The sequence below is a fragment of the Bos taurus genome, chromosome 1 (genome assembly GCF_002263795.3).
Source record: "Bos taurus isolate L1 Dominette 01449 registration number 42190680 breed Hereford chromosome 1, ARS-UCD2.0, whole genome shotgun sequence".
Classification (NCBI taxonomy): Eukaryota; Metazoa; Chordata; class Mammalia; order Artiodactyla; family Bovidae; genus Bos; species Bos taurus.
The window spans coordinates 64,015,192-64,246,203 of record NC_037328.1 but is presented as its reverse complement, the minus strand read 5'-3'; the positions used below and the strand labels follow the sequence as shown (position 1 = coordinate 64,246,203).

The following is a 231,012-nucleotide window of genomic DNA, read 5'->3' as shown; positions in this document are numbered from 1 at the left end:
AATGTCTATTTGTCCTTTACATTCTGTAACATCTTGAAAACGTCTTATTCTCCGCAGCCAAAAAACTGAAAGCCAAAAGGAAACATTTTTTCACCCAAAGATTTACAGTCAGTGGCACAACCCGGGCTAGCAGTTCTTTCCACGGCCTCAAACTGCTTTTTTTTTTTTTTTTTTACTAAATAGCATAGATTTGAGCACCTGAATGTCTACAGTACTGTTAGACGTCAAATGATTGCAAATAGTATATAGCACATGTCTCTTTGTAATAGCAATTTATAACAGTCGGGGTGACTCAGGGGGAAAAAAAAAACGGAGGACAACATTATGCTGTAAAATGTAGGCATATATGGTGATATACAGTTGCAAGTATGTATCTATTTTATAAAATGTGCATGGTGACACCTAGGCTCTGTGGAAATACAAGATGAGATTTGTGCCCTGAAGGAATTTAGATCTAGTAGAGAGAAATATATTCTTCCCGGGAGCTTATTTACAATTTAAGGCAATAACTAGATGCTACTGGTTTCAGTGGAGGGAAAGATCAATATGGAAATCTGGAGAAAGAGGCAGGAAGGGTGTATTGTATTCCAAGCTGAAGAAAAGGAGATGTTGCAGTTCATGAATATTGTGCTAGAGATGCTGAAAGAGGGGAACCCATAATTTGCAGGTGGGAATAGAACCTGGGTTGATGGTAATGAAGCATTTAGGATGTATGCTGAGGAATGGTGGAAGATAAAATAATGTTGATTAGTTAGGAATGGCTATGTAACTCATTTTGGGTGAGTGGGGAAGAGAAGGAAATGAATCCTTAATACTGTATCTTACAAGCCTTTAGGACTCCAAATGAAAACAAGTGTTCCTTTTTCTTCCAGGAAGGTGAGCAATACTTCAAAGTGAATAATTAATCAAAAGCCCACCAAGCAAGGTACTACATAGATGACTTCCCTTCAAAGTTAGTTTAAAATAAATATAGTGGAAAACAAACATCCTTCCCTTCAAAGTTAGTTTAAAATGAATATCAGATCAGATCGGATCAGATCGGTGGCTCAGTCGTGTCTGACTCTTTGCGATACCAGGAATCGCAGCACACCAGGCCTCCCTGTCCAACACCAGCTCCCGGAGTTCACTCAGACTCAAGTCCATCGAGTCAGTGATGCCATCCAGCCATCTCATCCTCTGTCGTCCCGTTCTCCTCCTGCCCCCAATCCCTCCCAGCATCAGAGTCTTTTCCAATGAGTCAACTCTTCGCATGAGGCGGCCAAAGTACTGGAGTCACAGCTTTAGCATCATTCCTTCCAAAGAAATCCCAGGGCTGATCACCTTCAGAATAGACTGGCTGGATCTCCTTGCAGTCCAAGGGACTGTCAAGAGTCTTCTCCAACACCACAGTTCAAAAGCATCAATTCTTCAGTGCTCAGCCTTCTTCACAGTCCAACTCTCACATCCATACATGACCACAGGAAAAACCATAGCCTTGACTAGATGGACCTTTGTTGGCAAAGTAATGTCTCTGCTTTTGAATATGCTATCTAGGTTGGTCATAACTTTTCTTCCAAGGAGTAAGCGTCTTTTAATTTCATGGCTGCACTCACCATCTCCAGTGATTTTGGAGCCCAGAAAAATAAAGTCTGACACTGTTTCCACTGTTTCCCCATCTATTTCCCATGAAGTGATGGGACCGGATGCCATGATCTTCATTGTCTGAATGTTGAGCTTTAAGCCAACTTTTTCACTCTCCACTTTCACTTTCTTCAAGAGGCTTTTGAGTTCCTCTTCCCTTTCTGCCATAAGGGTGGTGTCATCTGCATATCTGAGGTTATTGATATTTCTCCCGGCAATCTTGATTCCAGCTTGTGTTTCTTCCAGTCCAGCGTTTCTCATGATGTACTCTGCATATAAGTTAAATAAACAGGGTGACAATATACAGCCTTGATGTACTCCTTTTCCTATTTGGAACCAGTCTGTTGTTCCATGTCCAGTTCTAACTGTTGCTTCCTGACCTACATACAGGTTTCTCAAGAGGCAGGTCAGGTGGTCTGGTATTCCCATCTCTTTCAGAATTTCCCACAGTTTATTGTGTTCCACACAGTCAAAGACTTTGGCATAGTCAATAAAGCAGAAAGAGATGTTTTACTGGAACTCTCTTGCTTTTTCCATGATCCAGCGGATGTTGGCAATTTGATCTCTGGTTTCTCTGCCTTTTCTAAAACCAGCTTGAACATCAGGAAGTTCACGGTTCACATATTGCTGAAGCCTGGCTTGGAGAATTTTGAGCATGACTTTACTAGCGTGTGAGATGAGTGCAATTGTGTGGTAGTCTGAGCATTCTTTGACATTCCCTTTCTTTGGGATTGGAATGAAAACTGACCTTCTCCAGTCCTGTGGCCACTGCTGAGTTTTCCAAATTTGCTGGCATATTGAGTGCAGCACTTTCACAGCATCATCTTTCAGGATTTGGAATAGCTCAACTGGAATTCCATCACCTCCACTAGCTTTGTTCATAGTTATGCTTTCTAAGGCCCACTTGACTTCACATTCCAGGATGTCTGGCTCTAGGTCAGTGATCATACCATTGTGTGATCATATTCATAAAATGAATATAGTGGAGAACAATTATAGAAACTCTAATAAAATAGCTTGCTGCTGCTGCTGCTAAGTCACTTCAGTCGTGTCCGACTCTGTGTGACCCCATAGATGGCAGCCACCAGGCTCCCCCGTCCCTGGGATTCTCCAGGCAAGAACACTGGAGTGGGTTGCCATTTCCTTCTCCAAAGCAGGAAAGTGAAAAGTGAAAGTGAAGTCGATCAGTCGTGTCCGACTCTTCGCGAGTCCCAATCACTTCATGCTATAAGGTCTTTGAAATGAAAATAAATCATATTTTCTGCACCTTTATAATGTTTATATTTGAAGTGAGAGATCGAGAGGTAAGTGAGCCCTCTACACAGGAGGAATAAGGTACACATGAATTTAAATATTACTTGTTTCATTTACTTAAGTGGTAAGATTTTATTTCCAGTGGTTGCTACATGAGTGAATGAGTGCTAGAATTCTCCTGGGAATTAAGAAAACCACAGACTTCTAGGCCTTTGCCATGGTCACTAATTTAAAATGCAAACACTATAGTTTACTAAAAGACCCTCCATGTTCAAGCTTATTGTGTCTTCAAAGTCATTTCATGCTCACCATAATCTGGCTATACAGTTTTACACTGAATTTTTCACACATACCAAGTTCTAACCCAACTTAGAATCTCTGCCTAAGTTTTGTTTTCCATCTGGATTGTTTTTCTCTCTCATCCTGGCATCTCTGGTTCCTTCCCAACATTCAAGTTTCTGCTGAAAGGGCATTCCTTCAGACAGATTCCTCTCAAAACAGCACCCTAATTTTCTACCTTACCCCCTTATTTGTCTAGTTCATAATACTTAAAAACAGTATTTAATTGATATTAAGTAACTGTGTCTCTAAGAATATAAGCTTCAGGAGGGCAGTTACATATCTTATTCAGAAGCACAGTGCTTGGAACATAGTAGGCACTAAATAAATAATTGCTGAATGAAAGATGAACACTGGTGAGCCGATGGAAAAGCGGCAAAGAATTTCAGAGTACCAAGCAGTAGTTGATACTGAAAAGAAATGTATCATAAGCCTACAGGTGAATACAATGGAAATATGTAATCATCTATATTGCATGAAAGAAAGCTCTGTAGCACACAAGGACAGTAGGAATACTTGGGAATATTACTAACTCTAATGGTTCCGATATTGTTCATTCTGGCTGTAAACTCTGGGTCTGTCACTTACTAGCTGGATAATATTAGCTAGGTTTCAACAAGTTATTTTTCCTACCTTCAGTTTTCTCTGTAAAAAACAGGAATACTATAAAAACATTGAGATTTAAATCAAATATGTAAAGCTATTAGTCTAGTGTCTGGCACCAAACAAAAAAAACCTCTCAGTAAAGGTTAACTAATCATATGCTGGATAAGGTTTTCTCTTAAGATGCTTAAAATCTGCAAAGTGAGAGATCTCATGCCAAGTGTTCCGTTGATACTCTTCCTCTTCTGCTAACACCAAAATATAGACAGTTTCTGAATTCACTACTGATGTTGCCCTCTTTTTTACCTTTCTGTCGAACACTTCCTTTACTAGTAATAGGAACTTATTCTCCCACAAACTCCCTATTCATCCTTGCAGTCTTGTCTTTTAAACCCCAAGTTCTCTGTGAAGATTTTCTTGGGACTGACACCACCACCATTGCACAGAACTTATTACCCTGTCTTGCCTGTTATCTCTGGACCTTGGACATACTTTTTATGTTACATTTATTGTAATAAATTGTAATTTTCCTGGTGTCTTGTCTCTTCCACTAGACTATGAGCCCTTTTTGGTATTCACTTTTGTAACTTCAGCATCCATTTAGTACTTTTCTCAACATACAAGAAGCTCACGACTGGCTGCTGAAGCACAACTGCGTCCTGATCGCCTTCGCTTAGCAGTGACTTTAAATGACGTCTCCTATAACCTCAGATATGCAGATGACACCACCCTTATGGCAGAAAGGGAAGAGGAACTCAAAAGCCTCTTGAAGAAAGTGAAAGTGGAGAGTGAAAAAGTTGGCTTAAAGCTCAACATTCAGAAAACAAAGATCATGGCATCCGGTCCCATCACTTCATGGGACATAGATGGGGAAACAGTGGAAACAGTGTCAGACTTTATTTTTCTGGGCTCCAAAATCACTGGAGATGGTGAGTGCAGCCATGAAATTAAAAGACGCTTACTCCTTGGAAGAAAAGTTATGACCAACCTAGATAGCATATTCAAAAGCAGAGACATTACTTTGCCAACAAAGGTCCATCTAGTCAAGGCTATTGTTTTTCCTGTGGTCATGTATGGATGTGAGAGTTGGACTGTGAAGAAGGCTGAGCACTGAAGAATTGATGCTTTTGAACTGTGGTGTTGGAGAAGACTCTTGACAGTCCCTTGGACTGCAAGGAGATCCAGCCAGTCTATTCTGAAGGTGATCAGCCCTGGGATTTCTTTGGAAGGAATGATGCTAAAGCTGTGACTCCAGTACTTTGGCCGCCTCATGCGAAGAGTTGACTCATTGGAAAAGACTCTGATGCTGGGAGGGATTGGGCGCAGGAGGAGAAGGGGACGACAGAGGATGAGATGGCTGGATGGCATCACTGACTCGATGGACGTGAGTCTGAGTGAACTCTGGGAGTTGGTGTTGGACAGGGAGGCCTGGCGTGCTGCGATTCATGGGGTCGCAAAGAGTCGGACACGACTGAGCGACAGAACTGAACTGAACCTTCCCCATCTGTAAAAAGGGAATTGATAATTTGAACACGGTTGTTACTAGGAGTCCATGAGATAACAGGAAGGACCCTAGCATGCTGTCCGCATATCGTCGGGGCTTGGTGACTTAGGATAAGGGAGGAAATACTGTGCTGAGTGCTGGGTGGGGAAGAAGAGATCGCGAGACCCATGAAGAAGGCGAGTTCCACTGCGCAGGTGCACGCAAAAGTGGTCAGGGTGCTCACTCCCCGGGCTCCTGTGTAGTTCCGGGGGCCTGTTTGCCGTTCCTGGGGCGGCCGGCCGTCGCCGAGCTGACGTCATCGGCGTGCGCTGCCACGTCTGCTCAGCTCCGCGGTAATGGAGGCTGAGGATGAGTGCTGACGGGGCTGGCCTCTGCTTGTAGCTTTGGCTCTGGCTCTGACTCTGGTACTGACTCAGGGTCTGGGTCTGGCAGCCCGAAGCCGGGACACCTTTTCTCGACTCTCCGGGAGGGGACAACCCACAGACAAGCAACTGGTTTGCAGCGCCTCAACGTGGGCAGGGAGTTCTGTTGCTTGGGGTCTAGCTGGAAAACCGCCGCCTCCTCCCAGGGATCCCGCCCCGCTGGCCTGGCCTCCTCCATGCGTGAGTATATCCGAGCTGCCGCGCTGTCCGATTGTCCCGGGCCTGCTTCGGCCCTCCAGGTTGCGCGGCGGGGACCGCTTTGTCGTCCCCTCATAGAGGCCAGTCTGTTGAAGTTTGTGTTCTCTCGCTGCCCACCTTCCACCACCCCATCCCCTCGCCTTCTTCTGTCCCAATTTTTTGCTCTACACTTTTCTTTTCCTTTGCTCGTCAATTGAGCAAGGACCAGCTGCCCTTACATCCAGTGGTTTGAATGCTTTGTCTCACTTGACGTTTGTTAGTCTGCAGCCGAGAGCTGTTAGGAATAGGGAACAGAATATCTGCTGTAACGTTTTGAAAACCAGGGTTTTTCCATGGTGTCATTCTTCAGTTTTTAAGTTGTATTGTTCAGGAAGCAGATTTCTTGGTATTCATATTGACAGAACCATAATTTTTCCATAGATTAATGAAGGCACAGTTTCTTTTTATTGAGGGTCTTTATGTATTACTTTTAATCCTGCAGTTTCAGTAATTTCTAAACGATTTTACATCAGTTTTTCTGGAGTGGTCATCCCCTTGATCTCTTTACAGTATTTTCACTCTAACATATGGAGATAGCACTTGAACAGGTTTACTTTTAAAGAGTTAAAGGACCTTCTGATGTACTTTAACCCATCTTTGTCAGTTCTGACAACTGCCTCTGTAGGACAAGGAGTGCTTTTTTGTGTGATGAGGAAACAGACTCAGAGGTTAAATGCCTCAGAGTCAGATAACAAATGATAGAGCTGATCTCAGAATCTAGATCCCCTGATAACAAAACCTAACATTTTGGACAGTGCTGATTCTCTTGTATTTCAAGGGGCTTACTGTCTGTATTGAAACTGTATATATTCAGTGTTTCTTGTAAACTGATGGTAAAATCTTTCATGTAGAAGAAGTCTACTGATGAAAGACACAAATGTGACTTCCCTAATGCTGAACAAAGCTTAGGACTTAGGCTTCTGACCCACTGTAGTCTTGAGTAGTCCTTTCATTAGAATGAAGTCAGCGATAGACATTGGGAGCATTCTTTTACAAGGTCTGCTTACTCAGTTTTTCTGGTTGTTTTGTTACATTGCTACTTTAAAGATAGCAAACTGATATTTAAATGTCTCTTTTTGTTCAGCGTTGAAACAGGCTGACAACCATTAACCTGGGTTGCAACTATAGGTGGCACTGGAAGCAGACTGGTTCCCGGACATGCCCGGTGGAAGGAGGGGCCCTAGTCGGCAGCAGCTAAGCCGTTCAGCTTTACCTTCTTTACAGACTTTGGTTGGAGGGGGCTGTGGCAATGGAACAGGCCTGAGGAACAGGTAAAGAAGAAATAAGACAATTTGTAATATTCTATGATTAGTAAGGCTGATACAGAAGTCATCATACTATTCAGATATTTGCTTATCAGGATTATTTTTTAACACTGAAGTAGAAACCCTGACCCTAAAAACTGGAAGCTGAGTATTTCAGAATACTTTGGAGGTAGAAAGTTGTGATGCCCACAAAATAAAAAAAGGCTGATTCATACTTACGGCCAATAATCCAAATTCTAGTTGTCACCTTTTATTTAGCTATTAAAAGAAGGTAGAAGTGAATTACAGTTCAAGATGAACGTGATGGTTTACTTTCTAGGGTTCTTTTTCAAGAAGGGCAAATTAAAGCTATTGGTTAACATGAGATTCTAAAATTGTCATATCCCATCAGGGGTCTTAAAAATTACTTTGTTCAAAAAGTTGAATAAACTTATCAGCTCTAGCCTAAACATTTTAAGATTTGTGTTATATTGCATGAGAATAAAGAATTTGATTTTCTTAATGGAAATTTATCTCTGTTCCTAATTTTCAAAAATTAGAATGAATTATTTTTTAAATTATCCTGAATAATTTATCAGGAGGTTTGATCATGTCGCAGTAGAAAGAGATGGTTTTTACTAGATTGTTTGGTCAAGATAATTTTTTTTTTTTCCTATTTCCTATCTGAATAGTGTTTTCTCTGGCCTGGATTCTAATGTTCACAGCTAGCAGTTGGTACTACTCTTGTCTTTTTAGGCTCTCCTGATGTTATTTGTTTACCTCTTTCTTTCTGACCTTCCACCCCAAGCTCTACTCAGTCTTCAGAGTCAGTTCTGATCTTGTCATTTCAGTGGGGCTCTCCCTGAAGTTCCAGTTTGAAGGGATTTTTCCAGTCTCTGATTCTCATTAATTTTCAATCCAAATTTTGTATCTACATATGTAGACAGAGTACTTGTAATTTATTCTAGAGTAATACTTTTACTCTCCTGTTCTTGTGGATTTCCTCATTTTAAAAATGATAATACTTTCTGTTTCATAAATACTTTCTGCTTGGAAATAAATGAAGTAGTAAATTGCAGTAACTTTTAAAAACTTTACTCTGAATTTTCCAAAATTTCTACAAATAACACATTTTTTAAATGAAGAAAAATTTAAAAATGAGGATATGTGAAAATGCTCTTAAGGAAAGGTGCTCTCAACATAGAGGTTGAGATGAAGCATGTTTCCTATTTGAAGTTCATGGCTTAATTTTACTAATATATACTGACTACTTATTTAGTGATTCAGTGCTTTCAAATTGCCATAGAAAATTATAGCTGTGCCTATCTTGGCTTTCAAGGTTTTTGTTATGATTGCCTTGATTCTCATTTAACATATATTTCTTTAGCAATTAATTGGAATGGTGGGGAGAAGGACTTATTTTTCAACAGATTAGAATAAAGTGAAAAATAACAATTGCTCAGGGTTTGAAGTCACTGAAACTGTTACTGAGGGATTATGTTGTGACATTTTTACCTAAAGGGGTTATTTTGGAAGAAGACAGTTCTGTGTTTCTTTTTCTTTTTTCCCCGTGATTTTATGTATTTATTATTTTTAATTGAAGGATAGTTGCTTTATAGAATTTTGTTGTTTTCTGCCAAATATCAACATAAATCAGCCATAGGTATACATGTGTCCCCTCTCTTTTGAACCTCTCTCCCACTCCCTCCCTGTCCCACCCCTCTAGGTTGATACAGAGCCCCTGTTTGAGTTCCCTGAGTCACAAAGCAAATTCCCATTGGCTATCTGTTTTACAGATGGTAATGTAAGTTTCCATGTTACTCTCCCGTACATCTTACCCTCTCCTTCCTCCCTCTTGCTCCCCATGTCCATAAGTCTGTTCTCTGTTTCTCATTGCTGCCCTGCAAATAAATTCATTGGTACTATCTTTCTAAATTCCATATAAATGCATTTATATATCATATTTATCTTTCTCTTTCTGATTTAGTGTGTTTGTTTCTCGATGCGAAAGCAGCAGCCTGGAATAGGTTGTTTTATAAGACATGGGGAAAGGGTATAAAAAGTGTGGCTAAAACCAGTGTTAAATTGCCTAGAATATAGTTTTAGGAGGTGTGTTTCTAAAGAAAAGCAATGTCCACATGTGGAGAACTCATTTCTGGAGTGTCTGTATTGAGGAGAGAAATAAGTAATTGCTTGAGTTTTGGATGATGTATGTGATTCTGCAAAACAGAGATCAGCTGAAAAGAAAACATTTGCCTCGGTTAGATGTTTGTGACTTGTTTGGTGAAATTAAACTTGAGAATGTCAAAGAGCTAGTATGGGGACACAATCAAAATTGGAATCCATCCTGTCCTGCTTTCCACCTGTGGGGAGCAGGAATTTGTTCTTGGGACTATGTGCTAGATGATTGCCTTCTAAAGAAGGAGAATATACTGTGAACGCGAGTTTTCTAGAGAGCTTTTAGTTGAGGGAGAGTCTTACTTGAGAAGGACTAAGAGTGGTTTTGTTTTGTTCTTGCATACTTAGTTAATATCACCTGAGCATGTTCAAATGGTCACTGCTTTCTCTGTCCCTTTTAGTTCTTTTTTATTCCTTTAAATTTTTCTTGACTTATCCATTTTCTTACCTAAAATCTGCTGCTTGCTAGCTCCATAAAGGCTAGTCTTAGGTCTGCTGTGTTAACTCTTTCCTGCGTACAAGGACAAAACAGAGTTCAGCATAATTCATATTATTTGCACAGACAGTTTAGGGACAGTAAGCCACTCTTATTATTTAGAGAAACTTTTGTGTCAGTGGAGGAAACTGTTTACCAGTCAAGTTCCCAGATGCCAGCCTCGTAGCCAGTCCTTTCTACAAATTGTTACGCTGAACATCTGCTTTCCTCTCGAGTCTGGAATTTTCATAGTGCTAGCTAAAGAGTGTTTATGAGGTGAGGCTGGCCTTTCAGTAAAAACGCTGCTTGCTTAGTAGTGAACCTCCCTGGTAGAGGGACTTTACACATGTTGTCATACTAGTTGCTAAACTAATTAAGGGCATTCTGTAGGACTCCATTGAGAAACCCTTGTAAGTTTGCACCTGGTTTCCTCAAGACTTTGCTTGTTACCTTTTCCATCTGCTGGTTTTGATTTGTATCCTTCTGCTGTTACAAATTGTAGCTGTGAACACAACTACATGCCCCTTCCTCTGAGTCCTCCTAGCAGATCATCAGCGTAGGCATGATTGTTGGGACTGCAGCCCTGTTTCAAAGAGAATATTCAGTGTTAGCATTGAGAAAATTTTTTTAAAGAGAATCTTTTCCAACCCTTGTATTATAGATGAAGAGAATGAGGCTTAGGGATGTCAAGTTATTGTCTCAAAAACCACAAATGGGGGACTTCCCTAGTGGTCCAGTGGTTAAAAATCTGCCTTCCAAAGCAGAGGACATGGGTTCGATCCCTGGTCAGGGAACTGAGATCCCATGTACCCCAGGGCAACTAAGCACGCACACTTCAACAAAGACCCAGCATAGCCAAAAACAAACAAACAAAAACAACAAAAAACCCACAACTGGTTAAGGGGAAATCTGGGACTGGAACTCTCCCACATTGTATCTCAAACCTTTGTGTCACTTTGCTTTTCTTGAATCTATTTTATATTCTTTCAGAGGAACAATGCTTTTAACTTTTCTTAAGTGATTTCTCTCTAAAGTTTCTCAAATTTTTCTGTAATTAATTTTCTGAGATGTATTAACTAAGTGTTTATTTTAGCTCTTTTTTGTTTGTTTTTGGTTTTAAAATGCTTTGATCATATATCCCCTCAAATTTTCAATGTATGAAAATACTTTCCTCTTTCCCTCTGATGTTCTGGATCACTTTATTTGATGTTTGTCTTTCTGTCTCTTGGCTTGAAGTATAATAGCCAAGGTTGTATAGGATATCACAAATACAGATCTTTAAGAAAAAGTTTTTTTAACTGACAAAGCAAAAGACTTTATTGGGAAGGGGCACCCAGGTGGAGAGCAGCAACGTAAGGAAAGCCTGGAGAACTGCTCTGCCACGTGGCTTGCAGTCTCAGGTGTTACGGGTAATAGGGTTAGCTTTCCAAGTTGTCTCCGGCCAGTCACCTTGCTTTGCCCATATTTGGTCTGACTCAGGGTACTTCCTGGTGGCACACTCCATCTTTCAGCCAAGATGGATTCTAGCATGAAGGTTTCTGGGAGGTTAGAGAACATATTATGGGCTGGCATCTCCTTCCTCCTTTCGGCCCTTCCCAAATTCTTCCAGTTGGTTTTCAGCAGCAGCATCATTTTCCTTATTGAGATTTCCTGTTATGAGACAACTCATGCAAGCAGTTATTATTATGCCAAGGTGGGTGGTTTTGGTCAATGGTTCCCTAACATCTTGATTTCTGATTACAAGTGGCTTACTGCCCAGCAGGGGAGAGAATATGTCAGTGTTAAATGATAAATGTGATAAGGGAACTGGGGACCAAATTTTAATGGGCATTCAGACGAGTGGCACTTCTCCAAATAGAGGGGAGAAGGATTGAGTGAATCCTTTTTTTAAAAAAATTCTATTGGAGAGTAGTTGATTTACAACGTTGTGTTAATTTCTGCTATACAGCAAAGTGAATCAGTTATATATACACATATATCCACTCCATAACCATATAGATCGTTATAGAGTATTGAGTAGAGTTTCCAATGGTGTACAGTTGGTCCTTATTAGTTATTTCTTTTATAAATAGTAGTGTGTATATGTCAATCCTAATTTCCCAGTTCATCCCTCCCCTCCACTTCCCCCTGATAACCATAAGTTTGTTTTCTACATCTGTGGTTTTATTTCTCTTTTGTAAATAAGTTCATTTATAGCTTTTTTAAGATTTCACATATAAGCTCTCTGTCATACAATACTTGTCTTTCTCTGTCTGACTTAATGACTATGATGATCTCTGGGTCTGTTCATGTTGTTGCAAATAGCATTATTTCATTTTCTGTTTTTGTGGCTGAGGAATATCCCATGGTATTTATGTACTACATCTTCTTTATCCATTCCTCTGTCGATGGGCATTTAATTGCTTCCATGTCTTGGCTGTTGTAAATGGTGCTGCACTGAACAGTGGGATGCTTGTGTCTTTTTGGATTATGGTTTTCTCTGGATGTATGTCCTGGAGTGGGATTGCTGGATCATATGGTAGTTTCACACATATAGATCTTTTGTGCTTTGTTTTGAATATTTTTCTTGAAGCCCAGAGTGTTAATAACTTTGTTAATGGCAGAAGCACATTAGTCTGCTTTATTTAGGAAAATTCTATGAAAACCATTTTAACTTTTAAATCATAACAAATAGTTTAGCATATACTTTTGACTGAAGAGGAATAGGAAATTTTATTTGTTCTAGAGAATATTTAGCTTGTTCTAGAGTAGAGACTCCTCAGAATTTTTTTCCCATATTTTGTGATTAAATGGAGTGAGGCAATAGAATGGTTGTTGGCATTATTTCTTTCCATTCAAGTCCACCAACTTGAACAACTCCAGAGAGAATCTTTCATGTCCTGTTCTTTATGTGTAACACTTCCTGGAGTTGCGTAGTGCTGTGGCCCAGCTCCCAGAACAGATCAGAGGGCACTGGTGTATTAATGATTAATTTATGATTGAGCAGATGAAGTTTTGAGACCTACTGGTAGATCACAACCCAGTCCTTGGTAAGCTTGCTCTATTGCAATGTACTCTGAGATTGAGGGGAAGAAACTTAAAAAATTTTTCCAACCCTCACCCATCCCTGTTCTTCCCTTCTAGATCACTTCCCTTCTAGTTTCTGCCATGGTATTCTTAACTATTCAGAATGGTTCAGAATGAGCAGAGTTTATATTCCCATGAGTCACTTTAAGTGCTGTCAGTGTCACATACTAATGCTAGAATTCTATATTTGGAAATTTTAGAGTAGAATGGTAACAATAATTATTCCCTCTTGAGAATCTTCTTTGGAAATAGCCAAATGAAGCCTCTTTTCCTTGTTCTATTAACATCATAGAACCTTAGATCTCTTACTGTTCACAGGCATACAAATAATGGGAAATTTTATTCTTTAGCCTTATCTTATCATTTTAGATAGTCCAGCTAGTTGTGACCTATAAGAGAGCGTAAAAGAATAAGATAGGAATTAAAATTTCTACATTTTAATCTGTGTTTTGAGAGAGCTCCCTCTTTTTCATGACTGTATTGGTTTACTGTCTTCTCAACCTAAAGGTATATAATTACAGTGAACTAGGAGAAGTACTGTCTCTGTCCTTAAGATTATGATGATAGACAAAAAGATGTATACAAAAAGCTACACAACAGTATGAAAAAATTATGTAACAATTTTTGAAAATTGAACAATTGAAAAGTGCAATAAAGGCATTGTTTAGGTGTAATAGTGGCATGGAGGAGAGATGAATTGATTTTGATAGAGTCAGAGTAATCTTTTAGAGGTTTTGTTTGATTATTTAAAAAGTCTCCAATTTTCTCTAAAAATGTATATGTGAAGGGTTAAGGAAGGTGGTTTTAGAGGACATTGCTGGTAAAAGGAATATTGTGTACAAAGCATACATATATATATATATATTCACAGATAGCAAATAGCATGGGTAGTGTTTAGGGTGCATGTGGAGGAGTGATAAGAGATGAAACTAGTTTGTTAAGCAGAGAGCCTTATAGGAATAAACATTTTTGGGTGTTATGCTACCAGCAGTAGAGAGCATTGAAGAGTTTTAGGCAAGAGAGTATACTATCAGAATTTCACTTTAGAAAGATGTTTAAAGGCAGGTTGGAGGATTTGGTGAAAATAGACTTGAATTTAGAGGGATTACGACAGTTCAGTTCAGTTCAGTCCAGTCGTGTCCGACTCTTTGCGACCCCATGAATCACAGCACGCCAGGCCTCCCTGTCCATCACCAGCTCCCGGAGTTCACTCAGACTCAGCGTCCATCGAGTCAGTGATGCCATCCAGCCATCTCATCCTCTGTCGTCCCCTTCTCCTCCTGCCCCCAATCCCTCCCAGCATCCGAGTCTTTTCCAATGAGTCAACTCTTCACATGAGGTGGCCAGAGTACCGGAGTTTCAGCTTTAGCATCATTCCTTCCAAAGAAATCCCAGGGCTGATCTCCTTCAGAATGGACTGGTTGGATCTCCTTGCAGTCCAAGGGACTGTCAAGAGTCTTCTCCAACACCACAGTTCAAAAGCATCAATTCTTCGGCGCTCAGCTTTCTTCACAGTCCAACTCTCACATCCATACATGACCACTGGAAAAACCATAGCCTTGACTAGACGGACCTTTGTTGGCAAAATAATGTCTCTGCTTTTGAATATGCTATCTAGGTTGGTCATAACTTTCCTCCCAAGGAGTAAGCGTCTTTTAATTTCATGGCTGCAGTCACCATCTCCAGTGATTTTGGAACCCCCCCCCCCAAAAAAAAATAAATAAAGTCTGACACTCTTTCCACTGTTTCCCCATCCATTTCCTTTGAAGTGATGGGACCAGATGCCGTTACTACAGTAGTTCAGGTGAAAAATGGCAACTCCTTGAACTAAGGCTATGGGTTTAGAGAGGAGAGTGCAATTTGGAAAAAGATTTATGAAGTGGAGTATATATGATTTAGAGAGTGATTTAGAGAAGAAGATTCCTAATATGACTCCCAGGTTTCTGGTTTGGGCAGCTAACTGCGTGGGCCATAGACTATGATCAGGACTTTAGGAAGAGAAACACAGAGATGTCCAGTAGACAGCTTGATGATGTGGATCTAAAATGCAGCAGTGAGCTTTATGGAGAGAAATTTTCGTTTTCAGCATGTAGGAGATAGTGGAAGCCATGACCACGTATTACATGACTGAGAGAGTGTTGTAGAGGGAAAAGAGAAGAGCGAAAGGTCCCAGAGTAGAGTCTTGAGGAAGACCAACAGTTAAAAGTACAGGTGACTAAGGAAGCAGGACTCCTTTGTGCTCTTTGACACTGAAAGGTATCACCATTTGATTTAACTATAGTTTTCTCTTCTCAGGAATGGTAGTGCTATTGGCCTTCCGGTCCCACCTATCACAGCCTTAATCACCCCAGGTCCTGTTCGTCATTGCCAAATTCCTGATTTGCCTGTGGATGGAAGCCTGCTCTTTGAATTTCTCTTTTTCATCTACTTGCTGGTTGCTCTGTTCATTCAGTACATCAACATCTATAAAACAGTGTGGTGGTATCCATATAATCATCCTGCCTCTTGTACTTCATTGGTAAGTCTTAGTAGGCCTCTAAGTTCTTCATGTTACTTAGCCAAGAAACTAGTTGGAAAACTTTCATGTAGAAATTATTTTTCTTGGAATAAAATGTTTTTATATTAAAATGCAGATTACTTTCAGAACGTAATATCATAAAATTGTTAAATATCTGGCTTTGGTCCATAACCAGAGATAGGAAAAAAATATAAAGAAAATGTGGAAAACATTTAAGTAATTTATTATAACAGTATCACAGAAAGGTTTTGATGTTTAGCTTTCTCTACATCTAAAGTGGATGTGATCTGTCCCTGATTAGCAGAAAGAGAAAAGAACATGGGGAAACATAAAGGAGAGTGTTTTCATTTAGACCAGGTTCATATCATTTTGACATGTATCTGCTCCTAACTGTAAGAGAAGCTGTACAATATAGCCCCTTAGCTGAGTTCATCATTAACCATGGATGAAATTGGGTTCCGTTATAAAAGTAAACTAGAGGCAAGAACTAGCTATCTCTGCTGAAGTACATCAAAATATATTGTAGGTTTCTACTGCTCTCTTTCCAGTTTTTAGGAACACTGTGGTAATATTCCAGTTCAGGGTAGTCAGGTGACCTGGTAAGTAAGTGGTTGGCAATGGAAGATTTGGATGGATTATAGAGATGTGCTCTAGGAGAAAGACTATTGTCCTGGTAGCTTATATTGTCTGAGACTTCTAAATGATTAGAAAATCTCCCTGGTCTGGTGAACATAGGAAATGTGGACCAAAATATTCAAGACTATATGAGAAGGGAATAAACAATTTTATTTTAAATATTTGTATCACTTGGTTGCTCCTAAAATTAACCGTTAAGAATTTTCTTTCCATATTGATCATCTCTCGGCTTAATACCAGGTGAAGAAAAGTTTAGTTTCTTTATTTTAAGAATTATAATGATTTAGTGTCAAATAATTGCTTTTTTAAAAATAGGGTTTTGTTTTCTACCTGGATTATGAGTTTATTGAGTATAGGAACCCTACTTCATTCATCCTTCTTTGGCCATGGTGTTACAGAATGAGAAGGTTGGATTAGATGATCTTAAGGCTTCTTCCACTATGTAGTTCTATAATCTAAATACCTGTATTGTAACAGTGACATTGGCAGATACTTATTAATATATTTACTATGCTATTTTCATAGTTTATTATTATTATTATATAGTGTATTATTATCTCATTTATTCCTTCTAAAAACAAGTAGGTATTATTCTATGATTCCCATTTTATAAGTGAGAAATATGAGACCTAGAGATTATGAAACTGGCTTAAAATCACATGTGATCAAGTGAATACTCAAATCCAGACCTATCTGCTATGCTCTACTCCCTGTATTTATTCTTAATTTACTCCATGAGTACCGTTGGTTAGTTCATTATACTGTTTCCACTTTGACATCCTATGGAAACTTGTCGCTTACTGAATTTTCAGGTTAATCACAGAACTCTTCCCCGTCAACTTCTGACAACTTCCCAGTCAATTTCTGACAAGAGTTCTTGTAAAAGTCCGTTACAAATGTTGCCTTGAAATGAAGGGAGCCAGTGCTCCTGTTATAATTGGGAAGCTGCTGACTCTAGAATTATGCTTACTTTGCTGTGACTCATACCACCAAAAGTGGGTGCCTTTTACCCTGCCCCTCTCCCCACTTCACTCAGTTTATGTGGTGCCTTGTGGCTGGCAGATATTAAATCTAGTAAGTTCAGTTACAAGAAAGTTTGGGCATGTAGTTTTTAGCTTTCCAGTCTCTACAGTAGAGGAAGGGACACTTAAAGGAGAGTGTCATGTGAGCTGGCTAACTTATCTGTCACATATGATCCTTGATCACACAAAGCTTAAAATTTAACTGTGGAACTATAAGTAGCATATGTAGAATAGCAAATAAGAGTTAGCTCATGAATCTGGGGCCTGCATCAGTGAACTGTTAAAGATGAATGGGCTGCCAGAGATCTGATTCCTTGACTGGGACGCTCACCATGGGATTTACATTTCAGCTAGTGATTTGTCTCTTTTAAGCTTTCTTCCATTAGGCATGCCTGACTCAGACGCTTGTCAGATTTACATGTTAGGTTTTCCTTTTTCCTTTTCAAGATCTTAGTAATTATCAGAAAGAAAATGTGGGCACCTGAATATGTAAAATATCATTCTAACTATCAAACAATTATATGAGTTAGTCTTAACCCTAAGAAAAATACAAGCTAGTAGTAATATAGGAAATTATTCAGAATATTCAGGAATGGAGTGCTCTGATTAATCAAATATTCTGGTTTATAAAGGTTAACCAAACGTAAATTACTATTTTTCAATGATTTAGAATATAAATGTGTTTAACAATGAAATACCTTAGGCACTTAAATTTTTTTTATATAAAAAATGTCTTAGATGGACTGGTGATACATATAAATAAGACCCCCAGACATTAGCTAGGGGATGTAGTGAATTTTCTTGCATTATTTTAAAGAAATAGGGTAAGCATGGAGGAGTCTCAAGGGGGAATAAATAATTGTTAGGATGTAAACACTTTCCTGGTGACTCAGACAGTAAAGCGTCTGCCTACAATGCGGGAGACCTGGGTTCTATCCCTGGGTCGGGAAGATCTTCTGGAAAAGGAAATGGCAATCCACTCCAGTACTCTTGCCTGGAAAATCCCATGGATGGAGAAGCCTGGTAGGCTACAGTCCATGGGGTCGCAAAGAATTAGACACGACTGAGCGACTTCACTTTTTTTCTTTCTAAACGCTTAGAGAAAAGGAAATAGTCTGAGAAGCAGTAAGCCATTCATTCTCTTGGTATTCTGACTGCTTTACCTTTAAAATGTATCCCAGATCTGGCAACTCCCAATTGCTGCTGACCCTGTTTGAGTGATCATGTTTTCTCACCTGAATTTAAAGCAATAGCTTCTTTACTGATCTTTCCCCAATACAATATATTTTCCACACAGCAATCAGCATGAGAATGTAAAAATACAAATAGAATCATGGCACCTTTTGCCTAAAACACTCCTATAACTACCCCTTAGGGGAAAAAAAGTAAACTCAGTCTTTATTGCTCATTACCTCATTTGAGCCTTCTTGCTGATTTTGAGACATACCAGGCATATATTTTCCTGCCTTAGAGCTATGTGATTACTTTTTCTTGGCTGGAGTGCTCAGCACCTGATCTTCTCTTGGCTGGTGCGTTTTTGTCATTCAGCTGTCAGCCTAAATGCCGCCTTCAGCCAAATGCTGCCTTCTTAGAGATAACCTTCCTAATCACCAGTTTAAATTGGTTCTACACTTCCCTTCCTAGTCATTACTGTTTTTTTTCTTACCAGCAGCATAATTGTTTGAAATGCTTTTGCTTGTTAGCTTGTTTATTGTTATTGCCTTTCCCTCTTAAGCAAACTGGGTGCCCAGCTCATATTTATTGAATGAGTTGAGAAATTCTGGAAGGAGAACTGTAGAAACTTAGAGACCTTTTGATCATCAAAATTAAAATATATCCTATTTTTTTTTGCCACTAATGACTTTTTATTTTATTATTACAGTTAAATATACAGACTTAGAACTAGAAGGAGCCATACATAGCATCTAGGTAATGCTGTCATTTTACAGGAAGAAGAGATCAACATAAGACATGTTTCAGAATCAAGTTAAGGGAAAAGACTGAATGTGTTGATGTATCAGTGAGTTAGGGAGTTTAGGTTAATAGATGCCCAGTTAGATTAATTTAAGTTTTCTTAAAGAGAGACCAACCACAGTAGCTCTTAGAGACTGGAAATTTAAATTTGACACTCATTATAAGTATGGCATTTTAGATAAATTATTCTTGTCATAATTCTGCAGGTTGGTACTTATTAACCCAAAACTGCAGTCTTTTCCTTTTAATACAGTAAACTTTCAAGAACAGAGAAGATTACATTCCAGATAGTTTAAAATAGTGTTTTAAAAATTAAAGCAACTTGTCATGAAAGAAGGAGAAGGTAGGTAGTCTCTTTAAAGTCTCCCCAATTCCTGTGGTCTGTAAATGTCAGGTGACATAAGAAGACCTTTCGAGGGGCGAGCTTCTTCATGTGGTAGTTACAACTGGATATCCATATTTCTTTCTGATGTAGTTATTTGTTTCTCTTACAGAATTTTCATCTCATTGATTACCACCTGGCAGCATTCATCACAGTGATGCTTGCAAGGAGGCTTGTATGGGCTCTCATCTCAGAGGTAACAGCTCATTCATTGTATTCTATCACTTGTAGCTAGAGCTAGTCACTAGGATGTGTTCAGGTTGAAAATGTGAAGTGTCAAAGTATAATTTAAATGCTGTTATAAATAATTTCTTTACTCTCACATGAACTGTGCCAGTTTTTTTAAAAAGGTTTTCTCATAATATATTCAAAGTTCAAGTGTGATATACTAATTCAGCTGTTAGAAATTCTATTTGTCCAGTAGGAGCTTAATTCTAGCTTCTGAGTCCTTCAGTATAATCTTTCTAATTTTGATAGTTATGGTAAAAATAGGATGGATTTTAGGTAACTGTTACTAGGGAAAGCTGCATCTAAAACAGTGATTCAAGTAACATTCACTTGGAATTATTTATATACTATTTGTGGAGTTGCTAGCAAGAGACATTTGAGTTTATTAAAACTTAGAATTTTTAAAAGACAGCATCCACATTTGCATAGGACTAATCCTGAAGATTAGAACCTAATTAATTAAAAAGACCATGTTAACATTAATATGATCTTTTTATGAAATGGCCATTGTTAAAATAATTTTTTTATACTTGTAAACCCCAGTGAAGAAGATAAATGTGTATTTTAAAATTTATCTTGTGCCCTGTGCTGCTGCTGCTAAGTCACTTCAGTCGTGTCCGACTCTGTGCAGCCCACCAGGCTCCCCTGTCCCTGGGATTCTCCAGGCAAGAACACTGGAGTGGGTTGCCATTTTGTGCCCTATAAATGAATACAAAAACAAAAAATGTTAACTTAGCTAAAATGGCTAATAATTTGTTTTTAGCTGTGAAATTTTGAATAAATCATTGCTATAATCACAGCTAACTTAGGGTCAACTCTTTTCTTCTAAAACATACATGGGAAGTCTGTGTCTGCAGGCTCTGATTTTCAGGACCTTTATTTCTGTGAGCACAGAATAATTGCAGATAATTAAGTCATAATCTGAAAGCTATTTGAAGTTAACTTTAAAATATTGATAGTAAGAGTGCAGGTTTTTCATGGTGGGAAAGGCTATCTATGATTTTTTAATCCCAAGGTCTTTATTTAGGTCATGAAATTAGGTTTTTGCTTTTGGATATTTGAGAAAGTCTCTTCTTTCTTTAGAGAAACTCAGTGGGATTTTATGTTTACATCTGTTAAAAGAGGCAAGGATTGATTTTGTTTCATCTTTTTTGGTTACTTAGAAATGGTGCTTGTGTATGTCAGATTAGTATGTAAACCCTTCTAGTTAGTGTGTAAGCCCTTCATAAATAGAGATTTCTTCTTTGGAGCTACAAGGGCTATACCTTGAAAAACTCTATTGTTTCTTTTACTTAAGAATAGTTTTAACAGCTTTTGCACAACTTCAGAGAGTTTACTGTTGTTTAGTCACTAAGTAGTGTCCAGCTGTTTGTGACCTCATGGATTGCAGCACTCCAGGCTTCCCTGCCCTTCACTATCCCCTGGAGCTTGCTCAAACATGTATCCATTGTGTCGGTCATGCCACCCAACCGTCTCGTCCTCCGTTGCCCCGTCTCCTCTTGCCCTCAGTCTTTCCTGGCATCAGAGTCTTTTTCATTGAGGAGGCTCTTTGCATAAGTTGGCCATAGTATTGGAGGTTTACTTTCTGCATCAGTCCTTCCAATGAATATTTAGGGTTGATTTCCTTTAGGATTGACTGGTTTGTTCTCCTTCCAGTCCATGGGACTCTCAAGAGTCTTCTCCAGGAGCACAGTTCGAAAGCATCAATTCTTTGGCGCTCAGCCTTTTTTATGGTCCAGCTCTCACATCCATGCATTGACCACTGGAAAAACCATAGCTTTGACTATGTGGACCTTTATTAGCAAAGTGATATCTCTGCTTTTTAATACACTATCTAGATTGGTCATAGCTTTCCTTCCAAGGAAAAAAAATTTCATGGGTGAAGTCACCTTCTGCAGTGATTTTGGAGCCCCCCAAAATTAAATCTGTCAGTGCTTCCTCTTTTTCCCCATCTATTTGCCCTGAAGTAATGGGACCAGATGCCAAGATCTTGGTTTTTTGAATGTTGAGTTTTAAGCCAGCCTCTTCACTCTCCTCTTTCACCCTCATCAGGAGGTTCTTTAGTTCCTCTTCACTTTCCGCCATTAGAGTGGTATTATTTGCATATCTGAGGTTGTTGGTCTTCCTCCCGTCAATCTTGATTCCAGCTTGTGCTTCATCTAGCCCAGAATTTTGTATGATGTACTCTGCATAGAAGTTAAATAAGCAAGGTGGCAATATACAGCCTTGACAAGCTCCTTTCTCAGTTTTGAACCAGTCTGTTGTTCCATGTCTGGTTCTAATTGTTGCTTCTTGACCTGCATGCAGGTTTCTCAGGAGACAGGTAAGATGGTCTGGTATTTCCACCTCTAAAGAATTTTCCACAGTTTGTTATGATCCACACGGTTAAAGTCTTCAGAGTAATTGATGAAGCACAAGTAGATGTTTTTCTGGAATTCACTTGCTTTTTCTATGATCCAGTGGATGTTGGCAATTTGATCTCTGGTTCCTCTGCCTTTTCTAAAACCAGCTTGTATATCTGGAAGTTCTCAGTTCATGTACTGTTGAAGCCTAGCTTGAAGGATTTTGAGCATTACCTTGCTAGCATGTGAAACTAACACAATTGTACAGTACTTTGAACATTCTTTGGCATTGCACTTCTTTGAGATTGGAATAAAAACTGACCTTTTCTATTCCTGTGGCCACTGCTAAGTTTTCCAAATATGTTGACATATTGAGTGCAGCACTTTATCAGCATAATCTTTTAGGATTTGAAATCACTCCACTGGAATTCCATCACCTCCACTAGCTTTGTGGTTAAGAGCTTGGACTCTGGAATATGGCAGAAATTATAAATACATTCAGGTTCTGCTGCTGTGGTGACACTAGGCAGAAACAGCCTTTTTGTTGTTGTTAACTAACCCTAAACATTCAAGAGTGGAGGCACTGAAGTAATTCCAGTTGCTTAAATGCCTTCTCTTATCTTTGACACATGAGGTACACTGGCATGAAGTATGTATCGGGAATAATATGCAACTATTTGCCATGCTATTACTGAGAACACGTTGAGCCTACTTCACAGTTTTGAGGCTCAGGCAGTAGTATTAATTAACTGCTTTTATGCTTTTATAAGTAACTACACAAACAGCATATATTGTGTGTATATTATTTATGCTGTGTATTGATAGCATGTTGGGTGAACTAAGAAATGCATACATAGGAGGTACCTGGAAAACTCCTCCTTTTCCATGTGCTATTGACTCCAGACAATTGTTTTTCTGAGTTCTGACATTGCTGTTCCAGAGCTTATAAGAATCTGTCATTTTCCCCTGCATTTCACTCATTCCCTCCTTCCTGGTTTAGTTTGTAAGAAAATGACATTGCAGAGCCTCATGTTTAGACAACTATGGTTTCTTACTATATTTAATCAGTTTTAAAGATTCAAGATTAAAGAAGAGTATTTGAACAGCTGTGATGTGAAGATCTAGAAGTAAGGACCATGCGTTATTTTCATGTTTGCTAAAGTAAAAAAAAAACCATCAAACCTTCTATTTATATAGGGATTTGTCAAAGAAGATCTCATTACTTTTTGAAGTTTCCATAATTTACTAAACATAAATTCAGCAAGCATATTGGGGGGAAGATTCAAAGAAAAATAGAAACACTGTTGCTGCTGTTGAGGCTATCGTCTAGTCTGGAGTCAAACTAGTGGCTCACTATTTTTATGTATATAAAAATCACTTGGTGGGTTGTTAAAATACAGGTTCCTTAACTTGTGAGTTTGTTCCCTATACCTGATGATGAAAGCAAGTAGGAATTTGCATGTACAGTGAGCAGCCCCAGTGATTCTGATGAGTGTGGTTAATGGAACATACTTTGAGAAGCCCCAATGTAAATAAATTAGACAATTTCATAAGAAATTGTGTGGAGGTCTGTGTGAGGCACCATGGGAATGTAAGGAGGAAACAGCTAACTGCCTGGAGTGATCTGAACCTTCAAGAAAGAGGAAAATAAAGCGAGATGGGCAGTTTTTCTCCTTTCCTTCCTTCACCGCCCCCCCCCCCCAAGTTTATCTTCCTCTAAATTTACTAAGTCCTTACTGGAGTCACATTGCTTTTGAGTAAGGTCATTTATAAACTTTTATTTTTGGCGCTTCCAAACTTACAGGCCACTAAGGCGGGTGCATCATCAATGATTCACTACATGGTTCTGATATCAGCCCGCTTGGTGCTACTTACTTTGTGTGGATGGGTACTTTGTTGGACCCTCGTCAATCTCTTCCGAAGCCATTCAGTCCTCAATCTCCTTTTCCTTGGCTACCCGTGAGTACTCCAGTTTTACTATTTTATTAGTAAGTCTTAAGAAATTATTGGGTCATGCCAGATGATGGTATAAAAGGGAGGGAAATGAAATTCTTCAATGCAAATCTGAAGTTTAGGCAATTGGAAAAAAATCAGTGGGTAGGGTGACCGAATAATTTATTTTCTAAACTGGAATAGAGTTAGGGCAATGGATAAAAACTAAGGTTGTTCCTGAGCAGTACCAATGGAGAACATTTTCATTAGCTTTATTTGCCATATAAAATTCATATACAGTAAAATTCACAAATCTTGTGTACATTTGCTGAGTTTTGATAAATGCATATACATGTGTAAATCAAAACCTCATCCCAGTATGGAATGTCACTATTACTCCAGAGATTCCTTCATGTCCCTTTCCAGTCAAACCCCACCCTTTGCATCCCAGAGCCAACCACTGTTTTGATTATTTTTCCCCCACCAGAGATTAGGTTGCCAGTTCTAGAATATCATATAAATGGAATTGTACAATATGTACACTTTCAAGCCATCTTTGACTCAGCATGTTGTTTTTGAGATTTGTCTATGGTTACATATTATAAATAATAGTTCATTGCATGAATATACCACAGTTTATTTTCCTCTTGTTTGACATCAGGGTTGTTTCTAGTTTTTGACTACTCTTAAAAAAAAAAACAAACTATTATACACATTCTTATACAAGTCTTTTTTTGTAAAGCTACCTTTACATTCTCTTGGGAGAATTATATGTAGGAGTGGCATTGCTAGGCCACAAGGTAGGAGTATGTTTAGTTTAATTAGAGTCTATCAGACTTTTTCTCAAAGAAGTGGTATCATTTTATCCTTTCACCAATACTGTAAGAGTCTGACAGCTACACAGTTTTGTCAGCATTTGATGTTTTCCATTTGAAAAATTTTAGCCATTCTGATGGTTGAATTGTGTTTTATTGTAGATATTACCTTATTAAACTAAATATCTTGCATAGTTTTTTAATTTGTATACATTTGGCTAAAACCACCTTCATTAGATGTAACAGATAGCTATCATTTATTCAGCTCTTATTATGTGTTAAATGTTGGGCTAGGTGGTGCTTATAAACATCATCTCATGAAATCATTACAATCACCCAGGAAGTAGTATAAAATCTGCTGTAACAGATCCAACATACTGGAGGCTTTAAAAGTTAGAAATTTATTCCTCTCTCCTGTACAGTGTGTATTTAAGTTATGTTGGATAGTTGTAGTAGCTCCATGGTGTCAGGACTCAAGCTTCTGTTATCTTTTTGCTCCACTTTCCCTAGTAGAATACATTGTAAGGGAGTCTGGAAAACTGAATCTTCAGCAGGGGAGCTGTATCTCAACTAAAATTTCTGTTGCTGTGGAAGAACAGAACAGTAGCTATTGGCAGACAATTAGCAATTTTTGACATAGGTAAAGACAGATTAAGCAGTTGAAAAATTTTCCTATGGTTAGACAATTAATGAGAAAGACCCAGGTCTTTTTGATTCCAGAGCCATTGTCTTAACCATTACTCTAAATTCAGTAGTCCTCAAAATGTGGCTCCCAGAACAAGAGCATCACTACCTCCTAGAAATTTGTTAGAAATTCTTGGAATCAACCCCAGACTGAAACAGAAACTCTAGAAAGTATGGCCCAGCGATTTGTGTTTTAACACAAGTCCTCCAGATGATTCTGATGCTAGCTCAAATTTGAGAATCATTGCTTTACACCATTTAGGATGCTATAGCATAAGCATGAATTTATATGTCGTGACTGTATAAAATAAAGACATACTCAGAGACTGTGCAGCCAAGTCTGACTTTGTGGCAAGAAGAGTCTTTCTATTGGTTGTACTCTGTAAGGTTCTAATTATAATACTTAAACAATTATTTAAAGGACTCATCAACTTGGTTCATACAGAATGATTTTTCTTGTTATAAACTTCATTTTTCATGATTCAGATTCCTTATAAGGTGCATATTTTACATCAATTGTTTCTGTATTTCTAGATTAACATTTCACCTGTTTTGAGTTGAAAACAAATTATTTAGTTATTCTGTTTACTAGCAATATCTGATTGAATCATTTATTTATTTATTTATTTATTTTTAATTTTTTTTTCCTAACTACAATTTTATTTTATTTTTAAACTTTACAAAATTGTATTAGTTTTGCCAAATATCAAAATGAATCCGCCACAGGTATACATGTGTTCCCCATCCTGAACCCTCCTCCCTCCTCCCTCCCCATACCATCCCTCTGGGTCGTCCCAGTGTAGAAGATTAACCATATCTAACTTGAAAGGCTAATATATGGATATATCAAGGAATATTTTGGCTAGACTGAAGAGGATTACCATCATCAGAATGACTAGCAAACCTTTTCATTTCTTTTAAGATATGTAAAGAAGCTTATTTTTGGAGGCTGTCCATACCCTTGTAAAACAATGAAATAAGCATGTAATTCAAACAAAGTTTATGTCTAAATATATGTACTAACCCTCTTTAAAATTCTTTAATGAATCATTTTTGTACTTTACAAAACTCTCCATGCTCTAAGCCTTTGATGCTACCCTGTATCAGTTATCTGTTGACATATGATGCGGTAACAAACATCCGCAGAGCTGTGGTAGCATACATACACTCTGTGTATTTATTGTGCATATGTTGGGATCAGCTGGAAGTTAAGAGGCTCTCCCAATCTTATCTTAGCTGGGTTCAGTCACATGTTTGAGACTGATGGCTGTCTGTTTAGCTGTCTGTTTAGGCATCTAGGACAAGTAAGCTCTGTTCCATGAGTCTCATGCTCTGGCAACCGTCTCTGGACACGGTCACATGAAACTGGCAGAGTGGCAAAAGAACAAGCCTGAATGTACAAGCCCATTTAAAGCTTCTCATCCTAGCGTGTCTGCTAACATGCCATTGGCCAGAACAGATCACACTGTTGAGCCCAGCATGGAGATTAGGCAGGGTCTCCTTCTATGCGAAGGAGGGCTGTGCAGTTATGCGACAGTGGGTGAAACTACTGGGAAGGGTAAAGAAACGGGGCCATCATGGCAATCTACTCCACACCTCAGCTCTCACCCCACTCCTGCATGTGCGGTTTCAGCAGTATTGAACTTGCAGCCTTCTCTAGCTTTCGCAATTTTGCACATGTGAGTTTTGCCTGATACTTTTGCATTTACTCACCTCCCTTTCTGCTACTCCAGGGCACATTCACTTTGGATCCCAGAGCTGCTGCTCACCATCCTCTTAATTAGTAATAAAGTCATCCTTTCTCCCTCTATAGGGAACTATGAACAAGTGACATTTGTTAATTTTTTTAAAATAAAATTCATAAAGTGTCTTTTTATTCTCTATTTTTAATATCTAAATTTATATCAGTGAAATGACCACTTTATTTATAATACAGACCTAGGTTATAACGTGGAAGTTTCTTAAGACTTAGGGAAGTGTTTAAAATGTTTTTAAGGAACCAAAGTTTGAAGTAACTTTAAGAAGTTACGAAAAGTCTCACAAATTTTTGGTCCTCTAGCCAAGTAATTTTACCTGTAAGAATTTATCTATTGTACTTCTGAATTGTTTGTATTAATCTTATCAGGTATTTATTTAGTGCTTACTATGTTTCAGCCTCTATTATAGGTATCAAGGATATATATAGCAGTGAACTAATAAACAGACTAAAATATCTGGTTCCTGGAGCTTTTTACATTGTAGTAAGGGGAGGTTAGACCAGTGGAAAAAAAACCCTAAATAAAAAACCTAATAAACATGTAAAATACATGATCTTACCAGTTCAGTGGAGAAAAATAACAAGGGGAGCTAGGGTGGTGATATGGGTGATGTTGTGGGGAGGCAGGGGAGCCCCACCACTAAGAAGAGAAAACAGGAAGTAAAAGGCAACCCTTCAAGAAATACCAGATGTACACAAAGATGTGTGTGGGAAATTATTTACTCCATTGGTAATTATGATAGTGGAAAATAACAAATAGTATGTTTCTAACAAGAGAGAAATAGGTAAAGGATGGTATAGTTATATGAGGATACTGTAGTACCTTTTAGAATTGTTAACAAAAACATTTAATGACATGAGAAAATACTCAGTGTATACAAGCTACATAATCACACAGCCAAAGTTAAAACAGTAGTATACAAAACAGTTTATACTGTGTGAAGCTAAACATAGAAAAAATATAAAGCCTATGCACCCAATTGTAAAAATTATAAAAAGGATGATTTCTAGGTAATTGTCATGATTTTTTTTGTAGTTTCTTATCGTACAGAATATATATTGCCTTTGTGGGAAGAAATTAAAGAGCTTCCCAGATAATGAATTTGCCATCAGCCAAGTCCCCATTATATTAGGTTCATTCTGAAGAATCATGACTATTTTACTAACATAGTTATGAGGTCTGATATTAGGTGGCATCTGTGGTCTCATTTTCATACTCCTGTTTTTCTACAGGTTTGGTGTTTATGTTCCTCTCTGCTGTTTCCACCAAGATAGTAGAGCTCATCTCCTCCTCACAGACTTTCCCTATGCCGTTCAGCACCAGGCAGTAGAGGAAAGTGCCTCAACTGTGGGTGGCTTGGCGAGATCCAAGGACTTCCTCTCCTTATTGCTGGAGTCTCTAAAAGAACAGTTTAATAATGCCACGCCCATCCCCACCCACAGCTGCCCACTGTCTCCTGACCTCATTCGCAATGAAGTGGAATGTCTGAAAGCAGATTTCAACCACAGGATCAAGGAAGTTCTCTTCAACTCTCTCTTCAGTGCCTACTATGTTGCGTTTCTTCCCCTGTGTTTTGTGAAGGTAAGAGGTTACGTGCTTTCCCGCGCTTCCTGGATTTGTGTGTGGATGACATAAACTGGGTATTATTTAATCCCCCTTTTCTCTGTCTCCCCTTCGGCAGCCTGGATGGTGGAGTTCGGCTGCATCTGGAGTGCACCAATACCTGGTTGGTGGATAGATGTTTCCCTATCTGTGATGCACCCGTGGTGGTCCCCTCTTGTTTTCTTTCTTTCTTTTTTTTTAGATTTCCCCCACCCCCAGTTTCTGGAGAGAATAAACTTGTACTTAGAATCAGTATATGGTAGTGTAAGAGGACTGAAGTTTCAGTAAAATACAGCCTACCATGGTTGATCTTAACATGGTCATCAGGAGTTTCCTTGAATTTAATCTAACCTTTATTTAAACTTTATTTTGGTAGAAGAGAAAAATGGTCTGGATGTCACTTGGGCCCAGAATCTTTTGGGTCATTTTAGTGCCCTTCCTTCACCCATTGAGCAGCACATCTGCAGCTGGAGTGGTCATTCACAGAGAGCATTCACTTCTAGACAGAAAGAACTTAAAGTATCATTGCCTCTCCCTCCCAACCCTAACTCATGCAACCAGAAAGTCAGGCTGCAGGATTTTGGAGGACTCTGCTCTTGAACTTTCTGCACGGACAGCAGGACAGCAAATGCATGTGTGACTCAGAGTGGCATTATCTGCGGGGCATATATACACGCATCCATCCCTGCCTTCTTGCTCGCCAGCACATGGATCATTTCTCTCTCTTCTAATCTCTTCCAGAGTACCCAGTACTATGACATGCGCTGGTCATGTGAGCACCTCATTATGGTGTGGATCAATGCTTTTGTCATGCTCACCACACAGCTGCTGCCATCCAAGTACTGTGATTTGCTGCATAAATCAGCTGCTCACCTGGGCAAGTGGCAGAAGCTTGAACATGGCTCCTACAGCAATGCTCCACAGCACATGTAAGTAGGTTAGAGGATAAAACCATTTAACACCTTTTTACATGCTGCTGACCATGTTTATTTGCTTTGTATGTCATTCTTGTTCTTGGCTTTGAACATTTAATTTTTAGTTTTTGCCCACATGGGTGCTTGTCATCACTCTAAACTGAAAGCAGGGAACATTAACTCATTTCCACCACCATCCCCAGTCCCTCCTCAAATGCCTTCTACCTTTCAACTGCCCAGTCACTCTAGAGTGTGTAATTTGTTTCCCAAACTATCACCTTGGAGTTTTCTTTCAGTCCTAACCATTTGCCCAAATTCAGAGACTCATGATATATTTTTAATTTTCTTTAGAAGACTGTGAGATTCATCTTCTTGTTTTCATTGCCACAGCTAAATAGCTGCTAGCTAATTGTCTTAGGCAGCTGGACTTTGCTTCTCTCGTCTTTTCTCTCTAATAAATGTAAATTTGCTCTAGTAATTTTCCTAGACAGCATTTTTATTTTTTGTTTACTTATTTTTGTTTTTTTGTTTCTTTGTTTTGTTGTTGTATTAGCCTGCATCTTCGTGCACTTCTTTTCCTAAACTAATGAATGTTGCTCTGCTTTTCCTATATTCAAATGAAAACTGTCCCTGATTGAGTTCTTTCTGAGTATTCCTTTCATTGTGTCCCCCTGTCAGTCATTTCTCTGCATGGTCCCTATGGTCCAAAGTGACTGACTTTAGAATCCTTTTTGTCTTGCTTCTGAGACCTTCATCATGCCTTTCTCTCAGACCTGGACCATCTTCATCTTGCTCCCTTTTATAATTTGAACATTTCACAAATTTCATCACCTAGAAATTCTTTCCTAATTAAATTAGGAAATTAAAGGTGTCCTAATTAAAGGTGACATTCCCTTCCCCTCTTCCCCTCAGAGTGCTCCCTTCAATTATTTGCCTTGATGTCTGATACAGATTAGCACAGGCCTTCAAGCCCAGGAACTGAAAGAGATTGGGCCAGGCTGAAAAGAAACCTGACTGTGGGCAAAGGACAGATTTCAATAAAAATTGAAAATCCAATGCACAGTGCTAGTACTGTACATCTTCAGGCTCCTGATGGCACATGGCCATGAGGTGTGTCTTCACTTTAATGCTGGTAAGTGTGAGCAAGGCTGATGGAACATTTTCTGAACTGGGAAAGCTTCAGGGTGCTAGACGTTTTTTTTTCTTTAACATATTTAAAATGCTGTCCCAGTTCTTACCCTAGGAAACTAACCTTTCCAAAATCAGGAAGAGATGAATTAACTTAGATTTTTTTTAAAAAAAGTTTAACCTGAAGATCCCCCATCCCCACCCAAACTCCATTATGTTGGTGCTGGAAAGAGTGAAGCTTCTTGCATAACTTCTTTTTCCTAGAGAACCTCTATAAAAATAAACCAGGAAAGCAGTAAAAAGAAAAGTCTGTGTGTTGGTACCTTGTGTGTCTCTGTATTCTTCTGTACAGCTTCTCACAGTATGAAGCACTTGAAATGTGTGATAAATGAATAGATTTTCTGTAGCTTGTGGGATGTAATTCTGCAGTAAATGTCACGCTAGTTCGATAATGTGTTAATTTCTCCACTCATCTTGTTACCATCCACTTTCCTCTTCTTGTTTGTTCCCTCTAGCATTTCCACCGGTGGACTCTGCTCACTTGGGATTGAGGTGACAGTCCACCTGCTTATACTCGATTTTCTGGCTCACAGATGCCTTACTTACACATTTGTTTCTGCTTGTTCTCCTAAGCCTCTTAAGTCCTTTGACACTGAGTTAACTTTGTAGTTAACTTTTCTCTCTAAATATAGCAATGAAGTTATAATAAATCCTTTCTAACTCCTTCCAGTCTGACCATGGAATCACTGTCTTTTCAGAATTCAGGCAGATGAAGACTTGAATACTTAATCTTTTCCATAGAAATATAGCTGGTTTTGCCAGACACTATCTTATCTGTAATTGCCAATATGCTAACATTGCATTTCTTTCTCCCTTAGTTGGTCAGAAAATACAATATGGCCTCAAGGGGTGTTGGTGCGACACAGCAGATGCTTATATAGAGCCGTGGGGCCTTACAACGTGGCGGTGCCTTCAGATGTATCCCATGCCCGCTTTTATGCAAGTACCGCTTATTTCTTTTCAGACATAAGCTTAGGAGTGTTAGGAGGCCACTCTGTGTGTAAATATCTAGCACAGAGTATAGCACATACTAGGACATTAATACAGGGTAATTATTTTACTACTGTAATGGCCTCTGTCCTTTGGGAATACTTCTGAAAGGCAGATTGAAGGTGAAATGCCAGTATCTCAACTTTAATAGTTTGACTGGTTTCTCTAGTTACAATGGAATTTGTTGAGTCTAGTATTACTTGAAAGAAGTACACAATTATTTAAGACTTCCATTTTCATCTTACAGTCTTTAATTTTGTAATAGTTTGGTTTAGCAGTATCGCTATTATATCTGTGTGTCATTATGCAGTATCTAATATAGTAATAATATGATTTTAGTTTTTGGTTTTTCTCATGTATATCATCTCCTTAAAATACTTAGCCTTCCCCTTTGAAACACAGGCAGATGGCATGATCTGTGGTCTTTTACCTTTTTTCGAATTAAAAGGAAAAAAGGCTTAAAAGTTTGAAAGGAAAAAAGCAATAGATACCTACTAAAGCCAGTTTCTGTCCCATTTGATTTATGTCTTGGGTTATGTTCTGTTTGATCTTTCAGTTTTCCAGAAATTCTGGCTCTAGGAGGGAGAAATATTTACTTATTAAAGAAAGACAAACTGATTAATGGGAATGGGGAATAGAAGGTACATGCAGGAAACTGTTTTCAGTAAAAATGCCCAAAGTGCAGTGCATTGCCTTTGAATGGAGATCATATTCTGAAAAAGAATTGGGAGATTTTATTCATTCATTCATTCATTTGATACTTGAATCCCTTTCTCCCTCCCATCCCTCCCTTCATCCCTCCCAGTTCCTCCCAGTACTTGGACGTTCTGGTTCTGCGAGTGTTCACTACTAAGGACTTTTTCATTAAAAACTGAAAACTTGCATCAGGGCAGGCTGCTTATAAATAGGGGTGGGTGGGCCGAGGTGGAAGGCCTTTGAATGAGGGAACTATGACAATCTCTTTGACTCCTGTGGGATTGCCTTAAGATGGAGGAGTGGACTTAGGTTATAACTGCACAAACATCTGGTTTCTACACAGAATATTTCATTCAGCCAGCTGAATTCCACAGGCTGTTAATGGCATCTGTTGGCCATTATGGTCCCCTGGAAGCCGACAGTAACCAGATGGTTTATTAAAATTTCCTGCTTGAAAAATAAGTATTTTCCTTGCTAGTGTTGGACAGCTGAAGAATCAGGTGGAAACCATAGAAGAAAGATTAAGGAACTTATTACTGATTTTGTGTGACCAAACACGTAAATCAGTGCTTCTCAGAGTGGTGGTTGGGTCCCTTAGAGTCAGATCTCTGAAGAATCCTAGGAATTTGCATCATTTACATATTTGGAAATGATTCTTAAGGCACACTGAAGTTTAGAATGGACCTGCTACCTGTAACTGTGGCTCTCCTCACATTTTTACTCTTTCAGTTTATAGCCTACCTACACATTTAATTATATTTGGTATAATTGCCACAGAATCTGAAATTGCCTGATTTTTTTTTTAGAATGTTAATTCTGAGCCAGTATTATACATGGTATTACTGGAGATCATGTAATAAAATCCAGGGTAAGCATGTTCTTTCTCCTGCAGAAGAATCCCGAGAACCCAGTTAAACCTTTCAGAGCTTTATTCTCAGATTTGAGCCCTGAGGTCTAACTTATTCTTTTAGATCTGATACACTACCATTAGCACAGTTTGCAGTCTGTGACCACTGTCTTCTATTCATAATACATTTTTATTAGTCAACTAGGATTCAGCCTCTTAAGAGTGATGAACTTGGAGCTCTGTGTTTAGCCAGTCTCTTAATTCTAACTAATCTTTCCTTCCTTCTTCAATGTTCTGTCTTTGTATACCCTACTTCTCAATATCCAGAAAAACTGGGCAAAACAAAACAGCTTGGTGGGTAACAGTTTAAGAAATTAAGAAATTACTGTATTGATATTTCAACTTGTATTACCACCCCTCCCTCCAGACTTGTTTAGTTTAGGTGTTTATATCTTAGATCAGCCCACAAACCAACGATTTTTACATTTTTAAGCAGTTACATTTTAAGTGGTTATCTCAAGTAAAATATTTGAGATAAGATATAATCTAGGAAAAACTTTTTTTTTTTTTGAGGAAGATTTCTTTTGGATAAATCCCTTTCTGTTTCTCAGGGGTATTGAAATAAAATGTATTTCATTACTCCTTGAGCAAAAAAGAATGGGTTTGGATCTCTGCCTGATTGACATTCAATAAGCAGATCTACTTATTAGTGTACATAGGAGCCTATAACTGTAAAATGATTTTAGAAAAAAATGTGAGAATAACTGCCATCTTTTCTATGAAATAACATTTTGCTTTTTAACTTCCTTACAGTTCCTGTTTCATCGTCCATTAAGGCTGTTAAATCTGCTTATCCTTATTGAGGGCAGTGTTGTCTTCTACCAGCTCTATTCCTTGCTGCGGTCAGAGAAGTGGAACCACACACTTTCCATGGCTCTCATCCTCTTCTGCAACTACTATGTTTTATTTAAGCTCCTCCGGGACAGAATAGTATTAGGCAGGGCATACTCCTATCCGCTCAACAGTTACGAACTCAAGGCAAACTAAGCTGCCTCTCAACAATGAGGGAGAACTCAGATAAAAATATTTTCATACGTTCTATTTTTTTCTTGCGATTTTTATAAATATTTAAGATATTTTATATTTTGTATACTATTATGTTTTGAAAGGTGGGAAGGGCAAGGGATATTAAATGTATCCATAAACAAGGTGATGTGATCTTTCATGTGTTAGTATATTTGACTAATATACAGAGGAGAGGTGTGCCTCTCTAGTAAAGAGATTGGTTTGTTTGTATGGCCCTGGAATAACTCATTCATTTCTGAACACATCTCATATATCACTTGACATGGTACCTTTTGTGTGTCTGCTTTCCTCCCAGTCCTCCTCATCTTTTGTCTTTGGTTGGCCTTATTGTTACAGAGAGATCAGTGGAGTTGCCTGACAGTACTCATTATCTTTTGTTTTGTTTTTTGACTGGCAGATAGTATTGGAGTGCATGGGGCAAGAGTGGGTTTAAGTCCTATTGGGGTTCTCTTTGTTGCCTACTGGGAAGAAGCATTTCTGAGGTAGGAAATCTGCATTCTGTCTGCTCTATGACATTTAAATATACTTTTGTGAAAGCTCTTATCCTAAAACAGGATATTAGCTCATTTTCCCTGTTCTTCCACTTCTTTTGCTTGAAAAGATTTTCCTTTTCTTGTTAGCTGTTTTGAAATAATACTTTTAAGGACAGGATAGAGTGCCCAAACTTATGAAGAAGTTGGGTGTGATCAGTGGGAGAAGTTGAGCACAGATCCCCTGGCCTGGGGTCTGGCAGGTTGAAGACACCCAAGTAACTGGAGGAATGGATGCAGTCTAGCAGCAACCCCCCTACCATGGCCTATTTGGAGTTATGAGTAGAAGGGAAATATGAGAAGTTACCTCTTTCTCCTCGAATAGTTTGATCTGTGTGTGTTCTTAATTTCATACTCCAGAACCTTTATGTCTGTATTAACCCCTTTCAGTCCATTTTCTTGAAAGGGGCTATACTCAGTCAGTTGATGTCACTAGTCAACTAAATTTCTGAGCCTTGTCTTGAGAACCTGAAATACATTTTCACGTGTTTTCTATGTTCATTTTGACCTTTTTACACTGTGAAGCTTTTGGTGAAACACAATATGGCTTATGAAGTAAAAACAAACAAATATTCATATAATTCCTAATACTGGCCCTGAAAACAGTTCCCAACAGATTTCACCAAAGACAGCTGAAACACATATGGCTTATGAAGTAAAAACAAACAAATAATCATATAATTCCTATACTGGCTCTGAAAGAGTTCCCAACAGGTTTCAGCAAAGACAGCACTGTGAGGAATAGGTGTGTATATAAGCTACCCTAAGTGACTGCTGTGTGTGACCATTGTTTCCGTAAGTTTTGATGGATATACTTTTTTTTTTTAAGTTACGTTATTTGGAATTCGTTCTGAGTGTATTCAGTCATTCAACAAATATGTGTTGACCACCAGGCACTATTTTAGGCACTGGGGATATAGTAGCGAATAAGAAAAGTAAAGGCCCTACCTCATAGAGCTTACAGTATGCAGAATGGGAGGTGCGAAATATGCTGTAAATAAACATATATAATGTCTCTTGCTAGTAGTGATAAATGTGGTAAAGAGAAGTCAGAATAAGGAAATAGTGCTAGGAGTGGCACCAGTGGAAGGTATCCTCAAGGAGACAATCCCTCAGGTAGGAGCAATTTTGTGTGCTATGTGCTAAGTTGCTTCAGTCGTGTCCAACTCTTTGTGACCCCATGGACTGTAGCCCACCAGACGACTCTGTCCATGGGATTCTCCAGGCAAGAATACTGGGGTGAGTTGCCATGCTGTCCTCCAGGGGATCTTCCCGACCCAGGGGTTGAACCAACGTCTCTTAAGTCTCCTGCATTGGCAAGTGGATTGTTTACCACTAGTGCCACCTGGGAAGCCCGACAATATTGGTGCACTGGAAAAATAGCAACCAGTGTGTGGGTTGGTTTTTGTAAAGTGGTTCAGCCTACATATGGTGGTTCTTGGAGTTGGGGAAGGTGGCAAAGCTGCCATTTCAGTGTACTTTCCTTAGACTCTTAATGATATGCTTCTTTTTTTAATTTTTAAAATTTTATTATTTTATTTCTGGCCACACTGCACAACATGTGGGCTCTTAATTCCCAACCAGGGATTGAACTCATGCCCCCTGCATTGGAAGATGGAGTCTTAACTGCTGGACCACTGGGGGAGTCCCAAGATATGCTTCTTTTGACTAACATTTTGATGAGATTACTTGACAGCTAAGAGTAAAATGGGTTGCCGAGGCACAAAGATGTTTCATCACAATGACCCCAAATTGGTTCTATCACTGTAAAGTAGCCCAGGTAACTGGTTAGAGATTAATAGGCTGGTCTTGAAAGCTGACAGGATTCCTCCTTCCGGTTTGACTTGTCTTGGCCATGTTCTAAAGAAGTAGCACAGAAGGACCAGATGCCAGCCTGGCCAAACAAATGAGCAAATAAATAAATTTTGACTAACGGAATTGCACGTTACCCCCCTTGTTCCAGATACAACAGCATCAGAGATAAAACCGTTCAGTTTTGTCTACCTATTTTGGCTGACATTTGTAGGTGTCACAGTCAGGTAGAGGAGAGAATTACTAGTTACTTGTGTATCCTGTTTTTAGGGATCATGTGAAAGGACACCATCTTTATTTAGTGATGGTGGAGATGCATGCCCATTAAATAGCTTTTTAAAAATTGTTAAATATTGGGAAATGGTGTGTGAAAAAAAATGGTATAGGTCAGTTAGGTGAACTTGGGATACTGCAAAAGGGAAGATGCTTGACCAGTTGTCTGGATGGCTTAAGGTGAGTAAATGTGTCTGAGTTAAGGAGGGTAACATGCATTAGCATGATGGAAACTCCTCAGTATGTTTATTGTGATTCCATGTTTCCTAAGCTGCTTTCCCTTCCCTCCCTATCAATTACCTCTACACAATCCCTCTCATTTCTATTTATTGAGCAATTACTGTGTGCTAAATGCTGCTGAGTACCAGAGATACTGATGTTCAGAGTGCATTAACTAGAAGGCAGAGAAGTCAGTCAATTATAACACAAAAGTGTTTAGTCAAGGAAGTACATGCAAGAGAGTGCAGAAGTGATCAACTTTGCTGGGGAACTAGTGTCGGGATGCTACACTGCATCAGTCACGTGATGCCTTTTGAAGGCGCTCTAGTTTACTACAGAGATGGAGGGAGGGCTCATGCAATGTGAACAGTATATACAAAAACTCAGATTTTAAGGAAGAGTTCAGTAATGCTAAAGAGCTAGGCAAGGAATAGATTGCAGAGGAACTTGAATTCCACATTAAGTGGTTCAGATTTTTATTATCTTGTAGGTCACAGATTGTCAAAGGAGTAATTCTTCGGCTGCATCAGATCTACTAAGGATCTTGAGGGTGAATCCCAGTAATAAACACTTTTCACAAGCACTTATGATAATTCTTAAGTGGACAGAAGGACATCTAATGAGAGATTTTAAGCTGAGGACTTAGGATGACCCAAAGAGTTCTCAGGTCAAGGGTTCTGGAAGTGTAATTTCTGGACCAGCAGCATAAGGATCACCTACCTGGGAACTTGTTAGAAATGGAAATTATCAAGCCCTACCCCTGAACTGAGTCCGAAACTCTGGATGAATACAACAGTCTGTTTGAACACACCCTCCAGGGGATTTTGATGAGAACCACTGTCTTAGATAACTTTGGCAGCTGTACACAGGCTAGGCTTGGAGAATGGGGGGATGTGAGACTTAAAGCAGGGAGATCAGTTAGCCAACCGTTTTGAAAGTCCATGTAAGAGAAGACAGGAAAAGTGAGGGTGAGGTGTCACCACTACTGGGTGATAGAAAAAGCTATGGACATGAATAATGAGGGAAAGTATGTGGACTGAAAAGAGGATGGAATTCTGATGAATAACAACATTCAAGGGAGGAGGAAGCTTTCAAGTGAATCAAAGGGAATGGAAGTCCAAGAGAGATGAATCAAGAGGTTCCAGAGTCATGATTACAGTATCGAATATGAGGTAAGGCAAGACTTGACTTGGCTTTAGTGTGATACCGCTGGTAGCTTTAGCAGGAGAAATTTAATGGAGCATGAAGGTGGAGTGCTTCCTCTGAGAAGCTTAGGTACACACAGGAATAAAGAGACAAGCATTCTGTGAGGTGGAGGAAACATAAGCATAAACAGGAAAGTCACTCAGTCATGTCTGACTCTGTGACCCTACTATAGGGTCCATGGAATTCTCCAGGCCAGAATACCAGAGTGGGTAGCCTTTCCCTTCTCCAGGGGATCTTCCCAACCCAGGGATCGAACCCAGGTCTCCCACATTGTGGGCAGATTCTTTATCAGCTGAGCCACAAGGGAAGCCCAAGAATACTGGAGTGGGTGGCCTATCCTTTCTCCAGTGGATCTTCCCAACCCAGGAATCGAACCGGGGTCTCCTGCATTGCAGGTGGATTCTTTTTACCAACTGAGCTATCAGGGAAGTCTGTATAAACTTGTGAAGTAAGAAGCCATTAGGTTTTGAAAGGAGTGGTCCATCTGGAATACCGTGTGAGTTTTGAGAATGAGGCCACTGCTGAGGTGATAAACCATAAATTTACAATGGCTTTCATCATGGTTTTATGATTTTCTCTAGTCGAACTCTATTAAATAGACACAGTAAAAGAGTAGAGAAGTTGGGTGGTAAGAGTCCTGCCTCTGGTTTGGAGGTTTGCCATGCAGGCATAGCTGAAGGATGAGTGGCCAAGTAAGTTATGAGAATAACAGATGATGTAATGATGTACTTGGGGTCTGGAAAGGCGAAGGATGAAGTCTGGTGGGGGTAATGGCCATCCGATAGAGGAAGGCTGGGGCAGACATCTGTGATCTTGAGCAAGTAGAAGAAATGAAGCAAAGACAGAAGTTCTGAGAAAGGAATATGGGGGTTTAAGATCACAGACTTCTGTGTTATGAAACAGCCTGATGTGTAACTGTGGAAGCAACAGTTGAGGCAAAAGCTGTAAGCAGTTGTGGCAAATTTTCCTCAGGAACATTGAAGTCATCCAGGATGATGATGGGACATGAGGTAGAAAGGAAATGGAGCCTGGTACCAAAGACTGGAAATCTGGGACATGGATTATATCAGGGCCACAAAGAATGGAAAAATTAAAATAGCTGGATGCCATAAATTCTAGTAGTGAGACTTTTGTATGAGATGGGAAGAAATGGTGCAGAAGCAGGAGTGGGAAACTGGATAAATTTTCTGGGCTTTTCCTAGTCTGTATAATGTGGGAGAAATGGGCAGAGAAAGAATTGTCCTCAGGTGAATGTCAAGGTTTTATTGAAGTCGAAGAAGTGGAGGCAACATTCAGTGAAGAGACTGCAAGGAGGGGGGGACCCTGAGGAACTGGAGGAAAGATCAGGAGTGAGGGGAACTGTTGTTGCCAGACTGGAAATGGGGAAGGGTGGTGGGCTCGCTCAGGAGGGAAACAAAGGAATGTGGGGATCTGGGAGTGCATAAGAAAAAAAGGCATTTTTAACAGTAATGAAGGAAGAGGAGCAGGCCTGACTGGTATAAAGTTCTAAATAGGATATTCCCAAAATGCTTGAATTTTAATCCTCTTGGTAACTACTTTTCACTGCAAATATCACCAAGTTGGGAGCCTAGGCAGTATCATATTTTTTAAGGCCTGACATTTAAACTCATTGAGTGCCTTTCCCCCACTCCCTGCAACCCCCTTCTGAGGTAATATATGCCAGGACAGCAAACTTTTGTTTTTTTTCCTTCAGAGCACCATTAACAAAAATCACTGAAACAAACAGTCCTCCCTAACTCAAGCAATAGAAAAACTTGAATGTGAGTTCACGTTTCTGTAGGTAGATCCACATAACTCCTTAAACGGTGGAGTTCTGAGAATAACTTTTTTTTCTTCTCATTTTTCATTATAACATCCATTGATTTATACCGGGTATCTTGGGTGACATGTATGACTGCAACAGTAAGAGAGTGAAGTTGTAAATATTTGACAATTATTAAAATGCAAGATAACAAAAGCAAGAAAATTTTACTGAAGCAAATCAGGATTTTTGCCTTGAGGAGACCAAACCTTGAAGTAATAAAAAAATCAAACAAAACAAACTAGAACAATGAGCCAGAAGGCATATAATCCACTTTTCCTATTATTGATGTAGATGACCCATGTCTTCTAGTTCATAGTGCCATCATGAGCATTATATATCATTTATTAGAGTACACTTTAAAGCATAACAATCTTTTAATTACACTTAAATGTCTCTATGGATAGGTTTAATATTTATGCTTCTTTAATCAATAGAAAAACATTTTGATTATATCTTTGGAAACATTTATCAAGCTCAACAAACAGCTGAAATCGTGTGGCTTTCCGATAGACTCCTTTGAGAAAGTGCTTTACCTTACAGAATTATAAGCCAGGAAGTACTATGGCATTAAATTAATGCAAAGCATTGTGATTCATCCAGTAAAACACAGGACTCTGTATTTCATGGGCTTCTTATATTTAACCACACCCTCCATCCTCCTAGAAGTGATCCCTGTATTGCTCATAAACCTAGTGCTCCTAGATTTCCTGTGTGTCAGTCGAATCAGTGGTGGCCCCAAGTTTACACCATCTGGACTGACCCTGATCTTAAGCCATCACGCTTCCACCATCTCCCATTTCTCTCCATGCTTGGAAAGGTACTCACTCCCTCTCTACCTTTATTAGGAAGGTGTTGACAAAGGAGGACACAGTCTTTGTCATTCCACATTTTGAACTCATCTTCCTGCTGGAGACATCTAAGATCACACTCCTGGCAACACTTAACCCCAAGATTCACATTGTCATCAGATAGGACATGTTAGAACATGACTCTAATCAGTCCCTGGGGGGAAATGGACCTTCCCTGAACCTCTCCCATTACAACCCCAGACAAATGAATCCTGTTTCCCAACAGCTTTTCAGGCAGAACAGGCCTGTGTAGACAAATGACTGCTCCACCCAACTTGAGGCAAATGTTATTACCATGTGTTAAACATTAGACATGAAAGTAACAATATATCTTGGACCTATGACTTCATCACCAACAGGAGTTAACCCATTTTGTGATGAATGGAAGTGGAGTATGGAACCCTGATGTTACCTGGTTCATTTGCAAAGATCCAAGAGGATTTCACAGCCAAACTAATTCAGTTCAGTTCAGTCGCTCAGTCGTGTCCGACAGTTAAGACCATGCAAAACCTCAGGTTTATTCTTAGTCACCACTCTAATTGTGTCAATTGATCAAAGCAAAATTCTCAAAACCTGAATGTCTTCCTAGTACCTTCTGGATTTGTAATTGTGTTTAATTTGATTAAAGTCAGTGGGTAACTTGCACACTATCAGCAATCATATTAGAAGATGCTAAGTTGCTACTTGTTTCCCCCTTGTGCTTTCATTTGGTAACTTAACGGGTCTAAATCTTGCTACTAGTTGCTTATAGGCCATTTCATTTGCTACCATCCTTCTCCCCCTTTTCATTAGATTCTTCAAGAATTCCAGAGTTCTTAAGTGCCCAAATATTACTAAGATCTTGCCAAATATTGTCTGTTGATGATGTTTACATTTTTAATCTCCCCAGAATACAGAATTTTGCCTTGGCCAATATTTTGAATTTTAAGGCTTAGATTAGGCTAACAGTGTCTTAATGGGGTTTTGGGTCAGGCCTCTTCATATTCCATTTGAAGCAGAGAGTAAAAGCCACATTCCTTCTACCTGGTACATTTTGGCAAAAAAGTGGGGGGAAAAGGTTGGCTTGCAAGGGCCATTTTGCCAAAATATAGGTTATCATCCTTTTAAGCAGCCATTAACACTGAAAGAAACATTAGAATATGCATGTTTTTCACTTTAAATTCAAGTTTTAAATCAGCCACCCCCATGTTGAGGCCCAATAGTTGAATTTGAGCTACCCCCATATTGAGGACCAACAGCCCTTTGAGAATCTGTTTCTGTAGCCCTATCTAGGGCAGCGTGTAGATCCTCCTATAAACAGCAGCACCTCTTCTCTTGCTTCCCCTGGATAGAAGCAGGCAGTCTAATTTCCATCCAGCCATTCTCAGAGGGGTTCATTTTTCAGTCCCAAGTGGATATCCAAATAGGTAATCTCAGATTTGGGGGGAACAATTTCAAGCATATGAATGTAATGAGTTTTCCCTGTAATGCAATGGAATGTCATCAGTGCCAGGCTTTCCCCAGGAAGCTTATGAAGATGGAGAGGTCCACACTTTAGCAGCAGGACATTGACCAAGAAGGTGAGTCAGCTTCCAAGGCCTTCTGGATTGATTGGGCAGGAAAGCTCAGAGTAGGGAATATCTTCAGTTGTTATTTCATGATGACATCCACACATAAAACCCCTGAAGATGCTACAAATAAAAGATGTCAGAATCTAAGAAACATGGCAGTCATTTAATAAATCTACATGGGTGCCTCAAGTTGAACTCACTTGTTAATGGCGACTTCTCAGTCTATCCCCAGATTAAAATATATCCTCTAAGTGTTACAAACAAAAAATTTAAAATCATCATAAACTAGTTACTCGGCTCAGAGTTCTGATGGTGAAGAAAAGTGCAGTTCCCTCCTTCTCTCACCTGCTAACTGGAACATGATCTTTATCAAAACGTAGATACCACAGTGTACTGAGGTTGACATAACGCCTACGGGCCACATTTGATAAGGCAGAAATGTCCTTTTCAAATATGAATGTGGCCCTTCTCATCTGACACCACTATACTCCCTCACCTTGCTTGCCTAGGGGGAAAATACTATGCTTGAAGGACTTTTCTTATGGGTTTACATCTCACTGGCTGTTGGTCTGATATTTTACTCACCCAATGAGAATGCAAAACACACAGGCCAAAGGCCTATTAACTGTTCCCCTTGCTCACTCAGGGTCCTCTGAGAGCAGAGCGCATGGGCTGGCCTGCCAGTTATCTCTGCCATAGATACTGACTTAAAAGGCATAGGACAAGGCTTCAAAACTCAGTAAGGCTTATCAGAAAGAAGAGAAAGAGCAACACGTAACTGTTGCAGGACATCAGCTTCCAATTTCTCACTAGAGGAGGTAACTTCAGTTCAGCTCCTAAGCCAGCCCAGTACCAGCCTCAGTTGTGAGGTCAGCCCAGAGGTACTGCTAGCTCTTAAGAGAAATATGTGCAGTGACTGAGCTTCTGGACAGAGTTCAGCCAGCCTTGAACCTGAGAAGAGGTGCACAGGGCTAAAAATAGGTCCTATACTTCCTTTGTTTTTCAAACAAGATAGTTGTCCTCGAAGGTCTGAAAGTGTTGATACCTTGATGGGTTTTGCCTTGAGCAGGGCTCCTGTGAAGACGCCCTTTTTGGAAAAAGCACCAAAAATCTGTCAGCAGGTTATGTTAATCATCCTTTCTCTTTACAGTTGCAAAGAACCACTTGACGTTCTAAATAACGAAAATAAGATCAGATTGGTTTATTGCTTCTGCTTGCGTACACACAGAAGAAGAGCAAGTCTGAGCACCTGGGGTGGGTGGTGGGTGAGGAGGACTATGGAAAGGGGAGGAGTGCCTCAAAGCTGCTGTTCAGCAACGGAGGGACAATGAGGAAGGAAGGCATCAAGAAGCGCAGCTCTGATCAAGCGGGAATGATGGCCGCCCTGCATGGGTCCTTCTCTCTCCTCCTAGGATTCCCCCCTTATCTTCTCCTATACTCAGATCCCAGCTGAGGAAAGAAAGTGAAGCTGAGCTAGAGGTGTTTTTTTTACAAATGTCCCACTGATTTAAGCACTGCACGTTTAGAGTGTAGTTCTGCCTATGTGTGAGGCTTTTCTCTATGATGGCATCCTGTTCATGAACTCAGACACTGGAAGGAGAGCAGATCACTTCACTATCACACCTAAATGAAGATTCAGCACATTTCACTGAGGTAGCCCTCAGCTCAGCTCCCATCCTCCCCAACTACTGAACTCATAAATCAGAGGCAGGACAGTGGAGTCCCAAATTAATAAAAGCCAGAGCCAGAAAGTCTTCTTGAATTGCACCAGTCTCAGAGTCTGCTCTGGAGAATACATTCTGATTTTCTATGCTGGTGTATGGAGCCATCTGGGACAGGTCTGCAGGGATTCAGGGAAAGCATGGGTAAATTCACCCACTTGGATATCGAAGTGTATGTTAGTTTGTATTTCCAAACCTGCTTCTACTCTGGATAGTACACTTTTACAAAGCTTATCAGAAAACTGGTCTAAAAGAACACATGCTTTAAAGAGCATTAAAAAGCATGAAGTAAATAGGAGGCCTTTAAACCTCAATAGCAACATTTGTCAACATAGGCAAAGGGTTTCTCTTTCAAAAGATATTCTCACATCCACCTCTTAACAGCACTAGATAATGGCAACGGGGGAGTGATGCAACGGTTTAAGCCCCACATATCACTGGAGGCCAGCATTTCATCCTTTTCCCTTACCTGAACTTTCCCTGCCTGCTCAAGTAGGCTTATTTAAATGTCATCTCCTGTCCTTCCCCTGACCTCTCTTCTGGCAAATGGCCTAATTAATAAATGGTCAAAAGGCTAAAGAAAGAGAAGAAGAGGCCAAAATAAGCCCAAACTTGGATAACCTCTGCCTGGAATATAGGCAAGGAGCCTTTGTAATAACTTCCAGATGAATCATGACATTTTCTCAGGTACCAGCAGGCGAACTGATGTCATTCTATTTGCCTTCCACTTCTTCCATCCAGAATCACTGATCTCCGCTGGGGCTGGTAAAAACAGCTTGTTGAGGTCTCTAGTCTCTGGCCATTCTTAGGGATGGTCATTTTATTCCTAAGTGTAACCCCTTCTGGTGTGACCCATGTGTTTTCTGCCAACTCCCCACAAAGCAGGCCAGGGGAAATTGTCTGGGTGGGACTTCTGATAGGGGACAGCAGGACCTTGGAATCTGTCCCTGTAGATGAGGGGGGTGGGTGGTCCATAATGGGGAAAGGAGGACTGAATAAGATTAGGCTCTGAGGTCTTCCTGGTCTAGACCTATGGAAAGGCTTAGAACCCCCTGATGAGCGCTCTATTTTTGAAGAAAGAAGGTTGTCCCCAGATGGCTCTGTCTCTGATGTGCGCTTTCTACATTGTACTACTGCATCCTGAGTGGTCAGCAGGTTGGCCAAACCTGGTTCTGGAGGAAGGGTGGGTCCCTCACACACGTGAGATGCAGTGGTATCCACTGGCAAGGATTCAATGGCTCCTGTATCTTGCTTTGGCTTTTCTTCCCTTGGGCTTTCCAAGGAGGAGAGAGAATCATCTTTGGTAAGTTTCTGAGAGGTCCCACCAGTGGAGCCAGCTTCCTCTTGGTTCCTCTCCAGGGGCTGAGCCCCACTCTCCTCTGAGCTCTGAGAGGGCAGGGGCTGTGGGATCTGAGTGTACTGAATCTTGGGTGGGATGACTGGGACTGCCCTGGCCTGGCACATTTTAACCATGAAAGAGGTTCTCACAGCTGACACACTCACAGGAGCTGAGTTACGGCGGCCCGTCAGGGCATGGGCAACCATGTCCAGGTCCTGAGAGTCCTGGGAGTAAACCCTCCAGGGGTCTACTTTACCATGAGATGAGGTCAGCCATGTGACCTTTGGGTCTCCTGGCTCAGAGAGGTGCACTTCAGGTGACCCAAATGAGGCTGCATTCTCAAACCGGAAGAGGTCAATGATGGGAATGGTGGAGTCCAAGTTGAGAGACGAAGGCCTGTTTTTCCCCTTCGGGGCCCCACCCTCACTACTCTTGCGCTGGAACTTAGGGGGATGCTCTCCAGGTGAGGTGTGGTCCTGCACACCAGGTGAGTTCTCCTTGCTGCTGTCTGGCTCAGGATCACCACCAGGCTCAACCCGAGGGTTGTGTGGCCCCACGTGTGGTCCCAGTTCCTTTCCTTCTGCTAGACCGACAGGGCTGGATTCTGCTGATGCGGGCTGTGAACCACCTGGTGCCTTCTGCTTAGGAGGAACCTCTGTCCTTTTCAGGCCAGAGAGCTCTTGAAAGGACCTCTTGGCTTTCTCATCCCATCCAGTAATCTCACTCCTGGGTGCCAAGGGCTGCAGGGGGTTGGAATTCCTTTCTGCTTCAAGATCAGCACAGCTGCTGGAGGAGGAACCCTTGAGAGTCCACTGGCTCTTAACCATGGTTTTGCCATCTAGAGAATGGCTCTGGCGAAGGCTGGGCCTGTGAGAAAGCCTCTTTTCTAGTCGGTGGCCCTGGGGGCCCTGCATCTGGGTCTCTTGTACATCTTTAAGGGTGGGTGAGTGCAGGGGACTTGTCACCCACTGGGGCTCCTCCCAGGGCTCCACCATCTCCAGGCCATGCTGGGCAATGTCTGTCACAGTGTCGTCGTCATCACAGTCTGAGGGTTCCTGTACTGAGTGGGCTACGTCCTCCTCTCCTTGTGGGGAAATCTCGGCCTCCCTGGTTGGGCTAGGAAAACTAGAGCCTTTGCTCTCAGGAGCAGGATTCTTTGAATTTTGCTTTTCACTTTCTTCTGAAGAGGCCTTGTCTCCCTGACAAAGGCTAGGGATCTCAGGGCTGCCTTTGGACTTCATTTGGTCTGCATATGGATTGGTTCTCAAATTCCCAGATGAGTCTTCTCTCTCAGGGCCACTCTTCAATAGTTGGACTCGAGGTTCCTCCTCTAAAGGTGTTGGAGGGGGAGCAGCAGGTGGGAGCAGAGGAGACAGATTCCCTGGGGCTCCCACTTCCATCCTTGTTTGTGGAGAAGACTTCTCCAATGGAACTATTTCCAGAGGAGTCAGGCTGGCAGGGTCTGGGCGCTGGCCCTTTTCGGGGTCTGGCTCAGATCTAGGGAGGATGCCGGCTGTCTCCAGCTTTTCTCTATTGGCTGCTGTGGAAGTGCCCAGTGTGCTCTGATTGGTTGGATTCTTAGTCCACTCCTCCAGAGGGGCGGAGACTGGAGCTGGGGTGGAGCTCCCAGGGGGCTCCGGGGAAGCAAAAGGCCCTGGACTAGATTCAAGAATAGGCTGAGTTGGGCTGATCTTTAGAGCAGGTGGTGCCAAGGAGGAGAGTTCCTCCTCAGATTCAATAATTTTCAGCTCCTGTTGAATCTCAGACCAGATCAGGGCGTTGACCAGATCATCTTCATCCTGAAAAACATCAAGAAACTGATTACTTTCGAACCAAAGACACTGGGCACAGTTTCCCAGGGAGAGAAGGGTCTGCACTACCAGCTGCACTACCCCAGCACACAAAGGATAGGGCACTAATGGTGACTGAAGATGTTTATTAATGCTCACGGTGTACCACAACACACATTAAACGTGTTTTCTCACTTGTCCCAAGAACCCTAAAAGATAAATGCTACTGTAATTACTCCCATTTTGGAGATGAGGCAACCTATGTTCAAACAAATTAAACATTTTTCCAAAGTCACAGAGCAGCAGATCAGGATTGAAATCTAGGTTAGTCTACACCTGAACATAAGCACTTAACCCCTGTTCATTGTTGCCTTATAAAACCAACCCAATCCCTGATCTCATATAACTTCAGATTGATCCAATGGCTCATAAAAATGAGGTTCTCCCAGTGGAATGAAATGTTAACTCCTGCCCTGACACCTGCTTTCCAAATAAATACAGCTATCCCTTCTTACTAATGAAATACATATTTCACAATGAAAAAAGATATGATACATATTAAAAGAAAAAAGAATGAAAAATAGCAAAATGGGACTTCCCTGATAGTACAGTGGTTAAGAATCCACCTGCCAATGCAGGGGACATGGGTTCAGTTCCTGGTATGGGAAGACTCCACATGCCATGGGCAACTTACACCTGTGTGCCACAGCTACTGAGCCCAAGTGCTGCAACTACCAAGGCCCCTAAGCCTAGAGCCTGTGCGCCACAAAAAGATGCCACCACAGTGAGAAGCTATAGTGAAGAGTAGCCCCCACTCACAACGATTAGGGAAAGCCCAGGTGCCGCAACAAAAAATAAATAATAATAAAATAGTTGTTCTTTTTTAAACTATAAAATTCTGAGCAAATCAGAAGAGTTTCCATTGCCCTTAGGTTAAGCTCCAAATCCCTTCCAAGCAACCCTGCATGACGTGACCCACGCTTTGCTCTGAGCCTCACTTTCTCTAGTCCATGTTCCCATTCTCCAGCCTTGTTCTTGTTCCTTGAATGTTCTGTACTCTTTCCCATTTCAGATTCATGGCACATCTTACTCTTTCTGCCTGGGAGTCTCTCCCTCCCTATTCTGCTCCCTACCCCTTTCTCCTAGCTTAAGTTCTGAATAGAAATATCTATTTTTCAGAGATGCCTTCTCTGACCCCCATGAACCCCCTCCTCCCTCTGACTAGGTTGAGCCCTCCTATGACATGCTCCCACAGAAACCATACTTCCATAGCATCCTAGAAAAGACTTGGTTTGTGATCTTTCTATCTATTAAGCTGTCATCTCCAAGAAGACAGAGATGGTGATCATCTTGTACACTGTAGTGATCCCAGTGCTCAGCAGTGTGTCTCACACAATATAGGTATTTAATACATGTTTTTAAATGAATGAATGAATTGCTGCTTTTACTTGTTCTCATGAATCCAGCCTGGTTCTCCTACCATAAACTTCATCTGCTTCTCAAAGCAATGCAATTCATACTTTATCCCTCCCAGAGTTCAATCCCCAAAATAATGTTTGCATCTTTCTCTTTCTATAAATACAAACATACTTTACAGGAACCCTTAATCAGCCCTCTGGAGGCCACTGTGGTGGCCCTGCACTGCCCTAACTTTAGCCCATAAGCCTTTTATACCTGTCCCAGAGACCAAGTTCCTGAAAGCTACTTAAAAGGCAAAGTCCTTTTCTCCTCTGGCATACTCCTCCAAGTCACACTCAGGTCACCAGAGGTATTTCCCAAATCCAAGACTCCTCTCTCGGTGTCCCTAGAAAACCTCCTCAAACTTCAGCTTAAGCAATGATATCCCTTCCCCCAGAACCTTGGAAAATCCCACCTCTGAAAGGTGGGAAAGGTTCAGTATGCTCTGGCATCATGTTTAAAGTTCTCCAGAGCCATAGGAGGAAGGAATAGATCCTGAAAATCTTACAGAAGATTTTCACAAACAAGCACAGATAACGTCTACCCAGAATGTCTGGAAGAAGAGAGCTGGCCCCCATGAGTGGTCATCATGTTTGGGCCCAGGACATGACAAGCAGGTTTTGTCCTGCTTTCTGGATTGAATGTCATCACATTCCCAGCAAATTACTGATTTATGGTTACTTCAGGTCAGAAATATTTAGAGCTGAGTTTGTCCTAGGGAACTTGAGCTGAATGGTTACTTATTATCACCACAGGACCCCTGAAAAGTTCACTGCAGAAAAAAAAAATCCCAGACCTGATTAGAATGCTGTGCCCTAAAGTCTCTTTGGCATAAACTGGTTCTTCAAACAAGTAAACAAACAGCAACAAAAAACTTTAAACTGTACCAAGAGCCCTTGAAAAATGAAGACCCTACTGACTGGACCAGGCAGTGAGTCTACCTTACCATCTCATGGAGAAACACTGCTTCAGCTCTGGCCCCGGGGTTCTCCTGCAGAGCGCTGGCCGCCACCTGGCTGGTCTCTCCACTCTCCTCCACCACCTTCTCTTCATCCAGCTTCTTCTCTAATTCACTTGAATGCTGAGAACCCAGGGGGCTTTCTGAGGTTTTCTTCTCCTCCACTTGGGTGCCTGGCTCCAGGGGAAGGCCTTTGCTGCATTCCAGTGTTCTCACCGTGTCTGGTCCTGGCTTGGTATTCTCGAGAGCTGCCTTCTTAGGTACAGATGCTGCAATGAGGATAAGAGTTATCAGCTGAAGGAGACTCCATGTCAAGAGGGGCCATTCCCAGCACAGTCATAGTCCTGGACTAGCTCTGCTTCACAAGGATGGAGGGGATTCTCCCAGCTCACTACTCCCTCACATTCTTTACCCTTTCCTCCTATCAATGATCTGTCCTCAGATCCCAGAGTCTCAGAATGCTGGAAGTGGGAGGGACCTCGAAGATCATCTGGTCCAGTTGTTTTCAACTGGGAACCATTGAGTCCTCCCCTCTCCAGGGGACATTTGGCAATGTCTGGAGACACTGCTGGTTGTTGCAACCAGGTGGGGGAAGTGGCTACTGATATCTAGTGGGCAGAAGCCAGGAACACTTCTAAATATCCTACAAAGCATAAGACAAACCCCCACAGTTACCCAGTCCAAAATGTCAGTAGTGTTGAGGTTGAGAAACCTGGTACTAATCCAGTCTTTTGCTTGCTGTCTAAGGTCACAGAAATCTGTTATCTACACCAAGCTACAAAGATGTATTATGATTATGACTGCAGCTTCCTATGTGACTCTTCTCAGGGACTACCTGCACATTCACTTGGATATATATTTACATCTAAAGTGATTCAACTCTGATCTTAAACAGCAGACAGAGAGAGTAGAGGCAGCAAATCTCATGTTTGGCGCCTAATGCCTTTCATGAAGAAGGTCCTATTTCACCATATAAGGCTGTTTCCACAGTGTAGGATAAAGTCTCCATACCTTGCACAGTGCTGGTTATATAGAAGATCCTCAGTGACATTATTTACATTGGAATTAAAGAAGCCTGAGTTCAAATGTTAGTTTCTCAGTGAATCTTGTAATCTTGGGACATGGCATAATACTATATAATAACATATTACAGGGCTGTTGTAAAGATAAAGAAGATTAGGGAGACAAAGCGCCTACTATAGAGTCTGACATAGAGTACAAGCTCAGGAAAGTTTATTGATTAAGAACAAATTCTTTTCATTGCCACTAGTTATGCTGGTGACTTAACTCAAGGCTTCTGACCACATGATGGCCTTGAAGCTCAGTCAGACCCAGTAACAGCATCCTGAGGTCGGAACGAATAACACTTCAGACCTGACAACAGTGCTGTTTTCTCCTGCCCATCACTTGGCAGGCTTGTTTTTTGAAATTTAATTTAGTTTTTGAATATGTAAAACAACTACAAAGTTGAAAAGTTAAAATTATATGAAACAATGACCTCAGAAAAGTTTAGCTTTCATCCCTGTGTTGCTTCCAGTCTGTTCCACACCCTCACTGTCTCCTATGGAGAACCATTTTTATTAGTTTCTGGTTTATTCTGCCATAGTTCATTTCTGCATGGATAAGCAGATACTTGTACCATCTATTTTTCATTCCCCACCTTTATTACACAAATGTGTAATATGATCTATATTACACATGTGATCTATACTGTTCTTGCTTTGCGTTTTTTTACTTAAGAACCTATCTTGAAGTCTATGCCATGTTAGTATGTAACGAAATTGACTGTTCTTTAGGATGTGGGCTTGCCTTGTGGCTCAGCTAGTAAAGAATCTGCCGGCAATGCAGGAGACCTGGGTTCGATCCCTGGGTTGGGAAGATCCCCTGGAGAAGTAAAAGACTACCCATTCCAGTATTCAGGCTTAGAGAATTCAACAGACTGTACAGTCCACGGGGTCGCGAAGAGATGGGCATGACTGAGCAACTTTCATTTTCATTTTCTTTAGGATGTGGCTGAGTTTGAGTTCCCCTCAAAATAGAGCCTTAGTCAAGGGCCTGGCAGCAGGCAGCTTATTTGAAAGGTGGTCCCTGGAAACAGGAGTGAGGAGGTGAGATGGAGGAAATGTCAATAAAGTGGTTACCACAACCAGAGCAACCAGAATGCAGTCCTCGGTGACCCTCTGAAGAGCCATGAGGAAATGTGCCCCAGAGTTATTCCACCAAGGGTGGGCAGGAGGCTCATTAGCCCACTGACTCCCATCGCCTACTGGTTGACAGCTGCCTTAGTTAAACTCCACACTTCTGGGCTTTCCTGAGCAAGGGCTGGGTAAGAGTCTCCCTTCAGAAAAAGCCCTGAGGCAGAAAACCAGAAACACAAGGCAGACACTTGAGACAGAATTGTGCAAAGAAACTATCCCTCGCGGATGCATAAGAGCCTGAGGAAGTGGTGCAGGGCTCACAAGGCTATGAATCCCATGGAATTCAACTATGGGAATGCATCCTAGTTATTCAATCCATCTCCTAAAGATGACGTTTGAGTTGTGTCCCGTCTTTTGCTATTATAAATAATGCCATGGTATGCATACACATTTTGTGCTTGTGCAGCTACTTATTTAGGACAAATTTTTGGAAGTGAAACTTCTGGGTAAAAGGGTAATGCATCAGTGATTTAAAAAAAAAATGTTTTCTTCCCCTTCTACTAAGATCTCTTAGTTGGATGTTGGCCACTGTCTCTTTTTGCAAAGCTCGGGATCTTCCATTTGTTGACCGTAGACTCTTAAAGCGAGGAGTGGAAGAAAGGCCTGCATTACATGTGAGCTTGTTCAGATCACTCTCTGTCCTGCTCAAAGCCCTCCTCACTCTGGCCCGGCCACATGTCCACTCTCCTCCCACTCCCTGGGGTAGACAGTGAGCAGACCCAGTACCCCTGACCGGCCTTATACTTCCCTGCTCTGGTCCTTCCTGAGACTCAAACCTTCCCCATTTCAAGATAGTAACCTAATAACATATCTTATGGAGCCTCCCCAGATTGCACTCTCCCTCTCCACTTCCTACAGCATTCACTGTTATTACCTGTGTGTGGCTAAGCCATTGGGTTACCATTTTCTTTCCACTCGTATGTGATGCCCATCCCTGGCTTAAGCTTCTCAGCACAGAGGCAGTACCTATGTCAAGAAACTATCGTGTAAGGGACTAGCAGTCCAGTACTTGCTGTGGCTGGATACTTGTAAGCTGTAAAGGAGTCTCTGTAGCTCAAAAGAGGAGGAAGGGCATTGTCAGATTGCCACATGGGATGCTTTATATATGAAGTGGGTGACCATGGAGATAGAGACTTCTAATGTCCCCTAGTATCCTTTCTCTTCCTAATTTTGAAATAGAACCATCTCAGCCACTCAAGTTTAGCTAGGTACCTGATGATCCAGTCAGCCACGCTTCTCAGCCTCCCTTGAAGGTCAGCATGGCCATGAGAGTTTTGGTAGATGGGATGGAAGTAGAAGTTTGGCCAAAAGTAGAAGAATGGGTTTGAGCAGAGTGACTAAAACTTTGAATTGGGTTACCTGGAAAATTGTCTTAATTCTTTTTCTTTTAACTATTGCTATTGCACAGAAGAAATAAAAAATAATGTATTAAGGAACGTGGAGTTCTTCATTTGGAATAATTATGAAGGTAATTAGAACCGATGTTAACCTAACCCCACCAGAGACAAAGGTAAGCCCCCACCTGCCCCGCAATGTTCCTGAAACTTTTGGCATCTCCCTCTGGCCACTGGTCCTAGAGTCACATGGCTGCCTCCTATGAAGTCCCTCATTCTGCCCTGGCTGTCACTAGTCACAGTCAGGGAAGCAGGCTGGCACCTCCATCAGTGTCTTTCCAAGACCAATTTGATACAGACTGGGTATTCTGATTTAGAGAGATGGAAGGAGAGAGGGTAAAAAAGATAACAGATTGTCTGCCAAAGACCTCTTGGGTCCTGGGGACCCTCTCTTTTAAGAAGGACAACCAGTCACATAAAAGCCTTTAGAAACACTTTTTTCCTCAAAGGTTTCACTTCCTCTTCTAGCCCTCACCCTGTTTCACCCCACACCAGCCCATACAGCATTCTCCAGACAGGGTGTCACTTAACACCTCTGAGTTTTTACCCCTCTTGTGCCCCATCCTGAAGGGAAGGGGGAGGAGAATGTTTACTGAGCGTCCTCTGAGGGCCACACTCTAAGCAGGCATTTCATGAACAATCTCCCGTGCAGAACTCATCCCAGCCCTTGAGACAGGAGCCATCTCTGCTCTGCAGAAGAGAAACAGGCTCAGAGATACCAACCAGCTCTCATGCTGCCCCAAAGTGGTGAAGCTCAAATCTGGACCCTTCCAGCTGGAGTCCAAAATCTATACACTTCTCATAATGGTCCAGTGCCTCTCGGCGCAGAACACCCTTTTCCATATCTTCTGCATTAAAAAGTCCTACACGTTAATAAAGGCCCAAATGTCACCACTTCTGAGAAGGACTCCTGGAATCCTCCTGAGAGGACTGCTCCATGCTATTGATCTCTTTTCTGAACCCCTCTTTCATAACATTTTGGGAACTTATGTGCTCCTTCATTCAAAAAGCCCAATGGAGCATAGATCCAGACAAAACTACAATCAAAAAAGATACATGCACCCCTACATTCATAGCAGCACTGTTCATAATAGCCAAGATGTGGAAAAACCTAAATGCCCATAAACAGATGAATGGATAAAGGAGATGTGATACATATGTACAATGGAATACTACTCAGCCACAAAAAGAATGAAATAATGCCATTTGCAGCAACACAGATGCAACTAGAGATTATCATCCTAAGTGAAGTAAGTCAGAAAGAGAGACAAACACCATCTGATATCACTTGTACGTGGATATTACTTGAATATGGAATCTAAAATATGACACAAATGGGAACTTCCCTGGCAGTCCAGTGGTTAATACTTCACCTTGCATGGTAGGGGGTGTGGGTTCAATCCCTGGTTGGGGAACTAAGATCCCACATGCCTTGTGGCCAAAAAAACAAAACGTAAAACAGAAACAATATTGTGACAATTCAATAAAGACTTTAAAAATGGTCCAGGTCAAAAAAAAACCTTTAAAATATGACACAAATGAGCCTGTCTGCAAAACAGAAACAGACTCGTGGGCAGAGAGAACAGACTTGTGCCTGCCAAGTGGGAGGGCTTTCGGGAGGATGCGGTTAGCAGATGTAAACTGTTACATATGGAATGGACAAACAACAAGGTCCCACTGTGTAGCACAGATAACTATATTCAACATCCTATGACAAACTTTAATGGGAAAGAATATTAAAAATGTATTTGTATGTATAACTGAATCACTTTGCTGTACAGCAAAAATTAACACAACACTATAAATCAACTATACTTCAATGTAAAAAATAAATTCTCAAAAAAGAAAAAAAAAAAAAAAGCCCAAGGAGGGTGTTAGGCTACTTCTACCAGTTCACCCTGTGCTGCAGGAGGGCTCAGGGCTTCAGCTTCCCTTCCTAGCCTGTGAGCTTGCTGGGGGAAGGGATTGCATTTTAAGAATCTTTGTAACCCTACAGCCCATAGCAAACATGAGAGGGAGCATGGCAGAATGCTTGGATTTTCTAAAAGTCTGGATTAAAATCCTGACTTTTATATGCCCTTGCTAGGAGCCCTCAGGCAAGTTAACAAATTCCTCTCTTAGCAAACAGGGATACTAGACTATATAATAACCTCAAGGAGTTGTTGTGAGGAGAAATGAGATAACTCATGTAGAACCCTTAGGACAGTGCCTGACATCATGATAAGTAATCAGAAAAAGTTGCTGCTGCTAATTGAGATAGAAATATTCTTAAACCACAATGTGAATCTGTTGGTTTGTCTCTCAGTCATCCTTTCCTCTGAGGTTCTCACTATTTCCCTTTTGTGTTGCTCACAGTTGGTTGTTGGTTCTCACCCCAGAGAGGGCCCAGAGACTCAAGCTTGGCCAATCTTAGAATCCTATTTGTCCAGCCACAGTGATTGGCCCAAGGCTGGGCATGTGACCCAAGCAGACCCAATCAGAGTCCTCGCTGTGTTTGATACAAGGAAACTGAGAGGTAGATGCTCCTTCTCATTGCTCAGGCTGCTAGCCATGTTCCCGGCAGACGTGAGGTAGAAATTTGGGATGGGTGGATGGAGAGACTGTGTCTGGAAGAGCTGAATCCCCAATTCCAGCTCTGCATTCCATTCCGTGAGTTTCCCTCCCCTTCCTTCTCACTATATGAATGAATAAAATAATAACAAGTAACATTTACACAGTACTTGCTATGTACTAGACCCTGTTCTGAAAGCTTTACATGGATTAACTAATACTCACAATTTAATATTCCCATTTTACAGATCAAGAAGCTGAGGCATGGAGTGGTTATGTAAACTTGTTGAAGACTGCACAGCAAAATGGCTGAGCCTGGACTTGTAACCAGGCAGGCTGGCTCCAGAGCCCATGGTCCTAACCACTTCTCTACATTGTCTTGCAACAAGACAATGTTTAAGTTTGGTTTTTCCTCTCTTGCAATGGAAAGAGACCCTCTCCTCCTCTTTTACCTGTAGAAGTCTCAGCACTCAGTGGCTTCTCCTCTTCGGGCCAATCTCCACTGTCTGAGCCCTGGAAAGAAAACTCTTCCAGGCTGGAAAGAGACTGTAGCTCCTTTGGGGGGGTTCGGCATGGGGTGCTGTTGGTGCTGATGACAGCTGATACACGGAGTGGCACAGATACGGCAAAGGGCTTGGAAATGTTCAGGGCCTTGCGCTGGTGACGGGGAGAAGGCTCCATTTGGAAGAGGCTGCTGGTAAAGACAGATCTGCTGGGGCTGTCGTTTGAGGTGTAGAACATGCCCAGCATCTTCGGGGCTGTTTGCTCGCTCTCAGGATCTTCAATGGGTCGGAACACCTTCAGCTGCTCAGGCGGGCCCCGGGCCTGAGCCCCTTGCGGCTGGCTTCGGTCTCCGCCCACATCAAAGCCGCCTTCCGCCCCTGCCGGCATCCCCTCCTGGCCCCATTCGCCCTCCTGCTTGCTGAGGTCACAGGAGCTGCCAGTGCTAGTCGAGTGCATTTTCGCTGCTGGGATGAAAAATCCACCAGTGGTGACGGTTCGATTGAAATTTCCTTTGGTTTCTTTCCCTGGTGAAAAAGCAAACAAACCTGGTCAGCAGTCTGAGTACAGGCCTCACTGCAGAGACTTCCAGGAAGGGCCAGCACACAATACTTGAATGAATACTGGCAATACTGGAAAGGCACAGCATGCTAATAAGGGTATGTTGTTGTTTAGTCACTCAGTCGTGTCCGACTCTTTAGTGACCCATGGACTGTAGCCCACCAGGCTCCTCTGTCAAAGGGATTTCCCAGGCGAGAATACTGCAGTGGGTTGCCATTTCCTTCCGCTGGGGATCTTCCTGACCCAGAGATGGAAGTTGTGTCTCCTGCATTGGCAGGTAGATTCTTTACCACTGAGCCAGCAGGGAAGCTCATCAATAAGGGTATAGCTATCCTAATAAAGACAGGTACCTAACATTTGGTTGACAAGAGGAAACATGTGCACAGAATTTTCTTATGATATCTTGATAGAACCTTCTGCTGTGTCACATGTATCATAGTCAAACCTATGGTTTTTCCAGAGGTCACATATGGATGTAAGAGTTGGACCATAAAGAAGACTGAAAGTTGAAGAATAGATGCTTTTGAATTGTGTGCTGGAGAAGACTCTCTTAAGAGTCCCTTGGACTGCAAGGAGACCAAACCAGTCAATTCTAAAGGAAATCAACCCTGAATATTCACCAGAAGGACTGATGCTGAAGCTGAAGCTCCAATACTTTGGCCACCTGATGTGAAGAGTCGACTCACTGGAAAAGGACCCTGATGCTAGGAAAAGTGGAGGGCAGGAGGAGAAGGGGACGACAGAGGATGAGAGAGTTGGAGGGCATCACCGACTCAATGGACATGAATTTGAGCAAACTCTGGGACAGGGAAGGATAGTGAAAGACAGGGAAGCCTGGCATGCTGCAGTCCATGGGGTCAAAAAGAGTCTGACATGACTGAGCAACTGAACAACAACACATGTATCTGAGTTAAACTTTGCAGGTAGAGCAGTTTCCAAAAGAAAGATACTGCTGAAATGGCTAAATGGAACAGTCATCCACCAAGCATTAAATGTAGATCATGAAAAAATAAAAAGATGATGGGAGATGACAAAATGGTGTTTGCTCAAAATGAAGGTGAAGACAAAAAGGCCAAAATAACAGAGTCTTGTTTCATTTTAAAACTTTAAAACTTATTAAGTTTTCTCTGGCAGATGGACCCAGACAGGGGTTAGATTTCCCAGCAAGGAAAGAGATGCCGTCCTCAGCTAGACCTTTCCGCCTTTTCCCAGGCTTCTTCCTGCTGATTCAGAGGCTCAGAAACTAGAAATGTAAATTAACTAAATGTTAGAAAGCACAGCTGCGAGGAGTGAGCTCCTGACTAACTTAGAAGTGAAGGCAAAGAAAAGTCTGTATGGGAAATAACGAAGCTGAGGGGACAGCAACCGAATTGCCAGGGATCTGGAAAAGAATTCTCACAAAGTGCTACATCTTAGATAACATTGGATTTAAAATTCTTAAAAACACTCTGTAGGAGAAGTGTAATTATCTCCCTGAACACATGAAGAAACCAGACTTGAGAGGTTAGATAACCTCCCCAATGCCCACGGAAGTGGTGACCTAGCTTTTGAAATATTAAATTCTGCAAAACTGGGCAAGAACTGCCCCCAAGAGGTTTCAGAATCAAGCAAAGTGATGAATATAAAGGTGTGAAAATGCTAAAAGGATCGTGTCCGCTTAAAAAGACCTCACTGAATATTTTACAAGTTTAGAATTATTTTTTTCAAAGTCGTTTCTAAAGATTTTCTGTTTTGTTTCAGGCTGCCTCATTTATCAAAGAGCAAAATATCTTGTATTATTTTGGACTGGAAAGTTACGGTTTAAGTATGGGGGAGTTTAAACAGCCTGCTGCTAGGGAAGCCCTGGGTCTTTCAAGTTGTAGCAATGCTTGCTAACTACAAAAATCCTTGTTAGCTTGTTAGTTAACAAAAACAGAAGTGAGGGCGACAGCGTGTCAGTCTCTTAAGGCTGAAGCTGTAAGAACCAACGTGGTGAGGTGCTGCTTTGGTGATGGGTGTCGGCTGGCATGCAGCTGTGTGGGCATCTACTCCAATAAGCGAGGACCAGCTGTGTGCCAGGCTGGTGCCGTCGGTGTTTATTAATGAATAAAGGAATGAATCTCCCAACTCAAAATCCTGAATTGACAAACACAATGAAGCCAATGCCTATGGAAACACCTAAATTCAAAACTCTTCTTTATGCCCCAAGAGGGAGCCACTTCTGCCTTAGTTTTCAGGTGTTGATCTATTATCTGCTTCAGGATGGAATGTAAAGAGGCTGTTGTCTCCAGCTACGGTTGGAGGAAGGCTGGAGAAACAGGCCTCTGGGAGAAGGGGCTATGTGGGCGTCTGAAGTTCAGGGTCATGGAGGAGTCTGGGCCTGGGGGATTGCGTGTGAGCAAGACTGGAGATGAGCAGCTTCTGGGGTTGCTGAAGCAAGTCCTGTGTGGGGGCGCCACTCTTCCAGCCGTGATTCCCAGTTCCCAACCCAGCTGGGAGAGCTTACCTTCCACAGGCACTGAGCACAGTGAGTCCATGCTTTTAGCTGGTCGGATGGTAGCCTTTTCCACTAAAGACAAAAGAAAGAACATCCGTGATGAATGCACTTCCGGAGGAAGTGTTTAGAACAATAGGTCAGACTGTAAGTACAACAGAGAAATCTCTTTCCTTTGAAAAACAGTCTCCATGCCACCTTAGATGTTCTCACTTTCTTTAGGGAACTGACCTTATAAAAATAGGGCAATTATAGATCAAAGGTTTATTAACATTTTACAGAGAAAGGTAGATTACAATTTTGTCACAAAGCTCTGATGAGCCAATGAGTATGAAGGTGGCTCAGTTGTGTCCGGCTCTTTGCAACCCCATGGACTGTAGCCTACCAGGCTCCTCTGTCCGTGGGATTCTCCAGGCAAGAATACTGGAGTGGGTTGCCATTTCCTTCTCCAGGAGATCTTCCCAACCCAGGGATCAAACATGGGTCTCCCGCGTTGCAGGCAGACGCTTTACCATCTAAGCCACCAGGGAAGCTGAGCCAATGAGGAGTCCTGAACCCAATTTTACTTTACAAAAAAGATTCAAAGATTCATCCATAGGGTAGAACCCATGGGGCTCCAGGTAACGCCTCCTAGGTGACGGGCCAGGCAGCAGGATTCTTGACTGTAGCTACACTGCTCAACAACCAGAAATTTAGTGCAACAGGTGAGAGGGCCCAGGGAACTTTCCCCCTGTCTCTCAGGAGTCACCTTTTCCCCGTGGGTCACCCTTCTCCCACAAGCAGCTCTGCTTCTTGAGGTCCACAGTCTGGTTGCTCCCCTAAAGCTCTCACCCACCAACCTCACCCTGGAGCAGATCCCAACCAAACAGACCTTTTTTGAGCACCTGCTATGTGCCTGAAGGACTCTGCACCTTTGAAAGCCACTTAAGCAGGTTTTCAGGAGAGTGTGAAAACTTATTAGTCCATGTATAGGCATAAGCATTTTCACAAAATCATCTCTTTTCAGGAAGCCAAACTGGCTGGAAGGTAGTTCCTTCCAGGTCAAACTTGCTAGGATGGGAGAGAGGGCAATTTAGAAGCTGGCCAGGGCTTCTAAAGTAACTCTTTAGAAGCAGCTTTAAGATAACTCTGGATCCAGAAAGATCTGACTTTGAATCCCAATTCTCCCACTGTTGGGCTCAGATAAGCAGCTTACCTTTTTGAACTTTCATTTTTTTGGCATGAAAACGAAGAAAAGTAGAGCTGTTATGAGGATGAAATGAGTAATGCATATAAAGTAGGTTGTATTAATCTAGAATCAAGTAAATGCTGAAGAAGTCATTATTGTTTATTGTTGTTGTTGCTGATGTTATTCAAGATAAACCAGGGCTCAGCAACAAGGGAGAACCCAGGAGATGGTTCTAAAAGAAGCACTCAGAGTTGCCCTAGCCCGAGTTGGGTCCTAACTCACACTTGTTTAATCCCTCTTTCAAAGCTCCTTTTTTCCTTCTTGATCCACATCCTGCTTCTTTTAAGAGGCTCTGAATTAACCCCTTAGCCTCCCAGGCTCGGAGCTTCTCTGCCTGGGGCCCACTGGGCTCTGGAAGGACTTAGCAGTGGTGATGCCAAGACTGCCTTCCACCTCCTTCCTTTCAGAAGTAAGCAGAATTCTCATCCTTGGAAGATCGACTATTTCCACAAATTTACAAAATGACTTCTAAAACTGCTGGCCATTGGGACTTCCCTAGTGGTCCAGTGGTTAAGGATCCACCATCAAATGTAGGAGACATGGGTTTGATCCCTGGTGGGGGAACTAAGATCCATATGCTGTGGGGCAATGAAGCCTGCTTGCTGCAACAAAAAGCCTGTATGCCACAACAACCAAGACTCGACGCAGCCAAATAAATAAATATTTAGAAACAAACAAATAAAAAATCTTGCCTGGCCAGCCTCCTTTCATTCATGTATTCATTTTTTCTTTTGGCTACACTATACAGTTTGCATGGTAGCTTCTCTGGCAGCTCAGCTGGTAAAGAATCTGCCTGCAACGTGGGAGACCTGGGTTCGATCCCTGGGTTGGCAAGATCCCCTGGAGGAGGAAATGGCAACCCACTCCAGTATTCTTGCCTGGAGAATCCCCATGGACAGAGAAGCCTGGCGGGCTATAGTCCATGGGGTCTCAAAGAGTCAGACACAACTGAGTGACTAAGCACAAGCACATATGCAGCTTGCGGGGTCTCGGTTCCCTGACCAGGGACTGAACCCCAGCCATGGCAGTGAAAGTGCCGAATCCTAACCATGAGACCACCAGGAGATCTCCAATCATGCATTCGGAGACAAAACTTTGCCTGGTGACTGTGAGTGTCAGAGAGGACGGACAACAGTTCTGGCTGCAGGGCCATCAGTGTTCACCTTTCCTGTGGGACCCTCTGTCTGACAATGAAGCTCCTTGTGGCCCTGATGGACACAGAAGGGAACAGTCTCCAACAATTCCCTGGCTCCTTGTCTGGACAGTGACTAAGCACTCAGGGTTCTGTGGTCTATGACTATACAGTTGTCCTCAGGATTTGCAGGGGATTGGTTCCAGGACCCCCACAGATACCATAATCCACTGGATGCTCAAGATCCTTATATAAATGGTGATACCATAATCCACTGGATGCTCAAGATCCTTATATAAATGGTGAACTACAATCAGCCTTGTCTACCCTTACATCCCACATATGCATATATGAAGGCCTAACTGTAGATATTTATTTATTCATTCAAAGACCTGAATCCCCCTGGGCTTTTAGGAAAGGGCTTTGTTTGTTTGTTTTGTTTTATTTACTTATTTCTTTTTGGCTGAACTAGGTCTTCATTGCAGTGTGCAGGCTTCTCATTGCATGGCTTCTCTTGTTGAAGAGAACAGGCTCTAAGCACATGGGCTTAGTTACTCTGCAGCAAGTGGAATCTTCCCAAACCAGGAATTGAATCCACGCCCCTTTCATTGGCAGGTGGATTCTTAACCACTGGACCACCAGGAAAGTCTAGCTAACTGTATTTAGATTATTTTTTTTTCTGCCTGGGACCTTGGCCTCATGGAAATGCACTCACCCGTTTTCTTTGGGTCCTTGAGTTCCCTCTCTTAGATTATCTCTGTGGCTTTATTTCCCTGCTCAAAGATTCCCTAGAATCTTCCTGTTTGATAATACATTGACACAAATTCCAGTACACATGTGTCTGGGAGACTTCAGAGTTTATGCATCTCCATTCAGTCAGTACCCAAGTTTTTCTTACCCTTTCAGTCAGCTCAGTTCAGTTGCTCAGTTGTGTCCAACTCATTGTGACCCCAAGGACTACACCATGCAAGGCCTCCTTGTCCATCACCAACCCCCAGAGCTTGCTTAAACTCATGTCCATCTAGTTGGTGATGCCATCCAACCATCTCATCCTCTGTCTTCCCCTTCTCCTCCTGCCTTCAATCTTTCCCAGCATCAGGGTTTTTTCCAGTGAGTCAGTTCTTCACATTAAGTGGCCAAAGTATTGGAGTTTCAGCTTTAGCATCAGTCGTTCCAGTGAATATTCAGGACTGATTTCCTTTAGGATGGACTAGTTGGATCTCCTTGCACTCCAAGGGACTCTCAAAGAGTTGTCTCTAACACTACAGTTCAAAAGCATCATTTCTTCAGCGCTCAACTTTCTTTATGGTCCAGCTCTCACATCCATACATAACTACTGGAAAACCCATAGCATTGACTAGACAGGTCTTTGCTGGAAAAGTAATGTCTCTACTTTTTAATATGCTGTCTAGGTTGGTCATAGCTTTTCTTCCAAGGAGCAAGTGTCTTTTAATTTCATGGCTGCAGTCACCATCTGCAGTGATTTTGGAGCCCAAGAAAATAAAATCTGTTACTGTTTCCATTGTTTCCCCATCTATTTGCCATGAAGTGATGGGACCAGATGCCATGATCTACGTTTTTTGAATGTTGAGTTTTAAGCCAGCTTTTTCTCTCTCCTCTTTCACTTTCATCAAGAGGCTCTCTAGTTCCTCTTCAGTTTCTGCCATAGGGTGGTGTCATCTGGGTATCAGCTTATTGGTATTGCTCCTGGCAATCTTGATTTCAGCTTGTGCTTCATTCAGCCCAGCATTTCGTATTATATATACTCTGCATATAAGTTAAATAAGCAGGGTCACAATATACAGCCTTGACATACTCCTTTCCCAATTTGGAACCAGTCTGTTGTTCCATGTCCAGTCCTAACTGTTGCTTCTTGACCTGCATACAGATTTCTCAGGAGGCAGGTCAGGTGGTCTGGTATTCCCATCTCTTTAAGAATTTTCCACAGTTTATTATGATCCACATAGTCAAAGGCTTTGGTGTAATCAATAAAGCAGAGGTAGATGGAACTGTCTTGTTTCTCCTATGATCCAAAGCATGTGGGCAGTTTGGTCTCTTGTTCCTCTGCCTTTTCTAAATCCAGCTTGTACATCTGGAAGTTCATCGTTCACATACTGTTGAAGCCTGGCTTGGAGAAATTTAAGTATTACTTTGCTAGTGTGAGATGAGTGAAATTGTGTGGTAGTTTGAACATTCTTTGACATTGCCCTTCTTTGGGATTGGAATGAAAACTGACCTTTTACAGTCCTGTGGCCACTGCTGAGTTGTCCAAATTTGCTGGCATGTAGAGTGCAGCACTTTCACAGCATCATCTTTTAGGATTTGAAATGGCTCAATTGGAATTCCATCACCTCCACTAGCTTTGTTCATAGTGATGCTTCCTAAGGCCCACTTGACTTCACATTCCAGGATGTCTGGCTCTAGGTGAGTGACCACACCATCGTGGTTATTTGGGTCATGACAATCTTTTTGTATAGTTCTGTGTAGTCTTGCCACCTCTTCTTAATATCTTCTACTTCTGTTAGATCCATACCATTTCTGTCCTTTATTGTGCCCATTTTTGCATGAAATTTCCCTTGGTATCTCTAATTTTCTTGAAGAGATCACTAGTCTTTCCCATTCTATTGTTTTCCTCTATTTCTTTGCATTGATCACTGAGGAAGGCTTTCTTATCTCTCCATGCTATTCTTTGGAACTCTGCATTCAGATGAATGTATCTTTCCTTTTCTCATTTGCCTTTAGCTTCTCTTCCTTTCTCAGCTATTTGTAAGGCCTCCTCTGACAACCATTTTGCCTTTCTTTTCCTTGGGGATGGTCTTGATCCCTGCCTCCTGTATCATGTCAGGAACATCTGTCCATAATTCTTCAGGCACTCTATCAGATCTTATCCCTTGAATCTATTTGTCACTTCCACTGTATAAACGTAAGGGATTTGCTGTATGTAGGTCATACCTGAATGGTGTAGTGGTTTTCCCTACTTTCTTCAATTTAGGTCTGAATTTTACAGTAAGGAGTTCATGATCTGAGCCACAATCGGCTCCTGGTCTTTTCACTAACTGTATAGAGCTTCTCCATCTTTGGGTGCAAAGAATATATATAATCAATCTGATTTTGGTATCGAAAATCTGGTGATGTCCATGTGTAGAGTTTTCTCTTGTGTTGTTGGAAGAGGGTGTTTGCTATGACCAGTGCGTTCTCTTGGTAAAACTCTGTTAGCCTTTTCCCTGCTTCATTTTGTACTCCAAGGCCAAAGTTGCCTGTTACTCCAGGTATCTCTTGACTTCCAACTTTTCCATTCCAGTCCCCTCTGATGAAAAGAACATCTTTTTTAGGTGTTAGTTCTAGAAGGTCTTGTAGGTCTTCATAGAACTGTTCAACTTCAGCTTCTTCAGCAGTACTGGTTGGGGCATAGAGACTGTGATATTGAATGGTTTGCCTTGGAAACAAACAGAGATCATCCTGTCGTTTTTTGAGATTGCATCCAAGTACTGCATTTCAGACTCTTTTGTTGACTATGAGGGCTACTCCATTTCTTCTAAGGGATTCTTGCCCACAGTAGTAGATGTAATGATAATCTGAATTAAATTCACCCATTCCAGTCCATTTTTGTTCACTCTTGCCATCTCCTGTTTGACCACTTCTAATTTACCTTGATTCATGGACCTAACATTCCAGGTTCCTATGCAATATTGCTCTTTAGTATCTCCTATTTCTGTTCCATTTTCTAAACATGGTTAAACATCCCTTCACCTGCACCCCCTCCCCACAAAAAACTCCAGTACTATAAACATGGTGAATCAACTTTTAAAATGTTCTTAATTATGAAACTTAAAAAAAAGAGATTTAAAAATTATTTAAATATGTTAATTCACTGATTTCCTTTTTTCACAAGTATATTTCAACAAATAATGAGGCTACTACAGGGTTATGACCACCCCCTATTCTCCCCCACGCAGTCTTTAATTTCTAGGGTTTCAACAACACTCTTCTGGTGAAACATGGCCACTCAGACAATAGTCAAGGTCACAGAGAGCTATTTATATTGATATTGATGGTTCTTTAATTTCACCTCTGCACCTCATCAAAAGCCAGCCAGTTTGATGAACTATTTCTGACTAGCTTGTTCATGAGATAGCAGTGGTTTTCAACTGTGGGTGCATATCAGAATCTCCTGGGGAGCTTTTAAAAAGTTACCAATACTCTGACTTTATCACAGTCCTCCTGATGCAGAGCTGCTGTGGGTGTGAACCACATCCTGTGGGTGATTCTGAGGTGCAGCTGAGCTGAGGAGCCGGCCAGGGACATCCTGTAAATTCTATGAATTTACCACTGTTTGATCCAGCACCTGGAGCTTCTTCCTTTCGAAAACCACACGGGGGTGGAAATCTTCCTAAGTCACGATCAAAGCAAATCATTTATTCTATTTTTATTCAACTGTTTTGTTCTTTTAACTTTTTGGTACTTGGTGAACCTCTTACATTGTGGCACTAATTCTGTAACTGAAGTTCTCTCTGATGTGCTTCAGCAAATCTATTATTAGATCAGGAATTTCTTGCCAGGTACACCGCTTAAATTCTCCTTTGAGAATCCTAACTTCTGACTTGTATCTGGCCTCCCATACCTACGGCGACCTGTCCTCTTCACCTGACCATCTTGCCATTTTGTGAAATACATTTTCCCCCATATAATGGATATTACAGATGGCTACCCAGAATCCATTTCCCTTCTCCTTCTCACAGAGCCCTGTCCAGCTTGGGGGTACCTCATTCCTCACCCAATGGGTGTAATGCCATTCCTCATGCCAGTGATTGGTTCAGGAGTCCAGTCCTAAGCTGGTCAGCACAGAGCACTCCTGGCCATAACGATCAACCCATGTGACTAATGAAGGCTACTATTGTGGGGTGGGAGGTGGGGAGGGCGACAGACACTTAATGCGGAGGTTCTGGGAAAGAAGGGTCCCTGTACCAAGAAGCAAGCTACCAGAAATGATGTTCTTTCTCCTTCTGGTCATAATGATAGTCAAAGGTAAAACCTAGAACTATGAATACTATACCCACTTTGTTGCTACAAAGGGAGCCAGTCTGAGGATAAAGCTGACCCTCAGAGGAGGGCATAGCTGAGGAAAACATGGAGAAATGGAAACACAGCCATTGGACTAAATCGTCCCTGAAGCTTTCCCTACATCTGGGTGGTCCCAATAAGTTACCTCCTTGCAGAAGCCAAGAGAGTTGGATTTGCTCTTACTTGAGCTGAAACCAAGCTTCCCAGGTGGTGCAGTGGTAAAGAATCTACCTGCTAATGCAGGAGACACAGATGTGGGTTCAATCTCTGGTTCGGGAAGACCCCTTGAAGTAGGAAATGACAATTTGCTCCAGTATTCTTGCATGGAAAATTCCATGGACAGAGGAGCCTGGCGGGCTACAGTCCATGGGGTCCACGGAGTCGGACACAACTGAGCATGCACACACAGCCTAAACCACTGAACCCACTGTACCTGGTGAAATCCCTCATTACTCCAGTAGGACAATGTGATGACTTCTAACATCTGTGCTTTATGATCCTTGGCACACAATTATAACCAGTGTTGAGGAAGCTTCTTAAAGATATTCTCTAAATTTCCTCTACAGATATTAGTTTTTTCCCCAAAAATCTTTATTGTTAAGAATTTCAAACATTCAGAACTGTTGAAGACGTCTAAACCTACCATCTAGGTTCACATTTTGCCATATGTTTGTTTCATCTATTTCTAATCTATTTATCTACCTACATACTTATATTTTACAGAATCATTTGAAAGTGAGTTTGAATATTTTGACACTTCATCTTTAAATACTTAACTTTAGCATAAGAGTCGGACACGACTGAGCAACTTCACTTTGACTTTTTCATTTTCATGCATTGGAGAAGGAAATGGCAACCCACTCCAGTGTTCTTGCCTAGAGAATCCCAGGGATGGGGGAGCCTGGTGGGCTGCTGTCTATGAGGTCGCACAGGGTCGGACACGACTGAAGCGACTTAGCAGCAGCAGCAGCAGCAGCAGCATGTCTCATAAGCACCAGCAAACTATGAAAATTTACTGTTTTTAATTTCATCTAAAATCTAGCCTATTTGTCCTCAAAATTATCTTTTGTAGCCCTTAAACAAATTTTTTTTTAAATTTATTTTTGCTGCACTGTGTCTTTATTGCTGCATGTGGATTTTCTCTAGTTTTGGCGAGCAGGGGCCACTCTTCATCGTGGTGTGGAGGTCTCTCACTATGGTGGCTTCCCTGGATGCCGAGCACGTGCTCCAGAGTGTGGGCTTCAGTAGTCGTGGCACACAGGCTTAGTTGCTCTGCAGCACGTGGGATATTCCTGGACCAGGGATCGAACTCATGTTCCCTGCATTGGCAGGTGGATCTTAACCACTGGACAACCCGGGAAGCCCTGTAGTATTTTTTATTTTTTCACACTAAGATTCAATCAAGGTTTGCTCATTGCATTTGTAAGTTTACCTTTTACTACTTGTTTTCATAACTATTGCTCTCATTTTTAAAAAATCATGCTTTCAGTCTATAACACTAAATGCCACTGTGGCAAATTCTTTGGCCTTCCCTTTCTGAAACAATATTCAGCTTGATTGATTATATTCCCCATTTTATAGTGGTTCCCTTGGTTCCCCCCTGCATCAGTTCTACTTACTACTCAGATATAATTTTCACAGGGCAGCATCCTTATTTGAATGTCAGATCTTCCTTACAGTAAAGTTCATTAATAAATGTAGAAAGAATGATGAAAATGGAAAATTACCATATGGTAAATACCATAGTTATAACTGTTATAGGCAAGAACCACTGATAGATATTAAAATTCATGGATGAAAGTATGATAAGGAAAAGGATATTTGCATGGTCTGAAAGTATCTCCCACAAGACACTTATTAATTGCAAAGGAAAAAAATAGTAAGTTCACAGGAACAAACCTTGTAGACAGCACTTTAACCGAGTGATCAAAGTTGACATCACCAACAATAAAACACTGACCTCATGGGCCCTCTGATATGACGCACTGTGACAGGCACAGCATTTGTAACCTCAATCTAACCATGAGAAAACATCAGACAATCCCAAACTGAGGTATATTCTACAAAATAAATGGCCAAAACTCTTCCAAAGTGTCAAAGTCAGAAAGATGGAGGAGCTGCCTAGGTTGGAAGATTTAGGAAGCATGACATTTAAATGCAGTGTGGGTTCCTGGACTAGATTCTGGCCCCGTGGGGCCTGGACATTAGTAGGACAAAGGGCCCAATACAAATAACATCTGTAAATTATTTAATAGTATTACATAGATATTAACATTATGGTTTTGATCATTGTATTACAGTTATTTAATACATTAGCTTTTGGGGAAGCTGCATGAAGGGTATATAGATTCTCTGTGTACTATTTTTGAAAAATTTTTGTAAATCCAAAATTATTTAAAAAAGAAACACTGGACTTCCAAGGTGGTGAGTGGTTGGGAACCCACCTGTCAAGGCAGGGGACACGGGTTCCATCCATGCTCTGGGAAGACCCCACACACCTCAAAAGCAATGAGGCCCATGCACCGCAACTACTGAGCTTATGCTCTAAGCCCACGTGCCATGACTACTGAAGCCCTCACACCTAGAGCGAGAGCTCTGCAACAAGAGCAGCCACTGCGATGAAAGGCCAGTGCACCGCAACGAAGAGCAGCACCTGCCCACTGCAATAGAGAAAAGCCCGGGTAAACAAGACCCAGTGCAGCCAAAAATAAATAAATAAACTTAGTAAGAAACAAAAAAGGCTCTTCAGTTAATTTATAAGTTTCTCTTCTAGGATTAGTGAGCTTGACCTAATCAAACCAAAGACTTAAGAAATAGAACTAAAAATATATATTTATATCTCTCTTATGAACATAACCATTGTTGATTCTTACCTGAGAGCCTCTGTCCTCTCACAAATACACTCCCGTTTCTACTCAGCTTTGATTTGGAGTCTGATCCAGAACGTCCCAGGTTAAATATTGATTTCCACTTCTTGGATTTACTGGAGAGCTTTCTTCTAAAAGAGCCAAGCCACAGCGGGTAAGTTGGGTAACTAGCCATTTCAATGGGACTCTGAACTATAGAAGGAATATCCCAAACATGTTCTTAGTTATGAATGATTCTGACATGGCAAGAAATTCTTTTAAAAAATCCAAGCTGAGCCTGACTCTCACCCTGTCCAAGGATGCCCTTGATGACCAAGCCAGGTTTTCATGAGTCAGAGTGAAGGATCACATTTTTCAGAGGTGCTATTAAAAGCAGGAAAGTGAAACTGGCTTAATCATGTTTGACTCTTTGTGACCCCATGGACTGTAGCCCACCAGGCTCCTCAGGCCATGGAATTTTCCAGGCCAGAATACTGGAGTGGGTTGCCATTTCCTCCTTCAGGGGATCTTCCTGACCCAAGGACTGAACCCAGGCCTCCCACACTGAAGGCAGATTCTTTACCATTTGAGCCACGAGGGAAGCCCATTAAAAGCAGGGGTTGGCAGCAAACAGAGGCAGGGGTTGGTGCGAGACTCAGAGGTCACAAGCAACCACAGTTCTGGGAATTCTGGTAGAAATTCTGATGAACACTTTTCTCCTGGGTTTTCAAAGACATCTATTTCTTACGGGAGTAAACACTAAAGACCAGAGACCTCAGTCCTTTTTTGCTCCCTGCACTGCAGCCACACTTCTGGGACATACACAGATGAGGAGAAGGCTAGGGAAGACTTCAGTGGGCTGGACAGGGGGTGGATGAGAGAGCAATTTAGAAGACAGCCTGGCCCCGGAGAGCTGCAGACTGCTGGGTGTGGTCAGTGGCCACGGCAGAGAAACGCAGAGGGTGGCCAGTGTCTCTGGCTTTGTCTCTTATTTCCCTGATGAAGCAGGGATAGTTGAGTGCTAGACTGAAAACGAAGAAAGTAGGGAAAACCACTACACCATTCAGGTATGACCTAAAGCAAATCCCTTACGATTATACAGCAGAAGTGAGAAATAGATTCAAGGGATAAGATATGATAGACGGAGTGCCTGAAGAATTACGGACGGAGGTTCGTGACATTGTTCAGGAGGCAGGGAGCAAGACCACCCCCAATAAAAAGAACTGCAAAAAGGCAGAATGGTTGTGTGAGGAGGCCTTACAAATAGCAGTGAAAAGAAGAGAAGCAAAAGGCAAAGGAGAAAAGGAAAGATATGCCCATTTGAATGCAGAGTTCCAAAGAATAGCATGGAGAGATAAGAAAGCCTTCCTCAGTGATCAATGCAAAGAAACAGAGGAAAACAATAGAATGGGAAAGACTAGCAATTTCTTCAAGAAAATTTGAGATACCAAGGGAACATTTCATGCAAAGATGGGCACAATAAAGGACAGAAATGGTATGGACCTAACAGAAGCAGAAGATATTAAGAAGAGGTGGCAAGACTACACAGAAGAACTATACAAAAAAGATCTTCATAACCCAGATAATCACAACGGTGTGAGGCTTCACCTAGAGCCAGACATCCTGGAATGTGAAGTCACATGGGCCTTAGGAAGCATCACTACAAACAAAGCTAGTGGAGGTGATGGAATTCCAGTTGAGCTATTTCAAATGCTAAAAATGATGTTGTGAAAGTGCTACACTCAATATGCCAACAAATATGGAAAACACAGCAGAGGCCACAGGACTGGAAGAGGTCAGTTTTCATTCTAATCCCAAAGAAAGGCAATACCAAAGAATCTTCAAACTACCACACAATTGCACTCATCTCACACACTAGCAAAGTAATACTTAAAATTCTCCAAGCCAGGCTTCAGCAATACATGAACTGTGAACTTCCGGATGTTCAAGCTGGATTTAGAAAATGCAGAGGAACCAGAGATCAAATTATCATCATCTGTTGGATCATCGAAAACGCAAAAGAGTTCCAGAAAAACATCTGCTGCTGCTTTATTGACTATGCCAAAGCCTTTGACTGTGTGGATCGCAACAAACTGAAAAATTCTTCAAGAGATGGGAATAACAGACCACCTGACCTGCCTCCTGAGAAATCTGTATGCAGGTCAGGAGCAAGTTAGAACTGGATATGGGACAACAGACTGGTTCCAAATAGGAAAAGGAGTATGTCAAGGCTGTATATTGTCACCCTGCTTATTTAACTTCTATGCAGAGTACATCATGAGAAACACTGGGCTGGATGAAGCACAATATGAAATCAAGATTGCTGGGAGAAATATCAATAACCTCAGATATGCAGATGACACCACCCTTATGGAAGAAAGCAAAGAACTAAAGAGCCTTTAGATGAAAGTGAAAGAGGAGAGTGAAAAAGTTGGCTTAAAACCCAGCTTTCAGAAAACTAAGATCTTGGGATCTGGCCCCATCACTTCATGGCAAATAGATGGGGAAACAGTGGAAACAGTGGCTGACTTTATTTTTCTGGGTTCCAAAATCACTGCAGATGGTGACTGCAGCCATGAAATTAAAAGACGCTTACACCTTGGAAGGAAAGTTATGACCAACCTAGATAGCATATTAAAAAGCAGAAACATTACTTTGTCAACAAAGGTCTGTCTAGTCAAATCTATGGTTTTTCCAGTAGTCATGCATGGATGTGAGAGTTGGACTATAAAGAAAGCTGAGCGCCAAAGAATTGATGCTTTTGAACTGTGGTGTTGGAGAAGACTCTTGAGAGTCCCTTGGACAGCAAGGAGATCCAACCAGTCCATCCTAATGGAAATCAGTCCTGAATATTCATTGGAAGGACTGATGCTGAAGCTGAAACTCCAATACTTTGGCCACCTGATGTGAAGAGCTGACTCATTTGAAAAGACCCTGATGCTGGGAAAGATGCTGGGAGAGAAGGGGACGATAGAGGATGAGATGGTTGGATGGCATCACCAACTTAATGGACATGAGTTTGAGTAAGCTTCAGGAGTTAGTGATGGACAGGGAGGCCTGGCGTGCTGCAGTCCACGGGGTCACAAAGAGTCAGACACGACTGAGCGCCTGAACTGAACTGAACTGAACTCAGACGGGGCCCAGAGGACCTGCTGCCACCAGAGGTCACCACAGAGGCCTTGCCAGGCTCTGGCTGGCCTAGCCATTATATTTCAAAAAGTTCTGGGATGAAACCCTGGCACGTGTGGGCTCCACAGAGGACGTCTTCTCCACAGGGTTCTCAAAGAACACATGCTTCTACCATCAGCGATAGACCTGCAGTGCTTCGTGGTTTCTGTCGGATCTAGCCTAATGTCGTCAAGCACTTGGCCTTGAGCCTATACCTTGAGGCATGGTGCACCCCAGGTGTGGCTGACAGCACAGGGAAGGTATACTTGATTGTCCTTCAGAGCTATCCTTCTTCCTGATCCCTGGATGAAAGTGTCATCCTCCAGGGATTTGGGGGGAGGGGCAGTGCCAGGAAATGGAGCGTTTCCTGCCAGGTGAGATCCAGTCACCCTTCCCAGGCACCCAGCGCACTCTCCCTCCCCAGAGGGAAACAGCCGTGCCATCATGTGGAGGACACTGACGAGAGGTCTGAGGGTTCTACTTTTACACCTCCTTTCACTGACTAAACAGCAAGGATGATACTCTTCAACGAAAAGATTGCCTTCCGGCTCCTCCACTTACTGTCTGCCTAGAATTTAGGACTCTTGCTTCCATAACCGAGGAATGTGTGGAGACCAGGGTTACAACAGAAGAAATGAAAAGGAGAGTGAGGAAAGACGTGAGTGAAAATGGTGTTTGTTTTGTTCTTGCAGGGAAGGGAAGGCTCTGACAGGTAAGAGAGGAGGAACAGAAGCCAGGATGCATGTCCTCAAGCGCCGTGTCCTCAAGAGTTTTCAGCCCAGAGTGGTGCTTTGTCAACTTGTCCTCCGTCCATCGCCACGCCTTTTATAATGTGCCGTGAAGGTGCAGGGTGGAGGAGGCAGCAAATTTTTCTGTTTAGCAACTTTCCTTTTGAAAACATCAAGGCTATTTTGTCTAAGCTAGGAAATAAGGGATTTTAGTTATGATTCTTGACACCTATGAGCCCTATCCCCACCATAGTACTAGGGATCTCTGGTGGGAGATCAAGGTCTCAAAGACTTTGGGGCAGTGAGGGAATGCACATTGGTGGATGTCGTGGCATCAGCTCCCATCTCTTCTGGAAGGCCGCCTTACCCCCCAAACCAGATCACAACCCCAGCCCATGCTGCCATTATAGCCCTGAGACTCTAACCACTTCCTCCTCTGTCCCCTGCCACCCAAACATCTCCCAGAATTTGAAAGAAGGCCACTTACTTGTTGTCTGGTAACTCAAGGACAGTGTGGAAGAGGGTGCCCATGGGAGGGACAATCTCGGGCAGGCTATTCTCTCTTCTTTCCTTCCTGGCAGGATGATTAGTAGCCAGGCTCCGGGCCTGAGCTTCCTCCAGACTCACCAACTTCATGGGCAGGGAGAGGGCGGGCAGAGTCAGGCTCTTCATGATAGGCCGGTTTTCTGTAAAGAGAAGAGAAGAGTTCATAGACCTCCTGGGAGTGGATCTGTTCACCAGTTCCAGCCAGATGCCTGCAGCCACAGCTCCTCCATTCCTGACCTCCTGGCAGGGGCTTCTCTTGGGCATAGTGGGGTCTGTGGCAAAGACTACATATAGGAATGTGATAGCAATCCTGGCCAGCCCAGCCAGAGGGCACACAGAGGCTTCAGAAGGTAACCTGCATTCCTGTACTTTTCAGAGACAGACCATTCATTCACGCAACAACATATTGAGCACTTCATGTGTGCCAGAGTAACAGCTAAGGGTATTTGCCCCTGGGTACTGCCTAGTCCTTCGGTCAGGTGAGAATGTGTGTTCAGCCACAGAGGAGGTCTCACTCAGCTAGGGTGGGGATGAGATTACCCCTTCTCTTGGCAACCCACTCCAGTACTCTTGCCTAGAAAATCCCATGGACAGAGGAGCCTGGTAGGCTGCAGTCCATGGGGTCTTGAAGAATCGGACACGACTGAACGACTTCACTTTCACTTATCACTTTCATGCATTGGAGAAGGGAATGGCAACCCACTCCAGTGTTCTTGCCTGGAGAATCACAGGGACGGCAGAGCCTGGTAGGCTGCCGTCTATGGGGTTGAAGAGAGTTGGACACAACTGAAGTGACTTAGCAGCAGCTGCAGCTGGAAAACATGGCCTCTAAGGCAATTTAAGGTTGGAGGTCCATACAGTCAAAGCTATGGGTTTTTCCAGTAGTCATATACAGATATGAGAGCTGGATCATAAATAAGGCTGAGGGCTGAAGAATGCTTTTGAACTGTGGTGCTAGAGAAGGCTCTTGAGAGTCCCTTGGACTGCAAGGAGATCAAACCAGCCAATCCTAAAGGAAATCAGCCCTGAATATTCATTGGAAGGACTGATGCTGAAGCTAAAGCTCCAATACTCTGGCCACCTGATGTGAAGAGCCGACTCATTGGAAAAGACCCTGATGCTGGGAAAGAGTGAGGGCAGGAAGAGAAGCGGGCAGCAGAGGGTGAGACAGTTAAATAAATAGTATCGCTGACTCAATAGACATGAATATAAGCAAACTCTAGGAGATGCTGAAGGATAGGGCAGCCTGCCATGCAGTCCATGGGGTCACAAAGAGTTTGCTACAAATGACTTAGTGACTGAACAACGACAACAAATGACTTATTCCATTTTGTGTAAACGTTCAGTATGGTACCAAAGTCAATAAGAATTCAGAACATTTAAGTGGAATGCACTGAATAATATGTATTAGAGGCAGTCAAGAGTTAAAGGCTCAGAGGAAACTAAATTTCAATATGTGGGACAAAAGCTGATTAAGGCAATGGTCATAAAAAAGACAGGCATTTCCAGGGTGGAATTAGGAACACCCTTAACACTAACAGTCATGGGTGGAATTTGCTGTCAAGAAGAACATTTCCCAAAGTCATAATTCTCTACAATGGTTTATTTATTTGTTTTCCTTTTTTTTTTTTTTTTTTTTCCCTCCCAGAGGCATCACTGGGTAAGGAAAAAGCACAGGCTGGAAAATTTAGGTTCCATGTTCAGTCCTACCAGTTGCTAAGCTTTTCTGGTTCTCCGGTTCTTCATGTATAAAATAAGGTTGATAACTTTAGGATGGTTGTTGTGATAAGGCAATGAGATGATATGTGTGGAGGGCCCACCATAGTTCCTGGCATACAGTAAGTCCCCAGTGAATTACTGGTTGATTCAAAAGGATGAATGAATGAAAGCATACTATTTCCATTCCCAGGTGGTGCTAGTGGTAAAGAACCCACTGGAGACATAAGAGTTGTGGGTTCAATCCCTGGATTGGGAAGATCCCCTGGAGAAGGCAATGGCAGCCCATTCCAGTATTCTCGCCTGAAGGATCCCATAGACAGAGAAGCCTGGCAAACTACAGTCCATGGGGTCGCAAACAGTCAGACAAGACTGAAGAAACTTAGCACAAAATGCAAGGTAAAATAAAGATATAAAAAACGTCAGCCATTCCTAGGTATATAGTCAAGACAATTAAAAACACACGTTCACACAGAAACTTGTACATGACTGTTCACAGCAGCATCGTAATAACCAAAAAGCAGAAACAACCCAAATGTCCATCAACTGATAAGTGGATACATAAAATATGGTATATCCATACAATGGAATATCATTCAGCTATTAAAAAAATGAAATGCTGATCTATGAGAACATGTGCTAAGTGAAAGAAGTAGGTCATTAAAAGCCATGTATTGTATGATCCCCCTTATATGAAATGTGCAAAAGAAGCAAAATCCATAGAAACAGGAAGCAGATGACTGGTTGCCAGACTCTGGTGGGAAGGGAGGACAAAATGTGGAGTGACTATTTTACTGGGTATGGGGTTTCTTTCTGGAGTGATGAAAACATCCTGGAATTAGACAGTGGTGATGGTTGAACAATCCTGTGAATACACTAAAAACCACTGAAATGCACACTATAAAATGATTAAAGCGGTGAATTTTATGGTATGTGAATTTTAAAAGAAAGATCATAAACCACATAGAGGACAGGATGGGGGTAAGAATTATTATACCAGGAATCAAAATTTGATATTAATTGCAATTGATTACTTTGATGGTTATAATTGATTTTCCCAAGCTTATTAGCCAAACTAGAAAAGAATGCTTTGATCAGCTCATACAAATATTTTGAAGATATAGTTCTAACACACACTGGTTCTTGAGGTATGGACCCTGGCCAGTAGCAGCAGCATCACCTGGAAACTTGTTAGAAATACAGATTTTCAGCAGCACTCCAGACAAGCTGAATCAGAAATTCTGGGTATGAGGTCCAGTAAACTGTGTTTCAACAAGCCTTCCCAGTCATGTGATGTATGCTAATGCTGGAAATTGTACCCTCACACAAATGGTAGTTATCAGGTTTACTGATCAGCTGGATTTTTTATTTTTACAAATTAGGCTCATATGAGTTCGAGCAGCATAAACCAATACCAATGCATTCCTGGGGTTCATTATGTTATCATGAGGACTGGAACATCATGAATTGCATCTCATTACATCCAACCTGGAACAGCTAACTGTTTCTCACATATAGTGGGTTTCAATGCTAGCTAATCTCTACATACATGCACCCACAAACACACACCCACTGCAGTATGCCCACTGTCCAGGGCAGGGCAGAACAAAGCAAGTGCTCAAGAAATGCTTGCAAGAAAGACAAATCCTATATGATACCACTTACACGTGGAATCTAAAAAATAGTACAAATGACGTTATTTATAAAACAGAAACAGACTCATAGAGATAGAAAACAAACTTATGGTTACCTAAGGGGAAGTGGAGCAGGGATAAACCGGGAATATGGTATTACACAGATACACACTACCATATGTAAAATAGACAATAAGGATTCAGGGTGTAGCACAGAGAACTACATTCAATATCTTATAATAAACTATAATGGGAAAGAACCAAAAAAAGAATACAGGTGTGTGTAATGTGTAAATGGAACAAACACAATATTGTAAGTCAATTATATTTCAATTTAAAAAAGAAATGCTTGCAAAGAGAAGGCGTTATGAATATAAATACAAGCATGAACAGGATGCTTCTTAACTCACTCACTTAAGCCTTCTGCAATATCATACTGGAAGTAAAAATAAAAGCTAATAGTTGGGGGGATATTGCCAGTGCCTCTAGATAACAACTGGAAGAGTTTAAGAACTCACTAAAAATAACAGAACAGTATTCAAAGTCACCACACCATGTTCACGGGATAGGCCATGTATGCAACTGATCAGAAACATACTAGAGCCACATCTGCACACACCACACCTTTGCCGCATAGCCACACATGTACATACACATGATCCTCAGACACTGACACACAGTGTTGTCAGCCGACACACATAGCTGACACTGAGAGCTAGATCCCAGCCCACTCGAACTTGTTCTCGGATCCCGTGCCTCGGGCAAAGAAGAAGTGGATGCCAGGAGGAGTCATTACCATCATTCTCCAGTGACCCGGGGGTACCGTTGTTAAAGATTTGATCCACATGATTCAGTATGAATTCAATCACCACCTGCTGGACCCGGACTGCGAGGAAGGCTGCATCTCCATTGCAACCAGTGGCTTCAATTTCTTTAGATCTGAACCGCAGAAGAAACACATTCAGTGAATGAGTCTGCCCTACCTACTGAAGCATAAGTGGGGAGCCAGTGGGCCTTTTGCACAGGCCCTAATTTCTAAATGTATACAGCTTGTTAATTTGTATTAATATAACTATTTAAGATCAATTGAAGAGACGCTTCAAAGGTTGTGAAGCCCAACACACTGGACAAATTGGAAACAGTCACCAGGCACTATAAACTGCAAAGCTATAAACACTGTATTACTCAATATATAGGAATTGATTTTGTTTTTTTCATAGGATCTCCTTCAAGCTCCAAAGAATTGTTCTAAGGGCAGGTCATCATTTACAAAGTCATGTGAAGCAGCTAATTCAGGTTCTAGCTAGCTAGGACCCCACCAAAACCAACAAAAGCCAAGGAACCCCAAAGACCCAGAAAGACCTTTCCAGGAAATTATAACATACAGGTCTATCACACTGGCCACATCATGGCTGTAGCCAGAATATACTTCTGGGTTCCAGAGTTTCCAAGGTTAGCAGGCAAGGGCTGTTAAAATCACCTTTAATTCCCCTGTGTGACAAATAACCACTTAGCCAAAGGTTTGTCTAGCAGAGGGGCTCAGTTTTGAAGAATCCAGGTTTCGTGTGAATCGGGGGCTGCTTGGAGCCCACTGGGGCAGTGAGGTGAGGGGAGATGGTCACCTGAGGAGGTTGGGTGCCCACACCAGGGCCAGGTTCCTGGCATGCATGTTGGTCTTGCTGCTGAAGGATGCGATGTGGGCCAGGTGTCGAATCAGGTATTCCAAGGTCCTGTAACAGTTCATTGAAAAAAAAAAAAAAAGTAGGAAACTTCAAAGTCTGTGTGAAACCTGATATCTGGAGATAATTTCTAAGGTTGAGTTAAGAGATTCTAAATACGTCTATTTCATGAATTTTAGAAGGCTATCAGGAAGATATCAAGATAGATGGAAGTAATTTTCTTGGCCCTAGGAGCACTGGCCATGGGTGGGGAGGAGACACTCTCGACAGAAGTCAGCTGAGGATGCTAGTGCAGTCAGAGATGGATCCCGGGACTCACAGTGCTCGGAGCCTGTGCCTCCTGTCACCGAGGGCAGCATGGCCTCCACACAGTCTTGAAACTGGCCCTCATCTCGGCTTTTATTGTAATTCTTTCAGCTATGGGCACCCTTGTACTGGTTAAGGAACTCATTTGGTGGATGAATAACATCTGTTATTGCTGGGATGTTCTTATACCACATCAAAATCTGCCCTCTTATAAAGACCTGGCTAGGTTTAAGAACCACTGGGATTCCCTGGTGGCTCGGATGGTAAAGAATCTGCCTATGATGCTGGGAGACTGGAGTTTGATCCCTGAATAGGGAAGATCCCCTGGAGAAGAGAAAGACAATCCACTCTAGTATTCTCGTCTGGAGAATTCCATGGACAGAGGAGCCTGGTGGGCTATAGTCCATAGGGTCACAAAGAGTCGAACATGACTGAGTGACTTTCATAGGGACAGGTGGCACAGTTAGGGACTAGACTGTGAGAAGGAGAGACGTTGAAATGATGAAGGGCTAGTATTGATAAGCATACAGAGACATCAGTCAGCCAAATGCTTAAGAGTGATAGTCAAACCCTGTTTAGAAACCATCTTGGTTTCCACTGATTTGGTTAAGCTATGAACCTGGCTAAGAATCTAGATCTCTGTGAGACTGGCCTGTGCAATCAGAAATGATTCTTATGGGACTCTGAGGTGTACTGTGAAAGTAATTTAGACATGGGCTGTCCCTTCCTGCCAGGGTCTCTGGTCAGGCACCAACTCGCTCTGATACAACTGACCTGTTCGCCTACCTCAACCTACCCCAGAAAGCCACTGTCCACTGAATTTGTCCCCTTTTATGATGCCAGCCTGCATCTGTGGTATTAACATCACATTGAGAGACTGTGAATTTCTTTTACCAAGAATTCTTACCTATAATGGGATGGAGGGAGCTCCTGGATAACATTTTGGATTCGGGCCAGTTGGCCTTCTTCGGGGCAATGAGACACCGCCTCCTGCGGACAAGAAATGAAACAATCTGGTGAGTGCTCAAGAAGAGGACACCCCCCTGGATCTGTGGGGTTTATTTAGGCTTCTGGTACTCCAGCCTCCCAACCACGCCTAGAGATCATCCTTCCAGGAGGCACACTTTTCTAGAAAAAACAAACCACTAAAATCTCCAAGAGTTCATGATGGAAAGTGTCTAACAACGTGGGCACTGGGAGAGAGAAACAGGGACAGAGACCGAGAGAGGTGGAGATGACAGGGTGGCTGCCTGTTTATTCAGCCAGCTGTCTTTTTGGGTGCAAACAGCCACTTCCATCTAGCCTGAGACTTTCCTGTGGCCAGGCAGCCTGTCGTTGATTCCAGGAAGTGGGGACCACGTGAAGACGTGCCTTCTCAGCAGGATAAGAGCTTTGTCCCTGAGACCCGGTGGCCTTGTCCGGACTTGCTCTCTGGTTGTTTCCTGTGTGGGTATGTGGTTCCCAGCTCAGCCCAGGCCCTCAAGAGAGGCAAGGGCTGCAGTACATGCAGTGTGATTCCAGGCCTGCCTGGGGCTCCTGCACAACACAGGTGTCCCCGACAGATTCCCCTATACCCCGTCCTGTGAATCTGTCCTGCCTGTGCTCAGGCTCAAGGGCCCCTCCCAGTGGCTGAGTACTCAAGACTGCCCGCATGGGAGCGGTACCTGAGTTCAAGGTCAGTAGTCACATCTTTTTTTTTTTTTTCACTACATTATAGTTTACTACACTAAAAATGCACAAATCTTCTGCTACAGCTTCCCAAGTCCTTTCATATGCATAATAACCGTGTAACCCCACTCAGATCGAGACACTTTAAAAGGGCTCAACTATTGGCTCCATTTTCCTAAGTGGGACATCATACCAGAGTTTTGGCCACCAACTTGTTTTTGTTTGACTTTTTTATTTAACTGAAGTAAAGCATTCACAAAAGCTAACCATTTTCAAAGGCAATAAAAAAAATCAATATGTGGGGAAACTCTACTTCATTTCCTACTCAGAAGTGGGGAGAAACTCGGGGCTCAGAGGGTCACAGTTGTCTCAGTCTTCTGCTGGGTTTGCAAGCCTCAAAACGGAGCTGGCATAAATATGATTTCTGTCGCAATTCTTGCTTTTTGAGATGTGCAGATGTAGAGGGTGAGGACCAGAATGGAGCCTGGAGAAAGCACCTGATACCTCTGCCCTCTTCCTGGGCTCTGTCATTTAGGAAACAGATTTGTGGGGGAGATCCTGATTCTCAAGACAGGGAGAATCTCATAAAGCGAGTGAAGGGAGACAGCCTCAAAGGAGGGGTGAAGGAATGAGGCGTGGACCCTCCTGTGTTCTATCCTGTGAAGGGCGGGGCGGAGGAGGGGCGGGGGGCCTCTCTTCCTCTCTTGGCAAAGAGAGGACGAGCTTTGCAAAGCTTTACACCCACCCCCTTCCCAAGCGCCTACCCCACCCCCACTTTCTATAAGTGTGTCTTAGGAAGAAAGGTGTAGGTCAATTTAACAGCGTTCATGGAAAGTTCCTTTAATATTTTAGGAAGCTGTTAGTCACCTCTGTTCCGAGAGACTGGGCGGGCTCACCCCTGCTGCCTGCAGGTCCCATATGGGATCATTTTATTATTCACAGCCTCTCCCCTTTGCACCCCAACCCTATTTGGAAGCTCTCTAGATCTATCTTCATTGTTCTCCCAGAGGGTCTGCTCCCTGCAAAGCTATTTTTCCATCTCTTTGTGTTCCCACATTAGGACAGCAGAGTCCATCACTGGGGAATTGAAACTTTGCCCATCCCAATCTTTTGCCTAAAAGAGAAGTTCACTCAACATTACCCAAGACAATCTTGCTGACGGTTAAACTTTAAAAAATCCAGGTTGAATCTGTGAACATTTGTTCTCTTCCAGTCAGTGTCAAGAAGACCAGCTTCCTGAACTCTGAGGACTCGGGCACGGGCTGGTCTCCCATCCCCTCTGGCCAGGCCCAGGCTCTGGTTTCCTCTGCTTACCTGAACAGCTCCTTAGCCCCTGCGCGCGGGCAGCCCTATCCCCAGGATGGATGAGCAACCGGGTCTGTCCCTTCTAACTGCACCCCAGCTGCAACTCAGTTTTTACCTTTTATTTTGTATTATTTAAAAATTATTATAAAGCCACTTTTGTTATTTTTAATTATTTTAAGTGATTAGGTTAAAAAGTTATTCATGCACAAGATTTTAAAAATGCAAAGGGTTTAAAGGAATACACAGAAGAAAGTGTCTTCCTTCCAACATTGGACCCTCAGTCTCCAGAGACAACCACTGTTATCTTCCAGACAGTTGTTATACCTTCCTGTCTTTGTCACACCTGTGGCAGCAGGCACCTGGCCCATCTTCAAATTCCTCGTCTCCCATCATTTCCTCCTTGCTTGCTCCCTATGGGCCGTGCTGGCCTCCATATATTCCCTTGTCCTTCTCGAAAAGGGCCTTGGCACCTGCTATTTCTTCTCAGCACCCTCTTCTACCAGATACTTGCATAATTTGTTCCCTTGCTTCATCTTTGTCTCTGTTCAAATATCACCTCACAGGAGAGCTTTGATTATCAGTCCCCAGAATTCTCTGACTTGTGCACACGTGCGTGCTCAGTTGCTCAGTCGTCTCTGAGTCTTTGTGACCCCATGGACTGCAGCCCACCAGGTTCCTCTCTCCTTGGAAATTTCCCAGGCAAGAATACTGGGGGGAATTACCATTTCCTAACTCAGGAATCTGAGGATCTTCCTAACTCAGGGATCAAATCCGTGTCTCTTGCGTCTCCTTCATTGGCAGGTGGATTCTTTACTACTAAGCTACCAGGGAAGCCCTCTCTGACCTGTGTCCTGCATTAACTGTCTTCATAGTGCTTATCAACAGTTCTCACTATCGAGTTATGCGTTAGATTTATTCGTCCTCTATCTCTTTAATTAAAATGTAAGTTTCATGAGAACCTTGTGGCTCAGCTGGTAAAGAATCCATCCACAATACGGAAGACCTGGGTTTTATCCCTGAGTTGGGAAGATCTCCTGGAGAAGGGAAAAGCTATCCACACCAGTATTCTGACCTGGAGAATTCCATGGACTTCCATGGGGTGGCAAAGAGTAGGACACGACTGAGCGACTTTCACTTTTCATGAGAACAAGGATTTTATCTGACTTGCTTACCAAGCACCTGGAACTGTGCCTGCCTAGTATAGACAGCAGGTGCTCAAGAGATGTTAGTTGCATTAAGTGAGTAAGTGAATGAATCTGTATTTTGCTTTGCATTTAAAAATGCCAACCCTGTGTACGAGACAGCAAAAGAGACACTGATGTATGGAACAGTCTTATGGACTCTGTGGGAGAGGGAGAGGGTGGGAAGATTTGGGAGAATGGCATTGAAACATGTAAAATATCATGTATGAAACGAGATGCCAGTCCAGGTTCAATGCACGATACTGGATGCTTGGGGCTAGTGCACTGGGACAACCCAGAGGGATGGTATGGGGAGGGAGGAGGGAGGAGGGTTCAGGATGGGGAGCACATGTATACCTGTGATGGATTCATTTTGATATTTGGCAAAACTAATACAATTATGTAAAGTTTAAAAATAAAATAAAATTTAAAAAAAATCAACAGTGTAAGATGACACACAAACACAAAATTCTTAATTGTAATGAATTAAGGGGAGATTAGGGAGAAGGAAACTCTCAAAAAAAAAAGACTCCAGGGAATGATTTTTAAAAATTGATAAACATTGCCCAGGCTCGTAAGTCCAGCATTGTGGGAGCCCAGTAGAACTTATTTAGAGGAGGCTTTTACTTACTCTTCTCACTTTACCCCCTTTCTGCCTTTGACTCTTAAGTGAATAGCGTCTCTGATAAAACGTCTTTGAAAAGTCAGCTTCCTTCTATTTGGATTAGGGGATTGCTTAAGCAAGATCTGAAGGTCTGATTGCTCTTATAAAGCCTTTTAACCAATTCTGTTTTCAGTTTCCCCTGATAACCATTATCTTCAATTCCTGAACTTTTCTAGTGTTTTGTGATACAAATTGGCATTTTTTTCTTGGCCTCCCCTTCTGTAGATGCTCAGCAAAGTGGAGCAAGTTGGAACTCAAGCCTCCTCTTATCATCCTTCTTCCATCTTCCAACATTTTGTTGATCTCTTCTTTGCTATTATCTCTTCAGTTTTCTTTTCTTATGTATTTATCCTTTTTAAAAAGTTATTTTTTTATGTCATCCTAGTGGCTTTTGAGATCCACTATGTTTATCATAAGTTATACAACTTTTTTTTTTTCAGTGAAACGAAAAGAAAATATAATTTAATTATGTTTTATATTGTTAGGGCATTTGTTGGAAATTACCACACACAAATCATTTTAATTTTACCCAATTGTATTTGCTGTATAATAAAAATTCCATTTCATATAACACTCATTCTGCCTTATATCTTTCCTAGGGGGTGTGTTTCTTTTAGGTCAAAGCTGGGAATGTTGGGGAAAGTCATTTAAGAACTTAAACCTTGTTGGGCTGCACCCTACAGGCCTGCAATTCTTGTAGTTGCCCAGCCGTAAGACCAAATAAAGCACCCAGAGATTAAAAAAAAAAAAAAAAAATGCCAGAAAGCCCCACTTTGGGCCACACTTCCAGGGCAATACCATCCGAGGACCAAACCTCCTCCATGGGGAGCATCAGCTTTACTGAGACAACTCCCCTCACCTTTCAGCTCCTGGAGAGGTGACTGATCAGCCTGGTTTGCCTGAGACTGCGGAGGAGTGTCCTGGAACTCGGGACTTTTCTGAGTTAAAAGTGGGCGAGTCCCTGGCAAACCAGGACAATTGGCTGCTGCCGCGTTGGCAGACATCTTGAGCTCACAGCCAGGCAGCCTCCCCCTGATGCCACACACCAGTGGTCCACTCTCATCGACACTTCAGATGACGTGTGTGGGCCAACCAACCCGCCAGCCAATGTTTACTGGTCAAGAGTCAGCATTCTCCAGTAGCTGGAGAGCAGGGAAAGGAAACACAAAAATCAGTAAAATAAATATGCTTTCTGTCCTTAGGAGGCTTACAGTTTAATGAGGGAGACGGATACGCAAAGATGTTATTTCAATTCAAAATGTAATGCCTCTTTAAACTGCCTTCTCTAAAAATCCTAAATCAGCAAGCAACTTTTCTCTGTCTTGGGTTTAGTTATTTTAGTTGAATCAATCTGATCCAAATTGATTTTTTTCCTAAAATGAACTTTTTTCTGATAAAAATAAAATGTAGTAGGTTTAACGGTTGCTTCCAAAGATATCAGGTCCTAATCTCAAGAACCTGTAAATGTTACCTTATTTGGAAAAAGAGTCTTTGCAGGTGTGATTAAAGCTTTTGAAATAAGGAGAGTCTCGTGGATTATCCAATATGTATGTGTGCATTCAGTTGTGTCCGACTCTTTGTGACCCCGTGAGCTGCAGAGCCCACCAGGCTCCTCTGTCCACTGCCTTCTCCAGGCAAGAATACAGGAGTGGGTTGCCATTTCCTTCTCCAGAGGATCTTCCTGACCCAGGGATCAAACTCTCATCTCTTGGGCCTCTGGCAGTGGCAGGCAGATTCTTTACCACTAGCGCCACCTGGTGGGCCCTTAAAAGAGGGAGGCAGAAGGAGATAAGACAGACTGGAGAAGGCAGAGTGATCATGGAGGCAGAGATGTGGCCACAAGCCAAGGCATGCCAGCAGCCACCAGAAGCTGGAGGAGGCAAGAAACAGGTTTCCCCCTAGAGTCTCTGTAATGATCCATGGCCCTGCTGACACCTTGATATCAGCCCAGTGAAACTGATTTCAGATTTCTGGACTCTGGAACTGTGCGAGAATAACTTTCTATTGTTTAAGCCACCAAGCTTGTGGTAATTTGTTACTGCAGCCACATAAAACTAATACATGTACTTAAAGGAAATAAAAATCATGTGCCATCTCACCACCCAGACATAGCTACTGTTAACCTACTTACAGTGAACTCTAAAAGAAGCAATCTGCCCGGGGCTTCCCAGCACCAAAGATGAACACTGCCATCATCTCCTATTTATTGTATATACTGCTTTTTTCCATTTAACTTTGTATTGTGGTCAGCAAATAGTCTTCAGAAATATGACTTTTCATGGCTACACAGGATTTAAAACAATAGATTTATTATCATTTATTTAACCCTTCCCTTATTGTTGGACATGTAGATACTCCCTAATTTTGTTACTGTTACTAAGGCAGTGAAATATTTGTAAATCAATTTATTCATGTGCACATCTGATTATTATCTTAGAATGGAGTCTGGGAATAGAATTACCGTATTAAAAAAATATGAGCATTTTAGGACTCTTGATAGTAATTTCAAATGACTTGCTGGATGTCTAGCCAATTTACACTTGCAACAGGAAACTATGACAGAGCCAGTGTCACCACAGGCTTGGCAACATGAAATACTAACATTAAAAACATTTTTTTAAAACGAAAATACATTTTTTTCTAATATATTTATACTTTTAAAATAACTATGTTTCTTTACAAATTGCCTGTTGAAGTTCTTTGCTCATTTGTTTAGCAGGGTGTTGTGTGTTTTTTCTTCTTTATTGATATGTAGGAGTTTTATTGGAGAAGGCAATGGCACCCACTCCAGTACTCTTGCCTGGAAAATCCCATGGATGGAGGAGCCTGGTAGGCTGCAGTCCATGGGGTCTCTAAGAGTCGGACACGACTGAGCGACTTCACGTTCTCTTTTCACTTTCCTGCATTGGAGAAGGAAATGGCAACCCACTCCAGTGTTCTTGCCTGGAGAATCCCAGGGACGGTGGAGCCTGGTGGGCTGCTATCTATGGGGTCGCACAGAGTCGGACATGACTGAAGCGACTTAGCGGCAGCAGGAGTTTTATATAATTAAAAAATATTCATCTCCTGTCATCTTTATTATAAATATTTTCCATAGTTGGTCATTCACCTTTTAATTTTGTTAATGTACTTTTAATGTAGAAAAATCTAATATTTATGTAGTTTAGTTTGTTAAATTTGTCTTTGGTGACTTTTTTCCTTTGCTTTTGTTCTTAGAAAATCCTTCACCTGAAATCTGTTAAATGGTAAGAATGTAACAACTTGACTTCTCCCCTCTCCCATCACTTAGCCAATTTTCCTAACATTGTTTATTGAATTGTTCCTTCATTAGTTTGGGATGTTTTCTGTATTTCATATTAAGTTATTTAATACCTGAGCCTATTGAAGAGCTGTTAAACCTATTTTAAAAACAGTGTGGCTGGTCTGAGACAGAATGTTAAGTCTTTACTTCCATTTACTATCTGTACAAACCCAGGCAAGAGTCACTTGAGCCTCAATTTACTCATCTGTTCAGTTCAGTCACTCAGTCGTGTCCAACTCTTTGCGACCCCATGAATCGCAGCACGCCAGGCCTCCCTGTCCATCACCAACTCCCAGAGTTCACTGAGACTCACGTCCATCAAGTCAGTGATGCCATCCAGCCATCTCATCCTCTGTCGTCCCCTTCTCCTCCTGCCCCCAATCCCTCCCAGCATCAGGGTCTTTTCCCATGAGTCAACTCTTCGCATCAGGTGGCCAAAGTACTGGAGTTTCAGCTTTAGCATCATTCCTTCCAAAGAAATCCCAGGGCTGATCTCCTTCAGAATGGACTGGTTGGATCTCCTTGCAGTCCAAGGGACTCTCAGGAGTCTTCTCCAACACCACAGTTCAAAAGTAAGTAAGAGATAGTAAAACCTATTTCACAGAGTTATTTTGAGGATTGAACGAAATAATATTTGTAATAAGCTTATCACATAGTAAGCACTAAGTAGCAGAAATCATCATCATTAATTCATTAATATTTTTCTAATTCTATTATATTCCACTGAAATGTTATTCCACTTCATCTGTGCAAGTAAGTTTAAATAAATCATTGTAAGAATGTATGACAATGTAATAGGGCTGTTCCCATGTCCCCAGAAAAGGTTTGCTTATATTTTCATAATTCATCACTGTGATTTAGAGAAATCACTCAACTATAAATTCAGTGATAGTCACGAGATCCTACCTATGTACAGCTCACCTGTCACAACAAAACATCTTTTATTTCTTAGTGTCCTTAAACTATGTTTAAATACAATGTTAAGTTCTCTTGAGATTTGATGGCAAGTGGACAGTAACATTGCTTTGATATTTTCCGTTGCCGTGGAAGACAGAATGATTAGCAGTGTCGGGGAACAGAAGCAGGGAGAGATAAACATGGATTTCATTTTGACCCTATAAACAAGATCTAAGAAGAAAGCTGTATTTCTGAAATTTCTAGACAAGAATTCCTATCTATCTCTAATTATCATAGAATTAAATTTAATTAAAATAAGTTGGACTCATTCAGCTATTTAACATGTGACGATGTCGTCTTATTTAAGGATGAAACTAGTATACTGTACTAAGATTAAGAAAGTCTTATGCACAAACTAAAATAACAATAAGATACATTTTTGGTTGATTGAGATTGGCAAACAATTTAGTAAATTAAAAATACTCAGTGTTGGCAAGGCTGCAGGAAAAAGAACATTCTTGTGTCTCTGCAGAACTTGGCAATATGTGACAAAATTTTAAATAAGATCCTTTTACTTAGTAAATCCACTCCTGTGATTTTTTTCCATAAGGATATAAACAGAAAAAAGTATAAGGATTATGTACAAAAATGTTTACTATAATGTTGCTTTTAAAAGTAAAGTGTTAAGAAACAAAATGTCTAAATATCCATCAGTAGGAATCTGGTTTAAGAAATCACTGTGTATATGAGAGAATACCCTGTAAAAATAGTGTCTCTCTCTATTTTTTACCATGAAAGGATGGTCAAATTGTTGAATTAGCACTGTTCCGTAACATCAGAATGTATTGAATAGTACTGAGGAACAAAAGTAGGGAGAGAGAAAGGGAGATACAGAGAGAGAGAGACAGACAGACAGACAGACAGATCTGTAAGGGTATCTTCTGAAATGTGAATAGCACTCATTAACTCCTATATAATTTCAAATTAAAGAATATTTATATATCCAAAATAGGTTTATTACAAGAGACATAAGAAAGAATCTTTCCCATTAGAGCCTTGGTCTGGTCCTTACCGATAATTACAAGTCTTCCATAAACTTAATTTCAAACATCCCCTCTGACCACCCTACTTCAACAGTTTACTGATTTCACTGGGATGAATGATCCATTATTTTTTCATTGTTGCCCGCCTTAGGCCCTCCTTTCTCTTCTTATCCAGACAAAATTCTATGGTCAATTATTTTAATCACTCACTTGCACACACTCTGATCTCCCTCCCCTTCTTTTTCTAGCTGAGCCTCAACCTTGGTTAAACCCAACTCTTCACCTACTCAGCACCTCTCCTACCCCCATCACAGCCAAATGTTCAAGCCCTATTTTTAAGGTTGACACTACAGACATGCTCTAAGCATTTATTCTCCTTTTCCTGTGGGGGTGGGATTTGGTGATGCTGCAACTGCTAGGTAGGCGTTCTGCTCTTGCCCATTCGTCCTCCACCACCCAACTCACTAGCCCAATCTACACTCCCTCTTAGCTGCTTTTTCCAGAATCTTCTCTCTCCTCAGCTTTCCGACTTCTCTCTTGATTTCTGTTTATTCTCTCTCCCCTCTCTACCCACCCACTTCTTTATACAACTCCCAACAGAAACACAGAAGGAACAGCCTGAAATGAATTAATCATGGAGGTAGCATCTGAAGTCTCAGGTTCCTATTCTGTTTGGGGATAGAGTGTGACTTTGGGTCAGTCACTTCATTCTCTGCTTCTTTGTTTCCTTCCTATCTATGGACGCACATTTGGTTACATAAATATGGAGATGGTTTAAGCTAGCTCATGCAAGCAAACAAACATTCTGAAAATTTAAGATAGGAAAGATATAGCAAACAGTCCCACCACCCTGCTTTCCTCACAATACCATCCTAATTCCATCACCAAGATAATGGCAACCAGCTGGTAAGTATTATTATTGTAATTTTAGTGCTGAAACTTTCTTTGGCCCATCCATGCATCCCACCCAGTAACCATAATGGAAATCCAAACACTTACCGTGAATTTCTCATAGAGCTCATAAGTCAGGAGGGGGTTGGGCAGCTCCCGAAAGTAGAGCTTGCAGAGGGAGCCCACACAGTGGATGTCCTGGAGGTACACTTCCCTTGTCAGATCTGGACATTGATCTGAGCCAAACTCCTGCCTGAAACAACACAGACAGAGACATAACAATCCCAGGAACATGTGTTCCATGTCAGCAGCTACTTGGGCTGCTTAGAGGGTAAAAAGACCCTAAACTGCTGATCTGACCATATTTTTGACCTTGATTCAAAAAGACCTTCTATTCCAGGCCCAAGAAAACTACAAAACATTTCCACTTCAGGTCTGGGTCTTCCCTGCAGAAGCTGCTGTAATGAGAAAGACATAATCCCATTTACAAATGGATTTCTCATGGCATTATGTCTGTAGTTTCAACCGTGAACAGTGAAGAAATATGAAAACAATTTTCCAAAAACCCTGTTGAGATTTAAGTTTTTCCAAAATATTGTTCTAAATGAACTTCTCTCTCTTGGAGGAGAAACCAAACCCAGGGTGAGTCAGATTGTTATCATTCATGTCCACATATTCATGTCAGCCAACTGTTTTATCTGGAGACTCAAACTCAAGGTCTGAGAACTTCAATCAACTCTCTCTTTGATACTGAATGGAAACTTCTAGGCTGCCTGACAGTGACTCCCACAGGGCAAATAAGCTTATAAATAATCTTCTTAAACACTCTATAGTGGGGTGTTTGAGAACATCATCAGATTCCAGGCCTCATTTCTAACTGAAAAAACATTTCTGAGCATGATTAATGAATATACTGCCTCAAATGGTATATATTTGCAAGTTAAAATTTATTTAAAAGATGATAAATCTGAGCATTAATACAGAAGAGAAGTTAGGTTTTTGAGAGTATTCATTTAGTCGGACAAGAAGTGACAACGGCAACTGGACTCTCAAAACCAGCATCTGGAAACAGCTTGCTGCCCCTTCTCCTGTGGTTCTGCCCCTTTAACAAAGAGAAGGGAAATCCCTGATGCTGTCAGAACCTGAAAGGGACTGAGTGAGACCTTGAAAAGAAAACCATGCAGTGGCCTCGTAAATTCACAGGCATGTGTTTTTTTTACAAGGGCAGAACACAAACAACTTAGAGCTTATTCATCTAGTTAGCCAAAAATTTCCCTTGTCAAGGCTAAGGTCAGTCCTTAAGTGAAAAAGAATTGGCCATTGTCCAAGTGTCCTTCCACAATACCACCTACTGTGCGGTATGTTTCAGAGCTGAGAGTAGACCAATGCTTGCTGTTGAAACTCTGAAAAATATCACATGAGTAAACTAGTGAACTGATGTAAGCACACAGATCTGTTCAAATCTATGGCTGCAAAAAACCAGTTATTTTTAAAATAGTTATCACTTCTCCGGGAGTAAAAAGGATGTTTTATTCCTGTGGTATAGTTTTATGACAATTGAGATTTGAGGAGGAGGGGCAAAAAACTGAATAGGAGGAGGAAGATAAAAATCAATTACCTGCACAATGTAAAATTTACATATTAATCTTGTAACAATGTTTTATTTTAAAAGTCTACATTTGCAACTAAAGAATATGTAATAAATATGTTAAAATGTATTCTTTTGTATTAAAGAACAATATTTAAAATACATAAACCTATTATTTTAGTCCTAGTACACTATATATTATATATAAAGTACATATTCTCTCTATATATACCTATGTGTGTGTGCTAAGTTGCTTCAGTCGTGTCCAGCTCTTTGTGATGCTGGACTGTAGCCACCAGGCTCCTCTGTCCATAGGCTTCTCCAGGCAAGAATACTGGAGTGGGTTGCCATGCCCTCCTCCAGGGGATCTTCCAGATTCAGGGATCCAAGCCACATCTTTTATGTCTCCTGCACTGGCAGGCAAGTTCTTTACCATTAGTGCCTATATTGTATATAATGTATATATTCTATATATACATTACATATACTACTTTTATTTTACAGCTATAATATCAATACATATTTGAAGATTACAGTCCTTTTAATTAAAAAAATTCTGGGATACATTATAGAATTGTTTAGGATAAATCCATAGAATTGGAAATTGTTCCCCTATCAGTAATTTCAGAAATACAGGCATCAATTACAGAAATGCACAATCATGCAGACATCTGATTTTTTGACCAGATGAAACTATCAAATGTTGAGTGTGTGTCAACAGAAAAACTCACATTGACCTTTAAGTTCTGAATATCATGTAATGGGGATCTGAGCTTTGGATAGGCAAGTGAGTAATAATAAATCATTTTTCCCCAGCTTGTAATTTAAATCATTTGAGTTCAGCTGAATCCACCTAAAAAGAATAAATCTGGTGCAATAGGAACAGATTAAAAGCCCTCAGGAGTTTCTGTTGGAAGGAATTACATCAGATTGGAGTTTCCTGATTAGATTAAGAACAGTTAGGCATCTGAAAACATTAGCACTTGATCTTGTGCCCTGACATCCTTCCCTCAATCCCTTCAGTCTTTAATACTCCCAACGCCTGCAGATAGACGTATGGACAGAAGAAGGATCATGGGAGAGTTCTTTGGGGGCGATTCTTGGGCTTACCTTAGCCGTTGTATGTTTGAGGTGACTCCTGAAAGCCGATAAATTCCATCCACAATTCCGTGAGTCTCTATAAATTCTGCACAGCTCTTCAATACATATGGAACTATGCAAAGGAAAAGAAAAAAGCATTAGGTTTAAGTCTGACTGTCTTTGAGAGATAGGCTTTTAAAAATCCAGGTAACTTTAAAGAGAAGTATGGAACGCATATGAGTTACAAGTGGAAACAATTACGTTTAAATGGGAGATGATGTTCTTTGGTATTTAAAAAAAAAAATCATAGGGTTTTGTTAAAGTTGGAAAATGCGTGTGTTTTAAGAGTTAGGTCTTAAAGAATTTGAAAAATATGCAAACACTTGGATTTTTGAAACCAGCAGTGACCTTGGAAATCCCACAACTCAGTCTCCTCATTTCACTGATTCTCCCAGTGTGGTCTCCTGACCAACAGCACCAGGCTCTCCTCGGAACTTGTTGGGAGTGCAGATTCCCAGGCCCCACTCCAGACCCACTGAACGGGAAATTCTGGAGGTGGTGCTCAGCAATCTGTGTTTTAAAAAGCCTTCCAGGTGACCCCTGTGATAAAATTAGAGAACTCTTGCCTATTCTACACATGAGGAAGCCAAGGGGCAGGTAAATTTATTTACCTCACTTAAGAGTACTTGTTGCTTGCAAAATGTAATTAATATATGGAAAGATGCTTATGATGCACCTGTCTACCTATGATGTGGATAGGTAAAAGAAAAACAAGGCACAAAATCAAATCTATGTTGTGAATTCAGCTATGTTTAGAAAACTGCAAAGGGAAAAAAGACTGTTAGAAGGTGATTTAACAGTTAAAGTGGTTTTTTTTTTAAAGGTGAGAACCACCCCCTACTTCACCACCACCAAATGGGTCAAAGAGTCATTGATTGAATGGACCTCATAAAAGGGACCGACATGGCCTCTTGAATTCCTGCCACTCCATAAGTCCAGTGTCTGGTAGAAGGGTCTGGCTGTGCTCTTCTCTCCTCGGGGCTGGACCTGACCAGCCCGGCCAGCTCAGTGACCCAGAATGGAAGCCACAGGCCCTCTGAATGGCATGGAGAGACTGGCAAGTCACTTGCCACTTTGTCCTTAGGCAGACCCACCTGAGGTCCCTCTGTGAGCGTGCTGTGGATGGGATGGAACTACCAAAGCCTCAGGTGCTGAAGTCTTCCGGCATAGAGGTAGGATGGAAACTCCATTACTGCACTGTGCTCACTCCCCCAAAACATACACAACCCATTAATATCTTCAGTTCAGTTCAGTTAATATCTTAGATTAGCCTAATACCAATCTATCAGTGTTTAATGCACTTGATCACACCTGCACACAATTCCAAGCTGTACTAGACCTTTACATGAGTAGATACTAGGCATTCAGACTCAACATTCTTCCTGGATTCTCTAGTACAATACTTTCCACACAACTCCCCCACCATTTCAACTACTAATCATTTTAGGTGCTAAGTAAAACTCATCGTACTTACCATATCCCACCCACCTTTCAAAGACCATGTATCTCCAGAGCCTTTCCCCTCCAGGACACACCCATGTTTTGTCCCTGTCATTCATGACCAACTTACCCCAGGTAGAAAGAGGGCAGGGAGTGAACTTGTGGTTGGAACTATTGAGGCCAGAGACCACAGAGGTGGAACTACTCCCTATGAATGAATACAGGGTGGGAGTGGGGTGTGGTACATGAGGGGCTGTGAGTGTTCACAGGGGTCCAGAGTCCCTGCCTGGCTTCAAGCAGAAGAGCTTTACTTTCATATATCTTATGAAAAAGGTTCTCGATGAAATTTTTGTCTCCTAACCTTGTGCCTCGAAATATATTTTATAAATAAATAAGTAAATGGCAAACAGTTCCAATGCTTAAAAAATTTGTCTTGTTTAAAAACAGATCCTTATTGTGCACAACAGGTTGACTCTTTCTCCACCACACCAAGCTGTTGTTCTGTAGCCTGCCACGGGTAGTCATGATGGAGAGTCCACGTTTGGACTCCAAAGTGCCTCTTGAAACCTTGGGCAAAATATGCAGTAACTCTGTTTCTTAATTTCCACATCTGTAAAATGAGGATAACAGTGATATTAACCTCATAGCTAGGACTGAAATAATTGTTAACACTTAGCACAGACCCTGGAATATAGTATGCATTCTACAATGACAGTTGTTTCTGTGTGAAGCTTCTGTATGATGTAAGCTTATCATTTGTGAGATGCAGTCTTGGTGAAAACTGTGCTACCTCCCATCTGGTAGGCAGTGGGGCAGAGCTGACCAGCTGCTTACAAGTTCACATTCACCTCCACTATGCGGAATGGGTTTTGCATCCCTCTATGGTTCTGTGTTTCTATTTGAAGTGATTTTGCTCACCTGACGCCACTTTTCTATGCACTGAGGTGTATCTTCATAAAACAAAGGCAGCGGATCCCAACAGGGTACAGATTTTGTTAGATTTCTGAACTATGCATGCCCTTGATGTGTTTCTCAGTGTGTGTTGGTACCAAGGAATGTGGCTGTTGCAGGTCACAGGTGGACTTTAGCGCTTGGGGACAATCCCAAGGAGGACTCAAAGACGAAAGCCTCAGCCTCGAAGGGCCTTTACAAAGAACACTCCACAGAAGGGCAGTGCAGGGTCACAAGTCTGTCTTATCCCCTTCTCAAAGAGCCACCTCCCAGCACCAGGGCACTCCGCCGCAGCCCCTCAGGCTCTGTTTGTTTTCAAGGTGAGGAAAACACATTCCCGGATGGAGCCTCTGCCATAAATTTACTCTGGCTTCAATACAAAGGCCCTAGAACCTCTCGTCCACAGCTCTGTTTAAACAGGAGGCAATTTTAAAACAATCCAAGGGAAAAGGCCATGGTCCCAGTCCCTGAGGAGTGCTGGCCTTCCTGGATTCTCGTCTCGGGTCAAGTTGGAAGATGCAGGAATTCTCCGTCACTCACACTGAATGGGAAAGGAGCCACTTGATCTCTGTGACCATCCAGCTCTAGAGCCAGAGCAGAGCACTTCTCAGACTGTGGTCCCGAAGAGGGCCAGCAACGGTAGCTGCCTCACAAGTGCCTCAACACTGAAGCTGAAGACTCACTGTCTAGACCAGTGATCCTCATACTTTAACATGGATACAACCCCCTGGGATCTTGTGAACATGCAGATTCCAACAGGAGGGTGGGAGTCAAGAATCTGCGTTTCTGACAAATTCCCAGGTGATTCAGATACAGCCAATCTGTAGCCCATGCTCAGGGTAGCAATGTTCTAACTGACGGGTGGTATTTCAGAGGCTTACTAAGAGTTTATTCTCAAAGTTTCAGAATTCTTTAGCCTATTGTTCCTGGGGTCCAATAAAATTGGGGACAACCTAGGATTCTGGACAGGATAAAAGCTTGAAACAAAATAGCTGAGTAGTTAGAGATGGAAAGAAAGTGTCCATTGTCTATTTAGGTTGCCATTGGAGGTTGCAGTCACAGAGCTAGTTCTGTGGGATTTACCATGGACCCAAAGAACTTCAAGTCCCCTCCTACAGAGGGGCACACAGTTGCTGATTATGATATAATGCTGTAACTTCTTTGAATTGTTGCACTGATGGTTCTCTAAGTCCTTTTCTTGTTTTGTTTTTTCTGGATCAGCGATCTTAAACGTTAAATTTTAATTTGAGTACAAAATAAATCTTGAGGTGGTTTTCTATGATGGAAAAGAGCACTTTGATTTACACTTTACAGTTTACAAATGTTTGAAAGTCCTTTGTTTCATTCGATCCAACTTGGTACAACTAAAAGACATTGTATACTTGTAAATAAATGTGGGGGTAGTCTCCTCAATTCTGAACCTCTTCAAGGGTTTAGGGAAGAAAAGGCCAGCAGTCAAATCATTTCTTTGAATCCCCGCTAGAGGTAACGTCTGCTAAGCTACCCTAGCTCCCTGCATGGCCAGGATCTAACCAGATCTGGCGATGGAGAGTGGAAAAAGCACAGTTTTATTTGGTCAGTTATGTGGTCTTGGCAACCACATTCTTTTACAGTGCAAACTTCATTTGTGTGTCAGAGAAACATGGCATTCCCCGCTCCCCATTCTGGATTTTTGTTCAGGTCTTGGGCTGCTCAGATTTCATTTCCTCTCTGGGTGCTGCATCCCTAATCTTCAAGGTAAAGTCTAGTGGTGCAAACATTCAATGGACTGCTACTCAACAATAACTAAGAATGATATAGCATATGGGTGACAGAAGCCATATGATTCCATCCACACAGAACCGGAGAAAATGCAAACCAATTTATAGTGGGAGAAAGCAGGAAGAGGCAGGACTGCAGAGGGGCTGAGAACACTTGGGGCATGATGGATACATTCATCATCTTGATTGAAGTAATAGAAAAGACCAAGGATCACTGGTGGATAAAGAACTGATACTTGCAAAGGGAAAGGCAAAGAGAGACAAGTGGCTGAACAGGGAAAAAAGCTCTGAGACTCTTCTGCTGGGCACAGGGGAGGAAGGGAGGGAGGGCTTCAAGTAGTTCTCCTGTGCTGTGAATGAGCCCGCTCTACGAGGGCAGTTTTTCAAGAGATGAAATAAAGATTTAAATCCCTTGGAGAAGGAAATGGCAACCCACTCCAGTACTCTTGCCTGGAAAATCCCATGGACGGAGGAGCCTGGTAGACTACAGTCCATGGGGTCGCAAAGAGTTGGACACGACTGAGCTGCTTCACTTTCTTTCACTTTCTGTTATTCTTGGGAGTTAGCAGAGAACTTCCTAGCTTTCCATCCCCCAGGAATCCAAGAGCTGTCAGAGCGGCTCCCGTGCTTCTCCCGCTGCCAGTTCCCACTCTGTATTGCTGCTCCCTCCTTCCTCAGGCCCAGGACTCCAACTCCGGTGCTTTCCTCAGCTTCTGTGGGTCTTGGCTTGGCTAAGAGGTCTCTGTCCTTCTACAATTCTCCTTCTTTGATTGCCTCCCCCCGCCCTTTAGTTCTTATTCCTTCTCTCTGTTTTAACTTCTTTCTACTCCCTTCCTCCTGGCCTAATGTAGAATTACAGAGTTTGTGGTGTTTATTTTTTAAAGTATAATGTTTTCTGTTTTTTTACAAAAGCAAATTAACTGCTTTCTAATTTTCCAAGGGGAAAAAAAGTTTAAGTATGCCCTGTCTTCCTTGGAGTAGTTTCTTCTTTTGTTCTTTTAACCTTAAAATTGAGATACAAATCAAATGTCATAAAGTTCACCCTTTTCAAGCACACAATTAAGTGGTTTTCAGTATATTGACAGAGTTAAGCAATCATCACATTTCAGAACATTTTCATTACTCCAATTCCAGAACATTTCTCTACATACAAGGTTATTCATTGCAGCGATATTTGTAATAGCATGAGATACTCCATCAATAGGAAGCTATTTATATAAATTATAGAATAGCCGTATAATGGAATACTATATAGTCATCAAAAGAATGAGAAACCTTCATGTACTGATATACATGAAGCATTCTCCAAGATAAATTGTTAAGCAAAAAGAATGAGGTACAGATCAGTGTAGTAGTATGCTAACATTTGTTTTTTAAAAAGAGAGAATAAAAGAATAGCTATAAAATCCTTTGTACATGCATTAAATATCTATGGAAGGACACATAAAAAAGTGATAACTTTAGTTGCCTGCAGGAAAATGAACTGGGAAGCTGGAGTCAGGGCTATGAGTAAGAAGGAGACTCTTCATTATATACTTTTTATACTTTTGAATTTTGAACTATAAGAATATATTACCTTTCCCCAATTTTTTTCATAAAAACCCAATTCAACAAATACTTCCTGCAAATCTGTTCTCACCCAGCAGGTGCTCAGTGTTGCCTGAAACTATGTCATCTCCAGCTCTAGGGACAGTGAAGATGGCATTGTCTTATTCACCTAAAATAGACTTGAAAACACAAGCACTTAAAATGTTTTGCCAAACAAGGGATTGGTCATTACTGTCCAGATAAGTTTTCAGTGCCCCATTGATATCTGGGTCCTTCAAAGAAGAAAACACTTTTTATGTATCATGAAATAATAGTACTGCATAAGGTGCTGTTTTTCTCTTTTAGTAGCCTTCTCCATAATCATAGCCAATCCACAAAACAAGTAAAATTCTTGATTTTGAAAATGTGAAATATGATTCTCAGAGAGGTTATGTAAGTTGCCCTGCATCACACAGCTAGTAGATGCCAAGTACACCTATCTGATTCAAACCCTCCTTGTCAGGAAGACAGGTTCCATGAGTTAGTGGCCAGGTATAGAGGCACCATTTAACCATTTAAGGAGAACTGTTTGATTCCTTGCTCTTGACTACCAAAATGTCTGAAATTCTACCATTGCAGTCCCTACCTTATGGTGGTGATGGCTTTAGGTCAATTGTATTTGACAAGGAAGCCAAGAAGACTCAATGGAGAAAAGACAGTCTGGGAAAATTGGCACTGGGAAAATTGGATACTCACATGTAGAAAATCAAACTAGACCTGTATCTTATACCACTCACAAACATTAACTTAAAATGGACTAAAGACATGAAACCATGGAACTCCTAGAAGAAGACATTGGAAAAAAGCTCCTTGACATGGGCCTTGGCAATGACATTTTTGGCTATAACATCTAAAGCACAAGCAACAAAATAAAAGATAAACGGGCAGGACTACATCAAATTAAAAAGGCTCTGCACGACAAAGGAAACAACCAACAGAGTGAAAAGACAACCTATGGAATGGGAAAAGATATTTTGTAAACCATGTATCTGGTAAGAGGTTAATATCCAAAACATAAAAAGAACTCAAACAACTCAATAGTAAAAAACTGAATAATACAGTCAAAAAACGGGAGAAAGATCTGGATGGACACTTTTCCAAAGAAAATATACAAAAGGCCAACAGATACATGAAAAATGCTCAACATCACTAGCCATTAGAAAAATGCTAATTAAAACCATAATGAGATATCACCTCATGTTAGAATGACCATAATCAAAAAGATAAGAGATAGATGCTGACAAGGATGTGGAGAAAAGGGAATGCTTGTGCACTGTTACTGAGATTATAACCTGCTATAGCCACTATGAAAAACAGTATGGATCTTCAGAAAATTAAAAATATTAACAAAATTGCCATATGATCTAGTAATTACACTAATGGAAATATATCCAAAGGAAACAAAAACACTAACTTGAAAAGATACCTGCACCACTCAGTTCACAGTAGCATTATTAACAATAGTCAAGACATGGAAACAACATGCGTCTCTCAAGATGATCCGATAAATAAGCTGTGGCACACATACATAACAGAATAATATTCAGCCATAAAAACAAGGAAATTATGCCATCTGTGACAACATGGATGAACCTTGAGGGCATGATGCTAAGTGAAACAAGTCAGACAGAGAAAGACCAATACTGTACGATCTCACTTATATGTGGATTCTAAGGAAAAAAAAGAAACTCATAGAAAAAGAGATCAGATTTGTGGCTATCAGAGGCAGGGATGGGGGAGGTGGAGGGAAGGAACTGGAGAAAGGTGGTCAAAAGGTACAAATTTCCAATCACAAGATACATAAGTACTAGAGTTATAGTGGACAGTATGAAGATTATAGTTAACATTGCTATACAGCATATATGAAAATTAAGAGAGTAAATCCTAAGTGTTCTCATCATAAGGAAAAATTTTTTTCTTTTCTTTCTCTTTATATCTATACAAGATGATGAGTGATAACTAAACTTACCGTGGTAATCACTTGTCAACATATGTAAGTCAAACCATTATGCTGTACACCTTAAACTTAAATACAGTGGAGTATGTCAATTACTGGCTTCCCAGATGGCTTATTGGTAAAGAATCGACCTGCTAATGTAGGATACGCGGGTTCGATCCCTGGTTTGGAAAGATCCCCTGGAGGAGGAAATGGCAACCTGCTCCAGTATTCTTGCCTGGAAAATTCCATGGACAGAGGAGCCTGGCAGGCTACAGTCCATGAGGTTGCAGAGAGTCGGACACGACTAAGCACAGTTACACACGTATCAATTATATCTCAATAAAACCTGGGGAAAATAATAAAAAATGAAAAAGATACACAAATATAAAGAGCAAAGAGTGACTGTACTGTCCCTTTTACACAACATGCCTCAGTATCTTAAACAGTGAAAGAGACACACACTGAAAAGTTAATAGCATGTTTTTACTTTTCTATAGTCTTTATTTTGCTTTTCTGAATTTTCTATAGTGAGGATGAGGTACAAATAATTTTTTTAAAGAATAGGTTTTTAAAAAAAATAAGTTTCAGTAAAGAAGCCAAAGAGCTTTCTAAAGTTAGTGAGGCAATTTCTCTATGTTTGTTGAAGTCCTTCCCAATGACCCTGGGAGGGAATTACTCCTGGTTAAATAGAAGTATTTACCTATGCTGCTGGCCTGGTGTGGCCGAGGACTAACTGCACCACGGCCAGGGGAGGCTGCTGACGTCAGACTGCATCAGGGAGGCCCCTCCTCTCCTCCCCTCCAGGCTCTCAGCTCCCAAGTCAAGACGGTTCTTTCCCACAGAAGCATCCAGGTCCTCCCTCTGGCCCACACCCTCACTCATCCCACCGAGCCCTCTGGTCTCTACTGTCGATATGCCCAGTGCTCCCAGCGACAGTGATTCTCCTTCCATCAAAAGCACATGTACTGAGAGTCTATCCTGCCTAAGGGACAAAAAGGTGATAAGATCTTTGCTCACGAGAAAGCAAGAAGTGAAGAGACAATTCCTGTGCACCTACTATGTGCGGACCCCTGGGCTCACCACTTTGATGCATTATTTACACTCAGTGCAATCCTCCCAACCACTTTCTGAGGAAGGTATGTCCTTGTTTTATATTAATAAACAAGGAAACTGAAGTTCAGAGGCGTTAAGCAACTCAGCCAGTAGGAAAAGACCAAGCAAAATATCTTAAGTGCCCTTGAGAGGCACAAAAATGTGACAGCATTTCTTCTAAAAGGTTACACAAAGATGGGGGAAGTCAGGCAGGGTTTCTAGGTGTTGATCAAGAACAGGAAATTGTGTGCATTACAGAGAGCTGACAGTAGCAGAGGAACTTCGTTAGAGAGGACTGAGGCAGGATCTCACCCCGGCGCCTCACGATGCTGTGAGATCACTGGATAAAGAAGGACCTACAAGGCTATGCAATAAGAACTCTGACATTGGTTCCCAGAGGGTGATTTGAGATGCTGTGATGTGATTAGATACAATGTGATGCAATATATACTGCGATATACGCAGAAAACGTAGGTAAGCTGCCAGCATAAAATAAGCACTTTGTAAACATTACCCACTTTCTGATGGGAGCTAGGGCAGAGAATGGTATAAACACGGTAGGAAAATAAGAAATAATGTGGTGAATTCCAGGAATGCTGACTACACCTGTCCAGTGGAGGGGAAGGTAAATTCAGGTAAATAGGGGAAGTTTTGACAGCTAAGGAAGACTATGTTCTGTCTTGAGCTCCACTGCCAGACACACCTTTCTAAAACACTATGATAAAGCCTCCCTACTCTGAAACCATCACTGGCTCCCCACTACCTATAGAATAATGTCCAATCTAGACAGTTGCCTACTCAGAGGTAACCCTGGAATTCTTCCCTTCAAGGGAACAGACTGTTGAGAAAGTTGGGTCAGGGAGCAGGTAATATGAAGGGAGAGTGAAAGTCGCTCAGTCGTGTCTGACTCTTCACAACCCCATGGACTATACAGTCCATGGAATTCTCCAGGCCAGAATACTGGAATGGGTAGCCTTTCCCTTCTCCGGGGGATCTTCCCAACCCAGGTATTGAACCACTGGGGTCTCCCGCATTGGAGGTGGATTCTTTACCAGCTGAACTACCAGGAAAGTCCTATGAAGGGAAGGACTTGCCAAAAACATATCACTCCAACAAGAGAAAATAAGGTGTCCCTTTTGGGTCAGTGTGGAGGACCTCTTACATTTTGCATAAGATGAAAGGGGAGGTGAGACGGCCTACTCTTTTCTGGTTGCTTCTGAAAATTCCTTTAAGAAAGGTCAGTGCTTTTGTGACTCAAAGATAAAAGGCTGGTTGAGGGCAGCCAAGCACCTGGGGCAACACACCATCAGTTAATGAGCAACTGGAAACAGCCTACCAGGGCCTGTCACAGTGGCCTCTGGGGTGTGTTTTGGTTTCGGCGAGGGGAGGGTTGTGACCATGAGGAAGGGTGGAGCTGACTAGAGAACCTGGGTGAGGTGTGATGAGACCACATGGAGAACAAACCTGGAGGAGCCCCACACGGTCTCGGGCTTGGAGCGGGCCCTGCCTGCCTTGTACATAGGAACTGTGCAAGGAATGTCCCTTTGCTGGGAATGTCCCTCTTGTCCCTTGCTGAACATGGGGGTTGCTAGGCTTTGCATAATTTATGAAGACTTTTTTTTGGCTCATCTTTCCTACTGTCTGACTTTGCTCTCAGGGGAGTGTGGAGCAGACATCGCTCACTCCATAAGGCTGCTCACGGATGCCAGAAAGTTCTTCTGGGCATGCCCCAGCACACTCCAAGGCCCAGCTGGGAGCATCAATTCCCTATTATTGCCAACGAATCACTGAACTCATCAGTTTAACTGCATCCAGACCACAGTCAGCTTGGCTCACCCAATCAAGATTTTATTTCCTGGACTAAAGCAGACCCTCTCTTTCTTCCCACCTGCTCCTTGAGATGCCACAGATGGAGGCTCTTTCACAGTGATGGATAAAGAGGATGGCCATGTCTGCCTACAGAGAGTCCCAGGAGGGGGAAGGATGGAGCTGAGTCGGTTAATGAGACAGAAATACGGAAAACAGACCAGCTTCTTGAACTGCATGCTCACTTATACCAGTCATCTTAAGAATGAGGACAATGTAAGCTTTCTTTCTCATCTGAGTTTCTCTAGGCCATCTTATTTTTTTTTTTTCTGCATGCCTTAGTAGGTGATCACGGGATGCACTAACCAAATGCTCTGTGGGGACTCATGCTTAACAGTCAGTTCATTTAATTCTCACAACTCTGAGATGTAGACATTGCTATTCCTTTCATACAGATAGAAAACTAAGGTTTGTTGTGGTTGGATGGCTTGCCCAAGGTCAAACTGTTAGTGGCAAAGCTGGGGTGCAATTATGAGTCTGTCTGGATTCCAAGTTCATGAACTTTCCAGTACGTTGCATAAGCCTAACCTCTACACCAGGGAAACCCAGGCACAGACCAGGCATGAGGAAGAACAGAAAGCTGCAGAAAATTGAGGTGATTGGGTTTTCCCTGGTGGCTCAGACAGTAAAGAATCACCCTGCAATGCCGGAGACCCGGGTTCGATCCTGGGGTTGAAAAGATCCCCTGGTGAAGGAAGAGGCTACCCACTCCAGTATTCTTGCCTGGAGAATTCCACAGACAGAGGAGTCTGGCATAAAGTCCACGGAGTCGCAGAGTCAGACACGACTGAGCGACGAACATTTTCGCTTTCATGTCCGAAAGCAACTTGATGAGAAAGAAGGACTTATGACAAGGAATTAAGAAACCTGGGTTCTAGTCCTGACCTCCAGGTACTAGATTTCAGACCTTTGAGGAGAGTATCCACTATGTCCCCTTTGAGCTACCCCCAGGTGACTCACAGGTACTAGGTGCTAAGTACATATCAGTTAAAACAACATGACCAGTTGTACATACTCGAGCAAAAATATAGCTACTCCCAGCCTCGGGCTTTCATCTGCACAGGCTCAAGTTCTGGATCTAGATTGCTAATGGTCCTTCCAGGTCTAATATCCTGTGACCTGTGAACTTCCTGGATGAAGCTGGGGACAAGCTGGACTGGAAATTAAGAAGCTAGATTTGACCTCTACCTTCGATATTCAGGTCCTCACCCTACTGGTTCTGGTTTATGTCTAGGACTGCTAGAGTAAAACACGCGAGTTCTTGTTAGTTTTGTTTTTGTTTCTTTTTGTATTGTTCATTGACTCCCCAACTTGCCCCATCCATAAGAATAGAAAATTGTATTAACTAAACTTCAATCTCAGCAGGTTTACATGTATCTCTTTGCTTTGGCTGGATTCCTATTAACCCCAGTGCTATTTTGATTATTATGGAGCCTGGAATGGTCCAGGGACTTGGTTTTAAATGGTGCTGAGTTCATTTGAAGGTCCCCCTCGGCTGACGGGACCATGGCCTGAAAGCAAGAAATATCTTCTCTTGCTTGTTGTACCTTCTGGGTCTCCTGGGAGCCTCAGCTTCCTGATGGCTTCCAGATCTCTGGCACCATGGGTTCTTTTCATTTCTAGGTTTTCCTAAAATCGTCTTTGCTAATGAAAAATGGGGAGCATTTAGAAAAAACAACTTCATCGCTGGCCCGCTGTGTCTAAGGGAAGAACAGCCAGGTAGCCCTTATCAGCTTCTCCAGGCACACCCTCTCCTAGCATCCTTTCATTTCCTGTCCAGTATTCCCGAGCCACAGGCAGCCATTGTTTCCAGAACCGCTCTGCTTGGAAGCCCTGGTACCCCGGCCTCCCAGAGCTTCCTGTTGTTACAAGGCCTCTCCTTCCTGCTGAAAACAACAGCATTTGCCTGCCTATGTAACCCTTCTGGGGCAACTCATTTCTACCACGAGAAGAAGGCTGTGGTAGGTTTGTTTTGTGCTTGCCAATACTGGGTGCTCATTAAACTTATTTAGCTTCCCCCACCCCGCCCTTATTATACAAGGGCTACAAGCAGAAAAGAAATTAAATACAGATGAGCAAAAGAAAAGTCACTAAATCTCATGCTTTGCTATTGGCACTTGAGACCTCTTTGGTGTTCATGGTTTAAGACTATGCATCTACATACACAGAGTTTACCCTGGACCCAGGGCCACCCATTCCAAAAGGCTGAAACAGAGGCAGGGAGGTCTGCCTAGAAACCAGCCTCTCGGAGGTTCTCATACATTTGTTTGCAAAAGAGGCTCTAAGGAGCTTAAGGAAAGTGCAGATTCCCAGAGATGCCCCTGCAAAATCTCAGCACTATTCCTGGAGAAACTCTAAAAGAGATCCTCTTAAAAACTCCGCTAAAAAATATGGCAGGAAGGCTTCCCTGGTGATCCAGTGGCTAAGACTCTGCACTCCCCAGTACTGGGGGCCCAGGTTTGATCCTTGTTCAGGGAACTAGATGCCACATGCTGCTACTAAGATCCAGTGCAGCCAAATAAATAAATAAAATTTTAAAAATATGGCAGGAGCTCATGCAGCAACTGAACATAAAGGTTGGGGAGGTGTCAGAGCAGTGACATTGTTGGGACTTTAAGGGCTAGAAGTGAAAGAAAGAAAATGAAGGTTGTTCAGTTGCGTCTGAATCTTTTCAACCCCATGGACTTGTAGCCCTTCAGTTCCTCTGTCCATGGAATTCTGTAGGCAAGAATACTGGAGTGGGTTGCTATTCCCTTCTCCAAGGGATCCTCCCCACCTGGGGGTCGAACCTGGGTCTCCCAGATTGCAGGCAGATTCTTTACCATCTAAGCCACCAGGGAAGCCCTTAAGGGCTAGGAGACTCCCCAATCCATCACCCTGTAGGCTGCCACGATGAACTTTCAAAGACACAGATCTGATTGTGCTTGTCCCTAGGGAAGACCAAGAACCACAGTGGGGACATGCTCGGTTCTTTGTGATCTTTTCCTCTGCGCTAACCTCTCTAGTCACAGCACACTCCTGGTCGGTCCTGAAGTCCATCCCTCATGTGCCCTCTCCTTCTTCTGACTGAGATACACCCCTCAGCCAGATGCTTCATGGTTCTTCAGATTACTTCTCTAGAGCCTTTCCCGTAACCTCAGAGAATAAATCACCAAAAAACAGGACACAATGCTCTGCTGTATTGTCTAGAACTCTAGGCACCATTTTATGAGGCAAATGAAGATCGTCTAATTTCTTTGAGCTTCTGTGTTTTGGCCTTGGGAAGCATAGTTGAGGGATATGATGTAGAGCATTTTGGAGACTAGCATCCCTCCCTTCCCCACTTTTCTCTCTGAATCTCTGACATATCACAACAAAAAGATATGCTCTCCAGAGACTGCACCTTTATCTTTGCAGGGAGAGCATTATTCTTTACACAAAATCAGGCAAAATTAACAGCAATCTGCAGTTTGTTAAAAGGTCAAGGGAAGATGATATCCAAGGTTTTATCCTGGTTTTGCAGCTCATGAATTACTTAGTATTCTCTGAGTGCCTCCTACACAGAACCAGCTTCATGCAGAGGCCAGACACTATAATTCTCCGAACCTGATCACTCCTTTCCTTACTCACCACTCGTAGACCCTCTCTCTCGGCTCTGTCTTTAGAAGTGATCCTCACCAGATATGTTTAAGGCTAAGGCTCAATGATAAAGATGGCATAAAAGATTATTGTCAAAGTTCTGGGCACCTTCTTAGAGGAGGAGGCAGTCAGAAATAATACTTAAAGAACGTAGGCAATTAGTAAAGAAAATACTAATTTACCATGCAGACCTATTTCTAGAGTTAGAGAAGCTGGAAATCAAATACTTCTCTATGCTTTAAATTTCTAACTTTTGTTCTCTTCACTTTTTCCTTAGCAGCTCCCAAACTGGAATTTTCTGGGATTTCTCCGACAATCCAGTGATTAAGACTCAGTGCTTGTACTGCAGGAAGCACGGGTTCGATCTGATCCCTGGTTAAGGAAATATGATCCTGCATGCCTCATGGCAAGGCCAAAAAAAAAAAAAAAGGAATTTTATGCTGCTTTCTTTTTGCTATAGAAAATGTCAGCAGTCAGATCTGATCCAAGGGTAGCCCAAGGATGACAACTTTTAAATGGTAAGGCTCAGATTCTGGACCATTTCCTTGGGTGCACAGAAGGGCTCAGGGAAGCCCCGGGGGTTCTCTGGCAGAGAGCAACAGCTTGTGCTGGAAGTAACAGCCTAAAGAGGCTCCAAATGGAGACTGAGTCTCTGCCCAAGCTTGCACACAAGGAGGCCACTGTAAAGCTTCCACGAAAAGAAGAATGACAAGAAACTGGTTTTGTGAAAGATCTGTTAATCAACTATGCTCCAATACTAAAAAAAAAAAAAGATCTGTCAGTATCAATCATAATGAGGAGAACCTAGAAGCAGAGAAATCTTCAGGGAGAGAGTCCAGGCACAGGGTAACTCAACTCCAGATCACCTCCTGTGGTAAGCCATCCCTGATCTCCAAAAGGAGTGAGTGGTCTTAGAGCAACCTGTGCAAAAGTCATACTTGACTGAGTGGGTTTTGTTTTGGTGTTTTTTAAACATCTTTTTTTTTTCTATTCCATAAACTCTATAAGAAGCTATGCCTATTTTGCTCAACTTGTAATGCCCATGATCTTGGCACACAGTCTAGTCCTCAAGCAGCACGTGGAACAAGGCAAAGCTCACACATGGATGGATGATGAAAAGAAAGCCTTGGCCAGGTACATGAACGTCATGTGGACCTTACGTAGGACATGAGAAGATGGCACTGTCTGAGCAAGGACCAGATTAGATGCAGAGTACAGATTTGTCTTCAGGGCTCTTTTCCTTCCCAACTCCATATTTATTTTCTCCTTCACAACTGCCCCATCCTTATGTGCAAGTATCTGCTCCATACCTCATTCCTGTTTTCCATGCTTGGTCAACCAGAATCTTTAGAATTTTGGAATGTCAGAATTGGAAGGGACCTTAAGATCACGTGCTTGATTCAGTGTCAGGAAACTGAGGCTCCAGGTATTTGGAGACTTACCCAAGGTCACTTAGCTGGACAGCGGTAAAGCCCTAGCATTAGAGGGAGACTGAGAAAAGGGTATCGGAGTATTGAAAAGTGATTAGGACTTCCTTTCTTTCCGATTTGGTAGATTAGAGTTTAAATGCCTGGTAGGCCTCTCTCTGGCCCAGACTGACTAACATTTTGGTGTCAGAAGTAATTTAGGATATTTAAGTTGAGGCACACCCTTAGCAGTCAAATCAAATTAAGTATGTTTATCAGATCTTCACGTGTAAAACCCTGTGCCAGATTCTGTGGATTCAAAGAAGTATCCTGTACTTATAAGATCCTGTCCCTGACCTCAGCTTACAGTCTAGTTAGTCCAATTACATGTGGTTAAATTGTGGGTAGAACAAAAAAGTCAGGAAGAGCCCTTTCTTGTTCATACTACAGCTGTCAGGCAGGAGTCAGCTGGGTTTAATATCTTTCTGCAGAGAGAGGAAAGGGAGTCAGCTGCCAGAGGCTGACTCTTCCTTCTATAAATTTGCTTTCTCTGCTTAAAAAGTGACTAGCTAATCCTGAGCAAGGAGGAGGGGTTTGCTTATTGTTTTAAAGATTCCACAATTCCTGTTTAAAGAGGGTGTGGACTTGCAATGGCTTAAATCCCCTGAAGACAGAGAGACAGAATAGCAAGCAGCCTTTGAGGGTGCTCTCAGAGCAGAGTGGCAGGAGAGGCCAGGGGACACAAAGGAAAGCAGGCCTGAGCCGGTAGAGATGGGGGACCTGCCAGGAGGATCAGCTCTGTACGGAGGATGGAGCAGTTCTGGTGCCCCAGGACCCAGCGGAGGGTAGCTGACTGCCCAGACGCAGGCCATGTGACTGACTCTCCATCCAGGGGATCTGAGAGGGATTGAGGGGGCAGGCAGGAAGCAGGTGCCTGGGTGTCCACACAAAGGAGGTGGGTGAGAGCCGATGGACCCTTCACGACTCAGTCTTGAGTGCAGACTTCACGACATATGTCCCGCTATCTTGGTTTGGGGCCACTTGCTTAGCTCACCCAGTGGTCCTCTCTTGCTTACCGTCTCTCAAGCATCTGAGCAGAGAGGCACAACAGGGAAGAGAAGAAGCTCCCTGCTTTGGAGAAGGAAATGGCAACCCGCGCCAGTATTCTTGCCTGGAGAATCCCATGGACAAAGGAGACTGGCGGGCTACAGTCCATGGAGTCGCAAAGAGTTGGACCCGACTGACAACTATCACACTCTCAGTGGTCCTCTCTCATTTACCTTCTCTCAAACATCTGGGAAGAGACACATCAGGGAAGAGAAAAAGGTCCCTGCCTTAGTTGTCTACATTGTTCAAGCTGTGCTCATGTCCCATCCCCTTCGCAGACTCATCTGTCCATCGAGTTTGGATGTCCATCGGGTATGTTTTGGCACCCACTCTGCACTTTGGGGGCTGCACACTAGTTGCCAAGGATGCCATGGAAACAACAGGCCCCCTCTTCAGGGAGCTTAGAGTCTATGCTGCTGCAGCTTAGTCACTTCAGTTGTACCTGACTCTGTGTGACCCCGTGGACTGTAGCCTGCCAGGCTCCTCTGTTCATGGGATTCTCCAGGCAAGAATACTGGAGTGGGTTGCCATGCCCTCGTCCAGGGGATCTTCCCAACCCAGGGATGGAACCTAGTTCTCCTGCATTGCAGGTGGATTCTTAACCAGGGAAGCCCTTAGAGTCTATGGAGTGGGGAGGGCAGTTCATCTAAATGAATCTCCTCCTGTACTATGCCTGCTTAAGAGCACAGTGTCTGGAGGTTTTAGGCCTGGATTCAAATCCTCCCACTGACACTTCTGGCCAGTGAGATGGGCATGTCTCCTGGAGACGGATGCCATAATCCAAGTGTGACTGCTGGCTTCCAGGTTCTGCCTGCCTTTCTGTGTAATTACCGACAGTAATTCCTTTCACTTTAAAATGTTTCCCAATTTGGGTCAAGAACTATATGGTTAGTTCAGTTTCCTGAACTATATGGAAGGTTCCTTATTGGTAAACTGGAGTTAATAATGAAGCCTATCTCATAGAGTGGGATTTAAATACACTTATCTGAAAAGCATTTGCAACAGTATCTCAATAAACTTCCAGTACATATTAATAATTGCCACTGTTATTCGCCTTTGTTATTTGCATAGTGACTATCGTGCCATCGGACTTGGTCCTTCCTCCACCATGAGTGGATCCTTACATCCAGGGCTGTTTTACTCCTCTCTGGATCCCTAGCACCCAACACAGTGGTGATTCTGACTCTACGTCTGTCCAAAGGCTCACAGGCTTTAGCCACACCAGGGTGCACTTGGAAAACAGCTGATTGGTGACCTGCCCCAAAATGTTGCTTCCTACTTTGCATAAGACTGAATCACGGGAGAATATTAGAAGGATATTCTTCTAATTCCCTTTCTGAGTAGGGTTGCTGGAAAAAATACAGAGCACCATTTAACTTTGAATTTCAGATAAGCAACGAATAATTTTTAGTGTAAATATGTTCCCAATAATGCATGGAACATACATGAAAACATGATTTGTAATTCACCTGAAACTCAAATTCAGTTGAGTGTCTTATTTTTTTTTTTAATTTGCTAATCATGGTGACCTTATGTCTGAGTCCATCTCCTCCTGTTTGCTGTCCCTTCCCCTCCAACAGTGTTCTCGTTAAGCCTCATACTCACAAAGTCACATCCATAAATCTTCCCTGACTCCTACTGACCAACCTGCAGAGTACATCATGAGAAATGCTGGGCTGGAAGAAGCAGAAGCTGGAATCAAGACTGCCAGGAGAAATATCAGTAACCTCAGATACGCAGATGACACCACCCTTACAGCAGAAAGTGAAGAAGAACTAAAGAGCCTCTTGATGAAAGTGAAAGAGAATGAAAAAGTTGGCTTAAAACTCAAATTCAGAAAACTAAGATCATGGCATCTGGTCCCATCACTTTATGACAAATAGATGGGGAAACAGTGGAAACAGTGACAGACTTTATTTTTGGGGGCTCCCAAATCACTGCAGATGGTGACTGCAGCCATAAAATTAAAAGACACTTGCTCCTTGGAAGAAAAGCTATGACCAACCTAGACAGCACATTAAAAAGCATAGACGTCACTTTGCCGACAAAGGTCCATCTAGTCAAGGCTATGGTTCTTCCAGTAGTCATGTACGGATGTGAGAGTTGGACTATAAAGAAAGCTGAACGCAGAAGAACGATGCTTTTGAACTGTTGTGTTGGAGAAGACTCTTGAGAGTCCCTTGGACTGCAAGGAGATCCAACCAGTCCATCCTAAAGGAAATCAGTCCTGAATATTCTTTGGAAGGACTGATGCTGAAGCTGAAACTCCAATACTTTGGCCACTTGATGCAAAGAACTGACTCATTGGAAAAGACCCTGATGCTGGCAAAGACTGAAGGCAGGAGAAGAAGGGGACAACAGAGGATGAGATGCTTGGATGGCATCACCAACTCAATGGACATGAGTTTGAGTAAACTCCCAGAGTTGGTAATGGACAGGGAGGCCTGGTGTGCTGCAGTCCATGGGGTCACAAAGAGTCGGACACGATTGAGTGACTGAACTGAACAGAACTGAGGCCTATCCATGGGACACCTCTCACAATTTAGCTCCCTCCAACAAGAAGAGGAACTGAGAAAGGGGAGGGGATATGTCAGGGGGCCAGAATCCTCGTTGGGTCAGAGGCATCTGAATGTCCAGCAGTGCTGGTGGGCTTCCCTCCCTGTAGAGATAAGGTGAGCTATTTCCCCACCTTGTCTCTGGGGGAAAAAGGAAAGAGAACAAGGATGAAGCCAGTCCTGACATCCTGATCAGGGTTTCTATTCCCAAAGGTTTCTTTGCTTCAAAGCCTGCCTCTGCATGTTCCCACCTCCTGGTGGCCCTTCCCTTGGCTACCAAGTATATTTTTGATTGTATGAGTATGTGGATGGGTAAGAATATTTTTGAGCACTCTTTTAGAAAAGGAAGGAGCAAGATACCAGGGTATCCTCTGACTTTAGGGAGTGTAAATTTTGGGAGTGCCACCTACTTTTTTCTTAGAACATTTACTGTGTGCCAGGTACTGGGCTAAGTATCTGTTATGTATTACTTCATCCAATCAATACAAGCCTGCAAGGCAAGTTTAACTATCCTCATTTTACAGTGAGAAATGAGGATCTGAGAGAAGTTTACTGCCTTGCTGAACATCTTTTGGTTAGCAAGTGGTAGAACTGGTACTGAAGCTGAATCTCTCTGACTCTGAATCCCCCTCGTAATTAGCTTCCCACTTTGCTCTTTTTTCAGAATATACCTTGGCACCTACTAGGTACTCAATTTCTATTTCCTGAACAAAGGCTTGATTGAATGTGTAAATGAATGTATCAAGAGCCAAGGAGACATACTTCTGTAAACTTCACCAGGCAATGATCATCAAAAGAATGATTTGCCATGATGTGTCTATAGATTTTTGATTTTAAAAATTCATCAAAGTATAATTCGTGATCAAATATTTCATGGCTATTAATTTCATTACAATATTTGCCCTACTTGTTTTTAAATGAAAATGTTTTGGTGATAGGTCCTGAGTCCCACAGACCTTGATGCTCCTAGTTATAGTCTGCATTTATTACAGTGTTTTGGGGAAACATCCCTGTGTAATTCAGGAGTCAGCTGGCTTTTTGAGGAATCATCCTTGTGGGATTCTCAAATCATAGCCTCTGGCTGGTCACTGCCTTTTTAAGAACTTTACTGAAACATGCTCTGACCTTCAATTTTATGTAAACCAGCAGTAACCAACTCTCTGCATAACTCTGAGTATTCTACTGAGAAATTTATTTTTCTTTTGATCTGGATGTACATTTGGTATTAATTTTTTTCTTGGTGTGTTTCCATTTACACATGAATGACCTCAGTCTGTTTCTAGCAGAGCACTGCTACAGCTGGATGAAGATGCAGAGCTTATTGAACAGAAACAAATCCTTGAAGCTGCTGGCCTAGGATAGAGCTGTTTTCTCAAAGCACATGCAGTCACAGCACACACTCTGTTACACGCAAATACACATACACTCTCTGAATCACAGGACATCAGACTGTGAAACACAGATGGACTTGACTTTGAGGAATGTGACAATGAATATTAACAAAGTAAAACAGTGATCATCTTAAGAAAAAAGTGGTGGGGACTAGGTTGGGTACAAGCTGTGATATGCAGTCTGATATGGTTTAGAGCAACATTTTGGGAGAGTCCAAAGCTTCCAAGTCTTGTGTCGGAAAGTGAGAGGACAGCTGGGAGACTCTTGAGAGGTGGCAGGAATGTCTTGGGCATGGATTTCTGGTTCTTACATAACATCAACGATGGGCTTTTCAATCCAGATATGGGTTTGGACAAGCATTAGCTTACTTAAGAGAAGAGCTAGGCAGAATAATAAATATGGGATTGTCTCATATTCTTGGCCACATGGTCAACAGCAATCAACTGCTCCAGAAAGAGTCACTTACATTTCTCCTGGAGGCTGCAGCCTTGACCAGTGTGTGAAAATGATACCCACATTCACACTGTGAGACTGAGGCTAGATACCTCATGTCTGTGGATTTTGATCTGATCCTCACAACACCCTCATATCATCATTCTCATTTCCTGAGGAGGAAACTGAGTTTCAAAAAAAGAGGTCCCTTGTCACATCATGCAGTCGGTAAGCGGCCCAGACTCCATTCACCTCACCAAGCTGCTACTATTTCGATGGCTAATGCGATCAAATGGTGCTGATCTGAGCTACTCCTGTATCTAACTAGTCACTAAGTTCTACTGGAAGTATAGACTGAATTTGGAAGAGCTGGATCTGGAGACCTTTGTGGAGTTCCAAATTTGGGGATACAACTAGAGCACCGAATTTACATGATAAAATGAGAAGAGAACAAGTCGCCTTAAGGGATGGCCACTGGGATGAACTATGCTCTTCTGCTGGCTAAATTACTAATTTCTGCACATCAGACCCTCAGTGTCTGCCATAAACGTGTGGCTCAGCAAAATTAGAAGTGACTACACGACAAGTATCTCATTGTAGTTTTTAAGCTGCATTTCCCAAATGGCTAATGTTGGTAAATACTTTTCATGTATTTATCCATCTGTACATCCTCTTCAATGAAATGTCTGCTCATATCTTTGGTCTATTTTCTAATTGGATTGTTCTAGGTTTTCTTTTTTTTATTGCCAAGTTTTGAGAATTCTTTATATATTCTATATACGAGTCCTTAGTCAGATATGTTTGGGAATATCTTTTCCCCTTCCATAGCTTGTCTCTTATCTGTTAACCAGAATCTTTTGCAAAGCAAAAGTTTAGAAACTTTTTTTTTTTTGGCCATGTGGCACACAGTATGTGAGATCAGAGATCCCCAACCAGAGAGAGAACCTGTGCCCCCTGCAATGGCAGCACAGAGTCTTAACCAATGGGCTGGCTGCCAGTGAAGTTCAAAAGTTTTTAATTTTTTTTCTTTTATGGATCATGCTTTTGGTGTAAAGTCTAGGAATTCTTTACCTAGTCCCAGATCTCAAAGATTTTAATTGATTTTCTAAAAGTTTTATAGTTTTGCATTTTACATGTAAGTTCATGATCCATTCTGAGTTAATTTTTATTTTTTTGCCCCTCAGCACAGCATGTGGGACCTTAGCTCTGCAACCAGTGACTGAACCTAGGCCCCCTGCATTAGAAGTGCAGAGTCTTAACCACTGGACACCAGGGAAGTCCTGATTTTGAGTTAACTTTTGTGTAAGGTTTAGGTAGAGGTTTATTTTTCAAACTCTGAATATCCAATTGCTCCAGTACTATTTTTTTTGAAAAGGTTATCCCTCCTCCACTGTATTGCCTTTGTATCTTTGTCAAAAACAAGTTGGGTGCACTCATGTGGGGCTATTACTGGGTCTCTATTCTGTTCCATTGGTCTGTGTGTCTGTCCCTTTGTCAGTACCACACTCTCTTTCTCCTGTAGCTATGTACTAGGCCTTAATATTGGGTAGAGTGATTCTTCCCATTTTCTTCTTATTTTTCTCAAGATTGCTCTATTTTAAGACCTGTGTCTTTCCATATATGCTTTAGAATAAGCGTGTCTTTGTCTACCAAAACACCTTGCTGGGATTTTGATAGAAATTGCATTAAACATATAGGTCAATTTAGGGGGAAACTGACATCATTTCCTGTGGTGAGGCTGTAAGAACCTTTTTGTTTTTTGTTTCCTTCTCTGTTCCTATAACTGCCACCCACAGGAGAAGGTCATTAGTTCATGTCTGAATTATTTGACTAACCTTGTAACTTGCCTTTGGATTGTGCTCCTCTGTTCTCCCCCATTCATCCTGCACATTGCTGCTGAAATGCTGGACCTCGAACCCTCCTCCACAAAGTTCTTGTCTGGGAGTCTCAAATGGCTCTCTACTCAAGTTTACCCTCTCTGCAGACTCCTGAAACTTCCACTTCTCATTCATTCTTGATATATCCAGTAACTCATGACTCTGGACTTTTCCCTATTCCTAGAACTTAGTCAGGAACTCCTTCCACGTTGCCAAGCTAATCTGTTTCCATTTGCTTCTACCAAGTCAAGCTCACTCCATGCAAGAAACATTCCCTAAATAACTCAGTCACCTTGCACATGCTCATATACAGTGGCACACCAGCATATCCGACATCCAGAGCAGGCCCTTTTTAATACCATCTTCCTTTATATAATGGAATTACTTTCATTGATAAACATATAATAGTAATACAGTAATAACTGTTATTTTCGTTATTTGTTCTTTAATTTTACATCAACTTAGCTGCAAAGGAGAACAGAATTCTATTTTAAAAATATTCATGTTCAGTAAACTATTTCATGTATGAACTACAATTTGCACTTTTGAAACAAAAATATTATACCTTGCCATATATTTTGTTTAATATAAATATTAAACAAAAATATACTCTACTTCACTATTTTAAATTTTGACCACAAGTATAAACCTTAAGTGCTCATATAATGAATTAAGTTTGGTTTCCCCGTATTTGTAATCACTGTGCTGTTGTTGTTTATGTGACATCTGCTGTTTAAATGCAGGGATGTGTAAAAGCACTGGGGCTGAAGACATAGACTGCACCTGAAACAAGCTCAAACTATTCAAACCAATATAAACTGTTAAAATGAGCACCTGTAGTTGAATCCTCCTGTGTTAGGGATGGCTGTAAAAGTTAGTGGTCTCCAAGTCAACGTCCATGTAGAATACAATATTTATTAAAGGGTAAGTATTAAAAATGTACTAACATACTAAATATGCTTGCAAATGTTATTATTAAAACTCACGGTCCCTCAAAACGTTAAACATAGAATCACAGCATGATTCGGCAATTCCACGCCAAGATATATACCCGAGAAATAAAGACGTACATCTGCTCAAAACCTCATACATGAATAAATAAATGGTGGCATGTCCATACAAAGGAATATTACATGACAATAAAAAGGAAGGAAGTACTAACACATGCTACAACTGAGTAGTCCCTGAAAACAGCCCGTTAAAACTGAAAGAAAACTTTATATAGTTAAATGAGTTTCCCATACATTTTTTGTTCAGAAATCAGTGTTTTTAAACTCAACCCCAGGATTCAGATTTGCTGTGCAGTTGATCAGCACAGAGCACCCTATACTGATGAACAGTCCATAAACGTCTGCTGCTCTTTCCAAACTCCAAAACAGTACGAGTCCCCTGTTCCTACGGCTTTGGAGACACTGATCCCATGATTATCCCACTCTCGACACCAGCCATGGCCCAGTGCCCCTGGTCCTCTGAGTCTGGATCCCCGTGGCAGCATGGCTACCACATATGGCCCCTCTCTTGACTGTGCCCCAAGTCTGTGGGAGCCTGTGTGTTCTCCCCCTCCACATTCTTCTCCTCTGGTATTCCTCATCCCCCTACTCACAGTGCCACCAGCTCCAGCTCAGGACAACACATTTCCCCAGAGGTTCCCAGACCTACCCGCTACTCCACCAGCTCAAAAGAGATTTTGTCTCCACTTTGAGGGTCAGGGTTAGCTAGCGTTTTTGGAATCCTGACTTGCCTCCTGTCAACGTCATGAATGGTGGTTGGTTCTTACAGTGCTATACGTGCTATTTTTAAAGGACTTTCATGTACACTGCCTCCTGTAATTCTTGCACTTTTTAGGAGCTACACATTTTTCTAGCTCCTAGAACACTTTCTAGACATTTTCTCAATGTTGGTGATAAAACTGAGGTTCAGAGAGGTTAACTAACTTATCCCAAATCACACAACCACGAAGTGAAGGAGCTATGATAGAAACCTATGGTTTCTGCTTCCTCTTCCAATTCAGTATTATACAGAGGAGTAAACCACAATGAAATTATAAGTCTGCATAACTTTTGTTGATTGGTCTTGGAGCCTAACCACCATTATAGACCTTTTTTTTATCCTCTCTCATGGGAAAATGCATTTCAAATTCCAAGCATTCAAAGTACAAGTGTTCCTCTAGAGCATAAGTCATTTTTAATTTGAGGGCTGACTATCGTCTCTCCAACGAAGTTTCATTTTTATTGATTCCATTATTACACTAGTCAGGACCCAAATGGAAGATTCAAAACAAAGACTCTGGAGTCAGGCTTGGGCCTGCCACTTATGAGATGTCACCTCAAACAAATTATTTAACTTTTTGAGCTTCAGTTTCCTCCTCTGCAGGGCAGGTTAACATTACACACATAGGATTATCAGGAGAATTAATGAATAGGCAGGCAAGTAAAGTGCCTAGTTCAATGTTTGGCACTGAGTCCATCTGCAATAAATGTGTAATATTGTTTTAAGCGTGGAGTCAGGCTCACTACAACCCAGAATATATCCCCATTGGCCAGGAGGGGCCCTTGTTTATCCTGCTGTGCAGGCGGAATTAGCAAAGATGCCTCCTTTCACTCTTAAGATGCCCCAAAATGGATGATAAATTATATGGTCACCTTACCTGCAAATGGCTGGCTCGTGGGGCCCAGGAACGGTGACTTCACAGGATCATACAACCCCAAGGCCAGAGCTCCATAATTATACGAAAGTTGGGCCTCTGTCAGGAGCATCTCACCAGGGAGCTGAGAGCTACTGTTTGGATGTTTCCAGAAGCAAAGTTGAGGCTCTGAAGCCAGGAAGAGAGCTCACAGGGATTAGGGAGCCCAGCCAAAAGAACCGACAGTCACGCAAATGTCTGGTCAGCCAGGAGTCCTGCCAAGGAGCCAGGCCACAAGGGCAGGGTGGGGGCTGGAGATGAGGCCAAGTCGGCAAGCCAAACAGGAGGTGAGGGTGAGCCAGGAGACAAAGTGTCAGAGATATCAGTACGGGAGGTCAGCAAGGTGCCAGAAGAGCAATGGGTCTCACTGTGCATGGAGGGGGTACCTGGGCATTAGGCCCCTGTGGTATCTGGCTCCATCCTTCCTCATCTTTAAAGGAGCTGAGGCATTGTCTAGGGCACATCCGGGTTGTACCCTCCATGACATCACATATGTGTCAGGGTTGATCAGTGATTCTGAGACTGCCGGAGGTAACAAAGACTAAACAAAATGTTGGGGGACTTCCCTGCTGGTCCAGTGACTAAGACTCTCCTCTCCCAATTCAAGGGCCCGAGTTTGATCCCTGGTCAGGGACCTAGATCCCACATGCTGCAACTAAAAATTCTCATGCTACAACTAAAAAGATCCGATGTGCTGCAACAAAGACTTGGCACTGCCAAATAAATAAATACATACTAAAAAATAAAAAAACAAACATAATGTAAGCTGCGCCATTTAAATCTCCCAAGGCAACGTTTCCTCCATCTGCTCATGTCAATTTGCCACATTCAATAAACAGAATTGGCAGCATATTTTAATTTTACCTGAGTACTACTCACAAAGTACTGACTTCTCATGAAGTAGCTATCTTGTAAATAAGGAGTCGTGATTAAAACCCCTACTAATCAAGAGGCAAGCTTGATTAGAGAGAGGAATAACAGGGTGGGAGTCAGAATCTGCTTCTATCCTGGTTCTGCCTCTTTGTGACATTCATTTTATTTTTTTCTTTTGAACATTTTGTTTTGTATTGGGGTATAAGGAAAGTTATGACCAACCTAGATAGCATATTAAAAAGCAGAGGCATTACTTTGCCAACAAAGGTCCATCTAGTCAAGGCTATGGTTTTTCCAGTGGTCATGTATGGATGTGAGAGTTGGCCTGTGAAGAAAGCTGAGCACCAAAGAATTGATGCTTTGGAACTGTGGTGTTGGAGAAGACTCTTGAGAGTCCCTTGGACTGCGAGGAGATCCAACCAGTCCATCCTGAAGGAGATCAGCCCTGGGTGTTCACTGGAATAACTGATGCTGAAGCTGAAGCTCCAATACTTTGGCCACCTCATGTGAAGAGTTGACTCACTGGAAAAGATTCTGATGCTGGGAGGGATTGGGGGCAGGAGGAGAAGGGGACGACAGAGGATGACATGGCTGGATGGCATCACCAACTCGATGGACATGAGTTTGGGTAAACTCTGGGAGTTGGTGATGGACAGGGAGGCCTGGCGTGCTGCGACTCACAGGGTCGCAAAGAGCCGGACATGACTGAGTGACTGAACTAACTAACTAACTAACTAATAGCTGAGTAGGGTTTCTCAGGTGGTGCTAGTGGTAAACAACCTGCCTGCCAGTGCAGGTGATGTAAAAGACTCGGGTTTGATTCCCGGGTCGGGAAGATTCCCTGGAGGAGGGCATGACGACCCACCCCAGTATTCTTGCCTGGAGAATCCCATGGACAGAGGGGCCTGGTGGGCTATAGTCCATGAGGTCACAAAGAGTTGGACAAAACTGAAGCAACTCAGCACACATGCATAGCCAATTAACAATACTGTGATAGTTTCAGGTGAACACACCAAAGGGTCTCTGTGACATTGATTCTTGAGATGAGTCATTTCATCTTCCTGGGCTCATTTCCCCCAATTGTCAACAAAGAAATAATTGTTGTGAAGGTAAACAGAGAGTCCTGCAATGGGAGACCTGGGTTCAACCCCTGGGTTGGCAAGATCCCTGGAAGAGGAAATGGCAACCCACTCCAGTATTCTTGCCTGGAGAATCCCCATGGACAGAGGAGGCTGATGGGCTACAGTCCATGAGGTTGCAAAGAGTCAGACACGACTGAGTGACTAAGCACATGGGTAGTCAAGCACTACAAAGACTGTGGAGTGCTATACAAATACAAGTTAGAAAGATGATCATGTGGCAATTTTTTTTTCTAAAGTAGACGTTCATGATTTGTATTTAAGAAAGAAGCTCAGAAACATAACACCAAATTTAAATAATATAGCTGAAAGTGAAACTGTTCGTCGCTCAGTCTTGCCCGACTCTTCGTGACCCCATGGACTGTAGCCTTCTAGGCCCCTATGTCTGTGGAATTCTCCAGGCAAGAATACTGGAGTGGGTTGCCATTCCCTTCTTCAGGGGAACTTCCCAACCCAGGGATCAAACCTGGGTCTCCTGCATTGCAGGCAGGTTCCTTACTGTCTGGGCTACTATGGAAGTCCCAAATAACAGGTGAGGGCATCCCTGGGTGGGCTCAAACCACCAACCTTTCTGTTAACAGCCAAATTCGCTAACTGATTGCATCACAGACTCTCTTACCGAGCACAAGGTCATAATGAACAGGTTCTGTTATATTAGAATCAGGACAATTTCAAACACCAAAGAAATGCCTCTTGAATAAGTTACTGGGAGTCGCTAACCACACCTACCTTTGGAAACAGAAAATATAATATCGTTCCCCAAAGTTGGGGTAGATACAGGATAACAGGCCCATACTAGAATATTAATACTAATGGAATTTCAGAGTCTAGTTTTGAAGAAGGATGATCTTTCCCTTCCAACAAACACACTTGGTTTGAACCAGAATGCTGAGTTGATCTGTTCTGGCCCAATATGTCAACAGATGGAACAAGCAGCACCTTTGATCAAAGCACCATAGTGTTACAGAAAACGTGTGGGCCCTGGAATCCGATGAGCCCGGGCTCCTTTCCAAGCTGGCCCTGACTGCTTCTCTATGACTTAGGCAAGTTATTCAGCCTCACTGAGTCTCGGTGCTCTCACCTGGAAAATGGAAGTGGTGGTAGCCACCTAATCTAGTTGCTGTGAGACCTGAACTAAGTAACATCTACCACAATTCAAGTACAGTGCCTAGCACAGGGAAACGGGGCGGGGGTGGGGCGGCGGGAGAGATGGGGGAACTCATTGTCACTGTGAAAACACTCTGACCTCTGCCTTGTACTACCAGGAAGTCCGGGACCAGGACCACGGCAATTGTCTGCTACTAGTTAATGTGAGTGAGTTGTGAGATAAGGCTGCCAAAAAAGCTAACCCACCCCAGGCCTTGCAAATGGAAACATAGGGTCTGGAACATGTGTGTGTGTATGTGTGTGTGTTGTGTGTGTGTGCGTGTGCGTGTGTATGGGGAGCAGGGAGAAGGGGAGAGAGAGACCCATGTATTCTGCTTCAGTTAGACCACATCCCACATCTGGAGCTCCAGGCGTAGCTTACAAATGCCCTTCTTAAAATACAGGGCATCCAGAGGAAGGTGACAAGGAGTCCAGCGGGTGTGAACACTGCCTCATTTGGAGAGTGGTTGGAGAGTTGGAGGGTTAAACCCAGAAAAGACAAGTCTTAAGACAAAGTGAGAACTGTTTCCAACTAGGTAAAGGGTTTCCTGCAGAAGTAGGTGAAGACATATTCCCGGTGAATCTGAAGAGCAAATCAGGACCCAGAGGTAGAAATGACAGACGCACTGTGTGGCTCAAACGCAGGAGTGACTCCCGATCACCAGGAGCTCTTTACCCAGGGAAATATCACCTCACCAACACTAGGATCCAGGACTTCTGCCCTGGGCATGGGGGTGATCAACTGCCCTTTGAGGGCCCGTCTGAGTCAACTGGCCCTTAACAGAGTCCTGGATCTTATAATCCTGTTATATGGCACCCCACTCCAGTATTCTTGCCTGGAAAATCCCATGAACGGAGGAGCCTGGTAGGCTACAGTCCATGGGGTGGCTAAGAGTCAGACACGACTGAGCAACTTCACTTTCACTTTTCACTTTCATGCATTGGAGAAGGGAATGGCAACCCATGTGTTGAACACTCCAGTGTTCTTGCCTGGAAAATCTCAGGGACGGGGGAGCCTGGTGGGCTGCCATCTATGGGGTCGCACAGAGTCGGACACGACTGAAGTGACTTAGCATAGCATAATTTTTTTTGGTCTTATGAAATCATATTTTATAAATCTTGAATTTTTAAAAATGGTTAATTAAGGTGGTTATGCCTGAAGACATGTTAAAAGTCAGAGGAAATACTGAATATGTTGAGCTGTTTTCATTATCAGACTCAGAACACTTTTGATGATTTCCATTCCAGTCTGGAATTAGAGAATAAATATTTCCTGAAGTTTCCAGACACCATATACATACCTCTCCTGACTCCTCCTTCCCATTCAAAAATCCATCCTGGAGTCAGAGACCTGTTTGTTTGTTTTTTTTGTTTTTGTTTTTTTTATTGGGGCCGCACTCCGAGAAGTGTGATCTTAGTTCCCAACCAGGGATCAAACCCACGCCCCCTGCAGTGGAAGCACAGTCTTAACCACTAGACCTCCAAGTCAGAGTCTTATTTATTACTGCTTCATCTGAAAGTTAAATTATTTTTAAATTTAAAATCTAAAAATAGTGTATATCACTATCCTTACGCCATTTTAGTTTTAGTCTTCTTTCTCCGATTGTTCTACAGTTCAGAACATATTTGTACAGAACACTATACACCCACACATAGAAGGAAACTGATTAACGGGCCAATTCTGACCCTCTTTTCTCCCCCCAAATACAACAATTTTTATTTTTATTTTTTTTACAACAATTTTTAAATCTCAAGCATGGACTGCTATACAAGTTCAATTCAGTGCTCACACAATGTTCAGCTATTCAGCATGGGACCCTGGGGCTAAAGGCAATCTGGGAACCCTGAGTTTCTAGCCAAGCACCCCTTGAACTCATTTGAGCTGGGGCAGACCATCAGAAGCGGACATTTGAAACATGTCAGCAGTTTCAGAGGAGCACCCAATGACATTTTAATCTGAAAAATTATAAACAACCCCACTCCCACCACCAGCCCAGCCACCTCCCAAGGAATGTGCAACGTGGCGGATCTGAAGGAGCCATTGATAAGCCGAGCAGCTTTAAAGTGCCCTGGTGAGGCGCAAGTTTGACAGCAGAGATTATTTCTGATGCTTTCAAAGGCGCACACTTTATAAACGTATTGTGCATACACGGCACAGATCTGTTTCTATGCATGGTATATATACACGATTGCTGTTTAAAAGCATTTCAAAGCTCATTTAGCAATGGCTTCTCCTAAGTGCTGTGGGGTGAAAGATGAAGAGATAGAGAAGGCCAGGACTCTCCCCAAAGTATTATACTACAGATGCCCTATCTGCCAGCAACTTCCACACCATCTCCATCTTCCTCATTTGACAGATGAGGAAACTGGGATTCCAAGAGAGGAGGTGTTAAGGTTGTCAGAAAGTTAAGGCTAGGCCCAGGTTTTCTGATTCTAAGACTAGAGTTTACTATGTGATGATGGAAAGAAAATATCCATACTGTAAACCACAAGGCAATGCTAAAAACAGGCAAAGCCACTGGGGGCCAGGAGCCCTGGTTTTCATCCCAGGAGGCACACCCTGCCCCATTTTTTGGCTGCTGCAATACAGACCACAGGGTTCTCACCCAGATCACAGGAACAGTCATGCTGCTGGCATGCAATGCAGGGTCGTTCCTATGAAGCCAGTGAGCTGAGCTGCTGGCATCACCCTGCCTGCAGAGTAGAATGAGCCCTACATCGCTCAACCTCTGGGGCAGCCCCGGGTTCTCTATGATTGCTGTTTCCATCCACTCAGGATATGAAGAGGCAAATGGGAAAAGACACAAACCCCATCCCCTACATTTTGCCAGTATGTAGTCTTGCCTTTCAGCTTGGTTTACTCCTTTCCTGAAGGCTCGGCCCAGAGTACTAAACAGAGAGGTTATTAGCTCAGTTCAAACATCAGTCAGTTGAGTGGAAACACCCAGCAAACCACTTGGATTTATGAAGCAACTGGCAGAGTCACTGATGACAGTGGAAAAGCCATTGGCCTTAGACACAGCCTCACTCTCTTCTCCACTGTGACTCCCTCGGTGTCTATGTTTGTTTATGCAGATGGGGTCTTCATGTACTGGCTTCTGGGCCCCAGCAAGGACCCACACAATGAAGCTTGGGGACACTGTGGACACGGCACAGTCCCAGAACAGTCTGTCCTTTCACTGGCCGCGGTGGAATGAGCACAGCTCTGTGAGCGGGCATGCAGGGCATCCTCTGACTGCTAGCCAAGCCGGGCTTCCAAGTTCCCCACTGTAACCTTGGATACGGCAGGGTGGGGGTGGCAAGGCACTGTGAAGGGCCTTTGTTTGTCACTGGAGGCTCCTCAGAAGGCGGGTATGGATGGCTGGGTTCTAGGCCTGCCAAAGAAGGAGGGAAAAGAATGGGAAAGAGGAGACAGAACTGCTGCAGGCCGATGAAAAAAGGACCCCGGTGGGGATAGATCCACTGCATGAAGCTCTCCGTGTCTCCAGCTCCCCCTTAACACCTTTTGATTCCGCTTAGCTGCTCCCACACACACAGGCTGCGAGGACTTTACACAGGAGGACCAGGAGGAGCCTGTGGTGTTTGCTCAGCACATGCACACAGTTCTGCCCTGTGGTGGCATCTCAGGCAACCCTGGGGTTCTCAACACAGGCTCCAGTGGCTCCAGACTAAGCAGCAGAGAATGGTGAACTTGGTGACCATCTGCCATCATGATTTTAAAAGACACTGAAGTGGCAGAGATCCTGAAGTCTTGAGCTCAGGGTAACTTTCAGGGACTCTGCACCCTGGGCCCATATTCTCAGACAAACTTCCTTGTCATAGGGTTTTTAGGTGCCTTCTAAGGTGCTGAGGTGTGTGGTGATCATGTCATGACATCCCATCATGGGTGATTAAGTTGTCCAACAGAAATTTCTTGGAATAATGATGATCATTATTTTTCTAGGAGCTATCATTTCAAGCATCTATATATGCCAGACATCTACATATATGATTTTATTTCCTCTCCCCAACCATCCTGAAAAGTGGGTATTATAATCCTCTTTAATAAATGAGAACATGAGAACACAGAGGTTCAGAGGTTAAGCCTGCACAACTAGGAAGGGGCAATGGTAGCTTGTCTGTCTGATCTCAAAGCTTGTATCTTTATGATAATAAACACAGATGAGAAAGTAATGAGCAAATGCCACATTCAATTTTAAAACATCTTATACATTGTCTAGAGGCTTCCCTGGTGACTCAGTTGGTAAAGAATCTGCCTGCAATACAGGAGACTGCCCACAGTGCAGGAGATCCAGGTTCAATCCCTGGTTCTGGAAGATCCCTTGAAAGAAGAAATGGCAACCCACTCCAGTATTTTTGCCTGGGCAATCCCATGGACACTGGATCCTGGTGGCCTAGAGTCCATGGGGTTGCAAAGAGTTGGACACGACTTAGCAACTAAACCACTATGCATTGTCTATTGCCATATAATATGTATTCAATTTAGAGTATCACTTTTTCATTTCCAAGGGCACAACTCATTTCCCTGCTGCTTATACCAGCCAGGGAACACAAGATGTCCAAAGTGTGATGTGGACACTGAAATCTCTCCGGCAGCACTGCTAGAAGCATAGTGTCTAGAAAGAGGGAAAACACCACTCCAGGCTCCTCAGCTGACACCTGGCACATCAAGTCTCTTTTGGGGCAACACAGTTTAAGTGGGGCACAGGGAAACTGGGCCAGGTTCAAGAAAATCTACCTTGAAGGACCCAAAATAATGTCCTGTGCAGAAAAACAGGATCTGAGCTCTGTTGGCTTGGGAAAGAGTTGGAGTTTCTGGCAACATGTAGGAGTTGGGGTGGTGGGGAGGAGAAGCGACAGAGTAGAGATTGTCAAACTTTGCAATGCTGTGCAGAAGAAGTCAGTTCTCCAGTGCGATGCTAACAGGCAGTCAGTTCTTTATGCTTGTAAAACTAGTGTGAGGATGTTGCCGACTGCTCGACAGAAGGCAGGGTTTCCAATCTGCAGCACTGTTCACAGACAGACGCGTCTGCTTTGTGAGGAAATAAGTTTACCACTACTGGAGCAAACAAGCATCCATGACCTTCATAGTAACTTATTCAGTCACTCAGTCGTGTCTGACTCTTTGCAACACATGGACTGTAATCTACCAGGCTCCTCTGTCCGTGGAATTTTCCAGGCAAGATTACTAGAGTGGATTTAAAGTTACTTTGTACCCCTAAGTCCCACAATTAATTCATAAATATCCTCTCAGATCTTATATTTATTCCTCCTAATATTTCATTGCATTTAATCTGTTATATTTGGTAGACTCTACTTGAATTAATTGTATTTTTAAATACTTTGACATGAAATTAATAATTGATGGTTTTATAAAAAATCTTTAAAGAAATTTTGCCCCCAGATACTTGACCTTTTTTAATCAGCCAAACATTTAATCCTACATTCATAATCCAGGGCATCTGAAACAGATCTCTTGTCCACCAGGGAGTGTAATTTATCTATATGAGCTCATTATTCCATATTTTCCTACCTAGTGACCATCATTTCAAATACCATCATCATTTCCCCTTCTAAAAAGGAACAGCAGCAAGATAGACTCTTTTGGCATTTTCTGCCCTTGAATGTTGAACTTACTATTTTGGCAACAGCATTGTATACATATTCACTTCAGTTCATTCATTCATTCAATAAACATTTCTGGAGTGTCTAATATTGTTCCATGCCCTGATGAGACAACAATGAATAACACAGATGAAATTCTGTTACTGTGGAGCTGCCTTTTAATGGAGGAAACAGACACTAGGCAAGATAAAAAAGTAAATATGTACATGATAAACAAAATATATCTTACATGGTTCTCTTTAGATGTACTAAGTGAAGGTGAGAGTTGCTCAGTCGTGCCCAACTCTTTGCGACCCCATGGACTATACAGTCCATGGAATTCTCCAGGCCAGAATACTGGAGTGGGTAGCCTTTCTCTTCTCCAGGGGATCTTACCAACCCAGGGATCGAACCCAGGTATCCCACATTGCAGGTGGATTCTTTATAGGCTAAAGAAAAGAATAAAGCAGGAAGAGGTGTGTGGGTTGTTGTTGTTTAGCCGCTAAGTTGCACCGGACTCTTTTGTGACCCACCAGGCTCTTCTGTCCATGGGATCTTCCAGACAAAAATACTGGAGTAAGTCGCCATTTCCTTCTCCAGGGGATCTTCCCAACCCAGGGATTGAACCCACATCTCCTGGTTGGCAGGCAGATTCTTGACCACTGAGCCACCTGGGAAGCCTAAAGTGTGTGGGAGAGGTGAGTAAAGGAGGATATTTCAGTTTAAATAAATGGCCAAGTCCCTTTACATATTATTTAAACAGTGGGAGCCCCACTAAGGAAGGTGACAGTTGAGTTTAAAGTCTCAAAGGAAGTGAGTGAGTGTGCAGGGTAAGTATTATCAGAAGAACATTTCAGGCAGAGGGAATTGCATGCAGAGATGAAAACCCTCAGTCATGCTCCGGACACTTGCTGAGGGCTTAGCATCAAGTGAGACAAAAAGAAGTACAAAAAGAAGTACAATACAGGGCTCTGCACAAGGAGGCTGAAGAGGAAAGAACACATCTGCACCTGAAACAATAAGCAGTCAACTGCCAAGGCTAAACTGCAAGTATCTGAAAAACTTCCCTTTAGTTACACTGGACCAGCCATTGTCCCCCAAAGTACTCTCACATGCCTCCACCTGCAGGCCTCTGATGGTCCACCACCCAGGTCACGTGCTCTTCCCAGCCCAGCCTGAACTCATCCTCCTCCAAGGAGCTCTTCCGGGCCATTGGACTGTCCGACTCTTAAACAATAGCAGGCCTCACCCTCCACCTAACTGAATCGGAACTCCCAGCTTCACAAGACCCACAGGTGATTCCTGCACACACTGAAGTCTGATGAACTCTCGGCCACTCATCTTCAAATGTGGCTGCACCCTGTAAAACCCTGAGGAACTTTAAAAAAATACCAATGCCTGCTTCCACCTTCAGAGATGCTGATTTATAGTCAGCACGGGGTGAGAGTAGGCCTTTGAGAATTTTTTAAACTTCCCAGGTTTGATGCTAATATGCAGCTAAGTTTGAGAATTACTGGTAGCTCTTCTCTCATTTCCCTCAACGTCCTCTCCCCACTGTTTTTCCCTGGCTGTCGAACAGCATGCCACCAGTCTTGAGGTGGATTCTTAGGCATGTGGCACCAGAAGTGGCTTCCCCTCTACTCGTTATCCCCTGGCTCAAGTGCCCTGTACTCACCTCCCTCCTGGAGAACTGCACAGAGTGAGGAAGACAGCTGAAGGAGGCAGGAGGGCAGTGGGAGGGGAAACGGAGCAGACTCCCCACCCAGCAATGTGGCCTTGGGCAAGCCACTTAAATTCCTTCTCTGTATAGTGTGAGCAACAATACTCTCCAGTCTGCCTCCTGGAGTCACAGGATCTTGGGGAATGTCAACAGAGGTCATGTGTTAAAGTGTTTTTAAAATCGGAGGGTACTGATATGCCTGAATGACCATCAAAGAATTGATGCCTTTGAACTATGGTGCTGGAGAAGACCTGAGAGTCCCTCGGCCTGCAAGGAGATCAAACCAGTCAATCCTAAAGGAAATCAATCTGAATATTCATTGGAAGAACTGATGCTGAAGCTGAAACTCCAATACTCAGCCACCTGATGCAAAGAGCTGCCTTATTAGAAAAGACCTTGATGCTGAGAAAGATTGAAGGCAGGAGGAGAAGGGGACAACAGAAAACGAGACAGTTGGATGGCATCACTGACTCAATGGACATGAGTTTGAGCAGGCTCTGGGAGATGGTGCAGAGAAGGCAATGGCAACCCACTCCGGTACTCTTGCCTGGGAAATCCCATGGACGGAGCAGCCTGGTAGGCTATAGTCCATGAGGTCGCGAAGAGTCGGACACCACTGAGCGACTTCACTTTTATGCACTGGAGAAGGAAATGGCAACCCACTCCAGTATTCTTGCCTGGAGAATCTCAGGGACGGAGAAACCTGGTGGGCTGCCATCTATGGGGTTGCAGAGTCGGACACGACTGACACGACTCAGCAGCAGCAGCAGCTGGGAGATGGTGAAGGAAGGACAGGGAGGCCTGGCATGCTGCAGTCCATGGGGTCACAAAGAATGTGACACGACTGAGCAACTGAACAATGTGCCTGAGAACTGGTGGGACATCCTGGCGAGGAGTCTTAGGATGTTCATTTCCAACTTAAAAAATCTGCCTTTCCCCTACTTCCCAAATCTAAGCAAATAATTTTAAGCAAAGTTTGATCTTTAACACACCAAAGGAATGGGTATGACCATGCAGTGTCTGTACTGACATGTCTAAGTGCCATTCAACAGATCTCAATAGACCTCACTGCGCCATCGGTGACCAGAAGGCAGTCATTTTGTGGCTTGAGGATATTTTAATTGTCACCAAACACCCTGTCAGTGTTCGATAAATATTAACCAATGAGGCCCAATTTAAGATTGTAAGACATAAGATCACAATATGCTTCTACTGAAGACTATTACTTATTGCTTACCCACATGCTCTATTTTCACCTTTTAAGGAAAAGCATAGCATCTTCATTAGTCCTTCTGCTAATGTGTAAACTGAAAGACCAAAAGACCCTGGCACATTCGAAATAAGTTCTCTGTTTTACTGAAAGGAGTGGTCCACCGAAAGTCAGGTTAATTGCCAAATACCAGAAGTTAAGAACAGATACAACTGTAGTGCCTTTAACCAGACCAAGCGCTAGCTGTGGAGAGAGTCCAGAAAGGCCTCTTTGCCCAAAGAGATTTTCCTCACATCCCTCCTTAGAAATTCTTTGAGGACTTCCCTAGTGGCGCAGTGGATAAGAATGTGCCTGCCAATGCCAGGGACACGAGTTCTACCCCTGGTCTGGGAAGATTCCACATGCTGAGTAACAACTGAGCCCGCACCGCAACTACTGAAGCCTGCATACTCCAGGGCCTGCGAGCCACAAGTAATGGGCTCCTGTGCCGCAGCTCTGGAAGGCCACTGGCCCTAGAGCCAGCAAGCTGCAACTGCTGAAGCCCACGCTTCGAGAGCCTGTGCTCCATAACAAGAGAGGCCACCACAGTGAGAAGCCTGTGTGCTGCAAGGGGGAGAAGGCCCTGCCCGCGGCAACTAGAGAAAGCCCACATGCAGCAACGAAGACCCAACACAACCAAAAACAAAGAAGTGTGTACACGTCAAAAAAAAAAAGAGAGAAAGAAATTCTTTGAGGTTCTCATTCTGGCAGTTTCCTTGAATACATACAAATGCCCATGGGAGGGGCAATAAGAAGGTCCCAACATCTTGGTGTGAACCAGATGTTGAACAGAACAACGGTGCCCAATTTCTGGTTTTCACAAATCAATTTTAAATTATTTCAGAGAATTCACATAGGTTCACTGATTCTGTATTTTTTTAAGAGAAGACATCAACTAAAAAAATAATAAAACATTATTATTCCATAGTAGAATGGACAGTTCAAAGTAAATAAAGTTTTAAAGAACATAATTTCAGAATAAAGGACTGTTCTCAAGAAAGGCCAGTTGAAGTCTTAAAACTGTGATGATACCACAGATAAATATGTTACATAGTCCATACTTTTCCTAGGGCTCTGCCTGTGTGCTAGGAGGATTTGAAGTCCAATCCCAAATAAAGGCAATGCCAAAGAATGCTCAAACTACTGCACAATTGCACTCATCTCACACGCTAGTAAAGTAATGCTCAAAATTCTCCAAGCCAGGCTTCAGCAATATGTGAACCGTGAACTTCCTGATGTTCAAGCTGGTTTTAGAAAAGACAGAGGAACCAGAGATCAAATTGCCGCTGGATCATGGAAAAAGCAAGAGTTCCAGAAAAGCATCTATTTCTGCTTTATTGACTATGCCAAAGCCTTTGACTGTGTGGATCACAATAAACTGTGGAAAGTTCTGAAAGAGATGGGAATACCAGACCACCTGATCTGCCTCTTGAGAAATTTGTATGCAGGTCAGGAAGCAACAGTTAGAACTGGACATGGAACAACAGACTGGTTCCAAATAGGAAAAGGAGTATGTCAAGGCTGTATATTGTCACCCTGTTTATTTAACTTATATGCAGAGTACATCATGAGAAACGCTGGACTGGAAGAAACACAAGCTGGAATCAAGATTGCCGGGAGAAATATCAATAACCTCAGATATGCAGATGACACCACCCTTATGGCACAAAGTGAAGAGGAACTCAAAAGCCTCTTGATGAAAGTGAAAGTAGAGAATGAAAAAGTTGGCTTAAAGCTCAACATTCAGACAATGAAGATCATGGCATCCGGTCCCATCACTTCATGGCAAATAGATGGGGAAAGAGTGGAAACAGTGTCAGACTTTATTTTTCTGGGCTCCAAAATCACTACAGATGGTGACTGCAGCCATGAAATTAAAAGACGCTTACTCCTTGGAAGGAAAGTTATGACCAACCTAGATAGCATATTCAAAAGCAGAGACATTACTTTGCCAACAAAGGTTCGTCTAGTCAAGGCTATGCTTTTTCCTGTGGTCATGTATGGATGTAAGAGTTGGACTGTGAAGAAGGCTGAGCGCCAAAGAATTGATGCTTTTGAACTGTGGTGTTGGAGAAGACTCTTGAAAGTCCCTTGGACTGCAAGGAGATCCAACCAGTCCATTCTGAAGGAGATCAGCCCTGGGATTTCTTTGGAAGGAATGATGCTAAAGCTGAAACTCCAGTACTTTGCTCACCTCATGCGAAGAGTTGACTCATTGGAAAAGACCCTGATGCTGGGAGGGATTGGGGGCAAGAGGAGAAGGGGACGACAGAGGATGAGATGGCTGGATGGCATCACTGACTCGATGGACTTGAGTCTGAGTGAACTCTGGGAGTTGGTGATGGACAGGGAGGCCTGGCGTGCTGCGATTCATGGGGTCGCAAAGAGTCGGACACGACTGATCGACTGATCTGATCTGATCTGAAGAACATTTAATGTCCTGAAGATGGATGGGAGCTAAAGAAGGCGGCATGTTCTTAAAAGATGGAAACAAAGAAAAACTCTACAGCATTCATTTTGCCTCAGACTACATACAGAAAACAGAGAAGATAGCAGATAACAGAGTCCAACCACATTGGACTTGCATGGAACTTAATCACTTTTAAAAAGCAAGGATGGCAGGAACCTCACATATTTGAAGAAAGGCAGCTGACAGTAGCAGAATGCCCCTGGTGTCAACTTTTCTTTTTCATTCATGAGTGTACCGTCTCTGTCTCTTCGGGGGTCCCCCTGGAGGGAAGGGCAAGGATGAAGCAGAGGGCATGTGGAAAAACCAGCATCAATAGTCCAAACCTACACTGTTGTTTGTTGGTCAGTTGCTCAGTCATATCTGACTCTTTGCGACCCCATGGACTGCAGCATACTGGGCTTCCCTGTCCTTCACTATCTCTTGGAGTTTGCTTAAACTCACTTTCATCAAGTTGGTCATGATACCCAACCATCCTCTGTCACCCTCTTCTCCTCCTGCCCTCAGCCTTTCCAAGCATCAGGATCTTTTCCAGTGAGTCAGCTCTTTGCATCAGGTGTCCAAACCACTGATGCTTCAGCATCAGTCCTTCCAATGAATATTCAGGTTGATTTCCTTTAGGATTGACTGGTTTGATCTCCTTGCTGTCCAAGAGACTCTCAAGAGTCTTCTGCAGCACCACGTTTCAAAAGCATCAATTCTTTGGTGCTCAGCCTTCTTTCTGGTCTAGCTCTCATATCTGTACATGACTATTGGAAAATCCACAGCTTTAACTATATGAATCTTTGTTGGCAAAGAGCTGTCTTTGCTTTTTTAACACTGTCTAGGTTTGTTATAGTTTTTCTTCCAAGGAGCAAGCGTCTTTTAATCTCATGGCTGCAGTCACCATCTGTAGTGATTTTGGAGCCAAATTACATATATTCAGTTCAGTTCAGTCACTCAGTCGTGTCCGACTCTTTTCGACCCCATGAATTGCAGCACACCAGGCCTCCCTGTCCATCACCAACTCCCGGAGTTCACTCAAACTCGCATCCATTGAGTCGGAATCTTTATTGGCAAAGGGCTGTCTTTGCTTTTTAATACTCTCTAGGGTTGTCATAGTTTTTCTTCCGAGGAGCAAGCGTCTTTTAATCTCATGGCTGCAGTCACCATCTGTAGTGATTTTGGAGCCAAATTACATATATTAGTATGAATTAAAATGCTAGGCTAGGAGAGCAAAAGAAAGTCTCTCACTATAGCTTAAGACTTTCATAATAAAGTTCAGTTCAGTCGCTCAGTTGTGTCCGACTCTTTGCGACCCCATGAATTGTAGCATGCCAGGCCTCCCTGTCCATCACCAACTCCCGGAGTTCACTCAAACTCAAGTCCATTGAGTCGGTGCTGCCATCCAGCCATCTCATCTTCTGTCGTCCCCTTCTCCTCCTGCCCCCAATCCCTCCCAGCATCAGAGTCTTTTCCAATGAGTCAACTCTTCGCATGAGGTGGCCAAAGTACTGGAGTTTCAGCTTCAGCATCAGTCCTTCCAAAGAACACCCAGGACTGATCTTTAGAATGGACTGGTTGGATCTCCTTGCAGTCCATATAATAACGTTAGTCCTTCCCTCTGAAAGGAAGGATACGAATCACAGAAGTGATGTAAACATTTTCTGGTAAAGATTCGCTCCATTTTGTCTGAGGCTCAGAGGACCTGCCCAAGAGCCTCCAGCCAGTGAGATCCAGCCTGGACCCCTGCCCTGCCCCAGATGGCCAGGCCAGGCCAGGCCTTGGGTCAGCCCCCACTGGTGTTTCCACCGGCTTCCCTCTCTCAATTGATAGTATGTCACATGAGGCAATTAAAACAATTTCCTCAAGTTCTGATGCATCTCCTCTCATTTTTCCTTTCCTGTTATCTGATGGGTTTTCCTTCTTCCTGCGTGTGGTTAAGAAAACAAACAAATAAAAGCCCCTTTTTGTGTTCAGGGAGTCCCTCCTCCCTCCGTTCTTGCTCTGTGTGCGGATCGAATCCTTGGCCCTGGGGCTGAGGACCCCACCCTCTGCCGAGGCCTCACCGACCCGACGTGAGCTCCAGGGACGTGAGCTCCAGGGACGTAGGGGCAGATGGGGCCTCTGGTTGCCCGGGGATCCCCGCTCCCTCCCGGGAAGGCGACGGTCCCCAGGGGTCCGCCAGGCGTCGGGTGACTCAGTGCGGTTCGAGGCATCTGGGAAGCTTGGAGAGGCGCGCGGGGGCGCAGAGCTTTCCCCGCAGCCGCAGAGCTTTCCCCGAAGCCGCAGGGGGTCAGGTTCCGCGACGCGAAAAGAGGATCAGAAACCCGTGGGCGGAGTGGCGGGAGAGGAAGTCGTGGCGCAGGGAGAAGGCAGCGTCATTGTTCCTTTTGAGAGGGATCCGAAGGAACGTGGCCTTAACTATATAGTAAAGATGAAGATGCCGCCCGAAGGGGGACCGAGAACGGCTGTGCGCTCTCGGGTCCCAAGGACTTTTAGGGCGGTGTCTCCGTCTCTGCGGCTGGCAGGGGGGTGGAGGAGGGGGCAGGGCTGCGATGTGGATTGGAGAAGGTGGGGCGGGCACGGGGAAGGGGAAGGGGTCGCAGGACCCAGCTGCCTGGGGCCGGCTGGGCCTGTCCCACCCCAGACAAGGTGCCCTGCGCGGGCCTCACCTAAACCCAGGTGAGCAAGCAAACGACAGAGGAGCAGGCAGAGAGGGAAATGGAGTGAAGTGAGTGCTCCGCCGAAAAAGAACCTCCTCGTATATCCCCTTCTCGGCCTGTCCTTCCCAGACTAGCGGGTTTTCCATCAGAGATTCCTTTGTTTTCCACGTCGGCCTCCCAGCACTGTGGTGAGCGGCTGGGGTCAGAGATGGTTGGGCAGGACGGTCGGAGTGGAAACAAAGATGGAGCTGGCGGACACGGGGTGGGGGGCATCCAAGGAACACAGACGGCCAGAAGAAGAAAGGGAACCAGGAGGGGTGATGGGTGAAAAGCTCAACCACCAGGCAAGACAAGTTTATAAACAAAATATTACGCCCCTTCCCCCAAACGTGTAAGATGAGGCAGGGTTGTCACTGTGGGTTAGGCACTTGAATTGCATTATCTCTATTTACACTTATAAATGCTATTAGGCCATTACAGAGACAGGGAAAAGCTACAGTTCTAGTCTCAGGCCCCAGCCTCCCGAGGTCCAGCACCCCCACCCCCACCCTTGCCTCTGCTCAAGTTTGCATATATGAATCAGTAACCACTGGCCGCCCCCGCCCCCCGACCTTTTTTAGTAATTTGAGTTCCTTTACTCCCAACCAGAAAAGTCGTGACTAATAACACACCTTATAATCCAGTAATTTTACTTCTAGGAATCTCCTCCAAAGAAATATAACATAACCAAAGAGCCATATGCCTCGAAATATTCACCGTGGCCTTTTTTATAATATTAATATATATATATATATAATCTAAATGTCAGTATGGGGAGGAGTAAATAAACTGGTACATTTATATGATAAAATATTACAAAAAAAAATATTACAGAGCCTTAAAATAATGTTATAGTTTGATAACTAGAATAAAGACAAGTTATAATGCTAAGGGAGAAAGCAAGATACATTAGATATATGCAATATACAATTATGTGGAAAATATACATAGAAAAAAAAATCTTGGAAGGATTTGTATGGTAAGATTAACTCAAGCACTTTTTTCTTTCTAAAGCACTTAAATATTTTCCAGTTTCTGTACAATGAGGATAAGCATGTATCAATAATTATAATACTGAATATTTCAAAAGCTTTTATCTCTGTAAGATATATATAATGCATGTTTTATGGATATATATGTTCTTAAATATAAATATATATATATACAGTAGCAATTTCACTTATATATATATGAATAGGAAGTCACTGGACCTGGGTGAAAGAAGGTAAGAGGTACTTGAGCAATTTTTCTATTAAATGAAAGATTTTCCATAATTTAAAGGGTATGTGGGAGTTAAAGGGGATGGGCAATTAAAAAAAATTTTTAGTTGAAATATAGTTATTTACAATTTTGTACCAATCTCTACTGTACAGCAAAGTGACTCGGTTATACCCATTTAACATTCTTTTTTAAACATATTCTTTTCCATCATGGTTTATCACAGGATATTGAATATAGTTCCCTGTGCTATACTGTAGGACCCTATTGTTTATCTATCCTATATATAATGGTTTACATCTGCTAACCCTAAATTGCCAGTCCTTCCTTTCCTGACCCTCTCCTGCTTGGCAACCACAAGTCTGTTCTCTGTGAGTCTGTTTCTGTTTTGTGGTTAGGTTCATTCATGCCATAGTTTGATTCCACATATAAGTGATATCATATGGTATTTGTGTTTTTCTTTCTGACTTCACTTAGTACGATAATCTCTAGTTGCCTCTTGTTGCTGCAAACAGCATTATTTCATTCTTTTTCACGGCTGAGTACTATTCCATTGTATATATGTACCACATCTTCTTTATCCATTCATCTATCGATGGGCATTTAGGTTGTCTTCACGTCTTCTTCCACTGGAGAAGGAAATGGCCACCCACTCCAGTATTCTTGCCTAGAGAATCCCATGGACAGAGGAGCCTGGCAGGCTACAGTCCACAGGGTCAAAAGAGTCGGACACGACTTACCAACTAAACCCCCACCACCATGTCTTGGTTATTGTGAACAGTGCTGCTAGGAACATAGGGGTCATGTATCTTTTTGAATTATAGTTTTGTCCTATAGGAATGGCATTGCTGGATCATATGGTAATTCTATTTTTAGTTTTCTGAGTAACCTCCACACTCTTTTCCCTAGTGGCTGCATAGCTGCACCAACTTACATTCCCACCAACAGTGTAGGAGGGTTAGGTTGTGGGCATATATAGCTCAGGGGTAGAGAATCTGACTGCAGTGTAGGAGGTTCCGGGAATGGACAATTTTTATGCATCCAGTACACTAATGAAAGGGAAGGGCATGCCTTTGGTAGACGAGAGGTGGGACAAATATCTGAGTATTAGAATACACAAAAAGGAAATGATGTGATTGTAGCTGATTCCTGATTGGCAAGGACATGCCGATTCATGGGCGGAAGGGAGCAAGATTGGAATACAACTTTTAATGGCAAAGAATACATTCTAAACATACTTAGGAAAGGAGATAAGGGAGTCAATGGTAAGGTAATGGCACCACAAAAATTTCTTTTACAATAAATGTATTTATCAGGAGAATAGTTTCTAATCATGGAGATTAGATGTTCAAAAGGAACTCAACATGTTTCTGTTTAGTCCATGTCTGTTGATAGCAGTATTTTATGTCTCAGCTCAAGCAGATGATTATGGATTGGGAAATGCTTTTAAAAAGGCTTAACAAAATGGGCTCCCTTATTAGGAGCCCATTCCTTTTCTGTAGGGAGAGGAATAGGAGACAACCAAGAAGGCTTCATGTCTACGTGCTGTGTGTTCCTGGGACCCTTATGCAGCAGTGAAAATATACATTAATTATTAAAAGCAGGTTTCCTTTGGTTTTGTGTGAGGATCTGGTAGAATGACGACTACAGAAGTATCCTTCAAGTAATTTAACACTAGATATTCCCTGAAAACAATTGATGGAGCTGAAATTATATTAGGTAGAAGGCAAAGCTCTTGTTCAGGGATGGAAATGTAGGATTCCCTGAGTGATGAACACGGAATTTACCAAACTAAACACAGAAAGCTCTCTGTCTGGGCTTAATGATGCCCTTGGATGATTCTAGTTCCCCTCCCTTGATTCTCCTGCTGTCAGGGGAGATTCCTTGCTGATCTCATCGTCTGGACTATTTCTCACTTTCTCTCCCCATCTAATGAGGTGGGAAGACCCACTCGGCTGAGGGCTAGAATCTGGACCTCCGTGGATTGACTCTTCCTCTAACAACACTCTAGTCTCCCCAATATCATCATCCTCCAGCCTCCCCAGCTGAATCACTCTATCTCCATTAATCTGATCTAACGGACTAGATTATAGTAGGCAGGAAGAGCCAATCATGGTTCTTTTCAAACTTTTACAATTAAAGGCTAACTAAAGGTAGGAGACAGGATGTTTTGGCACTAGGTCAATGTTAGAATATCTACAAACATTTGTTGGTTAAATGAAGAAATAGGGAACATGGTGTTTGGGTTGCATATGACTTTGTATGGGTACTTAGATAGAAGGTAGGAACTGTCTTCTTTGCTATCCTGCAATTCATGTAATATAGCAAAATTCATCACCTTAAAAAGCCTTATGCTACAACGTACAGCGATTTCTTAACACTGTCCATCAAAAAAAAAAAAGCAGCAGAGAAATCATCTTATTTAAAAAACATAATAGTGGAACAGAAAGCATTTCTGTTTACTTTGTTTGGTGTTTAAAACCCAAACACCAAACATAAGCACTTGTATGATACTTGGGCTCACAAAATGAAAGAACTTTTTGACCCAGTCCTTAAAACAAACAAAAAAACCTTCTCGAGTCAGTTCAGTTCAGCTCAGTCGCTCAGTCATGTCCGACTCTTTGCGACCCCATGGACTGTAGCCTACCAGGCTCCTCCATCCATCCATGGGATTTCCCAGGCAAGAGTACTGGAGTGGGTTGCCATTTCCAGGCCTCCCTGTCCATCACTAACTCCCAGAGTTTACTCAAACTCATGTCCATTGAGTCAGTGATACCATCCAACCATCTCATCCTCTGTCGTCCCCTTCTCCTCCCACCTTCAATCTTTTCCAGCATCAGGGTCTTTTCAGTCCTTAAAACAAACAAAAAACCTTCTAGAGTATGTTTTATAAAAATATGTGCTGAAATCCAGAAGGTGCTTTTATCTCATAGCACCCATACCAGAAGATTAATCTCTGTGGTTGAGGTTCTGGTCGGGGTATGTCTGAGCCCAGCTTTGGAATCTTCTTCAGTTGGAACATCTGCTCCACAGTTGTTAATGTTTGTTTGGTATTGCCCCAAAGAAGGGAAGAATTTTTTAACAATGAGTCCCAAGATAGACTAGATCAGCAGCATAGCTTATTTTGAAAAGGCATTTTTGGGGGAGCAATGTGACCTGTATGTAAAAAAAATAATAATAACAGGCATGTTGTTGGACCAAGAGATGGATGTCCATCCAATACTGGAATGTAGCTTAGCTTGTTTTCATCACTTCTCACATTTACTTCCCAGAAAGATTTGCTCATTGAATTTACTACTCCACACCAGCTGAGCTTAGATTTAAAATCTTTTAGATAGAGATTTGAATGTTTAACTCAAAGTAAGTAATAAATGAGAGACAGCATTTAATTAAGAGTACGCAAGTATAAAAAAGTCCTAGTTGTCTCAAGAAGTCTAAATAAAATATGTAAATAATCTGTTTCATTTGGAAATTTGGTATGTTAGCCAAGAAAAAAGGAAACTATCATTTCTTTAGGCCCTGTGAAACTAAATTAGTTAATCATGAAGTAAAATGTTTCATTTTTCTAAATAATGCAAGGTTCATGCAAAATCAATCTTACCTGCATTGGCAGAGTGGAAAAGTTACATTCAAGGCAAAATTCAAATTATTAGGTGATGTATTTTTTTAAAAGATTAGAGTGAAACCCTTCTCTTAGTAGTGTTATCTGTATTCTCATCATTATTCAAGAGTTCCAATGGAGGTAGTTTTTGTCAATTTTAAATTCTACCTGGTGAAAAACCATTGAGACCTAGCATTTGAAAACTGTAGAAACAGCTGGGTTTAGTTTCAAGCTCCAAAATTAAAATGAAAGAGGGAAAGACCCTAGTCCTTCAAACCATCTGTTCAAAGAACACTGGGAAAAAAAATGATGATAGAGTCTTCAGCTGGGGAAAAACAATGGGCTCTTAACTGAAATCTGAAAGTCCCTTCCTATTCGTGGTTTCAGCCATCCACACAGCATCCCTGTGAAGTCTATGAAACAAATATTTTTATCCTCATGAAACGGATATGGGCTTCCCTGGTGGCTCAGTGGTAAAGAATCCTCCCACAATGCAGAAGACGTGGGTTCGCTCCCTGCGTCAGGAAGATCCCCTGGAGAAGGAAATGGCAACCCACTCCAGTATTCTAGCCTGGAAAATCTCACGGACAGAGGAGCCTGGCAAGCTATACACCATGGGGTCACAAAAGAGTTGGACATGACTTAACGACTAAACAACAACAAAAACAGATATACTGGGCTTCCCTGGTGGCTCAGTGGTAAAGAATCCACCTGCTAATGCAAGAGACATGGATTTGGTCCCTGGTCTAGGAAGATCCCACATGCAGAGAAGGAACTAAGTCTGTGTGCCACAACTACTGAGCTTGTGTTCTAGAGCTGGGAAGCCACAACTACAGAGCCCATACACTGCAATTAGTGAAGCCCACATGCCTCGAGCCTGTGCTCAGCAACACGAGAAGCTGCTGCAATGAGAAGCCTGAACACCACAACCAAAGAAAGCCGGAGCAGCAGCGAAGACCCAGCACAGCCAAATATAAAACGTTAAAAAAAACACAAAAACTGATGTATGTTATTCCATGTCACACAAAACATCACTGGCAAAAACAGGACTTCAACCTAGGTTGGCCACTTTAAAAATTCTAAAGTTACTTTTCTGTACCAGCTTCCAATTTCATTCTTCCTTCCTATCACCGTTCCTTTTTTCCTCTCTTTCATCAAACATTCACCTGTAGTGTCAGAAAGTATTCTGTGTTGCCAGTGTTCACATAAGAAACATTTATATCCACCGTGGAGAAAAAGTGAAGAAAAGTGAAGTGAAAGTTGCTCAGTCGTGTCTGACTCTCTGCAACCCCATGGACAGGCTCCTCTGTTCATGGAATTCTCCAGGCAGTTCTACTGGAGTGGGTAGCCATTCCCTTCTCCAGGGGATCTTCCCAATCCAGAGAGTGAACCCTGGTCTCCCTCATGGCAGGCGGATTCTTTATCATCTGAGCCACCAGGGAAGTCCCACAATGGTGAAAAGGCCAAGGATTACTCATAGAAATTTAGAGAAGTGTCAATAAGGCCAGCCGCCTCATTTCTTTACTGTTTCCATTGAAAATATAAAACATAAAACAGCACATTACATATCAGAGTTGACCCCCTCTCAGAACTGGCTTTGCGTATGTATTCTGCAGGCTCTGTGAAACGTCTTATCTCCAAACGAAACAAGACACAACATGACACCTGGACTGCCCAGAGGAAGGGCTCCAGAGCAAACCCAGGGCAGCAGACGTCAGAGAGGAGGTTTTAGTGAGGTCAGGAGCGGGCATGGGAGGTAAATAGTTGGCTGGGTGGGTGACCATGAGATAGTTTGGTGATTTGCAGATTTAAGTAGTAGAGGTTTTCAGACTTTTTTTTTTAAAAGCATGAAGTGCTTTGTTTAGATAAATTTCACCCTGAAGCATAGAAAAAAAGGGCAATGAAGAAAGCAGAGTGTTCTGGATTAAACAGTGTTGGTGGGAGGGGTCCTCCCTCCCTCCAGTAGCCCCTGCTATGCGAAAAGCACAGCACAGATTTAAAGTTATTTGTACTTAAATATCCTTTGAAATAAGCAGGCAAGTTCAATTGCTTAGGATTAAAATATGGTGGTCCTCCAGGCAACTATTTCTGGAAGAGTCCCTAACCCAAGTCCACTCTAACCCAGGGGATCCAGAGAAAAGAAGCAGCTGGCCAAGGATGCCTCTCTTTCCTGGAAACCTGATTACTTTATCTTCAAAGCTGACAATCTACCCAAAGCAGGTCAAGGGGTGGGAAAATAGAAGGTTTGCGTTCCTAGGGAGCTGACTGGGGGTTACTGGATTGTTGTGGGCTGTATTAAGCTTATCCAGTCCTAAAATAACAATTTTGTTTAGAAAAAGTTACTCACAAACACATATCCCTCAGTACCACACTGGGAAATTAATCATACTTTACAATCGCCCTTCCCTTCTCCAGGGGATCTTCCCAACCCAGGGATTGAACCCAGGTCTCTTGCATTGCAGGCAGATTCTTTACCAGCTGAGCCACAAGGGAAGCCCTTACAATCCTTCAGCAATTCACTATTTTCAAAGCACACTATTTTCATGTCCATTGTCTTGTCATATCCCCACCCGTGGGGCAAGTTGAACAGGTATTATTATTCCCAAATTACAGATGAGGAAGCTAACATTCAGCAAGATGAAGGGAATCCCACAAGGTCACATGACAAATACCTGCATCTTCTGATACCCAAGCCATGGCTTTAAACATGAACTTGATGTACATAAATCTTGCATCCTAGTGAGTAGTAAGTAAAGGCCACAGATTTGGGGTGACTAGTTTTGTGTCCTTGGAGAAAGCAGGTGTAACAGTGACCTGCTTCATCTTACTCTCAGGGCTGTGAGGGATAAGAGATGATTTGGTGCAATCATTTGTAAGGTGCCATCTAGGGGTTAGTTAATCCCCAATCCCCAGTCCCCTGCAATCTCGGCAGGTTTTCTGTCCTTCCGGTAGTTCGAACTTCACTTTTACAACCCCCCCCCCCCCAATTTATCTCACACTCTTTTGGTATCATGTAAGTCTCTTAGGAGTGTCAGCCTGTGGCCAGAGCAGCCAGCCATACTTTTGCACAACCTCAAACTGAAGCTCTCACCCCATGTCGGAGATTCAGGGATTCACTGCCAAAGGTTCCCAAGACTGCTTTACCCCGAAGCCCAAACAGTGGCTATAAGAACTGTGGGTCCAGCTGATGTGTAGGAAGGCCCTCAAAGGGTGTGTGCATGGACCTCTGTGGAGTCATCATAGGTGGGGCTCTTTGTCTTCTTGGCAGAATCGGAACCTGAATTTGGCCAGTTCATCTGAGAGTGATCTGTTCTCTGAAACCAAGTTCTGAGGGGATGACTTTGTAAAGTCAAAGGGCAATTTCACCATTTATCATAGGAATTCAGAATTAGGTCTAGGCTCTATATAGATGAGGGCCTTGCACAGGAGAGTAAGCTACAGATGACAAAAGATGTCTGATCATCAAACACAAAATCAGAGTAAAGAAAGCTGAAATAATTTAGATAATATGTCTACTCTTAAAAAAATGAAAATACCTTATTGTTTTATCAAAGTACAGACATTGTACGTATTTATCATTAAAAAACAAACAAAAAAACACGTCAGACAACACAGCAAACCAGCAAAGTATGCAGAAGAAAGAGAAAAGGATTCACCTAGAGAAAGCCATTGTTAATATTTTGAGCATATTCCTTCATGATTTTTCTTACATACATAGTTACCAAAATGGAATTACATGTATTTCATATGCTGTTTTGTAAGCTTTTAAACTTAAATACTGACACCATTCTATGACAGCAATTATGTGTCATTCTTGTAACCAGCTATATAATAGGAGGTATTTTCCTCAAGCTGTGAGGTGGTCTTACGAATCCTCCTTCTCTCCTAAAGGCATCACCATCTGCGCCTCTTTTCCCATCTCAGATCCCTGACGCTGGATGGTTCTGAGAAACACACTGACCCAGTGATTTGTGGCCAACACCAATAAGCAGCCAGAAAACCTCACTGGGCTAGCTGCATCTTTGGGGGCAAATGACCGTACTCCCCAGGGTCCCAGGTTCTCTATGAATTAAATGAGAGGTTTGGAGAGCGATTTCCTAAGATGCTTTCAGCTCAAACATGACGTGTTAGCCTCTGGTTCACTCATCTCTGTGTCTGCCTTGGTCCAGGCTGATCCTGGTGCTGAGTGACCAGGGCGCCACTGGAGCCCCAGGGTGCACCTGCATGACATACGGCAAGGTCGTGAAGTACCTGTGCTGGGAGTGTGTGGCTGAAGCTGGCAGGGCTGGGAGAGGCACAGGCTGTGGGGGAGGGTCACGTAAGGGAAACAGCTCTTCTGATTTTTCCTTCCAATATGGCTGTGGGTGAGGTCTACGAGGCGGCATCAGATTCACAGTGTATCAGTAAATACAGCCTTTGGGGTCATTCAGCCCTTTCTGAGCACCAGTGTTTAAGCTGCAGGATAATTATGGTATTTGTTTTCCATTTTAAAATCCCTTTGCATATATTATCTCATCAAATTCTCAGTCCTGTCTTTTAGATGAGGAAATTGAGATTCAGTGAGTGTAATGACTTGCCCAAAACCAGAGGACATCATTTGTGAAATGAAGACTTGATTCTAAACTCCACCAGAGCTCAAGCTGCTCCTCCTCCACCTCCACAGTCTCCACGTTGATCCACAGACATATGACAGAGGTACACACGTGCAAAATACCCAGGCAGAACACACCCTCCATCCTCACCCCACCACTACACACACCCAAGACACATTGCCTTTCCCTGGATCCATCCGCTCATTCAACACACATTGATAAGCATTGTGCTTTGGGCTGGTGGTAAAATAATGAACCAGGAGACACAGTTCCCGGCCTCACAGAGTTGATCCAGGGTCAGCTAGAAGAATGAGGCGAGGATACGGCAGGGGTGAGAGTGGTACACTCAGTGTGATAACAACAGTGTTGGGGCAGTACAGGGCACGATGGGAGCATGAGGAAGGCATCCTGGAGGATGAGACAACCAAGCAGAGACCCAGAGGATGGGCTGGAGCTGGCAAAACTGAAGTGGAGCTAAAAAGAGGAGCTACACAGAAGGTGGAGCATGCACAAACACCTGAGGGAAGAGGCGCACAACACTTCTGAGGAACCACAAGAAGTACAGTGTGGCCCAGGGACCTGCTCAGGTTGGGAGGTGGTGTCCACTGAGGCCTCAGAGGACACAGGTGTCTGAGGTGATGGGCTGGTAAACCCTGCTGGTACTTATGGAGTTGATGTTTGTCTGGAGGGCACTGAGAAGTCACTGAAAGGTTTAGTTGAGTAACACTGATGGCAAGCTTTCATCAAGACATTCTCTTTTTGCCCACTGTAAGAATCTACAGTCATAACTAATTTCAATCCTGCTTTAAGATATCCTCAGGCCTTAGTTTCTGCACAACTATAGATGGTCAACTTTAGGATGCTTCTGTTTAGGCTGCTACCTCCCTTTCACCTGCTTTTGCGGCTCTTCCTGGGTCTCTGCGGCCTGGGCCAGGTTGGCTTGAGAACAGAGCACTGTGATCAAGACGCCATGAATATGCCAGCAAACAGCTTCTCACTATCCCTACTGCCAGCCTCAGCCTTAACCTGGGGCCTGGACTCCCAAGCGACAGAATATGGGCTGACCAACCAACGTCCCTCAGGAAGACTGGAAAACAAGTTTAAAGTGTAATCAGAAATAACTGAGCTAGGAAATTCTACCTTCATCATAAGCAAAGGGAAGCAGTATTAATATTCAATAAGTTATAGATAATAGAAATGGTCAATGAAAGTGATGCATAGCCCATACAACATATTCAATAAATACGAAATCAACCCATCAGTATTTAGACAGTAAGAGAAGCCTTATAGGAACTTGTAAAAAGAGGGAGATTTCTGTGTAAAGAAATGGTCAAATAAATTATGATATTTTAATGATATCATTTATATATGGAACATAAAATATGACACAAACCTATCTATAAAACAGAAACAGAATCACAGACATAGAGAGTAGGCTAGTGGTTGCCAAGGGGGTGAGGGTTGGGAGAGAGATGGACATGGGGGATGTGGTTAGCAGATGTAAACTTTTATATACAGAATGGAAAACAACAAGGTTCTACTGAATAGCACAAATAACTATATTTAATATCCTACAATAAACATAATGGAAAAGAATATTTAAAAAGAATGTATATATATATATACGTAACTAACAAGACTGTAATGAACTACAATAAAAATAAATTAGAAAAATTAATTATGGTATTTTATAAAAAGTATGTATATTTGCTTGTATATGCACAGAATATCTATGAAAGATTTCCAAGGAAATTAACACTAGTTGCTTCTCATGTGAGAAACAGAAAGGATGAGGACAAGAATAGGAGGGAGATTTTGTTTGTTATATCCTTTATATACTTTTGGGCTTCCCCTGTGGCTCAGCTGGTAAAGAATCTGCTTGCAATGTGGGGGACCTGGGTTCGATCCCTGCGTTGGGAAGATCCCCTGGAGAAGGGAAAGGCTATCCACTCCAGTATTCTGGCCTGGAGAATTCCATGGACTGTATAGTCGATGGGGTCACAAAGAGTCAGACACGACTGAGTGACTTTCACATTTTGAACTACAGGAATGTGATACCTGATTGTTAAAAAAATTAACTTTAGGGCTTCCCTGGAAGCTCAGTGGTAAAGAATCTGCCTGACATGGAGGAGACATGGGTTTGATCCCTGGTCTAGGAAGATACTACATACCATGAAGCAGCTAAGCCTGGGTGCCACAACTATTGATCCTGTGCTCTAGAGCCCAGGAACCGCAACCCATGAGCCTGCATGCCCTAGAGCCTGTGCTCCCCAACAAGAGAAGCCCCCACAATGAGAAGCCGGCACACTGCAACTACAGAGTAGCCCCTGTTCGGTGCAACTACAGAAGAGCTTGTGCAGCAATGAAGACCCAGCACAGCCAAAAAAAATAATTTGAAAAACCATCCGTTCCACAGAATCCCATGCAGTGATTTAAAAGAGTGAGATCGAACTATAATTACAAAATGGATAGTTCTCCAAGATCTATTGTTATTTAAAACAGCATATTTTCAGGACATATATATGTTGTAAAGTTGTGGGAAAACAACCAAAGAGAATCATTCATTGTGTGTATTGTTTAGTATGTACACAAAGAAAGGTCTCTGTGCTGTTTGATAACAGTAGTATGAGCCACATGTGGCTAAAGTTCAGTTCCTCGGTAGCACTGGCCACATTCAAGTGCTAACAGCCAGATGGGGCCATTGGCTGCCACATTGCATAGTGTAGACTGAGCATATTTCCCTCAGTGAGAAAGTTCTCCAGACAGAACTGGTCTAGAGGAATCCAGCCCAGACTGTGAACTGATGAATGGAACTGCAACCATGTAGGAAGGGACTCTGTACTTCATAAATCTCTGCATCATTTGAATTTTTTAAACAATTACTTTTCTAATTTTAGGAGAAAAGGATAGCTCGCACCTGTGTGAGGTATTTATTCCTCATGAAAATCGCGTCCTGCACTTTTTTTTTTCATGACTCCTGCCATTCCACCCTGGAGCCGGGGTGTGGCAAAGCACAGCTAGAGGACTTAGCCCAGGGAAGGAATGGCGATGTCCCCAGTCCGCGGTGAACACAAGTCTGGGAGGAGCCTCTCAGGCCGCGGCTGACCACGCACCAGTCTCACCCCCTTCTAGGACTCTGCTTTCCAGTCACAAGGGACAAAATCAGTTTGAGCACCAGCCAGCAGGGGAAGCAAAGACTGAAGTATATTTTTAGTTTCTGGAGTTCGGGAATCTGGCAAGGGCAAGGCGGGCATGGGACAGGGAGGCCCACCTCCAGGGGACGCTGAGGTCTCCGATTCGGGGACCCAGGCGGGTGGGAGAAGACACCGCTCTGAGTGGGAGCACCTAGCTAGGAAGGGAATGGGAGCTCGCGGGGCCAAGCTCAAGACGCCACCTGGGAGCAGAATTGCTAAGAATGACAGATCTGCTGTCTGCTCTGTGGTTTCTTACATTGGAGGAAGAAAAGATGAATAGAAAGCTGGAGGAAAAAAAGAGATGGGCTCCAGCAGAAATGTGACCCGGAGGCAGGTGGGAACAAATGTTACAGAAACTTTCATGTCAAATAAAACTTGGATTTGAAATGTCAGACATCACTCTGGTTATCATGCACAAGACAAGAGAGAAGTGAAATTTCCCAAGATGGAAAATAAATAGATGATATAAACTATGAAAGCCTGAGTTACAGCTGCTTGGTGCACCTCACTTTTCCTCCACGTGGAGGAAGTTTATTCCTAGTCTGGGGCCCAATTTTTTCTCAACAGCAACAATAGAAACAGCAAAAAGGACGCACACTGTAAATGAGGCTTGAGATTCTTTTTCCTTTCTCATTCTGGAATTTACACGCTGGCACATTTGTCTATCACTTTTTTCCCCTTATCACTCTTTTTTTCCCTGGAAGATTTAAACTTCTCATTGAATAAGCCATTCGTTCCTATAAACCTCATCCAGGCAGGCAGGTTGCTCTCTTTATTCTTCTTTTCAGAATGTTGATCCTGCCACTCTTTCACACCTCGACACCGTTGCTTATGCTGTTCCTCCTGTCTGGGACAGGCAGGGACTACTTAGATTCCATTCATCTTAGAAGATCTAGCTTCTCTGAGTCAGAACTAATGACATCCACTTCCTCCGGTGGTTTGTGTGAGACTCAGTAGAGGATGTGTCTGCCTCCTGCATCGGGACTGTGAGCCCCACAGGGACAGACAATGCCTGTTCATCTGTGTGTCCCAGCTGACCCTTTGCCTGGTGTGTGGTAAATGCTGAGAAAACGCTGAGGTCCATCTCTTCCTCCGTTCTCGCAATCATTACCCTATTCCCTTCATTCACATTATTAACATCTGTGGAGCCGACCATATGTTGTGGGGAAAAAAGATCGTGGTAGGTTGAGTAATGGTTCCTCAAAGAAGTTCAAGTCTTCATTCCTGTAATCTGTAAATGTTGCCTCATATGGCGAAAGGGGTTTTTACAGATGTGATCAAACTAAAGATCTTGATATAACATTATTTTGGTTTATCTGATGTAGTGACAAGGTCTTCATAAGACAGAGGCAGGAGATCAGACAGAAGGCCAGGTGAGGATGGAGCAGAGGGGCCAAAGGTAATGTGATGAGAGGTCATAAGCTAAAGGATGAAGACAGCCTCTCAAAGCTGGGGAAGTTAAGGAAACAGAGTCTTCCTGAGAGCCTCCAGAAAGGAACCAGCCCCGCAAACATCTAACGCACAGATAAACAGAGAATGGTCAGTTTTCAAGGAGCTCATTTTCTTTCTACTCAAAGATAGAGACAATTTAAGAAACTATGACAGTTGTTGGACATGAAAGTGTTAGTCGCTCAGTCGTGTCTAAACTCTTTTCGACCCCATGAACTGTAGCCCGCTAGGCTCCTCTGTCCATGGAATTCTCCAGGTAAGAATACTGGATGGGTAGCCATTCTCTTCTCCAGGGGATCTTCCCAATCCAGAGATCGAACCTGGGTCTCCTGCAGTACAGGCAGATTCTTTACTCTTTGAGCCACCAGGGAAGCCCTGCTGGACACGAGCGGTAATAAACATCTAAACTTTACCATCCTGATCACCTTCCTCAATATACATCTGTGAATCAGTTTCCACCTTCAAATGGAGCACTGAGAAATGAATACAGACTCCCTGCTGGATCCAACTTGTTAAGAGTGCAGTGTGGGTCCCTCAGTCCATACACACTCTACAGCCTAAGATGCTGTTCATACAGCCTAAAATTGAGCCAGATTATCAGACAACTGTCAAAATGCAACTGTGGAGCAAAGAGACAGACATATGTGAAAAGTCATACAGGCTGGCGAAAACCCCTCCTTACCCTGTTCCATCAATGACCCAAACAGACTCACTTGCCAGATTTATAACTCTCCTGAAATACAGATGAAAAGTAGAAGGTCGGAGGGCTGTCACTATGATTACAGCCTTTTGCCATAACCCATAACCCTCATTTTATTTCTTTCCAGTTTTGTTTTTAAATTGTTTTCTTTCTCTGATTACTAAAGAAATGTTCAATTTAGAAATTTTACCACATTCCCATCCAGAAATATTTATCAACTGATAAGAATCTAAAAACTAGCATTTTTATGCATTCAACCAAAGAAAATAAATAATTATCCACATATCTGTTTGTTGCTATTTGGTCACTAAGTTGTGTCGGACTCTTTGCCACCCCATGGACTATAGCCCGCCAGGCTCCTCTGTGCATGGGATTTCCCAGGCAAGAATACTTGAGTGGGCTGCCGTTTCCTTCTCCATATGTGTATATAATAGAATTTTTAAAAAAGAAGAAGCAGCTCCTAGGGGTATATAGGGGCCTTGGAATATTTGTTCTCAGCTCCTTCTCAACTTGAAAGTCTGTAGCATTACTCAGGAACCACATTCTGAGTAATGAGGCTGAAACAGGTTAAGATTTCTAATCACCAAGGAAATAACTGTAGTTGATGCTCACGGAAGGTTAACTAAATTCCAGGCAGTACACTAGCCTATTTAATCCTCGCAATGACTCTGTGTGATACCCACTTTTATTCTCACAACCCCATTTTACAGACAAGGAAACTTGAGGCACAGAGAGGTTTGGTAACCTATCCATAATCACAAAACTAGCATGGGGTAGAGCTGAGATTTGAACCAAGGCAGACTATCAGCACAAAAGCCACACACTAACCACTTTGCTACATGCTTTGCTTCTCAGACAGGTTAACTGATTTCATGAGCCTGCAACTATCAAGGCAGGAAACCAAACTGAGACGTTATGAAGATTATTCTTTTAAATAAGGACCGGAACAAAATGGCTTCATGAAAAATTCAATGAATCAAGACAACCCATTCCCATCATAGTTTTAAAAGATTTTTCCTCTCAATTTAAGTAGTAAAAAATACATGTTCACTGTTGAAATTTGGGGCAATATAAAAAGTGTAAAGAAAAAAAAAATCATGTGGTTTCATTTAGCTGCTTTTTACAAGCTAGTCAGAGTGAGATCAGTAGGCCAAAGATACCACAATCACCTGGAGCTCATCTGCAAAAATGTGGATTCCTAGGTCCCGTCTCAGACCTCCGAGAGCAGAGTCTCTGAGGGGCTGACCTCAGAACACCGATCTGCAGGCGCACTTACAGCTGGCAGCCCTGTCTCTGCAGAACTCATTCCGAGGAGTCGCATGTTCTCCCCAGACCCAAATACTGCAGCACCTACGCAACGCCCATCTGAAACTTTTGCTACGGGTCTATTTTGTTTCAAGGCGCTCAAAAGGGAATTAAAGGAGTATCTCTAATACTCTTTATAGTATCCTAATAGTGCACTAAAATTTGACCAATATTTTTAAACTTTTTGATTAAAATTTTAATTAAACACTACAATTTTAGTCAAACTTAATGCCAGATAGAGTTTGAGTATCATTACCAGAGCCTTAAAAAAAGAGGTCCAGAATTCTTAAACCCAGAATTCACAACTCACACTCTTCCCTCCCACCTGCCTCCAGAACAGCTCCCCTATTCCTTTCTGAAACAAAGTGGACTTTAGGGGCAGTAAAAAAAAAATGGGGGAACTGAAGAAACCACGTCTTGTTTGACAGTCAGGTTTGGGTGAGGGAATACAGATTACTCAGTGGGTATGTTCAGCTGCAGGCTGTTTGCCCAGGGTCCAACAGCTAAATGCAGCTCCCAAGAGCCCCTGAGTGGGGTCTGTGCCCTCATCTCCAAGCCAGATTCAGAGCCCTGCATCCAGCTTTTGCTTTTCCAGAAAGCAAAATGGCTTCTCTTCACTAACAACAGGCCCATACTCTAGCTGTTAGCCAAACAAAGCCTTTTCCAAATATGGACCCAAGAACGCATGTGCACTTTGAAGGCCACAATGCAGCTTAAATAGCTAAAACTTATTAAAAAGAAAGCCAACAATCGACGCCAAAAAGCGTGAGTCTTAAAGAACAGAACAGTAAGACAAAAGCCAGAAAGAGGAACAAAAATATGCATTGTAGGGGAGGGGTGAGCAGGGAGGTGTAGATTTATATGGAAGAGTTGACATCATTGTTTCCCAATAATACTCAGCATGCAGGAAACAGATGGGAAAGCAGTGGTGGAAGGGGCTACTTATGGTAACAGGGCATGCTCTCTGTTTAGAATCCTGCCATTTGGAACCTACATGTTTGACTTCGAAAAACTGGGGATGCCAGCAGTTTTAGTAAAGTCGAACTAAATCCTACTGAACTTATCACCTTGACAGTGCATGGGTAAATGAACTCTGCATATCAGACAGATTTACTGCCAGCATAACTGCAGCGGTTTGGGTCCAGAGGAGACAAAGCCGTGGAAAGGGAACTGAATGTCGGGCAGACGTGGTTTGAGTTCTGGTTCTCCCAATTCCTAGCTTGGTGATGTTAGGCAAGTTGCTTCACTCCTCTGAGTTGGTCTTCATATATAAAATGGGGGAGGGTGAGTTCCCTGGTGGCCGAATGGTTAGGATTCCAAGCTTTCACTGCCATGGCCAGGGTTCAATCCCTGGTTGGGAAACCTAGATCCCACTAGCTGCATGGCTCAGCCAAAAAATAAGATAAAATGGGGGGCAAAACAAGAACTTTGACACACAGTGGGGAGAGACTGAGGTTGCACATTTATGCCATACTGTTTGATTAAGCAGGAAACACAATTAGGGTGGTCAGTTAACATTATGAGTTTTCCCTTTAAACAGAATTTTCCATTCCCCTGCTCTTGGGCAGGGCACAGACACAGCCAAACCAGCTGCCACGCTTGTGCTCAGCCATAGTGCCTTCTCCTGATGGTAGATCACTCGCTGCCACTGAAGACAGCTTGACCCCCCAGCCAGGGTCTCCCCTTACAAGCCTGGCCATTAGAAGTCACTCTCAACTACCTTTCCCACAGTTTCAGCATCTTCTCCCCCAGGGCTCAGGAGGGTGTGACCAATTACAAGTATCAGGCAAAGCCATGTGGCTTCCTGTCTGCAGAAACCAACCGCTCTATCTCCCCACATCTCCGCTCTATCTCCCCACATCTCCGTCATTCCTCACCGGTCAGATGATGTTTATTGTTTTATTGATTTTTTTCCCTTTACAAACAACCCACTCATAGTTTTCTTTCACTCAGCTGCCTTGCATGTTAACATCTTCTCTTGCAGCTTTTGTAGAGCCCTCATTTCATTTTCAGTACATTTTTTTGGTAAAAATTTTAAAAATTTGTTTTAATTGGAGGGTAGTTATTTACAATATTGTGATAATTACAATACATCAACATGAATCACCCACAGGTATACACGTGTCCTCCCATCCTGACCCCCCTTCCACCTCCCTCTCCACCCTATCCTTCTGGGTTGTCCCAGAGCACCAGCTTTGGTTGCCTTGCTTCATGCATCGAACTTGGACTGGTCATCTATTTTACATGTCATAATATACATGTTGCAATGCTATTCTTTCCAACCTATCCCATTGAGTCCAAAAGTCTGTTCTTTACATCCTCCATACTTGGTTGTTTCCCTGTCTTACACAACCCACTAGGCTGAGAGCAACTTGAGAGCATCTTTGTGAACCCCAGAGTGTCTAGCATATTAGAGTCCCATTAAATATCTGTTGCATTGAATTGAAAGCCCATATAAGATGGCTTCTGAATAAAAACATGAAAAAAGCTAGGGAAAGAAATATGCGTAATTACACAAATTAGCTCAATTCTTAAAAGCTACAGATTTGTAGTTTGCCAGACTGCTGCTTTATATGTCAAACAGTTTTCCGCTGTCTGTAAAGCAAGAGCTGGTATAAGTTGCTTTTGGGGAGGGTGACCTTTCCCCTCAACCCTCTGGGGGTAGTGGTGAGGGCCCAGAGGCATACTGATCATGGGCATCATACTGGCCAGCATCAGGTCATGGGGATAGCCCCAAGGCCTGATATGCATCAGCCACACTTGAACTAGAACAAAGAGTGCCTGACACTCGATCCTACAAACTCAGTTGGTTCTGAGACCCCACCAAGAAGGTGGTTCATATCAATGAGTGACTGGCAAGGCATTAGGGAAAGGTGATGTTTCCAGGGCGCCCTGCGCAAAGCCTGGATCTGTTTCTATCTGCGAGGAGCTTTGTGCCCTTGTGGGGAACCTCGGACAGTCTTGGATTCCTCATATTCCAGCAGCACGGCAGCCATGGCCCAGGTCCTGAGCTTCCTAGGAGGGCTCTCTCAGGCTTCCTGAGGAGGAAACCAAACATCAGCGGTGTGCTGGCCTGGGGGAGGCCAGCGAGCTCCTCAGTCTGCATGAGCTGCCCGAGGCCCCCACCTTTAGCAGAGCTCACGGCCTTGTAAACACAAAGCCAGAGAGAAAACAGGGTAAGGAGGAGAATGAGGACTAAATTGGGTGCCTCTGAGTCTCAGGCAAGGGCTGTTCCAAAAAGGAAGGAGGACTGTGGCTGCAGTGGTCAGGGAGGGGCCTGGGAGGAAAAGGTGGGGCCTGGCTGGACTTGAAAGCAAGTAGGTAGGGGTGAAGTGCTGTGCAAACGTTAGCTGTTATTATTACTATTCCAGACCTAGGCTGGGGCAAGAACAATGCAAGCGAGAAAAGGCCACTTTTCGCAGAGTTTTTTGGGTTTTTTTTTTTGGACAAAACTATGACATAAATGTCAAATTATGAAATATGCTATTTTGGGAAATTGTGTTTGTGCCTAAGACCATGCGTGGCTTTGGGAGTCAGACAGATCTTGATTTAAATTCTGCTTTTCTTATCTCAATAATCTTGGCAAGTGATTTAACCTCTCGGATCTCAGTTTTCTCCGCTATAAAAAGGGGGAAAACATCCGAATTTGTACAGATTTTGAAAATATTACTTTGTATGTATCAAGTGACTGGCACATAGTAAACAAACAATGTAGATTGTAATTCCACTAATAAAAATAACAAGTAGCTGTGATTTGGGGCTCAGCTTCATTTCCAGGTTCCTTCTCTCCTTCCTCCTCTTCCCTTTAGAAGCCTAACATTCTCATCTTTATCAAAAAGCTGCTCTTAAAAATCTAGCCCCAGTATCTATTCTCTTCTAAATTGAAATCAGGATGTTTCCTCAGGGGTCCTTTATTTTAAGCCTGACCTAAAACTGCATGGGGAGGGGTGGTGGTGGTGCAGATTAGAGGGACAAGGGCGGCGGTGCGATTTAGATGGCCTAAAGTTCTATCAGGCTGTGGCCCCACCTTAATTAGGACTCAAGGACGGTCCTTTGAGAGAGAAACACCAAAACTCATTAAACTGACACGTGGCGATTACAGGATCATAAAAAAGAAACAGAAGATCAGGTGGGACATGCACCCGCAAGTAAAAAGAAAATTAACTGGAAGTGTGATGATGAGTTGGAAAAAAAATGCCACCTTGGCTTCAATACAGGACAAGCAATAAGCAAAAAAAAAAAAAAACCCAGAAAACCAAAAGAGCGAGCATAGCCGTGTTCCTGGGCCTCAAGACTGGTGTGAAGGAACCACACAGAGGGAAGTAGAGTCCTGAAACCAGGGATGGGGTAGCGGGGTACAAGTCACCCTGAGCAGCCTGCTCTGGAGGAAGCACCAGGGAGTCCCAACCTGAGGGTCTATGGGTACTTTGCTCCAGACATTTTTAGCTGCAATATCTAATGAAGAGGAGTTGGGTGTCACCTCTCATCCCCAGATGGAGTCCTGGGCCTCTGAGCCCTGTCTTCCTCTCACATCCTCTGCCACAAAATCCCAGGAAACTTTCTGCAGTGAAGTGACTCCCGGGGACAACTGGTCCTCAACAAGTGATTCAGAACTGCCTTGGTTGCTCAGCTTCTGGAATTTATGTGTTTTTCCCCAGGCCCCACTCCCACAGAAGAAAGTTTCCAGGATAGCCCACAGATGCCTAATGGACTAAGGGAGGCGGGGAGAAAAAGAATGCATCAAAAAACAGAGCTCTAATGGCACTGGGGAGATAATCTACCACCCACAGCATCGTCTGCGGGAAAATGTGTTTCTAGTTTCAACCTGTTTCCCTCTGCCCCAGCAGATGGTCCACTGGGCTCCAGGGCAGGTCTGGGGCAATGGGACCAAGGGTTTCCTTAACTGTCTAAAGGCCTGGGTCTCTGAGGTTAGAAGGCATCTAGGCAGCTGCCAGTGGGGGTTATGGGGTGGAGGAAGGGCAAGGCTATGCCTGTGGTCAACGGGCTCTTGGCAGAGGTCTGGAGAGTGGGCAGGGGGGAGGGATGTACGTAGGTGGAATGGCTGTTTCCATCCTCTGGGTGGGTTGTTTGCCACATCCAGACCATACAGAGTTACTTAGTTTGGCTTCATGCTGTCAGTTAGTTTGCTTCAGGTTTAAAAGCCTTAATTCTCCTCGTTTAGTTCTTCCTGTTTCACTGTGAGAGCCCAGATTTGGGGATACCTCTCCAAACGCAAGCCCAGGAAGTGGCTGTTCTGTCTCCGCAAGCTCCACCTCCAGGACTGGACTTCTCTTTCAGTTCCCTGCAGCTCTGGGAGTGACAGGGTATCTTTCTCAGATCTTTCTCAGGGCCCTATAGTTTCAGGTTGACGTTCTGCTCCCCCACCACTGTCTACTGACGCTCCACTCCCCAGTGGCTCTGGGAAATCCCTCTGTGAACTCTCTGCTTAGTGGGGCAACCAATCTGCTTCCTGTCCCTGTTGGTAATTAATTAACCCATCTGAAAGTGAGGTGAAAGACGCTCAGTCGTGTCTGACTCTTTGCGACCCCATGAACCATTCTCTAGGCTAGAGTACTGGAGTGGGTAGCCTATCCCTTTTCCAGCGGATCTTCCTGACCCAGGAATTGAACCGGGGTCTCCTGCAGATTCTTTACCAGACCATATCATTTATTCGTTTCATGGGAGCCCTCATGCATTCATTTGGTCATGGCATATATAGTATGTGGTTATTTAGGGCACATCTACAATGTTATGATGACAATAGCTACATTTGTTGTTGTTGTTGTTTAATTGCTCAGTCGCGTCATGGATTGCAGCCTGCCAGGTTCCTTTGTCCACGGGATTTCCCAGGCAAGAATACTGAGGTGGGTTGCCATTTCCTTCTCCATGGTATCATCCCCACCCAGGGATCGAACCTGAGTCTCCTGCACTGGCAGGCAGATTCTCCACCACTGAGCCACCAGGGAAGCTACATTTAGAGCTTACCTTATGCATGCCCTCTTCTAAGTGCTTTGCTCGTAGTAACTCATTTCTCTTCACATCAGTCCCCTTATCCCCATTTTACAAACGAGGAAAGGGAGAGCCAGAGGGGATAAGTAGCCTGCTCCACAGTCACTCAGCTGGGAACAGGCAAAGTCTGGATTCTGCTCTAGGCGGCATGCTTCCAGAACTCCTACTGGAAGCCCCCAGCAGGGGGCACCTGTCTTGGGAGGATCAAGGAAGGTTTCCAGAAGCAGCTGAGACCCAAAGGATGGACAGTTAGCTAGGGAAGGTGTGATAATGATGTGCCAGGCAAGACGCTGGGAAGGAAACCACTAAGCCAATGGAATACCCTTGCCCTGGTTCTCCATTCAGTGTTAAATCTTCTATTGAACACATTCACCTTCCTTGCTCAGACTTTGTCCTGTTTATGTTTGGGTTTCTTGTCTGTTTAATCGAAGATAAGAGCTTTTGCATTTTCTCCTTCAGTTATAACAACTAACTTCAAAGCCATTGGTTTCTGAAAGTTTGTTCACATCCCTGAGACTGTAAATTTCTTGAGGCTGGGGTATCTGTTTCTTTCTCTTCCACCATACCTCTACAGCACTGTATAGCTGTTTGTTAAATAAGTGAATGAACAAAGTAAGAGAATGACTTAGCCTAAGAAGTACACTTAGAATAACTACACCTCAAAGTTCTCATTGCCTTATTCTTGTTCTTTGAGGTACTAGGGCCATCTTACTCTCATCAAGCTTGAAAATTTTATTTCGTAATGGGTGTTTATTTATTCATTATGAACCTTCTAGAATTCCCCAAATCGAATACACACACACACATATTGTTTAGTCACTAAGTTGTGTCCAACTCTTTGCAACCCCATGGACTGCAGCACACCAGGCTTTCCTGTCTTTCACTATCTCCCGGAGTTTGCTCAAACTCACATCCATTAAATCAGTACATATTCTTTTTCAACGTGATAAGAACTCGAAAAAACCTTCATGAACAATGTTCTTATCAAACACTCAGAGGGCACCTTCTGAATAATCAAGGCTGCTTATCCAGAGACTAAATGATCTATAAATCCCTGCACTATAAGCAGTGGTTCTCAACTTTTCCTGCATAAGAATCATCTAGGAAGCTTTTAAAACATACCCATGCACCAAGATTCTGATTTAATTGTTCTGAGGAGGCCCAGACATCAACTTTTCTTAATGTTCCCCACATGGTTCTATTGTGCTGCCATCATGGCAAACCACCACCCCGACAGTGGTTATCCAGAAGTGAGTCAGATGGCAGAGATTGTTGGGGAGAGTGAGGAAGCCCTCAGCTCTGAGAGTGCGACCAGAATAGAGGCAGAAGACAGCTTTCCTGTAATGCTCTTACTGGTCCCTTGACTCCTGGCCCCAGTGTTTCCAGGCACTGTGTGAAGACCCAAGGCACTCGGCCCAGAGGGAAGAGGTAGAGAAAACTATTTTCACCATCAGCAGTGACAAAGGGATGATCTTCTCCCTCTATTCCAGACAGGAGGAGAAAATTACCTGGTTCCCAGGGGAGAGCTGGAGGCTGGGGCAGCAGCCACTGTGCTGGAGGGTAGGTGAGAGAAAAGCTGGCCAGGCTGGCCAGGAGCAACTTCATCCCATTCTCGGGTGTTCGCACCAGGCTGGAGAAAAGTGGCCATAGACGCAAAAGGGGGAAATTGGCCATTTGCATCAGCTCTGTCTGCAGCTGGGGACAGTCAACAGCAGGATCTGAATCTGGCATCTGTGTGGATGCCCACAGAAACTGTACACAGGACATTATATGTGTATGTCTCTGTGAATGTTTTCTAAGAAAAGGTTTCTGTTTTTCATCAGGCTCCTAAAGATTAAAGACGAAACTGGCCCCAAGCAACATCTGCTCAAAGATGAACACCTATTTGTCACCTAAACATCTTGCCCCATCAGGTGTGTTTAACTGAATGCAGCAGGACTCGGCTACAGCAAATTGCAGACGTGAATGACATTTTTCCTCTCTGTTCAGTCCAGGGGTGTAAATTCCCCATGTTCAGGTGACCTGAGAACATTTAATTGTCACCAGCCAGCTTTGTCTTGTACCCCAGCTCAGAGATTTCCCTCCCTCTCCCCGCTACACAGGGGTTTTCTTGGATCCCCCACATCTCCATTCTTCCCTTCTGCCCTGTACACCCAGACCTGAATCCATTTTTTTGGTCTCACTCCATCCTTGACCTCCAAAGTCTGAGGAACTATGATGTTAGTCTTGGGGCTCCCAGGTGGCACCAGTGCTAAAGAACCCGCCTGCCAGTGCAAGAGACAGGGGAGACTGGGGTTCGATCCCTGGGTTGGGAAGAACCTCTGGAGGAGAGAATGGCAACCCACTCCAGTATTCTTGCCTGAAGAATCCCATGGACAGAGGAGCCTGGCGGGCTACTGACCATTGGTTTGCCCAGAGTCTGATACGACTGAAGTGACTCAGCACGCACAATGTTAGTTTTGTGACAGCCTTCTAGATCCTAGTTACTTGTCACCCTCAGCATTCTGGGCTGAACTTCCAAGGTCATGGGCAAAGGAACACTGCCTAAGTCAGTTTTTCCTTCCTGGGGAAAAACTGTTTCAGAACAGTCATGAGGAGGACACATTGTTTTAGAGAAAACCATTAGCCTCAATGCTATTTATTGATGCTACCCTCTAAAGAAAATGAGACAACTGCCTGACTAGTTCTAGATATGAGAGAAGAAATCCTAATTATTCTCATTTTACATAAGCGCTTATTAGGCAAGCCTAATTCCTACGCGGCACAATACTGGTGGGTCATTAAGTGGGTCAGTTTCCTTCTCTTTCAAAGCTGAACTTTATTCAGATATGTCAGCCTTGAAAGCTTGCTGATTCTGGGGCAGGACTGTCTGCTTTCAATTTAGGGGAAAAAAAAAATCATTAGAGGAGAATGTTGGCCTAGACAAGGAAGCCAAGGAGGGGAAAGGAGCCAAGTGGGCCAGAGACCTCTGCATCCTTCATGACTGACTGTATGACCTTAGGCAGGTCAGTTTACCTCTCTGGGCTTCCCCCCTTCTCCCTAGGGCGGGATGCACTGGGTACTGGTTTTAACATTTTGTTTTTCTTTAAGCAGTATCCCCCTCTCTTTTTTTCCCCCCCACACAAAACATATAAGAAAACTCAAAATATAAATCAAGTGAAAGAGGAACTGTTTAAGGCTGCCTCTGAGGTGTCTTCACAGAACCCTGGGATTCTTTGCTTATTCTAGGATCTGTGACATTGTCAGAACAGGGGAGGGCTAAGAAGCACCTCCATGTACCTCTCAGCTTTGGAGCGAGGGCCCAGAGTTTAACATCCACTTGGTGGGAACATTCATAAGTGAACCGGGACAAGAGCCTGAAGTCCCCCTGTTAAAAAACAGGTGGAGGAAAACATTTCATTCTGAATGCCTGATGGTAGTGGTTAAGATGCATACTTGGAGTTCTCAAAAAAAAAAAAAAAAAAAAAAATCAATTCAAGGATGTTATTCCAAATCTACCTCTCTAGATTGCTGGATGGGATTAAATGAATTGACTCTGTTGTGTCCCAGTTTTAAAAGAGGCAGTTTTGAAACCTGTGGTCCCTCAAGCTGTAAAATAACTAAGCCATTCATTTGTCCTAAAGACACGGCAGCCTCTGAACTCAAGAATACCACAGGAATATCACACCACTGCAAATTACTAGGTGGTGCTGAGTCTTAAAAAAAAAAAAAGAAATAGAAACAAAAGCACTGCTCTGTTTTTGAGATGCACATTTGATATGAGCTAATCAAATAGTTTTTGAGATTACTTTCCTGGAGGCAGAATTATTCTGCCCAGCTAGCCCTTCAGTTTCCCCTCTTTGTTGTATCTATCTATGTATAAACACAAGGCCCATATCGTGGATTTTTTTCTTCTCTCACTGAAGTTTCTGAAGACAAGGCCTTTTTGTCATGGATAAATGCAGGGCCAGTCAACCTTACAAAAGGAGTCATTTAATGCTCAATTTCCCCAACTTTCCTATGATTAAAAACTTCTAACCTCAAATGCCATTACTCTATTCTAGATTGTTTTCTTCCACCCTCCCCCCAACAAATGTTTAAATTGTCTCTACTCTGGAGGATTCCTTTTTCTCCAATCTGACCTTGAAAACAGAGAGGCTCTCCTATTCTCTTACATGCCCTAAACTATTTTAAAATCAAGGCCCTCTGACCTTTTCACAACACTCTTCTTGTCTGACACACCAAATGCTCCTCTGAAGGCCCAGAGGAGGTAAAGGGTCTGAAGGGTTGGGAAGGGGGAGGGAGGGATGTACTATATATTTGGCATCAGTTCAGAAATTCAGAAAATGTTTGTGCAACCACTCCCCCAGCCAGGATCCACCGCACCCCCTGCCTTCCAGCACATTAATAAAAAAAGATGTGAGCGGACGAAATTGGAGAGCCCTGGAGGGACACCTAAGGCAGTCATAATTATGTGCCCAGAGAAGCCCACTGCACAGCATCCCTCAGGTCCAGCCCTCATCCTTCCCCTCCGACATCCAAATTTTGGGAGCAGGACCTCTCACGCCCTCACCCCCACCCCCCCAGAGTAGCCGGTCAGACGTGTGGCAGCGCCGCCCATTAACGGCCAGTGTGACACAACTGGAAGGAGTGACATAACCTCTGCACGTCGGGGTGGCAGCGTTATGCACCTTAGGAATCATATATGTTTTTTGTTTAAAAAAAGTACCACAAGGGCACAGGCCTGGAATACATTAACTTGTGAATTGAATGCAACACGCCCTACGAGAGTCTCCCCCTCTCGCTCCGAAACAAAAAGAAGCGGTGGGGGGTGGGGGAAAGGGGGAGAAGGCACTTTACCATCCTGTCCTGAGCTCTCCAGATACTCCGTCAGGTCACAGCCGAAGGCGCTGGCGGCTCCCTTTCGTTTCAGCTTCTGCTTGGCACCCTTGTTCTTCATGAGTTAGTCCCAAAGAGGTTGCCCCTCCGTCTCGCCCTCCCCTCTCTGCTTGGCACCGCGCCTACGATGGTCTCCGGGGGGAGGTTAGATCAGTGGCTGCGGCGCGGCGCTGGGGGGCCGCATGGGCGTGGGGAAGAGCCTGGGCCCCGGGGCAGCGCGCATGGAGCCCGCGGGGCGCGGAGCCCGGCGCGGGCGCGGAGCCTGAACTCCACGGCGCGCTCCTCCAGGGCCGCGGTGCCGCAGGCCGTGCGGAGCTGGCAGCGGCGGCGGGCCGGCGCGCTGGGAGTGCCACTTCCTCACTTGGAGTCCCCGGGACTTTCACGGCCTCCCGCGGTGTCTTCTTCGGGTGTTTTCCTCCCCTTCGGAGGGAGGGCGAGCTCTCCGGAGTCCGCCTTCTCGAAGCCCAGGGAGTGGCCGAGAGCGCAGGGCAGCCGGCGGCGGCGAGGGGCGCGGGGACCGCCCGGGGGGGCTGCCGTGGGTCCTCCGCCCGGCGCGCGCTGTCCAGTCTTCAGACGGCTTGGGTAGGACGAAAACCCAGCATCCTGTCTCTCTCGCCCGCCCTCACGCCTTCCTTTTTTCCTGTCTTACAAATCCTAGGATCATCCAGCTCAGGAAATGCTGGAAGGAAGTTAGCTAGGGAGGGGGGCGGAGGGTGGAAATTTTTGGCAGCTCCGCTCTGGTGTGTGTAGGGAGCCGGAGGAAGTAGGTGGGTGGGTTGAGGAGGACCGGGTGGGGGAGAGAACGCGCTCTTAGGAGAGCTGCTCGGCGGCTCTGGAGATAACTGGGCGGCTCGGAGGAAATCGCCGCGCTCCTAGGAGCACCCGCAGCCCGAACCGCCCGCTTCCTGCCCCACCGACGGCTCTTTGAAGACGCCAGAGGAGGCGCGCTGGCATTCTGGTTGGATGGGGCTAGGTGGGACTGAAAAAAAAAATGCCCTGCCTTGTTTTTATCTTCATTGTCATCATCTCTTTGACACTTTCTATTTCGGTGCCTGTCTCCTCCTACATAAACACTTAAAGAGTAATGACAGAAACAAAGACAGGGATTCCAGCGGAGAAACCTGACGGAAAGAGGTTTTCCGCCTGCCACTCCCAGCCTCCTCTGCCGGCGCCCAGGTACCCCCAACCCAGCTAAGTCCCTCCCAAGCGGAGGGAGGCATGGAGGCTGTCGCTTTGCAACCACTGCTGAGGAAATCAGATTTCTGGTTAGAGATTCAAGCATACCACACACACACACAAGCGTTATTGCAAAGGTTGCTAAATGGAAGTGATTTTGGGGGGCAGTCTCGGATTTAAGGTGACTCAGATATTCTAACCTAATATGGAGAAAGCAGTCTCCCAGGTTATTTCATAATTTGTCTCACGGTTTCGGGAGGGCATGTGTTTTCTTCTCTACTTAATTTGAAATTCTTTGACCTCTGTGTACTCAGCACACAGTAACCACTCAAATTCTTATTATTTAACCATCTGAGGATTAGATTAGACTTCCTGTGTAAATTCAAATCCATATATAGACTTGAAGGGTAGGGACATTCATACAGCTCAGAAGGCTGAAGGTATAGTATTTTAGTTACTGGATCCCTTTACAGTCTCTTATCTTCCTGTGTATCACCAAGATAGTTTATGAACTTTGACCCTTGACCTCCTCTCTTTGTCAGAGCTTACAATTGATAGATAGCCTGCCTGCCAAATCTGGCCCACAGATGTGTTTGGTTTAGCACATGCCATGTTTTAAAGTTTTAAAAAATTAATTGCCAACATTAAAGAGTTAATATTTTTCACATTTGAGATCTGAATTTCTGGATTTCCCTGCAGAAATTGAAGATCTGGTAACATCAAAAGTGCATTCCCACATAGCAAGGACTGCTGATGCCAAGCTGTATCAACCCCCATGGACCACCACCCTATTTAGAGAGATCAATTGTCCAGTTTCAAAGCCACCACGGCCTGTCGTCCCCACTTTGCACCTGCGTGGCCTCTGGAGCCACTGGAGTTTGTGCCCCAAGCTGTGTGTGTGATCTTTCTTTCTATTTTCCATCAGCCTCTCAGTGACACCAGCATTGCACTAGTCATTTTGGTGAGACATCTTCAAGTAACCACTGACTCATTTCTCTCTTTCTGCCCCCACCTCCAGTCTAATCCCAGCCAGACTGATGAATGCTTCAAAATGCCTGTCCTCTGGGCTTCTTCCTTCCAGGCCCATTCAGTGAGGACCATTCACTCCTAAATTGTTAGAATAACTCCTAGTGGGGTTAGCTGAGTGTGGTCGCTTTCCACTTCATCCTGTGCACTAAAGGCCTGTTGAATCTTCCTGAACTGTTGCTGTTGTCCTTTGCTTGCTTTGCTCAAAATTTGTCAATGACTCCCTGTTTTCTTTTTCTAGGACAGCAGTTTCTAAGCTTCTTGTAAGCTACTTGGAGAATATTTGGTATGGTATTTAGTATAATGACTTGTTCCTTTTTTTATAGAGAAGCATCTCCACATGAGACTATAATTATTACTATTAATATTTATTTAGGAGTTTACTGTATCAAAGAACTCCATATCTGACCTACAGTGCATTTTATCATCTTGGCAGCAAAGGAGAGATGCTGAAGGGTTGTTCTTTTCCTGGGTCCAGCCCCTAAACACAAGTTTTGGAATAAATTATCAAGTCCTGTGAATTATCTTTCTAAAGCTTTAAAAATACTCTTTTTTTTTTAAATACTCTTTTTAAGTTTTTATGTTGAAATAATTTCAGCTTATAAAAAATTCTACAAAAAATAGTCAAAGAATTCCTATATACCTTCATTCAGCTTTCCCAAATATTAGTGTCATACAACCAGAGTATTAAGTTAGGAAATTTATATTGATACAGTAATATTGACTAATCAGTGGACCTTAATCAATATCAATTAATTTTTAATTGCATAATATTTTTATTAAATATGATCTTTCTGACAGTAAAGTTCACCAGTTAAATAAACAGTAATTTACAAATAATTCTAAAACACTTCCCATGATAATATTAGCTATGTACCAGATCCCATTAAGCACCATCAAACCCAGCAGGTGTAGGTTGTCACAAAACAAGTTTTCCTAGATGAACCATAAAGCTAATGACTGACTCAGCCCAAAGATTCTTCTGTGCTTTACTGAGGACTCCCTAGAGGGACTCCACAAGCACAGAATTTTCCTTCTGGAACAGGCAGAGACCTTTCCACCCCTGCTTCATGATAAGCTGGGTTTGTGGATTGTTTAGGATTCAGGGTCAAGGTAATACTGAGCATTGGACAAGGCATCCACTAAGTCTGGATCAACTGAACAAAACCTTATTTGAAATGTGTACATGGTGATTCTCTGTCTGTTTGATAGCTCTTAACTGTCTACGCCTCATGGTGGGAAGAACTCACAATTTATCAAGTTGGATAATGAAGCTACATGGTGACAGGCTGACCCAGAGAGCTAGAAAGTCATCCTCTCCTCATTTGCTCTCTCCCCAGTGGTGAGTAAGCCCTGTGATAGGTGCTGCATTTTCGTCTAGCCCTTGTTCTGGACATTCTCTATGTTTCTTTCTCTTCCCGTTGTTCTTTTCTCGCTTCCTTACTCTAAGATATGTAGCTTTTTCTGGGTCTGTGGAAGGAAGTCAGATTTGGGTTCCAATGGGTTTTTCCACTGGACTAAGGATTTCCCAGAAAGCAAGTTACAAGGAGACAGTGTAGGAATATTAACAGGAGGACTAATTAAGCTATTTGGTGATAATACAAATTATGCTCTTAGCAGATTATCATGATGTAAAAAGCACTTTGCTCACATATAACTCCCAAGGAAGAGTTCTGTCCTTTTCTGTGATTTATCTTGGGCTTCCCAGGTGGCACAATGGTAAAGAATCCACCTGCCAACACAGGAGATGCAAGAGACATGGGTTTGATCCCTGGGTTACAGTCCACGGGGTTGCAAAGAGTTAGACACATCTGAGAGACTGAGCACTTGTAATTTATCTTATCTGCAGTTGGTTAAGACTGATGCTTATCAAACTGTGCCATCTGCTTCTTTGACTCACCAAGTTTGGAAGCAATCTTCTATGCTGTATATAAATAGATAAAGAAGACTGAGAGTGAGTATTAGAAGATTTTTAAAAATTGAAGTCTAGTTGATTTACAGTGTTGTCTTAATTTCAGCTGTACAGCAGAGTAATTCAGTTATACATACACACATTCTTTTTTAAGATTCTTTTCCATTATGGTCTATCACAGGATATTGAATATAGTTCCCTGTGCTGCACAGTAGGACCTTGTAGTTTTTCATTATTTATATAATAGTTTGCATCTGCTAATCCCAAACTCCCACTCCATTCCTCTCCCACCCCACCCAGTACTGGAAGATTTTAATGTCACCTGTGATTTAGCCTTTCTTTTACACAGGTGGCCCATGAAAATAGAGTTGTGTACTCAGTTACTCGGTCGTGTCCAACTCCTTGCAAGCCCATGGACTGTAGCCCACCAGGCTCCTCTGTCCATAGGATTTTCCAGGCAAGAATACTGGAGTAGGTTGGCATTTTCTTCTCCAGGGGTAAAAAAAAGACTAAGTTAGAAATCAGCAATTTTAGAGCTCTCCCTCCTATCCTCATGCTCAACCAATTAAATACTCATATAATTCCTTGTTCATGGGCTGTGGTTAATCTGCTCTGATTTCTATGTTCTAGGGTACAAGTGTTAGCTCATCCTTCTGCTAGGTACATTTTCTCTCCCACTTTCTTCTCCCCCTTTCCAGGTTAAGCATGCTAGCATTGGAACTTCCCTGGCAGTCCAGTGGCAGTCCTTGCTTCCAGTTCAAGGAGCACAGGTCCCACCCCTGGTCATGGAACTAAGGTCCTGCATGCCATGCAGCACAGCCAAAAATAAATAATAAAAAATAAAGATGCTAGTGTTGTCATGACTGTTGGGTGTGTGAGATAAATTGTGCCCCCCTCCATGTTCATATGTTGAAGTCCCAATCCCTAGTCCCTCAGAATCTGACTGTATTTGGAGATAGGGCCTTTAAAGATGTTCAGTTCAGTCATAGTCACTCAGTCGTGTCCGACTCTTTGCAAGCCCATGAACCTCAGAACACTGGGCCTCCCTGTCCATCACCAGCTCCCGGAGTCCACCCAAACCCATGTCCATTGAGTCAGTGACGCCATCCAACCATCTCATCCTCTGTCGTCCCCTTCTCCTCCTGCCCTCAATCTTTCCCAATATCAGGGTCTTTTCCAGTGAGTCAGCTCTTCACATCAGGTGGCCAAAGTATTGGAGTTTCAGCTTCAATATCAGTCCCTCCAATGAACACTCAGAACTGATCTCCTTTAGGATGGACTGGTTGGATCTCCTTGCAGTCCAAGGGACTCCCAAGAGTCTTCTCCAACACCACAGTTCAAAAGCATCAATTCTTCGGTGCTCAGCTTTCTTCACAATCCAACTCTCACATCCATATATGACTACTGGAAAAACCATAGCCTTGACTAGACTGACCTTTGTTGGCAAATGTCTCTGATTTTTAATATGCTGTCTAGGTTGGTCATAACTTTCCTTCCAAGGAGTAAGCGTCTTCTCTGCAGTGATTTTGGAGCCCAGAAAAATAAAGCTTGACACTGTTTCCACTGTTTTCCCATCTATTTGCCATGAAGTGATGGGACCAGATGCCATGATCTTAGTTTTCTAAATGTTGAGCTTTAAGCCAACTTTTTCACGCTCCTCTTTCCCTTTCATCAAGAGGCTCTTTAGTTCTTCTTCACTTTCTGCCATAAGGGTGGTGTCATCTGCATATCTGAGGTTATTGATATTTCTCCCGGCAATCTTGATTCCAGCTTGTGCTTCTTCCAGCTCAGCGTTTCTCATGATGTACTCTGCATATAAGTTAAGTAAGCAGGGTGACAATATACGGCCTTGACATACTCCTTTTCCTATTTGGAACCAGTCTGTTGTTCCATGTCCAGTTCTAACTGTTGCTTCCTGACCTGCATACAGGTTTCTCAAGAGGCCAGTCAGGTGGTCTGGTGTTCCCATCTCTTTCAGAATTTTCCACAGTTTATTGTGATCCACACAGTCAAAGGCTTTGGCATAGTCAATAAAAGCGGAAATAGATGTTTTTCTGGAACTCCCTTGCTTTTTTGATGATCCAGCGGATGTTGGCAATTTGATCTCTGGTTCCTTTGCCTTTTCTAAAACCAGCTTGAACATCTGGAGGTTCACAGTTCATGTATTGCTGAAGCCTAGCTTGGAGAATCTGATCACATGGACCACAGCCTTTAAAGATGTGGTTAAGTTAAAATGGGACTTCCCTGGTGGCTCAGATGGTAAAAGTGTCTGCCTACAACGTGGGAGACCTGGGTTCGATCCCTGGGTCGGAAAGATCCCCCTGGAGAAGGAGATGGCAACCCACTCCAGTACTCTTGCCTGGGAAATCCCATGGATGGACAGAGGAACCTGGTAGGCTACAGTCCATGGGGTTGCAAAGAGTCGGACATGACTGAACGACTGAGCGACTTCACTTTCTCTAAAGTGAAAGTTTACTTAAACTAAAAAAAGTTCACTTAAACTAAACTAAACTTAAACTAAAGTGAAAGTGAAGTTGCTCAGTCATTCAGTCATGTCTGACTCTTTGCAACCCTATGGACTGTAGCCTACCAGGTTCCTCTGTCCATCCATGGGATTTCCCAGGCAAGAGTACTGGAGTGGGCTGCCATTTCCTTCTCCAGGGGATCTTCCCAACCCAGGGATCTAACCCGGGTCTCCTGCAAAGTAGACAGACGCTTTACCGTCTGAGCCACCAGGGAAGCTAAGTTAAAATGAGGCTATTTGATTTGGCCATGATCCAATTTGAATGGCTTCCTTGTGAGAAGAGATTAGGACACTGAGACCAGGAATGTGTACCGCAGAGAAAAGACCATGTGGAGGAAACGGTGAGAAGGTGGTCTTTTGAAAGGCAGGGAGAAAGGCCTCAGGAGGAATCAGACCTGCTAACACCTTGATCTTGGACTTCCAGCCTCCAGAACTGTGAGAAACCAAATTTCTGTTATTTAAGCCACCTTCTGTATGGTATTTTGATATGACAGCCCTAGCCCTAGACTGATATATAATATTCAGTGAGGTTCTTCCATGAGAGAGGTCTGAGCCCAACCACCCCTGAGCATCTGAAGCCAGTAGAGGATGAGGATGGCCAGAGCAAAAGGGCTTCTAGAAAGTTTTGTATCCCAAACTCTGTTATTGCATCCCCTGTGCTATGGGGATGTTTTCCCAGATATAGGTTATAATGCAAATTGTGCTTCTAATTGTCCAAGTGAGAGTGGATAAACATCTTTGGTGGGGTTGAGGGAGATTCACATTACTAATCTCTATTAAAACAAGGGGGCTTCCCTGGTGGCTTAGCGGTAAAGAATCTACCTGCAATGCAGGAGACGCGGGTTTGATCCCTGGGTTGGGAAGATCCCCTGGAGAAGGAAATGGCAACCCACTCCACTATTCTTGCCTGGGAAATCCCATGGGCAAAGGAGCCTGGGGGGCTACAGTCCATGGGGTCACAAAAGAGTCAGACATGACTTAGCAACTAAACAACAACAACAGTAATCAAACAGGACAGAGTGGAGGAGAGAAGGAACAAGAACAAGTCCTCCCAGCCTAGAAGTAGGAATAACCTTTAGCATGCAAGTGGTACATCCTGAAACATGGCAGCTGACCTCCCATAGTTCTACCGCCTCTGCAACCATAAAAGCCAGTTTTGCTTCTAAATGGGCTTCTAAGAACAAGCAAATGAGGTGATATGAATGAAGGAAGAAGGCTTTAAATGGTCCCATTCCCAGCTTAAAAGTTGAAAGATAGACCTAGTTATTATTATAAATGATATTCTCTCTCCCTCTCTTTGTCTCTGAAGTATTGTGTATGTTAGTTCCCTTTCAGTTCCTAGAGTTGCTGAACTATATTGCTCAGGGCAAAAAATAAATATATAAATGAGAAAGCACTGGGGAGCACAGCTTTACAGTCACTTCCCCAGCTGAGAGTGTGATTCAGTTGCTTTTCCATCAACTAGACATTTTGGAGTAGAAGGCATAAGGCAGAGGGGACCCTGGCCTCCAGGATCTAGTGCCTGATGATCTGAAGAGGAGCCGATGTAATAATTATAGAAATAAAATGCACAATAAATGTATTGTGCCTGAATCATCCCCAAACCATCCCCTACCCCTGCTCCCTGGTCTGTGGGAAAATAGTCTTCCACGAAATGGGTCCCTGATGCCGAAAAGGTTGGAGCACTGCCAGAAGGTGAGGGGATAATGAGAAAGAAATAGACTTTATCCTTACCAGCCCCCAATCTGATAAACTTGGAGTCATCTTGGACTCTACCTTCTCCTACAGCTAGTCTTTTTAATAAAAGTCTGAGGTTCTGAATTAGCAGGTAGGGGCACTGATCAATGCAATTTTTTTTTTTTTTTTTTAAAGTAAGACTTTCTCTTTTCTAACCCTTCTGTCTCCTCCAGCTCCATCCAGAGCAGCCCAGGATGGGAGGAGAAACCATGTCACAACAGGCACAAACCCAGATCAGCTCCCTTCCTGGCCAAGGTGCCCTCCCATCTCGTCTCAGTCCCAAACCCCCCCTTCCCAGCCTCACTCAAGATCTCACACAGGAATGACTTGAGGGTTTCTCCCAAAGTCCTGATCCCAAGCTGTGCCCCACCCCCACCTCCCCCAACCCCGAACTGATGTATGGGCTCCACCAACAGAGCTTCAGTTATAAAAAAGAAAGTGTTACTTTAAAAAATAAAATAAAATTACTTTGATCAGTGCCCCTACCTGCTAATTCAGAATGTCAGACTTTTATTTAAAAGATTAGCTGCAGGAGAAGGTAGAGTCCAAGGTGACTCCAAGTTTATCAGATTGGGGGCTGGTAATGGTAAAGGCTATTTTCCAGAGAAAGATTAAACGTAATTGCCAAGGGCCATGTCAGAGGTTTCAGGAGGAAAAGCCCTTGGATGGTGCAAAATGCGGGACTGGGTAGAAGTTAAAACTAGAGATTAGATGAGATATTTGCACACAGTATTTGAAATTATTTGAGAAATAAGTTTTCCTCCTCCTCCAGTATTTTAGTTACATTCTAATTTCTTTGCAATGAATGTCATTCAAAAACAAGAGGTTTGGAGATCTTCTTTTCTGTCCTGCGCAGTGTTTTAAAAACCATATTTGACCCATAATGCAGTGGGGGACTAAATGAATCTTCAGTGTTCCAGAAAGATGAACAAACCAGGCAGCACAAGACCCTCTTGTCCCGCTCCACATGGGCACTGGACGCTGCCAAACAGCAGCGGGAAACTTCCTTCCTAGAGTCACAAGCAGAGAAAGACTTCACAAGGCCAGAGGGAGGGCCAAGTGCCCCGGGCTGAATCACCATTATACTGACTTTGAACTTTCTGCAAGGTCTGGCGTTCGTTTCTTTCTCTCTCTCTTTTAAAGTTATTTTATATTGGAGTATAGTTGATTTACAATGTTGTGTTAGTTGCAGGTGTACAGCAAAGTGATTCAGTTATACATATATCTATTCTTTTTCAAATTCTTTTCCCATTTAGGTTATTACAGAATACTGAGTAGAGGTCCCCATGCTATAGAGTAGGTCCTTGTTGATTATTTCACATAGAGTAGTGGCCTTCGTTTCTAAGTCTGAATTTGACTCCATTTGGATGGAGGTGTCTGTTCAGTGTCCCAGAGGGACAGACATCTGGGTGGGGAGGTGTTGCTGGAAGCGGCAGCCCCTGGAGGCCTGGCAGGATTTGCCCTGAGAACCTACCAGTAGGTTCTGGGATCCGTCATAGCAACTGGGTTTAGGGTCGCTTTTCTCACTCTCTGCTCTGTTCCTTGGGAGTTCCTCAACAGGCTGAACAGAGACTTTGGGAAGGAAAAACTAGACTCCTCATAGAACGCAGGAGCCCTCAGGAGAGGTGATGACTTGGCTATCTGGCTGATTCCATTTGTCTTGGTGTCTTGTTTGCTTTTGCTACCTCTCATTCTGCTTCTGCTTCCCGCTTTGCTCGGTTCCGCACCCCTTTGGGAACACTGCCTTCTTTTCTTTCGGTAAAAGGAGCAGAGATGTGGTTGCAGCTCCATCGGTCTCCCCCAGGGTCTCTGACTACTGAAACCAGTGATTTTCTTAGGTGGGTGGGGATCTGTCTCCGCCCTGTGCATTGTGTTCCAGAGTTTCCTGTGCATTGCCTGTAAGCCTTTACCAATCTGCCAGGAGCCTTTTAACACAAAAGGGAGGAGGTGGGGGAAGGGAGTACTGAGGAAAAACATCGCTATAAATAGCCCTGTTGAACAAAATTGTTTTCCCCATACACAGTTGTTGTCAGGCCCCCGACGCCCCATGATCTCCCTCTGCACTCTCCTCCCTGTCCATTCCAGCCTTCCTCAACATGCCCGGTGCTCCTACTCAATCATCTTTGGATGAGCATATTCCAGAGGCACAGGAGAGAAGCTTCAGGTCCCCCACAGGCCCCTTACCAGCTCAGCGTGCCTGGGCTGTGGGCTGGGGCTGACCTGGACTAGACAAGTTACTTCACCTCTCTGAGCCTCAGTTCCTCCACCTGTTAAATCAAGGGGATAATTACCTTGTAGGGTTGTTGTGAGGATTAAATAAGATAAGGAAATAGCCTAGAACTTGGCCTTTGTCTAGGCCGGTGTACAATACACAAAGGAGAGTGATTTTCTTTTTTAATTGAGGTATAGTTGATTTACAATACTGTGTTATTTCAGGTGTACATATATATTTACATGGGCGCGTATGTGCTAAGTCTCCCTTAGCAGGGTTGATCTCCCTTGAGATTCATTGGTTTGATCTTGCTGTCCGAGGGACTTGCAGGAGTCTTCTCCAACACTACAGTTCAAAAGCATAAGTCCTTTGGTGTTCAGCCTTCTTTTTGGTGCAACTCTAACATCCATACATGAATACAGGAAAAACCATAGCTTTGACTAAACGGACCTTAGTCGGCAGAGTAATGTCTTTGCTTTTGTTTTTGTGTGTGTGTGTGTGTGTGTGTGTGTGTAATAAAGTTTTATTAAAGTATAAAGGAGACAGAGAAAGCTTCTGACATAGGCATCAGAAGGGGGTAGAAAGAGTACCCCATGTCTTTGCTTTTGAATATGCTGTCTAGGTTGGTCATAGCTTTTCTTCCAAGGAGCAAATGTCTTTTAATTACATCACTGCAGTCACCATCTGCAGTGATTTTGGAGCCCAAGAAAATAAGGTCTGTCACTGTTTCCATAGTTTCCCATCTATTTGCCATGAAGTGATGGGACCGGATGCCATGATCTTCATTTTTTGAATGCTGGGTTAATCCAGCGTTTTCACTCTCCTCTTTCCCTTTCATCAAGAGGCTCTTTAGTTCCTCTTCACTTTCTGCCATAAGGGTGGTGGCATCTGGGTATCTGAGCTTATTAATATTTCTCCCAGCAATCTTGATTCCAGCTTGTGCTTCATCCAGCTGGGCATTTCCCATCATGTACTCTGCATATAAGTTAAATAAGTAGGGTAACAATATACAGCCTTGCTGTACTCCTTTCCCAATTTGGAACCACTCTGTTGTTCCATATCCAATTCTAACTATTACTTCTTCATCTGCATACATGTTTCTCAGGACACAGGTAAGGTGGTCTGGTATTCCCATCTCTTGAAGAATTTTCCACAGTTTGTTGTGATCCACACAGTCAAAGGCTTTAGTGTAATCGATGAAGCAGAAGATGGTTTTCCGGAATTCTCTTGCTTTTTTTTATGATCCAACAGATGTTGGCAATTTGATCTCTGGTTCCTCTGCCTTTTCTAAATCCAGATTGAACATCTGGAAATTCTTGGTTCACGTACTGTTGAAGCCTAGCTTGGAGAATTTTGAGCATTACTTTGCTAGTGTGTAAAATGAGTGCAATTGTGAGGTAGTTTGAACAGTCTTTGGCATTGCCTTTCTTTGGGATTGGAATGAAAACTGACCTTTTCCAGTCCAGTCCTTTTCCACTGCTGAGTTTTCCAAATTTCCTGTCCCCTTGTCCCATATAAAACACAATTATCCTGAGAAACCTGTATGAGGATCAATAAGCCTGTCAGAGCCCTGTGTGGAACCACTGATCGGCTCAGGATTGAGAAAGGAGTACAACAGGGCAGTCTGCTGTCACCCTGCTTGTTTAATCTATATGCTGAGCACATCATGAGAAATGCCAGGCTGGATGAGTTACAAGCTGGAATCAAGATAGGTAGGAGAAACATCAATAACCCAGATATGCAGATACCACTCTAATGGCAGAAAGTGAAGAGGAACTAAAGAGCCTCTTGATGTGGGTGAAGGAGAGTTAAAGAGCCAGCTTAAAACTAAATATTAAAAAAACTAAGATCATGGCATCTGGCCCCATTACTTCACAGCAAATGGAAGGGGAAAAGGTGGAAGTAGTGACAGATTTCCTCTTCTTGGGCTCTAAAATCACTGGAGATGGTGACCGCAGCCATGAAATCAGAAGACGTTTGTTTCTTGGCGGGAAAGCTATCACAAACCTAGACGGTATGTTAAAAAGCAGAGACATTACTTTGCCAACAAAGGTCCATATAGTTAAGACTATGGTCTTCCCAGTTGTCACGTACGGTTGTGAGAGCTGGACTATAAAGAAGGTAGAACACTAAAGCATTGATGCCTTTGAACTGTGGTGCTAGAGAAGACTCCTGCAAGTCCCTTGGACAGCAAGGAGATCAAACCAGTCAATCTTAAGGGAGATCAACCCTGAATATTCACTGGAAGGACTGATGCTGAAGCTGAAGCTCCAGTATTTTGGTCATCTGATGCGAACTGACGACTAATTGGAAAAATCCCTGGTGCTGGGAAAGATTGAGGGCAGAAGGAGAAGAAGGTGCAGAGGATGAGATGGCTGGATGGCATCACCAATGCAATGGACATGAACTTGGGCAAACTTTGGGAGATGGTGAGGAACAGGGAGGACTGGCATGCTGCAGTCCATGGGGTTGCAGAGTCGGATATGACTGGGCAACTGAACAACAAGTTTATTTATTTTCATATATTCATTTAATATCTTACACATTGGTTTGAGTTCCGACATGGTTTAAGATGATTTACTTTACATTTAAATGTTTAGAACCTGGAAACATTTTCAGAAAAGGTAAGATAGCCTCTCATTAAATAGCTTTCTAATACTGAAGATATATTGCCCTTAGAGGGGAATTGGGGAAGCAGTTTTGATTGTGGCTCACACTTTTGTTACATTTCCGGTATCCCCAGAGCTGTTTTTCCTCCTATCTTGAAAGCAAATATGCAGAAATTAGTTTGAGGACAGGAATTATCATAGGTTACAGATACAAATTACCTCAACATATAATTGTATCCCTCAAACTGTAAACATTTTTAAGCTGGACAATATATTCCTATTGTTTTTCATTATACCTTTTGGAAATGTTTCCAAGGTTGTGAAGGTTGGTGGTGGTGGGGAAATGGTACCAGTTTGTAATAAGAATTACATTTGAAAAATATTGTATATATTTTAGGGAACATTCTGCTTTTCTCAATCCTCAATACACAATTATTTAATTCTCCATGCTGATCCTAAAAGAACCTAGTCAAATGCACACAAATCTCATTTAATCATGTACTGTTTTTCAAAGTAAGATTGTGTGTGTGTATCTATTTATCGCCCAGTAAGTTAATTTCATGGCAAGTCCTTTCAGATTTTGTGGGACCTGATTATTTAAAGCAGTTGCAGTTTTCTGGTCTTAATTCTGTGTATTTCAAACTTTAAAAATTGAATATCTATTTTGTGCTGTCTTAAAACCTTTCAGATTATCATGCACATACCTGGATTTAGTCTTAAAATATCTTCCCTAAACCCCTACATTTCCCAGACAGTCCTGATTTCAAGCATTCTTCCCCTTTTTTCACACACCATGTCAAAGGATGTGTACTGATCTTTGCTTTAGAATCTATGGCCAGTATTATAGATTGAATTGTGTCCACAAAAATCCGTATGTTGAAGTGCTAACTCCAGTATCTCAGAACTTGAACTTCCTTTGGAAGTAGAGTGGTTGTGATGCAATGAATTAAGATGTGATCAAACTGGATTAGAATGGGTCCTTCATCCAAAATGAAAGTTATCCTTAGACAAGGGGAAAATCCGAACAAAGACATGCACACAGAGCTAATGCCATGTGAAGATAAAGGCAGAGATTGGAGTGATGCTTCTACAAGGAACACCAAGTGCTGGCCGGAAATGACCAGGAACTCTGGGAGAGGCATGAAACAAATTCTTCCTAACAGCCCTTAGAAGAAACCAACCAGGCCAACACCTTGATCTTGACTTTTAGCCTCCAGGACTATGAGATAATACATTTCTGATGTTTAAGCCACCCAATTTGTAGTACTTTGTTACAGCTGCCTTAGGAAGCTAATATAGCCAGTATAGTAAAGAGACAGAGCTAGGCAGTCCTGCATTGGAAACTGTTACTGTAATGATCAGAGTGGTAAGAGTTTAAGTGAACTCAGAAGTCTCTTTGTGAAAATATCTGTATATTTAGCTGGCACTGTCTTCACAAACCAGATAATCATGATGGTGTGATCACTCACCTAGAGCAAGACATCCTGGAATGTGAAGTCAAGTGGGCCTTAGAAAACATAACTACGAACAAAGCTAGTGGAGGTGATGGAATTCCAGTTGAGCTATTTCAAATCCTGAAAGATGATGATGTGAAAGTGCTGCACTCAATATGTCAGCAAATCTGGAAAACTCAGCAGTGGCCACAGGACTGGAAAAGGTCAGTTTTCATTCCAATCCCAAAGAAAGGCAATGCCAAAGAATGGTCAAACTACCACACAATTGCACTCATCTCACATGCTAGTAAAGTAATGCTCAAAATTCTCCAAGCCAGGCTTCAGCAATACGTGAGCCATGAACTTCCAGATGTTCATGCTGGTTTTAGAAAAGGCAAAAGAACCAGAGATCAAATTGCCAACATCTGATGGATCATGGAAAAAGCAAGGGAGTTCCAGAAAAACATCTCTTTCTGCTTTATTGACTATGCCAAAGCCTTTGACTGTGTGGATCCCATTAAACTGTGGAAAATTCTTCAAGAGATGGGAATACCAGACCACCTGACCTGTGTCTTGAGAAACCTATATGCAGGTCAGGAAGCAACAGTTAGAACTGGACATGGAACAACAGACTGATTCTAAATAGGAAAAGGAGTATGTCAAGGCTGTATATTGTCACCCTGCTTATTTAACTTATATGCAGAGTACATCATGAGAAACGCCGGGCTGGAAGAAGCACAAGCTGGAATCAAGATTGCTGGGAGAAATATCAATAACCTCAGATATGCAGATGACACCACCCTTATGGCAGAAAGTGAAGAGGAACTAAAGAGCCTCTTGATGAAAGGGAAAGAGGAGCGTGAAAAAGTTGGCTTAAAGCTCAACATTCAGACAATGAAGATCGTGGCATCCGGTCCCATCACTTCATGGGAAATAGATGGGGAAACAGTGGAAACAGTATCAGACTTTATTTTCTTGGGCTCCAAAATCACTGCAGATGGTGATTGCAGCCATGAAATTAAAAGATGCTTACTACTTGGAAGGAAAGTTATGACCAACCTAGATAGCATATTCAAAAGCAGAAACATTACTTTGCCAACAAAGGTCAGTCTAGTCAAGGCTATGGTTTTTCCAGTAGTCATGTATGGATGTGAGAGTTGGACTGTGAAGAAAGCTGAGCACCGAAGAATTGATGCTTTTGAACTGTGGTGTTGGAGAAGACTCTTGAGAGTCCCTTGGACTGCAAGGAGATCCAACCAGTCCATTCTAAAGGAGATCAGTCCTGGGTGTTCATTGGAAGGACAGATGCTGAAGCTGAAACTCTAATACTTTGGCCACCTCATGTGAAGAGTTGACTCATTGGAAAAGACTCTGATGCTGGGAGGGATTGGGGGCAGGAGGAGAAGGGGATGACAGAGGATGAGATGGCTGGATGGCATCACCGACTCGATGGACATGAGTTTGGGTAAGCTCCGGGAGTTGGTGATGGACAGGGAGGCCTGGCGTGCTGCGATTCGTGGGGTTGCAAAGAGTCGGACACGACTGAGCGACTGAACTGAACTGAACTGAAATGAATGTTGTGTGTGTTTAGTTTCACGTCTGACTCTTTTTCGACCCCATGGACTTTAACCCGCCAGGCTCCTCTGTCCATGGAATTCTCCAGGCAAGAATATTGGAGTGGGTTGCCATTTCCTTCTCCAGGGAATCTTCCTGACCCAGGGATCAAACCCACATCTCCTGCATTGCAGGCAGATTCTTTATCTCTGAGTCCATACTTTTATACAATGAATGCTCACTTCAACTGAGGAGTTCCAATGGAGATTAAGAAGAATAGTTACAAAAATAGACAAGAATCCACCTGGTTGTAGAGGATGGGTGGGATAAGAGAGATGGGGAGGGAGGCTCATTTTTGCATACTTTAATGTTGTGAAGCATGTTGATGGGGTACCAGAGAAACGCAGCTCTGTGAGGCCACTGTGACTGTGGGGTTACTGTGATGGTGCTATGGCCTTACAAGTGGGCTGCTCTGGCCCCTCGCTTTTCCATCCCTTCCCACACCTCAACAAGGGATCCGGGATGGAATTACCTTCCTGAAGACTGGAAGTTTTAAGAGTCTGCGAAGTCTATTTACACTCAACTTTTACTCATTATTCAGCCAGTCAAATTTACTGAGTGCTCTCTCCATGCCAGATACTGGGTTTGATGCTGAGGACACAAAGTTGAAAAGACTCCATGCACACCTTCACTGGCCACTCACCTAGTGGGCAAGAGAGCCAGGCACACTGGCAACTGCAATACCATGAGATAGATGTCGCTATGGGAGCCCTGAAGTCAGAGTGCCCCGACTATCTTAAAGGAGGTGACTCTGGTGTAGGCTTGAAGAGTGACTATTGCTCCTACAGATAGTAGGGGAGAGGAATTTTCAGGATCACAGGATAGCATTTCCAGAGACACAGACTTGTGTGAGACCAGGACTTGTGCAGCAAGTGGAAAGCATCACATGGTCAGGTGTGGGAGAGAGCTGTGCTAGTCCGGAATTGATTCTGCAGTGGGAAGTTGCTAAAGACCTTGGAGCAAGGCAGTATCAGCCAAGCCTGGCAGAGATGTGGGGGTCAAGACAGGGACAGAGGGGGGCGGCAGACTAGTGGGAGGGACACCAAAGCATTCTTCCTTGCCTACTCGTTCACCCTACAGCAAGGTGGAGATGCATCCTGGTTAATACCTAGTTTCTGCAGTTAAACCACATGGGGTCAGATCCTGGCCTCATCACTTGCTTTAGTCCCACGGTTAGTTCGTCCTGAACCTAAATGTGAAACCAGATGGTCTAGTAAGGGAATTAAATTTATCTGCATTAATGGAACATGTTGCATGAAAAATAAGTCACAGTAAATTCTAGAAACTGAGAATCTTTAAGTTTAGCCTCTATCCCTGGGAATTGTTTGTAAGAACATCATCACAAAGTTAATTTGCATGCTCCTTAAACCATATATTGTATTGTGGCCTTAGAGGAATTTGGCTTGAATTATTAAAATGCCCAGAAGGGGCATCCTAGTAACGGTTAATGTCTGAGATGTACGTTTGCCATCTAGTGGGCATTTGTGAATGTGTATGCATTAAAGATTGAAGGCAAAAGAAGGGGGAGGCAGAGGATGAAATGGTTAGATAAGCACTTCTGACTCAATGGACATGAATTTGCGCAACCTCCAGGAGATAGTGGAGGACAGAGGAGGCTGGCATGCTGTAGTCCATGGGGTGACAGAGTCGGACATGACTCATTGACCAAACAACAACTTACCCCACACATACACACACAGCGTCCTTCAGCGGCTCTTACCCTTTCTCCCTTACCCTCAATACTTGAACGTCAAATGGTATTTTGGACATATCACTATTTGTAAAGTATCTTAGTTTATACGTATCAGGGATATGAGAATGTTTTATGATGTGTTTGCCTGCACAGAGGGGAGTAATAGCTTCACATGTAGGTTATTTCAAACTACCCATACTCATATAGATATATAAATATATGTGTATAACTGAATCACTCTGCTGTACACCTGAACCTAACCAACATTGTAAATCAATTTCAGTTAAAAGAAAAACCACTGTTTCTTAATGTATATACTTTATCCAAGGTCTGTTAACCTCAAGCTGTGAACGATAATAAACCTCAGTCATTGAAACTATCTCTCCATTTCTTTTCCCCTTCGTGTGCTCTGTTAGTGATACTATTTCCCATTTATCTTTTGGTTATCATTATAAATTTAAATGCCACCCTTAGCCTTTGAATTTTTGTTCCATCAATGTAGGCAGTAACTCTTGATTCTCTACTAGACAGTAAGACAGAAATAACACCCTCACACTACTCTTCACCTCTCCCCATCCCCTCACTTCCATCCAATCTCAATCCGTACCTCTCAATTTTGATCTTTTCTATCTTTACATTTACAACATTAGGGCTTATAACATTTGCATTTTGTTCTGTCAGTTCAGTTCAGTTCAGTCACTCAGTCGTGTCCGACTCTTTGTGACCCCATGAATCGCAGCACGCCAGGCCTCCCTGTCCATCACCAACTCCCGGAGTTCACTCAGACTCAGGTCCATCGAGCCAGTGATGCCATCCAGCCATCTCATCCTCTGTCATCCCCTTCTCCTCCTGCCCCCAATCCCTCCCAGCATGAGTCTTTTCCAATGAGTCAACTCTTCGCATGAGGTGAGCAAAGTACTGGAGTTTCAGCTTTAGCATCATTCCTTCCAAAGAAATCCCAGGGCTGATCTCCTTCAGAATGGACTGGTTGGATCTCCTTGCAGTCCAAGGGACTCGCAGGAGTCTTCTCCAACACCACAGTTCAAAAGCATCAATTCTTCGGCGCTCAGCCTTCTTCACAGTCCAACTCTCACATCCGTACATGACCACAGGAAAAACCATAGCCTTGACTAGACGAACCTTTGTTGGCAAAGTAATGTCTCTGCTTTTGTTCTGTAAATATAATTAATTTTTCTGTATTTTATTTACTCATCAATTCTAAACATTGGAATCAATAAATTACTTTGTGACTTACAGTTTCTGCTTATGCAAATATAATTTGCCAAAGAATTTTGAGTGAAGATTAACATTCAATATCTCTAAATCTGAGCAATTCAAAAAAGAATGAAACAAGCCTCAAGGCCAAGTGGATTCTTCTTTCTTACACCATATAACTTGATCAAATCATATCATATTTCATGCTAGCTTTTTTAAAACTTTCTTTTTTTGGGTTTAACTTAGCGTTTGTAATTGTTCCTTTTCAAAATTATTTTTTAGAGTCCTAGGTCCTTTGAATTTTTGTTTGATTTCTAGAATTAGCCTTTCGACGCTGAAAGAAAACAATCTGCTGGGATTTTGATTGGAAATGCATCGAATCTAACAGGTCGATCTGGGGAGAAAGAACATCTTGAAAATATTGAGTCTTCTGACCCATGAGCAAAGTATGTATCTTTATTCATTTAGGTCTCTTGAATCTCTCTCAGCAACATTTTGTTATTTTCAGTGTAAGACCTTTCACATCTTTTGTGACATTTCTCCCTAAGAAATGTGAAAATATGAAAGCTTTTCATCTTTTTGATGCTAATATAAGTGGTATTTTAACATTTTAAGTTCCAGTTGTTCATTGCTAGTATACAGAAATTCATTTCTGAATACCGATGTTATTATTCAGTTCAGTTCAGTCACTCAGTCTTGTCCGACTCATTGCGACCCCATGGACTGCAGTGCACCAAGTTTCCCTGTCCATCTCCAATTCTCAGAACTTGCTCAAACTCATCTCATCCTCTGTCATCCCCTTCTCCTCCCGCCTTCAATCTTTCCCAGCATCAGGGTTTTTAGCAAAGAGTCAGTTCTTTGCATTAGGTGGCTGAAGTATTGGAGTTTCAGCTTCAAAGTCACTCCTTCCAATGAATATTCAGGTTGATTTCCTTTAGGGTGGACTAGTTTAATCTCCTTGCAGTCCAGACGACTCTCAAGAGTCTTCTCCAACATCACACGTCAAAAGCATCAATTCTCTGGTGCTCAGCTTTCTTTATAGTCCAACTTTCACATCCATACATGACTACAGGAAAAACCATAGCTTTGACTAGATGGACCTTTGTCGGCAAAGTGATGTCTATGCTTTTTAATATGCTGTCTAGGTTGGTCATAGCTTTTCTTACAAGGAGCAAGCGTCTTTTAATTTCATGGCTGCAGTCAGCATCTGCAGTGATTGTGGAGCGCAAAATAATCAAGTCCCTCACTGTTTCCATTGTTTCCCCATCTACTTGCCATGAAGTGATGGGACTGGGTCTTAGTGATGGGCCATGATCTTAGTTTTTTGAATGGTGAGTTTTAAGCCAACTTTTCACTCTCCTCTTTCACTTTCATCAAGAGGCTCTTTAGTTCCTCTTCACTTTCTGCCATAAGGGTGGTGTTATCTACATATCTGAGATTATTGCAAACTCGCTAAACTCATTAGTTTTTGTAACAATTGGTGTGTTCCATTGGAATTTTTACCAACACATGATCTATGAAAAGACTTTTTCCCCTTTCTGTCCAATCTGGATTCATTTTATTACTTTTTTAGAAATATTAATTCATCTGATTTTTCTTTTTGCTAATATGATGAATTACAGTGATTTTTAAGTTACATTGATTGAATGAATTATAGTGATTGATTTTTTTTTTTATCCCTGAGGTGAATCCCATTTGGTCATGATGTATATCCTTTCTACATATAGTTGAATTTGATCATTAAAATGTTTCGAGTTTTTGTATCTACATACAATATTGAATATAAGTGGTGACAGAAGACAACCCTGTTTTGTTCCTGATCTTAGTGGGAAAGCATTGTCTTTCATCATTGAACTTGTTGCTAGCTATATATTTTTGTAAATGTCTTTTATCAGATTGAGGGTGTTCCTTCACATACCTAGTTTGCTAAGAATATTTTTTAATCAGTAATGGATATTGGATTTCAAGTGCAGTTTTTGCATCTATTGAGGTGATTGTGTGTTTTTTCTCCTTTGGTTTGCTAGCATAGTGAATTACTATTTTGTTTGTTAATATAAAGCAATCTTGCATTCTTAGAATAAACTTACCCTTCTTTGTCATGTTGCATTATTCTTTTTATATGGTTGAATTCATATGCTAAAATTTTGTTTAAAATTTTTGCTTTAATGTATATTTGAGATATTCGTCTGTTATTTCATTTGCTGTAATATTTTTGTCCGGGTTTTGTATGAGGGTAATGTTGGCCTTATAGAATGAGTTGGGAAGTATTCTCTCTTCAAGTTTTTGGAAAATCTTGTGTAGAATTAGTATTATTTCTTCCCAGTATAAAATTGGTATTAGTGAAAATATTAATTTATGTAGAATTTATGTATTATATCTTGAGATCTCTTCAAGAAAATTAGAGATACAAAGGGAACATTTCATGCACAGATAGGCTCAATAAAGGACAGAAATGGTATGGACCTAATAGAAGCAGAAAATATTAAGAAGAGGTGGCAAGAATACACAGAGCTGTACAAAAAAGATCTTCACGACCCAGATAATCACGATGGTGTGATCACTGACCTAGAGCCAGACATCCTGGAATGTGAAGTCAAGTGGGCCTTAGGGAAGCATCACTACAAAAAAAGCTAGTGGAGGTGATGGGATTCCAGTTGAGCTATTTCAAATCCTAAAAGATGATGCCGTGAAAGTGCTGCACTCAATATGTCAGCAAATCTGGAAAACTCAGCAGTGGCCACAGGACTGGAAAAGGTCAGTTTTCATTCCAATCCCAAAGAAAGGCAATGCCAAAGAATGGTCAAACTACCACACAATTGCACTCATCTCACACGCTAGTAAAGTAACGCTCAAAATTCTCCAATCCAGGCTTCAACAGTATGTGAACCATCAACTTCCAGATATTCATGCTGGTTTTAGAAAAGGCAGAGGAACCAGAGATCAAATTGCCAACATCCGATGGATCATGGCAAAAGCAAGAGAGTTCCAGAAAAACATCTCTTTCTGCTTTATTGACTATGCCAAAGCCTTTGACTGTGTGGATCACAATAAACTGTGGAAAATTCTGAAAGAGATGGGCATACCAGACCACCTGACCTGCCTCTTGAGAAATCTGTATTCAGGTCAGGAAGCAACAGGTAGAACTGGACATGGAACAATAGACTGGTTCCAAATAGGAAAAGAAGTACGTCAAGGCTGTATATTGTCACCCTGCTTTTTTAACTTATGTGCAGAGTACGTCATGAGAAACTCTGGGCTGGAGGAAGCACAAGCTGGAATCAAGATTGCCAGGAGAAATATCAATAACTTCAGATATGCAGATGACACCACCCTTATGGCAGAAAGTGAAGAAGAACTAAAGAGCTTCTTGATGAAAGTGAAAGTGGAGAGTGAAAAGGTTGGCTTAAAGCTCAACAGTCAGAAAACTAAGATCACGGTATCCGGTCCCATCACTTCATGGGAAGTAGATGGGGAAACAGTGGAAACAGTGACTGATTTTATTTTTGGGGGGCTCCAAAATCACTGCAGATGGTGACTGCAGCTATGAAATTAAAAGACGCTTACTCCTTGGAAAAAAAGCTATGACCAACCTAGACAGCATATTAAAAAGCATAGATGTCACTTTGCCAACAAAGGTCCATCTAATCAAAGCTATGGTTTTTCCTGTAGTCATGTATGGATGTGAGAGTTGGACTATAAAGAAAGCTGAGTGCCAAAGAATTGATGCTTTTGAAGTGTGGTATTGGAGAAGACTCTTGAGAGTCCCTTGGACTGCAAGGAGTTCCAACCAGTCCATCCTAAAGGAGATCAGTTCTGAGTGCTCATTGGAAGGACTGATGGTGAAGCTGAAGCTCCAATACTTTGGCCACCTGAATGCGAAGAGCTGACTTATTTGAAAGGATCCTGTTGCTGGGAAAGATTGAAGGCGGGAGAAGGGGATGACAGAGGATGAAATAGTTGGATGGCATTACCAACTCAAAAGACATGAGTTTATGCAAGCTCTGGGAATTGGTGATGGACAGGGAGTCCTGGCGTGCTGCAGTCCGTGGGTTGCAAAGAGTTGGACGTGACTGAGTGACTGAACTGAACTGACTGATGCATTATTTCTAATCTTGTGCAGAATTAGTATTATGTCTTTTAACTAGTGAATCTGGCCCTTAGGTTTTCTAGGTGGGAAGGCTTCTAAGTACTGTGTCAGTATTCTTAGGGGCTTCCCTGGTGGCTCAGATATTAAAGAATTCACCTGCAATGCAGGGAGACCTGGGTTCAATCCCTGAGTCACAAAGACCCCATGGAGAAGGGAAAGGCTACCCACTCCACTATTCTTGCCTAGAGAATCCCATGGACAGAGGAGCCTGACGAGTTACAGTCATTAGGGTAGCAAAGAGTTGGACACAACTAAGTGACTAACACTTTCACTTCTTCACTTCCATTTCTTTAATAGATACAGAGTTGTTTATGTCATCTATTTCTTCTGTGGCATTTGTCTATTTACCTAAGTTGTGAAATTTATTGGCATGAAGTTATTTATAAAAAGTTACTTTTATCCTTTTAATACCTATAGTATACGTAGTGATGTCACGTCTTTAATTCCTTATATTGAGAATTTTTTGTCTTTTTTCTGACTAGTCCAGCTAGAGTTTATTCCCTTTTTTTAATGTCAAATAACCAGCCTTTGCTTAGATTCTCTGTATTGTTTTCTTCTCTAATTCATTGATTTCTGCCTTGATCTTTATTATGTTTTCTCCTGCTTACTTTATACTTTATTTGTTCTTCCTTTTCTAGTTTTGTAAAGTAGAAGCTGAGATTATTGATCTGAGATATTTCTTCATTTCTAATATAGACATTTAGTGCTTAAATTTTCACTTATAGATCCTATATATTTTATTTTCATTTCCATTCAGTTTAAATACTTTTCAATTTCTTTTTTGATTTTCTTCTTTGATGTCCCCCTTATTTAGAAGGGTGTTGTTTAGTTTTCAAATACTTGGGGATTTTCCAAGGATCTTTTCATTATTGCTTTCTAGTTTAATTCCTCTTTGGTCAGAGAACATATTTTGTGTGACTTGAATCCTGTTGAATTTTCTTGTCCGGTTTTAGGGCCCAGAATAGCACTTTGTGTACTTGAGAAAAATGTGTATTCTCCAGTTGTTGGGTAGAGTGTTCTATAAATGTCGATCAGGTCAAGTAGTTAATAGTGTTGTTCAAGTCATCTATATTCTTACTGATTTACTGCAGAACTGGTCTAGCAAATATTGAGAGAAGAGTGTTGAAATCTCTGGCTATAATTGTACAGTTCTATCATTTTCTACTTAATGTATTTTGAATCACTATATTAGGTTCATGAATGTTTAGGATTGTTATTTCCTCTTGATGAATTGACCCTTTTATACTTTTTTTTTTTTTTGACCACATCACAGCACAGCATGTGGGATCTGAGTTTCCTGACCAGGAATCAAATCTGTGCCCCCTGCATTGGAAGCATGGAGTCTTAACCACTGGACCATCAGGGAAGTCCCAACCCCTTTATCCTTATAATGATAAAATAAACTTCTTTTCCCTGTTACCATTCTTTGCTCTGAAGTTTATTTTGTCTGATTCAAAAGTAGCTACTCTTGTTTTCTTTTGACTAGTGTTAACTTGGTGTATCTCTTTCTGTCTTTTAATTTTAACCTATTTATTGGTTTATATTTAAAAATATGCATGCATACTAAGTCACTTCAGTCATGTCCAACTCTTGGCAACTCTATGGACTGTAGCCTGCCAGGCTCCTCTGTCCATGGGATTCTCCCAGCAAGTATACTGGAGTGGGTTGCCATGCCCTTCTTCAGGGGATCTTTCTGACTGGGATCAAACCCAGGTCTCTTACCTCTCTTGCATTGGCAGGCAGGTTCTTTACCACTAGCACCATCTAGGAAGCCTATATTTAAATGTAAATATATATAAAAAAATGCCTACAGTTTATATTTAAAGATAAAGTATATTTGTAGGCAGTCCTATGTTTATAGACAGCTTATAGTAGAGTCTTTTTTTTTCTAATCCAACTTGATCATTTCTACTTTTTAATCAAAGTGTTTATACCATTTACATTTAATTTGATTATTAATGTTAGATTGTTAATGCTAGATTGCTATTTACCCCATCTGTTATTTTTTTCCCTTTTCATGGTTTTTACCTTCTTTTGGATGAATTAAATTTCTTTTTAAATTTGATTTTATCTCCTTTGTTGCTTTATTAGTTATAATTATTTTGTTATTTTAATGGTCACTTAGGTATTTATGGGCTTCCCTGATAGCTCAATTGATAAAGAATCCGCCTGAAATGCAGGAGACCCTGGTTCAATTCCTGGGTCAGGAAGATCTGCTGGAGAAGGGAAAGGCTACCCACTCCAGTATTCTGGCCTGGAGAATTCCATGGACTGAAGCGTCCATGGGGTGGTGAAGAGTTAGACATCACTAAGTGACTTTCACTTTCACTTTCACTAAGGGTTTACAGTATAGAATTTATCTCTTAAAGTCTACCTTAAAGTAATATTATCCCACTTCATGTGTAATCTAAGAACCTTACAAAAGTATAGTTTATTTATCCCCTTCTGGTCTAGATGCTATTGCTGTCATGTATTTATTTTACTTTTAATCTCTACAAGTTCAGTTTAGATTTTTCTCTGTATCCTCCATCTCTCTAACTTTTTGAATATATGGAATATAATATAATAACTGTCTTAATGTTTTCTGTGTTAATTCTAACACCTGTGTCAGTTTTGAGTTTCTTTTAACTAATTATCCTGCCTTCCATCAGTTGTGTATCTTCATGTCTTTGTAAACCTGGCAATTTTTGTTTGGATGCCAAGCATTGTGAATTTTACCTTATTTAGCGCTGGATATTTTTATAGCTTTATAAATCTTGAACTCGTTCTAGGAGAGACACATTACTTGGATAGAGTTTTTTCCCTTTTGGTTTTGTTTTTACTATATAATAGGCAGGTCTGGAACAGTGCTCATTGTAGAGCTACTTCTTTATTGCTGAGCAAAACTTCCCTGAGTACTCTTACCCGGTAGCTTGTGAATTATGAGTTTTTCCAGGTTGGCTGGTAGAAATAGGCACTATTCTCAGCCCAGTGTGAGTGATTAGAATTGTTCTGCTAATCGTTACAGATGGTTCTTTCCTTGGCTTAGGACAGTTCTCCTACATCAGCCCACTGATCATGAACACTTGAGGGGGATTCTTTGCAGACCGCCAGTATTCCGTTTCTGTGTTTCGTTTCTCTCTGGATTTCTGTCCTGTGAAATGAAGCTGCTTTGATTTTCTTGGACTCTACAGTCTATCTCCTCAACTCAGGGAGTCTTCTAGGCTCTCTCTCAGCTTTGCTTTCCCTCTGCAATGCTTGGAACTCTCTCAGGGTAGTAAACTGGGGCAACTGTGGGGCTCATCTTGTTCATTTCCTGTCTCTCAGAGATGACTGTCCTTCGTTGCCTCTTACAGAGTATCTTAAAAACTGTGGTTTATGCATTTTGTCTGTTTCTTTCTTTCTTTTTTTTAAAATGGATGCTTCAGGTGGCATAGAAATCTGGTTCCTGTTACTTCTTGTTGACTAAAAGGCAAAGTCTAGTCCTTGCTTTTTCCACTTTGAGATTTAATCTTTTCTTTTTTATTTCAACTTAAAAAAATTTCAAGGGTTAGAAACGCTGTAAAAATTATTCAAGGAACATCTGTGCACACTTTGTCTAGATTGATCGATTGTTAGTATTTTGCCGTACTTATGCACCCCCCCACTTTTTCTCTGTTACTCTCTCACATACACAAATTTTAACTGAGTCATTTGAGAGAAACTGAAGTCATCATGATACTTCATCATTAAATAATTTTTAAGAATAAAGTCACTGTCCTGGAGAAAAGAGATTCCTCTTACATTGTTGGTGGGAATGTAAGTTAGTGCAATAACCATGGAAAACAGTATGGAGGTTCCTCAAAAAACTAAAAATAGAGTTACCATATGATCCAGCAGCCCCATTACTGGTCATACATCCAATCAAAACTATTTCAAAAAGATATATGCACCCCTATATTCATAGCAGTACTATTCATAATACCTAAGACATAGAAACAACCTAAGTGTCCATTGACAGATGATTAGATAAGGAAGATATGGTATGTATGTACAATGGAATAATGCTCAGCCATATAAAAGAATGAAATAATATACTTGCAGCAATATGGATGGACCTAGAGATGATCATACTAAAGTGAAGTAAGTCAGAAAGAAACAGACACATACCATATGATATCACTTATATGTGGAATCTAAAATGTGGCACAAATGAACTTATCTATGAAACAGAAACAGGCTCGCAGACATAGAGAACCAATTTGTGGTTGCCAAGGGGGAGGAAGGTGGGGGAGGGAGGGACTGGGAGTTTGGGATTAGAAGATGCAAGCTATTATATACAGAATGGATAAACAATACGGTCCTACTGTGTAAGAGAATAACATTCAATATCCTGTGATAAACCATAATAGAAAAGAGTATGAAAAAGGAGAGAGATATATATATATTTGATTTACAATGTACAATGTATTAATTTCTGCTGTACAGCAAAGTGATTGTCAGAAATTAATATATTGTAAGTCAACTACACTTCAGTAAAATAAATTTAAAAAAGAATAAACTCATTCTCTTATATAATCACAATAGCCTTTTCCTCCTCCCGGGGAATCTCCCTGACCCAGGGATCAAACCCGCATCTCCACACGGCAGGCGGATTCTTTACCAACTGCGTCACCTGGGAAGCCTGTAACCACAATGCAAGGATCAAATGCAAGGAATTTAACATTGACAGAACATTATCATATAACATATGGTCTCCTTTGATTATCTATTGCTTTGTAACAAATGAACCCAAAACTTAGAGGCTGAAAATAACAATGCATTAACTATTATATCTCGTGATTTTGTGGGTCAGGAATTCAGATATGGCAGAGTGGGGAGGGCTCATTTTTGTTTTATAATGTTTAAGCCTCAGCTGGAGGTGACCCTGAGTGGTTGGTGGCTTCTTCACATGGCTAGTGTGGGCTTCCTTATAGAATGGTAGCATCAGGGTAGCCAGGCTACTTCCATGGTGGTTCAGGGTTCCAATAAAAAGTGAGTCTAGTAGTCATGTATGGATGTGAGAGTTGGACAATAAAGAAAGCTGAGCACTAAAGAATTGATGCTTTTGAACTGTGGTGTTGGAGAAGACTCTTCAGAGTCCATTGGACTGCAAGGAGATCCAACCAGTCCATCCAAAAGGAAATCAGTCCTGAATATTCATTGGAAGGACTGATGCTGAAGCTGAAACTCCAATATTTTGGCCACCTGATGCAAAGAACTGACTCATTGGAAAAGACCCTGATGCTGGGAAAGAATGAAGGCAGGAGGAGAAGGGGACGACAGAGGATGAGATGGTTGGATGGCATGGACAAACTCGGTGGACACACGTTTGAGTGAACTCCGGGAGTTGGTGATGGACAGGGAGGCCTGGCATGCTGCAGTCCATGGGGTCGCAGAGTCAGACACGACTGAGCGAATGATCTGACTGAGAGACATCCAATAATACAATTAGTGTCATACATAAGGTGATGCTTGAGGCCATAATATCATTTTTTAAATCATATTTCTTTTTTGTGGAAACAATTTTTTTAAAATTTTAAATTGAAGGATAATTGCTTTACAGAACTTTGTGGTTTTCTATCATACATCAACAAGAATCAGCCATAGGTGTACCCATGTCCCCTCCCTCCTGATAGTGGAAACGATTTTTTAATGCCATTTAAAAATTATTCATTCATTTATTTTTGGTTGTACTGGGTCTTTACTGAGGTGCTTGGCCTCTGTTGCTGGGTGCAGGCTTTCTCTAGTTGCTGTGAGCGGGGACTACTCTCTCGTAGTGGCTCTTGTTGTTGAACTTGGGCTCTAGGGCACTTGGGCTTAAGTAGTTGTGGCTCATGGGCTTAGTTGCCACATGGTACTTTGCCCACCTCATGCGAAGACTTGACTCTGCGAAGAAAAGACTCTGATGCTGGGAGGGATTGGGGGCAGGAGGAGAAGGGGACGACAGAGGATGAGATGGCTGGATGGCATCGCTGACTCGATGGACCTGAGTCTGAGTGAACTCCGGGAGTTGGTGATGGACAGGGAGGCCTGGCATGCTTCGATTCATGGGGTCACAAAGAGTCGGACACGATTGAGCGACTGATCTGATCTGATCTGATCTGATGTGGGATCTTAGTTCCCAGACCAGGGACTGAACACGTGTGTCCTGCACTGGCAGGCGAATTCTTTACCACTAAGTCATAGGAAACAATCAGACAAACCCAAATTAAAGAATATTCTATAAAACAACTGGCCTGTGAACTTCAAAAATGTCAAGGTCATGAAAGACAAGGACAGATGAGAAACTATTTCAGATTAATGGAGAATGTATTAGTCCGCTTGAGCTGCTAATATAAATATTAATACCACAGACTGTGTGGATTAAACAACCGAAATGGATTTTCTTACAATTCTGGAGATTGGGAGTCCAAGATAACGGTGTTAACAGGTTGGTTTCTTCTGAAGCCTCTCTCCTTGACTTGAAGGCGGCCACCTTCTACCTGTGTTCTCACATGGTCATCCCCCACCTGTGCTGGCTTTTCCTCATCTCTTCTTCTTTATAAAGACACGGGTCATGTTGGATTATGACCTACCCTAAAGACCCAATGTTAACTTAATGACCTTTTTAGAGGCCCAGTTTCCAAATAGAGTCACATTCTGAGATACTGGGAGTCAGGGCTTCCACATCTGATTTCAGGAGATTCAATGCTGTCCATAACAGAGGCTAAGGAAATTTCTTTATATGTGGCCTTAGATTGGAAAAAATTGTTTCAAGGTATATTATTGAGACAACTGGAAATGAGTATGTACAGCATTACAAATTAAAAACAGCTTCAAATTCTTTGACAGTTTTCTTACTGAGGAATGGGGCTATGTTGCCCATGCCTTTAAATCTGGACTGGCCTGTAACTGCTCTGTCACATAGGAGAGAGCGAAAGTGGAAGCAGAAACTGCCTTTAAAAGGCTGGACTCAGAACTGACATAGCTTCACTTCCTTATTTTCAATCTACTTAATTACTTATTACTTCCTTATTTTCAATCTACTTATTACTGCTTAATATAATCATTTCCAATTGTCTCAGTAATATACCTTGTAACAAAAAATTTTTTCCAATCCAGGAATTTAGATGTCACATCTAACATTCCTCATCTATCCTTGTCTTTCATGACATTGACATTTTTTTAAGTGTACAGGTCAGTTGTTTTGTAGCACATCCTGTAATTTGGGCTTGTCAGACTGCTTCTTCATGATTAAATTCCAATGGTGCATTTTTGGCAGGAATACAATAATGGTGATTTTATGTCCTCAGAGTATCACCTCATGTGTGGTATCTCTTTGAACTATTGCTGAAATTAATTTGGAGTACTAGGTTAAGGTAGTAATCTGGTAGAAATCTGCCAGATTTCTCCAATGAGTACTATCTTCTCTTTGTAACTGGTAAGTAACCTCTAGGGTATTGTTTTTTCTTTAAAATTTAAAAAAGAGATTTCCTGTATCCTGTTGCAGACAATTCCAGTATCTGATGTCCTTGGGGGATCAGGCGGGTCTAAATCTTTTGGGTATTCCTGCTAACTGTTCTTACACGTGGCTTCCAGTGCTTAGGGTTTTTTTAAATTTATGAACTTGAATTTGAGTCCTCTAGGACTAAATTGAGGATGCATCCTCTAAAGTGTGCTTCCATTGCACAGCGCACAAAGAACTCCTCAGTGCTCTTCTGCAGCCTTGGCTTGACAAGGAAGGCACAAGTTTGGCTCTTCTCATTTGGATCCCAAATCAGTGTCAGCAGAAACTTTCAATTACTTCAGTCGTGTCTGACTCTTTGCCACCCTTTGGATTGTAGCCCACCAGGCTCCTCTGTCCATGGGATTCTCCAGGCAAGATTCAGTTCAGTTCAGTTGCTCAGTTGTGTCCGACTCTTTGCGACCCCAGGGACTGCACCATGCCAGGCCTCCCTGTCCATCACCAACTCCTGGAGTTTACTCAAACTCGTGTCCATTGAGTTGGTGATGCCATCCAACCATCTCATCCTCTGTCGTCCCCTTCTCCTCCTGCCTTCATTCTTTCCCAGCATCAAGGTCTTTTCCAATGAGTCAGTTCTTCACATCAAGTGGCCAAAGTATTGGAGTTTCAGCTTCAGCATCAGTCCTTCCAATGAATATTCAGGACTGATTTTCTTTCAGATGGACTGGTTGGATCTCCTTGCAGTCCAAGGGACTCTCGAAAGTCTTCTCCAACACCACAGTTCAAAAGCATCAATTCTCTGGTGCTCAGCTTTCTTTATAGTCCAACTCTCACATCCATACATGACTACTGGAAAAACCATAGCCTTGACTAGATGGACCTTTGTTGGCAAAGTAATGTCTCTGCTTTTTAATATTCCTATCTAGGTTGGTCATAACTTTTCTTCCAAGGAGTAAGCGTCTTTTAATTTCATGGCTGCAGTCACCATCTGGAGTGATTTTGGAGCCCCCAAAAATAAAGTCAGCCACTGTTTCTACTGTTTTCTCCATCTATTTGCTATGAAATGATGGGACCGGATACCGTGATCTTTGTTTTCTGAATGTTGAGCTTTAAACCAACTTTTTCACACTCCTCTTTCACTTTCATCAAGAGGCTCTTTAGTTCTTCTTCACTTTCTGCCATAAGGGTGGTGTCATCTGGGTGTCTGAGCTTATTGATATTTCTCCCAGCAATCTTGATTCCAGCTTGTGCTTCATTCAGCCCGGCGTTTCTCATGATGTACTCTTTATATAAGTTAAATAAGCAGGGTGACAATATACAGCCTTTATGTACTCCTTTTCCTATTTGGAATCAGTCTATTGTTCCATGTCCAGTTCTAACTATTGCTTCCTGACCTGCATACAGATTTCTCAAGAGACAGGTCAAGGGGTCTGGTATTCCCATCTCCTGGAGTGGATTGCCATGCCCTCCTGCAGGGGATTTTCCCGATCCAGACATCTCTTTTGTCTGCTGCATTGTCAGTTGAGTTCTTCACCACCAGCGCCACCTGGGAAGCCTTTTTCTTACCATGGTTTGTTCCTTTTGGGGTGGGGTGGTTCTTGGAGACATTTACTTCCCCATCAGTAGAAGGGTGACTTGGAGAATCTAGTCTGCTATCTTCCCTGCCTAAGCAGAACCCACTTTAATGATTTTCCACTCTAATCTTTAGTATAAATATGATTCTGCTTGGCTTTTTGTAATGATATCTTTGAAGAAATTTGGTTTTCTCACAACTTGTTAATATTCTCAATAATCCTGTGAAATGAGGAAGTCAATTACCTTGGTACATTGTGCAGCTGGGGTGGTGCTAGTATTAAAGAACACGCCTGCCAATGCAGGAGATTAAAGAAACACGGGTTCTATCCCTGGATCAGGAAGATCCCCTGGAGAAGGAAATGGCAACACACTCCAGTATTCTTGCCTGGAGAATCCCATGAGCAGAGGAGCCTAGAGGGCTACAGTCCATGGGGTCGCAAAGAGTCGGGCACGACTACAGCGGCTTAACACGGGGTGATGTAAGGTAAATTTATTAACTTGTAAAACCTCAGTTTTCTACTCCGGAAAATGGACAAGTTCCTATCTCCTTCCCAAAGCTTTGTGAATATTTACGAGGATGTAATTTGGGAAGTGCCCAGACCCTCGCGCATTACTGGCACAGGGCTTTATTAAGATCACCCGAAGAACAAGGGGTCCTTTTCCCTCCAGCTTCCCCTTCGGTCGCCGCGGGCAGCGGGGCGGGGAGGAGACCGAGGGTAGGGGCTGGAGGGCTGGCATCCGTCAGGCCCGCCCACCGGAGGACCGCGCAGACCCGCCCGGGGCCTGGCCGTAGCGACTCCCGACTCGGGCGGGGGCGGAGCAGGCGAGTGGAGCCTCCTCCCGGCGGCGGGGGCGGTCCCCACGGCAGCTGCTCCGCGTCTCCGCTTTCTCCGGGCTGTCCTCGTCGCCGCGGCGTCTGGGGTGAGTTCGTGGGGCCTCCCCTCCGCCGGTGCCCGGGACGCAGGGTTTCACACGGAGGGCGACTGGCGCCGTGTGGGCATTGCCGGGCGGCAGGGCGGGTCGGTCCCCGGGTTGCGGCTAGGCGCGCGCTGGCCGGGCCTCGGAGGGCCGTCCTGCCTCCTCCCGGGCGGCGCGGCCGGGCAGGGGGCCTGCGGAGGCCGAGCCCGGCGGGAGGCACCAGCTCAGGTGAAGGCACCACTGCGGCGCTCCCTCTGCTGCCGGAGGGATGGCCAAGCGAGGTGCTGCCAGGTAGGAATCCAGGGGTCATCCCCCGAGGCCCCGCGTCACGGTTCCGGGGTCGCCGCCAGCACCTCTGTCCGTGCGGGGAGCATCAGCGTGAAGATGTCCCTTCCTCCTTGCAGCTCTCTTTCCCCAGGGTTTCTGCTGGGAAACCCACCCACTGATCCCAGCCTGTGGCCTGCAGGGAGGGGCCGGCGAGTGGTGAGGATCGACTGGATGGTAAAGTGTATCAGCTCTCTACGCTTAGTCTGGCTCTGAGTCCATACACTGTCTGTTGATCCAAAGCCCATGAGGATGGGGACTGAGGAAAGGCCTTTGGGTTGGTGGCCTCGGGAGAGCAGTTATCAATAGCGTGGGCGTGTGCTGGATTGCATGGTGTTCAAGAGTGGGTGAATGATGAAGACGTGGAGGCGGCCGGGGCACAGCCGTTGGGTGATGCAAGGGAGCAGGAAGAACACAGTCCTTTGAAGGTTGGGGGTGTTGTTTGTTTAATTTCTAAATGTCTGTTAAAAAAGAAAAATAACATTGAGGATGCGACAAAGTCAAGGAATCTCGGATAGAGATGACTAAGATTCAGTGTCCAGGCTGAGAAAGTGGGCTTAAAAAGAGGGGCGGAGGGCGCTCCTAGACATCCAGGCTGAACAGTGGGGCTGGAGTGCTGGAATATCACTCTGGGGAAGGAGATAATGCTTAATAGGACCATAGTTTTCCTTTTGGAATTTTATTTTCTAGAGCCGGGTTGGCCTTTAAACCCTATGAAAGTGCAAAGTTTTCATGTGCCTGTTTGTGTTGTAGGGGAGAAAAACTTCTTGCCCCCTTCTAGGTTCTTTGGCTAGACAAATAATTAAATTGGATTAACATACAGCAAATTAACAGGAGACAACCAAATTTAATTTCATGCCAGTGGGATCCCTTAAAAATATGAGGCTCAAAGACGTAACCAAAGCAGGCAGCCTTTATTATCTTTTAGACAAAGAAACACCACATACGTGAAGAATTGATAAGACAAAGAAGTTGGGTTTGGGGTAGTAAATTAATGAAAAAGTATTAAGGTTTATTGTACTGAGCTCTCCACCTTGCATTCTTATCTCTGATAATAAGGATGCCTGATGTGGTGCCCTCCTGGTATAGAAAAGGCACCTTTCACATGGGATATATTTCCGCTTTTAGGGGAAGAAAAAAGGGTAAAGTGTCCTTACACTGGCTGTTAAGTAACTTTAAGTCAAAATAATCAGTATGTCAAAGTGGCCTATTTTGGTGTGGCATATCTTGCTTCCCTTCAGCGTGCATTTTTAATCTGATTCAAAACATCTGTTAAAGAGCAGTACTGAACTGTTTGACTACACAATGTTGCAGAGGGCAATAAAACTAACTCAGTATATTTTAGGTGCCACTTGATAGAATAAGCTTTTGGTATCTAGTTTAAACTGAGCTGTTAATTGTGTTTTTTTTTTTCCCAGAAATGCATGCAAGACTTGAGAACTGTTTCTTTGAAGATCTTTAATTCAAAGTGGAAACATTCAAAGCAAGTCAGTTGTGGTTTTCTTCTCTCTTTTTTTTAAAAAAAGCCATCAATGAACAATGGTTTCTCAAACCCAAAATATTGATTACCTGGCCCCACCTTGGGCCTTGGAAATAAAGATCTCTTGGGGATGGAGCCTAGGAATAGGAATTTCAGAGAGAGATCACAGAGTTCTCTGGCATGGGAAATTATTTGACCCCTTCTGAAGTTTTTTAGGATTTGGGCTCATTGAGGCCTCTTTAGAACAGATTTCCTTACCAGTTATGTTAATAAATTGCTACTGCTGCTGCTGCTAAGTCACTTCAGTCGTGTCCGACTATGTGCGACCCCATAGACAGCAGCCCACCAGGCTCCCCCGTCCCTGGATTTTCCAGGCAAGAACACTGGAGTGGGTTGGCATTTCCTTCTCCAATGCATGAAAGTAAAAAGTGAAAGTGAAGTCGCTCAGTCGTGTCGGACTCTTAGCGACCCCATGGACTGCAGCCTACCAGGCTCCTCTGTCCATGGGATTTTCCAGGCAAGAGTACTGGAGTGGGGGCCATTGCCTTCTCCAAAATTGCTACTAAAGTTAGGTAAATTATAATCCCTGTCTATTGTGTCATCTCTAAATTTTAATATATTTTAAAGGAAAACTATACAGTCATCAGAAAAAAAAAAAACTCATTTCTGATTATAACCCTATTTTTTAAAAAATAGATTGTGAATAAACAATATTTCTCTAGTCTATTATTAAGAGACAGTCATCAGTAATTCTTTCTGACATTTTGTATATAAAAGGCATGTATACCACACATACATAGCATAATGTGGATTGTATTCTACATACATTTTTATGTTCTGTTTTTTTTTCTCTTAGCTATCATGAGTATTTTCCTGTGTAGTTAAATTTTTAAGTGCCATTTTAAGGAAAGCATGTGTGGCGTCATATGTAGGTATTGTAATTAATTCAATCAGCTTCCCTGGTGGCTCAGATGGTAAAGAATCTGCCTGCAATGCTGGAGACCCAGGTTTTATGCTTGGGTTGATAAGATTCCCTGGAAAAGGAAATGGCAGCCCACTTTAGTATTCTTGCTTGGAAAATCCCATGGATGGAGGAGCCTGGTAGGCTATAGTCCATGGTTGCAGAGTCGGACACAACTGAGCGACTTCACTTTCACTTTCTAGTATTCTTGCCTGGAGAATCCCAGGGACAGAGGAGCCTAATGGACGACAGTCTGTGGGGTTGCAAAGAGTCGGACACTACCGAGCAATTTCTGCCTGTCTGTTGTCCCTATTGTTAGCATTTTGATTCTTTTGAATTTTTGGTGGTTTTAAGTAATGTTGGTTTGAGTATCATGGTTTACCTGATTATTTCTTAGAATGATTTTCTAAATGATAGAGTTGAAAGCTATTCAAATACATTTTAAACATCTTCTTTTCACATATCTTCTTACTGCTTTGCCTCACCAGAAGGAAAATGGAATGTTTCTGAAGATCTATTGCATTACAGGTCCAATCTCTTATTTCATCGGTTCTCAAACTTTAATGCGTATAAGAATCACCTGGGGAGCTTGTTAAAAATTCATTTTCCTGAGTCCCAGGCCCAGGTGTTCTAATCCATTAGCTCTGGAGCAGGGCCCAGGAATCTGCAATCTTAACATATTTCTCTCTGCATTTGATATAGGCACTCTTGAAATCACACGTTGGAAAATGTTTTTAAAATAAATGGCAAAACAGACTCAGCTTTAGGTCACTTGCCCAGCGCCATTCATGCATCTGGTAACCAGATTTGAATTAGCTTTCGTGGCTTCAAAACCCTTGTTTTTTCCATTACCTCAGACCTTCAGCCTCTCATTGATGTGCTTCTAATAATGGCAGAAAGGGAACTTCAGCTGACCCCACTGTAGCATTCTCTGGGATAGCTGAGAATGACACACAAATACACGGCGAGCCTCCGCTAAAATCCCCCACTGGAAATTCTTTTCTTTCTGCTGCATAACATAGACTAAATGAAACAATTTCAGTCCTTTCCCGGTTGAATTTATTTCCTGTTTCCTGACTGTTTCATGCCAACCCTTGTAAAATAGGTGGTACCGCACCATCAGGCCCCTCTTGCCCAGGAGGCAGGGACACTGCTCTGGTGTGCTCCAAGGGATCAGGGAGGAAGTGGCAGGCTAAACAGCATCTCCTCCTAGAATCAGAAAAGAGACGTACTGCTTTTGAAAAGTCAGTAGTAGAGGAGCAAAAGGTGGTAGGCATGACTAAGACAGTGTCATTTTTTAGAGATAGGGCCTCTACCCTTAGAAAAGCATTGGTGTTAGTAAACCAAAGGGAGCTAGCATGGGGGTGAGCCTTTTGCAGTTTTAAAAATCTTCTCTAAATAGAATTTTATGCCCAGTTAAATTTCCCCCTTCTTTATTAATCTTTATTTATTCTCCTTTTATACTATTATCACATTTATTTTAGTAGTAGTTGGGGATAATTGTCCTTATGCGTTTCAACTAGTGTATCCTAGAAAGTCATTCATTATTTACCAAATTTAGCACCTATTATGTGTCAGGTCAGTGTGAGGCACTAGGAATATAAAGAAATAGTGATTCTCCTTGAGAATTAAGTTAACCTTACTGCTGTATGTTGACTTGGATTATACACAGCCTTTGAGTTTTTAGCTCTAGTTGTAATTAACTTTAGACTTAGAGAAAAGTTGATAATATTGTACAGAGAATTCACTCAACTTCCCCTATATTGGCCCTTTACATAGCCATTGTTCAGTTATCAATACTATTAACTATAGACTTTATTTGAATTTCATCAGTTTTCCTGCCAATGATTTTTTTTTCTGTTTCCATATGCTGTCGAGGATCCTACCTTGCATTTAGTTATTTCCCCTTAGTCTCCTTCAGTCTAAGTAATTCCTCAGTTTTGCCTGATTCTTCATTATCTTGACTCTTTTAAAGAGTACCAGTTGTTTTGTAGAATGAAGGTATTTTGTAGAAAAGTACTGATTAGTTATTTGGTAGAGTGCAGTTCATCACTGATGATGTTAACCTTGATCATTAGTTAAGGTGATATCTGCTAGGTTTCTTCACTGTAAAGTTACTCTTTCCCTTTGTTGTTTGTTTTTTAGTCACTCAGTCTTGTCTGACTCTTTGCGACCCCATGGACTGCAGCATGCCAGGCTTCCCTGTCCTTCACTATCCCCTGGAGCTTCCTTGAACTCATGCCCATTGAGTCGGTGATGTCACCCAACCATCTCATCTTCTGTCGTCCCCTTCTCCTGCCCCCAGTCTTTCTCAGCATCAGGGTCTTTTCCAATGAGTTGGCTCTTCCCATCAGGTGGCCAAAGTATTGGAGCTTCAGCATCAGTCCTGCCAATGAATATTCAGGGTTGATTTCCTTTAGGATTGATTGGTTTGATCTCCTTGCAGCCCAAGGTACTTTAAAGAGTTTTCTCTAGCATCACAGTTCAAAAGCATCAATTCTTTGGTGTTCAGTCTTGTTTATGGTCCAACTCTCACATCTGTCAATGACTACTGGAAAAACCACAGCTTTGACTATATTATTTGAGAGGAGATACTTTGAGACAACGTAAACTCTGTTTGTCCTCAAATTTTTACCTACTAATTTTAGCACCAACTGGGGGATCTTGTCTGCCACAATTATTTACAATGATGTTTGCCTAATGGTGATTCCCACCCCCCCCCCATTTCCTGCTTCTTTATTAATTGAAAGTTTATTGTAGGAAAGAGCTGCCTTTTCCCGTTTATTTATTTGATCATTTATATCAGTATGTACTAATGGATATTCATTTTATTCTGTGGATTAAAATACAGTATCATTATTTTCTTGCTCAGATGCTTCCAGTTTTGGCCATTAGGAGCTCAGTCTGAGTTTAAGTGACCTGTACGTGTAAATGGCTGTTAATCATTTCTATCCTTCCCTTGCCAATACAACAGCCAGTTACTTTACAAGCAAAATGGGTTTATTCAGGAGCAGTAAAGAATTGCAATTTGGAACATGCAACTGTCAAACCACATGCAAGTCTGGTAAAGCAAAGGAAAGGAAACTCTTTTATAGAGTAGAGGGGGAAATTGGGAGGGGCTGTTATTGAAAAAAAAGTTCATTGGATGAAACTGGGAGTTTGAAGTATGGTGGCTTTTCATTGGCTCAGTTGTGACAGTTGTGACAGTCTTTCATTGGCTGAGGTGTTGCCAGAGTAGGAGAAAAGCTTCCTTTTCCTGCTAGTGGTAGTAAAGTTGCAACACTTCCTGCCAGAGTTGCAAGAAGTCTGTTTTGATGTGATCTATATCTCCCCTTCTGGCCTCCCAATTCCACTTCAGTTAGGTTTCTCTTCATTAATTTTCACAGAACCATTGCTTGTTTAGGGTCTGGGCAATGATCACTGAAAAGCCAGGTTCAGTTCAGTTCAGTCACTCAGTCGTGTCCGACTCTTTGTGACCCCATGAATCGCAGCACGCCAGGCCTCCCTGTCCATTACCATCTCCCGGAGTTCACTCAGACTCACGTCCATCGAGTTGGTGATGCCATCCAGCCATTTCATCCTCTGTCGTCCCCTTTTCCTCCTGTCCCCAATCCCTCCCAGCATCAGAGTCTTTTCCAATGAGTCAACTCTTCACATGAGGTGGCCAAAGTACTGGAGTTTCAGCTTTAGCATCATTCCTTCCAAAGAACTCCCAGGGCTGATCTCAATTAGAATGGACTGGTTGGATCTCCTTGCAGTCCAAGGGACTCTCAAGAGTCTTCTCCAACACCACAGTTCAAAAGCATCAATTCTTCGGCGCTCAGCTTTCTTCACAGTCCAACTCTCACATCCATACATGACCACTGGAAAAACCATAGCCTTGACTAGACGGACCCTTGTTGGCAAAGTAATGTCTCTGCTTTTCAATATGCTAAATATGGTAAAGGAGCTTTAATTCCGAGGAAAGTAGGACAATATGTGTGGAAATAGTCTGCTCTGAGGAACTCTGCAGGAGTAACAGGAGTAGCGAAATGTTGGCCTTTCCGTTGGTGCTATCCCAGAGAACCTCAAAGGAGTAGGACCATGTGCCTGGTGCCACATTTTTCACACTCTAGACATCCTGTGTGTGCAGGATTACCAGGTGGATTTAGAGACACTGGAATGCTGATTTTAGTGTTCTTGGCTGCTGAGTGAAAACCATACCCCTCTCTCTGGGTGCATAAGTGCTTAGTGAGTATTTATGGAGTGACACTTGGTATCTTCCCCTGGTCTCCCATGGTGCTATAAAAATGTGTGCATGTAGAGATTCTCTAAGAATGATAATGATACTTAGCATTTATGCTGATTTGCCCTTTGTTATAGCTTGTCTTCTGTGCTAGATTTTTTTTTTAATGGAAAATTCCAAGGCTTCAAAAAAGTAGGGTGAAAAAGAAAATGAAACTCTCAGGTACCTGTCACCTTACTCAATACTTTTCAATATTTTGCTAGTCTTATTTAATCTTTTTCCCCATTTTCAGGGTTGGGGTGGCATATTTGAAAACGAATTGCAGACATTAAAATCTAAGGAAGGGTTGGAAATAAACTCTTGAGTACAAGGACTATATCTTAATTCCTTTGGTGCCTAGCACTGTGCCTGAAAATAGCAGGTGCTCAGAAAAGACTGGTTAAATTGAGAGGAGAAAGAGCAAAATTATGAGAACATCATCATTTTGAGCTAACTCTAGGGCAGACCTAAGAAGGAAAAGGGTGGTGAGACTTGCCCTAAAATAACTTCTTTCACATTATCTGAATTTGTTCTCTATAACTATGATCCTCCTGTCACTTTAAGATAGCCTTAATTAAAAGAGAAAACTCATTTTAGGGAGAGTTCAGGGACTCTCCTTTATTTAAATATTTTTACAGGTAACTCCAATCTGATGACATTTTCTCCAACACCAACCAGGAATGACTTGCCCTAAAACGGACTTTCTTTAAAAAAAAAATCATTAAAAAAAAAATTATAAAAGTAGTATATACTATTCCTGGGTTGGGAAGATTCCCTGGAGAAGGAAATGGCAACCCACTCCAGAACTCTTGTCTAGAAAATCCTATGGATGGAGGAGCCTGGTGCAGGCTACTGTCCATGGGGTCGCAAAGAGTTGGACACGACTGAGCGACTTCACTTACTTACTTAGTATATACTCATTGAAAGAAAATAGGAAATAACAGAGAAATAGAAAATGAAATGATTCAATATGGATTTCAATATGTAATTCCAGAGATAACATTTTCTTGGTTAGCATTCTGATAAAATTTGGGTGTGAATCACATTGGTAATCAGAGTCAGATCAGATCAAATCAGTCGATCAGTCGTGTCCCGACTCTTTGCGACCCCATGAATCGCAGCACGCCAGGCCTCCCTGTCCATCACCAACTCCCGGAGTTCACTCAGACTCACGTCCGTCGAGTCAGTGATGCCATCCAGCCATCTCATCCTCTGTCGTCCCCTTCTCCTCCTGCCCCCAATCCCTCCCAGCATCAGAGTCTTTTCCAATGAGTCAACTCTTCACATGAGGTGGCCAAAGTACTGGAGTTTCAGCTTTAGCATCATTCCTTCCAAAGAAATCCCAGGGCTGATCTCCTTCAGAATGGACTGGTTGGATCTCCTTGCAGTCCAAGGGACTCTCAAGAGTCTTCTCCAACACCACAGTTCAAAAGCATCAATTCTTCGGCGCTCAGCCTTCTTCACAGTCCAACTCTCACATCCATACATGACCACAGGAAAAACCATAGCCTTGACTAGACGAACCTTTGTTGGCAAAGTAATGTCTCTGCTTTTGAATCAGAGTCAATAACTATTTATTTGTCTGTGAGAATGTGCTAGGTCTGACCGATGCATCATCTCATTAAATTCTTACAGCAGTGTTGTAAGATAAGTTAATTTTTAATTATTGTTTTGTAGCTGAGGAAATGGAAATGTGGTAAGAGTATTTGCCTTCAATCACTTAGCTGATAAGCAGGCTGGGCAGATCTCTATTGAAACACCATTCCTCTATGAGCATAGCAGCTCTTAGACAAACAATGTTCCCTAAGTTTTCCAAGATTGAGATTTTATAAAAAATGATTGCCAGTCCTAGCAATTCAAGCCTTCTGCTGTTAAGTCTGTGAGACAGTCTGGCTCCAGGAACCTGCAGACTTACTATTACCTGGAGGGAAGGAAACAGACCTCCAGGAAACAATATCAAAAGACAGTCCCAAAGAAAGTGACAGGAGGGGAGAGGTAGAAAGCTGCGTATTTCAAGGGTTTGTGCTGGACACAGCCAGGTACCAAGAGGAGGAAAGAGATAGCAACATTCGTGTGAAGGGTGTGGCAGAAGCCCAGGCTTTGGAGATGAACACTGGGCTCATACCCCAGCTCCACCGCTTACTATTAATAGTTGTGTGGTCTCTGGCAAGTTCCGTAATCTCTAAACCTTTGTTTTCTCCTCTATAAAATGAGGAGACTTGGAAGGAAAGTTATGACCAACCTAGATAGCATATTCAAAAGCAGAGACATTACTTTGCCAACAAAGGTCCGTCTAGTCAAGGCTATGGTTTTTCCTGTGGTCATGTATGGATGTGAGAGTTGGACTGTGAAGAAGGCTGAGTGCTGAAGAATTGATGCTTTTAAACTGTGGTGTTGGAGAAGACTCTTGAGAGTCCCTTGGACTGCAAGGAGATCCAACCAGTCCATTCTAATTGAGATCAGCCCTGGGATTTCTTTGGAAGGAATGATGCTGAAGCTGAAACTCCAATACTTTGGCCACCTCATGTGAAGAGTTGACTCATTGGAAAAGACTCTGATGCTGGGAGGGATTAGGGGCAGGAGGAGAAGGGGACGACAGAGGATGAGATGGCTGGATGGCATCACTGACTCGACGGACATGAGTCTGAGTGAACTCCGGGAGTTGGTGATGGACAGGGAGGCCTGGCGTGCTGCGATTCATGGGGTCGCAAAGAGTCGGACACGACTGAGTGACTGAACTGAACTGAACTGAATAATTCTAAACTCACAAAGTTGAGAAATAAGTAAGTTAATATAAGTGATTGAACTCCTAGAACATGGCACAGAATAAATGCACACTCCTCTTTTTAATGATAAATCTTCTAATGAGTTATTACTGCCTTCAGCATTTACTTGTGATGCCTTCACAAGACCCTAAGCACAGGCCAAACTGTTTAATTGCTTCCTGGGTCAGATCTTCTCTTTTGTGGTTTGATCCAGGAACCTAACCTCCATTTATAACATTGAGTCTAGAGAAGAATGCTTCCTAGGTTTCCCTCAAACTCATCTAGGCTAAAATTTGGGGATGCTACCCTTTAGTAAGTATGAGGCTGTCTTGAGAGTTGCTAGGGTTGTTTTATTTTTCACAGTAAATTACCACATCCCCACATCTCATTTAAAGAATCAAATTTGTTTTCATTACAAAAAGACAGAAGTGTGTTATACTTTTCCAAAAATGAAAGAAAAAAGGAAAAAAAAAACACCCTTGGCTAATCCCCTATTTCTAATAGAATCATTGCTAGCTTTTGGTTCTATTTCTTCATAGAGTTTTCTTATTTCTGTCATTTTAGTGGTAATCATATGCACAGATAGACTTTATTTTCTGTTTTTCTTTTTATTACTTAGGATTTAATCATACATGTTTTTGTGTTATTTTGGTGGGGAATATAGTTTGGTCTCTATTCTCTCCATTTAATTGAGAATAGATTTGCTGTGGAGATTATCAGCATCCTGGCTTTAGCATTTTCCACACTCTTACAATGACACATTTAGAATTTGAGAAGAGACGTGGTTTTGGTAATGCAGAGAAGATGTGGGGCCTTGCCAAGTAGCTTTCATCACCTTAGTGTAGTTACCATAGTCCAGGGAAGGCCCTCAACTAGGTGGCCTCAGAAACTCATAAACAAATTTTTGTTAGTTACTAAGAGCATAGCCATCTCTCATACTATCCTAGTACATGCAATTGAAGTATGAAAAGAGGATGGCAATTTCATCCTGACAGAAATGCAGCACCGCAGAGTGGTGATTCTGGCAGCCCAGTGGTCATCCTGTAGGTCATCCCTAGTCTAGAGTCATTAATGTAAATAATATAACAGCAGTGACAGTTACCACTTGGTGGGTGCTTCAGGTGGCATAGTGGTGAAGAGCCTGCCTGCCAGTGCAGGAGATATGAGAGATGCAGGTATGATCCCTGAGTCGGGAAGATCTCCTGGAGGAGGGCATGCCTACCTACTCCAGTATTCTTGCCTGGAGAATCCAATGAACGGAGGAGCCTGGTGGACTGCAGTCCACGGGGTCGCAAAGAATTGGACGCGACTGAAGCGACCGAGCATGTATGCATGCACTATGCGTCAGGACGTGGGCTAACACTTTTTGTATTAATGTGTTAGGTCATCCAGTCCCTCAATAACCTCTCTAGGAAGGTACAGTTTTTATCCCCATTTTACAGGTAAGGAGACCAAGGCCCAGTGAAGTGATGGGTCATACTTTCTGTCTAAACCCAAACCCCAGATCTGGAACGCTGTGCTGTAGTCTGTTATTCTTGCAGATTCTTGCGTCCTGTGTTGGCATCCTTTTGTGTCCTCTGCCCTTTTCCCCACCTGTTGGGGTGTGCCCTGTGCCTTAGTGTGGCTATAACATTTATAACTGAAAAACCCTTGAACTTGGGGCTGTGCCAGCTCAGAACTGAGGAGGCAATGATCGGCTCTCCTTTGCCTTCTCCACCTGTGTGACGTCTGGAGTGAATGACAGCTGGAACCTTCTACCTCCAAAATCTCTGGTTTTCTGATCTTTAAGCTCTCACTGGAGAACTCCCATTACTGTTATAGTTAAGATTGGTTGGGGACAGGTTTTCAGTGTGTGCTGGTGAGTATTACCTCAGGTTAGGATTTCCATCTGAAAGAGCATGTCTTTGTGATTGCATTTCAGGGATTGTTGGAGCAGAACGCCCAAACAAAAACAGGCATCGCACAGTTGTCATCAAGTTTGCAGATTGGAATAGCTGAACTTGAAGCTTCCTGCCTGCAGTGGAGGCCGAGAGATACCTATTGCTCACATAATCAAAGACATGAACTTCAACGTGACTTTCCACCTTTCCTACAAATTCCGATTGCTGTTGCTTTTTACCTTATGCCTGACAGTGGTTGGGTGGGCCACCAGTAACTACTTTGTGGGTGCTATTCAAGAGATTCCTAAAGCAAAGGATCTCGTGGCTAGTTTGAGCAAGGGTGTCATTTTAGGGAAGAAAGGAACTGTGACGGATGAAGCATTTGTGGAAAAAGCAAGACTTGACAATTGCCCTTCTGTGTCTCCACACCTCAGTAAGTATTTTTTTTTCCTTTTTTACAAGTAGTACATACACTTTTTATTTAAATACGACAAATGTACTGAAAAGCACATTTCAGAAGTGTACATTCAAGATTCACAAAATGAACATACCTGTGGAACCAGGACATAAATTAAGAAATGGACTCTTCCCAGAACCCCAGAAGCGCCCATGCTTCTTTCTGTCACTACCCTTATTCCAAGTTTATAACACCAGGCATTAGATTTTTCCTGTTTTTGAAACTGTAGGTAATTGGAAACATAGTATGTACTCCATAGACTACATACGCTATGTACTCTTTTAGGTCTGGCTTCTGTTGCTCGACGTTATGTTTGTGAGCTGTATTCATATTGTGGACATATTATATTTATTATATGAATATCCCCAGTTTGATCATCCAGCCGCAGAAATCTGAGTAGCCATGTCAGTAGGCACGTGTGAGCTGGGGGTCAGTTGCCCTAGGCTGGTGGCTCTGCTCCGTGTGTTTCTCATCCTCCCGGATCAGCAGGCTAACCTGGACATATTCTTCTGGCATCCACAGAACACGGGTGAAGAAATGCCAGCACATCCAAGCTTCCACTCGTGTCACATCTGTTACCATCCCCTTGGCCCTAAGTATGGAGTCAAGGGACAGGGTAGTACTTTTTCAGTGTTGTCTTAGTTTATTTCTTAAATATGTTGTATGTGTTGATTCTCCTCTAATGCCTTGCCTTTCACTTTAAATGAACAGTAAGTTGGTCTTAGGAAGCACATTAATTAGGAAAAACTCCACAGCAACATTCTGTCTAACCCACACAGGTTCTATCAGACCTCTCTAGAACATCGAAGGCCTTGTGGTTCTCCAGATAATCCTTGGAGTGTCTTTCTAGAAGGCCTTTCCTCAACCCATGTGGGTCTGGCAGAATCGTGTTTAGTCATCAGATGTGTAGTTTAGATTCTTCTCTCCCAGAAAGTTTTCTGGGACTGTCCCAGAGTTAACGTCAGGCTCCCTGTGTGCTTGCCTTTGTTTCTGTTGTGTTGGTCAGCGTACTGCCTCATGTTTGACTTTCCTTCCCAGGGGACAGTGTGCAGTCAGGATGAAGGCCGAGTGATCCTTTCTAGCTCTGTGAAGTTCAGAACTCCCCCCTGGTTTTTCAGAGGTGTAGCTCTGCACACACCCACTTAGCACTCCGGGGGCCAGTCTCGGGCTCTTCAGAGGCTCCTTGCACTTAGTTACACAAAACCAGTAGACCCTTCTCTTGAGTGACTCGCAGACTCATACTGTGCTCATACTGGCGTGCTGCTTCCCTTTACTCAGTCATGGAAAAGCCAAAACGTTTTTCCTGATTGTTTGAGGGCAGTCATTCTGCTCACAGATCACGCAAGTTGAGATGGGAAAATGAGTTATTGAAACACAGATCTGACTGCATCATGCCCCTTGTTCAAAATCCTCTCAACATACTTAAGCAACAAATACATTCATGGAAACAGATGGGCAGTGACATAATAACACGTATGGATCCAGAGGTTGACGCAGTAGTAGTGAATCAGGATAGACCATTAGTGATCCAGTGGGGGACAGAACTTGAGAGAATATCATGGGGGCGCTAAGGGAGAATGCTAGAGCAAGTGGAACCAGGTACCCAAGATTAGGTGCATTGAAAGTTGTGACCATGAGAGAGTGGCCAGGGGGACTGGTTTTCATTGAACCTGTTGCTTGGTGTTCTCTCAGGGGCCAGGAACTGAGACATGGTCCAGTTAGCCCAGATGATGGGATTTATGAACAGGCTACGTAGGAAAACATCGCAGCAGCCATCCATCCCATCGTCTCCCAGCAGCTCTGGTAGCTTGCTTTTCCTTATAACTGCTTTTCTTACTATTTGTTTTTAGGGCATTACTGCCTGCTGACCCTGTCTCACGTGCAGACCCTTCTGAAAAGGGTCTTGTAGGTCACTTATTTTCTCTAGGTGGCTGGAAGCAGTTACCTGCTCTTGGTGCAATTGCCTTTTGGCCATGTCACAGACACTAGAGCCTGGTTTAAGCAGCCATGGCCGGGGTAGAGGAAGGTCACATGGAGCGAGGCACAGTGACATACACAGGAAAAGCGGGCGACTGCTTTGCTCAGAAGAGGATAGTGCAGTTGCAAGCATCTTGAGATTTTATAGCCTGACCAGGATACGAGGAGAGTTAAAATGTGTGGCTCTGTTCCCTAACCAGAGCTCTGCCTCCTCCCTTACTGGTCGGTATTTCCTGTTCATTCAGAGCTGAGGGGAGGGTCAGTGCCTTCAGCTGTCTCTTTAAAGCTCTGTGTGAGATTGGTTACCGTGAATGGTCTTGGGTTTCATCCAGTCAGGCTGTGTCCAGACTTGCTGAGCAGATGCCCCATTGGGGATATCTGTCTTGTGAAACAATGGGAGGGTTCTTACAGTGTTGCACATACCTGTTATTGTTGAGTTAGGGAGGGAGGCTAGTTTCTGTTGCCTTTCACTGTTTACCTTCAGGGAGTTAGTAGAACTCTCAAGAGCTTAGGGAAGGACCTTAGGGAAAAGGGTCTTGTCCATGAGCTTGATTCCATGGAATGCTTTTAATTTTTAAAAAATTATTTTTGGCTGTTCTGGGTCTTTGTTGCTGCATGCAGGCTTTCTCTAGTTGCAGCAAGCAGGGACCTACTCTCTAGTTGCAGCGTGAGGGCTTCTCACTGTGATGGCTTCTCTTGTTGCAGAACGTGGGCTCTAGGTGCACGGGCTTCAGTAGTTGTAGCTTATGGGCTTAGTTGCCTCTGTGGAATCTTCCTAATCTAGTTATCGAACCCCTGCATTGGCAAGTGGACTCTTAACCACCGGACCACCAGGGAAGTCCTGGAATGCCCTTGATTTTTAGGAGACTTCACCCTCCTTTGGAATTTTTTTTAATGACAACCAAAAAGTTGGATTTATTTATTCATTCATGTATTCATTCATTCCAAGGGTGAGGCTTCCTGTTATTTTTTTTTCCCCCCCTTTGGAATTTTGAGAAGGAAAAGAGATTAGAGCAAATTTGAAGTTATTTAGTCTGCCCCTGATCTCTGCTCTTCACCAGGGTCATCAGGACAGAGTATATTTCCTAGTACGAATGAATCATAGAACCAGAACTGGTTCCTCTGCCACAGGGGACTACTTTTGTATGTCATTTGCTTTTTTTTTGCAGCCAATAACCTGAGTCATAGATTCTGTGGTTCTGTGATTATATTTTGTGACCAAAGGAGGCTTTACAATAGTGCTTATGGTGTGCCAGGCAGTGTTCAAAGTACTGGCTCCTGCAAGCCCATCAACACGTGATAAGCTTGCCCCTGTTAGTTCCTGTGTCCTGTGTTTATTGTAGAAGGCCAGACCAAACTCGTGTTCAAGCCAGATCTCACTCTGGAGGAAGTCCAGGCAAAGAACCCCAAGGTGCACAGAGGCCGGTATCACCCTGAGGAGTGCAGGGCTTTGCAGCGAGTTGCCATCCTCATCCCTCACCGGCATAGGGAGAAGCACCTGCTGTACCTGCTGGAGCACCTTCACCCCTTCTTGCAGAGGCAGCAGCTGGACTATGGCATCTACGTCATCCACCAGGTGAGTCTGGGGGGGTGGACGAGGCCTCTGCCCTCCAGACTCCCCTCTCTTTGTGGCTGTTTGTCTGTCTTGGGTAAAAGAGCGTCTAACCATCATCAAAGGTGAGGTCTCTTAACTGATTTGTCCTTGAAAGGAGTAAAGGAGTTTCGTGTCCCAGAGTTTGGAATAATGGGATAAGTGCTGGGAAATTTGACTGGCTCTTTAGTGAACCTCTGGAGGAAGCCTGTTTTCTTTTGTGAGCTCTTCCATGTTAGCCATTGACTGCCCTGAGATATTCCCCTGGTATTGACCTTACATTGCCTTCTGCGTTTGCTCTGCACTACACGGTGAGATGTTAGAACCGTGCTTTATTATTGAGCTTGGCTCTTTGATGGGGATCTAGACAGAGGAGTCGACTGCTGTGTGCTAATCACCATGAAATTCTATAACTCTCTCTACCTTTCTGCCTTTAACTTTGCCACTATCTATTACATAAAACATTACGTTTAGTTTTCACTTTTTTGATTCAGTTTTGTGACTTCCAGAAGCTTGAGTTAGTAGGAACACAGTAAGTATAAGTGTAGGCTGCTTTTGAAGAGTTTTGCTCTAAATGAAGCAGGTGATTTAAGATGCCTCTATTTGGTTTTAACATATATTGAAAGAAAAATAAGACATCAACTTAAATATCTTTTTTATGGCTATCTTTTCAAAATTATGCTGGGCCATCCAAATAATTCCCCCTCAAATCCTTACAAATGCTATGAAGGCAAGTGCTCAGTTGTGTCTGACTCTTTGTGACCCCATGGACTGTAGCCCACCAGGCTCCTCTGTCCCTGGAATTTTCCAGGTAAGAATACTGGAGTGGGTTGCTATTTCTTCCTCCATTGAATACAAGGAAAATAATTAACTACATGCCTACTATCAGTTAAAACTGGTAACATTTGTCTTAGGAAAACTTTTGATAGATCAGAAGATGTTATTCTGCAGTATATACATTGTAATAAACTGGGGCTCTTAGAAATTGATGTGAGATATATATATATATATATATATATATATATATATAACATTTATGCCCATTTTGTGGGGATTTGAAAAAAAATTAACTGTTACACTGGCTTGTCATTATTTTTGTTTTTAACACTGTTAGTCATTCAGAGTTCTTACTCAAGACAGCAGCCCCCAGCATATAATATTTTTATGAGTAGAAAAATATGCTTTATGTTATTCTTTTCAGGGAAGTGCTGTGGTGAGTTTTGAGAATTGCCTGTACTTTTGTTATGATAAACTGTTTACTGAACTGGAATCTATTCTTAAGGAATTTGATTCAAATAGCCATGAAAAAATTACTAGTGTAAATTTTTTTTTAATACTGTAGCTTTGATTATGTTACTGGTTGATTTATGTTCTTTTCTTACCTGGTAATGAATCCCCTCTGTCAGGCCACTGCAAGGATTAGCATCTGCCATTAACTGTTAAAACAGGATTCTTTCACAATGATTCCATGAGACTTTTAAGTAGCTTAGGAATATTAGCAGTAAACCTCTCTATTTATATATCAAGATTTCTTTTCCTTTTTTTTTTTTTTTTTGTGGACCTCACTGTGAGGCATGTGGGATCTTAATTCTCTAACCAGGGATTGAACCCAACCCCCCTGCAGTGGAAGCTCAGAGTTTTAACCATCAGATCAGCAGAGAAGTCCCTAGGTTAAGATTTTTTGATCCTTTCTGGCCAGCTATATTTCTGGGGAGCTTAGTGTAGATCTGTTACATGGGGTATGATTGGGATTAGCTGAGAGTTAAACAAGTGAGGCAGTGATACTACTTGTCATGACTAGTATATAAGAAAGGTTTTTTAGTTTTACATGGAATAAATAAAGGTATGTTTAAAGATTTTTTGAGTTTCTTTATTAGTAAAAACTTTAAATAACTATGGTTTTTTAAAAAAATTGTTATAAAACACACATAACATAAAATATACCATCTTAACCATTTTTATTATACAGTTCAGTGCTGCTGCTAAGTCGCGTCAGTCGTGTCCGACTCTGTGCGACCCTATAGACGGCAGCCCAGTGTTAAGTAAATTCATATTATTGTGCAACTGATCTCAACTAATCTTTTTTCCTGCAAAACAAACTCTAAACCCATTAAACAGCAGTCTTTCATTTTAAGGTGCTTTTAGTTATGGAATATAAGTATGTATGAAGCATAAAGAAAAACACAAAGGGTCTGTTATTGTTAATTCAATCTACTGTGTCAGATTTTCATGTCATGTGTATATTCTTATGCGTTAGAGAATAATACCCACTCCTGCATGTGAAATGAAGAGGGACACAGTGTGAAATCTTGTCTTAGGAGCTTTTCAAGTTGTAATTTCCATATCTACAGGCTGGAAGTAAGAAGTTTAATCGCGCCAAACTCCTGAATGTGGGCTATATAGAAGCTCTCAAGGATGAAATTTGGGACTGTTTCATATTCCACGATGTGGACCTGGTGCCTGAGAACGATTTGAACCTTTACAGGTGTGAGGATCAGCCCAGGCATCTGGTGGTTGGCAGGAACAGCACAGGGTACAGGTAAGGTGGCTCTGCTCATGGCTGGCTGGGGTCAGGATGCTTGGCCTGTGGTCATCAAGGCTGTGGAGACATACTGTCTGTGGAAAATGAGAAATAGGAAGAATGGTCCATGACAGCGCCTTCAAAGTTTAAAACAGGAATTAGAGAAATTAGATTTTTTTTTCTTATTAGGAAAAAGTCCTACAAATGCCTTGGCAGGAGATCACAGAGATAAAGGGGGAGAGAACAGGAGAGGGAAAATCATCTAAACACTGCACATGGTGGCCAGACTTGCCTGCAGGGCCCGCCTGGTAGAACTTTGCTACACGCTCCCATGCTGAGTAGGGCTACAGTAACTCATCTATCTGTCCCTGACTTCTGTCTCTGGGAGGCAAAGAGACGGAGCCTCCAGGTCCCCTTTTAGGCCTCTTTTGTGAGCCTGTGATGTCTCTTTCCAGACTGTGGCATCTTTCTAGAGTCCAGGGGGAGCCTGGGAGGGGCATGTCCATCGAGTGGTCTGCCCGGGAGCCGGGACGCCCGGGACAAGTCCCTTTCTCTTAAAACCACTGTGGGAAGAGCAAGGTACCGTCATTTCTGCTTCCATTCCCCACCCCACGCCCCCCCTCAGGAGAGCCATAGGTGCTTTTCAGTCCTAGTTTATTAATAAGTTCCTCTTGAAAACAACCGAGAGGAAATAGTGAGCAGGAAGCTTTTCCAAAAGTGAACCTGCATGTTCACTTATAAGTGTGCACACTTACCTGTCAGCCTGCCCCAAGCCCTTCCTGTCATATATGCTCATATATGGAGTGCTTACTATGCTGGGGCCAGGAGACCAGTCTGAAGAAGGGAGAGTGCCTGCCCTCACAGTGCTTCCTGGTGTGTGTGGGGAGACGGGCATCTAGAGTGGAGCTGTGTCAGCTCTGCACTTCTCTTGTGCAAATTCAACAAGAAGTGCTTGTTAATGAGGGGGAGAATATGGGAGTGGTGAGGCAGAGGAACAGACAGCTATAAAATAATAAGGGAAATTCCACCAGGGTCTACTCCAGAAAGTGAGCACAATCTCTTGACACCTTCCTTGGTCTTGGTTTCCATGTTGTTCTTAGTATGTAGGTTTCTCACTTTGGACTGTTTAAGAGTTTTCCAGGAGTAACACTGACTGCAGGGAATTTTTGCCTCAGGTAAGACTGTACAGACAGAGGATGAGATGGTTGCATGGCATCACTGACTTAATGGACATGAGTTTGAGTAAGCTCTGGGAGTTGCTGATGGACAGGGAAGCCTGGAGTGCTGCAGTCCATGGGGTCTCAAACAGTGGGACGCGACTGAGTGACTGAACTGAACTGACAGACTGTAAATCCAGTCCCTGTGTGAAGTGTGGGATATAAACAAATACCTGGAATAAACTGCAGTGGGTGAGAGCACACTGTCTTTAAGAAACACCCTGGGAAGGGTTTAACGCTGTTGTTCAGGAAACGTGGCACCTTTATCTTGTGGAATCAATGGGAGCTTCCCAGCAGAGTTCCAGGACATGGAAGCAAGAGAGAATGTGGCACAGGTTTGGAGGAAAGGCGGGTGGCTCGTTAGTGCTGGAGAATGAATGTCTGGGATGGTGGAAGGAGGAGAGGCTAGAGACGAGAGTGGGCAGGGGCCAGATTAGGCAGGCCTTATCCAGTCTCATAAGGTGTTTGGAGTTCCTGTGGAAGGTATCAGAGTGCTGCTGATGCATGGTTAGAACCGGAGAATGACAGGAGAATTCAGCTGGCCTTTGGTGTGCGGGATGGAGCCAGGCAGGAGGGGAGAAGATGAGGGCAGACGCCCACTCCTGCCTCCAGGCTCCAGGGACACTTGGGCAAGAGGGCAGGGGAAGGTCTGGAAGAGAACCCCAGGGTTTTTTCTTTTGGGAAACTTGATCATTTTCTGGAGGTTTTGGTGTCTGGTCTCTGAGCCACCTCTGCGTTGAAGAAAGCAGTATATCATATCCGGGTACCTTGGTATTTTCAGAAGCATGGCAATTAACTGCTCACTTACTGGTAGTAAGATGTCACTCTTTACAATACAGAATACTGTACTTCAGACCCTTGACATGGATAATAATGTCCCCTTGCCCAGTCTTTCTAAACACTGTGGTAAGAAATTATAGTCACACAGGATTGTTCTTTTGTTTGTTTTTGGATTATGGATACACTGAATTGTTTCAAGGACAGCCCTTCTGTTAGGATTCTAGATTTTATCTCTGCTTTAAGCTGCACCTTAAGAAAATGAGCTCTTGGGCATTCCTGCTGGGAACCGATCTGGAGTATAACTTTGGTATGATGATCGTGGGTTTTATCAGATGCCACACAATCTAAAAACAACCCCTTATGAATCTTGCTGTTTTAACTCGCTATGGCAATTGGCCAAATGTTTCTTTTATAACTAGATATCTGGCAGTCTTTGTCTTCCTTGAATAACTGACAGTTTTCCTAATGTAAATCATGTGGTTGAATCTGTCTCCTCTTTTGATCTGGATGCAAGAAGCTGGGAGCTAAATCTATGACCTTCTTGTAGAAGCTGAGAGTCTTATTTGCAGATCAGAGTTCTAATGTATTTCGTATTCTAATCTCTCTAGTTGGGGCAGGTGCAGTCAGTTGCAGGCAACTAAGTGTCTGCCCATGTATAGAGTCTTCTCTTGTGTTGTTGGAAGAGGGTGTTTGTTATGACCAGTGCATTTTCTTGGCAAAACACTATTAGTCTTTGCCCTGCTTCATTCCGTATTCCAAGGCCAAATATGCCTGTTACTCCAGGTGTTTCTTGACTTCCTACTTTTGCATTCCAGTCCCCTATAATGAAAAGGACATCTTTTTTGGGTGTTAGTTCTAAAAGGTCTTGTAGGTCTTCATAGAACTGTTCAACTTCAGCTTCTTCAGCATTACTGGTTGGGGCATAGACTTGGATTACTGTGATATTGAATGGTTTGCCTTGGAAATGAACAGAGATCATTCTGTCGTTTTTGAGGTTGCATCCAACTGTGTTTCAGACTCTTTTGTTGACCATGATGGCTACTCCATTTCTTCTGAGGGATTCTTGCCCGCAGTAGTAGATATAATGGTCATCTGAGTTAAATTCACCCATTCCAGTCCATTTTAGTTTGCTGATTCCTAGAACGTCGACATTCACTCTTGCCATCTCTTGTTTGACCACTTCCAATTTGCCTTGATTCATGGACCTGACATTCCAGGTTCCTATGCAATATTGCTCTTTACAGCATCAGACCTTGCTTCTATCACCAGTCACATCCACAGCTGGGTATTGTTTTTGCTTTGGCTCCATCCCTTCATTCTTTCTGGAGTTATTTCTCCACTGATCTCCAGTAGCATCTTGGGCACCTACTGACCTGGGGAGTTCCTCTTTCAGTATCCTATCATTTTGCCTTTTCATACTGTTCATGGGGTTCTCAAGGCAAGAATACTGAAGTGGTTTGCCATTCCCTTCTCCAGACTCTATACATGGACATCACCAGATGGTCAACACCGAAATCAGATTGATTATATTCTTTGCAGCCAAAGATGGAGAAGCTCTATACAGTCAGCAAAAACAAGACCAGGAGCTGACTGTGGCTCAGATCATGAACTCCTTATTGCCAAATTCAGACTTAAATTGAAGAAAGTAGGGGAAAGCACTAGACCATTCAGGTATGACCTAAATCAAATCCCTTATGATTATATAGTGGAAATGAGAAATAGATTTAAGGGCCTAGATCTAATAGATAGAGTGCCTGATGAACTATGGAATAAGGTTCGTGACATTGTACAGGAGACAGGGATCAAGACCATCCCCATGGAAAAGAAATGCAAAAAGCAAAATGGCTGTCTGGGGAGGCCTTACAAATAGCTGTAAAAAGAAGAGAAGCGAAAAGCAAAGGAGAAAAGGAAAGATAAAAGCATCTGAATGCAGAGTTTCAAAGAATAGCAAGAAGAGATAAGAAAGCCTTCTTCAGCAATCAATGTAAAGAAATAGAGGAAAACAACAGAATGGGAAAGACTAGAGATTTCTTCAAGAAAATTAGAGATACCAAGGGAACATTTCATGCAAGATGGGCTCAATAAAGGACAGAAATGGTATGGACCGAACAGAAGCAGAAGATATTAAGAAGAGATGGCAAGAATACACAGAAGAACTGTACAAAAAAGATCTTCACGACCCAGATAATCAAGATGTGAACTCCGGGAGTTGGTGATGGACAGGGAGGCCTGGCGTGCTGCGATTCATGGGGTCACAAAGAGTCAGGCACGACTGAGCGACTGAACTGAACTGAACTGAAGTGTCTGCCCCCCGGTTTTAACTGTGTGTCCTTGCACCACAGAGCTTAAATCAGCACAATGTTGTCACAACTGTCTGTTGAGTACAAAGAGAAGTGCAAGAAATGTTTTTACTTTACACACATGCAGAGGGAAGAAGTTTAAGTAACTTGTCTCAGTTATCTCAGTTTCTGTGAAGATAGAGATAAATCTTGTTTCTCCCCGTGATTATGTCAGTGATAAAGATCTCTTCTAGGCCGTGGGACATTTTGTTGCTAAGAATTCTTTTGATACCTTCCTGCTTTCTACAAGGACGCTACTGTTATTTTATGACTGCATTTTCCCCACCCTTGGGCCTTTAAAAATAAGTAAAACTATCTCTGGGCCAATCAAGTATTTTATGCTTTTCTAGGTAAGAAGAAAAACCAGGAGCAATGAACAATAAACATGTAGATATTTGGCACCTAAGAGGCAACTGAGAAACTGATAATTCTTGAACCTCCCTTTCCGGCTGGTCTCCTCCTACAGCTGAACAGGTCTCTAGGTTCTCCTCAGACAGCCTGTACTTTTCTCCCTCTCTGCTTTTCCTAATGGAGCTTGGGTCATCAGCTGTTACTCAGTCGTGTCTGACTCTTCGCGATCCTGTGAACTGTAGCCCTGCAGGCTCTTCTGTCCATGGAATTCTTCAGGCAGGAATATGGGAGTGGGTAGCCATTCCCTTCTTCAGGGGATTTTCCTGATCCAGGGATTGAACCCCATCTCCCGCACTGCAGGCAGATTCTTTACCATCTGAGCCACCAGGGAAGCCCCTGATTACCAGGAGTTCCCCCCATTTTTCTGCCTCTCTGAATCCTTCCAGGCCCACTTGCCCTGATGTTGTTGTCGCCTTCCTCAGAACCCCGAGAAGAGTCACCTCTCTTGTTGGACTGTCAACCGTGTGAGGCTGGGCCCACTTATTCCAGTGTTTAGCCAGCTGCTTTGCACCCAGTGGATAATAGTTACTTAATAGATGACTCCAAGTCATCAGTGCTGTTCCCTCCTGGTGACTGCTTGTTGGTGCTCTGCAGGTTATGCCTGAGCAGTGATTCCACTCAGGGTCCTGATGAAGCTGCTCTTTAGGTAGTTTAGGAATCCCTTCCCAGCCAAACAGTGTCCATTCACAAGGCAACAAGTCACTGTAGTCGATGTCTTGGTCAATAACACCTGTCTTCTGAGCACTTTGTTCTTTTTGTTTGTTTTAGGTTGGAGGTATATAAGTAAATCTGTTTCCATTGTGGGTTAAGCAGGGTCCACCCCATCTGTACTCAGAGCATAGAAACAAACAGCTGAGCTACAAATTAACTTTTGGGACTTCATCTGTTAGGTGGCAGGTGTCAACATCAGGGGTCCCTAACCGCTGGGATCTAATGCCTGATGATCTGAGGTGGAGCTGATATAATAATAATTAGTAACAAGTGCACAATAAATGTAATGCACTTGCTACTGCTGCTGCTGCTGCTGCTAAGTCGCTTCAGTCGTGTCGAACTCTGTGCGACCCCGTAGACGGCAGCCAACCAGGCTCCTCCGTCCCTGGGATTCTCCAGGCAAGAACACTGGAGTGGGTTGCCATTTCCTTCTCTAATGCATGAAAGTGAAAAGTGAAAGTGAAGTTGCTCAGTCGTGTCCGACTCTTCTCGACCCCTTGAATCATCCCCAAACCATCCTTCTCTCACCCCCTGCACTGTCCATGGAAAAATTCTTCCATGAAACTGGTCCCTGGTGCCAAAAAGATTGGGGACTGCTGGCCTACATGGTGACTGATCTTTCCTTTTGGTTTTCCTTCTTATCTGGAAAAGCAGAACTATTTCATTGGTCCTGGAATACTTTGAACTGACGTTAATTAAAGTAAGAAATCCTCCATATATTCACCTTCTCTTATTCGATAACATCCAAGTTGTTAAGCTGCCTTCATCTGCGTTTCTAAATGGTTTCCGTGTTCTGAGGGATGTCTCTATTTCTCAGATTCGCATTAGTCCTAAATGAGTGGAACGTGCTCTCTGGCCAGTGCCTCTGTTCTTTCCCTTTTCCTTGTTGGTATCCCCATAGCTCCGCCCTCTTTACTCTTCTCTCTTCACTTATTGCATTGTCTTCAGGCAACTTTTGCTACTCTTGTGCCCTCAGGTACCACCTCTCGACAGCTTATTTCCGAAGCTATCCCTATAAGTACTCTTGTGTATTGAACTTGGATCCTGTATCCTTTTTCCCACTGGCAGAAGCCCCATGAGAACGTCAAATTCAGCTTATCCAAACCATAATTTGTTTCCTTCTCAAAACCTAATTATTGGTGTGTATACCCTGTTTTTGTGACAGGCATTATCATCTACCTAGCTGCCCATGCTGGAGCCCTCGGGGTTATTAAGGTCTGTCGGGTTCTCCAGGAGACAGGCTCTGAGATGGAGATTTGCGTAAAAGTGGAGGTTTGCATACAAAGTGTGTTCAGGACCTGTCTCTTGCCCTCCACCCAACTCGCTAAAAAAGTAAAAGTGAAAACCGTTTTGTTGTTCACTCATGTTGTTGTGGTTGTTTAGTCGCTCGGTCATGTCTGACTCTTTGCAGCCCCATGGACTGTAGCACGCCAGGCTTCCCTGTCCTTCGCAAAATTTAATGCCTAACCTGGACCCAGCCTTACATTTCTTCTTAACCCACAACTGTTTGGCACACCACTGTTTACTGGATTTACACATGAGATGAGGTCTGTCATCCAGGTCTGATGTTACAATGTACATGCACAGGTACCTGTGTAGACCTCTGCACACAACCATGAACAACCGAAGGTGGGTGGCACCTTGATTAGCGAGCCTGTCTGGACAGAGGTTGGAAGGCCAGGAGTGTGGGGAGGTGGCTCTGGAGCAGGAGTGGACGGGTGAGAGAGCACAGTCTTCAGTGTCCCTGGAATACGCCCGCCCCGCGAAGTCTGGATCGGCTGTAGAGAACAAAAGGACTTCGTGCTAACCTTCTTGCCTTCTCTCTCCTCTCTTTCAGGTTACGTTACAGTGGATATTTTGGGGGTGTTACTGCCCTAAGTCGAGAGCAATTTTTCAAGGTGAATGGATTCTCTAACAACTACTGGGGATGGGGAGGCGAAGACGATGACCTCAGACTCAGGTGAACAACAGAGACAGGTCCCCTTCACGGGGTCTGCTAGCCGTAGTTGTGTGTGGTTCCTGTGGATGCCAGGCCAGCAGGTCATGAGGCTTGAACTTGTCCTAGAGGGGTGGCAGAGGGCGGGGAGGGGGGTGAACAAGGGGGCTCAAATTGCTCTTTGCCACTGGCAGTTCAGAGATGACAGAGGGTGGTCCGGTTCTGGCTTATGGATGTCTGCGGTCCAGGAGTGTTGATGGAGGTGTCTGTGGACTTGGCAGCAGGTCCTAGCTACTGAGATAGGGTCTCCCCAGTGAACGGAAAGTCCCAGACTAGAGTGTCTGTAAAGCTACAATCCGAGGAAAGTGGCCAGAGGTCTGTTCTAAGCCTCTGCCTTCTCTCAGACCCCAGGTGACACTGGCAGTTCCCAGTGTTGTGCACAGCAGGGAGTGCCTGTCGCACACCCTGGAGCAAACCAGGATGCCCTCTCCCACGCTCTGTGGGAGCAGCTGCTGGCATAACCCAGAGCTGCTGGCATGACCTCAGATTCTCTTGGACTCTTTGCAACTCTGGAGGATTCACAAGGAATATGCCTGGTCTCCTCTCTCAGCCCCTTTTCCTGAACTTGGGTTTCATGGCCAGATAGTTATGGGTATCCCTAACTCCCAGAATTAAGTAATTTTTTTCAAGAGCCTGGGGGCAGTATATTCAGACTTGTATTAACAAGGTCTTTCTGTTAGGGAGACCCCCACACCCAACCCTGCCCCATCCTCCTATTGTTGCCTCTTAGAAAGTAAACTTCTCAGCTGGGGTTCTGAATTAATAGATGTGTGCCTTCCAGAAGTTTTCCTTTGCTTTTCCATTGCTTCAGCATGAGGAAGCCATGGCTCCAGGTTGGTTTTGTTCCCAAGTCTAGGCTGAGAATCTCTCCAGTGTTTTTGGCAGGAGGGAACAGATCTCTCTGGCCAAAGGCTGCCTAGGAAGGGCTGTAGTGATGGGCGGCGTACTTCATGGCCCAGCCCATCAGCAGCCTGCGTGGCTGTCTGTGGCTTATGAAGTGGACAGAAGATGCCTGCTAGATTGCAGGGCAGGAATAGCAAGGGCTCAGTCAACGTATCCATCATATTCCCCAGCTCCTTTTTACTTCCCAGGTGGGATGGTTAGTAGAATTTTATATTGGTGATGGATCTTCACTCTGCTATTCCTGTTGCTCTTTGGCTTCAATGTAAAAGGGAGCCCCCAAGTTTGTTTTCAACATCATAGCCTCCAGAGTGGTTCTTGACTAATGCTGTGAATAAACCAACTGATTTGAGCATAAAAATTTTGTGGAAATTTCTTTACTACTTATTTACTCACCTGTGCAACAGGCACCACCCTCTTTATGCTTATAGAGTACATTAGGTTTTGCAAAGGATCTTCCACATGGACTGTCTTCTTTGAGCCTGTCAGATCAACTGTGTGTCCCATTGCTCTTTGGTTGAGGAAACCCAGGCCTGGAATAATGAACTGACTTCCCCAAGGTTGTAAATAATAAAGTCTAGATTTGAATCTAGGTTTGTGACCTTTAGCAGTTGTACTTTCCCTAAAAAATAAAACACTAAGTAAATTAGGGATCCTGAGAGACTTGGCCTTTTAAAGATGTATTTTCTCAGCTGTTTTTGGAAAACAACAAACTGTGTATTGATACATCTTTGCACCTCATTAGTAAATGTTAAGTGTGGTTCTTTTATGAATTTATTGTCTGAGGTTCAACATAAGAAAATTCTTTTTTTAAAATACCAAAAGAATCAAGATATATGTGTCAGTTCAGTTCAGTTCAGTCACTCAGTCGTGTCCACCTCTTTGCGACCACATGAATCGCAGCACACTAGGCCTCCCTGTTCATCACCAACTCCCGGAGTTCACCCAAACTCACGTCAATCGAGTCGGTGATGCCATCCAGCCATCTCATCTTCTACCATCCCCTTCTCCTCCTGCTCCCAATCCCTCCCAGCATCAGAGTCTTTTCCAGTGAGTCAACTCTTCGCATGAGGTGGCCAAAGTACTGGAGTTTCAACTTCAGCATCAGTCCTTCCAATGAACACCCAGGACTGATCTGCTTTAGGATGGACTGGTTGATCTCCTTGCAGTCCAAGGGACTTTCAAGAGTCTTCTCCAACACCACAGTTCAAAAGCATCAATTCTTCGGCGCTCAGCTTTCTTCACAGTCCAACTCTCACATCCATACATGACCACTGGAAAAACCATAGCCTTGACTAGATGGACCTTTGTTGGCAAAGTATGTCTCTGCTTTTGAATATGCTGTCTAGGTTGGTCATAACTTTCTATGGGCACATGTATATAAATTTTTGCAAGTGACTTTTTTCTTAAGTACCTAGTGGCAGATAAGTGGAATAGAATTTTTCTTTAAACACCTCTGTTATTTTTCCAGGGTTGAACTTCATAGAATGAAAATAACCCGGCCACTGCCTGAAGTGGGTAAATATACTATGATCTTCCACAAGAGAGACCAAGGCAATGAGGTGAATATAGGACGGTAAGTCCTGGAGTCACATGCCTGACAGCCTACCTGTTTAATCTCTTCAGTCCATAGTCCTATGCCATATTTGATCAGATAAACCAGTTTATTTTGTTCAGAGCTTTTTCTTAAGGTAATTTTTCTAACAGACCCAAAAGCAAAGGGAATAGTCTATTGAATTCTCACATAGACATATCCCATACCCGGTTTCAACAGTTATCAATTCATAGCCTCTTTTTTTTCTCTCACTTTCTTTTCCTCACCCACTGGATTCTTTAGAAGCAAATCAGATATCACAGCATTTCATGTGTAAATAATTCAATATGTATCCTTAAAATGAAGTATTTAAAAAAAGAATTGCAGTACCATTATCATGTGCGTGCATGCTCAGTTGTGTCTGACTCTTTGCAACCCCCGGAGAAGGCGATGGCACCCCACTTTCTTGCCTGGAAAATCCCAAGGACAGAGGAGCCTGGTAGGCTGCAGTCCCTGGGGTCACTAGGAGTCGGACACGACTGAGCGACTTCACTTTCACTTTTCACCTTCATGCATTGGAGAAGGAAATGGCAACCCCCTCCAGTGTTCTTGCCTGGAGAATCCCAGGGATGGGGGAGCCTGGTGGGCTGCCGTCTATGGGGTTGCAGAGTTGGACACGACTGCAGTGACTTAGCAGCAGCAGCAGCTTTGCGACCCCATGGACTGCAGCCTGCCAGGCTCCTGTGTCCTTGGGATTTTCCTGGCAAGAACACTGGACTGGGTTGCCATTTCCTACTCCAGGAGATCTTCTCAATCCAGGGATTGAACCCATGTCTCCTGCTTTGGTAGGCGGATTCTTTACCACTGTGCCACCTTGGAAGCCACCATTGTCATACCTAAAATAAAATCAGCAGTACTTCTTTACTGTTATCAGATGTCCAATTAATGTTCAGATTTCCCTGATTATCTCATAAATGCTTAAAAATTTTTTTAAACAGTTGGTTTATTCAGGTCAGGATTCTAGACAAGGTTGGCACATTACGTTTGAATGATCTCTGTGAAATTACTTTTAATTTGTAGGTACCCCCTTCCTTTTTTTCCCCATTGTAAGTTATTTGAACAAGCCAGGTCATTTTTCTGATGGAATTTTCACATCGTGGAATAAAGGGAAAAAATTAGCATTGGTTTATCATTTCAAAATGATGAGTGTATGCTACCTACATCCTTCTGAATGTAGTTAATATTCTTTTTGATGCTTGGATTGTTTTTGGCAAATGTTATCTTTTCCTAGCTGTTCCTGAATCCTTTGACAGAGCTCTAGTTGTTTTGAGAGCTTCTTTCCCTTTGCTCTGGTGTGATGAGCTGTTTTAGGTTCATCCTGTGTTTCTGCCCTGGGAATTAACTCTTTCGCCAAGGAATCCTGGCAGATAAACCAGTTCTTTTGGGTGCTATGTCTGAGGATTCATAGATTCCCTGAAGCTTATCCAAGGGCCTGTCAGCAGTGGATGACATGTATCATTGTACAGTCTTCTGTTCTATAGACCAGGGCTCACCACGTGCAGGATTATTCTCATCATTGGTTCTCAGGGTCTTCCATGGGGTCTTCCACGGGAACACATGGCTGTTGTTGGTGTCTGTAACCTTAGATGAGAAAACTTAACTTCTTTTACAGTTGGAAGCCCAGCAGGTGCAATAATTTAGAAAGATGCCTTTGCCAAACTTTATGGCAAGGCAAAAAGCAATGGAAGTAGATGTTACATTCTTATCATTCATGTTTGTTCTTTTTATCTTTAGGATGAATCTCTTACATCAGGTGTCACGTGTCTGGAGAACAGATGGGTTGAGCAGCTGTGGTTATAAATTACTCTCTGTGAATTACAATCCTTTATATGTCAACATCACAGTGGATTTCTGGTCTGATCCATGACCCTGGCTCTTCTGGTGACATTTGGAGGGACTGAATATTTGATTGCAGTAATCTAGAGACTTCCCCTAGTAGCACACATTAAGAACTTGTGGCCGATCTTTGAGCTGATTTTCCCTCTTTGGTATTTTCTTAGCAGAGTTCCTGGTGATGTGGAATGTAAAACAATTGTAGAAGACAGCTTTGTTAGTTGTTTTGATCATGAAGGTTAACTACGGTACTGTAGATAACTTGGGACTAACTATGAAAGGACCACTCGAAAGATACCATGAAGGCTACTTGAGAACTCTGATTGGAGAAGATGTATTTCTGTTTGAAGTGATACATATATTCTGGAATGAAAAAGGCCATGGGAAATAAGATGCTGAATGTCCCAGAGAATCAGAATTCTTCTCGTCCCAGGGGGAAGGGGTTAAAGATAAGTTTCTGTTACTCATTTATCCTGCGTGGTTGTCTGTGAAGAGGCGGGTCCCACGTGAGAGGAAGGCTGAAGAAGAGGAGAGAAAGGTGAAGAATCAAGATGCCATGAACTTGGGGCTGAAGAGGTGGCAGAAGGACCACGTCAGGCAGAGGGCGGCTGCGCTGTGGCCCTGCGTCAGGCGCCCCCTGCCCAGGCACCCCTTCCAGTCCCAGCTCGGCAGAGAACACATTTTATCTACTAGTTTTTAGGGCATTTTTGTAAAATCATTTTGTACGTGTAGGGTATGATGTAGCAGTTTACAAATTGCATATTAACTAATAATACATTGGAAATACCTCTGTAGTAAAATATGAAGAAGCTTTGGTTGTTCATTCTTGTTTTTTTTTTAAACTGTTCTTTTGTTACCAAACCAAACTTGGGTGTGTTTTCTCACATGCGGTACAGCCAGTCTACTGAAAACAGTCTGTGGTGAAGCACTTATTGTGGGCACCAAGCAAGGGAATCCAGGCAGCTAGTGCCTAAGAAGTTAAAACACTTTAAAAAAAATTAATTTATTTATTTTAATTGGAGGCTAACTACTTTACAATATTGTAGTGGTTTTTGCCATACACTGACATGAATCAGCCATGGGTGTACACGTGTCCCCCATCCTGAAATCCCCTCCCCGCTCCCTCCCCATCCCATCCCTCAGGGTTGTCCCAGTGCACCGGCCCTGAGCGCTCTGTCTCATGCATCAAACCTGGACTGGCGATCTGTGTCACATATGGTAATATACATGTTTCAATGCTATTCTCTCAAATCATCCCACCCTCGCCTTCTCCCACACAGTCCAAAAATCTGTTCTTTACATCTGTGTCTCATTTGCTGTCTCACATATAGGGTCATTGTTACCATCTTTCTAAATTCCATATATATGTGTTAATATCTGTATTGGTGTTTTTCTTTCTGACTTACTTCACTTTGTATAATAGGCTCCAGTTTCATCCACCTCATTAGAATGGATTCAAATGCATTCTTTTTAATAGCTGAGTAATATTCCATTGTGTATATGTACCACAGCTTTCTTATCCATTCGTCTGCTGATGGACATCTAGGTTGCTTCCATGTCCTGGCTATTATAAACAGTGCTGCGATGAACATTGGAGTATATGTGTCTCTTTCAATTCTGGTTTCTTCTGTATGTATGCCCAGCAGTGGGATTGCTGGGTTGTATGGCAGTTCTATTTCCAGTTTTTAAAGGAATCTCCACACTGTTCTCTATAGTGGCTGTACTACTTTGCATTCCCACCAACAGTGTAAGAGGGTTCCCTTGTCCCCACACCCTCTCCAGCATTTATTGTGTGTAGACTTTTGGATAGTAGCCATTCTGACTGGCATGGAATGGTACCTTATTGTGGTTTTGATTTGCATTTCTCTGATAATGAGTGATGCTGAGCATCTTTTCATGTATTTGTTAGCCATCTGTATGTCTTCTCTGGAGAAATGTCTGTTTAGTTCTTTGGCCCATTTTTTGATTGGGTCTTTTATTTTTCTGGTCTTGAGCTGCATGAGCTGCTTGTATATTTTTGAGATTAATTCTTTGTCAGTTTCTTCATTTGCTATTATTTTCTCCCATTCTGAAGGCTGTCTTTTCACCTTGCTCAAACACTTTTAGGGAAAAGTTTTTAAAGACAGGATGAGAGAGAGGGGTTGCAGTGTGTGATCAGCTCATGGACATCCTTCTGACTGGTTGTTGGTAAAGTAATCAGGAGTCAGCATCATCAACCTTCTGGTTCCAACACATCGGGTGTCTAGGTGTTTGTGGGCAGCATAGAGTTAACTGCTTCCACCTGGTGGGTTTCAGTATCTGCAAAACAGCTCAAAGGACATGGTTCAGAATATTATCTATATAGTGCTTGAGGAGGAACTAAAACTCCTTGACTTCTTTTAATAGCTAAACTCTTATAATTTTATCTTTTGTTCCCCTCCCATTCTGTCTGCAGTTCTTCACTTCTCTGATTAAATTTTCTCTTTGGAACTCAGGGGAGACCTCGGAGGCTATAATTTCTGTACACACAAGAGGCAGGTGGAGGAAATGGAGGTGGGTTTCTTCCGGGAAGGCCCCATAGGTCCTCCTTGGTTCCAGTTTGAGGCCTTCAGATGTATTCATGTGAGTAATCCTGCTGCTTAAAAGCAAACAGGTGAGACTCAGTCCTGTCTCCCTCCTGTCTTCAGCCTTCTGTCACTCTGGGCTGTTATGCAGACATCCTCCTTGTGAGCAGCTCCAGGCCTGTGCAGGTGCCTCTGCGCCTGGGTTCCTGGGCTGCATCGTGTTTTTGTCTTCATCCTCCCATGTTTGCTTGTGATCACTGATGGGCACAGAAGGGCTGCCTCAGGCGCACACCTGGTTGGTGAGAGGATGGGAAGGGCTACAGCCAGAGCCCACGGCTCCTGAGGCCTTTGATTTTGGAAGGAGGGTGGGGCCGTGGCACTGATTTGGTACTGCTGAGCTTCCTGGGAGAGGGGTCGCGGTGTGGGAGGAACATCTAAGGAAGGTAATTGGAGATGGATGCTGGCTCAGAACACAAATAAGAATATTTTGTTCACCTAGGACAATGGGCACAAATAGTGTAGATGTTGGTGTTCTTGAGCACGTGTTACGCACCTGTGCCCGAGGGTTTCTCAATCCATCATCATATTATGACACTTAGTTGTTAAACTTCTACATGAAGTGTGCCAGCCAGTTAGTGTAAATAATATCCTTCCCAAGTAAGGTGAAGGAGGGCGTAGGAGGACCGGGGGCTTCCAGTAAAGACAGCAGGCAGCACCCGGGTGGGCTTCCCTGGTGGCTCAGTGGGAAAGCATCCGCCTGCCAATGAGGGAGACACAGGTTCAATCCCTGGGTCAGGAGGATCCCCTGGAAGAGGAAATGGCAACCCACTCCAGTATTCTTGCCTGGGAAAATCCCATCAGCAGAGGAGCCTGGCAGGCTACAGTCCATGGGGTTGCAAAAAGTGGGATACAACTTAGCGACTAAACAACAAACACCACCACCCAAGTGGAGAAGAAGAATTTGAAAGGAAAGTGCATTCTGTGGACATGACAGGTTTACCTCGGGCTGGCCTGGCTTACCTTTAACCCAGTAGGGAAGAGTAAAAGCTGTGTTTTTTCTTTATTTAGAAAAGAAATATTGTAATAATGGTTTTATTCCCCCCATACCCTCTTGTCTCTTCTGAAGAATCTTCCTCTAGCATTCCATACTGATTTTTAAAAACTGAAGTATAGTTGATTTACAATATTGTGTTAGTTTCAGGTGTACAGCAAGGTTTTTTTTTTTTTTTTTTTTCAGATTATATTCATTATGCGTTATTACAAGATACAGGTATCTTATGCAATACAGTAAATCTTTGTTGCTTATCTGTTTCATTTATAGTAGTTTGTATCTGTTAATGATTTCTCAATTATAATCTTGTGCAGGCTGAACCTTTGTAATTGCCAGCTGCCTATGTTAGGGCCCTCCAGTTTGGAGGCTGTGGGTCCCTGGTCTTGGCTGGGGAAGGTAAAGGAAGAGAATGGTGCACGCAAGGAATTTGAGGATCCCAACTGAGAACAATTTCTCAGCCCATGGAAACAAAATACAATAGGTACAACGAGGAAACTCCCTATGTATTTTCTGCTATTAACAAGGCATCTGCATTTTTTTAAAGGTTGGAAACCACCATCCCATGCCTATTGGTGTTCTTCAGGTAATTCTTTCAACCAAGATAGCATGCAGGTCATTTGAAGGACTCGCTATGAACGTTCTTGTGGTGGAAGATAGTTTTTTAAGACCTTTCTTTTCCCACTCTGCCTCTGTACCTGCACCAGGGGCTGGAGCCCATGACACAGGAGGCGTGTGGCTGCCCGCTTGCTCTGCCGGGAAGGTTGGCCTCAGAGGAGCCCAGCCTCCCCAGTTGCCTGCCCTTTGTTGTCATTTGCCACAAAGAGGCCAAGCTTTCTGAGTTTTGTAGATAAGACTACTGCACTTGCTGGGGATTATATGGGTGCAGTCTGTTTGGACACCACAAGTACTTAACATGGAGAATGAACTGCTATAAAAGTTTTTATTGGTTTTTTTCTCACTTATACTACCACTCCTTTTTGTAGTGCTTTATGGTTTATAACATTTTTACACAAACTTTATTGATGCTCTTGAGTCAAGAGAAGTAGGGTAGAAGAGGATGTGGAGGTCCCTTTACACAATATTATCTCCATCTGGACCCCTCTTATTCTTTTTTTTTTAAGCCGTGCCACATGGCCTGTGAGATCTTTTTTCTCTGACCAGGGATT

At 42.8% G+C, this 231,012-nt stretch overlaps 3 protein-coding genes across 7 annotated transcripts; 2 read left to right on the top strand and 1 right to left on the bottom strand.

The window, feature by feature from the left end:
- Window positions 1-5,644: 5,644 nt before the first annotated feature.
- On the top strand, window positions 5,645-34,677 carry TMEM39A (transmembrane protein 39A). The gene is given in 9 exon segments (NM_001076360.2): window positions 5,645-5,922; window positions 7,064-7,250; window positions 15,238-15,460; window positions 19,587-19,670; window positions 23,849-24,003; window positions 28,465-28,813; window positions 29,576-29,763; window positions 31,755-31,875; window positions 34,283-34,677. Coding segments are annotated over 8 exon segments (1,467 nt in total). The 5' UTR covers window positions 5,645-5,922; window positions 7,064-7,137; the 3' UTR covers window positions 34,517-34,677.
- Window positions 34,678-40,558: 5,881 nt separating this feature from the next.
- ARHGAP31 (Rho GTPase activating protein 31) lies at window positions 40,559-163,077 on the bottom strand. 3 transcript variants are annotated; one of them, XM_059882806.1, is made up of 12 exons: window positions 129,626-131,432; window positions 93,454-93,556; window positions 90,864-91,008; window positions 80,713-80,795; window positions 79,443-79,550; window positions 78,617-78,759; window positions 74,412-74,610; window positions 70,056-70,180; window positions 59,774-59,836; window positions 56,679-57,254; window positions 50,073-50,353; window positions 40,559-47,677 (listed from the first exon to the last, which is right to left on the bottom strand). In XM_059882806.1, the coding sequence occupies exons 1-12, from the start codon at window positions 129,828-129,830 to the stop codon at window positions 45,248-45,250; spliced, it is 4,461 nt and encodes a 1,486-aa protein (XP_059738789.1). In that variant the 5' UTR covers window positions 129,831-131,432; the 3' UTR covers window positions 40,559-45,247. The 3 variants fall into 3 exon arrangements, with proteins under 3 accessions (XP_059738789.1, XP_059738818.1, NP_001192739.1); NM_001205810.2 differs by lacking the exon at window positions 129,626-131,432 and adding an exon at window positions 162,978-163,077 and having other exon boundaries at window positions 43,992-47,677; XM_059882835.1 differs by lacking the exon at window positions 59,774-59,836 and having other exon boundaries at window positions 129,626-131,434.
- A 33,093-nt stretch (window positions 163,078-196,170) lies between these two features.
- On the top strand, window positions 196,171-227,064 carry B4GALT4 (beta-1,4-galactosyltransferase 4). Of its 3 annotated transcripts, none has more exons than NM_001038078.2 (8): window positions 196,227-196,254; window positions 197,994-198,062; window positions 207,967-208,358; window positions 211,703-211,935; window positions 214,302-214,489; window positions 221,767-221,889; window positions 224,297-224,401; window positions 226,154-227,064. In NM_001038078.2, exons 3-8 carry the CDS (start codon window positions 208,106-208,108, stop codon window positions 226,284-226,286), a joined length of 1,035 nt encoding a protein of 344 aa, NP_001033167.2. In that variant the 5' UTR covers window positions 196,227-196,254; window positions 197,994-198,062; window positions 207,967-208,105; the 3' UTR covers window positions 226,287-227,064. The 3 variants fall into 3 exon arrangements, with proteins under 3 accessions (XP_005201349.1, NP_001033167.2, XP_059734586.1); XM_059878603.1 differs by lacking the exon at window positions 196,227-196,254 and adding an exon at window positions 196,663-196,752 and having other exon boundaries at window positions 226,154-227,063; XM_005201292.5 differs by lacking the exon at window positions 197,994-198,062 and having other exon boundaries at window positions 196,171-196,254; window positions 226,154-227,063.
- The last annotated feature ends 3,948 nt before the right edge of the window (window positions 227,065-231,012 follow it).

Bases quoted from the DNA above. Each gene is read 5' to 3' on its own strand.
- ARHGAP31 (XM_059882806.1), bottom strand. From the start codon at position 129,830: ATGACCTCTGTTGACATTCCCCAAGATCCTGTGACTCCAGGAGGCAGA. The intron at 93,557-129,625 runs GTGAGTACAGGG...TCCTTTGCATAG, and splicing joins TGCAGTTCTCCAGGAGGGAG to TTCCATATGTATTGAAGAGC. The intron at 50,354-56,678 runs GTAAAAGAGGAG...TCCTCATTGCAG, and splicing joins GAGTGCTGAGACTTCTACAG to CATCTGTACCTAAGAAGGCA.
- B4GALT4 (NM_001038078.2), top strand. From the start codon at position 208,106: ATGAACTTCAACGTGACTTTCCACCTTTCCTACAAATTCCGATTGCTG. The intron at 211,936-214,301 runs GTGAGTCTGGGG...CCATATCTACAG, and splicing joins GCATCTACGTCATCCACCAG to GCTGGAAGTAAGAAGTTTAA. The intron at 224,402-226,153 runs GTAAGTCCTGGA...TTTTATCTTTAG, and splicing joins AATGAGGTGAATATAGGACG to GATGAATCTCTTACATCAGG.